The sequence below is a fragment of the Natator depressus genome, chromosome 8, assembly GCF_965152275.1.
Source record: "Natator depressus isolate rNatDep1 chromosome 8, rNatDep2.hap1, whole genome shotgun sequence".
NCBI classification, from domain to species: domain Eukaryota; kingdom Metazoa; phylum Chordata; order Testudines; family Cheloniidae; genus Natator; species Natator depressus.
In genome coordinates, this window is record NC_134241.1 from 33,157,798 (window position 1) to 33,427,040 (window position 269,243).

General features: G+C 42.6%; 1 protein-coding gene across 6 annotated transcripts; it reads right to left on the bottom strand.

The window, feature by feature from the left end:
- Positions 1–113,445: 113,445 nt before the first annotated feature.
- FBXW11 (F-box and WD repeat domain containing 11) lies at positions 113,446–236,451 on the bottom strand. Of its 6 annotated transcripts, none has more exons than XM_074960702.1 (15): positions 236,292–236,440; positions 226,194–226,273; positions 215,925–216,026; positions 175,452–175,514; positions 172,550–172,775; positions 150,073–150,259; positions 148,533–148,623; positions 132,919–133,056; positions 132,161–132,279; positions 130,869–131,118; positions 129,485–129,603; positions 128,671–128,781; positions 127,545–127,623; positions 125,766–125,954; positions 113,446–115,969 (listed from the first exon to the last, which is right to left on the bottom strand). In XM_074960702.1, the coding sequence occupies exons 3-14, from the start codon at positions 215,973–215,975 to the stop codon at positions 125,793–125,795; spliced, it is 1,596 nt and encodes a 531-aa protein (XP_074816803.1). In that variant the 5' UTR covers positions 215,976–216,026; positions 226,194–226,273; positions 236,292–236,440; the 3' UTR covers positions 113,446–115,969; positions 125,766–125,792. The 6 variants fall into 6 exon arrangements, with proteins under 6 accessions (XP_074816803.1, XP_074816807.1, XP_074816802.1 ...); XM_074960706.1 differs by lacking the exon at positions 215,925–216,026 and adding an exon at positions 223,483–223,525; XM_074960701.1 differs by lacking the exon at positions 226,194–226,273 and having other exon boundaries at positions 236,292–236,451.
- Between the last annotated feature and the right edge of the window lie 32,792 nt (positions 236,452–269,243).

Consider the following 269,243-nt stretch of genomic DNA (forward strand, 5'->3'; position numbering starts at 1 on the left):
TAACCAACAGCAAAATGAATTCATAATAAGCCAGGTCACCACCTGGATCCTGAGCACACAGAACAGTTTTTACTAGGATGTGTGAAATAGCAGATGTTTCAACATCTCTAGCTTTCTCAATAGGCTGCTGCAATGCGTATGCTCCATTGGCCTCAAATGGTCATGGAATCCATTAATTACAATGCTATGGTTTCATAACTTTCCAATAAGATCCCTCTTCAATAGGTAGTATGTTACACACTCAAACATTTGTGCAGTCATGAAATATAGCATAACTATCTGGAAAGACGTTCTTAAGATCTAAGTTCTTTCCAAACAATGCAGTCAGCATTACAAAGAAACATGAAGGACAAGAGCTATTCTATAATGTGATTCAGGGGGTTTGCTATTATTTATTACTACCCTCTATCCTAGTGCTACATCTCTCGTTATTTATATTGGTTTCGAGTTTTATTGTGTCCCTTGTGCAAGTAAAACAATCCAGTGGAGGAAAATTTTGCATCGGCTATTTCCTTTACAACTTTCAGAACAAGACACACTCCCCCGTCCATCCTTCCCTCCCCAGCTTCCACTAATTACAATTTAAAAAATGATTTGCAGCATTTCAGAAGTAGAACAGAGGGACAGGACTGAAAGGAAAAACCTTTACGGAGCACAGGATGAAATGGTAGGCTGTCTTAATGTTATATTCTTTTAGGGGTTTGAGCCTCATTTAGTTAAATCATTAACTGTAGTGAAATGTACATAATAAAAATGCTTTGCAATTATAGTGTACATTCACTCCAAGAATCTCAAAGCATGGATAGAAAGGAAGGATGCCTTCCTGGTACTGGCTGGGATTCAGAAGAACTGGATTCAGTTCCGGTATCTAGTACAAACTTCCTGTGTGACCTTGGCTAAATCATGAAATATGTCCGTGCGGGATAAGGGGATACTTCCTTTCCCTACTCTTTTCTATTTAGACTGTACGCTCTTCAGGACAAAGTCTCATACTATGTGTTTTTATTATGTTTAGCACAGTGGGGCCCTGAGCTTGGTGAACTTCTAGCCTCTCCTGTAATACAAATAATAAATCTCGACTCTTTATGCAGTAGACTTAGAGTCAAATCCTGAAGTTCTTACTCAGGCAAACTCCTTATGAACTCTAGTTGGCTTCAAGGGAATTGGTCTGAATAAAGAGGGAGTAAAAACTAAGGATTTGGCCCTTGACGTTTAAAAGGTCAGTTGATTAAACGCACTCTCTCCAGTGAAGTTTATGCCACCATTTGCTCTAATGAAATGTTGATATTTTGTTTTGCCCAGTGCTTCTTCAATTTGCCTCCTTTGAGGCAAAAACCCAAAAACCACATCCAATATTGCTCGTTAGCCAAATGTACAGTGACTTCTTTATTCCACTCCAATAATACCTAGAATATGGACAGACTGACATAAAGGAAACATGTGAGTCAAGGCATCTAGGGTAGGAAAAATAAAGGTGACCCATAAAGTATTTCACCAACTTTCCTAAAGACTTCATGTTTGTAACTTATAAATCATGGAAGTTTGTTCCGTAATGGCTTTGCCAATTATGCTACATTGCACTGAACATCTTTAAGAGCTCGCGGTGACACAATAACTTGTTGACTGAATGTGTTTACACAAAATTTCCTACATCAATCTTGGGGCACAAATGGAGGTGATGTAATAAAGCTGTAAAACAACTATCAACTGTGAAAAAAGCCAAAGCTGTCTCAAGGGCTGAGAGTCACATTTCATTTCCAAAAAACGTATGCTGACGGTCTGTGCTTTGGAGTCAAATGTCCCCATGACAGAGAGCTTGGAAGAAGAACTTTTTTAGAGCAGCGAGTTTCACATTGTGTCTGACTAGTGCTTCAGTGTAGTGGTGCCCACCAATAAGAGCCACTGCAGTTAGAAGCATGTCAATATTTCCTGGAATTTAGAACTCAGCCATAAAAATGTGTTCCAGACCTTGGCATTCAGGATCTCAGCCTAATACTCAACAGAACACATGGGGGGAGGGGATGGGGGTTAACTAATTTGCAAAAGAAAAATCAGTTATTTTCCATTTAAAATTACAAGAATCTATTTCTTTGGGCAATTTTTGGAGTCCCGAAAGACCAAATTTCCAAAGAAACAAACAGATGCTCCCTCAGAAATAAGCCTGCAACTGTCATACTCCCAAAACCAAATATCTATGCTAGAGAAGAACCCCACTAACAAAGTTCAGAGCCGGTCCTAAATGATCCTCAAATTCACAGCCATTCTGATATAGGGCATTGGTTCTACCTCTTATACAAATGAGAGCTAGATTCTATTCTCCGCTAAACTCAAGGGTGATTAGGTCTGGCATTATGGTTTGGGCCCATTTCCAATGTGCACATGCTAAATGTGTGCCTATAGGTAGGTACCCAGCTTGTATATGCAAATATATTAGTTTTTGTTTACACGTGCATCTGTTTTAACTCACCCATGAAAACTGGGTCACATAAGCGCAACTAGTCTTGCTTTTATTAAAGAAACCTGCTGTATGCATAGAACGTGGCGGGCATGAGTAAACTTGCATACAGCTTGATTTGAGTGCAAGATTAAACTGAAAACAAGGGCATGACAGGCTAACGAGATAAGCTGAAACACTTTGAACTGACTAGCTTGAAATGTAGATAAGGTGAGGACATAAGAGATTGGTCCTTACCTGATCCATGCAATGTCCAAACCAATTAGATTCAAGAAGCTGAGATAGCAGTAGCTAGGAAAAATGTAAATCAACTGTGCAGTGTGTGATATGATTTGATATTATGTATCATCCTGTACCTAAACCTTCTGCATCTGGGCCTGGCTAGTGAGAGCACAGAGCTGTTACATGTTAATAAAATAACATTAATGATGAGCCGGAGTCAAACTGAGGTTTTGGATCCCTGAGAACTAAATGAAGTGTCCTCCCAGAATTGGACAAAGTGTTCTGGATAAGGTGAGTGGAAAAGGTCTTGGAGGGAATCCCAACATCTGCATACATTTTAGGTCAATGTATTGCTCTCAAAGTGGGAAGCATGGATATACTGAGGCATGTAATTATAGGGTCCAATCCAGATCTGACCTGAAAGAAGCACATGGACAGATAAGGTAACAGACTGAGGAAAGCTGCAGCTATGAGTCTGCAAAAATGAGCTGCAAACCTTATGAGATCCGATGTCCAGTAGGGTTGTAAATACAAAGAACAGCTTCTCTCGTGGTATCTAAATTATCCCAAAAGCCCTTTTTTACCTTAATATCTATTAAACTATTTTGGCCCTCCTCATTCTGTTCCTGTCCTATGCTGGGAAGCGTAGAGACTCATGAAAATGAACAATAATGAGAAAAAACCAGAACAGTTCAGACTTGCATAAAGTGTTTGGGTTACATTTTGGCAAGAGGTTGGTTCTAATTCTATCCCATCAGGTTCAGGCAACCATAATACGAATAACCAATTCTGGTTCACAGGTGCATGGGGTAATGGTGCCCCTTAAGCTTTTCTCACTGGTATTATTTGCATATGGTTGTGGGAGGGATACAAAGCCATCTGAACTAAGTCAAGCTGTGTATGATCATTTTTGATGTTGTGCTTGATGGAAACTCTCAGCGGGGTTTTAGTGCCGTCATGTGTCTAATATTATGAGATGCAACATTACATAAAAAATAAGGTTGTGGGACAGCAGACTGACAGACTGTAAATTTAACAGTAATCCAGAGCTATTAAAAACACCAGCATGGCATCTATGCTAAACCAGCCTCACATCTGGGAGATCAAGTCATAAGGGAAACTGTCAAAGCTGCATCTTTTCACAAGGAATTGCGAGGCTGCTTGCCAGTTGTGTGAGGCATGAAGGGTATTACGGACCATAGCCTTTTTAAAGAGGCGATTTCTCTGCCCGCGTTGTCAGTTCCCATTATTAACAGTGCAACTTTCACTCTCCTGGCCCTGAACTAGAGAGGCCTGTGTGCTAACGTGGTTTCAGGGGAACCCTGAGAATGGTGAGTAATTTGGCAATGCTAATCTAAAATTCACATCTGCCAACAATTACACCCGCTCACCAGGCACAAAATAATTTTGCTTGTTTGTACAAAACTGTAAATGAAACATGGCATTGGCTTTCAAACACAAAGATAAGCCTGTTATTACCTCAATTGCACGTTATCAAACTTTTAGACATGCCAGCAATTAGTCTCTGGTTTCCAAATTGTAATGTGGCTGCATATTAACCAGCATTGTTTGCTACCCCTGCGTATTCTTTTCATTCAGAAGAAATTCGTCCAGAACCAAATGCATGAATACACCTTTTTATAACAGAATTAATGCATATGTAAGCAAATTCATAAGAGTTCCTCTGAATCATTGGCCTCTGGGTTTATAACAGCCAGTTGTTATAAAACAGATAGATCAGGGTCCAATCCTGAAAGGTGCCGAGTGCCTCCTGTGACAGGCTGAGCATCCCTAACTCCAACTGATTTCAATGAGAAGGTATCTCAGAGAAAGTGCTCAACACCTTGCAGCATTGTGCTCTAAATTGTGAAGAAGGGTGAAGGTGGTTGGCATTAAAGAGAAGAACAGCACACTTGGCTGTATGTACACTGCAATACAGGTGCTGTACGGGGCATTGATGGTTTGGGGTGAGGCCTGGCATCAGTGATACATGTACTACTTACTCCTGGAAGTGCACCACACCTTCATTCATAAATACTCTGCAACTGTACACATCACAGAAATACAAAATGGCAACATCTCTGCTCACTTCCGTTGAAAGAAAAGTTCTGGAATGTTAGCAGAACAGCAAATATTACAGCAAGAATTAAATAAATGGGCAATGAACTCCCTTTGTAATTAAATCACAGATTATTACATTATTGTTAGAGAGAAAGAAAAGATAGGTATGAACTAAGATCAGAGTTTAGTAATGCTACCAGCTATACAGATGTGTAATACTGCCCAGTTAAGTGGGATAAGAATCCCAGGTGTCTGTGGTTTGTATCAAATGTGTTTTCTGGAATTTATAATCCTGTCTGGGACTGCCTTGTGGTACAATGAGTTCAAATTCCTGGTCTCTGGGCACTAGGGTTGCCAGGCATCTGGTTTTTGACCGAAATGCACGGTCGAAAAGGGACCCTGGTGGCTCCAGTCAGCACGGCCTACCGGGCCATTAAAAGTTTGGTGACGGTGCTGCAGGGCTAAGGCAGGCTAGTCCCTACCTGTCCTGGCTCCACACTGCACCCCGGAAGCAGCCAGCAGGTCATCTCCTAGGTAGGAAGGCCAGGGAATTCCACGCACTGCTCCCGCCCCAAGCACTGGCTCTGCACTCCCATTGGCCAGGAACCACAGCCAATGGGAGCTGCAGGGGCTGTGCCTGCGAGTGAGAGCCGTCCGTAGAGCCTCCTGCCCCCCCGCCTCGGAGACAGACCCGCTGGCCTCTTCCGGGTTGCAGCGCAGAGCCAGGACAGGTAGGTACTAAATTGCCTTAGCCCCACTGTGCTGCTGACTGGGAACCACCTGAGGTAAGCCCTAACCCCGCGCTCCAACCACCACACCCAGAGCCCCATCCTGCACCCCAAACCCCTCATCCCCAGCTGGAGCTCTCACACCCCCTGAACCCCAACCCCCTGCCCAGTGAAAGTGAATGATGGTGGGGGAGAGTGAACCACCGAGGGAGGGGGAATGTCGTGAGCGGGGGGCAGGGCCTCAGGGAAGGGGCAGGGCTAGGGTATTCAGTTTTGTGCAAGTAGGAAGCTGGCAACCCTACTGGGCACTAGTGTCTTCTCAGCTACTTCATGGCAGCTGCTTTGAAGTCAATGGCAGTGGTACTGATGGAACCAAGATGAAAATTTGGCATTTGCTCTCCAGAGGGAGGTTCAGGTGATGAGCCTGTGGTATTTGAGCTGGCCAGGTCCCATGAGTGGTATCTCAGGGGTAAACAGTAGGCCAGGGAATTGACTTTAGACAATGGGAATCCTTCTTTTGGTAAAATCAGTTAGTACAGGGGAAATGGCCATGAGGTAGTTGACTGATAAGCTGCTGCTGTCCACAGTCACATGGGCAAGGAGAGGGGGGGAAAGACAAGAGTCAGTGCTTCCAGCAATGAGCAAAGCAAGGAAAAGAAAGAATGAAAGACTACCCATATGTTTACACAGCAAAGAAAAACCAGGCCAGCCATGGGTTTTTCTTTGCTGTGTAGACATACCCTAAGGGTACAGTGTTGCTTAGTGCTGTACTAGTAAGCAAAGGAAGTGTAGGGCGGAGACCAGAGGAAGACTTTTGCGCCCAGTGGACAATCTCTCCATAGCACTTGAGAACGGTAGGAATGGAGCCTGGCTAATGCACCAGCCCCATGGGCTCATGCTGTGTCATGTAGATAAGTTCTGCACCCAAACTAGGCAGCACGTACGGCCCTGTCAATGAGAAGCACTAGCTGAGAGCACACACTTCCCGCAGTCAGGGCGGCAACAAAGTGCAATCCTGTGTTTGTCCCTTGAGCCCACCCGAGATCCTTCTGGCCAGCATTCCATAGCAGCCAGCAGGATCCTGGTAGCAGAGGATGCATCTCCAGAGGGAAGAATGGAAGGGGAAGAATCCTGCTTCGCCCCCTCTCTGTGCCAGGCAAGGAAGGACTGGGCCCTGAATGTGTTCCACTGAAATACTAGGAGCTGGTATGTAACAAAACTGCTGAATTAGAAGCACATGTGTTTGGGGAGAAGTGTGTGATATAACTGGCACCACAGAGACTTGATTAAAGCAAGACATTGACTTGGAGATTAAATTACTAGAGTACTGAGCTAGAGAATGGATGAAGGAAACAAAGGAGAAAGAGGAGTGACAACAGGGGGAAGGGAGAACATTGTGTCAGCAGAAAAGTGAGGGGGGGTGGGAAGGAGATTTTACTGACCCAATAGAAACAATTTGATTTAAATAGAGACGGAAAGCAGAAAAGCTGGTCCTTGGCTGCAGATACCCTGACCCTCAAGCCGGGTGGTAAGGGAGACCAGGATATGTTTTTGAGAAAAAGAGCAGGTGGTGTAGCAGTCAAAGAGCCAGGTAGTGTGTGAGAAAGTAACAGACCAAAAAGCCAAGGAGGTCACAGTTCTGTGTGCTACACAAACTGAAGAAAACAAGGCTGGAGGCTATTCTGGGCTTAACTACTTGAAATAAGACAAGCATTACCCAGCAATAAGGGCTTCTGCACAGATATGCACACCGCAGAACTGCGTAAACCCCACCAAGCTAAAGGAGCATTAGCATCCAGGAAAAAGGGAATAGCACCAGATAATGGATCCAGTAACAAATCAGGGATCAGTTTCCAGAAATGAAAGAGAAGTCCAGCATTAAAATAAAGGGATGCCAGGGGAACACAACTCCCCCTCTTCTCCTTGGCTTGGGTAAGCACTCTCCTACAGCTCCCCCTCCTCCTCAGCTGGTACCATGCAAATTCCTTCCCATTTCAGAAATTCTGATTTAGGACTGTAAGCTTTTTGGGGCAGGCACCATCTCTTACTATGTGTGCATGCAGTGCCTAGAGCAATGGGACTCCCATCCTTGGAGGGGCCACTAAGCGCTACCAGAATACAAACTGAATCATACATAAAAATCAGTAATATCTACTTTAACCACCAGAGGAGCAGCTCTGGACAGATAACAGAATAAGTGATGTTACAGAATTAGAAGCATTTACAGTAGACAGCATCAGGCCTGGATAACTTTCTCACACAAACATTTATTAAAGGAAGGAAGCACAGACTGGTGAACTTTCAAATACCGATTTGATTAATTCCACTAGACTCCAGTCTCTCCAAAGCCTGGAAAGTGACCAATTTAACAGCATTAATTTTAAAAAGGGTCAAGAGTCAAGACAGTTGTCAGAGCTTACATGGAGCTTCCCCTTGCTGGACTACTCAGTGGCCTGCAATGTTTGGACCACATGCTGGGTCCATATGTCTTTAAATCCCCCAGGCCTGGGTAGGCTCCATGCACTGACTCTTTCTTTGGCCTCTAGGATCACTCCCTGGCATAGACTCTGTCTAGTACCCTCTCCAAAAAGAGGGACCCCCACAGTCCAGCTGCCCTAGGCCTCCAAAGCCAGTGCTGAACACACACACCCAAGACTCCCCAGTAGCTTAACAAACACACACACACACACACACACACACACCATGCTCTGGGTGTCCCTAAATCTTCAACTGCCAGAAGCTGGGACTGGACGACAGGGGACAGATTACTCCATAATTGCCCTGTTCAAACCCTCTGACACATCTGGAATTGGCCACTGTGAGAAGGCAGAATACTGGGCTAGATGGACCACTGGTCTGACCCTATGTTCTCCCCAGAGCTCTACTACTGGTTTATAGTTTAGCCCTTCAGGGGCATGTGATAGTTGAAGCCAGCAATATGCCAACCTTGCAGAGGGATTTCTAAACCAATCTCACTTTACTCATAGGTAGCACAAGAGATATACAGATCTATGGGAAAACAACAAAATCTACACACAAATCTCTGCCTCAATTTCCTCTCCATTCTTGAGCATTCTGTCAATGTCTGTTCAGGGACACTATAATTTTGCTGCACCTCCTCTCCTGGACCTCACTCCTCTGGTTCAATATTCTCTTCCTGTTCTGGTCAGAGAGAAAGCTACTCAGAGCAGACCTTGTCCTTTTATAACTTCCAGTCCATTCTGTCAGGTGACCACCCTGGTCAGCCCCAAACCCCTGTCAGGTGACCAAAGTCCCAATCAGGTGATCTGTTGCTTGGTTAGCAGCCCACCTGGAAGAGGGGATCTCCCTGGGCAGCAGCCAGTTCTTTGTCGAAGGGTTCTTCCATTTGAACAGAAGTAATGAACCTCCACTCTGAACCCTCTGCCAAGTATTTTTCCTGTGTGTTTCAGCTCAATATGGAGACTACCAAACCAAGGTGAAGGCACGGAACAGTTTTACAATCAAAAAGGCCCTCACAAAGCAAAATGGACATTCCAGATTGCTATAAATTCATCCAGACAGCCTCATTTTTTCACAACAGGAAAATATTGACATGGATTTCAGGGGAAATTTGCCATATGTTGATGAATGTCCTGGAAAAGCTCTAATCAATGAAGGATGGATAGGAATTATGGTTAATGACCCTGATGGGTTACTTTGAAGATATTGCTACCATGATAAAATAAATTTAAATGGGTGTCTTACCAGTATTTGCCATTCGCAAAAGTCATGAGTCAGACCCCTAAAAATCAGGAGGGTTTTTTTTTTTTTTAAAAAGAGTAAAATGATGTTTTTGGTCCATCTTCTGATTTTTGAACTCCCCCTGGAAACCCCCAATGTGAGTGTGAGTCAGAGAGACAAACAGACAGACAGACAGACAATGACAATACTGCCAACTCCTGTAATTTTTCACAAATGGCAGGATTTCAGAGGGTGCTGGAGCTCATCTCGTGAGGATGCAAGAAGCTCCAGGGTGTGTCTCAGCTGCTCGCCATTCTCACAGGAGAGGAGAAAAGAGCCCAGCCTAGCTCCAATCCCTCTTCCCTCCTCCCCTCCTGTGAGAAACAGGGACGGAATAGCACGATTACTCCTACCCCTGCCGTGGCAGCAACCAACCGGGAAAGGGGCAGAGGGAGGCAAACAGCCCCTTCAACTTCCCTGCCTCGTGCCCAGCCTGGGAACGGGGAGAAGAGACACTGCTGTGCCCCCTCAGGCCTGGGAGAGGGGGCTGAAGTACCCAGGAGGAGCAGAGATGAGGCTGGGGAGGCAGAACTGAGGGGGGCTGAACTGAGTGTTGGAGGGCTGAACTGATGGGAGGACTGGGTGAAGACAGGATTAGTTGCTGGAAAGGGACCAAAATGGTCTTACACACACACACAGGATAGGCAAGGGGAGTTCAAAAATCAAAAGACAGACTGGAAAAAAAATTATTTTTTTTTTTAAAGTCTTATGATTTGGGAGCCAATCATGATTTTTCAAGGTCCGTCTCATCATTTTTCATCTGTTGAGGGGGCTGATCTCTAGAGGCGGTTTCCCTCTGTGGAAGAGCTGACAATATGATGGCTGGAGTTTTTTGCCTTCATGACCAGATTGCCTGCACTGGGGCCAAAATGACAAGAGGAGGCAACTCTGTATTAGTGTCATTGATGTCAGTGGGAGTAAGGTACTAAATAACAGTAAGAGCAGCAGAATAGGGCTCTTTATTATTTCTATTAAGGTAGGACACCCGTTGAGATTACGCTCTCATTATGCCAGGTGATGTACAAACACACAGTAACGGCCCCAAAGGGAGATAGCCAACTAAACAGACAGGACAAATAAAGGGTTGGAGGGGAAACAAGAGCGACTTCCCTCAGGTCATATGGGGAGTCAGTGGCAGAACCCTTGTCCTTAGAGCAGAGCTGTGTGAATAACACATTTTTCAGTTTTCTGGCAATTCCAAAAAATTTATTTCAGATCAACCCAAAACACAATTTTGGGAATTTTCAGCAAATCAAAAAAGTCAAAAAAAGATGTAGTTTGGGGTCGGACTAAATGTTTCATTTCAATTTCACCAATGTTTAATGTTTCCTCCCCCCCCCAAAAAAAATTACAGAAAATTTCATAATGAAAAGTCATTTCCAAGTAAAAAAAAAATTTTTATTTTTTTAAACAAACCTTCCCGATGTCAAAACTTTCAGAATTTTGTTTTGTTTTTTCTTTTCTCTAAATAAACAATTCGGCAAAACTGACACAAATTCACAAAATGTTTTGATTTTGCCACATCTGCATTTTTCACCAAAAAGAGTTTTGGCTGAAAAGTTTTGCCCAATACTAATCATCAGTCCCAATCCACTACCTTGCTGACTGTGCTTATTGCACTGACCTTGACACCTTGCCTTTTTCACTGCTGGAGTATTAAACAACATCTAAGTTGTTCCACCCTTCTAGTGCCACTCCACAAGCAAAAATTGAAAATACACCCCTTTGATGGTCCCATAATTTACATTTCCTAGCCCTTGTCAAAAAGCTTTGTGCAAAATTTCCAGAATACTATGATTTAGAAGAGATCTAGAATCCGAGAGAAAGGAGAGGTATATTGGGAAACACTCAAAATTCAGGATAAAATTTCCACCAGGAAAGTTTGCAGTTTTCCAAACCTCAGGAGGAGTTATTGGCAACCTCACTGCTGCAGAGAGCTAAACATGCAGTGTTAGGAGAGTATTTCAAAGACACAGTATGTAGTGTCTGAAAAAAATGCCTTGAGTATAACAGACAAGAAATAGGAAATTGTTCTTTTAAAATAAACTACTGTCCTTGATAGTTAAAGTGAGGTTCATTAAAGCACCTTAGTATCCTTTTAGAAGGAAGGTTACTACTAGAATTTAAATATACCTATGCTAGTATTTTTTATTATTATTTTGTATAGGAAATATTAACTATGAAAACCACATTTAAATGTTATATGAACCTGAATTGATAAAAGCCAAGAAATCCCAAGTTAAAACTGGCACTGTTCTCAACTTAGGCAATTAAAGGGGAGAAAAAAATATTAAATTGCCATAAGGCCTAAAAAGGGATTCTATAAAAATGACTTCTCGTCTTACTCAGCACATCTGCTCCCTGTGCGTATGTTCAGAATCATACTCCAGTTAGAAAAATAAGTTTTGACTCTGGAGTACTAAGATAACTATGCCAGAATGAGCTGGATTCGATTCTGGCTCGCACATCATCAGAATTGTTAGCTGGTCCATTTGCAGCTGCATAGATATAAATAATGGAAGAATTTGGGTTGCAGAATCTGTTACTAGAAATTATGCACAATCCAGAAAGAACCTACCTGGACTGTCAGATTCCAGTTTGAGTTTGCAGAGCTGGTGGTTAGAAAAAACATATTTTTACTCGGAAACTAAAAAATTACTTATTAGGAGTTACTGAGATCCAGATTTTTAAAGGTATTTAGGCACATAAAGATATAGATGGATATCTAGAGGCACCTATATGCATCTTTAGACACCCAGATAGCGTTAAAAATCTAGCCTTGAGAGACAATCAACATGGTTCCACCAGATGCCAAAGCTACTTTTCAGAGGAAAATTGCCTTGTATGGGAAAAGGAACTGATTTAAAAGAAAAACACACTTAGCCTTACTTTTGAGGTCTGCAATTTGCACACACAATTATTTATTAGAGCAATTTTGAGAGTACACTTAATTAAAAGTGAACATCAATGTAAAATTTCCAGCAAACTGTTCTAGAATTCTACATGAACATTCCTTTTTCTGAACAATTCCTAATTAGAGATTTTGTCCTTATAAAGTGGCACAATGCAAGGGTGTCCTCTGTCACCTCATCCCTTTGTCCTATCTATTGAACTACTTACAATTCCCACGAGAGATTCAAGGCATCACAATCCACAATAACCAATTGTATTGCTCTTTTTGCGTATGATATCCTGCTTTATCTCAGTGAAATACAAGTCTCCATTCTGTGCCTTAAATAAGTCTTAATGACCACCAGCACTACATCTGGTTTCCACATAAACCGGGCTAACTCGGAAACAATGCTCTTAATTATTCATTCAGTGATTTTGTTTAATTTTCCCTGATGAAAGTCTCCAGAAGAATTCAAATACCAAAGGGTACCAATCTCATCCAATTTAACTAAACTCATAACTAGGGAAGGTCCACAGTTTTCCATCCGTTATTTTCAACAAATAATTTAGTTTTCAATTAAACAAATATTTTTGCAGAAAGTATCTGCTTTCCTCCAAAAAATTTGGTTTCGCATTGTAAAACCTAAAACCTGAACATTGACATTTTGTCAGTTTTTCATCATTTTGGGCCAGTTTTTTCAGTCAAAATGTTTTTGAATTTCAAGAGTTTGGGGCCAAAATTTTTAGTTGCCAAAAACTGAAACAAATCCAGTTTTGATTGGGAAAAAAATTCTGATGAGAGTTTTGACAAAAATGACACACTTTTGTCAAAATTTTTCCGGGGGAGTTGGCTCCATGACTCAGTCAATCATGGGAGAGTTTTTCTAGGGGATAACACTACTTAACTCTGAATAGCTCGATATTACATTCTTTCTACCCAGGGTCCCTCTGATTATTCACACCTTACCCCTAAGCAGCTGCTCTGGCCTCACCAACAAGCGCTATTTATCATTTCCATCTTCAGGGCCTTTATGGCTTCCTCCCAGTGCTCATTGTTTCTTGGGCCTGGTCAGGGCCGGCTCTGGTTTTTTGCTGCCCCAAGCTCCGAGAGTGCAACTGCCCAAGCGAAAAAAAGAAAAAGAAGGATGGCCAGAATGCCCCAAGCACGTGCTTGCTTTGCTGGTGCCTAGAGCCGGTCCTGCGCCTGGCGACCTCTCTGGGTCTTCAGAGTGTAGTAGGTCTCCTCATGTATTTTATTCTCCCAATCCATGGGGCAGGGAAATGGAAAGTATGGAGAGGCAGGGTGCGGAGAGTGTTGTTACCACCCCCTCCGCAGAGGAGGGAAACCCTCGCCCTCCCTCCCTGCAGCCACTGTATATCTTTACATCCTTAAAGAGAAAACATTTCATTCAATTAGAGGGAACACAGCTCTTTCCTCCAGGCAGAAATGTCAGCCAGAGTCCACCATTTTGGAATATGCTGAAAGGCCATGCACTAGAGAGAATTTTGTGGTGTGCTCCTTTCTGACAGGAAGAATGACTGTCGTCTGTCTTTGCAGTGCGCTGCCCCAGACTATCCTAGTCCATTACAAGGTGGCATTGTGGAAACCATGGGGACCTGTCCACAACCTGAAAACACTGTAGAAGATGGTTTACAACCCAAGCATACACAACTTACTCTACCAGAGCACCCCATCACAATAAGACTCAGAGCTGTGGCACTACTGCCTCAGTTTCCCCACTACAATCTTCAGCCTACTCCTACTCCCTCCAGACACGCTACTTTAAAGAGTTCATCCCCTTCCAGGGTAACAGAGTCTCTTAGTCCACGCCCAACACAACATCAATACAAAAGAGTCTTTGGCCTTGCTAAGCTCAGCCTTCAGCTCCTCCTTACAGGCGTGCTCCCAGCAGCACTAGCCTGTCTCACTAGCTATTCTCCTACCAAAGGCTTCTGGCAGGCCACAGCCCCTCAGCCAGTTCATAGCTCAAGTCTAGCTTCTCACCTCACATCAGAGCAATCCATCAACTTTCCGCCTCAGCCAGAGAATTCTGGCCACCGTTCTGCAGGGAACAGCTCTTCTTAACTCCAACACCCAGCACAGGTGGCAGGGGGGCTGCTAACTGAACAGCCACCCTGTTGCACCAAGTAAAACCCATACGCAATGTGCTTGTCCTGCCTTGAAACCATCCATTAGCCCTGTCCCAAAGGTGATAGCAAGGAAATTCACTCATTTGAATGCTATATTAACCTACTTCACGTTAAGACGTTAGGCCAAGATTTTCAAAAGTAGCCTATAGGTATTTGCTAGGTAAGGCATAGGCGTAGTAAAGCCTATAGGCCTCAGACCTGTGAAACAGTAGCTTAGCTAAACAAGGCAAAAGACGCAAAAAAACTCAGCAAAAAGAGTTAACTACGCTGTGGTGCTGGAACCAGGGTTGCTGGGTGTGCTGCCACACCCCCAGGCTTGAAGTAGTAACAACAAACACTAAATACATGGTTTCCATCATCTGCACCCCCACTACAAAAACTGTTCCAACACCAGGGGTGAAAGTCAGTCAAGTGACTTACCGGTACGCTGGGGCCAGATCTGGCACGCGGAAGGGGCGGGGTCTAGGGCGGAAGGGGGTCAGAGCCAGGCCCAGCCCACGCTGTAAGGTAAGTGACCCCCACTCCTCCTTCTCCTCTCCCCCACCGGGGTAGCAGCAGCAGCCCAGGGCTCTGGGGGCTATTTAAAGGTCCCGGGGCTCCCCTGCTTCTACTGACCCCGTCTTTTAATTAGCTGCCAGAGCCCTGGGGAAGCAGTGGGGCTCCAGCGGCTATTTAAAGGACCGGGGCAGCAGAGGCAGCTGGAGCCCTGGCCCTTTAAATAGCTGCTGGAGCCCCCGCTACCCCAGGGCTCTGGGGGCTATTTAAAGAGCCTGCAGCTCCCCTGCTTCTACCACCCTGGTCCTTTTAATAGCCCCGAGAGCCCTGAAGTAGCAGCGGTGGGGCTCCGGCGGCTATTTAAAGGGCCGGGGCAGTAGAAGCAGGGGAGCCCCAGGCCCTTTACATAGCTGCCAGAGCCCTGCAGCTGCTACCCGAGGGCTCCAGCAGCGGGGCTCTGGAGGCAATTTAAAGGGCCTGGGGCTCCAGCCACTGCTAGGAGCCCCAGTTCCTTTAAATTGCCCCCTGGGGAAGTCGGGCTGCCCCAGTACAGTGCACTGGCTCTTGCCGGTATGCCAAACCGGGGCATACCGGCTTACTTTCACCTCTGTCCAACACCCTAGATCAGAAGTTATAACAAGATAGAACGCTGTAATGATAGAATGCTGGTAACCACAGGATGCTAGTTTAGACCAGCCTGGGATATTTTAAGTTAGAAACATCAGCGGATGTATGACCACTAGAATGCCATGGTAACTAATGGACATATGTGCTAATGAATCTTGAGGTAAACAGATTAGTTACCTATGGGAGAAGGGCACCCCACCATTAGTAGGGTGAGGAAATACAAATAAGGAAAAGGGATGAAACCCCTAATGAGCATGCATTATACAGAGTGGCATCAGTAAAACACATTATTCATTTTGTATCTCAGCATTTGTGCTTTGGGAGATGTAAATCTGAGGACGTGCCAGGATGGCTACAAACCCACATTCCTTTCATTATTTATTTGGTCATGACTTGTTTTAGACGCATTTAAATCATAGCTAAAACCATCTCCCCTCACCCAAGACTCCATCTCCATCCTTCTTCAATACAGCAATAACAGAGTCAAACAGGATTGCACCTCGAGTCAGCTGTTCTGGGTGGCAAGAAACAGGGCCAAATTCATCCTTGCTTTGATTCCTTTGACCTCAGTTTGGCCCTCCGTGTTAAAGAAATGCCTCCATCATTAGTAAGGTGACAATATTTCCAGGGCACTTTGCCATTCTGACCCATTGTCCCCTTCTCAATCCCTTGTTTTAAGGCCTGTCCCTCTCTCTCAAAACTAGAACAATCCCATTCAGCCAGGACATCTGGTCACCCTAATGAAGGGCCTATGGAGAAGGGTTTGGATCATATGAGGGGAAAGGGGCCCAAATTTGCCAATAAGGAGGCTGATGGTGTAGAAGCTCTAGGACAGATTCCAGGACATGTGACTCTTGTGTCTCAACACTTTGTAGAGAGCCTCACTGCAGTAGCTGCCCAACTTGATTTGCTCCAGCACAGGTGACATTCTGCTAGAGGTCTTTAGATAGATAAGATAAGATAGATCCCTCTTGTATACTCCTATGGTACTTACAATCCAGAAGAACCCCTAAGTGCTTCTCAGCTCTGCTGCAATGCAACCTCCTTTGGGCTGTGTCATATAGATATAGAGGATCTGAGAAGTTACACACTAGTCAGCCTAACTTCAATACCTGGAAGATCCTGAAACAAAATTATTAAACAATCGATTTGTAAGCACCTACAGGATAATAGGGTTATAGGAATAGCCAGCATGGATTTGTCAAAAACTGCCTTGTTTGACAGCGTTACTGATCTAGTGGATGGGGGAGGGAGGGAGGATAGTACATGTGATATAGCTTGATTTTAGTAACGCTTTTGATACAATCTCACATGACAGTCCCAAAAGCAAACTAGGGAAATGTGGTCTACATGAAATTACAATAAGGTGGGTGTACAACAGGTTGAAAGGCTACACTCAAAAAGCAGTTATCATTAGCTCACTGTCAAATTAGGAGAAAGTATCTAGTGGGATCTCACAGTCACTCCTGGGTCCAGTACTATTCTATATTTTCATGAATGACATGGATCAGCGTTCACATTGAACTCCCCCTCAGTACCCAGCACAGGCCATGGAAGCTAATGGTCCAATCGGTGGACCAAATTTGGTGATGAATTCTAATCATATGCCACCTGAGGCATGTTACACATACACTAAGAAGAAAATTAATGACTTGGATAATAGAGAGTATGCTTACAAAATTTGCAGATGACACCAAACTGGGAGGTTTGCAGGCACTTTGCAGGACAGGACTAGAATTCAAAAGGACCTTGACAAATTGGAAAATTGGTCTGAAACCAAGATGAAATTCAATAAAGACAAATGCATAGTTCAGTTGGAAAAGAAAAATCAAGTGCACAAATAGAAAATGGGGAATAACTGGCTAGGCAATAATACTGCTGAAAAAGATTTGGCGGCTATAATGGATCACCAATTGAATATGAGCCAACAATGTGATGAACTTGTAAAAAAGGCTAGTATCATTCTGGGGTATATTAACAGGAGTGTCATATGTAAGACACAGGTGGTAATTGTCCTGCTCTACTCGGCACTGGTGAGGCCTCAGCTAGAGTCCTGTGTCCAGTTCTGGGTGCCACACTTTAGGAAAGATGTGGACAAATTGGAGAAAGTTCAAAGGAGAGCAACAAAAGTGATAAAAGGTTTAGAAAATCTGACCTAGGAGGAAAGGTTAAAAAAAAACTGAGAAAAGATGACAGGGGGGCACCTGCTAACAGTCTTCAAATATGTTAAGAGCGGTTATAAAAAGAATGGTGATCAATTGTTCTCCACATGCCCTGAAGGTAGGACAAGAAGTAATGGGCTTAATCTATAGCAAGGGAGATTTCGGTTAGATATTAGGAAAAACTTTCTAACTATAAAGGTAGTTAAATTGTGGAACAGGCTTTCAAATGAGGTTGTGGAATCCCCATCACAGTCATCGGGTGATGCTCTGGAACTACTCCCTACGAAGCCAGTCAGGACTCTGGGGGAGCATGCCTCCTCTCTGTGAGCATACTGTCTCCAAGGCAAGAAGCTGACACAGCTTCAACCGTCCTGGGCCTGACCTCGGAGTATTCAGCACCCTTTTTTCACACCGGGCGCTTCCCACAGCGAATCTGCACAGGCGGGGCTCCTGGGGAAGCCAAAGGGCCCTGCACCCCAACTCTGCAGTCAGACGTGACTCTCAGCCAGCCATTAAAACAGAAGGTTTATTAGACAACAGGAACACGGTCTAAAACAGAGCTTGTAGGTACAGAGAACAGGACCCCTCAGTCAGGTCCATCATGGGGGGGTTAGGGAGCCCAGAACCCAGTTCTGGGCCTCCCTCCATTTCCCCAGCCAGCTCTAAACTGAAACTCTCCATCCCCTCCTCTGGCCTTTGTCTCTTTCCCGGGCCAGGAGGTCACCTGATCTCTTTGTTCTCCAACACTTTTAGTTGGCACTTGCAGGGGAGGGGCCCAGACCATCAGTGGCCAGGAGACAGGGTGTCTGCCATTCTCTGTGCAGACTGCCTCACACTGGCCCTCTAAGGCTCTGCAACAATCACACACCCTTGTCCCACCAACTGAATACTTAAGAAATGCATAGGGGAAACTGTGGCACCCACACAGTATTCAGAGAAAAAATTAAGAACATTCCCACTTTGTCACACCCATCACTGGAGATTTTTAAGAACAGGTTGGACAAACACTTGTCAGAGATGGTCTAAATTACTTGGTCCTGCCTTAGAGCATGGGTCTGGACTTGATGACTTCTCAAGTCCAGCCTTACATTTCTATGATTCTATATGAGGTGGAAATTCCTCCTGGAACTTCAGCACTGTGACAAAGTAGCTTAAAAGGCAGCAGGAGGGAGGTTCCATGTTCTACGGGCAAACAACATCCCTAATATTATAGGGCCCTCAGATACTACTGTCATGATTGCTTTGAAAATGCTTGACCTAACAATAGTACATTTCCAATATGAGTGTACCATATGCTCCAGCTAAACTGTCCTGTTCTCTACATCATAACGTTTGTAGAGAGGTGAGCCATATGGGCCACATATCTGATCACAGACCCTCAGAAGCCAACTGCTTTTCTTACCCTGTTCCTCTAGCTACTTATATGGTGCTTCTATCATCCTAGTGTCTGAGCACCTCACAAACATTAACAGATTTATCTGCCCAACACCCGCATCTTAGTCTTGTTTTATAGAAGGGGAACAAAGGCTCAGAGGAAGGAGTGACATGACTAATGTCACACAAGGAGTCTGTGGCGGATTTGGGAGGTGAATCCACATCTCCTGGTCCAGTACCTTAGCCACAGACCCAGCTTCCTTCACCCCAATTCCCCACTAGTCAAAAAGCCACATCTTCACTCCTCCCGCCCTCCCATTCACGTAAAAACCACACCTACCTCCTCCTCTCTGCAGATTGGAAATTGTCTGTTTATTATTATTAGTCATATTGCAGTAGCATCTACAGGCCCTAGCCAATACACAGGCCCCACTGCGTTGCGTGTCATACAGACACAGTGAGAGACAACACTGCCCTGCAGAGCTCACAATCTAAACAGAGAATAGACACAGCGTCGGAGGGGAACCGATTTGCCCAGGGTCACGCAGCAGGTCAGCAGCTGGAGCCGAGAATAGAACACAGGGTCTATTATTTATACTAAAGTCCCTTTATACCACCTTGCTAGAGCCCCCTTAATGTAAAGGAAACTCAGACCCCAGGTCTCCCAACTTCTAATCCAGAACCCTGTCCAGTAGGCCACACTGCTTCAAAACAGACTCCAACAAGAAGCTGCTGAACTTGAATTAATATGCAAACTAGATGCCATTAACTTAGGTTTGAACAGAGCCTGGAAATGGCTCGGTCATTACACTAATTGAATCTATTTCCCCATGTTAAGTATCCTCATACCTTCATGTCAACGGTCCGAAGTGGGCCATCTTGATTATCACTTCAAAAGTTTTTTTTCCCCTGCTGATAATAGCTCTTCTTAACTAATTAGCCGCTTACAGTTGGTATGGATACTTCCACCTTTTCATGTTCTCTGTATGTATAAATATCTTCTTACTAATGTTCCATTCTATGCATCCGATGAAGTGGGCTGTAGCCCACGAAAGCTTATGCTCAAATAAATTTGTTAGTCTCTAAGGTGCCACAAGTACTCCTGTTCTTTTTCCTGATTTTCTGTATCTTACTGACCCTTCTGAGGTGGGTCAGACCCCACCAACCACATGCACACACAAAAGAGCTTTTAAATGGTGAAAACGACAAGGCCCATTGGAACCACAGTCCTTTATCACTGTCCTTACTGCTACACTTCCTTCTCCTCCATCTGTACTTTGTGATATTCACACTGCAGGCTCTCCAGGGCAGGGACTTGTCTCCCCCTACTTTATCTGTAAAGAGCCTGGCATAGCATGGGCACTATCCAAACAAAAAACATTATTATTTCTGGTTTGTAGTGCCTTGCAGTCAAGGTCAGGGCCCCATTTTGCTAGGGGCTGTACACACACATATTAAGGAACAGTCTTTGCCTCAAAAAGCTTACAGTCTCAATCCCCCATCCCTTGTCTGTCCTGATCATCATGAAGCTCAATGTGTCCACATGTGGCAGACCTATTGTGTGCAGTAGAGTCATTTCATTCCTGCCCAGTCCATTTTTAGTAGATAATGTACCTAAGGCGCCCAGGATGGAAGCTGAACTCAGATCCCCTGTGGCACCTTAGAGACTAACCAATTTATTTGAGCATGAGCTTTCGTGAGCTACGGCTCACTTCATCGGATGCATACTGTGGAAGCTGCAGAAGACATTATATACACACAGAGACCATGAAACAATACCTCCTCCCACCCCACTCTCCTGCTGGTAATAGCTTATCTAAAGTGATCATCAAGTTGGGCCATTTCCAGCACAAATCCAGGTTTTCTCACCCTCCGCCCCCCCACACACAAACTCACTCTCCTGCTGCTAATAGCCCATCCAAAGTGACCACTCTCTTCACAATGTGTATGATAATCAAGGTGGGCCATTTCCTGCACAAATCCAGGTTCTCTCACCCCCCTCCAAAAACCACACACACAAACTCACTCTCCTGCTGGTAATAGCCTATCCAAAGTGACCACTCTCCCTACAACGTGCATGAAAATCAAGGTGGGACATTTCCAGCACAAATCCAGGTTTTCTAACCCCCCCACCCCCATACACACACAAACTCACTCTCCTGCTGGTAATAGCTCATCCAAAGTAACCACTCTCCCTATAATGTGCATGATAATCAAGGTGGGCCATTTCCAGCACAAATCCAGGTTTTCTCACCACCCCACCCCCCCAAACACACACAGGTGAGTTTCTGTGTGTGTTTGTGGGGGGGGGGTGAGAAAACCTGGATTTGTGCTGGAAATGGCCCACCTTGATTATCATGCACATTATAGGGAGAGTGGTTACTTTGGATGAGCTATTACCAGCAGGAGAGTGAGTTTGTGTGTGTATGGGGGTGGAGGGGTTAGAAAACCTGGATTTGTGCTGGAAATGGCCCACCTTGATTATCATGCACATTGTAGGGAGAGTGGTCACTTTGGATAAGCTATTACCAGCAGGAGAGTGAGTTTGTGTGTGTGTTTTTTTTGGAGAAAAAAAAAGGGGGGGGGGGTGAGAAAACCTGTATTTGTGCTGGAAATGTCCACCTTGATTTTCATGCACGTTGTAAGGAGAGTGGTCACTTTGGATAGGCTATTACCAGCAGGAGAGTGAGTTTGTGTGTGTGGTTTTTGGAGGGGGTTGAGGGGGTGAGAGAACCTGGATTTGTGCAGGAAATGGCCCACCTTGATTATCATACACATTGTGAAGAGAGTGGTCACTTTGGATGGGCTATTACCAGCAGGAGAGTGAGTTTGTGTGTGGGGGGGCGGAGGGTGAGAAAACCTGGATTTGTGCTGGAAATGGCCCAACTTGATGATCACTTTAGATAAGCTATTACAGCAGGAGAGTGGGGTGGGAGGAGGTATTGTTTCATGGTCTCTGTGTGTATATAATGTCTTCTGCAGCTTCCACAGTATGCATCCGATGAAGTGAGCTGTAGCTCACGAAAGCTCATGCTCAAATAAATTGGTTAGTCTCTAAGGTGCCACAAGTACTCCTTTTCTTTTTGCGAATACAGACTAACACGGCTGTTACTCTGAAATCAGATCCCCTGAGTCTCCTTTCAGTGTTTGAACCACAAGACTATTCCCCTCCAAGGCCAATTCCATCTTCAGCCTTTCTATTCTACAAATATTTAATTTAAGGTCTGTGGTGCCCTTCTTCCATCCTGTTTGATTTTCTTTTTCTGTGTTATGTCCGACACGTCAGTCATGTCTGCAAAAGAGATACAAAGCCTCAAAAACATGCCTTACGATGAGAGACTTAAGGGCTCAATTTATTTTGCTTATCAAAGAAAAGAGTAGACTGTGATCAAGTAATCTCTTAAATAGGGAACAGACATCTGAAAGTAGGGGCCTTTTTGCTACAGCAAACACAAGCATAAGAAGATCCAATGGCTCAAAGTCAAAGATAGAAATATACAAATCAGAATTAAGACTTAAATTTTTAACCCTGCACATAATCTGGCTTTAAGATTAAACTCGATAAGTTTATGGAAGAGAGGGTATGATGGGATAACATGGTTTTGGTAATTAAATATTCATGGTAAATAGGCCCAATGGCCTGTGATGAGATATTAGATGGGGTGGGATCTGAGTTACCCAGGAAAGAATTTTCTGTAGTATCTGGCTGGTGAATCTTGCCCATATGCTCAGGATTTAGCTGATCGCCATATTCAGGGTCGGGAAGGAATTTTCCTCCAGGGCAGATTGGAAGAGGCCCTGGAGGTTTTTCGCTTTCCTCTGTAGCATGGGGCACGGGTCACTTGCTGGAGGATTCTCTGCTCCTTTAAGTCTTTAAACCACGATTTGAGGACTTCAATAGCTCAGACATAGGTGAGAGGTTTTTCGCAGGAGTGGTGGGTGAAATTCTGTGTCCTGTGTTGTGCAGGAGGTCAGACTAGATGATCATAATGATCCCTTCTGATCTAAATATCTATGAATCTATAATTAACTAATGAAGTAGCTTTCCCAGTGACATGCTGGAGTCTCCATCACTTGGAGTCTGTAATTCTAGATTGGATGTTATTCTAGAGAAGACTCTCTAGGCTCAATAATGTTCACTTGGGCCTTGTCTGTATTCAGAGTTCACTGGTTTCACTTTCAATCAATTTAGAAATATAGTTAAATATGTGCAACTCCCCGCGTGGACACAGTTTGTTTTAAACCTGGTTTGTACTGATTCAGCTTAACTCAACAAACAATTATATTAGGCCAAATCAGTATAAGCCAGGTGTGACAGCTATTGCAAACACATGCAGAACTTCTGGGGACCATATAATATTTTTTGTCTAAACCATGAAAACCTCCAAATATTAAGATGGGCCAGACCGCATGAGCTTCGGAATATTCACAGTCCTTTGCATCAACGCAGGTGATGTGTATGTGTGTGTTCCTTGCCCAATTCCTGCAGAATCTGGAATCACTAGCATGTGATAAATGCAAATTCTCCATCACCATGCAAAAAGCCTTTTGAAGATCCCCAAGAGGACCATTGACTAGTGCTCACCTGCTACGGGACTCCAGAGATCAAAGGCCCTAACTGTATAAAGAAACGGCTGCACTGTGCCAAAAGGCTCCAGTTCTTGATCCGAAACCTGACATGACCTGCTAACTAGGAGAGCAAATCTAGCTGAGGGGTTTGAAAGATTGACACCTATCAAAGCCCTCTGGTGGAGTTGGCGGTGAGTCCGGATAAGATTTTAGAATATATGTGCATTGATGTACTGTTTTTTGTTTTCCCCGTAGTAGTTTTGCCCTAGGAATAAGTGCATTTGGCTTTGTGAAGGCTGGCTGGTAACTAGTGTGCACTGTTGTAGCCCTTAGAGAAAGGGTACCCAAAAGGTGCTGGACCCCAGTCAGACCTGCTGGGGATATCACAGTGAGGTGCTTAAAGACTGTTAGTCTAAACCCCGAGTCTGGAGGCAGAGAGACATGGGTCTCTGCCCAAGAAAGGTGACAGCTAGGAAGCCTGAAAGCTTCAGTGGGTGCCTTCAAGGAAGGTCAGGAGGGCGATCAAAGGTGCAGTTAAGCGTGAAACTGTGACACCAGGTTGAAACTGATTTGTGAGTGTTCACAGCAAGGATTTCTCTAGCTTAAGTAAATCTGCTTAAAAATGACACCTTCAGTTAAACTGGGGCAACTTTGCATGTAGGCAAGGAGTCAAATTTTCCAAAGCCTCTAAGCGACTTAGTCCCATTTTAAAAAGTAACATAGACACTTAGGAGCCTAAATCTCACTGAAAGACAACGGGACTTAGCCTCCTAAGTCTTACAGGTGTTTTTGAAAATTTCATCCAAGGTCTTAGATGGCAGGAGAGAATCAATGCCCCTCCTGTGCTCTCCCACAGCAGGAGGTTTTATGACCTGTGTTACATAGCAGGTCAGACTAGATGATCCTAGTGGGTCCTTCGGGCCTTAAAAATCCACAGTCTACAGGGCAGGGACCTTCTGTTTGTAGCTGTCCTGTGAGTCAGCGATCACAATTGTGTGTGCTGTGCGATAACACCACCACGCAGCATGGCTATCACCATAGCCACTGAAGTGTCCAATCCCAAAGTACCTTATCCACCATAAATCAGCAGGGCAAGTCATGACATGACCCTACTCATATTGGTTTCATACCAGGGTAAGTCAAATGAGTTTGATGGAGACACTCCTGGTCCATGCCAAAGTAAGTGTCAAGAGAATTGGCCTCATATTGCTATGTGTAGTTCATAATTAATTGCTAATAATCCCATCAGACAGTTAGGTAGTTGAAATATTTCTGACAGAGTGGTGGGATAAGGTGGCAGAGTTAAAGGTATTTGCAGAAGATTAACTCCGCCTGTTCTGACCTTCAACAGTTTAGAGCCCAGTTCTCCCTTGCCCTGCAATTTGTTCAAAGGGCACCAGGGCAAAGTGAGTGCAAAATGCTGCATTCTGATGTGCACTGGTAAATGTCTGCACAGATGGCAGGGGAAGGGAGAATCAAGTTATTCATGATTTTAATTATCCAGACCTAATGAGGGCTTTTTCACTCACAGCATACAGACAGCCAGATCCTTAGCGGACGTAAATCAGCATAGCCCGGCTGAAACCAAGACAGCTACCATGATGTGCATCAGCATTCCACTCTGAATACGATCTTGCCTGAGATTAAAACTAATGTTGCATCTTGCATTAAGAGATCCTCATTCCAACCATTGTCTGATTCACTTCCTCCTCTGGCTGAGAGGCTTCCTGAAGTACTGGGAGAGGAACACGTCTCTTCATCTACCGTAGATGTGATCTTAGGGACTGTCAAGGTTCCTTCCCCACTCTGAACTCTAGGGTACAGATGTGGGGACCTGCATGAAAACCTCCTAAACTTATTTTTACCAGCTTCGGTTAAAACTTCCCCAAGGTACAAACTATTTTCCTTTTTCCCTTGGACTTTATTGCTGCCACCACCGAGCGTCTAACAGATATATAACTGGGAAAGAGCCCGCCTAGAAACGTCTTTCCCCCCAAAATCCTCCCCAAACCCTACACCCCCTTTCCTGGGGAAGGCTTGACAAAAATCCTCACCAATTTGCATAGGTGAACACAGACCCAAACCCTTGGATCTTAAGAACAATGAAAAAGCAATCAGGTTCTTAAAAGAAGAATTTTAATAGAAGAAAAAGTAAAAGAATCACCTTGGTAAAATCAGGATGGTAAATACCTTACAGGGTAATTAGATTCAAAACATAGAGAATCCCTCTAGGCAAAACCTTAAGTTACAGAAAGACACAAAAACAGGAATATCCATTCCATTCAGCACAGCTTATTTTCCCAGCCATTTAAACAAACAGAATCTAACGCATATCTAGCTAGATTGCTTACTAAGTTCTAAGACTCCATTCCTTTCTGTTCCAGGCAAAAGCATCTCTCTCACACACACACACACAGCTTTTGTTTCTCCCCCCCTCCAGCTTTGAAAGTATCTTATCTCCTCATTGGTCATTTTGGTCAGGTGCCAGCGAGGTTATCCTAGCTTCTTAATCCTTTACAGGCGAAAGGGTTTTTCCTCTGGCCAGGAGGGATTTTAAAGGTGTTTACCCTTCCCTTTATTTTTATGACAGGGACATTCTCTGGAACCAAGCCTTGGAGCAATTATAGCTGGCAAGAGTGCTAGGAACCTGTGGATACGCCCCCAGACTATCTGCTTCGGGTCTGCATCATCCAGTATGGGTGCATCAGCATGATTGAGATATCCGAGTCTAGCAATTGTAAGCCCAGGTTTACAATGCAGTGTGAACACTCAAGTATGGACTTGGAGACACCGTGTCCACAGGTGCAGGCTCACAATGCAGTGCAGACATACCCTTACAGGGAGAGGAGAGATGCGCTGTCTGGAGAATACTGCTTTGCACATTCAGAATCTAATGCTGACTCAAATGCTGGAAACAGAACCCAAACTTCGTGGCTTTCAGCCCTGTACCTTCAACCTAACCAGTGACCTTCCCCTTGTTTTGGAAACTATTTAATAGTAATCCTCAGCATTTGTTTAGAGCTTCCCATATTCAAACTAATTTTATAGCGCACACTAACTAATCTCCTTGGCGATATCATCATCTCCATTTTACAGACAAGAACTAAGAGGTGAAGCTGATTTTACTAAGGCCACACAGCAGCTCAGAGGCAGAGCTGAGGACTGAAAGATGTGGTCAACGGATGATCAATTGGAAGTAACTGCATCACTGCCCACATGCACGTATTATGCCCCAGTATATTTCACTTTGCAAGATGTGGCCAATTAAGTCAGGGTGCATGTGGTCCACTCCCAATAATTGATGAGGTGGTGTCAATACCAAGAGAGGCAAAATCACTTTTATAGTGAGACAGCCACTCCCAGTCCCTATTCAAGCCCAAATTAATGGTGTTAAATTTGTAAATGAATTGTAGCTCTACAGTTTCTCTTTGAAGTCTGTTTTTGAAGTTTTTTTTGTTGAAGGATGGCTACTTTAAAATCTGTTATTGAGTGTCTAGGGAGATTGAAGTGTTCTCCTACAGGCTTTTGAATGTTACCATTCCTGATGTCTGATTTGTGTCCATTGGATACAGACTAACAGGGCTACCCCTCTGATATCTAGCAAAACAGTGTTGCCAACTCTCATGGTATTTGGGAATTTCCTTAAAGCCCCGGCTCTTAGAATCATGTGATTCCATGAGAACCCATGATCTGGGGCAAAAACTGGGGATTGGTCCTGCTTTGAGCAGGGGGTTGGACTAGATGACTTCCTGAGGTCCCTTCCAACTCTGGTATTCTGTGTGTCCAATCCATACATCATTTCGAAGCTTGCTTTATTGTGTCAGATACATAGATGAATATTTTCCCCTCACACAGGAGTTCTGACTTGCTCCCTTTCTGACCTAAGCCAGTTCACCCCTCCTTAGGCAACCTGGTGACCCCAAGCTTCCAGGGATCACCATATTGATGTCAAACATAGCGTGGACACCCGATCTGCATAGCACACTGAAGCCTAGAACTCCTGAGCTCAAGCGATTTGCCAGTCTCAACTTCCCAAGTAGCTGGGATTACAGGCATGCACCACCACACCCGGCAGGTAAGCAGACCATAAAGAGAAGAAGAGCAACACCTGCCCGAGCAGCCAAACCTATTTGCTCAGAAGGTAAATCACCTCCAACGCCAATGTGCTAAGCCAGAAAGCCATTAATTCAGCATGTTGGAATGGCAATGTATAAGAGGAGCTTTCTGTCCTTTTACCACACTTTTGTTAGCATCACACTCAGTGGGATTGTTAAAGAAGTTACAGCATCTGTCTGCTGAACCTTAGCAAGAACAGCCAGAGCAGGGGAACAAACAAATTGAACAGCAAAATGTGAACAGCCCTTCACTCGCTCCCACCGGATTTACACTGGTATAACTCCTTTGGGCCAGATCTTTTAATACACATCAAATCTTGATTTAAAAAATTGCCAGAACCCACCACAACCCTTGGTAAATTATTCCAATGATTAATTACTCTCACAATGAAAAATTTACACATTTGCAGTCTGAATTTTTGTAGCTTCAGCTTGCTGCCATTGGATTGTGTTACACCTTTGTCTACTAGACTGAAGGGCCCATTATCAAATATTTTTCCCAAAGTAGCTTCTTATAGACTGTAATCAACTCAAAGTGATTGAAAACAGTACTGTTCTGATTTAATAGCATTTACACCCATTTTGCACTCACTTCACACTGTGTAAATGACACTAGAGCAGCTTGGACACTGCAGCTTTCTACAAACAAGTAAATAAAAGCTGTATTAGGGGCTCAGTCCTGCAAAGTGCTGGGCACTCTGGCCTCATCCAACACAGTGCTTTAGCAAGCAAGGGGTCCTGCTAAGTCAGTGGAACTATTTGTGTTCAGCGTTAAGCACATTTTCAAGTGCTCTCCTGGACTGGAGCAGACGGCTTGTCCACCCTTGCAGGACTGCGCCCTAAGGGCTGGTCAACACTTGGTTGAGTAAGTTTACCTGAATCAGCTAGATCAGTTTTAACATATTTATACTGCTCTAACTGCATCCATACAAGGTGTTGCACCCATGAAACAATACTTAAATCAGTGCAAAAACTGCATGTAGACAGAGGCCTAAGGGACTTCTCTGACCAGTTTTCTTTGCATTGTTGTTCCTAGATGTAGTCATTCCCTTCCTCCACCGCTGTGTAAATGAGATTGAAACACAGGAGGAGCCAGTTATTTCCCCCTACCCTCCCTCATGTAATACTGAAACTCTGTATGTAGATGGTACATGCAGAAAAACCTGGTTGAATCAACCAAATCCATTCATAAATTAATATCCAATTACCAAGCCACTAATTGTTCATGGGTTCATCATCAGAGGCTGCTAGAGAAGCCAGTTAGGGAACACTGCTTAGTGGAACATTGATTACCCTGGGTTTGAGGTTCTTTTTGTGAAGCCTCCTTCATAGTTTAGGTTACATCAGAGCTGCTGGTCATGCCAGCTAGGATGTTCTCAGGGAAGTACCCAGGGGCCCCAACTCTGACGGGATCCTGGAAACAGATAGAGTGCATTCCCACCCAAGTTGGGTTCAAATGTGCAGTGCAAGTTCTCTGCTTTTTGGGGGGAGCAAATCAAAGAATCAGCTTCCTATTTCAGTCTAAGACAGTGTGAAAATGGCTCTGGTGAGGGACCAGATTTCAGTTGTTATCCTTCTAGTAGAAGACCCAGAAAGCAGTTTAACAATCAAGCAATATACCATGACACCAACCAACAGTATAATCTTACCATAAAGCACTGTCATGAAACTAAAATTGTTGACGCAAAGTGCTGATATGTGTGGCAGTTCTGGATGCAACCTTTTGAAAATCTAGCCCAACAGTGTTTACTGGCAGGCAAAACTGCAGAGAAAGACCTCCTACAGTTTCTGGTGGAAGGGGATAATGTTCACAGCAAGGACTAAATGAGTCCCTAAATGTTTTTTGTGGGACATTAAATGCTGAAGTGAAGCTATAAGCTCCAACCCATGAACAAGGCTCCCACTGGATGACAAGACTAAAGAAGAATGACAAAACCACAACATAGTAAGGGAAAAATGCTTCTCTTACCTCAAGCATGTCTGAAAGTTCACAGCTGCTACTGCCTTCTTGGGTTTTCCACTGACAGCACTTAGAACAACTACCTCCCAAAGGAGGGCTTGGAAGTAAATTATTGTTTGAGGAAGCGGCTAGTGAGGAAAAGGAATGACATGACTGGACAGGCACTGGGTCAACATTTCAGACCGCCTCCTCCGAAGTGCAAAATTTGCAGACCCAGCTCTTTGTGAGCACACAATGGTCCTAGGCCCGAAGCCTGCAGGCACATTATTCTTAACTTCACATGCCGTGAGCAGTCCCACTGAAGTCACAGAGCATCAAACACAGTACACGGGCACATGTTTGAAGAATCAGGGCCATAAACTGTACTCTTCAGGGCCTGAAACAGGTCTATCTTTGTGTTTGTACAGGACCTAGCCCTTGGTGCCTAATCCATATTGGGACATCTAGGGTTGTGCCATCATATAAGTAACACATGGTTATTTTGCATGTGAATTGGGTAGTTAGATGTATTATTACCTAATCTGTGCACATGACATGGTACTTCTTAAACCCCATTTTCACAGAAACCAGAAGGGACATGCGGTTTTTATTCATCCCTGTTTTAAGGAACATGAATTACTGCCCTTTTTGTTCACTGTCAAAGCCCATATTTAAACTCTGTGGCCAGCACAGTCAAGTTTACTGTTTAGAATATTTGAGGTTACTTTAAGTTGTGCCTAAGTGGATGTTTTGGAATAGTTGGTTAGTTTTGGCCTCTCTTTCCATAATACATTGTGTGTGGTAGAGCCAGTCACCACATTTTTAGTCAAATATTTTGATGCTGGGATTTGGTTTGTTAAAGGTAGAAAAATCAAAAGATTTAGCATAAGGGGACAAGGTTTGGCCAGGTTACCTGTTCAAAGAAGCCTGACAAAAGCCTGCTGCTTTATAGAGAATCAGAAATGTAAGGCTGGAAGGGCCCTCGAGAAGCCATCTAGTCCAACCCCCCTTCTTGAAGCAGGACCGTGTATATCTAGACCATTCCTGATAAGTATTCATCTAATGTCTTAAAAGCCTACAAATGGGGATTCCGCAGCCTCCCTTTGAAGCCTATTCCAGAGATTAACCACCCTTATAGATAGAAAATTTTTCCTAATATCTAACCTAAATCTCCTTTGCTGCAGATTAAGCCCATAACTTCTCATCTTGCATTCAGTGGACATGAAGAATCATTGATCACAGTCCTTGTTACAACAGCACTGAACATATTTGAAGACTTATCAGGGCCCCCCTCAGTCTTCTTTTCTCAGGACTAAACATGCTCAGTTTTATTAACCTTTTCTTTGGAGATAGTCAAGAGGAAAGCAACAAAAATTATTGATTTGTCCACATCTTTCCTGAAGTGTGGCACCCAGAACTGGACACTGTACTCCAGCTGAGGCCTCACCAGTACCAAGCAGAGTAGGACAACGACACTCCTGTTAATACACCCCTGACTGGTATTAGCCTTTTTCACAACAGCATCACATTGTTGACTCATATTCAGTTTGTGATCCACTATAATCCCCAAATCCTTTTCAGCAGTACTACCCCACCCCCTTGCCAGTTATAGCCCATTTTGTAGTTGTGCATTTGATTTTTCCTTCCTAACTCTAGTACTTGCCTTTATTTTGTTTTGTCTTGTTGATTTCAGATCACTTCTCTACTTTCTCAAGGTCAATTTGAATTCTATTCCTGTCCTCCAAAGTGCTTGCAACCCCTCCCATCTTGGGGTCAGCACAAAGTTAGAACTGAGTGACATCATGGAGGCTTTAGTTGGGGATGAGCTTAATTTGTACAGTGACTTTCAAACAAATGATCATCTTCTATGAACTCAGTTCTCACAACTTTATCACAAATCTAATGATATTTGGTGTTTTTTCTTTAACCTTCAGCTCCTGGAGTCCTGTGATCACGAGAGACTCTCAGCTTTCATTAAAAACAAAAAGGAGGCTTCTAGCCCTCATTTAAAAAAAAAAAAAAAAAGCTTGAAAACATGATCAGAGTTTACCCAGGTCTCCTGAGTCCTAGTGCAGCGTGCTATCCTTTAGGCCACACTGCCTTCCGTGCCACATAATTAATTATCTACCACTTAAGTGCACAAGCACGTAAAAGCAAGGAAGAGAATAATTATGGATATTCTAAATCTTGGGCCACCCTTATAACAAGTACATTATTCTGACCAAGTGTAAAGTAATTCATGTTTCATCATTTTCCTACTGCTGACCTTAAAACTGCCGCTTATGCAAGCCAATCTCAAAATCTTCTTGCATTTCAACTTTTGTGTTGTAGCGTGATTTTAAAGCAATTTGGGACACTGCAGACTCAATAGATGCTAAATTATTGATTTGACAAAAGAACTGGGAAAAGGAGGCCCCAATCCTGCATAATCTTTCACACATGTAACTTGACACATGGGAGTTGTCCTTTTGATGTCAATGGGGATATTCATGTGAGTAAACTTAAGCATGTGTGTGTTTGCAGAATTGAGGCTTACCTTGCTTCCTATTCTCGAGCCCATTTTTCCAATTCTCCATCTTCCTTGTTCAGTGTTCTCATTCATTATTTGCTCTGTCTGGAGCCTCTAGGGGCTATCACAGTGATCAGGGCCCAGTTGTGTTAGATGGTGTACAGGGGAAATAAAAAGACAGTCCTTGCCCTACAAGAGCAAAGCATGTGATGAGAGAACAGCTGGAGAAAAATAAATAAACGAGAGAGGACAAGATAGACGTGAAATAACTGAGTTTGGTCAGAGAAGGGGCAATCACAGCACCCCAAATGACTAGCAGTAGCTGTTGAAAACCTTTGTAGTACAGAACCTCCTTTCAGTTCAATTATTCACTCACTTAGGGGTCTCAATAAGCTAGGCTCCTACTGTACATTCTGGCTAGACTGCATCTGAAATGGTCATTCCAGGAGTAACTGTCCAGCTCCTTCTGTTTCCATTTTAGAACGTCTTTCATCAGTGATTTCAACTGGGTGAAGCAATTTCAATCATTTTCTGGGTTTGCCCTTATTTTGCTTATTCAGCAAGAATCCCAGAATAAAACTATTAAAAAAAAAAAAACCAAATCATTGTTTAAAATACTGTCATGAACAGCCAAACAGGCTGCATCCATGACAGCAGCTGTCCCAGCAGGTCTGACATGCAGATTATCTTCAAATCCCTGGCACAGATGATTGTAGCCTCTAACCCCTGCCAATCATTTATGCCAGGCTGCATCACATGCTCAGACTCCTTTGATTCTTTGCCAGTGGGGCGATCATCAGGAAGACATGCTGAATTTTTCCCATCCAGGTAGCTGGAGATTTCAGATCTTCATCTTAGGCATCAAGCATGCCCTAACCACTCCATCAAGTGATCATGTAACCACAGGAAGTATGTTGCCATGTTCCCCAGATGGATGCAGGGGCATTGCCCCACTCTGCCTGACCCCATATCCATTCCTGGTTTTTCATTCTTAATAGACCTGGGAAACACAACTAGAACCCAGCTCACTCTCACATGGCTATGCTGGCTCTACAATGTAACAAGTATAAAATGCTCAGATTTGCCACTGAACTAAGCAAATCTGACCCTGGACACAAGGAGCAGCTCTGCTGGATAATCACTGGGCTTTAGGCCCTTTCTTTTTAGAGCAGACCAGCAGTTTGAATCTATTTTACCTATTTTAGTTTGGGGATTATATAGAGGAGATGAGAGGGAGACACCAGGGCTTTTCTTCTGGAAGGGAAACTAGGAACAGAACACGAGAGCTTCATTGCAAAAAGGAAGCCATGTCCTCAGTCAGAGCCAGATCTATCCTGACACCCTGAAATTCCCAAGCCAAGAGCATAGTACTGCTCAGATTTTCAAAGGTTCCCATTAGCACAACCACATTGTCCCTTCCCTCATAAACTGCAGCAACTCCCTGTTCCTTTGCGGATTCTCTTCACTCGTTCTCAGATCTAGACTGTCTCACAGAGCCTGTCTGTCATAACCAGGGCTGGGGCAGTCAAAGCAGGAGTCAGTAACCCAAGCCTAGGGGGAGAGCCAAAATTAGAGTCAGGAGTCGAGCCAAGGGTCAGAGCCCAAGGGCAGCAGGGATCAGGAACGTCTGGAAAGCAGGGTTCAGGAGTCAGGCGAGAAAGCAGAGTGCAATGTAGCAGCCAGCCAGGAATTCACCCAGTTGCACAGACAACTTCCTGTGCCTCCTTCTGGCTTACATAGTGCAGCTGGACCAATCTGTGGGGCCATGTGCTCCTCCAATCAGGGCTCCCCTGGGCAGTGCCTCTGGTGGAATCAGGGTTCCACCAGCCACTGAGCCCACCAGTTACTAACAAGCTGCCAGATGGTGGCCAGGATGTGAAGGCTGCCTGGGGACCCATGGACCTGGGATCCTCACAATGTCTCCCTACTCCCTCCTTTCATCTAGCCAGGGTCTCTCCTCTGTCCGTTCCAGGTCCCTAGGTGAAGTAAGAGGTGTGAAGCCCCATCTCCATCCCCATCTGTGGCACTATAAATGATGACTGTATCTGGGGCCTTTGGATGAGCATCTCTCTAAAGTATCAGCAGCCCCTTCACATGATCTCGCTGCAGTAGCTGCACAAGCCTGCCTTCCACCTGGCTATGGCTCCATCTGTTTTCACATCCCACTGAAAGCATTCATTGCCTATGGTACTGCTAACGTGCTTTCCTAGTGTATAACTTAGCTCTGTAGCCTCCATGGTTGTATGCAGTGGTGTTGTAGCCGGGTTGGTCCCAGACCTGAGGAAGAGTTCTGTGTCCCTCGAAAGCTTGTCTCTCTCACCAACAGAAGTTGGTCCAATAAAAGACATTCCCTCCCCTGCCTTGTCTCTACTAGCTCTGTAAAACATTTTGGGGGGACAGCTGGGCAGAAAGAGGCTACACGATGCAATCACAAATGCCATTGTATTCCTGCCTATTGAAGGCCTGCAATGCAGTTGTTTGAAAAGAGAAATTGTCACTGACTTGGCTAAGGAGGTTCTTTCTCCTCCCTCTGTCCCCAATCAGAAGAGTGGGTCTTTAATTTGTGTAACAAAGTTCCAGCTGAGCTGAAAAGGATGAGGTAGGACGAGGCAAGGAATCTGTGAGATAACCTATGATCAGTCCCGCAGGTCCACAAAATATACCCAACTGACACTATTATCATCCCTTTAGCTAATATTTGGGGGTCTTCCAGGTTGTTTCTGTTAGGAGAAATTGATGGAGTCTCATGTACACATAGCTGCGATCAAATCAATCCCCTGCCTCTGCATCTGTTATCAGACCATCCCTTGGGCCACACAGCCCACCCACTGCCCAGGCTTTCATGCTTCCTAGTCCTTGGGTGATGGTTTTCCATCGTTTCAGCTATCACTAAACAAAGCACCTTTTAATTGCTCCCTCATTTAGCCTAAAGCTTCAGCATGATGGCTGCCTTCTAACAAGGTGGTGTGATGCCCAACCCCCAGCCTCTTCCTGGAGTGGGCTGTATGGCTGCTTTGATTTATTGGTGGGCTGAGCTAATTCATTATTTGACTGGGATTATTTTTTGCTGTCAGTTAGTAATCATTTGTGATTATAAATCTAGTTAATTGTTAAAGTTCCTAGATTTTTATGTTTGGATGTTTTAAATTGTCATCTAAAGCTATATAGAATGTATTAATTAGCTTAACTAAACTTGTGTTTGTAGGAAACAAAATTAAACCGAAAGACCAAAGCAAAGACCGTGATTAGCTGCTAAGCACAAATTACTGAGGGTGGAACTAGTATTTAGTGTGTGATTTAGCAGGGGAGGGGTCAAAGAAATTGCCAGCAGGGTGGGGACAGGGTGTAAGGAAGGAATCACTACTGAGAGCCCAGTATAATTGTCCCCTGAATTGCTGTTCTCTGCTGATAACAGATAACCAGACTGAAATTCCATACAGTCTGTTTGGCACTAGACAGCTGTTAGGCAACACCTTTGATTCTTCTGTGTTCCAGTTCTCCTGTGGGGTATACTGACCCTGGACATGTGCCTGGGATAAAAAAATAGGGACTGGAATGGGAGGAAGAGCAAACTGAGAACAACTAGGAACGTGGACAGGATGCTGGGTTGAATGGACAAAGATTCATGACCAGGGCTGAGTTTATATGACTAGTTTCCTTTTCCAGTCAACCATGTCTCCCTGAAGTCATCTTTCCAGCTTAGCAGAGCTCATCATGAATCAAATCCAAACCAAAGAGAAGCAAATAGAGAGAGGAATTGGGATGGAGAGGCAGAGCATAGCAGGGCTAAATTGGGAAGAACAAGGGAAATGAATGCATTGAAAGAGAATGGAGGTGGGATATGGAGATGAGGAGAATGGTATCCTAGAAAGGGGAAAAGAAGAGGGTATTGGCTATATGCAAACAGCAGTGGAAAGAAGCAGCCACATGGATTAGATTCCCAGGTGGTGTAAATGAGCATCACTTCATTAACACCACTTTCCATCAGTTGCAGATCTGGCCCAGTGACCCTAGACTTCAGGTTAGGCCATATTCATCTCTGGACTGTAAGCCTTCCCCACCCTAAGAAAACAAGCAGCAGCATCTGCTTCCAGAGCTTGCTTTAGCCAAATGGAAAAGGTGCCAAACACCTGGAAAGCCATATGTGAGGCTCTTTATGTTTTAAAAAGAAATCCAATTTTACTGCCAAATAAGAGAGTTCCTGCTGCTTTTCTATAGAGAAATCATGACATCCAGTGGTCAATTATGTTAATCACAACTGCTTTAGGTTAGCCCTTCCTAGCCCATACCTGCTTTTGGAGAGGTACCAGAAGCTGCCTTCATCCTGATTGCGTGTTCAGCATTATTCCACCCCTTATGGATTTGTGAAGCTGTTCTTGCTACTTTGGCTTCAAGTCAGCTGAGTGCTTCTGCATTTTTCTATCAGTGAAGTTCTGAAGCCCTGCTCTGTGGGACTTTAAGGCGTTAAGGTGGGGTTTAATCTCGTGTGGCAGAGACACGTCCTCTCTTGACTTCCATAGATCAACTCCTTTTCAGCAGTGCCTTAGAGCTGGGCCCCATTCTCCCCCCTGTGAGAATAATCCACACAGAGGAAAGGAAACTCCATGTCTTTCAGGGTATGGCATTTCCTCTGATTTCTCCCATCTCAGGACAGTGTTAAGAGAATGGTTTTGCCCACTAGGGAAAAAACACTTTCTTAGATCCAGATAGGTTATGTGAAGCAAGGGGAACACATGCAGATGCAGGCTCCTTTCTGTAGGTAGCATGGCTTCCCCCCAAGCCCTTCAAAATGGGAGCTAAAATGATTCCCACTCAGGCTGCATGATGCTCTGCTGTGTGTTGGGAGATTCCAGGGGATCCCTTACAGGTGCCTTGCCATCTCCACTGAACTGGACTTCCATTGCTGGGGCAAGGTGGGAGCACACAGCCAAGGTAGAACCCCCCCCCCCCCCCCCGCAATAGATGCAGGCTCCATCCACATACGGATGCTAAGGAGAGCATGGGACCTTTACAAAGTTTAAAGCCTGGCTGCTGTCTGTGTAAGCAGATCACAGTATTGCTGCAGATGTGAATACAGTAAGGCAGGAAGAACCATGTCTGTGGGATGGAGTCATCGAGGAGGAGAAAGCTCCTGTGGGAGCCAATACCTCCACAACTGGGATTGTCTTTGTTCCTAGAATCATAGAATCATAGAATATCAGGGTTGGAAGGGACCCCAGAAGGTCATCTAGTCCAACCCCCTGCTCGAAGCAGGACCAATTCCCAGTTAAATCATCCCAGCCAGGGCTTTGTCAAGCCTGACCTTAAAAACCTCTAAGGAAGGAGATTCTACCACCTCCCTAGGTAACGCATTCCAGTGTTTCACCACCCTCTTAGTGAAAAAGTTTTTCCTAATATCCAATCTAAACCTCCCCCATTGCAACTTGAGACCATTACTCCTCGTTCTGTCATCTGCTACCATTGAGAACAGTCTAGAGCCATCCTCTTTGGAACCCCCTTTCAGGTAGTTGAAAGCAGCTATCAAATCCCCCCTCATTCTTCTCTTCTGCAGACTAAACAATCCCAGCTCCCTCAGCCTCTCCTCATAAGTCATGTGCTCTAGACCCCTAATCATTTTTGTTGCCCTTCGCTGGACTCTCTCCAATTTATCCACATCCTTCTTGTAGTGTGGGGCCCAAAACTGGACACAGTACTCCAGATGAGGCCTCACCAGTGTCGAATAGAGGGGAACGATCACATCCCTCGATCTGCTGGCTATGCCCCTACTTATACATCCCAAAATGCCATTGGCCTTCTTGGCAACAAGGGCACACTGTTGACTCATATCCAGCTTCTCGTCCACTGTCACCCCTAGGTCCTTTTCCGCAGAACTGCTGCCTAGCCATTCGGTCCCTAGTCTGTAGCGGTGCATTGGATTCTTCCATCCTAAGTGCAGGACCCTGCACTTATCCTTATTGAACCTCATCAGATTTCTTTTGGCCCAATCCTCCAATTTGTCTAGGTCCTTCTGTATCCTATCCCTCCCCTCCAGCGTATCTACCACTCCTCCCAGTTTAGTATCATCTGCAAATTTGCTGAGAGTGCAATCCACACCATCCTCCAGATCATTTATGAAGATATTGAACAAAACCGGCCCCAGGACCGACCCCTGGGGCACTCCACTTGACACCGACTGCCAACTAGACATGGAGCCATTTATCACTACCCGTTGAGCCCGACAATCTAGCCAGCTTTCTACCCACCTTATAGTGCATTCATCCAGCCCATACTTCTTTAACTTGCTGACAAGAATACTGTGGGAGACCGTGTCAAAAGCTTTGCTAAAGTCAAGAAACAATACATCCACTGCTTTCCCTTCATCCACAGAACCAGTAATCTCATCATAAAAGGCGATTAGATTAGTCAGGCATGACCTTCCCTTGGTGAATCCATGCTGACTGTTCCTGATCACTTTCCTCTCATGTAAGTGCTTCAGGATTGATTCTTTGAGGACCTGCTCCATGATTTTTCCAGGGACTGAGGTGAGGCTGACCGGCCTGTAGTTCCCAGGATCCTCCTTCTTCCCTTTTTTAAAGATTGGCACTACATTAGCCTTTTTCCAGTCATCCGGGACTTCCCCCGTTCGCCACGAGTTTTCAAAGATAATGGCCAAGGGCTCTGCAATCACAGCCGCCAATTCCTTCAGCACTCTCGGATGTAACTCGTCCGGCCCCATGGACTTGTGCACGTCCAGCTTTTCTAAATAGTCCCTAACCACCTCTATCTCCACAGAGGGCTGGCCATCTCTTCCCCATTCTGTGATGCCCAGCGCAGCAGTCTGGGAGCTGACCTTGTTAGTGAAAACAGAGGCAAAAAAAGCATTGAGTACATTAGCTTTTTCCACATCCTCTGTCACTAGGTTGCCTCCCTCATTCAGTAAGGGGCCCACACTTTCCTTGGCTTTCTTCTTGTTGCCAACATACCTGAAGAAACCCTTCTTGTTACTCTTGACATCTCTTGCTAGCTGCAGCTCCAGGTGCGATTTGGCCCTCCTTATATCTTTCCTACATGCCCGAGCAATATTTTTATACTCTTCCCTGGTCATATGTCCAACCTTCCACTTCTTGTAAGCTTCTTTTTTATGTTTAAGATCCGCTAGGATTTCACCATTAAGCCAAGCTGGTCGCTTGCCATGTTTACTATTCTTTCGACTCATCGGGATGGTTTGTCCCTGTAACCTCAACAGGGATTCCTTGAAATACAGCCAGCTCTCCTGGACTCCCTTCCCCTTCATGATAGTCCCCCAGGGGATCCTACCCATCCGTTCCCTGAGGGAGTCGAAGTCTGCTTTCCTGAAGTCCAGGGTCCGTATCCTGCTGCTTACCTTTCTTCCCTGCGTCAGGATCCTGAACTCAACCAACTCATGGTCACTGCCTCCCAGATTCCCATCCACTTTTGCTTCCCCCACTAATTCTACCCGGTTTGTGAGCAGCAGGTCAAGAAAAGCGCCCCCCCTAGTTGGCTCCCCTAGCACTTGCGCCAGAAAATTGTCCCCTACGCTTTCCAAAAACTTCCTGGATTGTCTATGCACCGCTGTATTGCTCTCCCAGCAGATATCAGGAAAATTAAAGTCACCCATGAGAATCAGGGCATGCGAACTAGTAGCTTCCGTGAGTTGCCGGAAGAAAGCCTCATCCACCTCATCCCCCTGGTCCGGTGGTCTATAGCAGACTCCCACCACTACATCACTCTTGTTGCACACACTTCTAAACTTAATCCAGAGACACTCAGGTTTTTCCACAGTTTCGTACCGGAGCTCTGAGCAGTCATACTGCTCCCTTACATACAGTGCTACTCCCCCACCTTTTCTGCCCTGCCTGTCCTTCCTGAACAGTTTATAACCATCCATGACTGTACTCCAGTCATGTGAGCTATCCCACCAAGTCTCTGTTATTCCAATCACGTCATAGTTCCTTGACATCACCAGGACCTCCAGTTCTCCCTGCTTGTTTCCAAGGCTTTGTGCATTTGTATATAAGCACTTGAGATAACCTGTTGATCGCCCCTCATTCCCAGTATGAGGCAGGAGCCCTCCCCTCACAGACATTCCTGCCTGTGCTTCCTCCCGGTATCCCGCTTTCCCACTTACCTCAGGGCTTTGGTCTCCTTCCCCCGGTGAACCTAGTTTAAAGCCCTCCTCACTAGGTTAGCCAGCCTGCTGGCAAAGATGCTCTTCCCTCTCTTCGTAAGATGGAGCCCGTCTCTGCCCAGCACTCCTCCTTCATGGAACACCATCCCATGGTCAAAGAATCCAAAGCCTTCTCTCCTATGTTTGTACAGCACCCAGCACAATCTAGGGTACTTACCAAGCCCCCATCACTGGAGTATCCGAGTACCTCCCATTCTGTAGTGTCTTTATCCCCACAGCACCCCCATGAGGCAGGGCAGTGGTGTTACCCACACTATACAGATGGGGAGCTGAGGCTGAGAGCCTAAGGGCCAGATTTGTCACAGCCTTCAGGCAGCTGAAGATAAAGATGGTGCTGGGAGGGTAGGGGGGCGGGTATAAAAGCACATAGGCACCTAACTCACTTTGATTTCAAATGGGAATTAGGCACCCAGGCACTTCTGAAAATCCTCCCAAATACCTATCTGTACCTTTAGGCATCTAAATACATTTAAATAGCTGGCCCTAAGTGGCTCATCCATGGTCACACAAGAAGTCTGCGGTGGGGTAGGGAAGTGAACCTGGGTTCCTAGCATCTGGCCAAAACCCCAGCTGGGACGCCAATGCAAACTGGACCACTGCCAGAATATCAATATTTACTCCTAGCAAACAGTTGTTGCAGCAGGGTAATCTAATTATACTAACGCACTTCTTTTGCTATCTACTAAGAAAGCCCCTGGGATCAGACAGCAAAAGAGGGACCAACAGCAAAGCAAACAGCTTCCATTCCCCAGCCCACTACGTTAGGGAGCCGTCCTTACAGGCTCCGGGGTTAAGGTTGCCTCATGATTATCATCGTTTGAATTAAGTCTTTGTAACCATTTTGTCACAGTCTGACTTGATCGGTTTAGGACAACGGTAGAGGACATGATAACTCAGAGCATCACTGAATTTTCACAGCACTCTAGGTGCTTATGCTGCAGAGTCAAAGAGTGGTTTTTAAAATCCATTTCCTCAGAGGCATTTAGATAGGGTTATTTCTCTGAGTTTTTTATGATTATCTTCACATTTTGTATTGAACACTTTTGACCCCCCAAAAATGAGAAGACGATCATAAACCACACAGATAGAGAATTCTCTGATCAGTAAGACACATGTTGAAAGTAAAATCCACCCAGAAGCAAAATATTTAGTAGTCCACTAGCTTACAACAGTACAGCAAACATGACAAATTGCTGAGATGAATACGCCTATGTAACATGGACATTTCCCATCTCCACAGTTTCCAGTCCGGTTCTCCAACCTTCAGCCCCAGAGCATGACCATTTGCTCTGAGAGCAGCCTGGAGTTCTAAAGCAAATAATGAAAGCTAGTGGGCAGAGCACTGGACTGGGAGTCAGGACCTCCAGCGTTCTAATTCTAGCTCTGGCAAGGACTCCCTCTGTGGTATCAGCCCAGTCACTCACCTCTATCTGTCTCTCTCTTTCCCCATCTGTAATTGGGGATAAACAGAACTGTTTAACTCCACTCTTCTTCCAGCAATGATATATGGAGTGGAAAGCTGGTCAACTACGAAAGCAGAGGAAGAAAAATTTGCTGTCACCCAGACAGCAATGGAAAGGCGAACGTGTAAGATATCGCTCTGTGATCATATACCGAATGAGGAGTTCAGAAAGCGCACAGAAGTGACCGATGTAGTGCAGGCAATGTATGATGCAAAGCGAAGATGGGCAGGTCATGTAGTCCACAGGCAAGACAATAGGTGGACAACCCGCATCAGTGACTGGATCCCCAGAGACCACAAGCAACTACTGGGCAGACCGAAAACACGCTGGTCCGATCCCATGCCAAAACTCTTTGGCCACAGATGGAAAGAACATGCTCGCAACAAAATAGAATGGTTTAGCATCAACTTGCATTCATGGAGGACAAGCCGGACAAAGGTGACAAAGGTGAACTGGGGATAATGATACTGCCCAACCTCAGATGAGGGCTGTCTGGGCAGGTTTAATTGAAAATGGTATTGTTTATAAAGCACTGGGAAAATGAGTAGTACAAAATATCATCATTATATTCTCATTAAGGATGAACAGGACAACCATAGTACAGGTTAACCAGCCAGAGGCTCCTAGAAGCAAGGCCAACCCGCACACCAGAAGGGAATGTACAGGTCAAAAGGTCAAAAACCCTCAAGCAAACCAACTACCGAGTAGATGTCGTCTTTGGCCAAGCGTCTGAGGAGATGTATAAACACACCTCCTTGGTTACGTGCCCGTAAAGGCCCACTGACGACCACAAATAGCTGTGTAACCACTGCAAACAGCTGGAGACTGGCAGAGAAAAACAGGCTTGGCAGTTCTCTTTCTAGCCATTAACAATGGCACCCACTGTACAATCCCCCAAAGAGAAATGAAGGAAAAGACCACTTGCAGCTAAGAAGGGCAGCATGGTTTCATGGCTACAGCAGTGGAGTAGGATTAAGAGGTTTGTGCGGTCTGCTATTAGCTTTCTGTGCCCTTAGGCAAGGCACTTAACCTCTCCATGAGCCAGCGCCCCATCTGGAAGCCAGATGACTCTTCTCCACCTTGAGATTCGTAAATGAAAAACCCTACAGAAGCGCAAAAGTATCACTGTTATTGATCTACAATTTTGTACCCTGAAGGAAGGAAAAACAATTGGCAGCAATGGCAAAATCTGTATAGATGAGCCAAGTGGGTGAAAACCTATCCTTCTAAAATAGGATGAACGTTACACCAGACTCAGAAGAGAGAACACTGAATCAAAGCATTTGAGCAATGCACAGGACTGCATCCAGTCAGGTACCGATCATTACATACTTTGTGCGATTGCACAGGATCCACAAAGCTCAGCATGAGCCATGAGGAATTTTTGTAGAGGCAGGAGGAAGGGGGCATGGGGAGTAAAGAGAATAAACATTAGATCATAAGACTGTTCTTGTAGGACCATTCCTGTGTCCTTCTATTGTCTTCTTTCACCGATGACCAGTAGAATCCAAGGTCCAGATTCTCAAAAGTCCTTAACATCTATCAGTGGGAGTTAGCCTTTGAAGATCTGAGCCCACGTGATTTGTCTCTGACTTGACCAATGCTGGATACATCAGAGGAAAACTTATATAGTGCCATATTGTATCTAATGACACCATAAAGATGGCTGCAATTTTTCCAGCCAGAAGGATTTTTTGATGTTGTTGGAAAATGGCCTTTTTTCAAAAACAAAAAGCTTGAGAGAAATTTAATTTTTTCAATGATTTTCACACATTAAATTCTCATTTACATAGCAGCTAATTTTTTTTCTGGAACTTACTCATCTAACTTATTTACCTCAGTAATATCCTGGGGCACTGAGTTCCACAAGTTAATTATACATTATGTAAAAAACAAAATGGGATTTCAGAGGGATGATGCTACTTCAGGGTGTTTGTGCAGACCCTTGGCACATCCAAGGGTGTGGGCGGGAACTGATGAATGCACACCCTTTTCTGTGTTAGGATTATTAATATTTGTATTGTGGTAGTATCTAGACGCTGGACCAATATCAGGGCCTTGTTGCACTAGGTGCTGTACAAACACATAGTAAGGCTCTATCCTGAAAAGCTTACAATCTAAATAGACAAGGCAGACAAAGGGGAAACAGAGGCATAAGAGAGACTAGACTAAGGGCACATACCAGGTGTCCTAGTTCAGTGCCTTTTCTCCTATATTGCTCCTACCTAGTATCTCCTGAGAACACAACTTCTACAGACTGACTGCAGAGTCTGTGATGAAGAATTTCCTTTGTTCCAATTTCATTCATGGCATCTTTCTTAATCTTAAGCACCTCACTTACACCCCCTCTCACTCTTCCCTTTGTCAGGCTAAACAACCATGGAATCATGGAAATGTAAGGTTGGAAGGGACCTCAAAAGGTCAGGTTCAGCCCCTTGCACTGAGGCCAGACCATGTGTCACAGGGTACTTCTTCAGCTACCCAGAGTGCCTTGCTGCCTAGCCTAATTCCATGGTCCCTCAGTCACAAACACATCCAGGCTGTTTCCCTTTCACCACATGTGCCATTATTCTTCAGTTCTCCAGCATGCAGCACATAACACAGGCATTCTGCAGGAGGACCCTTCTACGCAGCTCACTCTCTGAGCTCACCTCCCTGAGCTTCCTGTTCCTCCCCATTATATGTTCCCAACTACCCCTAATCAGTTCATTAGCCCAGCAATTAACACCCAGGTGTTCCCAATCCCCCAACAGAAAATGGTTAATTGCTCCCCGCTGAGTCTGCAGCCATACCTGTGCTGCAGTAATGTCAGTGATCAGGGTGCTACAGCTCTGTCACACCAAGGAAACCCAGACCAGCCCTGACAGGTGTTTGTCTACCCTATTCTTAAAAACCTCCAGTATCAGGGATCCCACAACCTCCTTTGGAAGCCTTTGCCAGAGCTTAACTCCCCTTCGAATTAGGAAACATTTTCTAATATCTATCCTAAATCTCCCTTGCTGTAGAGCAAGCCCATTACTTCTTGTCCTGTCCTCAGTGGACATGGAGAACAATTGATCACCATCCTCTTTATAACAGCCCTTATCATATTTGAAGACTGTTATCACGTTCTCCCTCAGTCTTCTTTTCTCAAGACTAAACAGGCCCAGTTTTTTTAACCTTTCCTCATAGGTCAGGTTTTCTAAACTTTTGATCATTTTTTGTTCCTCTCCTCTGGACTCCCACCAGTCTGCCCATATCTTTCCTAAAGTGCAGATCCCAGAGCTAGACACAATACTCCAGCTGAGGCCTCATTATTGTAGAGTGAAGGAGGACAATTTCATCCTGTGTCTTGCATACAACAATCCTCTTAATACACCCCAGACTGATGTTTGCCTTTTTCCCAGCTGCATCACATTGTTGATTCAAATTCAATTTGTGATCCATTATAACCCCCAGATCCTTTTCAGCAGTGTTACTGCCTACCTAGTTATTCCCCATTTTGTAGTTGTGCATTTGATTTTTCCTTCCTAAGCAAAGTACTTTGCATTTTTCTGTTGAATTTCATCTTGTTGATTTTAGACCAATTCTCTAATTTATCAAGGTTGTTTTGAATTCTCATCCTGTCCTACAAAATTCTTGCAACTCCTCCCAGCTTAGTGTCATCTGCAAATTTTTAAGTGTACTCTCCACTCCATTATCTGTCATTAATGAAAATATTGAATAGTACTAATAGCAACCAATCCCCAGTTCTGCAATGTTTCCCCAGATGTAAACCCCACCCAGACCTCTAACCAGCTTCTGACAAGCTTTTGAGCGATTTCCAAACCAAAGAGGTTTCCAATCTGAACCTCCAAAATGTTTGAGGTTTTCCCATCTCTGCATAGTAATTTCCAAGAGCACACTCCCACTGATTCTGAATGCAGCCTTCCAAAAAAACCCAAGTGCAGTCAGGAACCAGTCTGGTTACTTTTTAATGAGCGCGTATGCTCTTGGGAAGTATCACGCGGTGATGGGTAAACCTCAAACACATTGGAGAGTCTGTGCATAATAAACCTTTTTGATCTGAACGTCTGACCCACTAAGGAGATGGTGAGCATGCCTGCACACACAAACATGCCAGCTCTTATATGAGAGAGCAATTATCACAATGGGCAGATGGCACAATCCCCTACGCACCCAGGCCTGTCAATGGGAACAACATTTCTGGGTTTTTAGTACGCAAAGAAAATGGGGAGAAAAAACAAACAAACCAAAACTATGCAACTAAGTTTACAAATCAGCTTGCCCTACTTTATAAACACCCACATTGCTCTCAGATCTGCAGCTGCACAGGACTCCAGCCAGGACAGGTTCAAATGACAGAATGATCTGTTCTTCTCAGTGCTCCAGAGCCACGTGAAGTGTAAGCAGGTTTGTAAAAACAGAGCTCTGTGGGGAGGACCTGTTCTTTTTTGCAGTTGCTTTTTCTTGATCCATACTGAAAGTCGTTTGCACATTGGAAGTGCATAGTTTGCTCTTGGAGTACGGGTAACTCACTGATCCATGTGTGTTACAGGTCCTGCTCTGTGATCGATCCACAGAGGATAGGAGTTTGTTACAGCCCCCAGCTTCAGAGCCTGGCTTTTTAGCTGAAGTTGTAGAGACTTGCCTTCACCTCTGAAGGTCCCCAGTTCAATCCATGGCGTTGGCCAACTGGGGGGCATGACATAAAGAAAAAAAAATTCTGGCAACAAGGTTGGGACTGGAAAACAAAAACAAAAGTCAAGTCTCCATGAAAAAGCCCTCTGTTTCTCTCCCTCCTGTCATGGATTGGCTGCTGACTTCTACAGACGGAGGGCCTGATTTTCATTGACACAAAGACCCTTTTGCTACCACTCTGGTAGGATAAAGGAGCCACCCCCTTGAAGGCCAAAGCTAGGTAAAGGTCTTAATGTAAGTAAGAATTAGGCCCAGGGGATTTACAAGGTGCAACAAATGGCACTGTAGTTTCATAGATGCACACTTTGCACTGTGCACCACTGTAGAAACCCCATTAGTGCGAACAAGATGTCACAAGTAATACTAGGGTTATTTAGTTGCACTGCGCCCCACAAAAAAGCTGATCTTAAATCTGTAAGTGGGATTTAGAGTGAGTATGAACAACTGCTACTATTGGACATCCAACTGGGTAATATCTGATTTCTAATTTTAACTTTCAAGAGGAACTTTTTGTTTGGTCTGGCCTGGCCAGAGAGCCATTGGCAGTTGCCTTCAGCTCTAATGCTAATATGTCAGGAATTCAGCCTGGTATCCTGCGTCCCTGTGCACTGATGAGCATTTGTTGTTTCTCAGTGAACTCTCACTTTCCTGTCTGCCTTCGGAGTAGGCCTCTAAGAATGTCACAGAACAGGAGGTTTGCAAGTCGTGTGGCACAACTCTCAACATACTGTAGGCACTTGAATGAAATCAACTGTGTGTGCCTCCTCCTCAGGTGAAACAGAGTTCACAGACAACGAAAGTACCTGGGAACTGTTATCATTTTTAATCCGATGCTCAGTATGATTGGAGAGTCTGGCAAAATGGCTTGGAAACAGGAAGAACTGAACCAAAAAGAACCTGCTTATGTTTAAGGCCTGAAAAGGTTTTGTGAGCTTTTTTATTATTAATATATAATTTTGTGCAACCACTGCATTTCTGAGCTCCAGGCACTATGGGAACAGAAATGACCAAAATACTATGACAAAGAATGTTCTCACAATACAGTGATCACACTTCAAGACATTCCAGTTTTGCCTTAGGGCTTCTCTAACACAAGTATTGATGGAGTTCAAGTAGTCATGCAGATCTGTCTCCAGCTCCTAAGGGAAGTGCTGCCTGACCCAGCTGAGTGATTTCAGCTTTGATTACTGGATAGGCTGCTGCTGCTTTCTGCAGCTTCAGTACATCGCCTCAGCACCCTCACCTGCCTCAGCAATATCTGCCACCTTCCAGCTACCTCAGCCTAGCCCACTGCCTCAAAGCCCTCCATTCTCTTGAAGCTGCCTCTGTGGTGAGAGAAAAATTAGGGGTATATAGGACTCCTAACAGAATCCTTGCCACCCCACAAGCACTCCCAGCAGAAGATAGAAGTCACTCTCTTCACTTTCTAGTCAACTCATGCTTTGTCCAGACACCATTACCCAACTGGGCCCAACCATGCTGATGGTCAGGGTGAAGTCTCACCCCAGGCACATTTGGGGTAGCTCTCTTGTCCTTTCATTTCCAAACAGAGATAATGGCATTTGATTGCCTCCAAACTCACAATTTGACTGTATTTTAACCAAAATGCCCCAAACTGCCATGTAACTGAAATGCAAATGAGGCCTGACCCAGTCAGTCATTAGCAACAGAGCTCTCCCCTCATGATGCCCCTGTCCATCCGGAATTCTCAAGCGGCTCTGGGCCACTCTTCTCTCATGTCCCCAAGAGGTGATAATTGCTAGCTTCCTACTCTCTAGGGCTTCAGGCCACAGGGCTTACACATATTTTAACAAGTCATGACAATATTGGCTTTAGGACTCTGCAAGAATCTGATATATGTCCCAGCAGCAGCCACTATGATCAACCTGCAACATACAAAGAAGCCACTTTGATTTTGCTGACATCATTTGGGAGCCAATTACTTTTCCAAGTCAAGCGAAGTTTTAGAGGGTTTAAGACTGATCGTATTTCAGCTTGAAAAAAATACATTGTCCCAGTGAAAAGCTGGCTTTTGCTCCCAGCGGCTGGGTTCACTTTCTGCCACAGCCACTTAAGATGACTGCTGGCAAAATCAGAGCAGGTAATAATAGAACCTGGTGCTACTCTATTTGGAAGAATGATAACAGCTGTCGTTAGCTCATCTGGGCTCAGGCACCCTGATCTCAGCCACTGCTTCATATTTAAGATTTTATCTACCTGGAGGGAGATCTATACTTAGATGGCTTAGCTTCTGCCATCCTCCTGATGGTACTGTTGGGTGAAAGGTTTGGTTGCTATGGCAAAAGGCCCATGCCACCAACAAGGTTGTAGGGAAAGAGATACCTGTATGCTAATTTACTTTGGGGAAAGCATTTTGGTGATGCCATATTTCCAATATGGATTAGTCTAGAAACTTCAGATGGTTTCTTTCATGAACCCTGGACAAGATATGGGCCCAGATTCTTGGCTGACAAACTGGCATAGCTCCATTTAAATCAATGACGGTATGCCAATTTACACCAGCTGGGGATCTTTGTACATAAAACCATGTTCGAGAAAATGGGGAACTTATTTTGGGAGCTACATTTGGGGAAAGGAACCAGTGAAAGCTTTGTTAACGTAGAAGAATAATCATCTACATGGACACAGGAATCACCATGCAGTATTAGCCCTGTTCTTCAGTTGATGGGGTCAGAGCTCTCAACCATATGCAGCACCTCACTCTTTGGAACGAATTCTTGCTCCCTGTTTTGCGTTTGGACAGCGTTCCACCATCCACGCTTCCCTGGGAGCAGCCCCAGTACCTAGCTAGGACCAGAGCCTGTGGTGCATGCTCCCATCTGTATGCATCCATGTCTCCATGCACAAGTCACACCCACTCTGTTGCCGGTAAGGGAGGAGCTGTGAGCACTGGCCACTGGCTGCTGCTACCCTTAGCCTGGGACAGCCCAGAACTGCCACATTCCACAACAGCTGAGAGGCCTGTAAGTGACAGAGCAAGGGCAGGAGCACACAGAGGAGAGGAGAGCAAATGGGGAGATGGGGGTGGTGCAAAATGGGAGCAAACCCAGGGACTAGGCAGAGAACAAATAATCTGCCAGAACAGCCTATTGCCAAAGGTCCTAGGAGACACATTTGCCAATTTTGGTAGCTGAGCCATCCCTAATGCAGTCCTGGAAAAGCATCCTCACTCCAAGTCTAGAATACAATGGATCCAGGAAATATTAAATCCAACTGCTGTGGAGAAAATGTGTTTTATCAACAAAAAAACCCCATTTGATTTATTCTCTAGACACTCAGTCACTGAGCTGTGCTATCTAATGTGGTGAGACGACTTCTAGGGAACTAACCTCTCTCTGCCATGACTCACAGTGTTTGCTTTTCCCTTCTTGCTTTACTCATCTGATTCCTTCCTTCTTATTATGATTCTAGACTAGTTGAAAGGTCGTAATTTATGCTAAGGGCTGCGGCTTTCATGCTTTTGTCAGTAACTCGAGCCAGAGAACTGAGTTATTCTTGCCCTTCCCTTGTTTCTCTGTCTCATTCTCTCCTTGGCTGGAGTCTCACCTTGAGCTAGAACCTACAAGGCAGTACCTGAGCAGGCTGTGGGGTCATTTCACTGTCTGGTGAGCTTCCCTCCCATGTTATTTACAATGTGGGAATTGGCTTGGATACTGTTTGTGCTGGGTTACATATTTCATTTTTACTAATGTCTTACCATGACAGAGCACCTTTCATCCCAAAGTGCTTTCCAAATGATATATTTAGACACACATCACTTCAATTAGCACTGAAATGCAGCCACCTCTGAGTTAGAATGCAGCATTAAGGCCTTGTCTTCATTGCAGAGTTAACTTGAGCTCTTATTCACATGTTGCCCCCAACCCAGGTCCCGTCCATACATAAAAACCGCGAGGACTTCCACCTACCTGGCCCATACTGGGCTATAGGCTAAAGCCCAGGTTCTGCTTTTACTCAGGCTAGCTACCTTCCTACTTTGCAATGAGGACACAAGCTAATCTACTCAAGTGTTGAGTGTGCGCCAGTGCCTTCCCACAACTTTCCCAGTGTGCCAAAAAGGATGGACAAGTTCTCCCACAGTGCACTGGGAAAGAATCATAACTCACTGGAATGAACAAAACCATGGGATAGGCCACAAGTTCTTAGAACTGCAGTGGCCAAGCTGCTCTATGATGTTTTCCCAGTGAATTGTGGGAGAACTTTGTCCCCTTTGACACTAGCCCTGGTTGCACCTGGCTGTTGCCCAGAGCAGCGCAGGTGGCAGAACATGCCCAAATGCCCAACAGGGAGCAAGAGCGAATGCAGTGCCAGCATGGGTGCAGTCAAGTGGACACACTCCAGTGTGGCTTTGCAGCATAGCAGCTCACCCTGAGCTAGGCTAATCTGTATGCTGAGACCCAAGTGCCAATCACCCAAGTTAACGCTGCAGTGAAGATGTACTCTAGGGTGGCTCAAACTGGGGCCCCAACCAGTCAGAACTGTTGAGCCCCTAATATGCTGCAGTATTTCCCATCCCACACAGGCATGCGTTTACATGTACAGTAGAATACAGTGACAATGTACCTGCTGTACATGCAGGTGCACAGATCCCCCACTTAGCCAAGAGTCAGCTGGTCCCCTAGAAGGGAAAGTTTTCTTCCCTGCCATCCCACCCCCACCCTCATCTTGAAGGAGCTTGTGTTTCCTGTATTACCCATCCCTATGAAGTGCCTCCCAAACCTCTTTGCAAGGATGGAAAATTATCACACTTCTGCACCATCCCTCGGGGGGGGGGGGTCTTTATTGTGCTTTCTTGTTATTTAAGCCCTTCCCTAAAAATGGGGCATTCCACGTATTTATTGCACCCCCTACAATGAGGATTTTGGACCAGCCATGGTCTGTAGCAATACCAGAGTCAGGCCTGGTTGGTACTTGCATGAGAACCCTCCAGGGAAAGCTTAAGGGGCCTCATTAAGGTAGTGTTCAAGACTCTCTAGCTGGTACCTGAGTCCATTCTGAGCTGGCTTCCTAGGAAAGGTTAAAAAAAAAAGTGCTGCTGGAATTTCTCTCTTTCCAACTGGGCAAAGGTCTTTAGAGCTGCCCTAGCAAGTTGCAAAAGAATTGGAGTTCGCTCCAGTGACCTGGACAATTTCAGAGCTGGCCAATTTAAAGTACATTGTACCTGCCTTAAAAATGTTCCCACAGTATTTTGAATTGAAACAGGTATTCTTAATCATGTAACAGCTGTGCACTGTTGAACAGCTGCAGTGGTCCACCCCAGAGGTGGGCGCACTTCACCTACCACTGAAGTAATTCTTGAATCTCTACTTAGCTATATACTGTCATTTGGAAACCTCTGAGATGAAAGTCTCCATATAAATGTATGATATTAATAATAGTATTCTTCCACACCAGCCTTTTGTCTCACATTCTGGGGTGATCAACAGAACCTGGGTCTTCCTGACTGTCCCCAGTCCTCTAGTTAGTCATGGCTCCTCTCTAACATTGTAGCACTTTGGATCGGATTCTTTTCCCATCATTTCGGTTCACAGGGCTGCAGACTGTGTTTCTGTACTTGGAATAAAACTTCAAAGTATTTTTTCCTGTCTAAAATAAAAGGCCAGGTTATTTGTTAAATGACTGTTTTGAATTTGAATCCAATATTTTCAGTAAAAAAAAGAAAAATGTTTTTTAAACTGGAAGCAATCCAAATGATCCACAACTTTTATAGCCCAGCTTCCTTATGAGTCAGGATATTTACTGCCAGATAAATATTATTTTAACTTTTGTTCTGTGGCGTAGCAGTGACATCTAGCGGTTAGTAGTTAGCTAAATGAATGGGTAAGTGGGAAATAAGCATCAGAGGGGTAGCCGTGTTAGTCTGTATCCACAAAAACAATGAGGAGTCCGGTGGCATCTTAAAGACTAACAGATTTATTTGGGCATAAGCTTTTGTGGGTTAAAAAACCCACTTCTTCAGATGCATGGAGTGAAAATTACAGATACAGGCATAAATATATATTGGCACATGAAGAGAAGGGAGTTACCTTACAAGTGAAGGCCAATTCAGTCAGGGTGGATGTGGTCCACTCCCAATAACTGATGAGGTGGTGTCAATACCAAGAGAGGGAAAATTGCTTTTGTAGTGAGCCAGCCACTTCCAGTCCCTATTCAAGCCCAAATTGATGGTGTTAAGTTTGCAAATGAATTGTAGCTCTGCAATATCTCTTTGAAGTCTGTTTTTGAAGTTTTTTTGTTGCAGAATGGCTACTTTTAAATCTGTTATTGAGTGTCCAGGGAGATTGAAGTGTTCTCCTACAGGCTTTTGAATGTTACCGTTCCTGATGTCTGATTTGTGTCCATTTATCCTTTTACGTAGAGACTGTCTGGTTTGGCCAATGTACATGGCAAAGGGGTGGGAAATATGACTCTCTGGGCATTTGGGGACTGCTCCAATGCCCATTATCCCATTGTTGAAAGTCCATTCGCTTTAATGGAAATTGGATCAGCTCCTTTGAATCCATCAGTATTTGTCATTAGAATTTTCTGATGATAAATCCTGCATCTTGGCAGGGAGTTAGAATAGGTGACCACTGCGGTCCCTTCTAGCCCTAGGGGGTGATTATTCTATGACAAGCTGTAGTTTTCCTTAAGTCCCCATTTATAGCAAGCAAAGTGAAACGCAGCCAGGTCCCTTCCTTGGTCCATTTTAGAGCATCTCAGCAGGAATGTGTATTAGCACTCTGGTGCCTAAATTTTTTATTAAGGCAGCCCACCAAGTGCATTTTCTCCTTCCCCCTCCCCCCCCCATAACCCACCATTACATATTTGTACCCTTTACCCTGGTATACGAACCCAGCTCAGTGCAGAGGCAAGGTCCTGGGTGGAGGGAGAGGAGCATGAGCCCACCCACAGCAGCTCCTCCCTTGACCGTGGCCATGTTCTTTGGCCCTCATGACTCAGGGTGGCAGGGCCAAACGTGAGTGGCACTGTGATCCCGTGCACCAGGTCACAATGCTTAAAGTGGAGAGCGGGGCAGCCACACAGGACAGGAGCTGCCAGGTGAGTGAGGATGGAGGCATACTCTCCCACCCTCCCTCCCCTCCACACCAAGCTAGGAAAAAATGTATGTTTGCCTAGGGCCCCGCAACCATGACCCGCTGGTGTGTAGGGACCCACCATTTGGGAAACACTGCATTAGCACATGCTAGCAAGAACCCTCACCTCAAAAGAAAACAAGGAGAAGTAACGTTCTCGTTTTTCTACAGCACCATGCCCCCCAAAGCAATTTACACCCTGCAGCCTAAATACCATGGCCGTGATCCAGCTCCCATTGAAAGCAGGAGTGGGACCATGTCTTAAATACTAACAGAACAAAGGCTGAAGTCCTTATTGAGGCCCTGCTCCAGCCCACACAAACATGCTTAAATTTAGGCAAGGGAGAAGCAAAGCCCTCAAGTTTTGACCCTATGCTAAATGCAGCGTTCAGGCAGCCCAAGTGAAATTACAAGAGTCAAGAAACAAATAAGTTAAGGTTCCTGCAGCAATATTCGAGTAGCCATTTTTCTCAAGTGTAATATTTTATATTCCTGGTGTGGGAGTTGTTTTTTTAAATATGTAGCTTAACATATTTTTGTTTATTATGGAGTGGCATTGAGATTACATCCTATTTCCATTATAAAGCCCTGGTTTTAGCTTCCCCTTCCTTCCTTTCAGTGTCTTTGGCTTAGAAAATTAGTTGGGCCCAAAAATTGTCAGATTTCCTCTGAAGGCCAAGGAGACTGTGTCTGTAAGGTCTGAAGAAAATTGGTCAACTGGCTCTGCAGTGACAGGTCATTAAAAATGGCTCTGATTTGAAATGTGAACGCAGATCTAATGTTCTTTTTGTCCCTCTGGCTCAAAAACAGTTGGTCACTTGTTCAGACTTTCCATGTAGTTAAATTGCCAGCCCTGTTCAAAGAAAACAGGTAGTAATTAAACAAAGCTATGAAAGAATTGTTTTGCTTCTAGTTATGGACCTTTTCTCCACTGGTGTTTAACGGGAGGTTTTAGCCACATACTTCAGCAGGAGGAGGAGCAGCAGCAAATTTATGTTTTGGTAAGAACGCTGCCCTGTGTTGGCTGCTTGCTGCTTAGAAAGACCAGAAGGATCTTTCCAGAGCCAATGGCGATCTCCCTTTAGCTTAAGGAAAAGTCTGTGTTATGCAGCTGTAGGACCAGGGTTCTAGTCTTGGCTCTGTAGGTGTGTCTGTTTTACTGTGGAGGGATTTACTTTTCCCTTGGGCAGCAGTGCCAAGACTCAAGAGGAAAACATTACTGGGAGGCATCTAACTTAATATTTGCTTTGAGTCTGCTGTTCGCATGAGATATTGCCAAGTGCACCGCACCTCCCCGCAAACGCCCAGGCTTGTTAGATTTTTTTTTTTTTTTGGTGACTTTCCAAATGATGATCAGTCTTGAAATCCAGACCTAAGAATTGAGACTTTTTCCCCCATGTATGTAGTCAAGCTGCAGCCTTCTTTCACAAATGGCAGGGTAAGGAGCTGAACAGTCAGACTCCACGTTTGACTCAAGCACCAGAGTGGATATCAAATTAAAACCCATGGCTGAGTGTCCCCAATACCTGGTGAAGCTCAGATCCAGAACCAAACTTTGCCACTTGGATCCTACTTTATTAAGTGCCTACAGTCAGGAGGAACAAAAGCGCAAATTAGGTCCTTAACTCTCATCAACCCAATTTTCCTGAACATACGCCAGGCAGAGTCCTTTCCAGGACCAGCTATCACAGTCAGACATCATCTCCAGGAATTACACACTGTTCCTTCACACAAGGCAACATACTGTACATGGTGAAAAGTGGCACATCAAAGCCATTGCCTGGGAGAGACTTCAGATATTCCATCAAACCCAACGGTGATATTTGTACACCTGCATTTTCAAACATGCTCTAGCTTCTCCCTGTCTAAATACATGCATCCCGTTAAATGCTCAGCTTCCCTGACCCAAACACGCCTCTTTTATCTGACCAACCAGCTGTTTTTTTCTGACCTGCTCCCATAAACATATTTGCATGTGTTGATTTTGCAGTTCAATGGGAAAAAGAAACCAGACAACAGGCTAGGCATGTGACTTTGGTATGTATCCAGCTACCATACAGAAACCTCTCGCCCTCTCCATTTATTTGTCTGTTTAGTTTACATGAAGTGAAATGTCCTGTAAAGTTTATACAAACAGGTCCAGAGGATGGGTTATGAATGTTTTCTTTTTTGTATCAATTTTAGTATTTAGTTTTCCATGGGAGAGATAATGTGTTCAGTCTGCAGCCAGATCACCTCAAGCTGTGGTGAGGTCAGTGTTTGGTAGGGAGAACTCCATGCTAAGCCCAGGCAATGGGGATGACTATTCAGTGGATGGTACTTTTTCTTCTCAGTGAGTTAATACCAGTGTTAAGGGTCACTTTGCCGCTGGAACTGTCTGTCACGTGTGGTCATGAAGCATCAATTCAAGGTCTTGACTGCTAATTGGTCATTAAAGATCACATGGCACTTTGCACCCAATACTTGAGGTGCAAATTTCATGAGATGCTGTATCAGCTGCTTTAACACTGTAACTAAGGTTTTTCACAGCCTTGCATACTTGAGACCTAACTCAGAACCTCACTAAGCCTGCTGCTCCTTTTGTGATGCCGCAGCTGCCGACAAATACATGAAGGCAGTGCACATAATGGGGCAACAGGAGCTTAATCTGAGGAGATATGGAACACCCCCAACACTAAATGAAGTCAATAGGAGTTGAAAGCACTCAGTGCTGTAAGGTTTGGGGCCCATAATTTTCAGAGGGGGAGGTGGAGAAACTCATTCTCCACGAGATGGAACTAGTGGAGTCTATACATTGGATTCCTGAAGATAAATATGACTCAGAAGCCCTAAGATCCAAACCATAGTTAGTGGGAATAGGAAGTCAGGCAGTTCTAATGATCAGAAGAAGCGCAACAAGTTCGTACTGAAGAAGTTATCAAAAAAGCTTCCATCCTGGGCCTTATCAACAGTAGGGTTTTTTGACCATAACCTTCCACCACAGGATCAGCTCCACCACTGGCGACGCTAGTGTAGACCTGCCACTGGCAGCCATATTGCTAGGCCTGCTCTGAGCAAGGTTAAATGATAAGGTACTTAAACCCCTTTTGGCTGCCTAGCACCCTGTCTACACTAGTGCACCTACTGGTGGGACTGAAACAGTGGTAGCAATAGTGGGAAATTTTTGGCAAAGAAAATCTAATGTAGATACCACACTGATGTCAAGACTCCACTCCCACCTTTCCTGAAATCTCCCCTTTGTGCATAGCCATCATTTACAGTCAGATGTTGCCTCCCAGTCATTTTCATTCCCTTGTTTTGGCTTCTGTAGCCCTTTCCCCCATAGAGGCAAACCAACCTGTCACAAACAATAAAGATTGCAGCTTGATTTTCAAAGGTAGGCACCCTAAATCCCATTGGAATTTTACCAGGAGGCAGATGCCTAACTCCCATAGGCTCTTTTGAAGATCCCAACCTGTATATGTAAGTAAAGTCGAAGGCCCATTCACTTATCCATGGGGTTGCAAGCAGGTGAACTGTAAAGAATAGAGCTATGCTCCCTCCCCACCTGGCTTTTGGGATTAAAATGACGTGTCAATCTGAACCTACTCGTAAATTTATAATGGGATGTCAAGGAATTTATTGCCAAGTCTGAAAAAGAAAAACATTTCAGCATCCCTACGGCCTCTCCACAGTCCTATAGCCTGCTGAGAAGCAGGCTCTAAAAGTGCTGTCCTCACCAATCACGATGACCTTTGACTTCTATATGGAGGCATTGTTTTTCACTCAGCTATAAATAAGTGCCTGAATTCTGGGCCTTTTCAAAGGGAACGTGCATCTGGAATGTTACGTGGCAAAGCTTGGGTTAATGCCCCAGCAGTTTGTATAGGCAGTAAAAGGTAATTGCATGTAAAACTTGTGCAGTACCCTATGTAAGGAGCTTTGCTCCTCACAAATCATTCAAATTAGACAAGGGGATTGGGCATGTTCCCTTGAGTACCAGATTTGGTCTTCCCAGTTCTATTTTTTGTACCTGACCTGAAGTGTGCAATCATGATTTAATATTTTGCTCTAGACCAGATTGTCTTCTGGCCCAAATTTAAGAAACAGAAGCAGCTAGGGCATCAAAACATTGTATCTAGGGAAGCCCTCAGAGTTCATCAGTTGGCAAAAACAGTGTTACCATTTAATCAAACTAGTTATTTTTCTATCATTTAAACTAAAAATATCACTGAATTCCTTATTTTGTGCAATGAGCGAACTCAAAAAAAAAAAAAACCACACTGTTTGTGTGTAACTCAAGGAGATTTTATTCTGCAACTCTGCAGCCAAGCTAGCAGAGGAAGCATAAGCTAATGAAGAAACCCAACTCCCATAGCTAGACTTGCTTTATTGACAACATTCAGAAGGATCTGATGACAGGAATGGAAGTACCCAAGGCAAAATCCTAAAGGACGAGAGTAGAACTGGTTGCAAAAAGGTAAGGGATATTTCAATTGTTAAAAATCAACAGACATTAACATTTTTTGTTTTGATTGAACTTATCCGTTAAATTTCTCTTTTCTTCTAAGAAAAGTTTCAAATCAAATTAAAAAAAAAGATTTGTTTTACTGGAGGAGGAAAAAAACCTCTCACTTCATTTTTTTCCACTAGGGGAAAAAAAGGGGGAGAGGTTTTATTACCCACAGAAATGGACCACCACATTTTTGAAACAGTCTGAAAAAAATGGAAGTCATTCACTTTGAAATTTTTCATCATAAAATGGTAAATTTTGACCAAAAGTCAAAAATATTCAGTTTGAAAAAATTTGGCCAAAGTTTTTTCTAAGGGAAAATGATTCAACCAGCTCTAGAAGACAGTACAAATAGTTGCCCAATATTAAGGACAAAGCTGGGGAGGGGGGAATTGTGATAACAGTGGTAGAAATAGGAACTAAGTATCTGGGTTGCAAAGGGAGACCTTCTCAGACAGATCCAGTTGTCTGCTGGAGCCATGTTGGGATAGAACAGAAGCTTCTCCTATTCGTGGACTGTGGGGGCCAATGCAGGGCCCTCTGGGTCACTGCAGGGATACAGAATCACCAGGACACTGGGCTACACCAGCCATGCAGGCTCCCACCTTCAGCCTGCCCCCTGCTCACTCTGTCCTGCCTGATAGTACCCCCTTGTTAGCAGAGCTCCCACAAAGGGAGCCAGAGATGGCGGAGCCAGCTGTGCACCCGGTGTATTGGCTCCATGTGCCAGGGGTATTCCCCAGACAGTGGGGTTCTGTGGGCTCTGTGATCCCTTTGTGGCAGCCAGCTGATGCAACAGGGCCATAGGGCAACCAAGAATTGGGCTCCCAGTGTTAAAAAGGGTTGGGATACGGACCCAGCCCAGGATTTTCCAAAGGCCTAATGGAATTAGGCACCTAAATCACATTGAAAACTAGTGGGATTTGGGAACCTAGCTTCTTCAGTCTCCTTTAGTAAGTGGGGAAGTGGGATACTAGGAGGAAACACAAGGAGGAGGGTACAACAGGGGTGACATCCTGATGCATACTGAAAAAGTAGGTCAACTGGCTAGTTATCTTAGGTGCCTGTACACGAATGCAAGCAGCCTGGGAAACAAGCAGAAAGAATTGGAACAGTCAAGGAACTGTAATGTGATTGGAACAACAGAGACTTGGTGGGGTAACTGACATGACTGGAGCACTGTCATTGATGGGTATAAACTGTTGAGGAAGGACTGGCGGGGGAGAAAAGGTGGAGGAGTTGCACTGTATGTAAGAGAGCAGTATGATTGCTCAGAACTCCAGTATGAAACTGAAGAAACCTGTTCAGAGTCTTTGGGTTAAGCTTAGAGGTGAGAGCAACAAGGGGGATGTCATGGTGGGTGTCTTCTACAGACCACCAGACCAGGAGGATGAGGTAGACAAGGCTTTCTTCGGACAACCTACAGAAGTTGCCAGATCACAGGCCCAGGCTCTCATGGGAGACTTCAATCACCCTGACATCTGCTGGGAGAGCAATACAGCAGTGCACAGACAATCCAGGAAGTTTTTGGAGAGTGCTGGGGACAGCTTCCTGATGCAAGTGCTGGAGGAAAAAACTAGGGGCCATACTCCTCTTGACGTGCTGCTCACAAACAGGGAAGAATTGGTAGGGGAAGTAGAAGTAGGTGGCAACCTGAGCAGCAGTGATCATGAGATGGTCATGTTCAGTATCCTGACAAAAGGAAGAAAGGAGAGCAGCAGAATACAGACCCTGGACTTCAGAAAAGCAGACTTTGACTCCCTCAGGGAACTGATGGGCAGGATGCCCTGGGAGGCTAATATGAGGGGGAAAGGAGTCCAGGAGAGCTGACTTTATTTTAAAGAAGCCTTATTGAGGGCTCAGGAACAATCCATCCCAATGTGCAGAAAGAAGAGCAAATATGGTAGGCGACCAACTTGGATTAACAATGAAATCTTTGGTAATTTTAAACACAAAAAGGAAGTTTACAGGAAGTGGAAACTTGGACAGATGACTAGGAAGGCCTATAAAAATATTGCTCAAGTATGCAGGGATATAATCAGGAAGGCCAAAGCTCAATTGGAGTTGCAGCTAGCAAGGGATGTGAAGGGTAACAAGAAGGGTTTCTACAGGTATGTTAGCAACAAGAAGGTGGTCAGGGAAAGTGTGGGACCCTTACTGAATGGGGGAGGCAACCTAGTGACAGAGGATGTGGAAAAAGCTGAAGAACTCAGTGCTTTTTTTGCCTCAGTCTTCACAGACAAGGTCAGCTCCCACACTGCTGCACTGGGCAGCACAGTATGGGGAGGAGGTGAGCAGCCCCCAGTGGTGAAAGAACAGGTTAAGAACTATTTAGAAAAGCTGGACATGCACAAGTCCCTGGGTCCAGATCTAATGCATCCAAGGGTGCTGAGGGAGTTGGCTGATGTGAATTGCAGAGCCATTGGCCATTATCTTTGAAAACTCGTGGTGATCGGGGGAGGTTCCAGACGATTGTAAAAGATAGTGCCCATCTTTAAAAAAGGTAAGAAGAAGAATCTGGGGAACTACAGAACAGTCAAGCCTCGCCTCAGTCCCTGGAAAAATCATGGAGAAGGTCCTCAAGGAATCCATTTTGAAACATTTGGAGGAGAGGAAGGTGATCAGGAACAGTTAACATGGATTCACCAAGAGCAAGTCATGCCTGACCAACCTGATTGCCTTCTATGATGAGATAACTGGCTCTGTGGATATGAGAAAAGCAGTGGATGTGATATACCTTGGCTTTAGCAAAGCTTTTGATATGGTCTCCCACGGTATTCCTGCCAACAAGTTAAAAAAGTATGAATTGGATGAATGGACTATAAGGTGGATAGAGAGCTGGCTAGATCGTCGGGCTCAATGGGTAGCGATCAACAGCTCGATGTCTAGTTGGCAGCCAGTATCTAGCGGAGTGCCCCAAGGGTTGGTCCTGGGGCTGGTTTTGTTCAACATCTTCATTAATGATCTGGATGATGGGATGGATTGCACCCTCAGAAAGTTCATGGATGACACTAAGCTGGGGGGAGAGGTAGATATGCTGGAGGGTAGGGATAGAGTCCAGAGTGACCTAGACAAATTGGAGGATTGGACCAAAAGAAATCTGATGAGATTCAACAAGGACAAGTGCAGAGTCCTGCACTTAGGACAGAAGAATCCCATGCACTGCTACAGGCTGGGGACCGACTGGCTAAGTGGCAGTTCTGCAGAAAAGGACCTAAGGATTGCAGTGGCCAAGAAGCTGGATATGAGTCAACAGCGTGCCTTTGTTGCTGAGAAGGCTAACGGTATATTGAGCTGCATTAGTAGCAGCATTGCCAGCAGATTGAGGGAAGTGATTATTCCCCTCTATTCGGCACTGGTGAGGCCACATCTGGAGTATTGCATCAAGTTTTGTGTCCCCCGCTACAGAAAGAATATGGATAAATTGGAGAGAGTCCAGCGGAGGGCAACGAAAATGATTAGGGGGCTGGGGCACATCACTTATGAGGAGAGGCTGAGGGAAGTGGGGTTATTTAGTCTGCAGAAAAGAAGAGTGAGGGGGGATTTGACAGGAGCCTTCAACTACCTGAAGGGGGGTTCCAAAGAGGATGGAGTTAGGCTATTCTCGGTGGTGGCAGATGACAGAACAAGGAGTAATGGTGTCAAGCTGCAGTGGGGGAGGCCTAGGTTGGATATTAGGAAAAACTATTTCATGAGGAGGGTGGTGAAGCACTGGAATGGGTTACCTAGGCAGGTGGTGGAATCTCCATCCTTAGAGGTTTTTAAGGCCTAGCTTGACAAAGCCCTGGCTGGGATGATTTAGTTGGGGTTGGTCCTGCTTTGAGCAGGGAATTAGACTAGATGACCTGCTGAGGTCTCTTCCAACCCTAATTTTCTATGATGAGTCTACGATTCTTTGAACATCCCCTTCCCATAAGGCCTGAATGGAATATTTAAATGCATAGGATTCTCCACTGCCTTGCATTATATATAGTCATGTTTTATACCCACCATGCACTGTCTTTGCATGGTGTAAATGACTGCACAATGCAGGGGCCAAATCAAGCCTGAGTTGTCCAAATGGCAGGAATTCCATTCAGGCATGATAAGCTAAAACAGCCCACTCTGTGTTAGCAAGACAACCCCAGATGGGCTGGCATTAACTAAATGAGGGGATCAACCCACTTACTCAACACCAGAGCCAGGTGGCCAAAAGCATGGGAGGGGAATGATTTCTGAGTTACAAGCCAAGCATGTGTTCATACCATGGGGCTTGAATGTGTTTGGAGAAGATTTAAGACTCTCAGAGTCTTGGGACACTTTGGACAGAAAACACCCTGCTCTTGGCTGGAGGTGCTGCGACACAAAGCTGCTCTTGCTGGAGTTCTGAAAACAGTTCTGCACCTGTTATTTGCTGCAGCTTTGCCAACAAAAATGCGTGTTGGAGGGTGTAAATAACTTGTCAATAAAATAGACTAGGAACAAAGGGTCTGTCTCCACTCCTGTCTCTCCTGTCAAGGAAATAGCCCAGTCCAAGAATCCAAACCCTTGCTGACCACTCAGAAGTCAAGACAATGTGTTACTGAGACAGCGTGTTAAAAAGCGGAGAGTAAAAGAAACCAGACACACCATCAAAAACCATACAATAAAATGTGTTCCCGTTACTACTTCTGTGTTAAAAAAAATCTGGTGTCTATTTAAAAAATGCCTAAACCTGTATGAAACTGAATGACTGAAAAGGACAAGTGACAGTGGGTACATCACCCCACCTCTATGAGCCTCTCCTGTCTGTTGCCTGTCTTGTTTATTAGTGTCAGCTGTTTGGGGCAGGGACTGTTTCTCACTCTGTCTGTACAGCACCTAGCACAATGGAAACCTGATCTGAGTTGGGGCCTCCAGGCACCACTATGATGCACATAATACGACAATAAAGGGCATCTAATATTATAGACAAGACTTGCAAAATGACTAGTGATTTCAGGTGTTTCCTTTTGGGGGCGCCCAGCTTGAGATGTCATAAAGGGGCCTGGTTTTCTCAGGGCAGGCGATGGACACCTTCTGGAAATCAGGCTCCTTCTAGTGTGTCTCAGGTTGGGCAACCAGAAAAACTGAGGCTCCAAAAATCAGTAGGCAAACTTGGCCTATGGTTTTGAAGTGGGGACAGGAAAGTCAGGCCTGTGTTTAATACAAGAACAGTGTTAAACGGGCTATGGTTGGAATAGATATGGTGTGATGGGAGACAAAGAACAAAGCTGCTCACAACATTTTTTGGGGTGATAGGTTTAAAAACAAGAAGGGTGTGAGCTGGTGCGGAGAGGAGCGTGGGAGCTGAAGGAGCAAAGCCCTGATAGCAGAAGGTGGTTATCTGTGGAATAGAATCCCAAAGACAGCAGTGGAAGCTGTGATGGTACATCTAGGGGAAGGTTTGCAAAAGTGCTCAGTGTTGACCTAACTCTGCTCCTCCTACTGAAGTTTCCCATTGACTTTTAATGGTAGCAGAGTGAGGTCAGTTTGCGGAAGCCCATCCACAACAGATGAAAAGACAGACTGAAAATGCTGGAGAGAGAACACAGAGCACAAATGCCAGCCAGCTAGCCCTTGAAGCATTCCAGAGACATGGTGATCTAAAGGGCTAACAAAGCCAGCTCCTCCGGTCTCTTCATCCATCACTCCGAATAGCTCCTACTCCTGTTGCTTAAGGGGAGGCAGACATTCTTACTACACAGCACCTCAACACACGTTGAGCCCAAGGATGAATACCTGGCCATACATTTCACATGCAAAAGATCACTATGCACAACTTTTTGTTGAGTCGGCATAATCTACCAACCAGATTTGAAAAGGGGTCTTACTAATGAGTTAGGGTTACCCATCAGCTAGAAAAACGTCATTGCTACCATGTTAGGCACATAGCTGGTGGTCATCACAAGGGTGGCTGTAGGGGTGGGAAGTGGTGCGGTTTTTCTGTATTATGTATTGTTTAAACGTTATCGGGCATCCAATTTGAAAAAAATCATAAAAATCACAAAACCGTCCATAATTTAAAGAAAGTCTGATTTTGATTGAGATTGGCAAAAGTCTGGTACAAACAGTATGAGCTTGTTTGTACCATGTTCCAATGTGGTCATGTGAATTATGCTAGATGAGATTGCATAAATGTAGCAGAAGCCAGACTTCTTGGAGGAGAAGTCAGATATATATCATGCCCTAGTTGGTAGTCAGGAAGCAGTACCCTGGACTGCCAGACCCACCAGTGGCGTCTGGCATGAGATGGCCATTGAGCAATTTCTCAACAAGGACTGTGGGAAGCATCAGCATCTTTGCACAAAAGATAAGGCTCTGACCAAACATTACCTGACTGCACATTTTGAGGCAGCTGTAACAGCAATGACAAAACAAATATATGGGATGCACCCTTCAACAGATCTCTGCAAAGAAGCTACCACAATGTGGAAGGCTGCAGAGGAAACTGCTGTCCAAGATATTATAAAAGTTGTGACTGAAAGAATAGCAAATCCTCTGAGCATTGAACCTAGAACGAGCCCAGACAACAAGACAGCCACTTGTGAACGTTGCAATGTCTATTGGGCCCCCACCTGAAATTGCAGAAAGTTTGTGCATGATCAGAGAGAATAGCACATAAGAAATGAAGCAGTAGGTTGCAAATCTTTGATCCTATAAAAAGGCTTAATCTCAAATCATTTGGTAATCGCAACAAAACAGTTGAACAAAAGAAGCAGCAGACAGCACAAGCTGTAACTATTGGTCATGAGATATTCAACAAGCTGACAATTATTGTCCAGTCCAGATGTTGATAACCAGAGTTTGATGAAATATGAGCTGGCACCTGTCCACTTTCCCTCTTCAACTTGGATGGATCTCTAAGACAGACCCAAAAGAGCAACATGCTGTCTTAGCTGGAGAAAAAAATCTGTCAACTGTTGAGTTACCAGCATCTGACGAGCCAACATTAGTGACCTCACAATGCATCTGCAGATGGTGTGCACTGAAACTGTCAAGTGCAAAACTTTGGGGGCGCTGTCTGATCAGCTGCTGAACACTAGCCTTGGACTAAAATGACAAAATATACCTGTTGGTGGTGACAATTATGCAAATGAAGAATCAATCAAATCTGCTGAGAGAGCCTACAGGGGGAATATCCGAACACAAGAAGTTCAGAACCCCACTCCATTACCAAAGGAAAACTTAAAGACGAGATCAGCTTCAAAGAATAAATCAAACACTGCCAACTTTCTCCCAAGTGACTGGATTGTGAAGTGTAAACTGACATTATCACCTGGTCATGAAGTATACCTGGATGGAGGGTTTAACAACATTGCACGAGCAGTGAAGGTAGTGCCTGGCAAACATTCTTCAGTACCAGACCTCGAGGCAGATAATGAGGCAGCAGAGTCATGCATGTTGCTCATTCAGAGCAAACGCTTGGAGTAAACAGGGTATTAATGTGGAGCTTGGACTCAGATGTTACATCTTTGTGCCCAAGATATTGCTCTATTCTTGGAAATAGATTAATTCTATTTCAAAACTTGGCACTGGCCAAAAGAGAAGAGATTCATTGCCATGCACAGAGTAGCTATGGAGCTGGGAACGAAGTGTCTCATTCTGCCAAACATTCATGCGGTCAGTGGATGTGACTCTACTTCAGCTTTCAGTGGCATGGGAAAAAAAAGAGATGGATGAAGACAAAAGCTGAGAATCCCCAGCTCTCAGACAGTTTGAAAGGTCTTCGAAGCAATGCATCTCAGATAGAGGAAGGGACAGAGGCAGCCTGGTATTTTTATTGTACTGTTGTAAGAAACCGTGGATAATGTGTGCTACAAGTTGTTTTCTAAAAAGAAAAACAGTGAGAAACTGCCACCAACAACAGACTCGTTCGGGGAGCATCTGAAACGTGCAAATCCTCAGTTGTACATATGAAATCATGCAACAATTCAGCATCTTCAAATGTCCCTTGTCAACAACGGTTGGCTGATAGTAGCATGGGACAACTTGGGCCTCCCATGATGGTGCTGCCACTACTCCAGAAACCATCCTCACCTTTGTGCAGCATGGCTGTGAGAATGCTTAGGCAACAAGGAGATGCAAATGCCATAGGGAAGATTTGGTATGAGCCTGCAGCTGTGGCAGTGTGACAACAGAGCATTGAACACGTCAGTCACAGGTTCAGAGGGGGAGGAGAAATGTTTCAATCATCTGCAAATTACTGTGTCTATTTTTGTGAGTAAATATAGCTTGAAGGGGTTGCTGCATGAGACACTCAGTAGCTCAATTATATGTAGGAGGTTACATAAGAGTACGTGGTTAATTTGTAATGCACATGATATATTCATACGAGACATTCTATGGTCCTTCTGCTAAGAGTTATTACTGTTGTATAAGCAGCTTACATGTATTGTCACAGTTCTCAGTGATAGTAAGACTATAATTATGGTTGTACCATGTGTGCTTTAAACTTATGTCTCCAGCCAAACAGCATCAAAAAGATGTTCTATAATTGGGGAGTAAGGGTCTTACTACCAGTATAACTTCATAAAAATTGCAGACAGAGAAAGTTTCCAAATCAGTCCATTGTACAAATAATGACAAATATTTTGATGTGTTACATCAGGGGTGGGCAAACTTTTTGGATCGAGGGCCACATCTGGGTATGGAAATTGTACGGCGGGCCATGAATGATCACGAAATTGGGGTTGGGGTGGAGGGGGTGAGGGTTCTGGCTGGGGGTGCAGGCTCTGGAATGGGGCCAGACATTAGGAGTTCAGGGCGAGGGACAGGGCTCCGGGCTGGGGCAAGAATTGGAGTGCGGGGGTGGTGAGGGCTCTGGGGTGGAGCTGGGGATGAGGAGTTTGGGGTGCAGGAGGGTGCTCCAGGCTGGGACCGAGGGGTTCAGAGTGTGGGGGGGGGGCTCCAGGCTGGGGCAGGGAATTGGGACACGGGGGAGAGGGGGTGTGTGAGGGCTCCGGCTGGGGGTGCAGGCTCTGGCGTGGGGCTGGGATGAGGGGTTTGGGGTGCAGGATGGTGCTCCGAGCTGGGATCGAGGGGTTCAGAGGACGGGAGGGAGCTCTGGGCTGAGGCAGAGGATTGGGGTGTGGGAGGGGTTCAGGGGTGCAGGCTCTGGGTGGTGCTTACCTCAAGTAGCTCCTGGAAGCAGTGGCACGTCCCCCTTCTGGCTCCTATGACCAGTTCCTGCCCAATGGGAGCTGCAGGGGCAGCGCTTGGGGCGGGGACAGTATGTGGAGCCCTCTGGGTGCCCCTACACGTAGGAACCGGAGGGGAGACATGCGGCTACTTCCAGGAGCCGTGCGGAGTTGCAGCACACGCACACAGAGAGCCCCCAAACCCGCTCACCAGCGGGAGCTCGAGGGCCAAATTAAATCGGCGGGTGGGCCAGATGTGGCCCGTAGTTTCCCCACCCCTGTGTTACATGATACAAACAAGCTCACATTGTTGTGTGACTATGCTCTTTTGCTTGATCCAAAGGCAAAAAAGGATGGGGAAAATGCATATCTATCACCTGGGGCTAAATATTTCCCAAACTGTACTATTTTAAGTACATAGATGCATTATCAATTGTATTTAGAAGCTTCCTGACAATGTTGGTCAGAGTTGAACTATATTTCTATGAGTTATGGCCCTTTTTGTGATTTTATGATTTTTTCAAATTGGATGCCCGATAATGTTTAAACATTACATGATACAGAAAACCTGCACCACTTCCCATGTCTACATCCACCCTTGTTCAAGACCACTAGATATGTGCCTAACGTAGTAGCAATGAAATTTTTCTAGCTGATTGGTTACCCCTTAGTTCCCAAAATGGGTCTGGGCTGGCAGACTAGCATCTTTAAAGGGAAATCTCATTTGGAGTCCTGTCTCCTTCAGTGCACTGGCTAAGAAAGAGCCTGGCCCAGTCAATTTCTGCACTGGAACGTTTCATGTGGAATAAATTTAAAATGCACTCATGGGTGCAGGAGCTTCCAAACTGTGGAGATGGTGGTGGAAGAAGTAAAACTCCCACCAAGTCTCACGTGAATGAGTGTTTTCACTAACATTCCTACTGGAAGTCTTCACACAGCGAGCTGTGTCACTGATTTCACTGCTGTTTCAGTTATCCAGTCATATAGGAAAAAAAATACCACCCATCTTAAGTCATTAATAGCACACTCTGAATGACCAACAGCAAATAGTCAAAAGCTAATCAAAGCAAACCGTTCATCCACAGCCCATAGGCTGAAACAGTTTCACCTGGAGTATTCAGATAATTCCGAACAACATAGTCACACAAATTGGAGTGTTTGCAGGAAACCAACTAACAGTAAAAAGGTCTAAATTTGTCAAATAAATGCTGTATTACAATTTCAAACACTTTAGCCAGCTCCACTCACAGCAAAAATTTGAATCTTAAATCTAGAAGAACATGGTGTGGATGTATTGCAATATATAGATAACTAGCAACAGACATTCACAAGACAACTATTTGTCTCTTTGGAGCTAGTGGACCCACAAGCCACCAGCAGACATTTAGATAAGTTCTTTGGAATCTACACTATTGGGCAGGGTTCCAAGTACTCGGCATCCACAATTAGGCCAGATTGTCAAAAGCACCCAGCAGAACCCAGCATGTAGAGCTCTTTTGAAAATTCAGCCACTTATTTTGGTTCCTAGATGGGAGCTGAGCTCTGTTGAAAACCTGGCCCTCACCACTCGAAAATGACAAACTGGCTTTGGACCCAGCATTGTCTCTCCGTGGGCATAAGATGCAAGAGAAAAATGAAATTGTGAGGGCAAAAGAGATCCTGTCCAAGAACAACAGTCAGAAATTGATGTTCTGCTAACTTGCTTTCTAACTGGGCCTCCCTCCCAGTTCACCCCAAGCAGCACATGGCCTGAACTGCTGATGGATCAGCACCAGCACACATATAGCTGTAAACAGATCCTATACAATGGTATTTCATTTTGTATTTTTCAGCTTGCCAGCAGATATATATATGCCGTGTGTCTGTGCGCGTGAGAGAGAATTTAACCCTGGAATAATAGCTGCAACACTGCCCATATTATTTGTATTATGGTAGCACCTAGAGTCTCCAGTCAGGATCAGGACCCAATTGTGGCATAGACAATTGACGTGCCTGTGGTCACACAGCAGATTGATCGCCAAACTGGACACTCCTGACTCTCAGCCCAGTGTCCAAATCTGCTAGACCGTACTGCCTCTCATAACTGAAAAAGTGTACAACTCTCATGACAGGAGGGATACCTTCCCCATCACCTCCAGTTCTTCTCCATCATTGTGTTTACTACCCCACCATTTCTAGTATCACCTGCTGTCAGGACAGCCAGGTGACCTGCCATGGCTGGAGCAGCAGGGACAGTCTGTCAGAACTGCCAGGCAGCTGGGGATATCCGCAACCAGATAGTGACATTGAGCAGACTGGAGTGGCTGTGTTCATTAGGAGCTCATATACCTGCCGTGGGGTCACCTGATTAGACCCTTGCTTGTGGGCTAGCTGAACCCTTAGGACTCACACGGAATTACTTCACTTGGTTCATCGGGCTCAGAACACTAAGCCTCAGGGATGACTCAGACTGTAAGGCCAGAAGGGAACACTGTGATCATCTAGTCTGATCTCCTGCACATCGCAGGCCACAGAACCTCACCCACCCACTCCTATAACCTTTGGCTGATCTACTGACGTTCTCAAACCATGATTTAACAACTTCAAGTTACGGAGAAATTGCCATTTACAGTAGTTCAAACCTGCAAGTGACCTGTGCCCCAGGCTGCAGAGGAAGGCAAAAACAAAACAAACAAACCAGGGACTCTGCCAATCTGACCCGGTGAGAAATTCATTCCCAACCCCAAATATGACCATCAGTTGGACCCTGAGCATGTGGCCAAGACCCACCAGGCAAATACTGGGAATGAATTCTCTGTAGTAACTCAGATATTTGTTGCTAGCAGTTGCAGATCAGCTACATGCTATCGCAGGCAGTTCCATCATACCTTCCCCTCCATAAACTTATCAAGCTCAATCTTGAAGCCAGTTAGGTTTTTTGCCCCTTGAAAGGCTGTTCCAGAATTTCACTCCTCTGATGGTTCATCTAATTTCAAGCCTAAACTTGTTGATGGCCAGTTTATATCCATTTGTTCCTGTATCCACATTGGTGCTTAACTGAAATAAATCCTCTCCCTCCCTAGTATTTCTCCCTCTGATGTATTTATAGCGAGCAATCATATCTCCCCTCAGCCTTCATTTGGTTAGGCTAAATACGTCAAGCTCTTTGAGTCTCCTTTCATAAAGTAGGCTTTCCATTCCTCTGATCACCCTAGCCTAGTAGCCCTTCTCTGTACCTGTTCCAGTTTGAATTCCTCTTTCTTAAACATTGGAGACCAGAATTGCATACGATATTCCAGATGAGATATTCTCACCAGTGCCTTGTATAATGGTACTAACACTTCCCTGTTTCTACTGCAAATACCTCGCCTGATACATCCTAGGACTGCATTCGCCTTTTTCATGGACATATGGCATCCACGTCAGAACACTCACCACACCTCGAAATTTGATCACAGTTCATTTTACACCAAAGAAACACTCTGACAAAGCAAGACTCAGTAAAAGACTTCCATTCATATGCAACAGGCCAATCACGCAAGGGAAGACAAGGGAGCCCAAGCAGTCAGGGGGACAGATGCAGAAAGGAGAGTGGGACTGGCACAAAACTTCCAGAGTAACAAAGGCCAGACACTAGGTGAAACAGGCAGAGGTAAGAAATTAAAGATTTATCAGCACTGAGCCATGCCTCTCTGCTGCTTTCCAGAGGCATCATTGCTGGAGAAATGGGGCTACTGTAAGGTTTACTGGCTATATACACAGTTGAAATTCATTTTCCTCGTTTCATTCATACAAAGTCATTCTGCAGACATGTGAGGCCTAGCTGGGAATGGTGCAGCCAGATCTTTGCTGGTCTCATTCAATGGCTTTGTGTGGCATTCTGTCCACCGGCCATGTTAACCAGTGCCCCATCTCATATGAAATACACCATCTCTGCTGCAAGTGCTCAAGCATGCTAGGTTAACATTTGCTCACCATGAGTATTAGTGACATACCAGGGTACAGTCGAGACCAGTTGGGGGCTGTGTCACCTCTGCCCTGCAACCTTGGTAAACAATGCCTTCCTAAAGTAGCTCCCACCTGGGCTGCTCACAAATAGCCTTCCAGCGTCCAAGCCACACCCTGAGTGTCTGTGTGTAACTGCAGCCTGCCAGCTACACCCTGACTCTCACCAGCCTTGGCTGTACTGCAGGGTGTCCCAACACACCCCCAGTCTCAGGTTTTCCCCCTGAAATGTATGTCCTGTACTGCCCAGCCCTCTCCTAGACAGTACAAATATATTAAGTCCATTATTCCTTTAAGGGAATAATATGCTGTTTATTACCTTAAATAATTATTCAGACACTTCAATTTAAACACACTGGATTACATAAATGAGCAAAACAAGTTTACTAACTATGAAGAGATAGATTTTAAGTGAGTACAAGCAATGAGGTATAAAAGTCAGAAATGGTTACAAGAAAAATAAAGATATAATGTTTACTAATGCCTAACAAACTATAATACATTCAAGCAGTTTCTCACCACATTCTCCAGCCGATTACTGACCAAATTCTCAGGTCAGGACCCCACCACCAGAGCCCAACAAATACGTCCTTTGTCTCTTTAGGTGCAGTGAATGCGATGGTCAGGGAGTGGGGGAGGGGATGCCTTGGGGTGTTTGTCCCTCATTTTTAGTTTCACTCCGCCTCTGGAAAAACATTTCCAGCTGGGCACTAGGAGACTAAGAATCTGTGTGGAAGAATGTTCCCTGCTGGCTTTCTCTCACCTGTCTGTGCTACCTTTGTTTCCCTTCCTACTTGCTGACGCTGTTTACTGCTTAAATGCCAATTAAGGCAAGCACATATTTCTTCATTTAGGGACAGACCTTTTTGCCACCTTCTGCCTGGGCAGGGCTGTGGGGTTTGGAACATTTGTTAACAACATCATACAGAGGGAACTTAAAACTTCACATGCAATGTTGCCACACATTTTATCAGGACAACACTGACCAGCAAATTTGAGTTTTTAGATGATACTTTACAAGGCATACTTTGTACAAGGATTATTACAATCGTGTGTAGGGTGTGAATACAGGGGTGTATTCTGGCACAAGTAAAATTCACACTCATTTACTCCCTGTAAATGTACAAAAGAGGCACAAGCCTGGACAAGGCTTGAACCTGCAAACACCCTGCTGAGTTGATGCAATTAACCCAGTGGGACTACTCACCTGAGTCACATTTTTCACATGCTTAAAGTCTGGAGACATTGGCCCAGAATTTGAATGATTGCTCCTGAATACTTGTCTCCTGCATCCTCCCAGAGTGGTACTTTCCACATCATCAACTAAAATAATTTAGTACAAGGAGAAATATAGAAACAGCTGGCCAAGAAGTGGTATTGGGAGGGTTGTGCATGTGGATGCTGTTATGCAATTTCCCATTTTGCACACCCAAGCAGTTTGAATTCTTTAGAAGCAGCATCCAATGTTCCTTAGTGCTTCTCTTACCCACACTCTTAATGCCAAGCCTGTTGTAATTTGCATCTGCAGAGATGAACTAGACCCTGTACGTGGGGGGAAAACTACACACTTCTTTGCCCTTGACAATGATTTCGAAGGGAAAGCTAATCCATGCTCCACCTAGTCCTTGCCATGAACCTGATTTGTTCTTCCTTTGTTCCAATTTTCTTTCCAATCCTTGTCAAGAGAGCCCTCCTGGAAGTTTATTGCCTTACCATGCTCTATGAAACGTGATCGTATTGGAGCATGGTTGGACATTTCTGCCTTTCTGCCCAGTTCAGTGTTCTCGAGCCATTCCATGCAGCAAGCACAGGCCAGTGGTACCATGCCAGAGGGATATTGTTTTACAGAGCAATAAGCACAATGACAGGTGCCAGCCCCTGCCAGCCCCATTCAGGAGCAGCTGGGAGAACGGCTGGAGAAAACTATCCCTAGCAGGGGAGAGAGGGATGCTGGCTGGAGCAGGGAATCAAGGTGCTGGCTGTTGGTTCTTAGCATCCCCTTTTGGGCTGCCCTGGGTGGCTGTGAGGGAGGGGAGCCTTCTGCTGCTAGACCCTCCCTAAGCTCAGGAAGAGCCAGTCACACTCCAAGTTGGGGAGGAGGTATAGCTCAATGGTTTGAGCATTGGTCTGCTAAACCCAGGGTTGTGAGTTCAATCCTTGAGGGGGCCATTTGGGATCTGGGACAAAAATTGGGGATTGGTCCTGCTTTGAGCAGGGGGTTGGACTGGATGACCTCCTGAGGTCCCTTCCAACCCTGACATTCTATGATTCTAAGTCCGCTCTTCCCAAGACTCCAGAGCTGCTCTTCCCCCCTGCCCTGCGGGGAAGCTGCAGCGCAGTCCTCACCCGTACGCAAACCACGCAGCTGCGCAAAGCACCAAATTTCCTGGTGTCCTGTGCTGCTGCGTACTGCCCCCACCCCCCACAAGATTGCAGCCAGGCCTGACCCTGCACTCACCGCATGGTAAGCGGAGCGCCCCAGCCCCAGCCTGCTCCGCTCCCCTGGCTCCCACCGGCGCGGCTGGGAGTCAGGGGAGCAGAGCAGGCTGGGGCCGGCTCACTCCACTTCCCGCAGGAAGTGGCCAGCCCCCAATGGAGGCCTGGGGCCAGCCCGCCTCCTCACCCCCCCCGCCCTGTGGAGGCCTGGGGGGCTGCGTAGGGCACCAAAATAGCTGGGGATGGCCCTGGGGAGCAGCTCCGAGCCCTGGCTCACAGGGGGCCGCTGCTGCTGCAGGGGAAGCGGCCCTTGATCTCTGCTCCGCGGGGAGAGCCCGACTCCGACAACTCAGGGTGAAAAGCGCAGGGCCCACTCAGGGCACATTTCCAATTCATAATCACACGCCAATATGCCTCTCAAGACTGCTGCCTTGGAGGGGTACAAGCGGCGCCTGGGCCACAGGCTATACCCCCTCAGGGCACGTTGGTCCCACCACATGAGAAGATTGCTTGGGGAGTGGGCAGCAGGAGGGGAAAGAGTTGCCAGCTGAGACTGCACTAGGCAGTGCTGTGAGGGGAAGCCTGAACAGAAAGCCAAGGAAGGAGAGGGGACAGCCAGCCTGGCATGAGAGGAAGATTATCTTGGCAGCAGCAGAGATGTGGAGGCAAGAGAGGGACCTGAGCACAGAGCAGCATTCATGCTATGAGGAGGAGCGAGGAAAGGGCAGATTCTGCGTCTGTGATAGAGGACACCACCAGGGGGAATTAGAGAGCCTCGCAAGAGTCGTCAGAAAGGACCCCAGCGAGCGACTTTAGGGAACTGTTCCCCACAGCCATATAAAGGATGCAGGAAATGCTCCTGAATCTGCCAACAGTAATGTCACCAGTGCAGACCACAGCACCTATTCCCTTCCTGACACTTCAGCTCGGGGGTGGGGAGTCAGGTTACTTACACAAGGATACCTCCCAATTGCTGTTGTCCCAGGACAATTATGTGCTGTCTCCCACTGGAGGACTGTCATTGGATAATGCAGCCCCACAACACTGCAGCTAAGTTGGGGACAACACCATCACCAATGTAGCAATGTCCTGCTAGCCCAAAATATGGCTCTTCCCACACTCCCAGCAATTCCTGCATCCGGCTCCAAAAAGTGAGTCTGTAAAAAAATGGCATGGTGTGGGGCCCTGGATATTGTTTGTCTGGGTTTTTACAGGTAAAACGGGCTCAATTTGCAATAAAAGTTTCTTTTCTAACTGCCAAACCAACAACCTCAAGGTGAGCTCAGGCAGTGAAACAGGGCTCTTCCATGCATCAAATATCATACAGGTTCCACAGGCCAAATTAGGCCCACAGGGATGCCTGTGCAACCCTATTGCCATCACGCTGTGCCCCCAGGGAGGCCTGTGCAACCCCATTGCCATCACGCTGTGCCCCCAGGGAGGCCTGTGCAACCCCGTTGCCTCCACATTGTACCTCCAAGGATGCCTGTGCAACCCCATTGCCTTCACATTGTGCCCTTAGGGATGCCTGTGCAACCCCCATTGCCTCCACATTGTACCTCCAAGGATTCCTGTGCAACCCCATTGCCTTCATGTTGTGCCCTCAGGGATGCCTGTGCAGTTCTGTTGCCTGCAGTGGACTTGCCCAGGTGTGGGTGATTGGAATGTAATGAACAATTCTTTTGCTGTATGAAATGGAACAGAATCTGCCTCTCTTTAGGGAGAAATTGAGCACGGGCCTACACCTCATCAGTGTCATAAAGCTCCCTCTGGGAATATCCCCAGCCCATACATAAAACTGGTTCTGCCTGTCCCAGCAGGAAGCATTCTGGGGAGGGAGGAGGGGTCATTGCAACCAGGGCCCATGCTATGGTAGCTCTCAGAGAGGCTCTGAGCAGTGCTGGGAGCCAAGCTGGCCCCAGTGGCTTCAGGACAGAAGAGGTGTATGGTGTCCCTCTCAGTCCCCGCACAGGGATGAATTCAGGCCTCAGTCTTAAATGCACTGGCTCTGCAGGGCTACCAGGACTAAAAAGAAGAGGAAATGGGATTTCTGTCACTAAAGTGACAAGTCTGTCTGAATACATCCAGCAAGAGCGTGCAGGTTCGATTGTGAATGCGCTGGCACATACACACATGCCCCGAGCAGATCTGACTGTGAATGTGAATACCCACAGAGGACAGTTCTGACTGTGAATGTACACATATAGGAGAGATCTGATTGTAAATGTGAGTGCACATGCACAGAGGGAAGGTCTGACTGTGAATTCACACACACATGTACACACACAGAGGGCCAGTCTGGCTATGAACGCATACACATGTGCGTGCACGTACACACACACACGGGCAGGTTTGCTAAGTAAGAAGGTGCCTTTTTGCGTCATCCCTTTTTAGAACACAACCACATTTTAAACCCTAACCTCCATACAGTATAAGGTGAATTGAATCCAGTCATGATATTCCATGTCACTTTTAGGATTGAAAAAGGCTAGATTTAGTATCTGTCTGAAGATGAGGTTTTTTTTAAATTTGAATAAAATCCCTTTCACTCCGTATATTGGAGAAGATGAGACTCTTTTCCAGTTCAAAATCTCTCCAGATGCACTTTCCTCTTGCATTTGAGCATCCAGATGGGCTTGCAAGAAGATTGATTGACTAGCTTAATACAACATCATAGCTCAGATGGCCCAAAGTCAAAGTCCCACAACAGCAGCACTTCAGACATGCTGCATGTAGAGCGTAGAACATTCATTACCATACACAATAAATGCAAACACTCTACATATACAAGGGGCACAAGCTGTAGCCGCTGTGGGAGCCATGATTTAATATCTTGGTGTTTGTGCAATTAAAATTTCAACCCTGATCTTGTATTAATACATGTGCAGAGACCAGCTTGGTTTGATGAGGCTGGTTTGATGAGGCTGATTAGAAGGGAACATTCTCAGAGATCTCAGGTCTCTTAGAAATACAATTTCAGTCTAATTCAATAAGCACATATTGGCATGGCAAACTGTGCAAGTGCTGGCAACGTATAACCTCAGTATCAGTCATCATCTGTCAGTAAGGTCCACCCGGGACAGGGGTATTGCTCTATGTTTGAGCCAGCATCCACATCAGCAGCGTCTAATTCTGATCCACTGGCAGGTTGCTACATAGTATCGCTTAGTGTACTTAATCCTGGCTCAGCACAGGAGGATGGACTAAATGACCTCTTCAGGTCCCGGCCATCTCTCCATTTCTATTTTCCATAGTATGGTGCCATCTCTCCCAGCACCAGGCAGCTTTTCCCCATTGTTGTTTATTTTTAATGAGACCCCTTGTATGGTTTCTGACAGAGTCTTCAAGCTTGCTTGCACTTTTCTTAATCCAATGTCTGGAATACAGAGGTGCCTCTCTGTCTCAACCTCTCCTTGACCGCGTTACCTGCCCAATCTCCCATCTCTGGCTTTGGTCTCGAGGTTGTAAGTCTACAAACCCTAGCACTTCTTGATATCAGAGCGCTTGCTCACTCTCACACACAGACATTACAAATAGCATATCATCTATACTAAGACGACACAAAACCATCACTGTATTTCAATCAAGTTCTTCCCCATCTCAGACTGAAATATGCAGGTAACTGTTATCCTACTGAGGGCATTAATCTGTCATTAACAATGTCTAGACGCCTGTTAGAATGACACAGCTCTTCTCACAAACTTTTATTCAGCTCATCTAATGCAGAATTTGCCAACGCAAAAGATGCACTGACTTCAACCAGTGATTGACTCGCCTTGTCCTGCTGCCCTAAAATGATCAGCGTAAAGGAAAGATTATTAGTGTAAGGAAGATGGGTGGCCTTGGGGTTAATGCACTAGACTGGGACTCAGGAGATCTGGGCGTCATTCCTGGCTCTGCCATGGGATAGTCCCAGTGAGACCAAGGACAAGTCACTTAATTTCTCTGCGCCTTGGTTCCTTTCTCTCAAATGTTTTCTGTCTTGTCTGTTTAGATCATATGCTGTTTAGACTAGGAACCATCTGTGTGGGTTTGTACAGCACCTGGCACAATGCTTGTTGCATTATTTTTAATACAGTTTGGCACTTGGGGTTTTGCTCAAATTAAACCAGAAGATCAAGCTAATCCAAGCTTGAAAGAAAGCATCTTCTATTTGTCAATGGATGCTGTGAAAAAATCAAGTAAAAGCCAGCCGGAAGTCTTGGGAGCGGGGAAAATTAGATTTGACCCAAGCAGAACAATTTATTAATTGGATAACCAGCAGCATTTTATTTGACATTAACTACAACTCAAATCTAGCTAGTAGGAAATGGCAGCCTTCCGTTAAAAGATGGAGGGATTTTATATAACACTAAACTACTCTGGAAGCATTTGTTTCATTTCTGATGGAGAGTTTCACCTATAAGAAGCATACGCTGGTACGTGTTTAAAAAAATATTTCCATATGCTAGAGGAATGTGCACGGCTTGCCAAAGAAACTGGTTGTTACAGCAGCAGGCCAAGGCCTGTTTTTAAAGGAAAAACTGTTGCAGAAACTAGGTATGCACAGAGGTGCACTAAAGCAACACTAACTGCAGTGACCTTCAGATGACCTCACCCTCCTCATATTACAAAAATGAAAAGGGAGTTAGAAAATCTGAGGCTAATTAAACCTTTTTCTTTTTTTTTCCTGGAGACATGATGAAATTTCCTGAAACAAAAACTTTAGCAAATTCTATAAAATGCTTCTAACTTTGGTGGAAAAATAAATGATTGCCTTTTTATCTCCTCATTCCTGAGGTGCAAAGCTGGCCCACTTCTGTTTGTGCAGATGGACTGGAGGGAAAACACCCAAAGAAGAACCGAGGGGCGAGATTCTTGGCACAAGCCATTAAGTGTGAAGTTATTCTCAGGGCTGCCTGTTTGTTATTGCAGCAGGAATCATTAAGATGATCTGGAAAGCTGCTGTCTGGGAAAACGTGTGAAGGAAGGATTGTGGGTCCTGAAATGTGATTCGGGAGGAAAGCACTGTTTGTCAGGGGTGGGATCCCTAAGACTGACAGAGTGAAAATGGCTTCTACAATGACCGTGCTCAGAACACACCTGGGTCACTTCAACAGATCTTCACCTCTTAGAACTTCAGCTGATCTAGTTTAGAACTTTCTCTTAGAATATCTGTCCAGTCCTTGAGGCAGGGATCAGTTGTTGCACAGAAGAGCATGGGTTCTCACTTCATCCCCTCCCCGATATGCCAGTCTACAGCTGCTGTCCAATAGAATGAATAATCATTACATTAAGGCACAGCTTTCTCAGCTGTGCATCAGCGGAGCCACGGCCAATCAAGCCCTACAGCCAATTGCTGGTATTTCTTTTATATCATGGATCTGATCCCACAACACCTTTTTGTGCAGAATTCTCCTTAATGTCAAGGCAAGCTCCTCAGAGGCGCAGAATGGGGCCCAAGGAGGCATTATTTGCTGTAACTAGCCATGATCTGACATCTTACTATTTGTAACTCCAATTCAATGCACATGTACATTTGTGCACACATGCAACCAATCTAAAATAGCATGTGCTATACATTCTTGTGAGCAGCAGACTGGAAAATCGGAACGTGCATACGGTGCTGTTTGTCTGACAAAACAAATATTTAGGATGGGTACAATGAGCCCAGATGGCCTGTTCGAAGGAAGCAGCTGAATTCTCAGTTCAGCTCCCAGTGTCATGTGTTCACACATCACAGTCACCGCTTTCTCTTCACTAATGGCATCAGCACACAGGCTGCTCACCCTTACCCATTCAGGTCAGGGAAAGGCATACGGGCGGGGAATTCTCTTTGATGTTATTTCGTATAAAGGATCAAATAACTGCTCCAGTCGAGAAAAAGGCCATTGAAAAATTCAAGGCCTGCTTCTGATCTCAGAGTAGCCTAAGTAGAGATTGGTCAGGGTAAAACCAGTCTGAAATCAGCTCGACACCCTGGACTAATGAAGAGCTAGTTTGCAGCAAGATTCAGAATTCTCTTTACCCATCCTGTTATCCGCCATTTCCCCATGGCGCACGCTGATGGGCTCCACTATGTCCCACACTAAATAGGCGAAAGGACATTGCCTATTTGGGTTCAAGTCTGTGGTCTCTGTCTAGCCTGCTTCTGCCCAGCACCGGCCACAAAAGCGTCATCACCCCCAGCCAGCTATTGCATGTGCCAATGACACCTCCCCAGGGAGCTGGGCTGGCAGCAGCCTGGCTTGGGATGACTATATGTGATCGCACAGACAGCTGCACCTCTTGGCTCGTCTGCAGAGGCAGATTGATTTATTTTTTATAACACAGGGGAAGTCTAAACTGAGAGAAGGAGTCTGCAGTGATGCAAGCAGAGTAGATGTGAATTCTCTCTTTCTACATTGCCGTCACCCTGCATGGATTCTGCAGCCAACACAGGCTCAGGATGGTGCAGTTGAAACCAGGAGGGGTCTCCGCTGGGTTAGTTTTCTTAGCGATACACAGAAAAACTATGATACCAAATGTACGATTTGGACCGGCTCTGTCAGGAATGAGGACTTGCAGCTGTGCCTGCCCAGTCTCCAGGAAGCCTATGAGCATGGCCGAGCCACAGCAGGGCCGCCAGATTGACCACTCCTCCTGACTTTCCAAGGAAGTCAGCAAGCCTGCCCTTAAGCCCAACAACCAGCACCGAGCTCTGGCTGCTCAGTGCGCACTCCTACAGCTGCGATTGCTCCAGTGCCTGCCTTGTTCCCAGCTTCGCTCCAGCGCTGCTCCTGCCCTACTGGATTCCTGACTCTGGCACCAACCCCTTGGCTCCAGTTACTGGCTTCCTGACTCCTACCACTAGACCTGACTGCCCAAATCCCAGTTCACAACAAGCTCTAGAGACTGGAGATCCAGTTCAGAGAAAATAAAGCAACTTCTCACCCCCAGCACCAAACCTTCCCCCAGAACACAAATTCAACCTGGGCCTAATGGAAAGGTTCAAAAAGAGTTCAACCAGCTTATTTCCCCCAGCTTGTCTACATTTGTACAGCATGGCTAGGTGCTCCGCTCCTCTATGGAAGTCTCTCTCACCCCCTTGAGTGTTCTCCAAGTGCCTACATGTTCACTAAAGCAACCGTGGAGTTGGGAAGATTGTTCTCCACCCTTCCCTCACATAGAGAAGCCACATTATTGGGGCTAAGGCAGTTACAGGGAAAGAGCTGATGTAAAGAAACAGGTCCTTGCATCTCGCTGATCATAGAGCTTGTCCCAGTGAATCTACTGCAATGGGGTTCCACAGCCATGGACCAGATGGCAAGACAGCGCAGTCCCCCTGAGCTGGTGAACCTCACCTCAGACACAGTTAGCTCCAGCATCTTTAATGAACACAGCTGCCATGGCTGACCATGGTCGTGGAAAGAGAAGCTGTCACTGAGAGCTGAGACCATGGGCGGCGGGTATCAAAGGCAGGGGAAGGCTGAGCCTACCTCAACTGCCTGCGTGGCCCAGCCCACAATCCACCCCCAGACCCTCGCCTGCTTCCCACCGCGCTCTGCTGCAGCTCTTCCTTCCCATGTGGTCGGAGCCCCAGGGCCAGTGGTGCCCAAACCGAGGGACCCAGGGAGCCATAGTCCGGTTGGGCGGGGACACAGGCCGAGGGCTGCTCGGACCCCCTGCACCACAGGCAAGTAGAGGGTCCACCGTGGCTCCCCACAGCTGCCCACCTGGCTCTTATCATGGCTGGGCTGCTGCTCTGCGCCCCCTCAGCCAGAGCCGGGTTGGAGAGAGCTAAGCAGGCAGCTATGGGGAGTCTGGGTCCCTCCACCAGCCCTGGGACAAGGGCAGGGGCTGCTTTCATCTCCACCTCGGTTGCCCACCCCCCCCCCACTTTTGGGAGGGCTCTGGTACCCTTGCCCTGGGCTGGGACTGGTGGGGGCCAGCCTGCAGCCAGGGACTCTCCGGCCACCCGGCGCTCCAGGGTGGATGGGGGACTGTGCTGCCCCCCCGCCTGCCACACTCAGCTGCCTGCCTCCCTGCTGCTCCGGAGGTCGGGCTGGGGGCCATGCTGCCTGTCCACCTGCCCTACGCAGGTTGGGGTGGGTCTGGTGGGGGAAGGGGAGTGAGAGGAGTGGGGCCCCGGACAGACCAGGGCTAGCCTCCCTAAGCCCATGGTTCACCCACCGCCCATGGCTGAGACACAGTCCATTGTGGGCTGTGAAGTCCAGATCAGCCCTTTACATTGGAGACAGCATTGGCTAGGGAGTCAGTGCAGTAAGCAGAGCACCACAGCGATGTGCTTACGTCACCCTCTGTAGCTCAGATTGGGGTGATGGGGCCCTGCAAGCAGGACAGTTTTAAACAGACAGAAGTTGGTCTGTGGAACCATATGGAACTTCTTCATGGTAGTCAGTCACCTTCACCCCCAGGAAGAGCTCTGGGCAAGTCACACTTAGAATTAGAAAGCTTAAGGGTCCCCATGGTCAGTTCTGCCTGGGACAGGAAACGTGCAGTCCCTGGGCCAGCTGCTGATGAAAAAGGCATTTCTGCAAAGCAAACGCTTACCACACACTCACCACGGAGAACTGCACTCCCGCTTCTTCATACCTCGGTTGTGCCCACCAGATTCCATCTCATTCTCATGACCCATTGCTCCCTTCATTTTGTTTTTGCTCTGATTTTTGATCATCAGCTCCTTGGGCCAGTTGCCTTGGACCAAATTCAGAGGGATGCAAATGGTGGGGAAAGTCACTTATGGGTGAGTGTCTATCGATGCATGTTACACTCAAGGGGCAGAAGCAACAAGCAGCCGGGCTGCAAGGATTAACAAATATAGGTGACCTGCTTTGATGTACCTGAATCAGCCCAGCACTCAATGTTCAGAAGCTTACCTATCCAGCTAAGCATGAGACCATCACCATAGTATCGAGGCTCCACAAACAAAAACAATAGAAGTTTTTCTGTCCACAGAACAGAAGGCAGAATGGCAACAGCATCCTGACCAGTTCCCTGGATCTTGCTTCCTAACTCCTGACTCAGTGCATTCCCATTCAAGAGAGAAATGTTTGCAGTTCAGGCCAAATCCTGGTGGTTTGGACTTTTCCCTTCACTTCTTAATTATCATGGTGTTTGCTCTACGCTGTAGCAAGGGTGTGTGTCCTGGCCTGGAGTGCATGCCGAGAAGAACCACGGGTGTGTGCACGTCGGGGAGAAGTGGTTAGAATGTGTTTGAATAGAACTGGCCAAACCAATCCAAAGGGATCTGGGATCAATAGTGCACATTTCCAGCAATCCCAACCCCTCCCCTCACCGGTTTTCCCCATCACAAGTCTAAAGAACTGCTGAAGTACAGACAATCAGTCTGCAGGATGAAATGCACACACACACATGCCAAACTAATCAGAGACTCACCATACTTAGAGACAGGAAAGACATGCTAGGTCATCTAGCACATCCACTGACTAGTGCATTCATTGCACTGATATCAGAACCCCACGCACAACAAGATCCTGCATTTTAAACTGGATTCCCCCACCCCCAGGGATAGAGTGTTTTTACAGTGGTGACATTACATTAGGAAAATGATCAACGGGCAGTGGTCAACCTCCAAAATTTTTCAGAGGCCTCTGTAAATAAATATCACCGCCGTATTCAGTGCTCCCAGTAGTAAGGGGAGAGCATACTCGCCAATGTTAGCTAGTTAGCAAAGAGAAGACCAAGACACATGTGTACCTCTGTGTACACCAATTATAAGGCCAAAAGAGTCCACTGTGATCATCTCACCTGACCTCCTGGATAGCACAGGCGTGAATTAATTCCTGCTTGAACATGAATGGAAGGAGGAGAGAATATATACTTAACACCTTGGAGAGCCAGGCTGTGAACTTCCGTGAATTGACTGAATCTATTCAAGAAAGCTGGTCAAAATGTTTCCAACAGAACTTTATTCCATTGGACAATGCTGATTATAGAAATTGCTGAGATTTCAACTTTTTACCATATTTGACTCCAGCTAGAGAGATTAAGGCAGAAAAACTCCCCTGCTGCTTGCCACAGCTCCCCCAGAAAGAAAGTGTATCACAAAAGTAACAATGACAACATTTCTCAAAGACAGTACGCTGCTCGCACAATGCTCACAATGGCTTCTTTCCCACTTCTTTTAAATCCCAACTCACTCATTTGGAAGTGGGACTGAATTTCTATAACTTTTTAAAGGCAGGCAGCCCTCAAGAATATTCCCCTTTGTAGCATCTGATGAACTGGCATGAATGAGGGGTTCAAGGACTCCCAAATTAAATCAGCCACTTCTTGCCTTGGAGAGCAATAGGAAACCACCAACCACCCACATTTGAGACCCTACACATTCCCCATGGTTTGAAACAGGAGCAAGCGATGCAAGCTAGAGACGAGCTAACTGAAGCACAAGTTGTTGGGCTGAATGTAGGACTCACTGAGTGAAATTCCATGAGCTGTGATATGCAGGTCAGACTAGATGATTGCAATGATCCCTCTTGGCTTTAATAGATATCTATGAAATCTAAAGCACCCCACTGTGATGAGGCACTCAGATTTGGCCCCACCAGATCCCACTTTGGCCCTTTGCTCTTCCTATCCAATTCTTTCAACTGAGAAAGCTTCGTTCATTATCAAATCGCAAAAGCAGGAGAGAGCGTGTTTACATTCAATTCCACCATAATGAGTAGTTCCAGCTCCTGTCTCAACAGAATAATTATAGAAGGAATTCACTTTTATTGTGAGCACTATGTTCCCACAAATTAAAATAAATACCCCAAGCTTTCTCAAAAAAATTAAAATCTAAAACTCTGGAAAAAATAGACACAAGAGATACAGACGTCTCATTTTATTTGCGCTACACTTTGCCAAGAAAAAGATGAAACTGCAATTCTTCTAAGAGTTCAGACAAGAAAAGCTGTTTCCACTAAGAAACTTCCATCTGAAACCTGTCTGAAGATAAAAGGCCACCCAGTTAGTGGGCAGATTTACCATACTGGCTACTGCAAGGGATCAGAAGATAGTTTATGGAGCTTGGCAGGCAAGCCACCTTGTTTGCACTGCTGTATAAAAGGGAAATTATTAATAGATTGATACATTTCACATGGACATGCTGGAGCTAAGGAACTTCACCACCTACTAGAAGAATCTATAAACAAGTAGTGGGAACATGTTTTACAGCTTGTTCTCCAAGTCTGGAAGGGAAAACCTTCTACATTCTCTCTCAGTCTTCTTCCCCACATTGGCAAGGTCAGCCAATTCTTGCAGTCATTGCTATGGATGGGACCCTAAGATGAGCACCAAGGATAAGCTTCCAATTATACACATCGCTTTCATTTCTCCTTCAAAATTACTGATTATTGCTCTTCCAGTGGCCATATGTCTGAATTCTTGGCACCAAGAACCTGAACTCTCACTTAAAGAAGCCCTTTAAAGGTGAACTGAAAAGTTAATACAAAGCAAAGTAAGGCACACTGGAAAACATAATCCCAAGTATACATATAAAACAATGGGGTCTAAATTAGCTGTTACCACTCAAGAGAGATCTTGGAGTCATTGTGAATAGTTCTATGAAAACATCCACTCACTGTGCAGCAGCAGTCAAAAAAGTCAACAGAATGTTGGGAATTATCAAGAAAGGGATAGATAATAAGACAGAGAATACCATATTGCCGCTATATAAATCCATGGTACGCCCACATCTTGAATACTGTGCAGATGTGGTCAGCCCATCTTTAAAAAGATATATTGGAATTGGAAGAGATTCAGAAAAGGGCAACAAAAATTATTAGGGGTATGGAACGGCTGACGTATGAGGAAAGATTAAAAAGACTGGGACTTTTCAGCGTGGAAAAGAGACGACTAAGGGGGGATCTGATAGAGGTCTGTAAAATCATGACGGGTGTGGAGAAAGTAAATAAGGACGTGTTATTTACTCCTCCTCAGAACACAAGAACTAGGAGGTCACAAAATGAAATTAATAGGCAGCAGGTTTAAAACAAACAAAAGGAAGTATTTCTTCACAGAATGCACAGTCAACCTGTGCTCCTTGACAGAGGATGTTGTGAAGGCCAAGACTATAACAGGGTTCAAAAAAGAACAGGGTGGATAAAAATCAATGATTTTGGGGGGGAAAAATTAAAAATTGATTTTTTGATTTACACCGGATTTTTTTGATTAAATGTTTTTTGAGGAGAAACCTATCTAAAGGTAGTTTTAATTAAGAAATTATAGCTCAAAGATATCTCATCATGGAATAGGGATTATAAATTCTAATTCTATAGTATGAGACAATATATTCATATAATGTTTAAGAAAAGTTTTGTAAAGGAGTTCCAATAGTTCATGGATTAGGGACCCAATCTTCTGGGATTCCAGGGGCTTCTGTATAGATTATTTATGTTAATCTTTCTATCTACCCAATGGGACTCAGTGCTCAGTCTAGAAGAAAACACTGCAGTTCTCAAACTGTGGATTTGTGTCTCCAGAGATAACATGCTCGTTAACAGCAAAAATGTTTTTAAATAAAATAAATAAATAATGTACAGAGGTGAGAAATAACAGACCTCCACTCTATTGTTCCTCTGCAAATTTGTGAACACAGAGTCAATCCCTTACCTCTCTCTAAAAGTGCAAAGTTTCAAAAAGTTCAACGAATAGAAGATTGCTGGGGGCGGAATAGATCTGGACAAGGAGAAGAAGTCCGGAGATAAATGTGAGAAGGGAGGGACAGGCAGCAGAAACAAAAGTGAAACTGTTTGAGCAGCATATTCCAGAAGTCTTGAGGTCTTTCTGAGTGTAGGCTTCGTTGATTTGAGATCTCCCATACCATTCTCTCAATAGAAAGGAAAACCTATAATGGCAGCAGGTCATAAAAGAGATCCAGTTTGGGAATAGTTTAATGAAGTTCCTCTACCGGTGGGTAAGACAGGCATGCATGCAAAACACAAACAGTGCAAGAAAGAAATGCAAGGCCTGGTTGCCTGAATGAAACAACATCAGGAGAAGTGTTCCTTCTCAGGAGGAAGCTGCGTTGAAGGTGATGAAAAGAACATGTCTGAACATGCAGGATCTTCAGGTTTGTAAACTTTTTGATTACATACTGCTTTCTTAAGGGCTGCCTATCTTCTTTCTGGATTATTCTCAAATTCTCATGTTTGAAGAAAAAATATAGTTGTTACTCTCCAGTACTATCATTTTAGATGCAGTTGTGATAAAGAAAGAGCTGAAATAGGCAGATCTTCTTCCTTTTACAATTTCACCTTTAAAGTAGTACTGAGTGTCAGTGAATGCAATGAGTATTATTACCATACTCCTCATTTAGTATTAAACAACTGCATTGACTTATTTTGTTTAGGAGAATCCATCCTCAACATACAGGATTCTGAAGACTATCCACCTTCAAGATCACCATCATTTTCTATAGTGTGTCAGTCACATCGTGTATGTCACATAGCCACAGTACATATCACCTGTAGCAAAAAGGAAAACAAATCTCCATCATCCAGAAACAACCATAGATAAGTTTGTGGTAAGAACCAGCAGATTACAAAAAGAGGTAACTGATGAAAAAATTGCCCAGTTTGTTTATGCAACAAACTCTCCTTTCAGTATGATTGAGAACCCATGCTTCATTAACATGGTTCAGTCATTAAGACCAGGATACAGTCCACCCCAGGGGTGGCAGGTTTGTAGAAATTTTGGTGGTGTCCAGAACCCGTCCTCCCCAAACTCCGTCCCACACCTGCCTAAGGCTCTGGGAGGGAGTTTGGGTGGGGGAAGGGGTCTGGGATGCAGGCTCTGGGATGGAGTTTGTGTGCTGGGTGCAGGCTCTGGGCTGGGGCTGGGGGTGCAGGAGGAGATGAGGGGTGCAGGCTTTGGGAGGGAGTTTGGGGGCAGGAGGGGGTGTGTGGGAAGGGGGAGGAGGTGCAGGCTCTGGGAGGGAGTTTGGGGATAGGAGAGGGTGCAGGGGTGAGGGCTGTGGGGCTTAGGATGAGAGGTTTGGGGTGTGGGAGGGGGCTCAGGGCTGGGGCAGAGGATTAGGGTGCGGGGCATGGGGGCTCAGGGCTGGGGTTGAGGGGTTTGGGGTGTTGGAGAGGCTCAGGGCTGGGGCGGAAGGGCAGGGTAAGGGTAGCCTGCCCTGCCATTAGTGAATGGGGGGCACTAGGACTCTGCAGCAGCAGTTGATTCGGGGAGGCGGCAGAGCAGAGTCAGCGTGAGCTGCAGGCTCTGGGGCCGGGGGACATTCGGGGGAAGTGCGGGGGGGCAGCAGACAGAGCTGGATGAGAGACTCGGCCCCAAACATTGGTGGAGCCGGGCCCCCGGGCACTAAATATTGCCGGATCCCGGGCACCACAAGTGTATATAACTCGCTGCCCCTGGTCCACCCAACAGAGCAGATGTCGCAGGCAATTGGTGGGTAAAGTGTATGAAAAAGAAAATGAGCAGTGTGCAAAAGGTCTAGAGGGTAAAATTGTTAACCTGAGTCTTCATGGGTGGAGCAATGTCCACAATGATCCTGTTGTGTGTGCTTGTGTGACAACAGAAGAAGGGAATGTCTTCCTTACAGAAACAATTGATCCATCAGGAAATGCACACACAGCAGAATACTTACAAGAAGTAGCAGAAAAAGCTATAACAAACAGTGAAAAAAATTCAAGCGTCTAGTACGCAGCTTGGTCACAGACAATGCTGCAAATGTATCCAAGATGAAAAGAAATTATTTAGAAGAGAGTCCCAAGCTAATAACATACAGTTGTAGTGCTCATTTGATGCACTTCCTTCAGACTTCAGTGTTCCAGAAACAAAGGCTAATGTTGAAATTGCAAAATACTTCCGTAACAGCCACTTTGCAGGAGCTGCTCTGAAAAAAAGTGGGAGGAACCAAGCTAACTCTCCCACAAGACGTGCGATGGAACTCAGTAGTGGACTGTTCTGAGCATTAGATCAAGAACTGGCCTAATCTGATGACAGTTTGTGAACAAAATCGTGAAAAAATAGATGGCACTGTCACAGCCAAAGTTCTCGACATTTGGCTTAAGAAAAATGTTGAACACATGCTGAGTACCCCAAAGCCTATTTCTGTAGCCTTGAACAAAATGCAGGGAAATCGCTGTTTTATTGCTGATGCTGTTGAAATCTGGAAGGAACTGAGTGAGATCCTAAAAAGAGAAATATGCAATGACAGAGTTAAATTACAAGCATTTAAAAAAAAAAGAATGAGACAAGCACTTATCTCCAGCTCGTTTTCTTGCAAATATTCTCAATACTCTGTACCAGAGTCAAACCTTAACTGCTGAAGAAGAGCTGGCTATGACATGGACATCCAGCAATCATCCCTCCATAATGCCAACTATAATAAACTTCAGAGCTAAGGGTGAACCATTCAAGAAATATATGTGTCCTGATGATGTTGTAAAGAAAGTCACACCAGTGAACTGGTGGAAGTCACTTAAGCACTTGGATTCAGAGACTGTTGAAGCAATAATCTCACTTTGAACAGCATTAGCTTCTTTTGCAGGTGTAGAAAGAATATTTTCTTCCTTTGAACTAATTCATTCCAAATTGAGAAATCGTTTGGGACCTGAAAAAGCAGGAAAGCTTGTTTTTCTTTTCCAGATTATGAACGAACAAAGGAAAATGAAGGCGAAGACGACTGAGTTAGCTGCAGAAGCCAATATATTAAGTTTTTCATGTTGACCTGGCTGACATAGTCTATTTAATTTTTGTTTTTTTTTTAAATTTCATTTAACTATTTTAGTTCAAAACAATTTTAACAAAAACAAATCTGATTTTAAAAAACTTGAATGTTTAACTAAATTTAAAAATTCATATGCTTGTTTTGCTAAAATATTATATGTTTGCTGTTGAAGAAAAAAATCCAGAATACATAACGTCGTTGTTTAGTTAAATAAAACAATTTAAATGTCTGTCTGGTGATGCTCACCTCCTAATACAGCATGGCAAGAAAATCCTCCATATATTAATTATTAACCTTTTGAATTGGAGATATTTATTAAGTCATTGGGAGGTGAACTATCTTCTTCAATTACCTTTGGTAAATGAAATAACCAATCATTCATTTTCTGATATAGCTGTAAAACTAATCTGAAAAGTTTTCAAAATAAATCACTTTAAAAATGTATAGTGTGTACCTTCTAAAAATGAAACATATCTCTGAGTTGTGAAGAATATATATTAAGGTTATAACAACCAACAAGAATGTATTTTTATGTAGAAATCCATAATTAAATCGAGTCTTCCTGATGAGTGATTTAAATCATGATTTAAATCAAATCCACCCTGAAAAAGAACTAGATTAATCAATGGCTATTGAGCAGGATGGGCAGGGATGGTGCCCTAGCCTCTCTTTGCCAGAAGCTGGTAATGGGCTACAGGGGATGGATCACTTGATGATTACCTGTTCTGTTCATTCCCTCTGGGACACCTGGCATTGGCCACTGTCTGAAGACAGGATACGGGGCTAGATGGATGTTTGGTCTGATCCAGTATGGCCATTGTTATGTTGATGTTGCATAGGACATTGATTTTGGCAAGTTGAACCTGTGACTGATAGATCTAAAAAGCATTAACTTCTACTGCTTGAGCTAAACACCCAGACTCCTTACTTTCAAGGCTGTAGCAGATTTAAAAATCTCTAAGTACTCTAGCCAATAGAGGGAGACAAAGAGTCACATTTGGTTCAGAATACAGGACGTTTTTAGGATTTTTGCTCGTACAGTATTTTTATTGTTTAAAAATTTTATGGTTTCTTGTTTAAAGGGATCTGATGGATTGGGAATGAATGAATCATTGAGCATGCAGAGGTGCTGGAGGAAGTGCTTGCAAGTGCTGTCGGAAGAGATCCTGGATAGGATGAATAGTAGAGCCTGGCAAAATTCCTATCACTCAGGAAATTCCAATATTTTGACTTTTTTTGTCCCCAACTGGGACAAAGTTGAAATATAGTTGAAATATTGAACTCTTCTGCAGAAACCTAAGCTCTGAAAAAATTTGATTCCATTTCATTTTGGCTTAGTTCAACATTAATCTGTGTCCCCTTGAGCTGCCACAAAGCCCCAGGGGAGGTGTAGTTCAATTGCCTCAAGCCCTCAGTTTCTTATGAGTGAGGCTCCTCAGCCAGACTACATCTCCCAAAATGCACTGTGGTCACGATTCCCAGAAAGGAGACTGTGGTGCATCATGGGAGATGTAGTCCAAGCAGGGAGTCCCAGTAATCGAGGAGAATGGGGCATGAGACAGCAGAGGAATCACAGTCGAAAGCAAAATATTCCATTTTGATTTTTATCAGTCTAATTTTCTGGCAAAACTGAAATTTTCCTGCAGAACGTTTTGATATTGTAAAAACTGTATTTTCCATTGAAAAAAATTGACAGAAAATTCCCCACCTGCTGTGACAAACAGGCAGTAGCCTTTATGTCCAGTCATTGTGTATGAACTTGCTGCAATACCCTCCAGCAAAGTAGGGATGAGAGCATTCCTGTTCTGGAGCTACGGTGGCTTTTCTCAGCCAAGCTGCACTTCCCCGGGTGTTTTCCATTAGATCCCTGAAATAGTTTCTAAAGCTTTCTCCACATCTCTTCTAAAACTAACTGGCCTGTAATTTCCTGTTTGGAATCTGGCCCCTTTTTCAGAATAGTGTCATTATGTCAGCCACTTAGCCATGCTTCAGGGTGAGCTCCTAAAGAGTGTGGATTTATGAGAATATGCCTGTCCAATTGTCACTCCTTCCCCTTAGCACTCCTGCCTGTATCAGACAAAGCCATTTGCCTTGCCCCGTTGTCAAGAGTCCCCAGTGGGGTACCAGTCAATACCTACACTGTGCTTCCTTCCCAGACCTGAAGAGCTCTACAAAGCTCAAAACTTTGTACCTTCCACCTACAGAACTTGGTGCAGTAGAAGATCTTCACTCACCCACCTTGTCTCTTTCATATCCTGGGACCAGCATGGCAACAGCAAAACTTCCAACAATTCCTACATTGTCCTCTTCCACCCACAGCAAGCAAGCCACAAAATTCATGTTAATACCCATCCTTTGCACCCCCGAGAACTGGAATGGTTGTGTCTCTAGTTGCTCACCCTTACCACTGAGACTGGAGACGATCGAACTCTTCATTTCCAGTATTATTTGTTATAGATTAAGTTCTTTTGGGGGCTTGCAATTTCTTCATAAACTGATCCTGCTTTTCTTCAGTCACATTGACTACTTGTAGGTAGCTGCCAGGGATTTAGAAGAATAGTTTTCAGAACATGGGTCTCTTCACAAATTGTTTGCTTTGACACACTGCCAGCCATCACCTAACTCACCTGGTATTGCTTCTGTTCCCTAATTGGATGTCAGAAACATTTTAAAACAGGCAAACAAAATGGCAAGTCACACACTCTCCAGTATGAATTGTTTCAGAGCAATAATTGTTTTTGCCAAGTATTTGTGAGACAAAAGGTAAGTTAAGATACTATATGATGAAGAAAGGCGAACAATCAAGGGGGCACATGGCGGAAAGGGTTACAAGTTACAGCAGCAGCAAGCAGTCGATTTGCCTGGTGAGGGACATGTCCTGATGGGTTTGGAACAGTACCATGATGGGGAAGACAAGTGTTCAAAGGCCATGTGGAATGTGTGTGCATTGATGAGGAACTTGGAGATGAGTGGAGATGACTGGGGTTCTCTAGAGCCTGAGGAGAAAAGACAGTTATCTTTTCCGTAACTGGTGTTCTTTGAGATGTGTTGCTTATGTCCATTCCACAATAGGTATGCGTGCTCGCCACGTGCACTGGTGCCAGAAGTTTTTCCCCTAGCAGTACCCGTACGGGAGCGTTCCTGGTGACCCCTGGAGTGGCACCTCCATGGCACAGTATAAGGGGCGCTGCATGCTCCCCCCACCCTCAGTTCCTTCTTGCCAGACAACTCCGACAGAGGGTAAGGAGGGCGGAATGTGGAATAAACATGAGCAACATCTTGAAGAACACCAGTTTCCTAGATGCTAAGGTCAGAAGGGACCATTTTGATGATCTAGTCTGGCCACAGAATCTCACACACAACGCAGGCCACAGAATCTCACCCACCCACTCCTGCGAAAAACCTCACCTATGTCTGAGCTATTGAAGTCCTCAAATCGTGGTTTAAAGACTTCAAGAAGCAGAGAATCCTCCAGCAAGTGACCCGTGCCCCATGCTACAGAGGAAGGCGAAAAACCTCCAGGGCCTCTTCCAATCTGCCCTGGAGGAAAATTCCTTCCCAACCCCAAATATGGCGACCAGCTAAACCCTGAGCATATGGGCAAGATTCACCAGCCAGATACTACAGAAAATTCTTTCTGGGTAACTCAGATCCCACCCCATCTAACATCCCATCACAGACCATTAGGCCTATTTACCATGAATATTTAAAGATCAATTAATTACCAAAATCATGTTATCCCATTTTCCATCTCCTCCATAAACTTATAGAGTTTAATCTTAAAGCCAGATAGATCTTTTGCCCCCACTGCTTCCCTTGGAAGGCTATTCCAAAACTTCACTCCTTTGATGGTTAGAAACCTTCATCTAATTTCAAGTCTAAACTTCCTGGTGGCCAGTTTATATCCATTTGTTCTTGTGTCCACATTGGTACTGAGCTTAAATAATTCCTCTCCGGTATTTATCCCTCTGATATATTTAGAGAGAGCGATCATAACTCCCCTCAACCTTCTTTTAGTTAGGCTAAACAAGCCAAGCTCCTTGAGTAACTGTCTTTTCTTCTTCGAGCAATTGCTCATGTGTATTCCACAATAGGTGATTCCAAGCTATATCTGTTGGAGGTGGGTAGGAGTTCACAAACTCTCGGGATGGAGTACGGCTCTGACAAACCCGGCATACTCCCTGGTCTGGGAGACGATCGCATAATGCGAGGCGAGTGTGTGAACTGAAGACCATGTGGCAGCCTTCCAAATGTCCTGAATAGGAACGTGGGCCAAAAAGGCAGCCGACAAGGCCTGCGCCCTAGTCGAGTGTGCCCTCATAATTGGTGATGGAGGGAGTCCCGCCAGGTCATAACAGGTACAGATGTACGAGGTGATCCAGTTGGAGAGCCGCTGAGTGGAGATCGGCCGACCTTTCATGTGTTTGGCCGAGGCAATGAACAGCCGCGAGGACTTCCTGAACAGTTTAGTCTGCTCCAGGTAAAAAGCCAGAGCCTCTCTCACATCCAGCATGTGGTGGTGGTGCTCCTCACTGGACACGTGGGCCTTGGGGCAGAGGACCGGCAGAAAAATGTCCTGACCCATGTGATAGGCAGCGACCACTTTCGGGAGGAATGAAGGGTGTGAGGGGAGCTGGACCTTATCTTTATGAAACACTGTGTACAGGGGCTTGGAGGTCAGGGCCCTGAGTTCCGAGACCCGCCTAGCCGATGTGATCACAACCGGGAAGGCCACCTTCCACGAGAGCTCTGACCAGGAGCACATGTCTAGCGGCTCAAACAGGGGCCCTGTGAGTCGGGCCAATACCAGGTTTAGGTCCCATTGCGGGACTGGGGGCCTAACATATGGGAAGAGATGATCCAACCCCTTAAGGAATTGGCCGGTCATAGCATGGGAGAATACCGTTTAGTCTTGCACCAGCAGATGGAAGGCCAATATGGCTGCCAGGTGCACCTTGACTGATGAGGGTGCCAGGCCCTGGGCTCTAAGGTGAAGGAGGTAGTCCAGAATAAGATGGATTGGGGTGGCCACTGGGGAAACTCCCTACTCGTCCGCCCATCTGGAAAAATGAGACCACTTTGCCAAGTATGCTTGGCATGTGGAGGGCCGCCTGCTTTCTGGGACGACATGCTGAACCCCTTCTGAGCACATCCTTTCCTCCCTACCTAACCATTGAGCAGCCACGCCATGAGGTGGAGAGCCACTAGGTTGGGTGGAGGAGGCGGCCCAGGTCCTGGGAGAGCAAGTCCAGGCGGGACGGCAATGACCACGGCAGGGCAACCTCTAGGTGGAGAGACCACTCGTGCTGAGAGGAGAAGTCCCTGCTTAAGCAATCCATCCGTGCGTTCTGGGCACCCAGCAGATGGAAGGCTTGTAGGCAGATGTCGTGGGCTATACAAAAGTCCCACAGCCTGAGGGCTTCGCAGCAGAGGTCAGAGGATCTGGCTCTGCCTTGCCTGTTGATGTAGAACATCGAGGCCGTGTTGTCCATGAGGACCCTGACCACCCAGCCCTTCAGGTGTGAGCGGAAGGCCACGCACGCCAGCTGTACCGCCCTGAGTTCCTTGACGTTTATGTGGAGGGTCAGATCCTGGGCTGACCACAGACCTTGGGTCCGAACATTCCCCACATGGGTCCCCCATCCCAGGTCGGATGTGTTGGACCAGTTCCAGTGATGGTGCTCTGCCCCTGAATGGGACCCCTTGGAGCATATTTCTCGGGGAGGACCACCACCTTAGGGAGGTGATCACTGGCTTGGGCATTGTGAGGACTTTGTCCATCCTGTCCCTGGCCTGGGAGAATTCCAAGGCCAACCAGAGCTGGACAGGCCTCATCCGGAGTCTGGCATGATGGACCACATACCTGCATGCCGATATGTGACCCAAGAACTGGAGGCACACTCTGGCTGTTGTCACCGGAAACCTCGTGACCCCCTCGATGAGCCCCTTCAAGGTCTCCAACATGTGGTAGGGAGGCCCTGGCCGACGAGGCATCCAGCCCTGATAAACTCTATGTGTTGTACTGGGACTGACGTGGACTTGGTGTTGTTTACCAACATGCCCAAAGTGGTGCATGTGGACAGAAGGAGTGCCACGTGATCCCGCACCTGTGACTGGGAGCTGCCCTTGACCAACCAGTCGTCCAGATAGGGGAAGATCTAGACCCCCCCGGCGTCTGAGGTAGGCCACCACCACCAACATACATTTCATGAATACCCTGGGGGCAGTGGACAGACCATACAGGAGGACTGTAAATTGGTAGTGTTCTTGCCCTACTGTGAAACGGAGAAAGAGTCTGTGCCTTTCAAATATATGAATGTGGAAGTAGGCATCCTGCAAATCAAGGGCGGCATACCAGTCCCTGGGATCCAGTGAGGGAATGATGGAGGATAGGGAGACCATTCGGAACTTGAACTTCACCATGTACTGGTTCAGGCGTCACAGGTCCAAGATGGTCCTGAGCCTCCCTTTTGTCTTTGGGATAAGAAAATAGCAGGAGTAGTACCCCTTGCCTTTGAACTCCCCCGGTACCACTTCCACCACTGCTAGGCCCAGGAGCCACCCCACCTCCTGCTCAAGCAGAGCTTTGTGCGAGGGGTCCCCCAGGAGGGACAGGGGTGGTTGGGCAGGGAGGAAGTAAACTGGAGGGTGTAGCCCCGGGAGATGGTGTTGAGGACCCATCAGTCCGAGGTCAGACACGACCACTCCGGGAGGAAAGCACACAACTGATTGGGAAGGGAAGCTTTATTGAGGGTGGATCCCTAATGAGAACTGGCAGGGCCAAGGCTGTACGTCCCACCGACTCCTTCCTCAGAGGTCTGGAGAGGGAGGCCGATCGTCCTTCCGAGGCTCCAGCAACTGAGCGAGTCACCACCGGGGCTGCATCAGGGGCCACGGCGCCCACTGGTACCATTGGGCCGGCCACAGGGCCTGGTGCCACGGCACCTGCTGGAGAATCAGATGTCCTGAATGGGTATATGGGCCAAATGGGGACATGGGCCAAAAAGGCAGCTGACAAGGCCTGCACCCTAGTCGAGTGTGCCTTCATAATTGGTGACAGAGGGAGTCCCACCAGGTCATTACAGGTACAGATGCACAAGGTGATCCACCGGCGGAGCCGGCTGCTCAGCTTGGCTGGCCCAGGCCATCGACGGATGACTATGAAGTGAGGCTGGGCTGACATACGACCTGCCGCTGTCCCCCGCACCAGGAGAAGCGACGGCACCGGGGGGACCGGTACCGTCGGTAACAGCTGCTCCATGATCATCTCTGGCGGGCGGACCAGCGATCGACGCCCAGGGCTGCAGAGGCAGGGCCCTGGAGCGGGACGACGAATGGGAATGTTGTCGACGTTCATGCCAGGACCAGCTGTGATAGCCCCTCCTAGGCGAGGACCTTAGGTGTCATCTGCCTCAGTCCCACCAGTGTTCGCTCCTCGAGGCAGAGTGGTGCCGAGAGTCCTGATCGAGCGGAACCCAACCATACAGCATGGTGGATGTCGAGGGCGATCCTCGTGGACTTTGCCCTGAACTGTCGCTGGGTGGCGAACAGTGTTGGGAATGTTCTCTCAACCGAGACTGGTACCGAGCCGTGGGCAACTGTGGAAATCCCAGCGGTGGCTTGCCTCTGGAGCATGGGGCCAACCTCAGCAGTGCTTCTGGTACCGGCATGGACATAACATCCCTGGCTGCCTGCAAGGCCTCCGGCATGGAGGGCATCCGGACATCTGGGGAGGCCTGCTCCAAATGGGCCAGGCTACTCCACTCAACTTGAGTTGGAGGCCGAGAGGCCAGTGGGTATCGAGGGCTGCCTGACATGGGTCTAGCCTCTGTCCCAGGTTTACTTCGATGCTGCAGCAAAGAAGGCCTCTTCCTAGCCTTCTTGGTGTGTCCTGTGGACAGGGAGTGGTGCCAACTAGTCGACAGCACCGAAGGGTCACTGCGCACTGACACCGTGGTGCCTGCTGCCGACTCAGAGCGGCGTGCCGGAGCCAGGGTCAACGCTGACTCCATCAGAATAGCCCGGAACCTAATGTCCCTGTCTCTCTTGGGCCAAGGCTTAAATGACTTACAAATCTTGCTGAGATGGGTTTCCCCCAAACAGCATAAACAGTCCGCGTGCAGATCACTCACTGGCAAGTGTCTACAAGTCTACAAGCCTACAAGTGTCACACGACTTAAAACCCGAGGCACGGGGCATGCCCTGGCCCAGGCACTCTCGCAAAAATAAACTAACTAAACAACTAACTAACTATAGGTACCAACAATGAACGAACAAGCAGTTCTGGGCACCAGCTACAGCAAGGCTGGAGCAGAGTAGTTCCAACGCACCTTCACTTGTGGCAAGAAGGAACTGAGGGTGGGGGAAGCGCGTAAAGCCCCTTATACCACGTCATGGAGGCACCACTCCAGGGGTTACTAGGTGCACTCCCCTACAGGTACTGCTAGGGGAAAAACTTCCGGCACCGGTACATGTGGTGAGCACAAACACCTATTGTGGAATACACATGAGCAATCACTCAAAGAAGAATTACAGCCTCTTACTTCCCCTCCAAGCACCTCAGCAAGTCAACAGGCCAAAAATCCCTTCAGCCAGTCACAATTCCAGTCCCTTGGCTCATATCTGACTGTCTCCTCAGCTTGTATCCAAAGTGGTTCAGGGATTGGGAATGCAGCCTTTACAGCACAGGTCTCTTGGTCCTTGTCAATCAGCTGCTGAATGTACAGATCTGTTGCCAGCTTCTTTATACACCTCCCGCTCTGGAGCTTTGATTGGCTCAGCTCTCACATAGTGAATGTGTAGAACCTGCAGGACTGCTTGCATTTAATGGAAACTTTCTGTGTAGCTTGAGGAAAGGTACACAGCATATCTTGTAATGGCCACAACCCTCCTTCTAGAAGTCTCTGGGCCCTTCTTACTATGTTGCCTCAACCTGCTCTCTACCTGCACGTGTGCTGGGTAATAGAAGATTCAACTATATGCCATGTCTCCTCCCTACTGCTTCTCTCCTTTTCTTTCGGCTTAAAAACAAATTCAATGCTGCATGATAACATGTGGGTTATATCACCACGCAGCCTCCAAATGGTATTGACCATTCTTGATTTCAACAGAGTGCAGTAGCAAACTCAAATCTAGAGCTAAAGGACACTGCATCCCCCATTCTCAGGCTCTGCACTGCAGTTCCCCAGGAAGTCTCGCTCTTACCTTAACTTTATTCAGCTTCGGAGCCACCCCTTCATTTATTTTTGAAAATCCCAGTGATGCCTCTGAACACACATCATGGGCGTGATTGTCAAGAGGATTAGAGAGAGACCATCCTGCCCAGGACTATGTTTTGACATCATACAGTCACCATGGCATCTCCACTAATATGCTCATTGCAAGACTAGTGGCTAACGAAGAGATGTGCCTACAGTTTCTGCAAATACCACAGCAGACCCCTCCTTTGCCTCACCTCTGGGACATTTTATAAATTGTGTTTTAATTCTAATGTGCAGCTGTGAAGCACCTAGTTCTGGAAGAGCCCTACTGTTCTCCTCTCCCACGCCCCTGTACCAGGAGGTTCTTTTATGAGGTACCAAACTAAGTCGGTTTCCTCACCCCATGTAGTAATGGAATGCATTTGTCAGTGTGAACACACTTACTCTGGTTTAAACATACTGCTTGGCTGTTTCTCAAATGTTCCTTGTGCCCAAAGTGACACAATACCTTGTGTCCAAACGATGCCATACTGCAATCTTCTCCTCCAAGAATCTGTTGTCTGGGCCACTTCTTCTTCAGCACTGACATCCAGCCTAGTAACACAACAATCTTAAAGGGAGGAACATGTAATAGTAGAGAGACCATTTTGACAGACACAACACCATGCATTACTTCTCATGAACCCACAAGAGTCACCCTTCGTCAAGCAGTCACTATGTACCATTTTGGTTCTGAAGCACATACTATTGTTAGAGGTTGGGATACACCTCAGAGAAGCTGGTGGGTAGTTTAATGTGCTAGAAACAGTTGAGCTCCTTTAAGGAATAATTGCGGTCTCCAATCCAAACCAAAAGGTGCAGGTCACTGCCCAAAACAAAGGCACAGTTAGGAACTTTAACTGTGGGCTTGCCTACACTTAAAATGCTATGGCAGCACAGCTATGCCGATGCTGCTGTAGCACTTCAGTGTGGACACTACCCACACCAATGGAAGAGGTCTCTCCCATCAGCATAGGTAATTCATCTCCCCAAGAGATGATAGATAAGTCTATGGAAGAATTTGTCCGTCAACCTAATGCTATCTACATGGGGACTTAGGTCCTCTTAACAACGGCCAACATAGTTAAACTGACCTAATTTTCTAGTGTAGACCAGGCCTGTGTGTGAAAGAGGCTTGGAAAGGTGAGCAAGGAAACTCTCCTGTTTGATGCTTCCTGTGTTCAGGGAAACAGGACTTAGTAAATGTTTTGTTAATAAAACTGCATCAAAGGTACACCTTCCTTCCTCACCAATTTCTCCTCCCAACTGGAACCACATTCACCACCCCCCCACCCCTCCAACTATGTGGCTAGCTGCTCAGGTCAAAAGAGGAAACACTTGACTCTGGGATTTCTTACCTGGTTGGCATAAGGGGGAAGACCATGTATGCCAGTGTCCTCTCTACTCCTGGCCCACTCTTAGCATTCCGATTGCCGTGTTTCAACTACTTAGTGCCTGAACAAGGGATCCAGAAGATTGGAGCCCAACAGAAACAACTGAGGTGAAGTCAAACAGCATTTGCCCCCTAACGTGAACCAATTGCAACAGGGATGAGATAAAGCTATCCTGACAAATACACAAAGAGCAACATACAGAGAAAGAGCATAGAGCAGCCTGGGCACAGCAGCTTGAGTTTCACACTTAGCGCCACAAATCTGCGCTGCTTTCTTCCAAACCTGTCATTGTCTATGGGTGTCATTGTCCTCCTGTTTGCAGTACGAATGAAGGGCAGCTGGCTGAACTGGAATCCAGAGCACATGCTGGCAGGGAAAGAGGAAAGCACTTTGAAGAACCTGCTACCTGCATCAAGGCCATTTGCACCTGCAGCATTCATGGTTTCTGGATAAACAGATAGGCATTGTCCCCAGAAGTGTCCTTATGCCAGATCAGGAGAAAGCACCCCTCCTGCTACAGTCAGACTTGGTCATAGTGATCTGCCCATTCATGATCTCCAGGCTCCATCACTAATACACTGTACCTAGGAATTAAACCTTTGAAAAACAATCTCCAGTTGGTTCAGAACCCAGCAGTTGGCTTGCTGAGTAGGACAGCATGCCAAGACCACATCACCCCAGTATTCTGCTCTCTTCACTGGCTTCCTGTGGAATACTGGGTCAGAGTCCAGGTTTCAGTCCTCATCTGCCAAGCTCTCCATGGGTTTTGTCCAAGTCACCCAAGGGACTGCCTCACTCACTGTGATCACAGCCTCCCACGATAGTCACAACCTGCCAGCCAGGAGGCAGAACTGTGTAGGAGCAAATGAACTCAGAGTAATGATTGATAAAAACCAGACTACAACCCCTGCCTAGATATTCTCTTATTACTAACACATTCCAAAACTTTTACACTCTGTGTTCAGGAGTTAAGGGAGTTCACATTTGCAAGTTACTGAAGGAAATTTGCTCTCAGTCTGACCCTATACATTTTCCTCTCGTCACAGCATTTCCAGAGCTAGGAGTAAAAGGACTGATCTCTGTTTACAAAGGGGGATAGGTTGACAGATAAAAGGAAAGTCCCGTAGATCCTTTCAGCACAGGAAGATTCTGTAATGTTCCCTGTAAGCTTGTTTGCACGCTTTTCTATGCAATTTAGGGAGGAAAAGACAAATAGGTTGTTCCAGATGCTTCCTTAATATAGTTCATGAAATGACTGAGATGTGCTTTTTGACTTTAAGCAGTGTTTGTTCATGAAAGATGGCAACTGCTTCCGAAGCCAGTTTGCTGTATCTGATCTACTTCAATTGGATTAGGGAACAGTTGTTATTTTTACAGTATCGTATTTGCCTCTGATATGCTGGTTTGGTATGAATGTAGGGTGAAAGCCAGATAAAGAATTGATTGATGCCTAAACAGTTTTTCTATTCAAGGGTATCTGATATGAACAAAGAAGAAAGGATGAATGAAAAAAACCATCAAGTTATGGCCAAATCTTGCAGTATTTACTCCAGCTGAACTCCCACCAATGTCCATGTGATTTTTATCTGCATAGTTGGGAAGTGCAGTTCAGTTAAATATAAACGGGATATCCAGGAAAAGAGACACGTCAGCAAAGGGTTAACCCATCTAAATGGGAAATGGTTAGCTGTAAATTTCTCTTCTCAAATAGCACATCTGGCTAACAAGGCCTGCTAGGGAGAGGAAGGTCAGAAGAGCTAAGAAGCAGGTAGAACCTTTGGGTACTGTCTGCTTACACATAGCGAGAATGGTACTTCCATGGCTGACACACATTAAATAAATATTAACACAATGGCCTATGCACTAGAAACCAGAAAAGCTTTGTAACCTCTGTCACATTCTGGGGTGCAATCCAGATGATCGTGGGGTTGTGTCACCACCTGCCCTTTTGCCCTGGGTGTCTTAAGTTGTACCAATCAAGAAACATCAACTAACAATATTATTATGTATCAAGACTTATGGTATTATCTTTTCCTCTTTGAGGCACCACTTCTTTTGTATGGCTTTGGAAGTGAGCAACATCAAATGCCAAACTCCACGTCAGGGATCCAAGCCTAGCACTATCTGACACAGAATGGAACTCCGAAATGCTGCCCTGAATTCGATGAACAGAGCAGCGCTGCACACCGTGACTCACAGGCTGTGATGAAGGACTACAACGTATATTAAAAAAATTAAAAATAAACAAAAAACCCTGCAATGAAACATCTGAGCTTGTCTTGATGTTCAGAGTCATTTAATCCTGGGAAGAAATGCTGACAGTGCCACTCTGAGCTCTCATTCCACCATCCTCAGACACGGTTTGTTCTTGATGTAAGTCAGGCTTGAAAAAATTTAACTCGCACAGGAATGTTGTTGAAAGGAGCAACAGAATGGAGAAAGCATGGTCAGAGATTACAGGATATTTGTCTGCCACCTTCAACCCAAAAGAGTCCAACAGCGTATCATCAAAGCTTTATTTTCAAAGTGTGGTCCATCCTTAATTCAGCAAGCTGGCCTGGAGCAGTTATTGCAACTTCTTAACGCTTTGCATTGCAGAGAAACTCCAAGGATCCCAGACCCAGTTGAAATCTATATTAATTGAAGGAAAATATAAACTGAATTTTTCTTCCACATTTTTTAAGTTCTCAGAAATTATTTTGACCAAAATACTGCTAGCAGGATCTGCTGCATTTGCCAAGGGGACCATTTCTATTGTCCCTTTTGCTACTTTTTCACATCAGAAAGGTAATTTAGACCTAAACCCATGCAGTTTATCTGTGCTGGTGAGAACATGCTCATTTCTATCTTGCATGTTCCTGTTCATTTCATTGATGTAGCAGAATATGTCAGCAAGGTAAGCAAGCTTTCCTCACCATGTCATATCAGCGATCAAGTCTATGTACACGATTTCTCCAAAGTTAGGAACATTTTGATCTCCTCTCTCAGCTCATACAAGCATGAGAGAACTTTTCCATGGGAAAGCCAGCATACTTCAGTGTGCAAAAGTAAACTCTGGTGCTCTGTTTCCTTACACAGAAAGGAGAAAAGGCTTGATTTTAAAGGGCCACGATTTTATAAAGTTCCATCTAACATCTTTACTGCTCCATCTAACATTAAAGACAGTTTTTCTGGCAGTGTTTTGGCAATGAGAGCTTCACGGTGCAGCAAACAGTGGGTCACCAGCACATCTGGGTTTTGTACACTGACCTTGCTTATAAACCCCATCACTTAGCCAGTTGTGGAGGCTGCCCCATCAATGCAAACAGTGAAGTTCTCCTTCCTCAAGGTAGGCTGTTGTCACACTGAAAATTTCCTCTCCAGTCATAGGACCTGGCAGTTCTTTGCAAAACAAAAATTGTCTTTGAAACTGTCTCCATCAACGTACCTGTCATTAGCCAAGAGTTGAGCCTGGCCACTGATATCCGTTGATTCATCAAGCTACAATGCAAATTTTCTGCTTGATTTTAATTTTTCTCTGTGCACCATCACTTGACATGTCATCGATTAGCCGACTTATGTTATCTGAAAGGGGAACTTTTTCAATTTCTTTGCTTCCACATACACCTAATGTTACTCTCAATTCCTTTGCATACTGGTAAAATTCACATCTGCGATCATATGTGGCTTTTTTGCCTTTGCTACAAGCTCAGCAACCACATAGTTGCTTCCAATGCTTTGTAAGAAACTTAAATAGTCTATCATCAATCGCACTTCTGAAGAGATAAAATGCCCAGGTTATCACTTTAACTGGAGTTAAAAATCACTAAGTCAAACACAGCACTGGCTTGGTATAGATTAAAAGTAAAACAAACAAAAGAAGGTAGAATTTTAAGTGAGTTCAAGTATAAGGGATAGATTTTGAAATGGTTACAAGTAAATAAAAGTGAAAAATGCTTTCTGATGGCTGAGACTTAACAAAACAAGCTACAGCCTTGGTTCAAAGCAGTTTCCTTACCAATCTACCTCCGAGCAAGATGGCTGATGCTCTGGTCAGGATCTGCCACAAAGTCAAAAGTGCTAGATTTGTTTTCTTATGTGAGATATTTTGGGGCTTTTTGCCCCTCTCTTTATAGTCCAGTGAACCATTGAAATGGATTCTTCTGAAGGTTATCCCCCAAAGAAAGTTCATTCAAGCTGTGAGGAAGGCCACATGGAGTCTCCCCATGAAGGAAATCTCATGCTACCTTCTTCCCCTGCAGGTATTTGCTAAAATGCAAACTGATCGGTTTCCTGCAATATAGTCCCCTGGTTGGCTTGATGATCCTATTCGCCTTCTATGAAAATATATTCCCATTGTCTCTAAATGTACCTTGGAAATACCTTCAAGGTGGCAGAATCACATTCCTTTGTCTAGAGTGGGTTAATTTTAGTGCGTCTGCCAGACAGGGCTAAGAACCTAACTTTCAATATATTTGTAATTTGAATTTGCACTGTACATATACCACACAATCGTATGAATGATCAGTAGGATATGAGCTTTTTATTAATATATTACATTACACCTTTTAGAACACATTATGGCATTAGAGAGTTGGGATACACCAGGGGTTCTCAAACGAGGGGTCGGGACCCCTCATGAGGTCGTGAGGTTATTACATGGGGGGGTCGCGAGCTGTCAGCCTCCACCCCAAACCCCGCTTTGCCTCTAGCATTTATAATGGTGTTAAATATATAAAAAAGTGTTTTTAATGTATAAGGGGGGTCACACTCACAGGCTAGCTGTGTGAAAGGGGTCACCAGTACAAAAGTCTGAGAACCCCTGGGATACACTCAACTGGTAAGGCCTAAAACCCATGACCACATACCAGTAAGCCCCTGCTCTTTTACACTGGAATGCTGTCAGGGTTCCAACCACCCTTTTCTGAACTCTCTCTAGAGATTGTCCAGAAATAAGGGTGGGCCTGGGTAGCCAGAAATGGTGAGAATGGATTTGCTACTTTTGCCACATCTGCCAACACAATATTAGTACAATCACCAGTAGGCAGTAGACAACTACATGCATGAGGTGAAAAGGATTGTTTCTAACTGGTTATATTCTTGTCACCTCATGGTGCCAAGCACAGTACTGGAAAATGGTCTAGTTTGTCTCAGTTGTCCACCAAGACGTTGCCTCTTTCCATATAGCAAGTAGTAGTAGAGTTTGTTGAGTGTGCCTTCATCCCCACTCCCTCAACATTGAATGCTTCAGCAAAACAATTTGCAATTCCTCCAACAATGAAGTCTCAAATCAATTCCTTCCCTTCACACTCTGCGAGTGTTGGCAACAAAGAGAATTATATTCCTTTTCCTCTCTTTGCATTTCTGCAGTGCTCTCTTACATCTATTTCATGCCCCTAGTCTGTAGTGAGCCAGATTTGGGCAGAAGGGTATGGATCTGGTGCCCTGGGAAAGATATCAGATGACACCTTCAGCTGAAATGTCCAGAGCACCCTCATGACTCCGTTGTCAATGTAGTCCACGCAGCACTGCTCGGACTGACATTGCACCTAGCTGAGATAACCACCATGCTGACGTGACTGATATTGGAAAAGGTTTTTTTTAACGGTGAAAGAAAAGGCAGGACAGAATTGGAGAGGAGCAGCATGGTTGTGCTCAGTGGAAAAACATTTAAAGGCAGTGAAGCAGAAAGGGAGATTTATGAAGAAAAATACACTGCGGTAGTGATGTGGGGGAGATAACTCAGTGAAGACGAAGAACAAAAGTGCTCTGTTCTGCACCTGCCAAGACAAGGAGATGCTCTAGCTCAGTAGTTCCCAAACTGTGGGTCGCAAACCCAAATGAGGTTGCACCACCAGCAGATGGGGTCACGGCAATCCCTAGTGTGGAGGGTGCCATTTTGCTACACACAGCATGACCTTGTTCAAGATCACGATGCATGGAGGATGCCATTTTGCTCTACAAAATGGCTTCCTCCACACAGTGTGACCTTGCACGGACCATACATATGGGATCACACTGTGCAGAGGACACCATTTTGTCCTCCATTTGGTGTGACCTATTCAAAATGGAGTCCTCCATGCTGTCTTGGGTCCTGACAGAAAAGATTTAATTAAAATGGGGTCATGCCAGCAAAAAGTTTGGAAAACTCCTGCTCTTGATACATTATACATCAGTGTCCTTAAGTACCCCACTGATTCTTCAGCTCATACCCATCTCCAGCAACCTAATACACTACCCCACCATGTAGAACAGGATTCTAGACATCCCACTGACTGAGAATGATAGTTAAACCACACATAATTAGATCTAATTAGGACCCATTCCTAGAGTTAAACCCATTGATAGAGCTCTGGTTTGGAGAGGGTGACCAACCAAACCAAAATGGTGTGTGATTTAATCTGACCATCTACACGACCAACCTCTTTGGAGAGTGGCTGTTTTTCTAGCTATTGCACATGCTTATGCAGCCGCATTTTGCTTTGAATAACTTATGTGGACACACACATTAGTGCCTAAGCAGATGTTCCTACCCTCACTCTGCCTTTCCAACACGCTAGTTACACTTCTTTATTTTTGGTTATTTCTCAGCACACTCTCAGTGCCAAAATATCCAAGACATGTTAGCATAAGGACTCTGAGCAAGCAGCTCTCATTCCATATTCTATGCCTCCATGTGTCACCTTCACAAGACAAACAGAGCTTCAATAAAGCAAGACCTGCAGCACCATCATGGTTCTAAGGGAGGGAGTCTCAAGTGCCTTGCCCTTTCCTTATTGTCAAACGAACATGTGTGGGGGGAGGAGAGGGGCTGGTATGGAAAAGGTTGAGAAGCACCTATTTTAGGGTATAAGGAGGATTCTAATTAAATATGAGAGACTCAACAAAGCAGTTTCTTACGCAGCATGACAGAGAATCAATGCTGGTTCAGAAGCCAATTTGCTGCTGCATATAAAATGTAGACCCTAATTCTCTACAAAACCTTGTTTATGTGCAGGGCCATGTCTATACTATAGAATTCTAGAAACAATCCACCCCAGTGCTACCATCTGTTCAGTGGGACTTCCCAGAAGACACATATGGTGCAAGGAAGCTAGTGAATTCTCCATCACTTGAAATGTTTAAATCAAGACAGATGTGCTTGTAAAAAAACCCAGCTACCTACCTTTTGTAACTCTTCTACTTTGAGATGTGTTGCTCACATCCATTCCATTCTAGGTGTGTGCATGCCCACGTGCACAGCTGTCGGAGACTTTTGCCTTAGCGGTATCCGTAGGGTCGGCTGTGGCGCCCTCTTAAATGCTGTGCTCATATATTGGTATATTAGAAGCCATCGACCCTACGCCTTCTCAGTTCCTTCTTGCTGGCAACTCCAACAGAGGGGTCAGAGGGCAGGTAATGGAATGGACATGAGCAGCACATCCCAAAGAACAGTTATGAAAGGTAGGTAATCGTTTTTTCTTCGAGTGCTTGCTCATGTACATTCCATTCTAGGTGACTCACAAGCAGTATCAACAGAGGTGGTCTCAGAGTTCACAGTTTAGTGGCTTGTAGTATTGCCCTACTGAAACCAGCATTGTTCCTGCTGGGTAAGTGCATAATGGGATGTAAAAGTGTGGACAGATGACCAGGTGGCCACTCTACAAATGTCCTGGATAGGCACTTGGGCCAGAAAAGCTGCCTTAGAGGCCTGCACCCTGATCAAGTAGGCACAATCGCTTCACCTGATCATAGCAGAAGAAAATGCAGGTGGTGATCCAAGAAAAAATTTGAGCGAACACCGGATGACCTTTCATCCTGTTGGCCACCGCGACAAACAATTGTGTCGACTTGCGGAATGGCTTGATCCTTTCAATGTAGAAGGCTAGTGCCCTCCTGACATCTAGGGAATGCAGCCTACGCACCACCTCTGACTTATGTGGCTTTGGGGAAAAGAAAGGTAAGAAAATGTCCTGACTTGTATGAAACTGAGAGACCACATTGGGCAGAAAAGTTGGGTGCGGCCGCAGCTTGACCTTGTCTTTGTAAAAGACCGTACAGAGTGCAGTTCTGAGGTGAGCACCCTACTCTCAGAGACCCGGCGAGCGGATGTTACTGTGACCAGCAAAGTGACCTTCCAGGACAGAAGAAGGAGAGAGCAGGAAGCCAGAGACTCGACAGCACCAGATTCGGGTCCCACAGAGGAACAGTGTCCTTGACATGGTGGTAGAAGTGCTCAAGGCCCTTGAGGAACCTGGCCATCATGTCCTGGGCAAAAATGGACACCCTCGAGTGGCAGATGGAAGGCCAAATAGCAGCCAAGTGGACCTTGATAGATGAAAGGGACAGGCCTTGGAGCTTGAGATGCAGTAGCTAGTCCAGGATTAACTGCAGCGAGGCCCGCTCAGACCAAATGCCTTTATCCAAGGTCCAGCAGGCAAACCGCTTCCATTTGGCCAGGTAGATCACTCTGGTGGAGGGCTTTCTGCTGCCCAACAGAACCTGTTCGACATCAGGCGAGCACTGCTGCTCCTGCTCATTCAACCATGCAGCAGCCAGTCCATCAGGTGCAGAATTGCCAGGTTCAGATGCAGAAGGCTGCCATGGTTTTGGAACAGCAGGTCCGGCCGGAGCTGGAGCTGTAATTGCACAGCCACCGAGAAGTCCAGCACTGTGCCAAACCAGTGTGGTGCAGCCAAGCCGGTGCTATGAGGATCACCTTCTCCCTGTCCTGCTTGATCTTCATGAGGACTCTGAATTAATAGTACTGGAGGGAAGGCATAAAACAGAGCCCCCGACCATGGGAGCAGAAAAGTGGCTGACAGAGAGCCTCTGTCGATCCCCCGAATTGAGCAAAAAAAGTGGCATTTCCTGTTCTGTCTGGACGCAAACAGGTCCACTTGGGGAGTTCCCCACTTGTGGATGATGAAGCTGACCACTTCCAGATGGAGGGACCACTCATGACCAGATGAGAAGGCGCATGATCAGCTTGTCCTTAGATGCTGGGGTCTTAGCCGAGTCTGCTGCCTGGTGCAGCGCCTGTGGTGCCAGTTGGCCTACTTGTTCTTTAGCTGCCAGGGCCGCTTCACGCAATGAGGGCCCTGGGAGAGACCGGGGAACCCTGCCGCTCCCTGGAGTCGGATCCCTGGTCAGGCTGGGGCAGGTGAGGGTCTGACCTCAGCAGTACCCCCGTGAAGCTCTGGGGCAGGCACATGGCCTGACATCAGTCCTTTGCCCAAAGCCCTTTTTCCTTCTGGTGCCAGGGAGCTCCTCTTCTTTTGCTGCTTCTTAGACACCGGTGAGGGGGAACAGTATGGGGCAGAGCCCGGTGCCAGTGGTGCACTCCACAGCGAAGCTGAAGTGCTCGGCATGGGGTCCAAGTGAGAGAGCTCCCCTGGAGGACAAAGCACAGCCTCCATGAGGAGGGCCCTCAAGCAGATATCCTGCTCCTTTTGGATTCTAGGTCGAAAGCTTTTAGATTCGACACTTGTCCTTTCTATGGGATTCCCCCCAAACACTTCAAGCAGCTGTCATGGGGGTTACTGATGTCAAGCATGGTTTGAAGCTGGGAGAGCAGGGCATGCCCCGCTCCAGGACAAGTCCCAGTCGGGATTCACAACTACTAACTAACCTAACACTTAACTTAATGGCTGGCTAAGTACCTACAAACTATATACAAAGAAGATAAAGGCTGTAAGGAACCGCTAATGCTCTTGCAATCTGCAAGACAAGGTGCTCCAACCAACCATCGTGTGCGGTAAGAAGGATCTGAGAAGGCGTAGGGTCGGCGGCGCCTAACATACCGACGCATGAGTGCAGCATTCAAGGGGGCACCACAGCTGACCCTACAGATACCGCTAAGGCAAATGCCTCCAACAACTGTGCATGTGGGCACACACATACACCCCCCCCTAGAATGGGATTGACTTGTGCAAGCACTTGAAGAAAAATACAGCTCAAACAGAAGTTATGGGCAAAATTACTGGGTGATTACTCAGTGAATCCGTGGCCTATGGGATGCAGGTATGTGATCTCACTGGTCTTTTCTGGCCTCAAAATTTATGAATTTATACGAACAACTTGAGATCTTCCATGTACATATGCAACACTAGATCAATTTATTAGACCTAGAAGAGTTTGAGGAGGCAGCCCTGGCTGTGGGTTCCCCCTCTGAAATGTATCGTCTCCCAAAATCCCACATGCAGATGTAGCCTGAGTGCTGGTTTTAGTTTATTTAGTTCTGATAAGAAAGGGGGGTCACATTAAATAAATTGATCAAATTCTATATAAAGACTTGATGCTGTTTTAGCACAGATCAAACTGATGGGTTAGGGTCAGGGCCATGTTAATGAGCAGGAAGGACTATCAGGCAGGCACTGAAGAATTTACCCCTTCCCACTTTATAATAAATATTCATACACAACTTGCCCTGAACATCTCACTGGATCCCCAGCTCCTCTCCCGCATGAAAATAAGCACTATAAGTGACCTCCAGATGTGATGGATCTTTTCCTTTGTCTTTGGTCCCAGTCGAGCTTCCCTGGGAAATGGACAACATTCTGGGCACTACATTTATACCCTTAAAAAAAAAAAACCCTAATCAGTCACTGAGACCCCTGACCTATTTAAATCTGCATTGCCAGAGTAAGAGAGGTTCATCAAAATCTCTCAAACTGAAATAAATCTAGCTTAGTAAAGATCCTTTTCCTAGCACCTTGCTGGGATGTGCACTATTATTTAGCTCAAAATTACACTTGTACAGTAGCCAACCTCAGTTTGTGGTGACTTGAAATGAGATTTATGGGAATTAAAATGAAATGAACAATTGGAGCATCAGTCACCAATGCCAAATATTCTTTGTTTGAGATTATAATTGGAAGCCTACAGTTCTAATTCACAACCCCATTACTATAGACCGGGGTAGGCAACCTATGGCACACGTGCCAAAGGCGGCGCACAAGCGGATTTTCAATGGCACTCACATTGCCCAGGTCCTGGCCACCTGTCTGTGGGGGCTCTGCATTTTAAGTTATTTTTAAATGAAGCTTCTTAAACGTTTTAAAAACCTTATTTACTTTACATACAACAATAATTTAGTTATATATTAAAGACTTATAGAAAGAGACCTTCTAAAAACATTAAAATGTATTACTGGCACGCGAAACCTTAAAGTGAATAAATGAAGACTCGGCACACCACTTTTGAAAGGTTGCCGACCCCTGGACTAGACACTGAGGACACTATGTCTTCCCCTGCAAGTTTCAAAAATCTCTTGGGTCGCAATACAATTGTAATATAATTCATATATACACAGCACCTTTCATCTCTAAATGCTTTACAAACTATGTACATACACTGCCTCTGAATGCAGCCAACTCCAGGGTGCCTGTCTGCTAATCAGCAGATAAATTAATGCACAGCACACTCAAGGTAGAAAAGAAAATGTTGGTCAAGGAGATCAGGGAAAGCCCCTTGGTCTTCAGGCATCAGATCTTTAATATGTACACACAGCAGATGGGACCTTGTTTTCAAGATTAAACCCACACCATCATCCCAGAACTCTCACAGTAAACTCTTCTTTTCCTCTGTGGAACAATGGTGTTTCTTACATTGGACTAATCAGGAGCTCTGAAAAAACCTTCCAGCAATGAACAGATGGATCTAACAATGATCTAGTTACGAAAACAGATCAACATTTGAGACTTGTTTTTTTCCAGAGGTTATCAAGGGGCAATTATACACAGTGCTCAGTAACACTGAAATTTGACAAAGGAATAAGTGGGGAAGAAGTGGAAGGGGAAGAATTGAGTCCACGTCTACTATGAAGTGTGTGTTTGAAAAGACAAGGCTATTTCAGACCTTGAAACTGGATTATATTCAGTCTCCTTTCCCCCCATTTCCAGACGTTCCTAATTTTTGGCTGCAGGATGCCCTGTGCTTTGAGCCCGATATTTTGGGCCACTATTGCTGCATCATGCATAGCACAACATATCACTCTCAATTATGGTAAGAAAAAGGAGTCAAGAGGAATCCTGAGATCATACAAGGGTGTGAGTGTGCCAAGCAGAGTATGTCTTGACTAATTTAGTACAAAATTCCACTGGGAACAAGGCAGAATTATCTGATGTTATTTTGTATCACAAATAGTGCTGACTGCTGAGAAAATCAAAGGCCACCCTAGTAAGAACCAGATATAAAACTTTTTGAAGAAGTTTAGTCTGAGTGCATCTAGACCTAGAAAGTCTTACATTCTAGGATTTTTTAAAAACAAAACAAGAAATCTCACATGCTTAAAAGGCTTAGTCAGGTAAAGTGACTCATTGAGCCTTTCAGACTGATTTAGAAAAATTGGTGTTTTGTAACCTTTTACTTAGAACCTCTAATCTAAAATGAGCTAAAAACATTCAAAATTATATACATAGGGATCACTTCCCTTTCATTGAAACACATCCGTATTCAGAGTGAAAGTCAAGTTATTTTGAACAGCATTATCCAACAGTCACCAGGATGGGACATGAAGAATAAAGTTACCCAACTGAAGTTATAGGGGGAAATTTAGGGAGATGGTATGTAATTAGCGAAACTGGGATCTAGCCAGGACACTAGTTTTAGGAAAAGGTTCATGGTACCTTTAACAACCACTGAGGTTATTGCTTCTCCTTTTCAGTCTTACCCAAAAAATGGCACCACCCGCAGAAAAGTGATCCCCAGTACCGAGTGCAAGTATAGGTAGGAAGCTTGTACAGTATTATGCCAACTGCACAGATACCTCTGTCAGTGATGAATTAACTAACACCCAATATTGACCAGCCATACAGGTTAAATTTCCAACTTTCCACAACTTTGTATATAATTTCTTCCAGGTGTCTCTTCTCTTCCCCACACGTTCTCACTCACACCAAACTGCATAGCCAATTTACAAGGTTCACAGCAGGACAAGGCTTCTGTGTTGTTTTTGGTCACAGTGCCACCACAATTGGACATTGTGAATTGGAAGCAAGCAAACTCCTCTCTCTACTGATGTCACAGCTTTAGTAGAATGTGGTACAGATTAAAGTCCCTGATTGTCACCACGGATCACCAACTGCTTGGAGAACCCATCAGAACTCAGTTGACAATTCTGTCAATGCATGAGGCAGAGCAGAATCTTACTAAAGCAGATATGTTGAGTCACTTTTCTGATCATGAGCACACTTGAAGCGCTGCTTGTGAAACAGTCTGGGCAAGGAATAAACACGTTGAGCTCGGTCAGACGCCGATCTGTAGCTAGTAAACAACTCAAAGGAATTAAGACAAACATTTTAGAAAAGTTTTAACACGTTCCAGGCCATGCAGTTGTGCCCCCCACCCCATACACATGTTTCAAATTCTAAAGTATTTGGCCTTCGGTCTTATGTGTCTCACCACTCGCAAGCCAGCACTGAATTACTACACATTATATTATTGGTTAGAAGCACTGAAGTGCTAGAAAAGTTTTTATAACATAATACAATAAAGTATGGGAAAATTGTATTAAGAGCATTAGCTTTGAATTAGCATTTGAAGGAACTGTGCATTAAGCTTGGATTAACTAATGCATAATACTGACATTGGGTTAGATGATGTTACTTAGCAATTTATTGGACAAATGAAGTTCAATTTTTTTTATTAAGCACATTCCACGGTACAAAGCTTTAGATCATGAACAATATCTGTACAATTTAACAGTTTCAATCAGCTGTTCATACACAAACTTTCCAAACGGGTCATTGGCAAACATAATTACAAGTTAGAATTAGACTATCCCAGTGCTTTGAAACATTAATATAGCAGTAATGTACAATTGCTCAATTATGGTTAGCAAAACAAAGTCCAGAGTGCAGCCAGGAGTCCCAGGAGCCAAGTTCCTTGGGTGCCAATCACAAAGTCCACTGCTATGTTACACAAAGCACAATCAAAGAAGGTGAGACTGCATGTTCAAATACCATTATCTCCCAAGGAAAAACATGAATTTCATCTTACACATGCATAAAAAAGGACTCCATTCTTCATAAACAAATAGCTTTTTCTTCAGGGCTGCAACTGATGTCTTTTTTAAAAACAGTTTAATATTAAAGCTATTAGATGAAAAGGGTAAAGTAAGCCACTTTCACAAACTACTGTCAAGCTTACCAAAAGGTGATCTTACAGATGCTTATCAAAACATGATATCTTCTGTACTTCATGAGGTTTGATGATCTCAAAGAAATAAATATCTTTGTAGTAACAAGTTAAAGGGAATTTCCTAACAAACACTGATCTCAACAGCTCTCTCTCAATGGAATAGATGACTTAACTGTAAGTTACACTTTTCTAACATTTGAGTAACATCTGATGTGCACTTCACTCTGAATTTGCCTGACAAAGGTGGATGACATCTAACCATAGCTGTTGCACTGGAAGTTTAGTATTAAATCACTGGTCATCTAAAGTGTTACCGACATTCTTTAACTCCCCTTAACCAAAAAAGGGAAAATATGAAACCAAAAGTGCTGCCAACAGAAAACGAAATACACAACAAATGATAGAGAAATGACTGGCTACATAGCGGAGACAACATATTTCTCCCCCAGGACAATAGGTATATCTTACACACTCTTGGTTTTAGTGCATTTTCAAACTAAGCATTAAAGAAAACTACTGAAAACTGTAGTCATACATGGCAACTTAACAGGACAACACTATAAAGATGGCATTTATCAGGGTCTTGCTTTCACAAAGAAAAATATGATTAAATAAATGTGACTGTATAAATTAGAGACAGGAGAACCATGACAAAGTAAGAAGGAACTACTAAGACATTTCCTAATAAGGACATGCTAACGAAGAGAAATATTGACCATGGCATCACAACAAGGTCATAGTGTAACAGCTATGGGTAAGTGATCTTAAATTCAACTTTAAGTCTGGTCATCATAGTACTTCCTTGAAGGGGCCTCTACCCCACCTCAATTGTTACAAGTTACATATTTAAATAAATTTAACTTTAGCTGATGGCATTTTTTCCATTGAGCAGCCAAACTAATGCTATGGAAGGACATCTGTAGGCATGTGTGGCAATCTACCAACTTAAAAAAAAAGATGTTTTGTAAATACTGCGGCACAAAATATAAGATACAGAACATAAATTAAACTTTTTTTTAATTTTTAAAAAGTTTAGAAATTACATTTTAAAATATGTAGTTCCCATTAAAAAAAATCCTAATGAATACTGAAAACTTCCTTTTGCAGAGAAATATTTCTAGGTAATTCATATTAATCCCTTCAGTGCCAGTAGTTAGAATGTCCTGCTGCCAAGTGCTAACACATTTTGTATTAGTGTGTAGTGTCAGGAGATCCTGACTTCTAGCACCTGGAGGTTAAACTGTTTCGTACATTGTATCTACATGCTTATACAGTATTTGAAATTCTGAGGCAAGCACACATGGGAAGATTTTACGGTACCAAACATTAGGAAGGGTAGGACGGTTGTATTACAGGGCACAGTTAAAAGAAAAAAAGACGGTGCGATACAACTAGTTTAGATAATCTAGCCTGATTTACAGGTAATGTTTAAATTAAAAGAAATTATTGGTGCAGACACAAGTAAACTGTAATCCAAAAATATTACTGATAGATTCAGAAATATTTCTAATAGTCCAACGTACACCCCTATCAAACAAAACAGGCTCTGAATTTGTCAGGAAGTCGAAAGGAGCATGGTGACTTTGAAAGCAAAACTCTGTACATTCTGGGTATGTGTTTGGCACCCAAATTTCACTGGAGAATATTTTTCTTTAAAGTCAGACAAAAGTGCAAAGCAATATAAATTAGGCCAAGTCCTTTCTTGACTTCTGATTTATTTCTGGAAAACAAGCCATCATAGTTCAGTTTATATGGACAATTTACACATGAAGCTTTGGATTTTTCACTGCAGTGAAGGGCAGGCTTCTGATTTTCATCTACTTGAAGTCAGTGAATTTGCAGTAAATTCCTTAGAGGAGACCACTGGGGATTGAAGGGGAGCAGGAAAGATTAAGAGAGATACAGAATTGTGCTGTTTTGCATCTACACAGCATCTATAACCAATTCTGACTTTAGCTGTGAATCAACATCTTCAGGCATGTAGTAGCCAGATATCCAGTAGTTCAAGATTGTGGAACCCTGAAAAAGATAAAGACAAGCTGAAACAATGGAAACTATAATCAGGCCAAATATAATCTATTATTTGTAGACATATGTCAGAAGCTATTTGGTATCCACCACAGAACAACACCCTTAGGCACTCTGAGCGCACATGAAGGCATTAGCCTGCTGAAATAAAAGTGTCTAAATATGCCAATCAGTATAGCACAGACTCCGTAGAACAAAAGTGCTAAAGGGACCAGCGTTCCTTTAGAATGATGCAATCAGTACAGGGTACGTCTACACTGCAATTAGACACCCACAGTTGGCCCACTGATCAGGGTCTCAAGCGCCTACATCGCAATTAAAGAGATCCTTAGTCTGAGCCCTGCAAGCCAGAGTCCGCTGGCATGGGCCAGACACAGGTTTCTAATTGCAGAGCAGACATACCCTTAGAGGCTCAAGAGGTGACAATACCACCACTATAGGGCATCATTTTAATTCTATTGATTGTGGAACTTGGACCATACTTTAAATCAGATTTGTAAACAGATTGGGATTTGCACCCTTTTAAGCTTTTGAAAATTCAGCCCGATAAACATAGCAACTTTGAATTAAACTGACCTTTTCCTTACACGTGATATAAAACAAAAGTCTTTGCTAGGTCTTTAGGGACAGACTGGCAGGGGAGGAGGAGGAAGTGTAGTAGTTGGCACAACAGGCCTCGTTCAAGGTTGAAACTTACCTTATGGAATTTCAACCTACTCTTAACACACCTCAGGAAACAACCCTCCTCTTCTCCACACCACACAACACTATACAGAAGTCACCTAAATATTATCCATTTTCATTACAAATATACATAGGTTATATCTGGTTGGATTGAATTTTTAATCATAGGTCTAAATAGTTGTATTAGGAAAATTGGCTTGTGAAACCATTCACTTTTTTTTAAAAATCAATCTAACCATGTAAACTATCCTTTATTCTATTTTAATAGGACTATTAAGTTCAGTTACTTGTTATATTTATACATGAAAATGAGACTTAATGATCTTGAGAAATGAGCCCACAAATCAGATAATTAGAATATTTCCACAAGAGCTACCTTTTCACACAGTTATATGATTACACTGTTTGATTAAATAGCTTTTCCAAACTGAAAATTCTTACTGTAATTAAGCTTAAAATAATTAAATCTAAGGTTAAATTTCACTTTCCATTCCCAAAAAACATGCTGCAGACTTTGATGAACTGCTCTATTCATGAGACTTTCATAGCTGAAAGTTTAAAACATCTTTTTTCCCCCAGTGCTTAAATATAAGAATATTAGACTATCATATGGTAACAATTTTTATCATGTTACAATAAACAAAAGGAATTCAACAGAAGGCAATAAAACTTTCTTATAACCCCCTGCCAGTGCTGTCAAAAATGATTCACTTTGAAGAGGCATACACATTCGGAGACTTGTAAAAATGGGTACAAAGCTTCTTTTGAGAACGCAGAGACGTACAGTGTTTGGGAGCATATACAATTGTTCCATTAAATATAACAAAATACTGGATATTTTACAGTGATATATTTTATGTAGATTTGTTTTTGATTTCTGATTATGAAAAAATTCAGGAAAATGACACTGTGTGGTTTCCAAGAAACAATTACATAACTACCAAGACTAGTCAACTACAAGGATATGCAGCTTTGCATGTTTTCAGTTCTCTGTGTAATGGGACAAGTCAGACATATAAACTGCTCCAAACTGTGTTAAATGTATGGAATCTGCAGGGAAGTTGCTAACAGTGCCAAAAACATTTCATTTTGCACCAACAAATCTTACCATAATCAAAGTGAGTTTGCAAGTGAGGGGGCAAGAGAAAGAGTGAAAATAAGTCATGAGACTGGTGCACTGCTGACCAAATGGAATAAAATGCATAGGAGTGAATTGAAATAAACTATACTGGACTTTTAGATGCCTATGTATTTATACTTCCGACTGGCATGAAAAATATGATAGTGCTTCCATGATTGGAAGGTAATATAACCCTCCCAATCATATTTCAGCACAACCTTTAAGCCATTCAAAACTATCTATACCTTGCTGTGGGGAAAATATATGTAATTGGTACATGTCAGCTGGTGGATTGTTTTATTTTGTCACTAAGAAAGTGTGGTTTTCCCACCAGGTGGATTGTTCTAAAGGCTTCAATCAATCAGAAAAAAGGAAATTGTTTGGGGAGGGTGTAAAGCACATGGTTAGCATTTGCTGTCTCCCAAATACTGACCCATGAAAGCTGTAATATGAAAGTTGCCCTGTTTATGGCGAATGCAATTCCTTTAGGCTTGATCCAACTCCCATTAAAGCCAATGGTAGTTTTTATCCATTTTAACAGGAGTCTGATCACATCCTTAGAAGCAAAACCAGTGGCAACTTTAGGTAGGCCAACACCATCACTGAAGGCACTGCAGTAATATTGCAACAATTCAAACAAATATGAATTTTCAAACACTGTAAGCCACAGGTGGGCAGTGCTGAAGGAACTAGCTAATAGGGGCTCTGAAACTGCCCATTCTCCTGGCCAGGCTGACATTCCTTTTAAGCTTGTTGCCGACCTGGTACACAAAATGAATTTAGCAGACAGACCTCTGGTCTTTTTTCAGACCTCTGGTCTTCTCCTTTAAGGAGAGTATAAACGGCCAATAAGGGAGTTTTATGCATGTTTTATGCATGCTAACCTTTAGCTGTCTTGTAGCACAATTCTTAATTTCTCAAAGCTTGTTCATGTACTTCTACAGTTTCCTTTAGCCAACACTTAACTTCTTCTTATTACAGTGTTTAGATGATTAATATTATTTAGAATGGAAGTTAACAGAAGATAGATGTACTCAAATTAATGAATGGTGTAGGAAAGCTAAATTAGGCACTCCCATTTAGAGACCGCATAATTAAAGATTGTGTGGGCAACCATAAAACTGACATTTCTTAATTCGAGTGACTGATTTGCAACTTAATTTTCTAACCTTTTTTAAAAAAATTTGCTCATTTCTTTGAGGTTTTTTGTTTTCTTTTTTTAAGGAAAAGGGTAAACAATTAATAGCCATGCATTGTCAATGGAGCTTGAACACTGAGCCTTCAGCATTGCAGCACATACTGCTACCCCTTGAGCTACCCCTTCCTGTAACAGGAAGCAGGAGACGGCTGTTATTCTATAGGGGATGGATTGCTGGCTCCTGGGTGTTGAGGAAGCCCAGCCTACCCTGGCCCTCTTTCTGTCCTTCTCCACTCAGGGGGTTGAGGGCACTCCAGACCAATCTGGTACCCCCAGAGGAAGGGAAATGGGTCACTGGGTTCAGGTGGATGGAATAAACCAGCCTCTCTCTCTTTGGAATGTTCATGAGATCTGTTATTAGTTTAATAGGCTGCCAACATTTTCCTGAGGCATGCAAGTGGGAAGAACTGCAATTTATAATGATTTACATCTCAACAAACACAAAATGGAATTTCATGAGGCAAAGAAAAAAAAACATTTCACTAACAAGACTACTACCCCCTAGAAAATATCAAAGGTCTTCTGCAAACAATGAAATAACTTGTGGAACTCATGGTTACAAAATATCAAGGCCATGAGCTTACCAAGACTTAAAGCAGGAAGAGACATTCATATGGAATGCAGTGTTGTTGTAGTCGTGTTGGTCCCAGGATATTAGAGAAGCAAGGTGGGTGAGGTAATTTTTTTTATTGGACCAACTTCTGTTGTGTAGCTCGAAAGCTTGTCTCTCTCATCAACAGAAGCTGCTCCAATAAAAGATATTACCTCACCTACCTTGTCTCTCTCATTTATATGGACGAAACTACCCAGTTACATTTGATAGGAAAACACTTTTTAAAAGAGATAAAACCTCATGATTTCGGGCATACGCCACACTACTACTAATCACCTCTGGTAAGAAAAAAAAATTGCCCTATGGGCAAGCTTACTCCATAATTGTACTCTGTGAGGTGTCTGATCTTCCTCTAAAGCATCTGGTACTGGCCACTTTCAGAGACAGGATATTGGACTGTATGGGCTTTGGGTCTGACCTGGTAAGGCAACCTCTGCTTCCAAGTCTCAACATTCACTGCTATATATACAGACGCTCCCCAGGTTATGCAAGACCCGACTTACGCAAATTCGCACTGACGGAAAAAGTTCCATAAGCCAGAAATAGCTTTTTCAAGTTGCGGAAATATTTGCGTAACGTACAGGTATACGTTTCCAACTTATGCAAAATTCGAGTTACGCAAGGCTTTCCGGAACGGAACAATTGCATAAGTCGGAGGGGTATCTGTAGTATGAAGTGCAACTGTTGGCAACCACATGAATGACATAAGAAAAATACTCCACTGGTCTAGCAAATAGATCTACAGCAGAGTTTTTACCCAATATACTTAGACAACTAAATATATATTGACTATTGCAGAGAAATGGAAACAGTCAAACTTCATGTGAGTCTCTTCTGATGGCTTCAAACTCTTCCTAACATGATGTATTTTATCCTTTTGAAAACATTTTTTTATTACTTGTGGTTATCACAGGGAATTGTCATTTATGATGAATATTAGTCAAAATGGCATACATCTCAGTTTACTGGAGACTGATGGGCAGTGCTGGCTAGTCCCAGAAACAGAAAGATAAAAGCCTCAATGAGGAGCACAATCTAATTGAACTCTAAAAGTTCATAGAAAGTTGTGGCCTGTTATGTGCAAGAATACTTTTTTCAATGTTACTGTAATTTACAAGCATGCCTCCATTATATAACAGTTTCCACAGGAAGCATTTTAAAGTGCTATAGATCATTAAGGCTCACAGCACCCAAAGAAGGTAAAAGAAAATCTTGGCGTACAGGTCACTTTATGTTCTCTGACAAAGGGCAGATCTGCTCTGCAAAAAATCTCTCATCTCCATACTACTAATGTAGAAAGTGGCATTATGTGACATGCCCAAATTCACAAAGAGTCAGCAGAACAGCCCAGGAAAGAATCTGAGGCTGGAATATTGAAAAGTGCTTCATGTTGGCCTTACACTGCTCTCCATTGAAATAAAGGGTTAAACTCACAGCAACATCAGGACAGCTTTGAGAACTTCTGAAAGTCCCAACTCCCAGTGTCCTCAGTCTAGTTACTGGATCTGAGGTTCCTCACACACACTACGTGATAAGCTTTAGGCTCTGAAAGAATCCTCCCATTTCTAACCAGAAAATGTGCAGGTAGGAGGCACAGCATACTTGCCAAAAGTACCCAATAAAAATTCTGATGGACAGTCGTTAAAATTAATGGTAAAAACATAGGTTATTTTTAAATTGTAGAAACTTTTAAACTGTGACAGTTTAGAACCTTTGGTTTAACATCACTCTCAGCAAGGTGGATAAAAATTATTGATTTTTTTTAAAAAAATTAAATAGATTTTTTTAATTTAAATTGGATTTATGATAAAATGCTTTTTGAAGGAAAAAACCTATCTAAAGATCGTTTTAATTAAGATATACCTTTGAGCTATAATGTCTCAACATGGAATAGGGATAATAAATTCTAATTCTATAGTATGAGACAATATATTCATGTAATGTTTAAGAAAAGTTTTGTAAGTGAGTTCCAATAGTTCATGGATTAGGGACTCAATCTTATGGGGTTCCAGGGACTTCTGTATAGATTATTTAGGTTAATCTTTCTATGTACCCAATGGGACTCAGTGCTCAGTCTAGAAGATAACACTGCAGTTCTCAAACTGTGGATTTGTGTCTCCAGAGATAACATGCTTGTTAACAGCAAAAATGTTTTTAAATAAAATAAATAAATAATGTACAGAGGTGAGAAATAACAGACCTCCACTCTATTGTTCCTCTGCAAATTTGTGTACACAGAGTCAATCCCTTACCTCTCTCTAAAAGTGCAAAGTTTCAAAAAGTTCAACGAATAGAAGATTGCTGGGGGTGGAATAGATCTGGACAAGGAGAAGAAGTCCGGAGATAAATGTGAGAAGGGAGGGACAGGCAGCAGAAACAAAAGTGAAACTGTTTGAGCAGCGTATTCCAGAAGTCTTGAGGTCTTTCTGAGTGTAGGCTTCACTGATTTGAGAACTCCCATACCATTCTCTCAATAGAAAGGAAAACCTATAATGGCAGCAGGCCATAAAAGAGACCCAGTCTGGGAATAGTTTAATGAAGTTCCTCTACCGGTGGGTAAGACAGGCATGCATGTAAAACACAAACAGTGCAAAAAGAAATGCAAGGCCTGGTTGCCTGAATGAAACAACATCAGGAGAAGTGTTCCTTCTCAGGAGGAAGCTGCGTTGAAGGTGATGAAAAGAGCATGTCTGAACATGCAGGATCTTCAGGTTTGTAAACTTTTTTGATTACATACTGCTTTCTTAAGGGCTGCCTATCTTCCTTCTGGATTATTCTCAAATTCTCATGTTTGAAGAAAAAATATAGTTGTTACTCTCCGGTACTATCATTTTAGATGCAGTTGTGATAAATAAAGAGCTGAAATAGGCAGATCTTCTTCCTTTTATAATTTCACCTTTCAAGTAGTACCAAGTGTCAGTGAATGCAATGAGTAATACTAAATGAGCAGTATGGTAATAATAATTAAATAAATGCATTGACTTATTATGTTTAGGAGAATCCATCCTCAACATACAGGATTCTGAAGACTATCCACCTTCAAGATCACCATCACTTTCTATAGTGTGTCAGTCACATCATGTATGTCACACAGCCACAGTATATCACCTGTAGCAAAAAGGAAAACAAATCTCCATCATCCAGAAACAACCACAGATAAGTTTGTAATAAGAACCAGCAGATTACAAAAAGAGGTAACTGATGAAAAAATTGCCCAGTTTGTTTATGCAACAAACTCTCCTTTCCGTATGATTGAGAACCCATGCTTCATTAACATGGTTCAGTCATTAAGACCAGGATACAGTCCACCCAACAGAGCAGATGTCGCAGGCAATTGCTGGATAAAGTGTATGAAAAAGAAACTGAGCAGTGTGCAAAAGGTCTAGATGGTAAAATTGTTAACCTGAGTCTTCATGGGTGGAGCAATGTCCACAATGATCCTGTTGTATGTGCTTGTGTGACAACAGAAGAAGGGAATGTCTACCTTACATCAGGAAATGCACACACAGCAGAATACTTACAAGAAGTAACAGAAAAAGCTATAACAAACGGTGAAAAAAAATTCAAACATCTAGTACGCAGCTTGGTCACAGACAATGCTGCAAATGTATCCAAGATGAAAAGAAATTATTTAGAAGAGAGTCCCAAGCTAATAACATACAGTTGTAGTGCTCATTTGATGCACTTCCTTCAGACTTCAGTGTTCCAGAAACAAAGGCTAATGTTGAAATTGCAAAATACTTCCGTAACAACCACTTTGCAGCAGCTGCTCTGAAAAAAGTGGGAGGAACCAAGCTAACTCTCCCACAAGACGTGCGATGGAACTCAGTAGTGGACTATTTGAGCACTAGATCAAGAACTGGCCTAATCTGATGACAGTTTGTGAACAAAATCGTGGAAAAAATAGATGGTACTATCACAGGCAAAGTTCTTGACATTCGGCTTAAGAAAAATGTTGAACACATGCTGAGTACCCCGAAGCCTATTTCTGTAGCCTTGAACAAAATGCAGGGAAATCGCTGTTTTATTGCTGATGCTGTTGAAATTTGGAAAGAACTGAGTGAGATCTTAAAAAGAGAAATATGCAATGACAGAGTTAAATTACAAGCATTTAAAAAAAAAGAATGAGAAGCACTTATCTCCAGCTCATTTTCTTGCAAATATTCTCAATACGCTGTACCAGGGTCAAACCTTAACTGCTGAAGAAGAGCTGGCTATGACATGGACATCCAGTGACCATCCTTCCATAATGCCAACTATAATAAACTTCAGAGCTAAGCGTGAACCATTCAAGAAATATATGTTTCCTGATGATGTTGTAAAGAAAGTCACACCAGTGAACTGGTGGCAGTCACTTAGGCACTTGGATTCAGAGACTGTTGCAGTGATAATCTCAGTTTTAAGAGCAGTAGCTTCTTCTGCTGGTGTAGAAAGAATGTTTTCTTTCTTTGGACTAATTCATTCCAAATTGAGAAATCGTTTGGGACCTGAAAAAGCAGGAAAGCTTGTTTTCCTTTTCCAGATTATGAACAAACAGGAAAATGAAGGTGAAGAGGACTGAGTTAGCTGCAGAAGCCAATATATTAAGTTTCTCATGTTGACCTGGCTGACATAGTCTATTTAATTTTTGTGTTTTTTTTTTTTAAATTTCATTTAACTATTTTAGTTCAAAACAATTTTAACAGAAACAAACCTAATTTTAAAAAACTTGAATGTTTAAGTAAATTCAAAAATTCATATGCTTGTTTTGTTAAAATATATGTTTGCTGTTGAAGAAAAAAATCTAGAATACATAATGATGTTGTTTTAGTTAAATAAAACAATTTAAAAATGTCTGTCTGGTGATGTTCTCCTCCTAATACAGCATGGCAAGAAAATCCTCCAAATATTAATGATTAACCTGTTGAATTAGAGATAGTTCATCTCCCAATGGCTTCATAAATATATGCTTCAATTACCTTTGGCAAATGAAATATCATTTTCTGATATAGCTGTAAAACTAATCTGAAGTTTTCAAAATAAATCACTTAAAAATTTATAGTGTGTACCTTCTAAAAAATGAAACCTATATCCATCTCTGAGTTGTGAAGAAAATATATTAAGGTTATAACAACCAACAAGAATGCACTTTTATGTAGAAATCCATGATTAAATAGAGTCTTCCTGACTAGTGGTCTGGTCTTCATGGGGGGGGGGGGGGGGGGGGAGAGAGAAATCGATCTAAGGCCTGGTCTACACGGGGAGTGGGGGGGGGGGGGGGGGCGGCAGCGGTCAACCTAAGCTATGCAACTTCAGCTATGAGAATAGAATAGCTGAAGTCGACGTATCTTAGGTCGACTTACCTCACGTCCTCACCGTGTGGGGTAGACTGCCACCACTCCCCTGTCGACTCCGCTTCCGCCTCTTGCCGCGGTGGAGTACAGTCTACGGCAGAGCGATTGGGGATCGATTTATCCCGTCTACACTAGACGCGATAAATCAATCCCCGATAAATCGATCACTACCCGCTGATCCCGTGGGTAGTGTAGACATACCCTAAGTTACACAACTTCAGCTACGTGAATAATGTAGCTGAAGTTGACGTACTTAGATCTACTTACCGCGGGGTCTTCACTGCGGTCAGTTGACAGCTGACGCTCCCCCGTTGACTCCGCCTGCGCCTCTCACCCTGGTGGAGTACCGGAGTCGACGGGAGAGCGCTCGACAGTCAATTTATTGTGTCTAGACTAGACGTGATAAATCGACCCCCGCTGGATCGATCACTGCCCGTCGATCCTGCGGGTAATGTAGACAAGCCCAGTGATTTAAATCAAATCCAGCCAGATTCTCAGTTTGAGATTTATGACAACTGAATATCTTTTTAAACAACCTAGTTGTAAATGTGTTGCAAAAATATAGCGATTAGTACATCAACTACCTGATTAGAGGCAGGAGGAACAGCAGTGAAGATGTAGAAGATGAGTTAGATACTATGTTGTTTCAGGCTTTAAGCATCAAAGCCTGATACCACAACACAAAGGCTTCCTGATCCAAACAGCAGCAGCATCAACAGCAGATAACAGCAGATACATTGAGAGAACTCAGTGACAGCTGATATATAAATTACTATGACCAGCACCAGGCAAATGACAGTGAATACACAAGTACAGGAGACAAATATAAAAGAATTTACCTTATGAGGCTAGTAAAGTGCAGACTGTTATCTGGAGATGTAAGTGTATGTTCTGGATGGAGAGCGTGTCTCGTTCTGGGCACTGGGTTGCACATTTAAGAAATCCCAAATCAGAATTGTGTCATCGTGGGAACTACTAATGATCTGAAATTCATCAAACTGGAGTCTAAACACACGTCCTGAATGTTCCTATAAACAGTAAGAGTTCAGTTAGTAGGCCAGGAGATGGATCATCTTTCACTAATTTCATACTCAAACACTCATTTGGACACACAATTGGAGATGAAAGTTTTGACTTGGTGGTTAAGGTTCATACACAGGTCTGAGAAGAATTACTGCTATTTAAATACTGCAGCAAATACAGTGGCTTCAATATAAAGTTTGCGTAGGCCATGAATTTTACTATGAAGTTGAGAACCGGAGAGAGAAAGGCTGAAAGAACTACAAGTAAGCTGGACAGACTGCCAACTGAGAGTAAGCCACTTAAACAAAAAAAGACTGGCTAGTCCTGACAAGCTGTCAGGGTTTATCTGCTGCGCAAAAAGATTTTGTATGTTAAACAGTGCTGCTACTTAAAGTATTGTGCAGTCCCCATAAGCCACTTCCTAAGCCATTCCAGGCCCAATTATTTGTAAAAGTAGGCAGTGTTTCAATATGCGCTCTTGAGAAAGAATTTTAAAAGTGGCCCCTCCAGGAACTCTTCGCAGAAACAGCAATACCAAAATGGCACCAGGACTTTGCACTAGTAAACAGGACCCTGCAAAGGTCTGTGCTTGGCCCTGCTGATCCACCATAGTAAGTGATGGCATTGTACCTTTTTAAAACTGTTTGAAGGACTGGCCAAAGGTGCCATACTGATAACCCAGTGACCAGAGTCTGAAGTGACTACATACAGTAATTGAATTATACTCAAAGAATAAGAGGTCAGTGGAGTCCCCCTGCCCATTCCATACTTGATCTCTATGCCAAGACTGCTGATAAGGGAGCCAATTACAGTTTTTGTGCTGCGGGCTCTTCTGCAGGAAGTGGACAAGCCAAGATCATTTCACATAAGCCATCAAATAGATACCATGTAAGCAATGACTTCTGCTCACTACTGACTCGGACAAGGTTCAAGCTTCAAATCTGGAGATGAAATGCCCTGTATATTCAATGACCAATACAATAAGCTACCCATTTACCTATTATTGCCATAAATCAAAGCCTTTATTAAAATTAAAAAAAAAATTTAAGGTAGCCACTTAAAATATGGTAGTAGTCTTTGAAATGATTAGAGTTCCTATGGTAATCTCACCACAAGATCCCCTCCCTTCCTGCATCTATTCTTTCCATTTTTACAATTAGGAGAAAGGGCTAAGGAAGGCTGATAGTATTCCAAATTGTTTCCATTTAATAGAAGTCCATTTATTTAAAGCCAGTGGCACAATATTTATCTGATATTAAAATACCACCCCAGGAACCAGAATGATTTGGATGCAATGTCATATTGATTATATTTTTAGACCATTTGAGAATACCAAGCCAGAAGAGCTTAACAGCTCAATTTTTCTTCTATGCTCAGAGTCAACAAGAATTCATTGCACAATGCAGCATGCCCAATCCTCTTCATTTGTTCCCAGCTTTGGGAACAGAGCAGAAGTTGCAGAATGTGCTAAATTTCTTATCTACCCCAAGACACTCGATGCATTTGCAATAAAATTTAACATTAAAATGTTCACTTTTGCCAAATGTAAAATAGTATAATTGTGCAAAACCCCAAATGTATCAATGTTTACATACCACCAATGTACGCAAGCATAGTGTGCTAGCTGGGGCACGAGGGTCAAGAGCAGCTTGCAAGTCCCAAACTTTAATTTTGCTATAAAATGAAACAAGAGCATAAACAGGATTATTCATTTCTGCATCTGAGGAATATTTTGCATATGAACTTATAACTGAGAAGACCTCAAACTCTAGCATACTGCAGATGAAATGCAGGGAGAACAGCCTCTGGGAATCTATTTAGGATTACAGATCTCAGGAGAAGGGTAGAATCAAAATAACCAATTCAAGTTGAAAGGAGTTCCTGACTTGCCTTCAACAGACCTATGCTGTTCACTTGAACTACAATTCAGCCCAATACCAGAGGTGACAAGCTAACAAGGAGAATAAAAGCAATGGGATAATCCATGTCCCTGTACAGTTTCCTTGAATTCACTCAATGTTAGGCCATTTTCCTTTACAGGTGGCTCCCTGATGCTCTTATAGCAGCCCCACACCACTAACTTTAAGGCTCCTATCAGAGAACAGAAATATTACAGCCTCTCTGCTGGACTGTGCTGCTGCAATTTCAAACGTGTGTGCGTGTGCGTGTCCTCGTCCTCAGAATACAGTTTCAGTGCTGGTGTCTAGTAAAAAGGCGGACAGACCTGTTGGGAAGTAGGGAGTTTCTCAAGGAGTGATGTCTATGGGGAGGAAACCAAGTGAAGTGAAATGTCTATTCACAACAGACACTACTTAAGACAAGCTATTTGCCCATTCTAACCAGCTTGTGCTGTACAGCAAAGCCATATAAACTTGATTAGTAGAATACTTAATTCTGCAGGGACCTAGAGCTACCTATCTACCCCTATGAACAGAGTTAAAGAGCCCTAAAACAAGTTACTGGAAGGAGCTGCAGAATAAAACAGAATACATAATATTCAAAGGCTACATTCAGGATATAGGTAGTCTGCATTATTGAAATCTACAGGAAGTGGGCGACACCCCGGTTACATGTAGATCTGTCATAACCAGATCACTTAGACAGCAGGATGCAAACCAAAAGAGAATCCTCATTATGTGTGTTAGAGATGAGAACTTTCAGAAGTATGCTTTACTAGGAGATACATGAATAACTTTCTCAAAGCATGTTTGAAGCACGTACCCGTCATAGGCTCCACTAACAATTCTCTTGTTATCAAATCTGATGCATCGAACCAGTTCTTCATGGCCTTCTAGTACTCTTAAACAGGCACCACATTCAATATCCCATAACCTTAAGAAAACAGAAGAAATGGATCTTTGAGAAACTCTAGTGTGACACTAGCGCTCCAATCCACTTACTCATACTGCAATTTCCATTTTAATATAATCTTTATTGGTTCTCTGAAAACTAAAACCATACTACATTGCAAAAAAGTACATCTGAGGCCCCTGTACACAGTCCCCAAAAGGGAGTACACTGCAACTCAGACACATTCCTAGTCAGTCTGCCCCACGGAATTGTATTGATCATTTTCGAAATTAAATGCATTTTAAAAGTAAAGGCTGGAAGCTTGTGACTATTTCAATATAAATGAATTTTATTGCTGAATCCATCTCCCATTTTATTCTGCACATAAAGCCATGTGTATCAGAGGTATATGTAGTAACTGAAATAACCTGGTGCTTTAATTGGACCCCCAATTTCTCCAATGATCTTCAGTTCAATAGACTGTATTAAGATTTGTAAATTACATTTTTAGATGCTGACATAAGCCCAGTTTGTGAGCTGCACTTGCTTGAGTATGTGTTATATATTACCTGTTCTCTCCTCAGCAATGGTTGCCTGTTCTAATGCTGACAAGACATCAAAAGCTAAAAGATTACTGTGCTATTAAACCGTACGGCAGGTTCAAGAGACCTAGAAAAAAATCCTTTTTTACATTTGCAAATGCACATTCTCTCCAATATGCTGTTAGCAACTGTCTTCCACGCACCTAATGGTGTTGTCTGACGAACCACTCACAACTAGTCGATCCCTGTACTGAAGGCATGCAATGCCACGCTTGTGCCCATTTAGAGTACGAACAAACTCACATGTGCTTGTACTCCAGACCTGTGGAGAAAATTAAAAACATTCAATTTTGAGAGAGCTTGAGGTTTTATAAGTTAAACAGAAATTATGTTCAAACTTCATTAAAAAAAATCAGGACTCTGAAGAAGTACTTTGAGGGGAAAGCTGAATGAAAGCTTAGACTGTAAGCTCTTCCGTGGCTAGGACCATGGTGTATTTTGTATTTGTACAATGTGAGTCACAATGGGGCTCCAAACCCAGCTGGGTCCTCCCAACACTGCTATAATACATAAATCTGTTCAAATTGACTAAATCATCATAAATTTAAAATATTAAAAACATTTAAACTTTTTGTAAAGCAAGTAAGCATTGCTCAAGTAATTTTAGAATTCTGATTGAATTTAAATGTTGGCTGGTTAGTAATCAGATCACAAAATAACCAGCTTCGACACAAAAGACTAGTCTGAATATCATTAACCTATTTTTTACCATTGACATGGCCAACTATCTACCGCTTATTGAAGACAAGACCAGACACACTTGACTTGAGGCTGAGAGAAGAGCATTTGGGGGTGGAAAGACAAGGATCAATGTTAAATGAATTGTTTAGAATCCTTGTGCATTTTTTTTAAGAAGTTGTATTTAAAGTTGTAAAGGGTCTAATGGGTCATTTTCCATAAGAATACAGTACCTTTGGCAGGTGTCAGACATAACTTTGCCACAAAAAGCTCTTGGCACAGTTTAAATCAGTTGTGGTTCTAGGGAGGGAAGGATGGAAACATCTTTGTTGTATAGTAAGTTTGGGGTAACTACGATGATCTGGCGGTCTCCAAACACAGCATTTTAATCCCTCAAACATGGCAAAATTTGGTTTAGTTGTGGAGAAGGTATGGTGGGGAAAGGTGGCTGCCTATAAATTTCATGTCTAGAACAGGATAGCCAATTTATAGAAAACACAAATCATTTGGAAAAAAAGCACAGAAAAGTACCATGTTTAATTTTCTAGCCAATTTCAAGACCTGATCGTGAGTAGAATTTAAATTCTTTATAACTTTATGACAGAAGCCACAAAAAATGTTACAAGTCAAGTTATTTGCATAAAGGCTTTAACATCTAACAGGAAGTGATAGATGAATGATGAAGAAATAGCCACAGAACTGCTCACATACACATTTGGGAATTGCATTTTAAGCACACATTCAACGACTCTGTTTTTTTGAAGTGGAATTTTTTTTTTAGGCACACATCATTCATTTTGATTTGCAGTTTCCTGAGTAAACAGAGCAGGGCTCTTTCTTCTAACTTACTTTAATGGTCCTGTCACCTGATGCAGAGACAATATACTTGTCATCGAAGTCTACAACATTAACAGCAGCACGATGGCCAACCAACACACGACGCAAGGTGATATCAGTAGGTGATGCCATATCCCAAACAGCAATGGACCTGTCCTTTGAACATGTCACCATTAAGCCATTACTGAAACGCAGATGAAGCACTGCCTCGTTGTGATGAATCAGTGTGTTCAGAACTTCGCCTGTGTTTACATCCCAAACTCTGGTGGGGGGTGGGGGAGGAGAAAAATGAAATTTATCCTGAATTAACTGACATGACTACACACATTACAAACAGGAAATGTTCGCAGTGAAGAGTGGTCTGCTAGTCCGAGGACAGCCCTCCTCAACCATTTTATCTCTGGCTGCCCAAAGTTGCTAAGTCTCATGGCTTGCCTCCAGAAGTCATTTTAACAGACAAAGAGGCTTATGTATAAAGGCCACAAATCAAGCAAAGGCTGAAAATGGATTACACAGAGGACTGGTAATGAGATACAAATCTTTCACCTATATGAAAGATGCCACTTCAAGCCCAGGTCAGTAGCAACTGGAAGTTACTGCCATCCCATGGCTGTCCACTAGTTCATGTGAAACGAAGATACGGTAATCTCCCCTCAAGTCTTAGTGCAATGGCATCCACACCACAAAAGAGACCATAAGTGGCTCTCTCAGAGATTAAGAACTGATTGGACATGGCGAATGAAGTCTCCTCCAGGCCAAGGCAACACAGAACACGCCAAAGAAACCTGCAATGACTTTGACTGTGCTGTACCTGGGGCAAGCATTGCCGTTTCCAGGGCTGTCACTACAGCCCCTTTATTAAGCATTAAAATCACATAAAACTTTAAACCTAAGAATACAAGAACGGCCAATGATCCAACATCAGTATCCTATCATCAGTGGTGGTCAGATGTTTCAGAGGAAGATGCAAGAAACCCTATATTGGGCAATCATGGAATAACCCACCTAACATCAAAGTTTCTTCCTATCCCAGTCAGATGTTGGCTTATGCTCTGAATCATGAGGGTTTAGAGTCTTTCAAAACTTTTGAAATTCAAATCCTACAAGTATGCAACTCTAAAGCTTGGGGATGCTAGAAAATACCGCATACGGTCTTAAGTTGTATCATGTGCCTAGCCTTTAAAGGCACAGTACTATATTTGTTTTGTGGAGTGGTCCTTACACTTTAGTACTCGCAGTGGATTATTTGTTTTGAGTGCCCCTGCCCCAGACTTGAGTTCATTATGCTAATACTTGAAGCTCACCTCACTGTAGAGTCCGAAGATCCAGTTACAATGACTCTCTCGTCATACTGCAGGCAGAGAACGGACCCAGTGTGCCCTGTTAATATTTTCAAACATTCCAAGCTTGTTTTATCCCAAATCTGTCAAAAACAAAGATATGGGTCGAAATTTTGGCTTTCACTATTGTGAAGAGAGGACCAGTGGTGGCAAAGAGAATCAATGAGCAATCCAGCATGCACATTCTCCTGCAATTTCCAGGTGTGGGCCTTGAGCCTTCATTACTGTTTCTATGTTCTCCTGCCTTGCCAAGGAAACAAGCACATGCTGGACAGATCTATGAAACTGCCAGCCATGAGACAGAAGTTTGTCGTTCATAAGGAAACATTTTGTTTCATAGGGAAAGAGCAGAAATTAGCAATAATCCAAACCATTAACAAAACCATAGGATGCAGCCAAGCAACGGGGCACAAGCCATCTGTTTACAGTAAGCCTGATTTCATAGAAGGTGTTGATTTTCAATCTGGTCAAAATTGCCATGACTGGCAATCCACTCCATTCATGAGACAAAACACAAGCAGCGATATGTTACCAGCTTCCCCTGCGAGAGCATGCAAAACATGCCATCCTCAGAAAGTGCTGCACAAATTTTGTCCCACAAAAAGACAGGAGGGATGGGCCCCAAGGAAACAAGCAGCACCTGACAGCCTCCTTTCCAAGTCTAAAGCCAAGACAGAGGCAGTGGCTCATCTCTCTAAATAAAGAGGAAGGAAATATATTACCTTAATGGAGTTATCCCTTAGGCCACTGATGATCTTTTCATCATCATACTGTAAACAGTAGACACCTTTGCTATTTTCAGAGCGGCACTGAATTCTTTGCAAGTTGTGTCGTCCACATCGCCAGTTAGATTCTATAGTCTAGAAAGAGGAGGGAAACTATTTATACCAAGTGATGAATAAAGCTGTGTATGTTTGTTAAAAACATGATTTCTTGGACAAAAATATGATTGGGATTTTCACCTGGAGTAAAATTCCTCCATGAACCCTGACATATTTGGTTCTTTTGGGAAAATGTACTTTCAATTTCCAATAGCAAATACGTAAAATAGGACTAATTAGAATTATGACTTTTGCATTTTGTCAAGACAAAGCTATAACTTTTCCTCATTGTTACACCCACCAATCTTGCACCAGGATCTCTAATGCTTGACTTAGATATCTTTCTATAATGGGAAAAATTCAGTTTGCTCGTTTAATCAATCCCATCATCTGAAATAGGTTACAAAGCCTCTGTTTTTATAATTCAGGGACATCACACTACACTCAGTCTCATTTGGGAGGGTGAACAACAATACAAATTTGTTTAAAGTCCAAAATGGAGGTCACATCTGTTTTGAAAACTTCAGCTAATGTGTCAAATAGCAAAATATAGTAACTGATGCTATTTTTCTTAGGAACCAACTTTGGGAAATGTTTTTGTTATATATCTCATTTTAAACCCTGATGAAAACCAAGAAAAAAAATAAAATGAAAACATGAAATATGGACTGTTATAAAAAATGAAAATTAACTATTGGGAAATTGCCTTTAAATTCTTTATCAGATGTTATCCACTATGTGTTCTTCCTAAAATTCGCTTTTAAATATGAAGTAATTCAGCCTCTCACTTTGATTTTGTGGTGTACACTTTGCTGGGGAAATAGAAAATTCAAATCTGGTATATTTTAACAAATAGGCTGTAATCAATTTAACATTAAAAGCAGATTTACGTTCTATCTTTTAATCAACTTTACGTTGGCAAGAGGAGACATGCTGAGCCATTTCAAAGAAATCAGGAATCCTGGTTAGAAGATTTATAATAGTAATCATAAAAGAATCAGTGCAGTGGAACAAAAACAAAATCACAGAACATATGGAATCCCTAGATACATTGGGATATTTCTCATTCTTTGTTAACACACAGAAAAACAGATAAGTCATACGACAGATTGCAATGTTTGAAAGAGAAAAAACAGGTGAATGGGAATCGAGCGGTTGACGAACTGAAGATTTGTTCTGGAGATCTTACTTATCGATATCTTGATGCTATGCTCAATTTATAATCTCCGCTCCCCCCTCTAACCTATCAGGGCACTCCTACTAAAGCACCTCATCTCTGAATCAGAGTTCTGAACTACGTTTTGTCCCTCCTTCTGGTTTCCCCCCAAAAGCCTGCAAAACCATCCAAGAACAGAACACTGATTTTTCAAGGACAAATCAAGACAAATTTGATTTCCCAATTAAAAAAAAAGCTGCTGTCCAATGGTAGCTCATAAGGCATTCTAGGGAGACCCCATACCTATTTACCCCACCAACACTCTTCCTGAAGTGCCAGAAGGGTACAGTTGGCTTACACAAGATGAGATGGTGGTAAGCAAAACAGCAAGCTATGCTTTCAAATCATCCACTTTTTTCCTTGCCCTTTGGTGAAATTTACAAAAAAATTAAGGCAGGAAGCCAGTTTTCATTTTCAGATCAGCAATACCTGTCAGCCAATGCTTCCAAGTTTTTCAAACTGTTGGTCAGCAACTTGTACATTGAGCATTAAATAATTATGCTCTGCTTGTATGTATTGAGTTTTTGACTACCATGCCAGATTTAGCCCTGGGACTCTATTGTAGTGTGCCTGGCAGAGATCATATTGCACATTACAATATTTGTTTAGGTTTGTTTGGTTTGGGGTTTTTTGCAGGAGGAAGAGGTAGCCATTTAATTTTTGGTTTACAGTATTTAGCTATGTTTGTTTATTTTAAAAGGTAGTATCACCTGCCCACTGCAGGGCAATATCATTTAATGTTCTGGGAAACAGAAGAAAAGACATTCATTTTAAGTCAGTCACTGTTCCTATTTAGTTCAATACTCAAAATTTCAGCATTGGAAGCTACTTAATAAGGTTACCATATGTAAATGTTGGCTACAAATGAAGGAAACTGAAATATTATTTATACATTTGTCTGAGCAATATGAAGCAGTAAGTCATGTGCAGGTGTATATTTTAATTCTGAGAGTCGATGTCATTTCATTTAGACATTATGTGGTGTGGCTACTGTGGGAAAATATTTCATGTTTTTGAGAACCTGTAAAATCCCCTTACACGGCATAAATTTTCAATATACTGGGAAAGTAGCCACGATACACAGAGAATATACAGAAGCATTACAATTGGCAATAGAGTGGAAACAGATGTGAGTATAGAGAAATAACATTTTAGATGACAAATACAGCTGAGTGGGTGGGCAACTTGGAACACCCTCTACAAAGGAGCATGTTAAATACAGTACTTGCAACCACTTAAAAGCTTCTTGCTATATGAAATTTCTGTTACTCAAAGGTGAAGCTGACAAAGATTTCACCTGCAACCTCCTTAAGCAGATATTTTAAAATAAATTCTGTGTATGCAAAGTGGGTAGGTATTTGTATGGAAGGCGTTATTACATTTTATGCACTACGGCAAACGTTACGGAATTAATGCTACAGAAATCCAAGGTTTCTTCACACACAAATTACAAAACCTCTGCCTCTTGTTACCTGTAATTTTTATATACATCCCCTCAATAAAGCTTCAAATTATAAATAAAACCTCCTCTAAACTCAGTTCCCAGAACTACAAGCCAGACAAACTTAAATGCTGGGAAATACCAGTTTCCTACAGCATATACACACCCACAGTTTCACACACTTCTATAACCAAAGTCAAAAACAGGAGAATCAGTAGCTGAAAGTAGCTATCAAATACACTGTACCCTCACAGGATAATAAACTAGAGGAGAATCTCATCCAACCAGAGCAGATAATTTAAATCAAGGTAAGTTGGAATCATTCATTTTAATCATGAAAAAGAATAAATCAAAAGTTGATTTGGTTTTGTTTCCTAGAAAAGTTATCTCCAAAAGTTACCCAGAAAGGAAGATGGAAATATCTGGGATATGCTAGGAAAGAAGCCAGAACATCTCTGATGGCAGGTGTATGACTGGTCATATAGAAGAACATGAAAAAAGGGATGTCTGAAAGAATTCATCTGTCGAACAGTACAGAGAGAGAGAAAACTAATGGGCTTTAACAGAGAATATGCAAAGAGCAGCCCAGGATAGACAGGGATGATAGAGCCTTGTTAGTTCTTTAAGTAACGCCTGACTGTAGGCAAAGGCTTCAGGTTCAGAAGTGTTCTTTTTCCTGGTTAAGCATCACAATATTTATATTATTCATGGGATGTGTTAAAAATATAGATTATTCACCTCCTAAGTTACTGTTTGTTTGATAACACACATATTTGACTTAATTATATTTTGACCTTCATATGCGTTATAGTAAAAAGTGCACTTGGTTCACCCTCACAGGCAGCAGTGAATTTGTATCTCCTGCAGCACAGTTAGGAGTCAGCCACTGGTGAAGGGCATGGGGCAGTACCATTTCTATGCTTCCCTGGGGAAACCGTTTTAAGTTCCTTCAGTTTACTTGCTAAAACATTAGTAACAGTTGTAGGGATTTTCCTCCTAGAATATTACAATCTTTTGTGTCAATGGCAGCTGAAAACCTGTCATCCCACCCCTACTCTGTCATCCCACCTGTCATCCCACCCCTGCCTTTGAGGCAGGACCAAGTATCCCTAAAACCACCCCTGACAGTTGTTTGCCAGGTGTTCTTAAAAACCTCCAATGACAGGGATTCCACAATTTCCCTTGGAAGTCTATTCCAGCACTTAACTATCCTTACAGTTAGAAAGTTTTTCTTAATATCTAACCTAATTCTCCTTTGCTACAAATTAAGCCCATTAATTCTTGTCCTACCTTCAGTGGACATGCAGAACAACTGATCGTTGTCTCTTTGTAACAGCCCCTAACATATTTGAAGACCTAACAGATCCCCTGGACCACAACTTCTTTTTTGAAGACTGAACATGCCCAGTTGCTTTTTTAAACCCTTCCTCACAGCTCAGGTTTTCTAAACCTTTTATCATATTTGTAGCTCTTCTCTGAACTCTCTCCAATTTGTCCACATCTTTCCTAAAGTGTCACGCCCAGGCCTGGACACAGTACTCCAGCTAAGGCTTCACTAGTGGCAAACAGAGTGGGACAATTACCTCCCACGTCTTACATACAACACTCTTGCTAAACCCACCCCAGAATGAATTAGCCTTTTTTTTTTTTTGGGGCAACTGCATCACATTGTTGGCTCATATTCAATTTATAATCCACTATAACTCCTTTTCAGCAGTATTATTGCCTAGCTAGTTATTCCACATTTTGCATTTGATTTTCCTTCACTTTCCACTTGTCTTTATTGATTTTCATCTTGTTGATTTCAGACCAACTCTCCAATTTGTCACGGTCCTTTGGAATTCTAATCCTGTCCTCCAAAGTGCTTGTGACCCCTCCTCCCACCATGGCATCACCTGCAAATTTTATAAGCATACTCTCCACTCCATTAGCCAAGTCATTAATGCAAATATTGACCAGTACTCGACCCAAGGCAGATCCCTGCAAGACACTACATACATCCTTCCAGTTTGACAGCAACCTTTGATCATTACTCTGAATATAGTCTTTCAACAAGTAATGTACCCTATCTTATAGTAATTTCATCTAGACCACATTTCCCAAGTTTGCTTATCAGAATGTCAAGTGGGACCGTGTCAAAAGCCTTACAAAAAAAGCTACATCAAATTTACAGCTTCCCCTCCCATCTACTAGACCAGTAACCCTCTCAAAGATGGAAATTAGATTGGTTTGGCATGATTTGTATCTTGATAAATCCATGCTGGCATTTGCGTATTATCCTATTATCTTCTAGGTGCTTACAAACTGACGAGTAATTTGTTCCAGTATCTTTCCAGGTATTGAAGTTAGACTGAGTGCTGCATAATTCCCTGGGTCCTCTCTGTTCCCCAAGCCTTAGCACCGTAAGAACCTCGTGGCTGCTGGGAATCTTTCCACTACTCTACCCCAGCCTCAATTTTTTGGATCTTACTCCTGTGAGTAGGTCTGGTGTCTCCCTCTCCTCTAGCATTTTCTGCGTAACTGCAGAGTTAAATTTATATAATTCTTGCTGCATCCCTGCCCCCAGGATTCTGAAGAGCAGAAGAGAAAATGAGCAGAGTTGTCACTTTCACTCAGCTACTGCTTAGGAACGGTAGAAGCAGCAGCTATGTCACTGGAGCTGTATGCCTGCAGCCAGAGCCATCCTTGGGGTACGGCAAATCAGGGTGACTGCCCCAGGCACCATGCTTTGGGGGGCTGCGTGCTTCGTGAGGAGGTGGACAGGTGAGGAGCCCCCCTACCAACCTCCCTTTCCCTCCAGCGGGCGCCGCAGATCAGCGCCTCTCCTTCCCTCTCTCCCAGCACCTACCATCGATCAGCTGTTTCACCGCATCTTAAGACACTACGGGGAGGGGAGAGGAGTGAGGGCGCAGCATGCTCGGGGGAGGGGGCAGAACTGGAGCGGGGAAGAGGCTGAGTGAGGGTGGGGCAGGGCCGGGAAGGGGGGGGGTCTTGGTGGAAGGGGTGCAGTGAGAGTGGGGCCTGTGCAGAGCCAGGGGGAACACCCCTTGCCAGATAAAAACTCTGCACCTATGTCCCAGGCCCCACACCCTCGTACGGATGGCCCTGCCTGCAGCCTCATTAAATGCATGCATCAGGTCACATTCATGAAGTTCTCTTCACAAGCACAAGAGAATTTGTTTAACTTTTAAATATAAGCTTATATTCTGTAGAAATTGATGGCTTAGGGTCTACTCACCAAGGAAGTTCACACTTTATCATGGGTAAACCATTAAGTGAAAATACAAGTGAGACTGTCAAGGAGGAAAGGGAAGGATTAGCTTAGAAAAATGACTGCAACCAATTTGTCCTTGTGAGTAATGCAAAGTTGTTTTATCACAATAGCCTCCTTCGGTAAAATAAATTGAAGAAATACATCTCCACTGGTATAAAGGTTCAATAGGTAAATCTGTAGAACATAAGATTAAATTAAAAATAAAAAACAGTATGAAATCAGCTAGGTAGGCTGATGACTTTTACAAGAGCTAGAAACAACTAGCTTGATAAAAAACTTCTTTAAGTGTCTTAGTAACGTTCCCTAAAATGAATTTCTATTATTCCGTGCTTATGCCCTTATCTAGATGCATCATACACCTAGGTTCAGAATAAGTTTTTTTAAAGTTTTAATAAAGACATAAAAAGGTCGCCTTTGCTGAAAATGTACCAGAAAACATTCACTGTGAGCGAATCAAAGGCTTCCTGTCTTGCTTTAATAACCATCTTGGTCAGGATAATCAAGATATGCTTTCAAGAACTGTCTGCAATAAAGCAAGGCTAGAAATTAGGGAGATAATGCTGAAAGCCAAGCTAGATCTGAATAGGACATGCCCCTGGTTCAATTTTGGTTAAATCATGCTTACATTACATATTCAAAGATCAGAAGAGGACAAAACATGGCAAAAGGTAAGGGAGTCTGAAAAATTCACTAATCAACTCGCTAGAACAGTGGAAAAGCTTTACCTTGTGAGTATCAGGACCGAAGTCATTAAATTCTGCAGAATTTAAGACCTAAATATTAAACCTGTTATCTGAAGGCTTGAAAAAATTACTACAAAACTACAAGATAGAGGGTTACAGCCTGTTAGCCAGAGAGAGATAGTAGTATGGGGGGACTGCAGAACACCAGCAATGTATTGGTGAGTAGACCTACCCCCAGCCTCTGGAAAGCAGAAGAGTGCTAGAAATATCAAAGATGTATACACCTGCACTGAGGTTCAGAAAGAAGTGGGAGGCAGACCTGTTGAAAGTCTCTGGATACAAGGGGTAAAAAAGGGTGATGTCATGGTAGGCGTCTAATATAGACCACCTAACCAGGATGAAGAGAGGTATGAAGCTTTTTTTTAAACAACTAACAAAACCATTCAAAACACAGGACTTGGTGGTTATGTGCCCTGCTGTATTATTTTCCCAACAGATATCTGGGTAGTTGAAGTCCCCCATCACAATCATTCTGGAAGGGCATATTGAGTGGGCTCCCACAGAGATCTGTCCGGGGTCTGCTTCTATACAATATCTTCATAAATGATTTAGATAATTGCATAGAGAGTACATTTATAAAGTCTGCAGATAGATACCAAGCTGGGAGGGGTTGCAAGCACTTTGGAGGGTAGGATTAAAATTAAAAATGATCAGACAAAATGGAGAAATGGTCTGAAATAAACAGAACAAAATTCAATACAGACAAATGCAAAGTACTACACTTAGGAAGGAATAATCAACTGCACAAACACAAAATGGGAAATAACTGCCCAGGACTGTAGAAAGGATCTGGGGGTTCTAGTCGATCACAAACTAAAGATGAGTCTGTAATACTGTTGCCAAAACAAAACAAACAAACAAAAAACACAACACACCACAATGAATATCATTCTGGGGCGTATTAGCAGCAGTGTTGTAAGCAAGACACAAGAAGTAATTCTTCCACTCTACTTTGCACTAAGAAGGCCTCCACTGCAGTACTGTGTCCAGTTCTTATCACCACACTTCTGGAAAGATGTGGACAAACTGGAGAAAGTTCAGAGGAGAGTAACAAAAATGCTTAAAGGTCGAGAAAACATGACTTATGAGGAAAGACAGAAAAACTGAATGTAGTCTCGAAAAGACAGCAGTCTTCAAGTATGTAAAAGGCTGTTATAAAGAAGAGAGTGATAAATTGTTCTCCCTAACCACTGAGGACAAGACAAGAAATAATGCACTTTAATTGCAGTAAGGAAGATTTAGGTAAGACATTAGGAAAAACTTCCTAACTGTAAAGGTAATTAAGCTCCAGAATAAATTACCTTGGGAGGCTGTGGAATCTCTGTCATGGGAGGTTTAAAGAACAGGTTAGCCAAACCCCTGTCAGGGATGGTCTAGATCATGGGTGGGCAAACAACGGCCCACGGGACCGTCCTGCCTAGCCCCTGAGCTCCTAGCCAGGGAGGCTCATTCCGGCCCCACCCCCACTGCCCACCCTCCCCCGCAGCGTGGCTTGTGCCCTCCCACCTCCCAGGATTTCAAATAAGCCTGTCCTGCTGCTCTGAGCAGCATGGTAAGGATAAGGATACAGGTAAAGGGGTGGGGGGTTGGATGGGGCGGAGGGGTCCTGGGGGGGGGGGGGCAGTCAGGGACAGGGAGAAGAGGGGGTTGGATAGGCATGGGAGTTCCAGGGGACCTTGCAGGGGCTGGGGGTGTGGGGTCCTGGGGGAGAATGGTTAGAGGTGGGGGGGTCCCAGGAGGGGGCGGTCAGGGGACAAGGAGTGGGGGGGTTGGATGGGTCAGGGATTCTGAGGGGGGCAGTCAGGGGGCGGGAAATGGAAGTGAGAGGGGGCGGAGGCCAGGCTGTTTGGGGAGGCACAGCCTTCCCCACCCAGCCCTCTACACCGTTTCGCAACCCCAATGTGGCTCTTGGACCAAAAAATTTGCCCACCCCTGGTCTAGGTAATACTTAGTCGTGCCTCAGTGCAGGGTACTGGACTAGTGACCTACTGAGGTCCCTTCCAGTCCTACATTTCTACGAATCTACCTTTTGTTGGTCTGTTGTTTACATCACTGAACAGATAGCAGAGGCAATGCAGATTTCACTTTGCTCGGCTATCAGTTTAAAAACTTTTAAATAATTTAAATTACATCCAAATAAAGACAGCTGCTCAAATGATGCAATACTGTCCCTGGTAAGGACTGCAAACTGAAAAGACCACAAATTACCTTTTTGAAGAAGCAGATATCAAGGTAAGTATTTCCCAGCAAGGATTCTAGAAACCTTGTATTTAAGAACTCAAATATATGGAAATTAAATCAACATGCCACCTTTCAGACATAAGAAGTCATGCTGTCTTGACAACAGGGAGAGAAGTTCGATAGCTGATTTATTTATTTATTGGTAACGTGATACCTGAGCAACATACCATATATACTTGTTCATTAGCCCGTTGATTTATAAGCCGACCCTCCAAGATGAATAGGTAAAAATAGTAAAACTGTATGACCCTTTCATAAGCCGACCCTATATTTCAGGGGTTCGCAAACTTTGGCTCCCGGCCCAACAGGGTAAGCCGCTGGCGGGTTGGGACATTTTGTTTACCTGGAACGTTCGCAGGCACGGAGCCCCTCAGCTCGCAGTGGCTGCGGTTTGCCATTCCCAGCCAATGGGAGCTGCAGGAAGTGGCACCACTTCCCGTACCTCCCATTGGCTGGGAACAGCGAACCACGGCCACAGGGAACTGAGGTGCTCCATGCCTGCAGACGCTCCAGGTAAACAAAAAGACAATGTATTAGATATTCAATTCAATGATTTCACAGAGTTTAAAATAATCAAATTTTGGTGTAGACCTGTTTATAAGCTGACCCCCGCTCTTTGATGTGTCACTTTTTTTACCAAAAATATTCGGCTTATGAACGAGTATATATGGTAATTCAATCCCTTCCAGCTCTCCAGGGGAGATTTTTTTTTTAAAAACCCAACACCTGACAACCCAAGGGCAAGGAAAATGGGGAGGACAAGTGTGAGTTACTGCAATGATATATGCATCAATAATAAACAGAACAGCTGACAGTACACAGCTATCCAGCAAAGGCTATATTACACATTTTGGTTTCCATTTGAGATTAACATCACTATTTAATAAGTGACTGTGTGATACCATGAAAAATATAAAGTTAGAAATATACTGAACTAGACACTTATTTGGCCACCTTGCTGTAGTCTGAGCACATCCTACATGCCTAAAAACACACTCAAGCATCCCCCTATTTGTCAATAGATTCATTTAAGGAAACTTAACTACCCTTTAAAAAACCTGCTACTAACGATAAGCACTCAAAAGGACGATAACTTGGATGTACACAGCTGGCCAGATTTCTCAACAAATTTTCGATCATCTCATTCCAATACTGTAAATGTTATTACAAAAATGTATTTCCTTTGAAATTACACAGTAGAGCTTTGGCAAAAAACAGTAAAGATCTTTCCCCACCTAACCTTAGTAATGACTCCACTGGAGAGCCTCTTTCCTCTTCATGTTTTGCCTCTTATGTCCAAGATTTTAAAAGCTAGCTTGTATTTTTAAAAATATGAACTCCCTTAACTTTTGGAAGAACACATGGAGTCTATTTGATGGCCTGGCCACATTCTTCCCTAAATTCTTTGAGGGAAATCTCATTTGATAGTCTCATCATAATTAAGTAGACTAGTCTCCACAGAAGCAAGATGAAGGACCTTCCCATGTATTTCAGGATATGAAGAACATGTACAAAATCTTCTTGACAGATCATGAGGAATAGATTATATCTGTGCTAATTCTAAAGGGATAAATTGGTCCAGCTTCATAGATCATACGGAAGAGGTCCAGGGATTTGGAGTTGTGGTATCAAAACAATAAAACTTACCCTACTATTTGGCAATTTGCCTATTACTGTAGTACATTTAAAACAGTTTATCTGCACCACAATATTTGTGGACTGTTTCCAAGTACAGGGTTAACTGGACCAACTCAGATGATCTCCACACAAACAAATTTTTTTTCCTGTGGAAAGGTAGGGATCACAAAGCTTACAAAGGATGATATTACAGGTAGATATTATAGAACAAGGTTTGAAGTAAGAGAGCAACACTACTTTTAAAAATCAGCAAGGACAGAAAATCCTTCAGACCCTGAATGGCCCCTAAGATGAAGTCTGGTATTTTTACAGCAGTTTTCTGCATGATCTTTTGAAGAACTCAAGAATGGAGGTGATGAAATTACATCAAGCCCTGTCCCTCTACCTCCTCCCTTTTGTCAGCAATACCTAAAGAAAAGGGGTCCAAGTGCTGTAGCTGGCTTTTTCGGTTGCAGACTTTCCGATTGAAGGACTGTGTGAACAACTTGTTCTGAGAGTCCATAGGGAGAGAGCCCTTTATCAATCATATCTTACAGAGACATTTATTGGAAGAATTAGAAATGATGGGACCTTAAAAGAGAAAAAATTATCCGACCCTTGATTACTAGCTCAAGAAATTCAGGGTACTAAAAGCATTGACCCTAATCCAGGATGGAAACATCTGGAACATTGGAACATTTGCCAGGGCTTAGATTGAAAAGAAACATTTGAGCATTGAGAACAAGTCCCAAGTTGCACAACTCCTCAACCCATCTTCATTCTCCCCTCCAAATCAGCAACTTTGCAGGACCAAGACTAGGAAAATTTTGCTGGTGTAAGCTGAATGCTTGGGATTCTGGAAGTGAGAGTTTGCTTTACAAGAGAGACTTCATATCTTTAGAAGTCTGGACAAAGGCATGTCTGTTTCCTGAATATGGACAAGAATTCCAGAGTGAGCCTGTAACTGAAAGACCTGGCTTCCTTTGAGTAGTTAGCTTAAGTTTCCTGGACAAATAAAGATGGCATGTTAAGTAAGAGTGAGTGTCTGATGTGGCCAACACCCATGTGGGGCTTGGAGGGTGGTAGCCATCCCCTTGAATTCACCTGATGTCGCTGACAGCCAGTAAAGAGTACAGACTAGTGTTTTATAAATGTACAGATCTTAAGGCCAGAAAGGATAGTTATGACCATCTAGTCCAGTGATCCCCAACCTTTCTGTGGCCAAGAGCACATTCATGCCTTCAGAAGAGTGTGACGGGCAGTGACGCTTGTCAGCAGCATTTTGGTGGTGACGCTTCTCCGCCAGAAGCGCTCCTCGGCGCCATTTCGGCGGTGGCTTCTCCGTCGGAAGCGCTCCTCTCCTCTTCTCTTCATTCCTTGGTGCCAGCCCTGATGCCGGGCGCACATAAATGCCCCGACGGGCACCATGGCACCCACGGGCACCGCGTTGGGGACCATTGACCTAGTCTGACATCCTGAATAAATATTATGACTTAGTATTCCACCCAGTGATTCCTACATCAAGCCCGTAACTTGTGATTGAGATAGAGTGTCTCTTTTAGAGAGACCTCTAATCTTGATTTAAAGATTTCAGGAGGTGGAGAAGCCACAAATTCCCTAAGAAAGCTGTTTCAATGGTTAATTGCCTTGACGGTTAAAAATGTATGCCTTATTTCTAAGTCTGACACTGTCCAGCTTCAGATTCCAGACATTGGATCTTGTCATATCTTTGTCTGCTAACTTAAAAAGCCCTTGACTGATCAAACCACCTCTTCAAAGCCCTAGGAAGTCCCAGAGAAAAGACAACGTTAAAATGGAATTATGGCTCTAAGTTTGTATCAGTAACTTTGGGGAAAGACTTGATAGAATATTTTATTTTACATATACCAAGCATTAGAAGACCAGCACATTTTACGTTAAGGATACCTACAAAACACCAAAATGTTATGAAAGTATAGAAATGAAAGAGTTACGGTTCTCTAAACCACCTTAACTCTGATCCTGTATACTCACCTCATTTCACGTGAGTTCATGAGACAATCCATACCTTCTACAGGGTAAGGTAATATTCCAGATTCAGTGTATAAACATAAGCACCAGTTGCCGACTACAGAAATACCACCTTCAAAGCCAGATTCTCCTCCATTTCTCTGCCCACTGACATACCAGCTACACCAACAGTTGCCCAATTACCATACACAAATGCCCCCCAACACAATGTGCCACACCCAACCAACTACTCTGTATAATTAAGAGACTACAGGAGAAACACATTACATACCACATATCACTTTCACCTATCCTTGTTCCAACAGAAGCCTCAGTCAGACAGCCACCTTATCCCTGTACATTTTACAAGTACTACACAGATTCCAGAGGAACCTCATTTAATGAAAGATGTGACAGGCCAGGACCAGATGCATTTTGAATGGCAGTTATGGGAGAAGAGTTACAGTTCAATAGAAAACTCTGAATCTACATTTCCAGATTTTGAAACACCTGGTATCTTTGCTTGTTGTGTTGGGGTTTTTTTTTTTTGTTCTGAAGATGTAAACTCTCAAAAATTTCCATGACAAAAAAATAAATAAAAAATTAAGTACAGCGGGTCTATTAAGGTGGGTTTTTAAGTTATTGTTTTGAATTTACAATCTTAAGTTTAATTTTCTCTAAAACTTGTACAGTTACAAGAAAACGTCTCTATCCGACTTATAGATTTCACTGATATCTCCCCCTCACTTTGTAAGATCACTTAAGAAAAATAATCCAACCTTGCATGTTTTATTATTTTTATTTTTTAAATCATAGATGTCAGGGGAGGTTTTGGCTTTGGGGGGGGGGGGGGGCTTTTATGGCCGTTCATTTCCTTTCAGTTAGGGTAATCAATTTCAAAACTTTCATATCTCTAACTCTGGCCAGTAACAAAGATGCACAAAGGATGCAAGTAATAAAGAGAAGGTTAGGAGGATATCACAAGTCATCTCGCCACAAGTATTTAAAGGTGTATGGCCTGAGATCCCTTGCTGCACATCCTGCATGTAATGCTCCAGAACACTTCCACTATCAAAGGCATTCCGACAAAAATGCTCCATTTATAGTAGTCACTAGGATCAACATAGGAAGAGTGAATGTCAAAAACTCGAATATAAAGCAGTCTAATTACTACATCGTTTAAGACAGCCTCAACCACTTTGTATTTTCACACTGCTTTTGTTGTTTTTTCTTTACTAAGGGGGGGGAACGAGCACACACAGGCTGTAGGGTGTTTTCCTCCTTATCTGGTGGCTGCAATGGGGTCATCAGAGTGACCTATTCAAAAGGTTCCTTCCTTTGAAGATACCAATCTTTTTTGAGGAACTCTTTTCGCTTCCTCCTTGGAAAAGCGCTCAACAAACAGCCCACTTTCAAATGTGATCTCAGTGTTTACCTCTATCTATACCCCCAACACATTTCAGGGTGTTTTACTGCTTAGAGTACTGGCATAAGATCTACTCTCACTTCTTCCAACTAAGAATCTGTACATGACCCCAAATCTTAAGATGGCTCCACTCGAATAATCACTTACAGAATTTTTAGGCCCAAATCCTGCTATTTTTCCTACTTACTTGAATGGGAACAGGATCTGGCTCTTACTACTGGAGAAGGGGGCTCCAGCAAGAAATAAAACTGAAGCAATGGAGGGAAGCCTGCTGCCTAAGCCAGGTGCCAATCACAGCAAAGCAATACCAGAAGGATCTTATTTCAGGAAATCAACTTCAACCATGCTGAAAGAACTTGTATGCAAAAAAGAAAAGGATAAAACAAGCTCTCTCACCACACAAGTATGTAAAGGTGTATGGTGCACAACCAACAAGTACTAATATTGTGGCTCATTTTGTTTTGCTGAGGCTTTAATTTTATGTTCAGATTTATACTTGAAAAAAATCATTTGAATTGTTAACAGTAGCTTATTAAAATATATATTTGAAAATGAGGGTTACAGTTGATTTGTGGGGCAGCTAAATTTTACAGACAGGTTGGAGTTTTGAGTAATTTTGTTCATGAAGTGCCAGCCACACAAGGTCACATTTGCCATAACAGAATGATTCCATTAGTTCACATCTGCCTTAACCAACAAACACATGTTTCTTCACTAATGAATTTTGGACCAATAACTTTTATGTCCATCACCTGGCTGAAATAAATGCATTACAGTTTTTGGTCTAAGTAACACATTTTTATGGCAGATACATAGCTAACTGGATAAGACTAAGCTTTTCTTCTAGTATGTGAACACCAAGATGACCTTAATCTGTCAAAAACATATGCTGAAAAGTAAATGAGCCATAACTTTGAAGCTCTTTTACAAGGTAAGCAAAATATCACATATTGTCAAACAAAAGAAAGTAATTTCTGCCTCATCTTTATGCCTAAAACGCATTTTGTTATAACCATATTGTAGACTCTTACTACAGTCATTCAAGAAAGACGACAAAATTCTGCACTCCTTGTAAGAAAAGCTATATTTGTTATCTTGAGTCTCTTAAAATTAAGGGCAGAAATGAAAATATTAAATAGATCTTGGTATTTGAATGTTTAATATTAGAAGTTTAAATCTGGACTTTTAAAAAAGTTAGGATAATCAAATTATATAGAAAATCTGGTTTTACAGTATGCATGTGATTGTCTGGGGGCGAACGAGACTATTAAATATTATAATTCCATTAAGTCAGACTTCATAATTCATTTCTGAAAAGTCCCAAAATCTTTCAGAAAAAGAAACATGCTTCTAATGTTGACATTAACAAGTCACCTTAATATTGTATTTACTTTATCCAATAAATTACTGCACGTTTACTGCATTTTCCTGGCAAATGAGGATTAGTACTAGAAATAGTGTAATCAATTACATAACATATTTAAAAACCATACTATTCAGGAATATATATCAGAGTAAAACTATCAGGAAAATGTACTAGCTTGAAAAAGTTGTGTTAGAAAACATACCTCTATATCCTGTATTATCTTTGGGTATAATGACCTGTAAAATGAATTTGGAGGGCCATCTGTGGGTCTGTTTTTAAACAGGTACTGATCCCTAACAAAGAACAAACAAAAAAAAGTTATTTTCCAGTATGACATGTTAAACCAAAAATCCCTGCATGATGGATAACTGCACTAAGCTACAACTTAGCATATACATTCTCAAACAATACTTTTGATACCTTAAAGTCACTTAACCCACACAAAAGACAATGTCTAAAGGGCTATACACCTCAATAACAACTGTATTTTAAAATATTTGAGGTTCAAAAAAGGAAATAATTTTCTTTCATTGTGTTCAGTAAATAGGGATTTGCTATTTTGACAGGCTTTTTTAGATTCCTGGGTTTCCCACCTTTGCCAGGTCTTGAGTCAGAGTCAGCAGTTTCATTGTCATGCTATTACAGAGCGCATTAAAGCAAGATGCTAGAGAGGAAAAACACACTGAGGGACCTCCCCCTCTACTTTCAGAGACTTGCAAAAGATGGGAAAACCCAGTTATCCCAAATCTGAAACAAAGTATTACCAAGAAAGAAATGTTTCAGAAAAGGAGTACTTGTGGCACCTTAGAGACTAAAATTTATTTGAGCAAAAGCTTTCGTGAGCAACATCATCGGATGAAATGCAGTGGAAAATACAGTGGGGAGATTTTATATCGAGAGAGAACATGAAACAATGGATGTTACCATACACACTGTAATGAGAGTGATCAGGTAAGGTGAGCTATTACCTGCAGGAGAGGGAAAAAACCTTTTGTAGTGATAATCAAGGTGGGCCATTTCCAGCAGTTGACAAGAATGTCTGAGGAACAGTGGGTGGTGGACGGGAGGGGGGGGGGGGGTATAAATATGGGGAAGTAGTTTTACGTTGTGTAATGACAGGTTTCAGAGTAGCAGCCGTGTTAGTCTGTATTCACAAAAAGAAAAGGAGTACTTGTGGCACCTTAGAGACAAATAAATTGGTTAGTCTCTAAGGTGCCACAAGTACTCCTTTTCGTGTAATGACACATTCATTCCCTGTTTTTATTCAAGCCTAAGTTAATTGTATCCAGTTTGCAAATTAATTCCAATTCAGCAGTCTGAATTGAGTCAATTTCACTTGACAAAGTACCTAACAAGCATATTGAGTAGCTTTCTGTACTCAGTGTTGCACATTACAGTTCAGAGGTAATATGGATAAATATGCAAAAAACTGCTAGAGTGAAACTTTGCAGAGTAAAACTTACCATAAGAACTCAAAAAGCGAAAAGCAATGGAGTGGGTAGGGAAATGGAGCAAGATATCTGACCAAAAAGGGAGCAAATTAAATAAATACAGATTTTTAATACAATGTATGACCCCCTCCCTTCCTAACCACCCCTCAGCCCCACACTTTTCCATAGAAGATTTCAGAGGAGTAACAATACCATAAATTTACCTTTTGGCAGAACACTGGATTAGGGACACTTGTTACGAATAGCCTACAAAGCTGGGTGAATTAGTTTACATATTGCAGTGGTACTTACCAACCCCTTCTTTCAGAGAGCCCTTTCCACAGTGGATCAGTGCGCACCATTCTCTCAATCAATTTTTTCCATAGCATTCCCTCAGAGATGACTCTCTGCCATTCCTTACACACCAGCTCTGCTGCACAGAGCGATCTGGCATCAAGATAAGAAAGGATATTTTCTGCTATGTGATCTAAGCCTTGCTCTACAAAAAAAAATCAAAATGTCAGTCTTGACAGTAAACCACTAAATGATCTCAGCTTGTGTGTACACTCAGGAAAAAGATAACGTGGTTCTACTTAAGGCACTAGAGCAGTATTAACACAAATATTTGTTTTATAGAAAGGCTTAGTGCTGTATCATTATGGATAAATTACCTAACACTGCACAAGAAAATAAAGTGGCATTATGATCTCACAAATCAAACTTGAAAATGAAGTACTAATAACCAGAGAAAAACACTCCAACTGCACTGAAAATCAAGCTTAGGAGTTAGATAAGAAAATACAACTACTAGTAAGGAAGCACTGAATTCAAATCGATACAAGCAGCAACATTTTGAACAAGTTAATAATTCTTTATCCTCTATTTCTAACATCTTTTGCACACCAGAATTCCACTCTATGAAAGCTGGGCTATGCGAGTAAATCAGCACAGTGCATTAATAGCACAACAATTATTCTGCAGCTCCTGGACTTCATATCATGGGCATTTTCTACTCCATGTTAATTCCACCACAGATGTGGGGCAGGAATGCTGAACTCTTTCAGAATATTATAGTTTGCTAAATGACAACACAAATGAAACATTTCATATTTCTCTTCCCTTACCATTCTTCCTTTTTATGATTAACTCCTACCCTGGCAATGTAGAGTAAGTAAACACAGTATATGATCAGATTCCTCTTGAGCAAATGCAGACATATCCTTGTGAGATGGTCAGGAGAGGTATTGGAAAGGATGCTGTAGAGCAGCGTTTCTCAACTTTGGTCACCGCAGCCACCAGGGGGTTTTCTTGTGGCTACAGCCTCCTGGGCAGTGATTAGGGAGGAGTGGGGAGCGGCAAAGCATTCACCCCTTCCCAGGGGCCACCAGTAGGGGTTTGGCCCTGCCTGCCTCTGGAGCCACAGACACCAGAGCAGCAGACAGCCAGTGTGAGTTCCCCCCTTTCCCAGGGGCAGTGGGGCTCAGGCTTCTGGCTTCAGCCCTGGGGCGTTGGGCTGCAGGAGCTGGCCATGGGGCTTTGGGTTCCAGCAGCGGAGCTTCAGGCTCCATCCCGCCGTTGTGGGGCTTTGGGATCTGGCCCCAGGCTCAAACCCCCGCCCATCACCCATGGCCCCCACTGCCTCACTACCCCCCTCTCTATTCAGAGCTTCATTTATCCCCTGACTTGCCAGGGCTGAGTAAGTCTACTGTGAAAAGCAATATTAACAAACATACACATTTTCCACAGTATGCATCCGATGAAGTGAGCTGTAGCTCATGAAAGCTTATGCTCAAATAAATTGGTTAGTCTCTAAGGTGCCACAAGGACTCCTTTTCTTTTTGCGAATACAGACTAACACGGCTGTTACTCTGAAACCATACAAATATCAGTTTTCACAGGAGCAGACTTGCTAGCTAGCAAGTCTAAAAAGAAAACAGCAACCAAAAAAACCAAAGAAACACAAAAAAGAGAAAAATGTGCAAAGCACCTTATTTTGTTTCTATTCTGTTTAGGTCCATAAAGAATAGAGACAACTGTACATTATTTTTATTATTGAGTCTGAAAAAACCCTGCATAAATTACAATGATTTCGACATGTGCATATTTATTTGTTTTTCCCAAAGTAAAATAAGTATTTTAGGAAAAACTGTCAGAGCGGCCACCCCCAAGAGTTGGTGTCTGCACTCTAAGGCCACCAAAAAATTTCTTGTTTGAACCCCTTGTGAGAACCGGGCTTCTCACAAGAGAGCTCCCCTTGTGAGAACACTTTCTAATGTCAAGGTTAAACACATCTCTTCCATTAAGACGTTACCACAACCTGAGAACATGCTGCATGACCACTCCTGAACTTACTTCAGAAGCTAAGGAGGCTCGACTTGACCTTTGTCTGTCCCTTCCAGCCCTACATTTCTGTGATTCTATAATTTATATAGAAGAATTTGGATAAACCTAATTTGACTTGGTAGTTGCAAAATCTGCGTGATCATCTTCAGAAACTGCTTTGTTATTGATTCTGGATTGCATGGATATCATTTAAAACTGCTCAATAGCCATTTCTTCTGCCATTTCCTCTCTTCCCTTCACCTTTCATTAATTTCCACAAAGCTTGCCTAATTAATATGCAGTTCTGTGAAGGACTCTATAAAAACATTCTTAAATAGATCTCTTCTTAAATTAATACTATTTTCTTTGCTCTTCAGCACTGCTAAGTTTAAACGAGGCCATCAAGAGGTACAGTAGCAAGTGAAAAATTGTCACCCAGAAGCTTTTACACTTGGCAAAGAAATCCTTGACATATACTATCTGCTACAATTTGACATACTATCTGCTAAATCTAAGGTATCTATATTGGAATTCTCTGATTAGTGTTATTTTTAATATGGCAGAAATCCAAGCTCTTTGAAATGAGTAATGGATCTAATAGTGATTTCCCAGTGGACGAGTGATGGACCTCTCTTAGTAGGCCTTTTCACCAACCCACCAATGATGCTTAAGTGGGTATATTCTTCTGAAAGTAGGATCCTAATTCTTTTAAAGACTAATCTGAATATATATCCCTGACCTGCTATCTAAATTGTTTCTACCTTTGTTCAGCTGTAAATGAGCTCAATCTGCTTACTAGCTAGTACTCTTGATAGAAATTAGTATCTAGACTAAAGATAAGATGCATAAGGGAATGCCTGCAGCACCCCATATAAATAATCAAATACACTGATATATTAGAAAACCACTGGGTACATCTCCACTGACTTCAGTGGAGTTGTATGCATCACTGACATTACCCAAAACACCTAAAAGTTTAACACTGTAGTCCAGCTGCTGAATAAAGATTACCTTATCTGATGGGTTCTGTTATGAGGGAACATGGTACAGAACAATGACCTGCATCTGTCTGAGTAGGTGAGCTAGATTCTGGACATTTGTGTGTTTGGACTTTGGCAAGAGAATGTAGTTGATCTACAAGGTGTCTCCAAGCAAACAATAGTCTAAAAATGCAGCCATTGCAATATGCCTCTTCCAGTAATCAGAGTTTTCAAACTAGAAATTAATGTTCTCAGAATATAATTACATCTGCTGCAGAGTGCATGACAGCACCAAGTGTAATTAGAAAACAACGACCACCTGGAAGAACGTCTTCTCTCAATCGCTGAATAAATGCATTAACTTCCTTGGTCAAGTCAATATTTGAGTAACTGATCTGGAAACTTGGAACTCTAGCGAACAGACTGAGAAATACAGAGCTAAACATATTTTCTTGATATGACTTCTGGCATCTCTTGCAGACAAAGAAGGGAGCTCTGCCAATGGGCTCTCATTTGGTATAACTTTGCTTTACTTGTGAGTCTCTTTTGACTCCATTGTCACAAAAATGGCATTGCTAAAGTCTCTCTTTGGCCCAGGAAGTTTAGGTTTGTCAGAATTTGATGGTAAAGGATATGATTTAGTCATTGATTCTGTGACTTTAATGGATCTCAGTGAATTCTTTGGCTTCATCCCCCGCCGAACTGGCTGCGGCTGGGGCTGGAGCTCCCCTCTCCCCTGCAGCTGTGGGCTGACGCCAGAGCTGTATTGTTTGTGCTCCCCCTCGGGCCTGGGCCCAGAGCTATTCTTCCCCTCTTCCCCAATTGCCAGAGCTGTCCCTCCAAGCAGCCAGGGCTGGAGTTGGAGCTGTCCTCCCCGGAGCAGCAGCAGGAACTGTCAGTCATGTGTCATTCTCTCCCCCCCGTCCCCCACCCCGGTGCTTGGGCTCTCGGTCAGGGCCACCCCGACAGCTATTTTTAGTAAAAGTCAAGGAGAGGTCGACGGCTTCCATTAACTTTTGTTTACTGCCTGTAACCTGTCCATTTACTAAAAATAACTGACAAAATCATAACCTTGCTAATGAAGTACCACTTTTGCCAGCAGGAGCACTGGTGCAAGCTTATGAATTATCTCTGAAGAGATGATGCTGGAGTAGTATCTGTTCTCTCTCTGTAGTTAGAGGTATTTAAATTGTAATATTATACTGCCTTTATAAAGCCAAGATAAAGAGGGTTACCCAGTTCTGGGATTTATGATACAGTAGCTAAGGCAAAATAATTCTCTGGTGACATCCTGTGGATAGTTACCCATATCCTTGGAGAGAGGATGCTAAGGTTTCTCAGCTGGTTCTCAAACTATCAAATTCCTCAACATTGCATTTATTTTTGGTCCAATTAATCTTACTGAAACATTTGAGTTTAACTTAGTCTTAAGAACATGGACTGCTTTTGCGTTTGGTTTAGCTGTAGAGATTTCTTATAAATATTGCTACTAGTGTAAATCATTCAATATTTGCTTTATGATGACAGGCTCAAGACAATGAACCATGAGCCATTATAATTGTCTTGTATTTAAAAACGTCATTCAAATGACTGGAGTAGGATAACTAATTCTGATTTGCCTCTTCTTAATTTACAAAGGGCTTGTCTACACTACCCCTTAAGTTGATGTAACTTATATCGCTCGGGGGGGTGGGGAGAGGAGGTGTCATCCACTAGGTCAGTAACCCTGTCAAAGAAGGCAATTAGGTTGGTTTGGCATGGATTTGTCAAGAAGAAATCCATGCTGGCTATTCCTTATAATCCTGTTAACCTCTAGGCGCTTACAAACTGATTGTTTAATAATTTGTCCCAGTATCTTTCCAGGTATTGAAGTTAGGTTGACCAGTATGTAATTCCCTGGTTCGTCTTTGTTCTCCTTTAAAATAGGTACTATATTTGCCCTACATAAAATAATTGCTAACACTTCCGAGATTGCTTCAGCTAGTTCCTTAAGTACCCTGCTGATTTGAATACATGTAACTTATCTAAATATTCTTTAACCTTGTCTTTAACTATTCTGGTTTTCAATTCTTCCCCCTGGTGGTTAATATTAATTGTATTCAGTGTCTGGTAACCTTTTTAGTGAAGACTGATGCAAGAGAAGCATTAAACATCTTAGCCATCTTCATGTCATCAGTTATTAGCTCTCCTTCCCTGCTAAGTAGAGGACCTACACTTGCCTTCATCTTTCTCTTGCTCCTTATGTATTTAAAGAACCTTTTATGTCCCTTGCTAGGTGTAACTCATTTTGTGCTGTAGCCTGATTTTGTCACTATATGCTTGTGCTATTCTTTGTACTCCTCCTCAGCAATTCATCCATCTTTCAACTTTTTGTAGGATTCCTTTTTGATTTTCAGATCATTAAAGAATTCCTGAGGCAACCATACTGGCCTTTTAGTATTCGTCCTCTCTTTCCTATATCACCAAGTTCAAACAAGCAAGCCTTTTTCAGTAGGAGGTTCCCAACTTTCATTGCCTCCAAAATGGCAATTCCCTTTCTGATTATGGATCTTCACTCAACAGTTATCAGGACTGCACCAATATCACCAGCTATGTCAGCATATTTAAGCAGACATTTGAGGTGTTCTCTATAGCATGATCATTATGGTAAACTTGTTCTTCCAACCTGCACCTGTCCCACTAATTCTAATACATATTGCAATTCTAATTTTCTAAATCCTGCTTTTCTTCAGGACAATTTTGCCAAAAGACCATTCTCTCATTTGATTGTGCTCTTATTTCATTAACTTTTTGAAAAAATTCAATCATGAAGTGGTCATTTTAAAAGTTATTTTTAAATAACTGATTTGATATAGTGAAATCAAATGTAGTAATTTGTAGCAAAACAGTAAGAACACCTTCACAGGCTAAAAATAAGGAAGGCAATAAAGCTGTACTGACTTGACCATTTTCATTTGATGCTGTGGGAGGTGTAGGAGGAAAGGGGAAATATACCCGTATCTTAGAAGGGAAACATTTAATACAGTTGTAATGTATTTCTGAGATTTCAGTAGAAAACTGCTAGTTAAACACTGTGGCTTAAGTCGACTTTTTAACAAGCTCAGATCAATAGCCTTAAGAGTACTTATACAGAACAACTACACCTAGTGTCTAATAAATTAATGCAATGCCATATTCTCAATGCAGGATACTAACCATCCCCAACACACAGGACAAGCACATCAACATTAGACAAAGGAAAAAATAAAATACTTTTTACATTAGCATTAATAACTTCCAAAGTGAATGGAGTGCTGGAGATGGCGATTAATCCTTTTACCCCGATACTGTAATATAGGGGTTACTGGATAAACAAAAAGGTTCCCAGCTCCCATTCCACTGTATTGTTTTCATCTCAAAAGCCTCTATACAGCCCTTGCTCCAGGTCCCACTCACTGACCTGCCTCTCCAAACTACGTGCTTAGTTTTCTCTACCCCTGTAATTCTACAAAAATACAGGGTAAAGATGTTAACACGCCTAACAGTGATGGTATTTAGATAAATTGTTAGGTAAGCAATGAATCCACAGACAATTAAAAGGTGATATAGCTCTGTTTGGCTGATAATTTAGTTGTATCACACCCTGCAACAACACTAAATTACAAAAACTTTGGGATTAACTGTAAAAACTGAAATCTACAGAACATTTGTTGTAATAGATCAGAAAGTGCATACATAACCTAGTGTTCTGAAGGGACTAAACTTAAGTTATAATAATGCAAAAGTACATTAAACTGCTGGACCATCTAGCCTCTAGAAGTCATTTTTAAAATGAGCTAAATGATTCTGGTGCCCACATAATTAGCTTTTTACAGAATCGGCAGATCTGAAAATTCTGAATTTGTCAATCCGTACCTCCAAAACTCCAGTTATCTCCCAGTGTAAACTATAGAAATGTTATCTTTCCCTTCTAATGTAAGGGTACTTTCTATCATCTGCAGCTTGCAAAAGAACAGAGGCACTGGAGCTGTCTGCAGACTCAGGAAAAAAATAATGCATCAGTTACGCTAGGTTCACATTGGAAGGTTATCTTCACAACCACAAGAACTAGAACTTTTTTTTAAAATGAAAGCTTAGATTCTGCAAAAGTTGATGCCTGAGAAAGTTTCCTACTTGTCACTGACAAGTGGACTTTCCAAACCCTGGTTAATGAAGTTTACCACAAAAGCTAAATGCTCCCTTCACCATTACAACCCTCATTCTCAATCACACAGCAATGGTACTGCACTCACCCATGAGAGCAATTACTAACAGCTGAGCGAATAGAAAATCATGCAAGGCTGCTACACATGTGTAGGATGTATAGTCCAGGTGATGAATGATTACCAGGTAAGAACAAGAGATTGAAATAAGTTACAGGGGACACTACTGGGTTGGTGGTAAAACAGGCACATTTTTAAAATTACGTTTTTGCCCCGCAGAACACCATTTATCTTGACTTCAACTCTTACGGTCGGTGGAGTTTCTAACCAAATCTACATGCAAGCAGGAACAGATAAACATTCAATCAGGAGAGAAAATGTTAAGAAAAAAAGGCAATACTTTGTAAGTTAACACAAAAAGGTAAAGGTTTACATAGGTTCCATCTGAACACTGCATTTTTCTCTTTGGGATGCAGGAGTGTTAGTAACTTTATGATTAACCTTAAACAAACATGCATAATTGAAGTTTATCCAGCAATTATTCAACCATATACCTGAAGAAAGGTGAGAGCAGACACACTTCAGACATTGATTTACTTTACATTTTTGAGCAATGTAATCAAGTGCCAGTCTTTCAAACATGGCATGAAATGTATCTTCCTTCAAAATGTCAAACGTAGAGAAATAATTCCAAATGGAAAAAAGTGACAGGTCAAATATATTACGAAAGTTCATATTAAGTTAGCATAAAAGCTAAATCTTATACATTTATCTGTTACTGCCATCTCCTGGTAATAAACAAAATGATTATGCTCACTAAAATAAACTGGAATATTTGCCTTAGTTATTTTATGTTCTGTAGAGCTATAGTTAACTGTTTTAGCTACTGAAATAAATTACATTTTAATAGCATGAGCTCATCAAATGTGAAAATGTTTTATTATAGTCAAATGTGCTTATGCTGTCTTGTACATGAAAACAATAATGGAAGTATGATTTAATTTTGAAGCCCCTTCCATGGTGAAGGGGCCAGTGCCACTTTTGTTATTTTCTCAATGGCACAAACATTGTAAAACTGAGCTTGAACAAATTCAGAGAGCCTTTTTCCAAAAGGAAAAAACAGCTTGGTTTTCACAATCAGTTAAGGCTGTTAAATGACAACAGTGGACTTATCACTCAAAAACTCAAAGCATATAAAAACCGAAAGCCTTATAGATTTTACACTGCTCACATAATCAAGTATAAAAACTCATCTGAGAAAACTATATAAAGTGTATTAAAAACTGTTGATGTACATTAAAATTAGTTATATCCGAATCTCATATATGTAGTACACGCATATGTAATTTATATATAAGAATGGCCATACTGGGCCAGACCAATGGTCATCTGGCCCAGTATCCTGTCTTCCAGCAGTAGCTAGTGCCAGATGCTTCAGAGGAATGAACAGAACAGGACAATTTATTGAGTGATCCATCTCATCTATTAGTACCAGTTTCTAACAGTCAGAAGTTTAGACTTGCAGAGAATGGGGGTGCGAAAGCATATGCTTTCAGACAAGAGAGTTGGGTTTAAATTTTGAGGTTAAAGATGGAACAGCATTTTGATCATAAGGAAGTTTGTTATGTAGTGATGAAATATGCATTTCCTTGTACTTTATTAGAATACACATTTACGTTCATTATGTAGGTAGACATTTGTGAGGTCCTTAGACATTTCTTTCTTTTAATCACTTGGGGTTTTTAAGTGATGTCATATTTATACTATATTTAGCAATTTAAACTTTTTAAAACAATGTTTTTGGTTTTGCAATTTCTTCTAATTGCATCATCTTGTGAAAGCAAGACTTTTAAAAAAATTAAGTGTGTTGACTAGATCATTAGATTATTAAATCAGAGCGAAGTGAGCTGATGGAACTAACAGTAGTAAGGAAACCATCCTTCCATCTCAACATCCATCTCTCTTCATTTTTAATATGTCAACTTGAACGATGAAAATTCATGCCTAGTTTTCAAATAATGGGGATAAAAAAATATGAACCTTTGAAAATTGTCACTTGTACAAGTCAGTGTCCAAAGCTACCTAAAGTTTCAAATTTGGTAGAGCAATCATATTTCAGTAGAAAAAGAACAAAAAATCATTATAAGCTTCATAAAAAATGTCTCCTTCCTGAAATTTTAAGTCTTAATCTCAAAAATGCTTAAATTATTCAAAAGTTTCAACACACTCCACTTGTCAAAGAAATATAAACCCTAAAAATCAGACAGCCTGATATTTTAAATTTTGAACTACAAAGAAAAACCAACAACCAGCCTTTTGATGGAATCTCTGGCTGCAACGTGGGCATGGGTGCACTACCAAGTTGGTGTCATCTTCTGCAACATCTAAGTTTCATTTTAAACAATGAAGTTTCTAGCCATTATAGTTTAGAGAGAACTTTCCATACATGAATTGATTGTGAACCGTTGCAGTGATGTCTCCCCAAGCCCACAATGTTTCCTGTACTGCAAAATGAACACTCAGGGGAAGATGCTCTTGCATGCAGCATGCAATCCTACTACCACTGAAGTCAGAGGCAAAAAACTATTTATCTCAATAGAAGCAGAATCCAAACTATCCATACATTTCTAACATTTTAGTCCAATCATAACTTTAGACAGCATGAGCTTTCATGAAGATTTGACTATACAAAAAGTTTGAAGGGGCAAGAAGAAGTTATTTTGGAGCTAAGATACAAATGTTAGACAACTCTGTAAAAAAAAATTACTAACTTGTACTTGAAAACGTAGTTGGTTAATTTTATTCAGACTTGACAAGAATTCTCTTTTGCTTTCCGAGTAGTTGTGGTACTAATTAGGTCAAAACTATTTTTCAACCCAAAGTTAAAGAAGTTAAAATAAGATGTTAGAATGGAAGTTCGATCCAACCAGCTACCATCTTTCCAATCGCAGAATTACGACAGTGATGCACATTTCATGGTCCATTAATCCACATCTCAGGTGACTGAAAGCACACAGCTGCAACACACTTGAGGTGCGTATTAATAGACCAATACCAATAAAACATAGTGGTGTGTCCTATGGATCCACTATGAAATTAAACTAGATACAAATAAGAGTTTCCTGATTTAACTGTCACTCTGCACACAACGAAACTCAATTAACTCATATTAAGAAAAAATGCTCCTTTTTAAGAAGGGGGAAAGAACTGCATTATTTCTTTGGTGTTATCGACATACATCAAGTTTCCACTCTGGAAAGCCACCTGTAGAGTGTAATTACCCAGAAATATTTTGCCCAGTATGTCTTGATTCTTCAATTTTTTTTACAGGTAATTCACATCATAAATGTAATGTTAGGTTTCAGAGTAGCAGCCGTGTTAGTCTGTATTCGCAAAAAGAAAGGGAGTACTTGTGGCACCTTAGAGACTAACAAATTTGAGCATAAGCTTTCGTGAGCTACAGCTTATGCTCAAATAAATTTGTTAGTCTCTAAGGTGCCACAAGTACTCCTTTTTTCATAAATGTAATGTCCACATTTAGTTATATCAAATCAAACTAAAAATGTGAACATGTATACTTTATCCAAATGAATTCAGCAGTAACATGTCCAAAGCCTAGCTACTACGACAGGCCCATTATTAGTACCTCTGACAGCAAGCAGGAATCTCTCATTCAACTCATATTTTAAAAAACATATGTAGTTCAGATCCAGAATACCATCAAAAGGCTACAAATACACATTTTACACTTCATGTCTGTTTACAGATTTAAAAACACACACACTTGGAACTGAAAGAGACCATAAACTAAATATTTTCCTTAATAAGCTTGTCTAGCATTTATTAGTATACTTTTCAGAGAAACAAAACATCGCCCCCCCTCCCCCCGAGAATGTTCTGGTAGTTTTATATAGAACAGTGAAAAGGTACAGCTGCTGGTGATTATAGGTACCAGATGAAGGTTTGGTTTAATATCAATAATAAATTAAAACAATTAAAATCCACAGAGATTTCAAAGCTCAATGTGTAAATATCACTCTCTATGAAAATGAAACCCAAATGCGGGATGTCAATTCCATGCAACTGACTAAAGCTGGATATGAAACAGTAGCTTAGATCATGAGACTGCACAGATTTTTGTTATTTTAGAAACAAATTTCAAAGAACTTTGGCAGGATTTTACTTGCTCAATATAGTGTACAACTTTTTTACATACAAAACAGCTGCAGAAGGGACCTTATTTTTCTAGGCAAAGGCAACATAAGATATTACTACAAAGGTCAAAGTTGCATGCTGACTAAAAAAATCCATGATCTGCATAAGAACATGCAAAGTATTGTAAAATTCATTTAACTTTCATTTAACCTTTATTAATTAAGGCACAAAGGTGAAATCAGTTACTCTTACAATGTAATTACCTTTTATTATGAATTAATGTCTTCTCAGTACAAATAATATTTGACATACTAAAAGAAACATGGTCAGCATATTTAGAAGAATCAGAAGCCTTTCTTAATCAGCCTGAAAACTGTAAAAGGCAAGTAACATGGTATTTGCAACAAAACTGATTTGAGAGTCTCTGGCAACATCCTATCTCCTTTGTGAAGTAGTAAAAATTTGCCTTTAGTTTGAATGATATACCATTTTTCCTTTAATAACAGTACTTACTAACCACAACCTAACCCTGTAAGAACAAACCCTGTAGACTAAACATTCTACCACTGCTTTTTGAAAAGCATACCATAATTATCACTTTTTCCACTGAAGAGAAAGGAAGCCAGAGACCGCAAACATTTTCCATTTTCCTAGCATTCGCACAGGTGTAAAATTCAGAATGGACAGTACCAAGCAAAGACTACTTAAACTTCTTCCTTTGAAGTCTGAAAAAGGAGCTTAATTCTTTCAGACAAGTTATTTTCAAAAACAGGTAGTTTTTAAGAGTATCTTTTTACATAGTTTTAGCCAAATATGGGATTAATTTATAACAGCTCAGAGCAAACTGCCTGGAACTTTTATATGAGAGTTATTCATGCACTACATAACTACATGTTTTCCTGATATTTCTAAATTTTCATCACTGCAACAAGCAGCACCACATATCAATCTCCCTGCCCTAATCACTCTTTACAGAGAAATTCATCAAGGCTTAACACAGTTTAGTTAAGATCCAGAAAGTAAACTAGCAATATCTAGTTTAACTGCATGATCCTGTTGGACATAATGCAGATCTTTCAAGAGACAAAAGGTATACTTTGTAATTGTACTCTGAAGATATATCTCATACAGATCATTCTGTGCACCTGCATACAAATGAAATTTAAGACCACCTCAAAGTACTAAAAAGCCACTCTGCATCCAGCAGGGGGGATGAAGCACTAGCCTCTTCACAACAACGCAACTACAACAAATCTTCAGTTCTACAGAAAGGTGGGTGGGAGATGGATAATCTTTTTGGACGTGTATTTTAAGCAGAACAATTACAAGTAATTGTCTTTTCTCTAAAGACACTCAACAAATGACAAAGCTCTAATGATTTCTCTATAAAACCACACGCATCATCAATGAGAAACTACAAGCAGTATGAAGTGTAAACAAAGCGTACGTACCATGGTTTGTAAAAATAAAGATTTGTGTGGGAGGGAGTTGAAATATAATTGTAGTAAATTTATTTTACACCAGAGTGGATGAAATTTATTTACACTCCCTGGATGAAAACAGATTAGATTGTTGCCGTAGTTAGGACAGACATGCAAGCATGAGAAAATATCAGCAGGAACTAATGCCACCTGAAGTGGTGTTCATAGCACTCAACAGCTTAGCATAAAGTTGGAGCCTGAAACTCACTGAAAGTTTGTCACTATCACCTAGAAAAATGATCTTTCATGTCCAAAAACTGAGTTCACAAGCACAACGGCCAAAATGTTGATTCTATAAACTTCATAATGATTCCATCATCCCATTACAGATGGGTTTGTTTAGATTTTTTTTTTTTAATTAACTAAACCTTTTGATATATTCATGCAAAGGTAAGGGAGGACATGCAGTGAAGGACTCAGTGTAGTTGTAGCAGTGTCAGTCTCAGGATATGAGAGACACGATGGGTGAGGTAGTATCTTTTATTGGACCAACTTCCTGACAGAGACCTGAAGAAGAGCTCTGTGCGGCTCCAAAGCTTCTCTCTCTCTCTCACCAACAAAAGTTGATCGAATAAAAGATAGATTCCTTCACTCAGTGAGGTAATAACAGGATAAGAGGTGAGGAATGTAATCAAGCAGTTTATTCGGGGCAAGTAAAGTTATCTATTCCTTTCCACTCAAATGTGTACATTCTTCTTATCGGCTCCTGTGCAGCAAGAACTCAAGACATCTTCTCAGAAACAAGCTTATCAGCTTTTAGTCTCTCAGAAGCCATGCCAATAGAGAGCGCAATTCCAGGCCGGAATGTAGAAAAGTTCCCCAGTTCTGTGTGATCAAATATGGCTACACATGCACCTTGGTCAGCAGGAGATTAATGAGAATGCAGAATCCTTGTCTTCTGCTCTGCTTAGTCTCGACTCTTACAACTTGAAGTAATGAAGCAAATGCTTATGAGCCTCCCTCCCCAGTGGATAGAGGTGTTTCTTGCCACTGCAGGAGAACCTGTAGTGTGTCACCCATGTGACAATATGGCTCATTTATACAACATAAAAAGTAGTTTCAGGGGAGTTTTGCAATATCTCCTTCCTCTATGGATACCTCCTCGTGAAATGAGAAAATAGGGAAAAAGTTAAATACTCTACCAATCTGAACGTTATTTTTGCTAGCATTCTCCCTCCACTCCTGCAAAGTAAGTTCTGTGAACTATCTGAGCCCCCATCTGACCCCTACTGATCTTTCAGTAGCAGTTTGTCAACCAGTAGTCAATTTATAGATAAGAAAGTGAGTTAAATTCGGAATACTGAGCAGCTCCCAATTAAGAGACTGAAATGGCCACAATGCAGGTTGGCTCCTTAGGGTGAGGGGGCAGTTTAAAATTGCCACTTTCAACCTCTCATTCCTCCAACTCCAGCCATTCACTTCCTCACACATCTTTTCATCTCTATCCATTCAGGGTGAATTATCTTTTATAAATCACAACTGAGAGTTTGAAGAATTACAGATATTTTAATTAAACAGTGCAGGCCATTGTTGGATCATATTAAAGAAGTTCTGTATTAAAATCACAAATGAGTTTGATTCCCCGTCGTTTAAATTCCAGGGTATTACTAATTAAGAGGTCTCGGTTTTTGGTACTGTTTCTCTCCCTCTGTGTGTGAAACTTGCAAGCTGCTAATTGCGTTAGTACATTCTAAGACAGAGTCTGTTCTCAAAGCAATTCACACAGAGAGAGACTCAAAGCAATACTCTGTAACAACAGAACCAGCACCCAGAGACTCCCCGCCCTTTTGTTGTATTAACAATTGTGATTAAAATAGAGATAGAGGATGTATGTGGATGGATGCCTGGTGTGGATGATAACTGAATGATCAGGGAGGTGCCAGCCTAAGAATCCAGTGTCCATCGGTTGAAGAAGGCGTCAAGTGGAAATAACCAGAGGACCCCCGGAGGGCAGACTGGAATCCACCCAACAGCCTCAAGAATGGGAGAACCAAAGAACAAGATAACATTTAGCAGCACGGAGCCGTCAGGAATGGGCTATCTGCTGACTGATTCAGCAACAGCATGATGAAGCAATTCCCATAGACTGGCATAGGAAGAAATTCCTGTAAAAACGGACTCTAGAAAGTGAGAACTTTGGGGTCTGATTCTGCAAACCAACTTCCAGGAGCATCAGATGAGCATCTGACAAGGCCCTGCTCCCTCCTCACGTCCAGGTCACCTGGCCAGTGGCTTGGCACGAGCAACTCTAAAGCTGGTAACTATGATAAGAACCTTGCAGAACCTGTGTGTGTGTGTGTATGAATGAATGTGTGAATAAATATGAGATTGAATGGAATGTTATAGCTATAACTAACTGCTTACTATGATTCTTTCTGTATGCACAATAAATGTGGTATTTTGCCTTTTCCTCTTTAATAAGATCCTGCTGGTTTTTAACTTATTGGAATAACACCATGGCCTGCAATCTCTTCCATGCTTTTGCCCATTAATATATTAAAGGGTGATTTGTGGAAAGTAATCCACATTAGGACACACTGTATTTGTTTAAAAACTCAAAAATTGCTTTAGTTTCTTCAGTATTATTTTCTATCTTTCCAGTCTTGCTCAGTGAGGAAGCAGCTAAGGCAGGGATGGGCAAACTATAGCTCGGGGGCTGCATCTGGCCCTCCAGAAGTTCGAATCCAGCACTTGAGCTCCAGCCGGGGAGCGGGATCTGGAGCTTGCCTTGCTCTTTGTGGCTCCTGGAAGCAGCAGCATGTCCCCACTCCGGTTCCTATGCATGGAAGCAGCCAGCTGCCCCCCCCACACACACACACCCCAAGCGCCACCCCCGCAGCTCCCACTGTCCGGCACCTGCGGATGGGGCAGCGCGCAGAGGTGTGGGGGGGGGGAGGGGCGCACAGGTGGGGAGGGGCAGAGGCAGCGTGCCTCTGAGTAGAAGCCGGAGGGGGGACATGCCGCTGCTTCTGGGAGCTACTTGAGGTAAGCACTGCCTGGAGCCTGCACCCCTGACCCCCCACCTGCCCCAGCCCTGATACCCCTCCTGCCCTCCGAACCCCTCGGTCCCAGCCCAGAGCCCACACCTCTTCCTGCACCCCAACCCCCAAATTCGTGACCATTCCTGGCCTGCCATACAATTTCCATAACGAGATGTGGCCCTTGGGCGAAAAAGTTTGCCCACCCCTGAGCTAAGGAGCTACTGATACCTGCTCACAGCCCGTGGTAACCAAACAGTCAACACCTCTTGAGAGAGTTTGAGCTTTCCTACCAGTTCTACTTTTCGCAATTGGCACCTACTTCCCATTTAATAACATTCAGTTCCAGATTACTAAAACTTAGTTTTTACAATAAGCGTTTTGTTAACCCTACCAACATCGCAAAAAAGTTATACTGAACTGTAAGGGCTTATACAGTGTTTCAGTTCAAGAATACCTGAGCAGAAAAGGGAGGAAAAAAAGTTGTAGATAAAAAATTGAGACTGATCACAGGTTTAGGTAGCCTCTGCAGTTAGCAGCTGTAGGATTTTTAATGGGACTTCTTAAAAAACTGAAGTGGGGAGAAGTCTACCATTTTGGCATTTGCCTATTAAATATAATGGATATAGTGATATATGAGCAACAAGGTCCCAACTGTACCTGCAGCATGGCTCAGATTTCAAACAGCAAACTGAAATTATAGAATCAGAGGACTGGAAGGGACCTCTAGAGGTCTTCTAGTCCAGTCCCCTGCACTAGTGGTAGGACTAAGTATTTTCTAGACCATCCCTGACAGGTGTTTGTCTAACCTGCTCTTAAAAATCTTCAATGATGGAGATTCCACAACCTCCCTAGGCAATTAGTTCCAGTGCTTAACCATCCTGACAGTTGGGAAGTTTTTCCTAACATTCAACCTAAACCTCCCTTGCCGCAACTTAAGCCCATTGCTTTTTGTCCTATCCTCAGAGATTAGGAAGAACAATTTTTCTCCCTCCTCCTTGTAACAATCTTTTATGTACTTGAAAACTGTTTTATCCCCTCTGTCTTCTCTTTTCCAGCTAAATGTATATGCCTAGTGATTTCTAATGGCAGTTGGAGCACAATGCATTTCTACATTCTATTGCTGGACTGATGCAAGACGTCTCCTTGAGCCAACAGCTTTAGAATTTTGAACCTGGAGAATTTCTAACTTGATCACATCCAAGAGCTGGGATAGGTTATGATGGGTATCTTTACAGAAAACAAATACAGAGTGACAAGTAAGAGGTAAAAACCCTTTGGCGGACTCTGAAAATGTATCCATATGTAACATGATTAACCAAATGTTCCTTACCCTAAGGGTCCCACAGCTTATTTATAATATGTCTGGTAAGTGTTCTAGTATAGATATGTTTTTCAAATGATTAAATCAGAGCCCAAAAGCATCTGGCACAGATGTTAAATTATTGTGCATCTTTGTTTAGCTTATTCTCATCTCTCCACAGCAGCAACGGTTTTTCTGGATGCAAAGAATGTTTCTATAAAGCAGGCCATTCACTCAAGATGAATCGTCAGTTCCATCTTAGGCTCTAATTTTGTTAAATATATTCATTTTAATCCAAACCCTAGTGCAAGAAAACCTTCCCTTGCAAACATGGATGAGACAAGGGTGCACACTTGCCCTTTTTGATATGCTTAATTTTCAGTGAGCCTTTTGCTACAGCTCTTCTCAGAGATCAAAGGTTCACAAAAGATGCTGTGCACTGCAAACTACGTTCTGAAGATTGAACATGCACATCACAGATCCAGAATAATTTTAATACTTATTTCAAGTCATTCACTCCTTGTACTCTGGTATCGAGGCACAAGACAAACTGTAATAAATTTCAAGTAATTTCTCTAAATCCCTTATGCAATTCTGCCATTTTTAATCTATTTCCTGTACAACTGAAACCAAAATGGCAATGTTTGCAATTGATCTGATTAACTTCGATTATGTAAGTGATTAGAAAGACTAAAAGTTTCAAAGAGGTTTGCACTTAGTTTGACTTGTTTGGATAAATTAAACAAGATAAAAACAAATATTTTGTATTTGTTATTTCTGATTCTTAATCTACTACAAATTGCAAAAAGTTAAAGACTTTAATGTCTTAAATGACAAGTATTCAGTATAACAACTTCCTATTTTAAAATAATTACAGAAATAAAGGAATTAATCTTAAATTCTTACGGAATTAATCTGTCTCCAAGAATCAGGATAAAAATAAAATGTGTCTAAAAGAAAAAGAAACATCATACAATATATGCCCTAACATTGAACAATGCCGTACAGTTTATATCTTGCAGAAAGTGTTAAAATGGTTTGAATCAATAGCTTTCACATACCACAGGTTCAGGCACGGCACATAATTGCAGCTCTCTAAGCCAACATCCTTACCTCTAACTATAAAGCATAAGGAATAGCAATGTAAAATGTTACAGCTGGAACACTGCATCAAGAAGAATCTATACTTTAACATACAAAGACTAATTCGCATATACGCCCTGATCCTGCAAGTTACAATGCATAAAATGAAGGCTTGCGCTCCATGTGTTCCACAAAACTCAGTAGGAATCTTTGTGGATGTAGAGATCTGCTCACACATTGAAATCTGCAGGATTGGGGCTCTAATAAGCAAAAACTAACCAATTTTAAAATGGCAAGTTGTTCTGAATGAATGATTGGATAAGAACCTTCACACAGTGATATGACAATAAAAAAGTATGTTTGCACAGATCCAAGACAAATATCCTATACACCTAGTACACAATTTTTAAAATATCTCCAGAAGAGCTGGGTAAAACAAACATCACAATGCTAGGCATTTTCACAATACATAACAGTAAAATAAACTGAGTTTAGGTCATGAATTTTTTTTTTTTTTTAGACACTTTAATTAGCTGCTACTAATTTAACATGGCTGCTACTCTGAAACCTGTCTTCAATTGGCTAGTAAAAACCCTTTACATATAGAGAATACAATTCTACATGACAAAGTTAAAACAGTCCTAAAAATTTAGGACCAGTTTTTTTAAAGGTATTTAGGTATGGTGCCTAAATATCTATAATAACCAATGGTGTGGATTTTGTCAAACCTGCCTTTTACAAAGCTAGAGGATTCCAACATTTGTGTCAATATATCTGGGACGGGTATTCTTTATCATCTATGCCACCTCCATTAGATTTCTTTAAGTGTAGATTCCCCCCCCGCCGCCATATATATTTAGTATAAAAACACTTCTTCTAGTATTCCCCAATATATATTCTGATATACTTTCAAAAAGGACAGCTTGCTAGATTTAAAAGATAGAGTTTTCCTGTGCATGACAAAACAAACTTTGTATAAGAAGCTTATAGTAAATGCAATATACAAAAATGATTTGACAGGATGAAAGGAAGGCCAAATTCAAGGTCAAGGAGGAAAACAACCCTGTTTTTTCCCAATGAAGCTTTCACTGTTTATGCTGTATCTAAAAATGAACACGTAAAACAATGAGATTTTCTCCAATCACACTAAAAAAAGCTAAAACCTAGGACAAGCGCAATTTATACCATAAAGCTGCTTCATTCAACATCACGTCTGCATTACAGCTGTCAGAAACATCAACAATCATTTTTTGAAAAAAAGAGCAACTATGCAAAGCTGATCACTGTGTGTGTGGAAACACTGAACTCCTTAGAGGAATGTTATCTTCAAACGAACAGGACTTGAAGTTAGCATTTTATTAACATTTCTAAATGTAACTGCCACCTTTATTTTCTGAAAATGTCATGCATTTTCCAACAGAAGTCTGAATTCAAAATGTACATTAATTTTCATGTTCACAAGGTCAATATTTGCCTGATAGGAAGATTTTTTTTACGTACATTGTTTTATGGATAGTAAAAGCCTTGGCAGCAAACGTTTTAAATCATCTTAATACAATCCAACAAACTAACTGACAGGATAACTTTGACTGCAACTGACCAGAAAATATAAGCATTGTTATGGCATTTTTGGAAAGGATGGGGAAAATGAGAAATAGAAAGTCAAACATTGGAGGACATATTTTAATGTATTTAATATAATATATACAATAAATATAAATGTGTATATGTAAATAAGAGGACTTATATGACTGTTATATGAATAAGTGATCTGGATCATTACAAATCCTGGTAACAGGTATCTAGATTTCACACTGAAGTTCAAAGTAAAGCAGCTGCAAACTCAAACTTGTGTTCAAAAATCCACTTTCTTAACTAAAGACCACTCTGCATAAATGCCTTGACCAGGCAGGCCTGATTTTTAAGTTGCACACTTTTTAAATATCTCCAAGGAAAATATAAAGCAGATACCCACTTTAAAAAAAGGATACTGGGGCAGGAGATCTACAGTATCTAAAAGCCGAGTGGTGTCATTTCCGCAGAAAAAGCTAGGAAATTCACTAGAAAGAAGCAACCCAAAATTAAATCAGATTGAAAAATCTTGTATAAAGCTAAAATCTCATAATATTGATCTCATCTTTCCCCCTTCCCTTCATATTCTACCTTTTTTCCTTCCTTTTGTCCAGTTTTTTAATTTCCCTTTTTTCTTCGCTCCCACTTTGTCCGCAACTGCTGAAGCCCAGACCCCCACCTTGCCTGTTGGAATGGTGTCCACTTTAAATATGAGCTGGCACCTCTGGGAAAGTAGAAAATTCTCTCTGCCCCGTGGAAAAAAATGCAGGCAACAGCAGTGTGAAACAGATGTGTACCTGGTTGGTTTCACTACTTTGCTCCCCATTTGTAAAATGGGCATAATACCTGCTTTTTCATCCCTTTGTTTGTCTTGTCTCAAGACTGCAAATGATTTAGGATAGGGACTGTTTCTTACTGTTGTGTATGTACAATGAGGCACCAATCTCAAATGGAACTATTAGCCACTACTGTCATACAAAACACCACCACTTCGGTCGTGAACCCTTATATGAAGATTTGAAGTAAGTGAATTATGTATAAGTAACTAAGTAAAATACCAACATGAATGTTTATAATTAAAACTAGATTCCATCTCATAATACATCATTGGCTCCTAGCGTCTTTTCTCTTCTCCTCTCCTCTCAGTTTCTATGGTGTCCCTTACTAGGTTTTCAGGTTTCCCAGAAGTGCTGAGGTCTTAACAATATTCTGCATGCCTAGAGGGAAGCAGTTACAATTTTAGTTGGGAAAAGGATAGACAGAAGGAAAACAAGAATAGCGCTGCTTGCGTTCTTATAGTCATCCAGATCTGCCCTTTCAGCACTCCATCAATTCAATCAGCTGCCTGTCACTATCAGAGTTTCTCAGTAGCTCAAGCCTGTTTGATTCAAACATCAGAAATCATGGTATGTTGTGCTGGTGTCATCCGACAAATAATAAGTACAATGATGTGCGTAACAATCTGGTATTCTAGCTCTTGTTTCTATGACTGCTCAGTGCAGAGGACAGAACAAGAGACGGTCAAAGCAAACAAGGGAGAGAGAATATACAAATACGGGAAAACAGGAGAACGTGAAAGGCTAGGAGAGGCGCAAGATTACAAAGAAAGAAAGCTGACAGCTGTTAGGTAGAGCAGCTCCTAATGTTGTACTAACAGAGCATTTGAAGCAAATTTCTTTGACTGACTGACTTGTGTCACTTTCATCATGACTGCCTGGATTTAAATTAGCAGGCTTTTCCAATGGCTGGGTGGACCAGGTTCTGGATAATGTCTCAATGTTTCATTAGTTACTGGTTAAACTATATCAACTATTAGGGACCCCTCCATCAGGTGGTTTCTTGAATTCCTAAAAGACAACTGGTTTCTCTCATATCCAACATATCCTGCAGTGATTCTATTGGATCTACTTTTTTTAATCATCATAAAACACCACATGCTGAATTCGCTTTTTTTTTTTTTTTTATTATTATTAAAAGGTAGGTGCCTCTCACTATCAGAAATCAGAACAAAATCCAGGGAACCAACTCCTTGTTGCTCCTGCTCAGGAGACTGAAATATAAGTTGCCTGCCAAGCAGAAAAAAAGTCTAAAGCTACAGAGATTATATGCACCTGGAACAATAAGGCTCCATCCTCTTTGTGGACTTGCATAGAGTATGCATGGGTATGAACAGTCTGTTAACATACAAGATACTGAGGAAAGGAACCAAACTTGAACTGTATAAAAATTTTACAATTAACTTTTTTGATTAAGAGTCAGTAGCAAGAAAGCCCAAATGTCTAGACTAGTTTATCAAAGCAGACAGATTTAAGTTCACTTTTAACAAATATCTGAGAAACCTAGGACAAAACAAAAAATGCAGTATAGGCTTCACAAATCAAAGCTATGCAGGCTAATGGTATTTTCTACTTTAAAGGGTTTGCTATGGAAAAGAAATCTAGGATAAAGTTTGCATTTGAAAAGCAACTTTTACAACAATTCAGATCCAAGTAAAACACAGACTGTTCTTTAAAACATACTAGTTAAACTGTATTTATGTGGAACAATACTGGCATCCAGTGGCCAGTTCAATTAATCACAGAAATGGCTGACAAGTTATTCTCGTATGTATTTACTCAACAGGCAAAAATAAAAATATGGTGTCTGTCCAGAAAAATGTACACGATTTATAATCTACATTTATCTATAGCAAAATATACACTTATCTCCCAATTCTTATAGACACATTTGTTACCTGGTAAAGCAGTGATGAAGTCCCGTTGTAACATGGGCTTCAAATAAGAGTTAATATGTCCATGCTGATAGTGACACATTCGTGAAATAAGGTGTTCCACAAATTCAACCTGATCTGATTCAGACCACTGGTCAAAATATTTAATACACAAGTCTTTTTCCTTTTCGTAGTTTCCTTCCGATGGTCGTTTCCTTGAGACTATCACGGATGAAGTTCCATTACTTATCTATTTTTAAAAAAGATATAAAAGTTAATACTTATATATCAGCATGTATAGTCAGGTAAGAGTAATCTGAACTCTGAAAAAGGGGCTGAGAATGCAAGGAAGTGCATCTTAACAGAATGAAATTTTAAAGTTTATAATAAAAGCCATTTATGCAAAAAGATTAACTTGGACATTCTGCTTTCATAGATGAGATTACTGAAATCTCGTTTTTTTCTTATATAATTATAAATTATCAATTTCACCGAAAAACTAAAAATCTCTTCCCATTTACGATTATTTAAAGAAACACTGAAGTGCTCATTCAACATAGGGGAAAGGCTCTCCTATTCACACCACAACTTTCTACTGCTGTATTCCTTTCACAACTTCCACTGTTTTCAATGGATGTAATTATACAACACAAATCAGGAAAAAGATATGAAGTGCCGATAATAATTAGAAATTAAAAATTGCACCACCCATTTCTTGCCCCATCATTTAAAACTGACAGGAATTTGTAAATTATATATCCTTTCCTTATGACAGTCCACTCCTGCCACCTGAGAGTGTGCAAATGCCAACACCTAAGACCATTAAATGGGACCTTGGTTTTTAATTTTCCAGTTGGGTGCCATAACAGATATTGCCATGGATGCCACACCACTATACAATACAGATGTTAAATTTTTCACTCAAGAATAGAAGAAAGTTCAAGGCCATACCGCCTACTTCCATGATACTTCTTGGTACCAAACATTCTCAATATTTGGTAAGAATTTCTAACCATCACTGTGCATACACCACCACCTAGTGTTTGAATCACATAATAAGCACTATTATAGGATGACAAGACATCGTGCAGTTTAGGCAGAAAGAGTGATAGCAAGAAACAGGACAGCTCCTCTAAGATCTATAGTATATTGACAGCAGGCTAAGCTTCACTAGTACCCTGAAAATGTGAAACTAGAGCTTCCAGATCTAAAAAAGTGTTACGCATTAATCCACTATGCTATATGCAGACACTTAGGCCTTATCTACACTGCTACTTACAACACTGAAACTTTCTTTGCTCAGGGGTGTGAAAAAACACCCCCCTTAGCGATGCAAGTTCCAGTGCTGTAAAGTGGCAGTGTAGATAGTGCTACAGTGCTGGAAGCCACGCTCCCAGCATTGGTAGCTAGTCCCCTCACTGAGGTGGTTTTATTACAGTGCTGGGAGAGCTGGAGCCGCGACTACACAGCCACATTAAAGCACTGCCACAGCTGCGCTTCAATGCCAACTGTGTAGACATCCCCTTAGATGTGCAAATTGATCCACAGAGCATTTCAGGGTATGTCTGCAGAGTTTGTAGGAAAAGCAATGATACTGCTAATTTCAGTTTGCTCTAGGATTCCTTAAGTTTTCAAAAGCCTCTTGAAACTAAAGGATAAATACCACTTAAACCAGCAGAGTGGTTGTTTCATGCCTTTCTTTGCTGGGTGTTTCTCTGGTGTACAAGTTGAGCAAACCTCAAATTTGCAAGACCCCAAAATTGCACGGGTAGTAAATATAAGGGAGGACAGAACTAAACAAGTAAGGGATTGCTTGTAACCTCAACTGTTTTCAGGGAAGATTTGATATAAACATGGCTACAAACACCACCCAGAAAGGGAAAATAAAGAGAATAGAATTGAAGAGGAGCATGTAACCAAGCAGCCACACATATCACAGTCTTCCTCTTCCCTTTACTTTTGCACAGGAAAAAAAGCATAACGTTCTGCACATGTGGTGTGTGACAAGGTCTGAAAGGTTACGGTTTGAGCAGCGATATCTCAAAAAGCATTTGTTACTGACATTCTACATTTTATTCATCTACCTCTTCTTTATACATGACAATAGTTACACACACACACACCATACCATCCTTTGGATTATTCCTCTTGTATAGAGAGTAAAGTTCATAGGTAGGGAGATGACTGTTTAAATATAAAAACATCAGCACACAAGGAGAAGTTGCCCTATAATCTGTTTTTTTAAAAGGACAAGGTTTTATGGACAGGCAATTTTGACTGTTTATTTTACTGGGAAATAAATCCATAGATTTATGGATTGCTGGTCTCTCAGGCCGAGACCATGTGACTGTTTTAGGGTCAACTCTAGTCAAAGCCGCATTCCATATAGCAGGTTGAACTTCTCAGGAGAAGATGACCGATTACTATCTGGCAATAATTGATCAAATTAAATCCAGAGGTTTCCTGGTACTGTGTTTCAGAGCATAAAGGCAGCAAGCTTGGAATACACACACCTTCCTCTATAGAACAATATCTGTTATGCCTATTTCAGCACAGTCAGTTTTCTTGCAGTGGTAGGACAATGCTAGACCTTGTTCCTTCCATTTATGGCCATTGCACTGTCTCTCTCTATTTTATGAATCTGTACTGAAACGTGTGTTTTGATGCTGAAATTATCTCATTTCAAGGTAGAGTGAAGAAAGTTTTAAAAATCTGGAAAGAACAAGTCATGTATAAATTGTCCATCACTGTCATCTTCTACCTGAGGACTCCACTCTGAGCTAAATATACGATGGCATCAAGTCTACTATGTATAAGAGGGACATTCAACTAGCAGGAGTAAGCTTTCTCAAAGGCAGACATATTGAAAATAATGCCAACTATCTATATATCATTTACTGCCTTCCCTTGGGAACCTCAGTCATACCTGCCATAGGGTATTTTTCTTTGGAGATTCATCTTCATTCTGATCCTCCATTACTGATGTGTTCTAGGAAAAAACAGAAATATTATTTGAATTTTCCTCTGCATGTGTTTAAATTTTGTGGCAATTCCATGCCTGTGCAAACTTTTTGAAAAGCACATCTAAAAAAGATAAAACCTTATTTTCCTATCAAACATTACAAGAGATTTCTAGTCACATAAAATCTAGATACCATAAATGTTAAGATTTCCAATGAACTAGAGTATGTTCACTGATTCCATTTACAGTAAAGATAATTCCACTTCTGACCTCTCTTCAGTTTCCATCAACAGGCTCTCATCTAGCCTTTTTAATTATCTCAATGGGGAATAAGTCCATTTATGACTTAGAATTAAACTCCCTCAGGTGAACAGGAAAATTGCTGAAGTGATTAAACAAGCAGCTTCTGATGTGAAGTCAAAATACATACGTCTAGGGTGAAAAAAATCTAGTCAGTACACCCTCTTACTCATGTAATATGATCATATATTGGACATAAAAGACCTATCAGGAGTGCAAGATTGTTCTCTACAGACTATTTTGTAGCCGATTGCCATTTACAGTTTTTAATGTCCCAAGAGATTTGGCAGCTGCCATTTCCCTTTACTTCTATTTTCCTTTCAAGATTTCTGATATCTTTTTCCCTTCCATCTTTACCAGTATGTATCTCACTTCAAACTTCTCTTCTCCCTCTTTACCTTTCTCCACTTTCTCCTGTTTTCTTCCCCCTTTTTTTTTTTTAAATGGAAAACCTGACGTCCGCCTCCCTCAACATCCATCCTCCCCTCAAACTTTCCTTTTCCCTCAGTTCATATCTTCTTTTCTCCACTACCTGCCCACATTCACTCACTCGATTCTGCCACTAAAACTGAAACAGTCATGCATTCTCTCCACAAATCACACTCATGAATCCCAACTTACTCATTGCTTCCCCTCATACCTCTGCAATCACTATTCACTGGACTCACCCTACACACCCTGTCATAAATAGAAAGGGAAGGGTAAACCCCTTTAAAATCCCTCCTGGCCAGAGGAAATCTCCTCTCACCTGTAAAGGGTTAAGAAGCTAAAGGTAACCTCGCTGGCACCTGACCAAAATGACCAATGAGGAGACAAGATACTTTCAAAAGCTGGGAGGAGGGAGAGAAACAAAGGGTTTGTGTGTCTGTCTACATTTTGTCTTTGCTGGAGATAGACCAGGAATGAAGCCTTAGAACTTTTAGTAAGTAATCTAGCTAGGGTATGTGTTAGATTATGATTTCTTTAAATGGCTGAGAAAAGAATTGTGCTGAATAGAATAACTATTTCTGTCTGTGTATCTTTTTTGTAACTTAAGGTTTTTGCCTAGAGGGGTTCTCTATGTTTTGAATCTAATTACCCTGTAAGGTATTTACCATCCTGATTTTACAGGGGGGATTTCTTATTTCTAATTCTATTTTTATTAAAAGTCTTCTTGTAAGAAAACTGAATGCTTTTTCATTGTTCTCAGATCCAGGGGTTTGGGTCTGTGGTCACCTATGCAAATTGGTGAGGCTTTTTATCCAACATTTCCCAGGAAAGGGAGGGTGCAAGTGTTGGGAGGATTGTTCATTGTTCTTAAGATCCAAGGGTCTGGGTCTGTAGTCACCTAGGCAATTTGGTGAGGCTTTTTACCAAACCTTGTCCAGGAAGTAGGGTGCAAGGTTTTTGGGAAGTATTTTGGGGGGAAAGACGTGTCCAAACAGCTCTTCCCCAGTAACCAGTATTTGTTTGGTGGTGGTAGCGGCCAATCCAAGGACAAAAGGGTGGAATATTTTGTACCTTGGGGAAGTTTTGACCTAAGCTGGTAAAGATAAGCTTAGGAGGTTTTTCATGCAGGTCCCCACATCTGTACCCTAGAGTTCAGAGTGGGGGAGGAACCTTGACACACCCATTCCCTCTCCTCCCCCTCCATCACTCATACCTACAAGAAATTGGCCAATCGATAATGGATTGGTAAAGGGGCTGTCAGGGAAAGCTGTGTATTTTTTTAAAAATGAAAACTATAGATATTTCTACAGATGTGTATATTTTGATGTTATCTCTCTTCCCTTCTCCTTTATATATATCACTTGTTCTGGGGAAAAACGTGGAATTAAGAGGAGTTTTATCCTTACTTCCAAGTGTATATTTTATCCTGCTTCCCTGCCTTTCTTTTTTTGGCCGGGGGGGTGGGGGGTCTTCTTCCATTATGTACAGTTTCTATCAGAGAGAGTTCACACAACTGCTTAGGAGCCACCCCCCCTTCCAGGGTACTAGCTATGTTCTGAACACATTTACCACCCTTCCCTCTTCCTCCACACAGTTTTTGTCGTGTGATAATAGCGAATCACAGAATGCAGCTTTATTTCAACACCAAAGGAGGAAGCTTACTAGAAAAATAAAACAGCATCACCCATAAAGCTACACTCACTGACCCCCCTTTTAACTGTAAGCTTCCCTCAAACTTATTTGAGTCCCTCCTGCCTGGCTTCCTGTTACGGAGAAATGGCGTATCCCACTTTTGAAGAATTACATTGTGAATTGCCAGCAAGAGGAATATGCCTGGAAGAAAAAAAGCAAACTCATCTGCTTATGATGTAAGCAGCAGAGACAAATACAGCAAAAAGTGGAGGAGAAGGAGTCCAAATACAGACAAAGGCAGTACTATCTATATTTGTTTAAAATTTTCATACACTTCGAGGTGACATACATATGTTACGCACAATTACACCTGAAAAAGCTACACACCTTTGCCTCATGTTTTAAAATTATCATCTCTTTGGGATTGTGTTCTCTGGTTTTTAAATGCAGCAGTACAGTCACCGATGTAAACACCTCTTTTTATGCATGATTCTATTTGCTACTGCACAACCATCCAGAAGGAGCACAAATTAATTGACAATAATTACTGGCACTCTGTCATCCATACCAATAAGTGATACTGGAAGACTAACAAAAGCCCAGTGAGTTGTCAAGGATAACACAAAGCCAAAAATATTCATGAAGTGGAAATTTTGCAGGAAGTACAGGTGCAAATGCCTAAGAACTACTAACAATGGAATAAATTAGCTGCATCTGTTAAAAGAAGAGTATAGATCATCTCCCTTTAAAGGTGAAATATAAATGTAAAAAAAGAACGGTTAGTTTTACATGCTAGCATAGTATAAAAAACTCACTGGTAACGGACCACAAACAACTGAAATGAAAAGTAGATTGAATGCTCTTTTAATCTGATGACTTGGGGTTGGTGTAATCAGCAGACCAGCCCAGGTGAAAGATAAAATGTTGCCACTCCCCTCAAAAAGTCCAGCATATTTGAATCAGTCTTGTTTCCCCAGATAATTCAATTCTGAGCTGCCATCCCACCTGGACTCGACTCCTACTACTTCCCTGCTTCTTGCTCCCTCCCCATCTCAACACAAATGGCTCAGAGGTCATTTTTCCTCACTCCCCTTACCACCAAGAAAAATGAGCAGTGACTAAAAGGTTGTTCTGCTCACTTACACCTTGTCTTCCATAAAATGAACCAGTAACTCCACAGCCCCATTTATTCAAGAAATAAAAAAATTATAGTTATAATAAATCTTCGACTGTACACTCCCCAGAGCAGAGACTTTCTTGACACCTGTCTCTTGTATAGTGTGGAGCATGCTGTAAGTGATGTATTTAATTTGCAGATCCTTTTCAAGGACACTGCCATCTTCAAATCAATTAGTTTGTAATGCAATCAAAGAAATATAAAGTTGCGTTTCTCTCCCTGGCTTTGTATTTGCACTTGGCTAACATTTAGCCTTTCCCCACTTCAATGCTATGTTATGGGAATGTTAGCTAACATGTAATAATAAACTTTAGTAGAGCCCAGGGAGAGTATATTTTAATATATGATAGCTGATTACATGGAAATTTCTAGGATTCAACTCAATCAGCTAGCATGTGTTAAAAATAAACAATGCCTGGTTTATTAGGATAGAGGTTTAGAATGCACTGGCTAATACGTTATATCCATAGAAGTCTGCTATTGGAATGTGTTAACTAATTGGACTAATAGGCAGTGGTAACGATACAACTGAGTTCCTCTGGAATCTAGAGACTATCCCAGTATTAATATATGCATAATATTGTCTATGAATCTTTTAGTTAAATTACTAGAATGCGTGTGGAATTGCCACAATAGGGAGTTAAAGCATATACTTACATCCTCTCTCATAATCCTGATCTTCCTTGCCCTGTTCTGACTCCTAGTTTTTCAATCTATCCCTTTAATTCCTATGGTCTTCAATCCTTACAGAAACTTTGTGGAGCCTTGAGACCCTTAGATGGATCCCTAGGCCCCTAATGCAGAAACTGCAACAGCATGCAAGTATCCTAGGGCACATTTTGACTGTTTAGGTTCTGAGCTCCACACAGCTAAGCAATAAGGATCAAACTGTACAAATGAACAACAGAGACAGGTGACATGGAAGAGTTATTGAGCTGGAAGGCAAAACTTTGATGTCTCATGGGTGTGGGAACTCCATAGAATATTGTATGGAAAGGAAGAGGAGGAACATAAATAATGAAAAAAAAGGACACGGGAAACATATTGAAATGAACATGCTTTAGAAAATTTTGACAAATTCTATAAAATTTACCATGAATATTTTACATACATCCCTTCCCACAAAGTTGATAAGTTTTTATTAATTCTATTTAGGTTATCAATAAAATCTACAAATCCTAGATAAGTGGCAAGAATTTTGTACAAGTGGGTTAGACCATTGCCCATCAAGCCAGAAATTCCAACTGTGGGAATAGCAGATGCTTCACAAACTGGTGAAATCCCCATAATCGTGTAACCAACTGAACAATGTTTTGAGTATAGGTGGATACAAGAGTCATTATTAGCCCCATGCATCAATTAATTTATGCCCTGAAACATGCAACTGAGTGCGCTTGGTTCAACTACAAGAGGATGCCATAAAATTACAAAGTTAACCAACTGGAGTTGTTTATAGATGAGAGAGAAAAAAGGGGAATAAAACAGAAAAAGGGGAAACAAAGAAAAACCAATGCAGATGAAAAGCACAGTAATGAATTATATTATAAACCTAGTGTAGCATAAAACTGAATTTTAGTTAAATATAGAACTTTTTGAACATGCCAAAATTTTAAAGCCAATTCACTTCCCGGGTACATTTGGAAAAACTTCACAAGAATGTCTGTAACAATGTGTTAGGAAATCTTAATACAGGGGGCTTCTGCCATTCCCCTTACAATCAACTGGACTAATAGTAACCATGTTGCATAAATTAACAGGAAAAGCAATCATTAAACGTAATCAGGATTTCAGAACATCTTCCATTTTCTTTTATATGCCCTGCGTATGTAAATCTTCCCAACCATAATCAGTAATTGTTGATGACAAAAGTAATAATATGAGTAGGCATAACGTAAGTACCAATTACATAAGAAAATACTATTATTCTAGTGTATATTGTACAACATATGTCAAAGTTGCATATAGATTTCCAACCTGTTTTCCCCGAGATTAACACACTAAGACTAATTTTTTAAAAATAATTAGAAATGAAAGTGTTCCAAAATCTTGATTATGTTTAACCATTGCTTTTTCTGTTCATCTAACCACGTGGTTAGTATCAGTCCACTTTATTGTAAGAGGGATGGCAGAAACCCCTGTATTAAGGGTTCCTGACACTTTATATTACAGACATACTTGTGACATTTTTGAAGAGCTCCACCACCCCCAGAACTCTGAAATGTACAGAAGGATACACCTGGGGTAAAGGAAGTGCCATTTTGGGCAACATGCCACACCCACATTCTATAGCACTGCTGGTGTACCTCACTTCAGCATTTCAGATACCACTCACCGCATGCAGGACACAGACAAAACAGATCCTAACGTTGCTACACCCCATCAAAGTCTTCTTTTGCCTGCACTGAAAACCAGACGACCATGAGTTCTAGGCTCACTTCTTTTGATTAGAACTAATAATTCTGAACCCTCACAATCCTTTTTGAGGAAGGCCTCATACCCCACTGAGAAGTTATGCAAGACAGAACTAGAACCCAAATCTCCAATATGACAGACCCAAGTCCAACTCACCTATCCACACTGCCTCTCAAACAAACTGCTATCTCTCCATCACCAGCTTTGTTGCCTGTAAAATAGGGCTGCTCACGCATAGGCGATCCACTGTTTTATTTCAAATCATGCTGACACATGATGTGTATAGCAGCTGAACATAATCAAATTTATGCCTTTTCCTTTTTAAGACACTTAGCAAGTTTCATACCTGGAAGTTCAGAAATATCAGAATTAAGGTTGGTCATGAAACCTTAATTCAGCTCGTCTGTATGTATGCATTATGAAAATAATGTGTTATTTGGTTTTTTCCCCCCACCAGATCCCTGCCTCATTCATTACATAAGCTGCATGTGCTCAGCAAATGAATCAGGTTTGTGGGCGAACCTGGCTAATGTCCATAGGACACCTGCCTCAAATGGTCTGGAAGTTGGAAGGAGAGAAGAGAATGGGGAAGGAGACTACAAGAAGAGAAAAGATAGTCTTGTGATTAAGGCAGTCAGATGCCATCAAGAAATGATCCTTACTCTGTCAGACTTATGTGATGCTAAGCAAGACACACAAATCAACATTTTCTCAGGTGGCCACTGTTTCTTCATTTTCTGTGCACTCAACTTGACATACCTGGGATCTGATTTTCAGAAGTGCTGGAACTCAACTGTCCCTATCCCTAAAACAAGGATCAGCATTCAGATACTCCAGAGAGGAGCACCACAGAAAAGCTCATGAGGAAATTAATCATTGTGTATGTTGCAAGGCTTCTTCGACGGTGTACAATAAAGAGTGCATGGTGTCACACAAGGAATAAAGTAATAAGAAATATTGTACAGTCACCGTATTTCTTAATCACCGTCCATCCCATGCACAGATAGAGATGGGGGACCTGCAGAAAAAAACCTAGAATGCAATCATGTAATTAAAGACTATGATAACATACACAAGGGGACAGAAAAAAGGTATCCCAAAACATAATTTTGGCATTTCCTAACTACTGTGTGTGACTTTGCAATCTTAAACACTCTTAACCTAGCACAATCTGTAAATTACATACACAAAGCTGATAGCAATGCCTAAATTTAAGGTTGCCTAATACTTTCCATCACAAAATCCTGTTTTCAATTGTTTGTAATTTTGCCAAAATAATTGTTCTGGCTAAAAAGATTTTTATGTCAGGTGTCTTTGTCTGAAGTTTTATGGAAAGTCTCATAAAAAAAAGGTTCAGCTATTTCCTAGAATGAGGTTAGGAAAGATGATGATTTGTCCCTGTTAAAAAACACTCACAACAGTTTAAACTGGGTAGCTCTAACACCTCCATGCTTTAGAGCACGGATCTGAAATTTAGCAGGGGGCCACCCTGGTGTCCTAGACATGCTTTCTGCAGTCATGAAAATCCTCTGAAATTTAGCCATTATGAGACCCTGAAAAATTGCAGTTTTTAACATGATCAGCAGAGGCTTACAGGCACCAAAGATTCCATCTGCACTGAGCATGCTCCATCCCCACTCGGCCTCTACATGCCAACTGGATTGTATATGATTCATCCTCAGGTCGTGACTGAGCATGCTCTATCCCTGAGCTACATGGACTGAACACAATTTTCCCTTCAGTTGAACCTCCTGTCCGCCAGGGGCTGCTGCAGCACCAGGCCTGACCAGGCAGAAAGTGGACTCACTAGACTCAGGAAGCATGGAAGAAGGAAGCAGCCTGACTCAAGTGCAAAGGGATGGGCAGGGAGGGAGGGTGGAAGGTGCCATGTGTGTGGGGACAAGAGGTAATTTGGGAGAGATAAAAGTAGTGACATCTGGGGTTAGAAGGAGCAAAAGGTTCTAAAGCTTTAGTCTTACCGTTCCTCTGTTGTCCACAAAGAGCTGTAAATCCCACTAGCAAAATGTCCCATCTCCCCCTACTGGCTGGTCCCCATAGCGGAAAAGAACTGTTACTGCTACCAGTAACTCCACTGGCCCGAGGTCTGGGTCGTCAATTTAAAGATCAGAACAAGGTGTGAACTATATGAGAGTCAATATGGTTCCAGAAAATGGGAATGTGGTTTTTTTTTCAATTTACTTTGTTTTTTGAAAACGAAGAAATTACATTTAAACCATTGTGTTAAAAGAGCAGTAAGATTGCAATGTTAGTACAAAGGACGGACACAGGACTGTGTACTGTATTGGACTGTTGCCTGTAGGAATCCTGTGTCATTTGCTGCAGAAGTTAGAAGGTGTAATGTGAACAGAACGGGGGAATGATGGAAAAGAAAGGATAGTCTTCTGGTTAAGGCAGGTAAATTCTACCCTGAGAACTAGATTGTAACCCTGCCTCTGCCACAGCACTTCTGTAAGATGCTGGAAAAGTTATCAACAAAACATTTCACAGGTTCTAATTTAACCTTAGCCTCTGTGCCTCAGGTCTCCATCTGTAAAATGGGGATTATCCCACCTTACTTCAAAGGTCACCTTTCTTCTGGCATTTCCGAACTTCTGAGCGCTTGACTTGGCAACTTTAATGTTGGCTTTTTCTAGGAAAGAACACAAGGGCAAAATATTTTTTTCAAGCCAGAGATGCAGAGCCCATCACTACAGTTCTGCATACTCATAGCTTCTGCTGTTGCTTTAAGTATAGGAGAACCTGTTCAAATAGCCTAGTGGACTGACAGTTGTGCAAACCACCAACAGTAGGCTGATTCAAATATTCATTTAGAAGACACTAAATACCTATGCCAGGTGAAAAGTTTATTTCTACAAGATGTTTTGCCTTTATAAATTCACTTGCTGATTTAGTATGGTCTTTTATCTTTCAGTTAAAAAAAAATCAAGCTCTTTAGGAGTGTTTGGTGAGTAACCCCAACTCATCTAAGATCACAGAAATGAACTCCCTCAGGCACAGGAAAATAGGCCCAAAAGGCCCTATACATTTGTTTAGATCACTAAAGCACTGGTCTTAATTCAAGTGTATGAAAACAAGGGAAGAGGAAATGCCCTATTTTTTGTTACTATATTTCCTTAAGCTTATGCTCAAATAAATTTGTTAGTCTCTAAGGTGCCACAAGTCCTCCTTTTCTTTTTGCTGTGGATGGGCTAGAGTAAATGGGTTAAGACCAAAGCAGACCGTAAAGAACTTCAAAAAGATCTCACAAAACTAAGTGACTGGGCAACAAAATGGAAAATGAAATTTAATGTGGATAAATGTGAAGTAATGCATAACGGAAAAAATAACCCCAACTATACATACAATATGATGGGGGCTAATTTTGCTACAACTAATCAGGAAAGAGATCTTGGAGTCATCATGGATAGTTCTCTGAAGACATCCACGCAATGTGCAGCAGCAGTCAAAAAAGCAAACAGGATGTTAGGAATCATTAAAAAAGGGATAGAGAATAAGACGGAGAATATCTTATTGCCCTTATATACATCCATGGTATGCCCACATCTTGAATACTGCATACAGATGTGGTCTCCTCATCTCAAAAAAGATATACTGGCATTAGAAAAGGTTCAGAGGAAGGCAACTAAAATGATTAGGGATTTGGAACAGGTCCCATATGAGGAGAGATTATAGAGACTAGGACTTTTCAGCTTGGAAAAGAGGAGACTAAGGGGGGATAGGTTAGAGGTATATAAAATCATGAGTGGTATGGAGAAAGTGAATAAGGAAAAGTTATTTACTTGTTCCCATAATTTAAGAACTAGGGGCCACCAAATGAAATTAATGGGCAGCAGGTTTAAAACAAATAAAAGGAAGTTCTTCACACAGCACTGTGTCAACCTGTGGAACTCCTTGCCTGAGGAGGTTGTGAAGGCTAGGACTATAACAGGGTTTAAAAGAGAACTAGATAAATTCATGGAGGTTAAGTCCATTAATGGCTATTAGCCAGGATGGGTAAGAAATGGTGTCCCTAGCCTCTGTTTCTCAGAGGGTGGAGCTGGATGGCATGAGAGAGATCACTTGATCATTACCTGTTAGGTTCACTCCCTTTAGGGCACCTGGCATTGGCTACTGGCGGCAGACAGGATACCGGGCTCGATGGACCTTTGGTCTAACACAGTATGGCCGTTCTTATGTTCAAAGTCCACAGATGCCACCTTGCAGAGAAATTCTACTATTGCAGTAGTTCCAACCTCAAGGTTAGAAATAGGTAACTACTGGCACGAATGGAGATCTGCCAGTATTTGTTTATACCAATCAATGAAGTGATTCACTTGCTGTCTTGGCAGAAAGAATTTTACTCCTGCATTTAATGGCAGGCTACAGTGGAAGGAAGTGGGCAGAGATTCTATCTTAGTTACAGTTGGAGGGGGGAAAAAGACAAGGAATTATCCAATTAGCAATAATCAGCAATGAAGTAATAAGGCTATATCTTCAATGCCAAAAAAGGTGTTTTTAAAGCAAAATAATTAATGCACACTAGCTATCTTGCTGTAAAATCCTAGAGGAGATGAGGGGCAGACAGTTTTTACAGCAACATAGCTTGGTTAGGTCAAATGCGGGGGGCGGAAGTGGGGTGCTGACCTCTCCTAGGCCATGCAGCAGTAAAAACTCCCTGAGCCTGTCTCTCCACTACTTTTTTTCAGAGCGATAATTAACACGGGTTACTTATCTTGTTGTAAAAAAACCCCACCCTTTTTGGACAGTGAAGACTAAGATAAGACTCTCTCATTGAGAAGGGGAAAATATACGGTGTAAAATAAGTCAATGACAATTGTTTTTAAAATTTTGCTTCTATCCATTCATTTGTTTGTAGTTACTGTTTATAGGACACTTTGAAGACAAAAGTACTAAGCTTCATTGGGTTAATATCAGGGTGGATTTGATTTAAATCAATAATCAGGAAGACTCAGTTTAATCATGGATTTTGACACAAAAGTGCATTCTTGTTGGTTGTTAAACCTTCATACATATTCTTCACAGGTAGGGGAACTTCATTAAAATATTCCCAAACTGGGTCTCTTTTAGGGCCTGCTGCCATTATAGGTTTTTCCTTCTAGTGAGAGAATGGTATGGTAGATCTCAAATCAATGAAGGCTACACTCAAAGACCTCAAGACTTCTGGAATATGCTGCTCAAATAGTTTCACTTTTGTTTCTACTGCCTGTCCCTCCCTTCTCACAGTTATCTCCAGACTTCTTCTCCTTGTCCAGATCTATTCCATCCCCCAACAATCTTCTATACATTGAACTTTGTGAGAGAGAGATGTACACAAATTTGCAGAGGGACAATAGGGTGGAGGTCTGTTATTTCTCACCTCTATATATTATTTATTTTAAACATTTTTGCTGTTAACAAGCATGTTATCTCTGGAGACACAAATCCACAGTTTGAGAACTGCAAAACTAAGCATCTCTGATGGTATCTTCTTGACTGAGTACTGAGTCCCACTGGGGAGATAAAAAGATTAACCTAAATAATCTATACAGAAGACCCTGGAACCCAATAAGATTGGGTCCCTAATCCATGAACTATTGGAACTCCTTTACAAAACTTTTCTTAAACATTACATGAATATATTGTCTCATACTACAGAATTAGAATTTATAATCCCTATTCCATGATGAGATATCTTTGAGCTATAATTTATCTTAATTAAAACTATCTTTAGATGGGTTTTTTCCTCAAAAAACATTTTATCAAAAAAATCTGATAAAAAAATCAGATTTTTTTTTAAAAATCATTGATTTTTATCCACCCTGGTTAATATCTTCCACTTAAGTTAGTTGCCAATTTATCCTAAACTGAGACAAGCAAATGCTAAATGGCTTTAAGTGTGCATTAGGGGTTTACACTGGTTTCATTGGATCAAATTTTTGAATTTCTTGTTTAATTGGTTAGTTTTTCTCTCACAGTTGAGTTCCAAGTCCTGGGCTAAATAAAGGATACAGTCAGAGTTAAAGATCATTAGCAAGTTGTACTGAAATACAGGCTGAGCTCTTTCTCCCTTGCCCCTATATCTCCCAACCCTCTGAGGAATGGCCCCTCTTCCCACACCCCTTCTCTCTCACTCTAATGCTGCATAGCAATATTTAGTCCCAGTGCTACAATCAGTCCTTATAGTTTACATTATATTTTAAAATCTTTCCCTCCACTTTTTCCCTTTTCTCTCCCCTCCTCACCACCCACCCCACCCCGCCAACTCATCACCAAATCAAATTTATTTTAAACCTCTCTCTATCGGGGCTAATGAAACCAAATTAGGAAGTGGGAGAGCTGAAAAATCATTCTTTTTAAAGTTATACTGGGTGATAGAGGAAGATATGAGCAGCAAGAATGCGAGAAGTTTATACTCGTGGGGGAATTCTGTGCCACTGTGTGCGCGCAGAACTCACACCCCCCACAGATTTCTTTACTTCCCCGCAGAAAAATGACTCTCCCCAGCAGCGTGGGCATCTTTTCAGGGACCCAGAGCAGCCAGCAGAGAGGTAAATCACTGCAGGGGAGTGGAGGACGCCCCCACCGGTGGCTCCAACTCTGCGCCAGGCTCAGCTGCTAGTCCTGGCTGGGCTAGGGGAGGACAGGACTTGCTCTTCCCCTAAAAGGAGCAGCCAGGATCAGGTCACATCCACCCCCAGAAACCTCCCGCAGCTGCAGGAAGCTCCGTGCCCTCCCCATCATCGCTCCTCAGCTGCAGGGAAAAGGATCACCATGCAGCGAGATGCTCCCCCCTCCACCTAATCCCGCACATCTGGAATCCACGTTGCCGAGCTTTCCTTCCTCCCCCTCTCCCCCATAACCCTCTCCACCAAGCCCCCTGCACCCGAACGTCTACTCCACTGAGCTTTACCCCTACTTCCGGAGACCCCCCTTCACACAGACACCCCTGCCAAGCCCCACCCCCCGCACTCGGACCCACCCACCAAGGTCTGCCCCCACCCACATCCAGACCCACATCCAGACGACCCTCTGACAAGCCCCCCACACACAAACCCCCACTCTGACTAGCTCCACCCTCGCTGCACCTGGACCACCCCAATGAACCCTCCCACACCCAAACTCCCACCCCACTGAGCCTCAATCAGCTGCACTGAGCCCCCCACCCCACCACAGCCCACTGCCCCAGCAGCCTGAGCCCCCCAAACCCAGACTCCCCCACTGAGCCCCAGCCACCTTCACCTGGACTCCCCTGCAGAGTCCCATTGCCCCTGCACCTGGAACCCCTCAACAAGCCTCTGTGCATCCAGATCCCTCCCACACATGGCTCCCCACTGAGCTGTCCACACACAGAACCCTCTCATCCCACACCTGGATCCCCCCCACATTTGGATCCTGCTGGGCTGAGCCTGCCTGCCCACACTTGGTGTGCCTGGTGCAGAGGGGCAGGGCCCTGGGATGTTTCTGGGGAAAGCCTGGCCCTTGTGCCGTGTCAGGATCAGGTGCCGCCTCACTGCTGAGTCTGTGTCCCGGGGGAGGGGGACGACTGACACAGAGGTGATCTCCCACCACCGGGCAGCCAGTAGCTTGTGCTCCCCACTGCAACAGAATATCAGGGTTGGAAGGGACCTCAGGAGGCTATCTAGTCCAACCCCCTGCTCAAAGCAGGACCAATCCCCAATTTTTGCCCCAGATCCCTCAATGGCCCCCTACAAGGATTGAACTCACAACCCTGAGTTTAGCAGGCCAATACTCAAACCACTGAGCTATCCCTCCCTCCCTCTCCATGCTGGAGCCTCCACATTTATTCGCTGACAAATACAATATGCGGAATTTTAAAATATTGTGTGCAGAGTTTTTAGTTTTTTGGCGCAGAATTGTTAATGTTTTGGCAAAGAATTTCCTCAGGAGTGAATGCCATCCTGTAGCACTGGTTGGCAATCTATTCTATTTCAGTATAGTTATCAGCTCCTTAACTTTCAGCAACCATACAATTTGTCCAAAGGCAGGCTATAGAAAAGTTATACTTCAGACTAGCAATTTGTCTTTCATACCACAAAGGAGAAGATGTGTGACACTACAGGGCTCTTTAATCTAACACACAAGGACAAGATCCAATGGCTGGAAGTGAAAGCTAGAAAAACAAACTGAAAATAAGGCACCATTTTAATCTTATTTTATGTTTTTTACAGAATAATTGGCCACTGAAACAGCTTACCAAGGTATGGGATAGATTCTCTGTCACATGACATTTTAAATCAGAACTGGATGTCTTTCTGAAAGCAAGTCTCTAATTCAGTGGTTGGTTTTCAACCCTTTTTCATTTGTGGACCACCCCTAAAATATTTCAAATGGAGGTTGTGACACTAAACCCCATATTCTTCATAGTGATATTATGATGACATGATTATGTATTTTATGCAAGATAGGTCACGTGAGATATTGAAAAGGTTATGATTTACTGAATATAATTATCATACTTGTATGCATGTATCATTTTTGCATCTGAAGTTAAGAATATTGTCTATGTATCTATTACAATTGTGTTTACACATCGGGAACGCCCACTAGGCAGAATGCACTCAGTCTAGAGAAAACAATAGGCCTTAGAAGAAGCTTATCTCCCGGGCCGGGGAGGGGGGAGGAGCGGAGGAGAGAGAAAGGCTTCCTGAGGAGGCTACAAACAGTCCCCGAGTTGCTGTTTTCTGGACAGGATGATGGACAACACTAGGAGGGTGTTGCCATCCTTTTGAAGAAGGGAGTGGAGCAATCCCTGCTTGAATGGAAATCCATCAACAGCAGACTTATAGAGCCTGACTGAAAGGGAAACAGAATATCACCCTGATTCAGTGTTATGCTCCGACAAATGATAGTGATGAAGATGTAAAGGACAAATTCTACCCTGCGCTACAGGCCAAGTTAGAGAGAGTACCATGCCACAACCTATCGTCATGTGAGACCTGAATGCCAAGGTTGGTAAGCACAACACAAACAACAGAGCAATGGGAAGACACAGGTGTGGCACTATGAATGAAAACAGAGAAAGGCTTGTTGATTTCTGTAACATCAATGACCCAGTCATTGGTGGAACCCTATTTGAACATCATGAAAGTCACAAAGCTGGCATGGTGTTCTCCAAATGGCAGAGATAAGAACCAGATTGACCATATCATGATCAATGACAAATGGCAACGCTCATTGACAGATGTAAAAGTGAGAAGAGGTGCAGATGTTGGCAGCGACCAATACCTTGTGACAGCCTCCATCAAGCTAAAACTGAGAAGTATGAGTCCACCAAACAAGGGACATAGACATTATGATATTGACAAGCTAAAGTCCCTTGTAATACAGAAAGCCTTCGGTTCTGCAGTTAAAGAACAGGTTTCAAGCACTTGCAGACCTTGATGAAGAGGAGGGGAATGCAGATGAGGAGATCAACAAGAAGTGGGACAAAGTAACAGCAATTTATAAACAGAGCAGTGAAGGATGTCTAGGCTACAGGCAGAAGAGAAGGAAGAAGCGGATTACACCCAGCACATGGAACACCACAGAAACCAGATGAGCCCTGAAGAAAAAAGTTTTGGACACAAAATCCCAGAAGCTAAAGGACAAATACCACGAGCAGTATAGCAAGGCACACTGGGAGGTCAAATGCCTTGTGAGAGCGGACAAACAGCATTATATTGATAATCTGGCAACACAAGCAGAGAATGCAACTGCTTGTGGTGAACAAGGAACCATCTACAAAATGATGCAGCTTATCAGTGGTAAAAGGCAGACGCCAACAAAACTCATGAGGAACACACAAGGACACCTACTAACAACCGAAAAAACAAGAAATGTGCTAGACAGAGCATTTCAAAGAATTGCTGAACAGGGAGCCACCTAAAAAGAAAGCAAACATCCAGGAGGCAGAAGATGATCTCGATATCAACACTGAAACCCCAACTATGGAAGACATCATTCAAGCCATCAAATCCTTTAAAAATGGGAATGCTCCTGCAAGGATAACTTGAATGCAGAATTGTTCAAGCTAAATCCTAAATTAGCAGTATCTATCCTGGCCCCCCTATTTACATCAGTCTAGGAAAGGGAAAAAGTGCCAGATGAGTGGACCGATGGGGTTACAGTGAGAGATACCAAAGAAAGGAACTTTCAGTGATTGTATTAACTGGTGTGGTATCACACTTTTATCTGTGCCAAGCAAAGTATTGTGTAAGATCATAGTCCAGTGTATAGCAGAGGCAGTTGATAGCATTCTCAGAAAAGAGCAAACTGGTTCTCAGAAAGGGCGTGGATGCACAAACCAAGTCTTCACTCTACGAAACATAACAGAACAGTGCTTAGAATGGCAACGGCAACTCTACATAAATTTCATAGGCTTTGAGAAGACTTTTGACAGCATTCACAGGACCAGCCTATGGTGCATGGAATTCCTTTCCATATATCAACATCAAAAGCTTCTATTTCAACTTTACATGCAGTGTGGACCACAGTGAGCACAGTTTTGAAGTCAAAACAGGAGTACGTCAGGGGTGTGTCATGTCTACAATCCTCTTCAACATTGCCATTGACTGGGTAATGCGGCGTACAACAGAAGACATGCCAAGAGGTATTAAATGGACACTCCTCTCATCCCTTGAAGACCTGGACTTCACAGATGATGTCGCTCTCCTATCACATACCCAACACCATATACAAGAAAAACAACTCGACTCAATGCATTCAGCCAACAAATTGGTCTGAAAATCAACTGCAGTAAGACAGATGATATGACCTTTAATATTGCCTCACCATCACCAGTACGGATAGAGGATTATGTTCTCACCAATGTAGAAGCATACTTGGGCAGCACCATCAGCCAGGACCGTGGAACAAGCCAGGACATCCGGAACAAAATCAATAAAGCCAGGAACACCTTCAGGAGCTTAAATACAGTCTGGAAATCATCCAAACACAACACCAAAACCAAACTCAAGATTTATCAGAGCTGCATACTTTCAACACTACTTTACAGTGCAGAATGCTGGGGAATGAGAAAGTATGACATGTCCAAACTGTCTTCATTCCATACAACCTACCTCAGAAAAATCCTCCATATCTTTTGGCACAGAACAATCTCAATCAAGATCTATTGACACAGTGCAGCCAAGAGAATCTGAGTACCATCATTGCCAGGAGGCGTTGGAGATGGATCGGTCATGTGCTTTGGATGGAAATTGATTCCATCACCATAGTAGCAATAAGATGGACACCTGAAGGCAAGCGAAAACGAGCCCACCCAAAAACATGGCGAAGAGCTGTGGAAGCCGAGCTGAAAAACCTGGGGCACAGCAGGGGAACCACTGAAAGACTTGCCAGAAAGAGAGGAGTGTAGGAGCTTCGTCACTGCCCTAAATGCCAGAGGCGTAATAGGAACATGATGATGATGAAGAAAACCAGTGTGGGTGGAAATCATAACTCAGCGTAGAAAGTTCTCTCTCTCTCCACATTGAGGGAGGAGGCAAATTTCATGAGCTTACGCTGTACAGTTCCCTGTGCAGAGCAAGACAGTATAATTTTGGGTTTACACTCTGAAGACGGGGATGTGCCTGAGTAGCTGGGAAGTTCCTTAGCTGGAGCCTCCCCATGCAGAGCTGATCACAGCATCTGCATGTAACTGCAGCTGGGTATATCCCTACCTGAATGTGTGCTGTTGAAAGTGCAGGCTGGAGCCTGGAAAAGGGCTTGGCAGGCTGGTCACAGCAGTACAGTGGAAAGGGAGCCCAGGCTGGTGGGTCGGGCGGGGCTCAGTGGTACCCCAGTTCCAGGTGGAACCCGTCACAGAAGTGCAGACCCCTTTGGAAATCTTAGTCATAGTCCACGGCCCCCCAGACCACAGACTGAAAACCATGGCTCTAATTCAACCACAAGCTGTGGGCTCAGTGCATGACATATTAGGTGATCGTTCTACAGTCCATGTGATGCAGGTCAAACTAAATGATCATAACAGTCCCTTCTGGCCTTAACTATCAATGCTAATGAAGTTGTTTAAAATCTGACAACATTGCTTAAGATTTTCAGAAATGATTAGTGATTTGGGGTGCCCAACTTGAGACATCTTAACAGGTCCTGCTTTTCAGGAAGTTCTGCTGGGCAGTCACCCTCCAAAAATTAGACCTTTTTAGGGAGTCTCAAAAGTTGGGCACCCATACATTGACTCAGAATCAACAGGGACTTCAAAATATTGGCCATTATGTTTCTCTGCTTTGAAAAAGTCATTTATCTTTCTGAACTGAGCTCAGCTGAGTCTGGTATCTGCAAGCCCTCTCTTCATCCTAACATACCCAAAGTCAAAGGGATGCAGGCAGGTATTTTACACATTTTTAAATGTTAACAAGTTATCTGTTTAATTTCACTGTGATTTGATATCTGGTAATTAGCACTGTATGTTTTAACTTTGTTTCTAGAATACCAGCTCTTGCCATATGTCACTAACAATTTAATATTCGTATTTTCTGTAAACATTTGAATTTGCAGATCTGATTCAATATTTAGTAAGCCTGATGCCTCACTGTCCATTTCAGAAGTCCTGTAAACAGGTCACTGCATTTTTTCACCACTGTCCCTTTTTAGAAGAATTGTTGCTGCCAGCAATAGACTCAAAAAATGCAAAATATAATTTATTAAAAACCTTTTAAAACATCATTTCTTGCCACGTGTAAGTTTAAGGTACTGTACTAAGCAACAGGTAAATTTAGTGCTTTAAAAATCTGAGTGGAAAGCTTTCAAATATTGCCCCCAGTTAGTTTCAGATATACTGGAGCAAGAGATCCCCTTAGATGATTAGTGCAGAAATTTACGGTGGTAAAAAGGGCGCAACTGTGTTTGTTTTGTTTTACTTGATTTTTAAAGATGTATCCATAGGCTAGTCATGAACCTCTATTGCTGCATTCACTTAAACTAAGAAATTCTCAGTAACGGTGTTCATTCCATTTCTGGACTGGAAACTGTCACACAAAAGATTACAGATACCTCACTCTCTGTGTCCCACTTAAAGCCACAACAGAAGTAACCTCTAGATTTTGGAGTATGAATTTTAAAAGCTAAAAAAACATGCTAACCTGTAAAGTAACATTTTTAATAAGATGAACTTTACTGCTGATGGGCCGTGTGCTGAAGGTTGCCGACCCCTGGACTAGAGTAATAGAGTAGGTAAATGGCTTTAAACAGGGGCAAGATCAACTTGAAAGAAAATTTTTGTTTACTATTGTTTCAAGTGTTAAGACGGAGACTGGACAAGATGACCAATCGAGGTCCTTTCCAGTCCCACATTTCTACAATTCTATGATTACTTTAACATTAGAGATTTTTTTTTAACATTGCGCTTTTTACAGCACTTTATATAGTCAGTTTCCCTATATATTCAGTTAGTTTCTAGCTTGCTAGCATTTTTCACTCAGTAACGAGGGGGAGAGAAAGCATTTAAAAAGACAGCGAAACATGGGTATTAAAACCACAGCAGCTGGTTACAAAAGCAGGTATAGTTCCTGAAATTATTTTTTCATTAAAAAAAAAATCAGAATTCAAGTTGACACTGTCCCTTATCAGATTAAAAATGATCTCCTAATTACTTCCCAAAAGAGATATGTCTGAGTAAGAACTGCAGGATCAAGCCTAACACATTCAATACATAACGGTATTTCAGATATACAAGAACTGTGGTTTAACACATGTGATATTCAGAGTGGCTGGAGTAGAGAGATCAGGGCTCAAACTGCTTGTTTCTATCACATTAATATGGTGTTATCTTGCACAAGGACAATCAGTACTGTACTATATAACTGTAGCAGTTGAGTCATCCCTGCACAATTGATTACTGAACCATGAAGACCTGCAAAACTTGTAGACTACATACACTTTGGTATACTGCCCACATGTGACCACAAATTTACCTTTTAAAATGTATTTTTCCATCCCTACCTCTCAAAACAAAGCATTACAGTCTCATGCAGAATCACCTTATTCCCAAAGGGAAAATTTTAAAATCTACCAGATACCTAAGGTTAATTTTTTTAAGCTTAGTTCTAACATTTTTCATAGTGCCTGCTGCCCAGCTCAAACTGAAGGTTAAAAAGAGTTGACTCAACACAGAAAACTCTTAAATACTAATGGCATCCAGATGTAAATGGCCAGCCTATGATACTCACTAACAATACTGTACCAGAATCTCAGCAGGTCACATTTGCTTCACATCAGCAGCTACCACAGCAGATTCTCTCCAGCACAACTCTAAGCAATAATTCTCTGTTATCAAATTCATAGACACTCATCGTTTCTTATGTGACTAAAGCCTGTCACACACACAACATGCATACTTCCAAGAAAAGATAAAGATTATTTTCTAATCAGCTATCCAAACAAGACATTTAATCATAAACTCACCCTGTGAAAGCTTTGCTACTATTGTCTAATGATCGACAGTCAAGCTCTCTGGAATTAAATTCCTTAGATATATGGACACCATAAAATTATCTAGAAAGGTTTCCGTAAAAGGATGTACAACTTAATAATAATAAATAATAATAATAATAATACTCCATTGTTGCCTAGAATGGAAAAATGTATCATACTCCACATAAAATAAAATGTTTTAAAGCAAAGCATTAGCTTCACAATTGAGAGTAAATACCAGTGGTATCGAAGATTAATGGAATATTTAGTTATGAAATGATTTTCTACCTTCACACATCACCCAACTACATTTCAGAAGGGGAGAGGATAGGACATGGTAATTTACAAAAATCAAAGTTATTTCAAGATTTAGTTCCCTGAATTATTTTTATTGAATTCAACATACTATTCCCAGTTCTCCTGTGTGAAACAAATCTGATAACCTGGCTTCCTGTGGTTCACCTAATTAATTTTTCCATATAATTTCCAATAAACTTTAGAAACAGAAAATACAGGCCTTTTAAGTATTAAGCAAAGCACTATAGTGGAAAACAATCTTTCCATTAGATGCATGTGGCAATTTAGTTTCAGGAAAGACTTTAAATCCATCAGCTGCATAAAGGATGAATTCAAACTAGTGTAGTAAATGGGACTTGAGTTGTGGATTGCCAATTATGCCTCCTTTCCATAAGCACACTTTTCCTCCTCCTAGTTTCAGGCCCGTTTATATACACCTATTTAAAATATTGGCTTGAAATTAAAATGCATTCTGTAGGATGAGCATAAGATTTATCTGTCCAAAAAGGATTTAAAAATTAAACATAAGTTTTTAAAACTAGTATTTTATAATAAATGCTTTCTGAATAGCAAAAGGAAGTGTGTTTAACAGTTTTCAGCAACCTTTTAATTTCCCTATAAACAAACAAAGAGCAGAGTAGAAATCTGATGGGGAAGTACTAGATTAATTTAAAAGCTGACTATACTTATTGGTTGTTTACCAATAAAGGTGACAAAAGTAACATCAATCTTTGGAGGAGGTTCACATGGATTTATAGATATACTCTATTACAGAGAAACAACAAGGAGTCCAGTGGCATCTTAAAGACTAACAGATTTATTTGGGCATAAGCTTTCGTGGGTAAAAAAACCACTTCTTCAGATGCATCTATTAGAGATTTTGCTTTTCAAAAGTCCTCCATATTTTAAGTCTAAATTCTATTAGAACTTCCATACTAAGGCATATCTAAACCAAGGAGGCAGAAAGAACAGGCAGTCCCTCCTATGCAATACATAAATCTGTTGAAGCAGAGTGCAGTTCAACATCCTCCTAATACTCTCTTGGAGGCAGAAAGGCAAGTAACTAAGTCCTCGAATTTAGGAAATATATTGGTCAGGATCAGGGGTAAATATATTTGCAAGCTAAGGGGCCTTAGCTGAAGATGTGAGCAGTGTTTCCAAGGTCCTCTTGGGGGATGTAGGCTGAATCCCTGGTTCAGCTTTATATGTGAAAATGAGCTTAGTGATCTCATTTTAAACCCCACTTGTCCACAAAACCACCAGTCTCCCAACTGGCAGAAAACACACAATCAAGAATGGTCCAGGATAGAACATGTGTGCGCTTAGGAATGCTGTATAAGGAAGATTGAACAGTGGTTGCCTGTATTAAGGTGGTGCTATAAATTCCCCAATTAAACAGGCACAAAATTCACCAAAGTAAAAAAAATTATATATATATATTCCAGATCATTATTAAACAGTTCTTTTCCCAATTTATGATTCTCTTAATTTCTGTATACCTACTATCAAAATACTTTTGATCATATTCTTCCATTTTATAAAACTTACAAAAAGCCAGGATCTCTGAAGCAGTTTTTTTTATTATGCCCATGAACAAAATGGTGCTCTAGGGGAGAAAAATACAAATAAAAGAGGAGTACAAGCATATAACTAAGAAAATGAATTGAGTGACAAGTACATACACTGCATTCTGAAAAAAAGCAGGTGAACAAAGATAATTTAAGTGATTCACAGTCACATCAAAACTACCACATGTATGCAGTGTCAAAATTTCACTGTATACTCCTGGATTGAAAAGTCAAAGCAGCGACAGTTTTAACTATATATTCAAGACTGTTTTCTTTACAGACACCCCAATTGTTCTTCCCAGTTTTCAGGCTCAGATATTTGCACTCCTTTCCTCCACAACCCCTCTCCGTCTCCCTATGAAGCAAAATTGCATCCGCTGATATTTGTTCTTGTTCCTTCCCCCTCCTCCCAGTGACTGGCAGTTTAAATTGGTAATGTAAAGAGATAAGAATCTATAATTACTTTATCCAACCTTTGGGATGTACTGTGGAAACTGGAGAAACCAATACAATCCACCAAATTCCAGAATGCAAATCCTTTTTGCTAGCCCTCATTTTAATTTGTTCATTTTAAAAATTTCTTTTGTTAGGAGTAAACAAGTGTGGGAATAGAAGCGGACAGGAAAGTCTATATAAAGATGCAACAGTATCAAGAGTGAAATATGAATAATGCACAATAAAAAAACTAGAAACAGTTGGCTGTTCCAAAAATAGGGCCATGTCTCCTATAAATCCCATTTTTCTCTAAAGACATGTTTAGACTTAAGCTTCATGTCCAGCATGGTTCTTTGGATTCTTGTAATAAGGTTAGAGCAAATATTCTTTCAGTGTTTTATGCCTTTTTATGTTAGTCTTTTATAGATTTGACAGCTCACTCATTGAGTTGTACCCGTCCATGATATTCCTCTCAGCCACAGCAGTCTGGCCAGTCACCAATGTAAGTATACTTTTGTAGTCATGGCTAGTTGGGCATCCAAAAACACAGAAAATTCCTAAACAATTTAAGGACAGATGCCAACAGTGGGCGATGTTACAGAGGCTCCTAATTCTTCAGAGCCTTTTTTTCAATCTTCCTTGGGTTCAGCTTTAGCTGGTTTTTCTTCATTCAAGTGAAGATTTTTGCTAGGTTTTAAAGCTGGGTAACTGGACTCTTTAGATTTAATACAAACTAGATGAAGGGGGCCCACATACTGCAGGCTCTTCAGCCCTAGTCAGCTCACCAAGTCTCCCATCAGTTTCAGAAAGATGTTGAATTATATGGGTAAAAGTAAGCACTGAGAGACTCTGGAGATGAAGGCTCTGGAGGTCGATGAACAGTTAGCCTATCTCTGGGTTCAGTCTGAATCATTTCAAGGAGCTTATGTTTATCACAGAGCTTTTTGGACACAATGGAATCAAATGCCACAGAGGTCCAACAAGATGAAGAGGGATACAGTTCTCTTGTCTGTGAACAGGAGGATGTTATTTAGATCAACAACTGCTGTCTGTGCCATGTCCTGATCTGGAGTCTGACAGAGATCCAAAATAACAGCTGCTAATAGGTTGCAATCGAGCATTTTTGCCAGCTTCTTCATTAACCAACTTAGAAAAGGGAGAGTAGTGACTGCAGGCTGGTATGCAAAAGTCTCATGTTGAATGGCTGGACTGTATATTTAAGAGTGAATGGCAACTTTCATAGGATGTACTGACTACCTGTTAGGAGTTCCAGGTATTATCTATACTCTTACCATCCAGGGATGACAGGGCCAGAAGTAACAGGTGGCTGTCCCAATTGTGTCATTGTTTCTACAACTGCTACGTTTGTGAACAGAGCAGCTTCTTGGAAGGATTGATAGTCCTGCTCTTAACTTATTCTTGATGGACCAGGAGATCATTCCTGATCTGTGGGATGATCTTCTGTGAAATAGGGTTATTCCTTTCAGTAAATGGTGCTGTGCTCTGGGATTGAATATATGCAGCTTGGGTTTACAGAGTGATTTTCAGTTTGGAAAAGTTCTGTGGGACATGGCTTTGTCGTCTCTATGGCACTTTTACAGCCATGACAAAGGTATGGAGAAACTGTGTTCCAATATCAGACCGAATTTTTGATGCATTCACTTGAGCTTAATGTCCTGCATGGTTCTTTGGATTCTGGTGATGTTACAGAAATATCCTTCTGGGATTTTATGCATTTTTCACTCCTATTGTTACTCATCTCTTCAACAGATTGTTATATGCTGGAGACAGAGGGTATGATTTTCCCAGTTTTGTGCACAACTGTGCATGCAATTACCACAGTCATACACAAATGACAAGCTATTTGGATTTGGCTCATTGTCTCACTAGTTTTGTTCTTCAACTAGAATAGGCCTTTAAGTAATAGCTGCTGAACATCTTATAAAACCAGAGAAAATAAATCCACTGTTATTCAGTAACAAATATTTTCTGCAATGAGTTCCATGAAATATTCTCAAAGGAAACCACTTAAAAATATTTAATTAAACCTTAATTTTCTTTGATATAAGCAATATTTAGAATTTAACTTTTCTGTCCAACTAAAATTTCAGTTTAAAAACAGGGCCCCTAGGCCACCCCACATAGTGTTCTGATACTCTAAAGTTGTCAATTAGTACACTAATTCTAGATGATCTATATAAATGCATTAACCTCCAACTTTAATCCCACTACCATGACACAATCCTACAACTAAAGATTCCACAGCCATGTCAAAAGTAGGGAAGATCAGGTCCATTTCTTTAAACTTTACGTATTAGTCATCATTAATAAATCTGTGTGTTCAGTAGCCTAACCCAAGTGCAAAACATAATTTTTCCCCTCAACACATTCATATTCCCTACAGACACTTGTTAAATTATCTCCTTATTTATTAACTAAATACAAAGGCCTTGATTTTAAAGAGTAGAAATGTTTTTTTCCCCCTTATTGACTTAATTTTTACTCACGGTTTCCTCCTCTACAAGCACCTGACTAGATAAGGAATTCTTTAAAGGGCATTTCTCGGCAGACATGTTCTTCTATTATTTTTAGAAGTAGGTCTAACTGCATTAACATGTTTTTCCAAAACTTGCAAACTTACAGCTAGAAAAACACTTAAGAAATCAAAAGGAAAAAACATGAATTTATACAAAGTATTTCTAAGATGCCTATCATGACAGCATCAAACAGTAATGGAATGTATTGCTTTCAAAGTAACTGAAGAAAGGATATACATGTAGAAACTCAATCATTTCCACTCCTCCCGAATATCTATTGAAAATTAAAAATTCTTCAACACGTTCTACAATGGCATTTTATTAACAGTGTACAATATCATCTTTTTCCTCTTTCACGGAGGCATGTCCCTTGCCCTGCCCCATAAAAAAAACAAGCTCCCCAGCCCTCCAGACTTTGATATCACAGTGACTGGCCAAATCATGTCCACTAGCAGAGGGATCTAGTTACCTCTGCAGGAATTTTAATCCTTGCTATGGACTAAGGAAGCATACACTGGGATGGTAATAGAAGGAGCGCCTGTAAAGGCCAGGGAGATACAAGCTGGCCCAATGGAGAATTCCTAGACAGTCACTAGAAACAGGATGAGATGCAGATCACGGCCTCTCTTGCACCGAGAAACATATGTGCTTGCATTAAGACTGAATGATCATGTCTGTCCAGGATTCCAGGTGGATAATTGCAAGGGTCTGAGTTGGCTTTTATTAGAAAGCAACTATTTTCCAAAGTGTGGATCATATCCCCATTTACACACTTTCCCTTTCCTCAGCCAGGGGAGGTTTAACATCTAAACACTTCTTAGGAAGACCGCTAGGGCAATGAGGTCTTTTATATAGACATTTTGGGATAAGAAATAACCCAAAAGATACAGCCCTGCCCTGAAATGCTTTTTCCTGAAGGCATATGGCAGAAATCCATGGAAGCTAAGATGGGCATGCACAGAAACTATAGATTCCTATCCAATGGCCACCAGGATAGTCTGGAGTGTTTCCATCTTGGATTTCAAGGTTTTGGGACATGCTTGTTCAGAAATGTGAGGTAATGAACTGCTCTACTGATCACTAGGGCACTAAAACAGGATGTGATACAGACTACAGCCTATCTTGTGCTGAGGAAACTCATCGATGAAGAATCTGAAGGTGGTGTGAAGGAAGCTGATGCACATCTGATCACTTCTGTGAGGTTTTATTTTTTTAGGCTGGAGACAGGAACGAATTTATGTTAAGGATCCTGACCAATTCTATTAAATCTTTTTGGATAGTTTCTAAAACTCACTTGCCTGATGTGGTGAGAAGCCATTTCTTTTCCATGAGGAACAGGTTGTTCTCCCACTTTGTAGTGAAAACTTTGGGAGTCAGACTGTTTAGTCATGAAAGTACTCTGTCCAGAAAATTCACATCTGGAGCAACCTTCCTCTGCTGTATCAGTTTTACCATACTTGGCTGATTGGTTTCGACAAACGTTTGTTCAGTTGTCTCTGTTATATTCTATTAGGTTGAGAAAGATCTCTGAACTTACTGAAGGATTTCACCACCAGTTAGTCAAGCAGCTCCCCAAAGACCTCTCCGCTTTAATATACTTGATACAGCTCGGAGTTGAGTGCAGTTGCCTCCTTCCCAGGATCTTAATCACTCATACAGGATAGCTCTACATGGCAAGAACTGCAGTGTATCCAGTGAGTTGAGAGAAACTTTGGAACAGACTACCTTTTAAGTCCTTTGAGTTTTCTTAGCTTTACAATGTAGGGCTTCCAAAAGAGCATCTGTCCATCCCCGAATGGCCCCAGAACAACAAGCTGACACTATTAATGCTTGTAGGGCCATCAAGGCTGCTTCCTACCTTCTCCCAAATGAGCATTCCACCCTTCTGTCATGGGTTCTTTTGGTAGGACATCAGCCAGTGCGTATGCAGGGTAATGTATGAGTCCAATTTCAAATCCTAAGGAAATTTCTTCTTTCATTGTTTCACTGCCTTATCTTCCTGCTCCTTCTTCATTTCTCCTGTGGAAGTGACAGACCAGCAATAACCCTCCCAGGCAGAGCAGTCTAAAAATACACCTGCAAACAGTCTGTTCTGCATTTCTTCCTTCTCTCATGACAGAGTTGTACTTCCTCTCAGGATAAGTACGCATATTTTTCCTAGTGCTTTTACTTTTGGTTTTCCTTTCTGTGACCTGCACAGCAGTTTGTCACAAGAAGGCCCCAAAAGGACAATGATAACCTACTTCGGATTTTATAAATTGCACTCTCCCCTTTGGCTAATGCCTCAGTTTTAGTTATCCCAGTCACACTGTGGAATGCCAAGGTTGAAACAGCATTATACCAGTTTTCTCTGGCAACTGGCCCTGTAATTATTTCTACTATTTTGGGGTACCTGAAGATTCTTTCTGGATTTATAAAGGAAGAGAAATGCAAGATATACTAATTTTTCCTCAATGGAGTCAAAAGATTTAGGTGGGTGGTCCTTTAAATCTCTGGTGATCTGACCTCTTCATACACCAGAGAAAAAGATGCCTCTGGATTACTGGGGAGGATCTCAAAAACAAGGCGCTTTACCTAGGAGAGAAAATCTCATGATACCACCACTGAATATGAGGCTAGACCAGATGGTAAGAACCTCCTTCTTCCAGTAAATCTTGATTCAGGCTGGGGAGGGTGTGAATTTGAGTGTCTGGCTGAGAGGATCCTAAGCAATACAGTGACTGGCACACTACTGGTTGAGAGTTGACAGGCCTGAAAGGCCTCTTCCCCACTAGCTGTTAAGTCTATTGGGCTAGTTTTGCTTTGTAATTTCTTCTTTTGGGGGATGGGATGGGTTTTTGCTGGAACTGAGGACACCGATCAGCTGGAGCTGCAATCAATGGGAGCAGAACTGGTTATGGTAGTTTGTGTTGCTTTTGAAGAAATACCCATGGATCACTGATCTGTGCTTGAGAAAGTAACTGGGGTACAATTTTCTGTAGAGGCTTCCTTCTTCAGATTCACTGGCATGCCCTTTCCAGGCTGAGAGAAGGTAAAAGCCCTGGGTCTTAGTAGCAAGAAAATGGACAGAACCTCATTCTATGAAAGGGGATAAGCTGGAGCAGATCTTTGGTTTATTTTTATTCTTCTGTTTGGCCTGGAACATTGAAAAATGGCTGGTGCAGAAGGGAGAAGTTCAGTGAAGTTTCTCAGTAGGGAGTCAAAGAAACAGTCTTGCCCTAGGCACACAATTCTACACAAAACAGCCCTACACGCAAATAGATGACAAAACAGCTATTGAATTGGTAAATGAATTTACTAAAAATTTTAAAGAATTCAAAGGCAGCAAAGAGGTCTATGTCTGCACACTAACAGCTGCAAAGGCAGCGCAAACTGGAAGGCTGTTTAGAGGGAGACAGCTAAGTCCTTGACAGGACTGGTTTGGCTCTCAAAGCTGCAAACAGGATGAAGATCCACTGAAAGGCCCTTGGTTCTGCCTGTGCAAGTGTTACTCTTCGTAAATTTACAGCTACTTACATCAGGTGAGATAGGTAGACTTTGTCCAGAAATTTACAAATTAGCAGTATGCCAGGCAACCAAAACCCCACCCCCTAACAAAGGCAATTGTAATTACTACCACCTGTAAGATGGCTGTACAGTGAAGATTACACATCATCTGGAAATGCTCATATTTATATATGAGCAACCTAGCCACATCTTATATCCCAGTGTGCTGTCTCTACCTGCTCCATCTGCATACCATAGAGGGTGATGAATGCAATCTGCTCCATTTGTTACAAATTAGGTGGGATTTTCAGCTGCCTAACGAGTTACTGACACTGTCCCCTCAAATGGTCAAAATTTGGCCACTGTCCCAGTAAGGATATTTGTAAACTTAACGAGCATTGGGGAGAACACTGAGATATAAAATTTATACAAGTGTTAATACAAAAGGCTTCCTAACTTTAAAACAAAAGTCACAGAACAGCACCTCTGCTCTTTTGGTCAGGAAATATACTGACGAGGATGCTTTAGTTCACAGTAAGATGCTAGGGCAGGAGGACACACTAGGTACATGGTAAGACAAGTAGAGCAAATAACCACTCTCCTCTACTTTAATTAAATAAATCTGTTTATTTTTAAGTCCTAAGTGAAAAGAATCACAAAATGTTTAAAGACTCACTGAAGGAAGTGCTTTGACAGCACTTAGTACGATCTACTGTCTGAAACCAAGGGCAAAGGAAGAGTATGAGCTTGTTAATCCTATATTATACGTTTATTAAATGAGTATAAACACACAGTAACAGATTAGGCTCAAGAGACAATTACATGACACATCAAGAAGTACATTCCCTCCCACCCCACCCCACCCCGCCCAAGAGGTTGCAAAAGTAACTGAAGATTGCAAGGGCTGCAATTAGACTACTTCAACATTTTTATAGTAAAAAAAGCTGGTGTCAGAAGATGCAAAATTACAACATATATTCTATTACAGAAACCCTAGCCTTAGAATAATCTGATGTTTAGTCACTTGTAGTTTTTCCAACTCCTCCACACACACACAAAATCACGAAAAGTGAATTGTCCAACTACAAGAAAATGGAGTCAGCACTGTGTATATTATAAATAGAGTTTCTGGATAAATAATATACACAGATATTCTTCAACTTCAAACTTGACTGCTTTTGAAAATTCCAAAGTAATTAGACAAGTGATTGCCAAAGATACAGCATATTTTTAAGTATCAGGGGGTAGCCGTGTTAGTCTGTATCCCCTAAAACAACAAGGAGTCCAGTGGCACCTTAAAGACTAACAGATTTATTTGGGCATAAGCCTTCGCGGGTAAAAAACCACTTCTTCAGACGCATGTAGTGACAATTACAGATTCAGGCATTATATACTGACACATGGAGAGAAGGAAGTTACCTCACAAGTGGAGAACCAGTGTTGAGAGGGCCACTTCAATCAGGGTGGATGTAGTCCTTGTCAATTCCAGGAGAGGCAAAGCTGCTTTTGTAATGAGCCAGCCAGTCCCTATTCAAGCCCAAATTACTGGTGTTAAATTTGCAAATGAATTTTAGTTCTGCTGTTTCTCATTGAAGTCTGTTTCTGAAGTTTTTTTTGTTCAAGTATAGCTACTTTTAAATCTGGTATAGAATGTCCAGGAAGATTGAAGTGTTCTCCTACTGGTGTTTGTAAGTTATCATTCCTGATGTCCGATTTGTGTCCATTTATTCTTTTACGTAGGGACTGTCTGGTTTGGCCAATGTACATGGCAGCGGGGCATTACTGGCACATGATGGCATATATAACATTAGTAGACGTGCAGGTGAATGAGCCTCTGATGGTGTTGCTGATGTGGTTGGGTGCTCTGATGGTGTCACTAGAGTAGATACAGGGACAGAGTAGACAACGAGGTTTGCTACAGGGATTGGTTCCTGGGTTAGTGTTTCTGTGGTGTGGTGTGTAGTTGCTGGTGAGTATTTGCTTCAGGTTGAGGGGCTGTCTGTAAGCAAGGACTGGCCACAAGAGCTTATGCCCAAATAAATCTGTTAGTCTTTAAGGTGCCACCAGACTCCTAGCATATTTTTAGATTTTCATAAAGCATTTGATATTAGCTCATTAAATCTTACATGCAAAATTAGTTTGGAGTTGACTGGCACAAATATACTCATGAACTGTAAACTGACTGAAGGTGCGTAAAGAGAGAGCAGTAGTAAATGGCAATATACCAAATCCAGGGGAGTTGTCTAGTATCTTATCAGAGATCATTGAGAGATCCAAACTTATTTAACATATTCAGCAACAATTTAAAAGATTGAATGCATGTTAATGAAATCTGTATTAAAAGCATGAGGACAATAGAGGCCTACTGAGATCAGAAATACAGGTACCTCCCCTCCCCCCCCCCCTCCCCCAAAAAAAGGAGATTCTGCTCAGAATAAGGTAAGGAAATCCAGATTTTGGAGCGGGGGGGGGGGGGGGAGAGAATCAACAGACAAGTACAGCTGGGAGTAAGAGAAATGGGAAGTAATAATGCTGAAGGACTGGGAAACACTGGACTAATTAGACATGATTTTGCAACCTGATCTATCCAAAAATAGGCCAAAGCAATTTGGGGCCATATAAACAAAGGCATGTCACAGGGCATGGAAGTAAATAGTCTCTATACACAACTCTGGTGATACTGCATCTTCATTACATTTAGTTCTGGATATCTCTGTCCCAGAAAGAGGCAGACAAATTAGATGGAGTTCAAAACAAAGGACTAAAAAGAACAGAGGCAGAAAGATTAAGAGAACTACTTAGATCTTGGCTAAACAATTATTATGGGATTGGGATAGAGCCAATTTATTTGAAGGATGTATACTCCAAGAAGGAAGATTAAGTCAGTACAAGGGAGAAACTAGAAGAAATTCTGAATTTCAATTGAACATAAATAGATATCCTTATAGTGAGATATTAGACTGATGAACACTCTCTCAAGAGAAATGGTGGATGCACTATTGGGCAAAGCACTAGAAAACATACTAAAGACACATATATCATCTAATTCCACATGCTGTTCCTACAGTTTAACAACTACAATCATAAAATGGTTCTCATAGGAAGAACTGTGATTAAAATCATTTACAATGTCTGAGAAAACTGTAGCCTATATTCACTAACTTGCTCCTTATTTCACCTAATGGACTGACAGCTACTATAACAGTAGTCTCTGCTTCCTTGTGGAAGACCGTCAAAAGCAGCGTTTCAAAGATTGGCTGGAAGGGCAATATATCTGAAATCCAAGCCCAGTATAATCACTATAATCACCAAGACCTTAACTTTTTCCACACTGTTCTGGACAGGACAGCAAATGGAATAAAGCATAAAGCACTGCTATTGGGCCAGCACTGTGAGAGGATACACGGAGCTACTACCTCTTGTTCATGGAGTAGAACCTGTGAATCATGATGGACTGCTTGGATGTGAACAGGTGCATAACTGGGAGCTCAGAATTCCTAGGTTAGCAATTTAAAATGTCACTAGGGAAGGCTCAGGTGGTTCTACCTCCTGTCTACTTAACAATCATCTATAGAACTGAGCTTTTCTTCCATGTGTAAGAAAAATCTTTTAGCTCATTTGAGCAGGAAAACTGCTTTCTTGTGCGGACAAGAGGATTTGATGCCCTCATTCTTTCAAAGGCCATAAGGAAGGATTGCCCATTATCACCAAAAGATGGTGATGTTTCAAGTGATCTTTTAGTGAATGCCAGACAGATGGCCCCAAGCTTCAGTGATCTATATTCCAGGACGCCTCTTGCTAAAGCCAGCAGCCCTGCAGCATAAATTAAGACAAATGAGCTCCCCATTCAAATGTGCAGGCCACGTGTGACCAGATTAGAGTTAAAAGTCCTGACTTGAAAAGGCCCTTCGAAGATCTCAGGAGATAACTGCAGGTCAAATCAAATCTTGCTTTGTGAATGTGAAGAGGTGTCTGCAAAGATTTCTACTGCCCACTATAGTAAAGATCATCTGTGGACTTTGATCTATGTTAACGTTGTCTATACACCTCATCAATTATTGGGAGCAGACCACATCCACCCTGATTGAATTGGCCCTGTCAACACTGGTTCTCCACTTGTAAGGTAACTCCCTTCTCTTCATGTGTCAGTATATTTATGCTTGCATCTGTAATTTTCACTCCATGCATCTGAAAAGTGGGTTTTTTACCCATGAAGGCTTATGCCAAAATAAATCTGTTAGTCTTTAAGGTGCCACCGGACTCCTTGTTGTTTTTGGGGGGTACAGACTAACACAACTACCCCTCTGATACTTTCCCTTATATTGAGAGGTGTTAGATATATGTCCTGAGAGACAGCATCCATTCCAGAATTTCAGTCTCCATTCTAAATTTTAGTTTCCTGCAATATTTGTTCACTGACTTCAGGACCACAACTGCTCAATTCTGCCAGACTGCCTGGGAACCAAAAGAAAGATGAATAGGTCTCTTGGTAGCATTCCCTTTTCAAGACTGATGAATTTAAACCCATTTGGAAGTATTTATCTGGGAAGATGGGAAACGGAACATGTTTATTTTGTAGATCTTTGAAATTTTACAGGAAATGGCCAGTAAAGGCTGTACATCTCCCATCTTACCAAAAAGGTGAAGGCACAGTTTCTGAATACCAGAAGAATCTGTTCCAGAAAGGCCCCAAGTCCTCTAAAAGATGGAGGGCATTACCCACTTTTCTTGTTGCAAAATGGTCATCTGTTGAAGCTGGGTCTGCCACCTGTCCTGGTCTACTGTCCTCAGGAACAGCACCTATGATCTGTGGAATTTTAAAACGTAGCTTAGAAGGGCTTCTTACTTCTGTAAGATCTAAATTCTCCCCTGTTGCCTAGAAAATGGGACAGACCTTCATCTGCCACCTCAAAACACTACTTTGTCAAGGACTTCCCTGGTAATCCTATCCTCAGCCTATTTAAAAAAACGAAACAAAAAAAAACCCACACATATTCTACCTGGATGCACGCCTATCACGTCCTAATCTCAGAGCTGTCTTCTGGCTGCTTCATTAACTGCTCTTGGTCTGGAAGTGAAACAGAGTCTAGGAATAAGTTGGATACAGAAGCAGCAGCTAAAAAAAAAAAAATCTAAAGCAGCGGTGCCTTCAGGTCTGATTCTTACTGATAGGTAGGTGTTTAAATACTTTCCATCTAAGCTCAGATGGAAAGCAGGTAGATGCAAGAGAGGCGCTATTGTCACAAAATCTAATAATCTGCCTTTTGAAGAAATAACTGCCTCTACCAAGGCAACAGCTACATCAACTTTAGGAGGGTCATGCAGCTTTGGCTTAGTTTTTGGCCTTCTAATTAAGATTTATATTTGAACATTCTAGTCAGATTTGATTACATCTTCTTGCTATCAATATTAAACAATGATAATCAACATTTCAATATTAATTCTCTCAAACCCCTAAAGATGTGTAAAATGAATGATAATTCTTACCTATCAGAATGAAAAACAAATATTTTATGATCTGCTCGAGGCCCTGGAGGAAATCATTAGCAGAGTCAAAATTACTACTCACTAGTGCTTGGCTTCTAACTGCATATTCAATCCACCTGATTAAGTTTTTTTTTTAGATTTGGTTTGTTACTGCTACAAGACTGGTTCTTTATCAACTAGGATCAGAAGATGATGCCAGGATACGTAATACTGAGTGATGACATGGATTGAACTTTATGTCCTAATTCAATATCTAATCATGAAACTGCCTCTGAAAGTTTTTAATAAGTTTTCCTTCAGTTGTCTGGATGTTCATAGAAACCTATTTCTTAAAACTGCACAACCACAAAAATAACACTTTGGAAAAGGCGCACAAACTGAGCTATGACAGACCACCAATTACCACTTTCTAACTTGTGATATTAAGCATGGAGGGAGGGTTTGTAGGGAAGCAGCCTGTCTAATTACACAGTAAGGTACTGAGTCAAGAGGACTGGTTTCTGTTCCCCACCTACCACTAACTCACTGTGTATCTTTAGGCAAGCCACATAACCTCTGTGTGCCTCAGCTGGTCTGCCTAAAATTGGCTTGATAAACATATCTCTAGCTCAAAGGTATGTTGTGAGAGTTAATGTTCATACAACTTTGTCAGCCACAAATGAAAGGCTCAGTATTTCATTTTTACTGAAAGAATATTTGTTAATATATGAAAAGTTCCATTATTTGTACTGACATTTGGTGTTTGAATAATAGACCCAAATACCACATAACAAAAATAGCTTCCCAAAATAGTAATGAAAGAATACCAAAAGGGAGCTTAGGCAAGTGAATACTAAATTGCACTTTGTTGTTTAACAAAAAAGCAGACTCTCTCTACTTTGTTTTAAGAGAGATGGTGCTGAATCTTCACACTACTAAGTTTTCATTTGCTTTACAAATACACTATATGCCATTGATAGACCTATCCTCCATGAACTATAGTTCTTTTTTGAACCCAACTATAATTTTGGCCATCACAACATCCCATGGTAACGAGTCCCACAGATTGTGAGGCAATTAATGGTGAGGCAGAAAATTAACCCACTGTCAGGGGGGAAAACCCAAAAATTAAGGTATGGGGAGGGGTACTGTATTGGAGATCCCCTGTTGGAAGGGATAAAATACTGGAGACACTGGAGGCTGATATAAAAGTTGGAGCACCTGAGCAGGATCCACACCGAGTCCCCAGAGAAGATCCTACCACCCTCCCCTTTCTGGGATATTAGAGAGGCAAGCTGGCTTTTCACATGGGCACTGGCCCTCCTTGGATTCTTTATCTGTTCATGGCTAGTAAGTTTAGCCCTCTGAAACATCTGTTTAAGTTTCCAAACCTTGTGTGTGGCTGCACAGTGAGCATAGGAGTGGGAAGGAATACTGATTGAATAGTTAAGTACTTTTTGTGTTATTTGACGAGCTCTTGCTAATCTACAAATATATATCTTGAAATTTGAATACTTGTGATGTCTTGCTGCTGTTGTACTAGCCCTTGTAAAGTCAGATTATTTTAAAATAATGAAACAGAAAACTGAGTTACAATTAAATACAGTACACAATATTTTACCCTTTACAATGCAGGAGCACAGCTTTGGAGAAGCATGGCATCAGCTTTTTCTCTCCCTGTCTGGGAGGCATCAGGTAAAAATTTCAAGACTAAGATAAACTCCCAAAATTCTGGATGTTCTTACATTAACTACTATGTTATAAAACCAGAAATAGAACTAGTGGCTCAACACAAGTAGGTTAAGTTTACTGATCTCTCATTTAGGTCCTGGATACTGCAATCAGATCCATGCCAGAGGAACAACTGAAGTCCATGGTTTTTTTGCACACGTGCAAGGGTCCACCTGTGTGGATTCAATTCCAGGATAACACCTCTAGATGGTAAACATTTTGGGTGCACGGACAGTCTATTTTAAGCTTGTAAAGTGGCCAAGAAAATGGGACCCCAATATTTATAACGAACAAGCAAGTACATACATAAGGCATTTCTAATATACCCATCTTAATAATAAGCGCCAGATGACAATATTTCACTTAGTAAATGTGACTGAGAATCTCCAAATGATTTTAAATGTATTGAGCAACAGAGTAGCATGGTACAGAATTCAGCCTGCAGAAATGCAAAATAATGCATGTTGGCAAAAAAATTTTTTTTTCCATATACACTGAGTCAACTTGGAAAATCCACAACAGACTGAAGATGCCTGACTAGCATGCCACAGCAATGAAAAATAATAAATTTGCCTGCATGAAAAAAGCATAGCAAATAGATGAACAATGGTCAGCTCTCATTTGGAGAATAATATCCAGTTCACTGGCTTCAGAGGACTTTTGGTCAAATCCTATGGCTGGATTTGAAGAGGGTTTGGTTAATTTTATGAATGCTAATGACATTTCTTATTATGCAAACTAAGGTCAGAGTAAATCTAATCTCAGGATTCATCTTTTAAGCTGATCATACTTTACTCTTGAAGCGTTACACAATTTGAAAAGGTCAAAGATTCAACGAGGGCTCACTGAAGTCATTCTTCAATCACAGGCCACTGAGTATTCACTTCTTCCTCATTCTGGTCTATTCTCTCATCTGTGCAGGAGGTTTTTGTGCACATAATGCAAATAGGAGTTACCTGTGTAACTTTTAATTCTCCTTCTGAAACTGCATTAGTCACTGCCCTACTTTTATTTGTCCTGTGGGAACATGAAGCACAGCTAGTGTATATACTCTAATTCTTTTTACCTGAACACTGATTTTTAAAACAACTTAGACATCTAGCCTAGAAAAAGTGAAGGACAATCAATGTGTCTGCTATCATAAGAATGAAGAAAAAGTCAGTTTCACTTTCAGATTTCCAGTGTGGCAGTATTTGGGATGCAGACATCAGAGAGAAATTACTTCCTTAAAAACAAATGTCCTATTTTTTTTTTTTTTTTTGGATGCATACCACTTGTCGTGATTTTGTAAAAGCTGGCTTTTCCAGAAATTTATGTTTTGGGTCAAATATGAATGGTCAGTGATCCTTAAACAGGACCCTGCCAAATCTTATGCCATTTACAGCTCCCACTAAATTATACCACACACTTTCTACACAAACTGTCAAAAGAGTTTATCTAAAACAGAAAGATACCAACAGAATGCTCAAGCTCAGAAGTTGCAACATACAGGACTAATGCCAGGGCGGAATTTCTATAGAGTAGATCTCCAAAGTTGAAACAGGAATCACACACTGTAAAAACCATTTCTATCCCTGCATACAATACTGAACCCACTCTGGCCAACTTCACAATAATCCCATCAGTGGAGATGGAATCTGAACATTCAGACATTATTGGATCTTATTAGTGCCATCTGCTAAGACTAACGGTACTACACCCTGTGCATGTTGTGCTCTGACACTAACATTTCACTGCAGTTACATGTAATGACTATTTGACATGGCAGCTAAAATTAAAACAAACTCAGATGAGAGCTCACAAATACTAAGTATCACAAATTGAGAAAATGTTTAAGGGCTTCATGATGTATGTCCAGACATCACAGATTCACTAGCTAGTATCTTGCATAATTATAACATGTCACATCAATGATATCGCACAGATTTCCAGATTCCAATGTGGCAATCAATATACAGTATATTTCTTAACGTGCTCCTTTAATGGTAAACTATAGCATAAAAAGAAACATGGCCAAAGTGAGTGTCCAATATAATGAATATACTGCACACAAGCTAATATACATTCTCCTCTAGTCTAAATTTCTATCTATAGAATTTATAGAGCACCATACCATCTAGATGTCAGATGACACTATGAAAGGTTATCTAGTAATAGCTCTGATTTTGTATCTCTTTTGTATATTTACTAGTAATGATATCCACTGGACATCTCATATGTATTCTTGTATTAATATTGTGAATCGTTTTAATAAAAATTAAATTATGGGGAACACCACTTAGCTAAGCTGATTTTTTGAACATACTGACTAATGACTGAAGTGTCTGAAGAGCTGATTACAAAGAGTTTGTGATAGTTTTGAAGCTATTTGAGATTCAATGGTAAAGGATGCCTCGCAGTATCTGAACCTTAAGTCTGCTACGAGTGAATGGGTGTAAACCCTGTGTGAAATAACATGGAATTTGAACTTATCAGCTAGGTTGGGCTGTATTTCTGAAAGTTTACTTCTGCACCATGTGGGGATCCTGCAATAGTTTCTCCTTGAGATCTGCAGCCCAGCAAACTGATATCTTAAAGGGTCCAGTAGAGTAAGTGTTGCTTTAGACAACCTTCCCATTCTGAAACCCAAACTTCTCAAAGTGGGTCACGAGGGTGGCTGAGGGTTGTGATATCAAAGGCCTCTCAGAAGCTGGTGAACTAAGGGAAGAGGAGCAGCTCTGCCAACTATGAGGAATACTATTTAAAGGTGGTACACAGGCAGCTGCCTCAGCCCCACTGCTCAAAGCAGTCAACCACTTCCTAAACCTATTCACTACCACCTTCTAACAAGCCTTAAAACAACAGTACTAGGCCACTGAACCCACCACTACTTTATACTACTCAGCAGATTTCATCTCCCTCACCATTGCCTACCAACCCCTTCAAAAAACCAACCATGATTTCTTTCTGTGAACCAAATTCCACAATACTTCACAGCCACAATGGATTGTGGGTGTAACTAAAGGACTATGGTCATGACAAAAACCTGCAGCTGATTTTGGAGTCCCACATGGAAAAACTGAGAACCCCTGCTGTTAACAGTACAAAAAATATTTCCTCCTACTTCAGGAGTGTCATGGGTATGGGATAAGGTGGAGACTGGCTTGTATTAAAGCCAAATCATGAATACAATAACGCAAGCACTGTAACACTACGGACTGGAATTTCCATTTCAGTCAACCTGTGGTTAGATTTTACAATGTTAATCCATCTTGGATTATGCTATCCAACCCTAGACACATAGCAGGGAAGAAAATTCTCTTACTTTTACATTTGGTTTATTAGCAATGCTTTCAAACACAAGTCTTCTGAAAAAGTAATACTTGAGTTTTCCTATTATTGTTTACATTTGTATTGAGATAGAAGCATTCTGAAACTTTAAAATGAGAACCTCAAATCTACCAGAACTAAAAAAAGATGATTTCTTGAAATAAGAGGTCATTTTCAGAAAGATTTATTTCATTGAAGGGTTTTCACTTAAATTCAAACAGAATCTGAACTACTAGGACTTCTATTCACAAAAGCAATTCCTTCTGTTCTTAAATTCCTGTGCACATGAAACAGGTTGCACCACTGAACTCTGCTCGTTTAATATTTTAACAATACAGATAGAGGAGAGATACTGACAGTATATATTTGCGCTATTAAACATTTTATGTATTAGTGTATAGTACTTAAGAAAATATTATAGAAATTACTACATATGCTCTGTATTTCTTTTCAAAGTTATGTTTCTTGTGGATTCAAAACATTTCACTCATACCAAAAATACAAACTACTTTTTTTTTTAATTTGCTATTTTGTAAACTTGCTCTGCCCAAACAATCGTAAAGAGAAATTCTCCCCCCCGCATCCAGTCACTGCCTATAAATTAGGCAGGATTGATTTACACAATTTACTACAAATGAAGAGCAAAGGAATTTAAGATTTATTGGTCTTGCATTTATAGGAGCTCCCATCTTTACCATATTATCTTTTTTTAAATCAAGAACTATATAAATAAATAAGTCAAAACAGCTCTAGGACTGTCTGCTAACAAAACTGTTCTGTATTCAAACATGCACAATGATGGTAACAATGATGTAACCAGGACCACACTAATAAAAATCTCTTCCTCTATATGAAAAATCAAAAATTGTATTATAGGCCATTTAGGACATTGCAAGTAGTTTTTAAAATAATTGGCAAAGCTCATTAAAACAAGTTTTTAAACCAAAAATGAAAAAACAAAATGTAACAGGCAACATGCACAACTATACTATTTGTATCACAACTTCAAGCAATAAACACAAAAGCTCACCACCCCCCACTGAAAAAATAATCAAGTTCACACAGAGCTCTCTTAATGATTCCTACAAAAAGTTAGGTAGATGATTTCAGAGAAGGATGCACAAAAAACGTTTAGCAGACTTAATTTGATTAAACAAAGCCCCGAGAGAGTTTAACAACGTTCACAGTATACGCATAACACATTTACAACAAGAAAGAAGAAAGGCACCTGGAGACATCTGACACTGGGCATGCTCTGCAGGCATCTCAGTGCGCACATGCTCTCTACCAGGTTGGAGCAGCCTAGCCACAAAGACCTTGGCACAGAACACTGCAGGGTGACAAAAAGGAAGGAAGAGAAGAAGCAGTTAGATGCCACAAATCACTTAATGCAGGCAACTCATTAGTATGTTAAAGTGGATACGTATTTGTTTACTTCTATGTTAATCAACGATTAGGGGCCAACAGCAAAACAACTACGGAAGATTCTTTTAAAATATGTTATCCCTCTGTCACATAAAGCCTAATGAGTTGATTTACACAACTGCTCGCTCCTAGCACCTACTCGAATATTATAGCCTACAAAACACAGTACCAGAATTGTCACAATTCATTTTCAACATATTCTGCTCTTGAATTAGTTCAGAATCTTGCATTCGAGCATTGTTATGGTCATAAAAGTGGCACCTTCTTAATCAATCTGCTTCATGTGTGTACTCGGTCATACTTGATTTAGTATAAATTTTTATGAATTCTTTTTAAATTTTGCATTGTCCTAGGACACAGAACTATGGGCTTGTCTTCAACAGAAAAGGTGGAGTCATCAGAATACAAACCTGAGGCACTGGATTAAACTAACATGGTATTACACAAGACTTAAGTCAGACTTTAGGTCCACCCATTGATTATGTCAAACACGACTTGCCCCTGTTTAGACTGGACTGCAAAGTCTCCTTTAAACATCATGTTAGTTAATACAACCACTCAAGGTCATTGTCTAATTTGACCGCATTTTCTAATAAAAAGAAGCCCAAGAAAAGAGCTGAATTTTATTCTTCCTCAAATATAATTATTTTTTTTAAACAAAAGTATAAACTGCAGGGCAAAATTCTGCTCTCAGTTATACATGTGCTGCTACTCATTGAATGAGTTACTCCACCACAGGCATAAGTGAGGGAAGATTACTGGTAATGACAAGGCAGAAAGAACAAGCTCAACTACCAGATTCCAAGTTGTTGGCACTGGTGGTTAGAAAAGAGTTTTTACTTGCAAACTGGGGCAACGTGATGTGGAAGTCACACAAAACTTTGGAATCTCATTATGCCATATTTCAGAGAGTTAAATTTCAGGATTTACCAGTACACTTAAGATACAGAAAAAGTAATCAAAAGAATTCAGTTATTCACTACTGAGCAGCAGGTAAACCCAACTCTACGACTGGCACAGTCCTAATTTTCAATGGCTTTTCACATTCACAGGTGCCTTATTTAGCTTTTGTTATAAACATCAAGTCACATTCATTTAAAAACTTGCCAAATTAGTTTGTACATCGAAGTTAAAGCAGCCCATTATGAGGCCACAGATGAAAACCTTTGAAAAGCAGTTATTGTGCCAATATTTAGAAGGGGTATCCAGAGCGAGAGAGGTTAAAACCATATTTTCTTATAAGTTCCCTTATGTTTTTCAGTTCAAAATTAAAATTCTTTACACTGTGCTAAAAAATAAAAACTATAAAGGCCAAAAATACCATGATTATGGCCAACCTCAGAACTTATTCAAATTTTCTCTTCTACTCTGTGAGCCTGAATGTATTTGAGCTGTGCCTGAAAAGATATGACTGAGTAGATGCATACATCTCATTTACAGATGTAAAACTACAAATGTTACCACTCCAAAGAAGGTAAAATAATTTTGCCTCCAATACTCAAGCATAATCATATAAACTTGTATTCGTTTTTGGAAAGTTCATATTTAAAATCTGAAAAGAAAAAAAGTGATTTTCACTTACTTACCTACCAAATTTCAAGTCTAGAAGCCTATCTTTGCCCCACAATAGCTGATGTACCCCCACCTAAAGCTTCACTTCCCAAACTGTTTTAAGCGATTCATTGGCTATAGTAGGGGAAGCTCAAAATCCTAATCTCAGAAAATATTGGCAAGTGAGTTAAAATTTTCAAAAATAATTTAGAATAAAAATGCGTAATCTTTAAATCTAAACATTCATTCTAATAAAGATGTAGGGTATTAAACTTAACACAAAGTTTGCAGCTCACCTGAAACTCCACTCTCTGGTTTAGTGGCTTCTCAAAAAATTCTCAGGTAGCTTGGTGAACTGCACACAACCACAGCTGGCCCATGTCAGCTGGCTCAGGCTGCGGGACTATGTAAGTGCAATGTAGACATTCAGGTTCGGTCTGGAGCTCAGGCCCTCTCCACTCTTGGGAGTCTCAGAGCCTGAGAATCTACACTGCAATTTTATAGTCCCTCATGAACCTGAGTTAGCTGATCTGAGCCCTGAGACTCAGTGCCATAGGTTTTTTAATCAAAGTGTGGGTATATTTAGTGGTTTATATATCTGAGCCTATATGAGGGAAAAAATTTAATTCGAAAACTGATTTTTGGCATATATACCCATATATACTTCAATGTCATGAAGCATGTCACTGTATGTTAGTGATTGAAGCAAGTTCATAAACATTTCAGGTATAGTACAAAGTTTTAAAATATTTTGGTCACTTTAGTCTCGATTAATTTAAAGAAAGTCAGTCCAGTTTCTAGATCATTTACTACATTTGTGTTTGCAAAATGCTCTAATTAAATGACTGAAAGACTATGAAGTTTTGGAGAGCCATATGCAATTCATAAACTTTCAAGTTAGTTAAACCATTCGGCAGAAACATTGTTTATTTTCATGCCAAGTTTAAGCCACATGGGAACCTTTTCTTCCAAACTCCAGAATAAACGGATTTATAAAGGAAAAACGAAGACTCTTAGCTATATCACTATTATGCTTTACTAAACATGAGACAGCTTCAAATAGTGCACGTAAGATTTCACAATAAAACAGGAAAATACAAGTGAAATATTTATGCACTTCAGTACAAAGAACAAAAAAGTGTTTTTTTGATCTGGTGTAACGACCCACTATCTACAACTGGAGGCACAGAAGACCTATCACAGTCAATGTAATGAACATGAAGTTGTTTTACCTTTTGCTTTCTAGTAAGAATTTGGATCTAAGCTGGTAGTTTCCACATTTTAGCCCAACAGGACCTTTGATGATGATCTAAAACTGTGATGATCTCAAATCGAGATGGAGAAAGGGAGGACTGAAGAGAAAGAGGCATAACGGACAGTACAAGTGAATTTGGTGGCTTTATCTCAGACCATGTCAGATTTGTCCACCACAGGAAAAAAGGAGAAGTAAACATTTCTTTCTGGGGTCAGGAGCAGAGTTCATCTTAGTCGTACATAATGCCAACTATTAATTTTCTATTTGGTGCCCAGATAATATAGCTCTGTATTTATTAAAAACACCTAACAGTTAAATGCACCCCAAAATCTGCAGCAATGAGCCATCTCTACATGAGACACACTAAACACAATAGGACGGGTACAGCACTTTAAAACAGGAGCATTGGCCAGAGTGTGGGGGAAAATTTCCACAGCTGAGTCAACTCAGGTTTCTTACTGCAGAAAACAGTTTCATACTCCTAGCTACTAGCACAGCAATTCCAAAGCTCCAGAGAGAGCAACAAAATGGGTTAAAAGTATGACAAGACTTACAAGAGAAGAGACTGAAAAAACTAGGGATACTAGACTGAAAGGAGAACAGTTTGATAGGTTTTCATAGAATAATTTATTACAAAGCAATGCCACAAATTGGTCAGACACTTTTATGCTTGGAAGTCACTCAGAGCTAATGGCTGAAAAATGTAATATTCAAATCAATACTTGACAGCGTATAGGTCCTCTGCATAATTCACTGACAGATGGTCACAATCAAATTGTAAATGCATTTATAAGTGAAATTGATGTGATGACCAACATTTGGACTTAAGTAGGCTAAGATAAGGCTAATCAAATCTCATGCTTCAAGGCATAAAATGATTACCTTTGTGTGTGGTGGTTGTCAGGAAGTCACACACTCCTAAGTACAGTGTCACACAATTTTCCAGGTGAATTATTTTATTTGGGGGTAATAGCGCTTACAGATTGTTCCCTTTTCCTCAATACTATTCTTCAAGCATCAGATATAGATCAGTATCAGAGACAGAAAAATACATTGCTCACCCACTGTTCTGATCTTTCAGAAGTCCCATGTTCCTAAAATGATCTACATTCAGTTCACTCTGACTAAAATCAGTTAACCTCCGATAAACAATAATCAACTAATTTGGCTGTCTGACACCAGAAGGGGCACTTTAAGATCTTAATATTTAATTTTTTTTAATATAAAATTAGGCTACCTGTAGAAGTGTTTGCTGCCCTATGACCCATCACAGCAGACAATAGGATTGGAACATCTCGTGATGTCTTGAAAGGTGGGCAGTTAGGACTTCTCAGGTGAGGATTCATGATGTGGAAATTTTCTCTCATTCCATATATACCAGAATTTGTCTGTGGCATCCTTAAGGGGGAGGATGAAAACTGCTTCCCTTGTAAGCTTTGTTGTTTAGGGCACCAACAGTTCTAGAGCGGTTATATGCAAACAGTGTTGCTATTTTGATTTCAGCTATTTTTGTTAAAGAACTCTCCAAGTCAAGAAACCTTTGGATTCAAAAGTCAAAAATTAAAATGCATCTAGAAGTGGAAGATCAAAATGTTTCTGAAACTTTTACAATCATTCGTAACTATCAGACTGTTTATTAACATCCCCCAGGGATAGCTCAAGGAAAATGCTATATTAAAAAAAAAGTGTCCCCCAAAGTGGAACCAATATTCATTCTGTATCCAACTGTGGTAACATTACACTGCTATAGTTAAGGGTATCAACATTTTTATTATAGTTCCTTTTTGTTTAAGATTTTATAAGTATTATAAACTTGGCATTGAAGGTCCCAACCTGGGGATGATTCTTTTAAAGTACACACACTTTAATCAATTAAGCTCTCAAGGTACCAGAGCGCAGAAAAATATTTAGGGTTTTGGACATTTGTTTCTATGCCAAAAAGAACAGCTCTGTCTTTAAAAATGAGAATTTGCTGACTTAGTCCAATATGGACATGATCTTTTGGTATTTTAGAATGACAAAGATAAAGACACAACAAATCAAATGAGGTTTAAATAGCAGGTAAAGCACACTACCTCGTTTTTAGAGGTTTGGGTTTTTTAAGCTATAGGTACATGAACAGTCTATACACAATCTATCCACATTCTAGAGCTGTCAATTTCTTTTACAGTTTAAGAAAATTAAACCAAAAGTCCATTCAGTTATGTTAAGAGTCACATTTAAAACCAGAGTCTGAAATGCCATCCCTAGCCCACTCTCTTGTGCCAATGAATTAGTCAATCAATAGTTAGTATTCTGGATTTCCCCATAGAGAGATCCATATTTGCAACATTAAGCTACAGTAGGAAAAAGTTAAGCCTTCGCTTTCCCTTGATTTGTGGATACAAAAGAGATGCATGTTATCACAGTCTTCTGTAATTTGGTGAGGTTTAATTTGCTTTGGTTTAATCTCAACACTAGTGGAACTGGAGCTGCGTCGGCTAATCTTTAATGCACATATGTGCATTAGCACTCAGCATTGGAAAATTAAGACTCATGGGTTAACTGCTGCTACTTAAAATACTGTTCTAGGTCTGGGATAGAGAGAAGACATCTTCACTGGTAGTCTACACCTAGTCCTCTTAACAAGGAACACTAAAAAGAAAGCTTTGTCCTAGTGAATGAAAACAAGACATGGCCATTTCTGAAAGAAATTCCATGATCACAAGTCGCATTTTAATTTAGGTTTAGACCCCTCTCCACCCCCTCCCAAAAAAGCAGAATAAATCACAGAACAAACTGTAAAGTGATAATGCTATTCAAGGGCCTTCAGTATTTTACACCCAGCAGGGAGTAGTCACCAGCTGCAGTCAATCCCCTTCAGCTAGCTGAGGCATCACACAGACTTTATCTCACATTTTTACCTTACTTACATGACTCACCCAATATAGTCATAAGCAGAACTAGTAGGTATTGAGAAGAAGTATTTTGAAGATTTGCATGTGGTGGGAGAGTGCAAATTCTATTAGAAAAGTATGCTTATAAACTGTGTTTTCACAAGTAGCAGCTTGGCTTGATAATGATGCATTTTTTTATGCTGTGCACTGAAATACACACACAAAGTTCAGGATGTCTTGTGCAACCTATTTCTATTAAAATGTTCTAAAATCCATGACAATTTATGTCAGACCAACAGTACCTCTTCCCCCTTTAATATCAAAGCCACATGTGCACATGCAATGTAAGCACATAGTCCCCAGAAAGTATTTTTTGGAATAGTGGCATCACATTACCACCTACTCCTAAACAAAATGCAACTGGTGTATCCAGTCCTAAGTGTCTACATTCTAAATCGAATGTAGTAAACATGGTATTCAGGCAATATTTCCAAAAACATGTGAGGTACCAAATGCATGTTATGAACAATGTTCCCTCTAATTTTTGACAGGCCATGTGCACAAAAAATTTCTTCTGTGTAAATTTTTGTGCACGCGGCGTTTCGCCTTCTGCACTGGGTTTAGGATCTGTGTGCGCGTCCACACGTGCACAGCTTAGAGGGAACAGTGGTTATGAAAACAAAGTTCTAGTTCAACTCAGGAAGGGCACTTAGTTACCTTCTCATTTTATTCACAAGTCAAGAAAACTCTCTTTGTACAACAGAGTCAATTTACTTTGCCATTTTAGTACTTGAGATTAACTAAAATACTTTAAGACTGAGTTTCTCAGAAGTCAGCGCATACCTACTCTGTTGCAATCAACCAAATTCATCTTAAAGACACTGTGAAAGTTTGTCATTTCTTTATTGTTTAAAGTGCTAAAAAGATTCAAGAAACTGATCACTGAGTCTCTCATCCATTAGATAATAGTCCAGTTAAACCAAATGACAAGCATTCAAAAATCAACTCAGTGATACAGCTTTCCAATTGTCATTCAAGATCTGTGTATAATTTCCTTGAACTTTGTGAAGATTCTTACAAAAACGTTAATAAGTTAGTTTAAAGTAAGCAATAAGTAGAAAGTAATTTGATCTATTAGACAAGTTCTCCCTATTACCAAACAGTTCTTCAACACAGGACAATACGAATTCACAGACGGGTGATCAAAACTGCAGTCCCACTTTGTTCCTGAAGACCAAAGTACATATTTGCTACAAAAGGAATATAATTTCAGTGGGGGAAGAGATTTAAGTGCTTTTCCTTGAGCGTAAAAAAATCTTACTCCATTTTAATTTGTTCATCAGGAAAAGACTCATGAGATGCAATATCTTGTTTTCATAAAGACCCAAGAAGACTACCAGAGAAAACACTAATACAATTACATCAATGTCACTAAGTGGTATTAACTGAATCTTGAGACAAAGCTGTATTTTCCAACATATATTACATCTAAATTAAACTTACTTTCCCTCACACACATGCACCCCCAACTCTAATAGTGTTCTGAAAATTCAAAAAAAGTTATGTTCCCTTCTAGACTGGCAAATCAGTTGTGTTACATTAAAATAGTCTTTTTGGAATGACAAAATGAACAGCAGTACCTTACTCTCTCTCACACCAGAAAGAGTAGTGTCACCTACCTGTCTGGAAACAGTAGCAGATCATCCTAACAGTGTATCAGATCTGAAAATAAGATGAAAGGTGGAAAGTGGAAGTGTGGAGTTGTCAGATGACCTAGCAGCTTACTGCATAGCAGTTAGGCAATTAGAAAATTGTGTGTGAAAATGGTCTTAAAAGTTATGGTATAGTTAAAGAGCAGGCTCAGGATCTCTCATCAATGGGCTTGTCTATGTTAGGATTTAAAGGTGTGCTAAGATTTGATAACTAACATGTTCTAACAGTCTTGCAGACAAGGTAGAGTGTATTTAACATTTGCAAAATTGGCCAAATTAAAGCCTCAGTTTAGCACATTATAAAGTAGGGTTTCACTTTCAGGTTTCAAATATTGCAGAAAAAAGTTTAAACACATTGTAATTTTAAAAAGTTGTGAAAGCATTTCCACTGGTGTTGTGTTTTATAAACACTTATTTTTAAAAATTTAAATACTGGACAAAACTTAGGCCCTGAACCCTCAACACTTGTATATGTGGTTAACTTTACAAAGCAAGTAGCGCCACTCACTTCAATATGAATAGTCCTTTTTTAATCTTTCAAAAATTGAATATAATTTCATACAAATAATGTGTATTAAAATCCCATAAATTCAAGTGACTAAAGTATTCCTGATTTGCAAGAGTAGCTCATTTTCTGATTCAATTTTTAAATTTTTATTTTAAATGGTTTGCATAAGGCAACCAGAAATGTAGTTTCCCTATTTTGATTTCTTCATTTTTCAAAAACCACATCAGGTTCACTGCTGAATTTTCATGGTTTTAAAAAAAGAACAGATAACTACCAAATATGCCACCAGTAGCATATTCCCCACTAAAAAGAAAAGGAGTACTTGTGGCACCTTAGAGACTAAACAATTTATTTGAGCATAAGCATCCGATGAAGTGAGCTGTAGCTCATGAAAGCTTATGCTCAAATAAATTGGTTAGTCTCTAAGGTGCCACAAGTACTCCTTTTCTTTTCGCGGATACAGACTAACACGGCTGCTACTCTGAAATATTTCCCACTGTAATTCCAGAATTAGGTTCAGCCACAGAGGTACATAGGACCCAAAAAATCCAGTGTGATCTTCTCCAATTTCAAACAGCAGCAAATATTTCTTAAATTCAGGTTAGCCTGAAAGTTTCAATTTGTCCTCCATAGTTCAGAAATTGATGCTACAACAGAAAGAAACAGACCCAGGACTTCCCTCATCCTAACCAAATAAGATCCAAGTCAGCCAAAATAAAATGAAACCCAAAAGCTGCAGACGCCAGTAAGGAAAATAATTAATTTATATTTTAATCTGTTAAACCTCACTACAATTTTTCATATATAAATAAAAGACTACAGACCAAGGAAATGAGTGTATAATTCAGCAAAACAAGAAACATCACACAAGAGCACAAGACCTAACCACAAGTTACTTCTATATTAAAAACTGATTAACTTAAGAACTGTTTTAAATACAAGTAATGATTCTCTTCAGAAGAGAACATACAGAGATGCCCCAGAAGTATCAAACTTGGATGGTAGTTAAGGTTAAATGAGATGTAAATCTAAAAATACAGGAAATGGGAGACTCCTGAAAAGCTAACAAGGGGTGTGTTGTCCTCAACACGCTGAGTTTAGTGTTACTACCATTAGGAATTATACACTAATGAGAGGACAGAGGATGAAGAGCACTGGAAATATATGGAATACCTTGTCCAGAGAACTCTATAAAGTAATTTAAGGGAGAGTAAAGCTGGATGGCAGCACAAGTAAAAGGCCTAAATAGCCCTCTGCTAACTTAAAACAAGTACCCTTTTTCTGTCCAGCAATCTCCTGTGTACTTAAAATAGATCCCCACCTCCCTACTACACACAAATACCTTTGAGGGCTGTTTAAAAAAAAATGTAACACTGTAGTATTTTAGAGATATTTCAATCTCTCTCAGAGAGAAATCTATTGTAGGTCACTTAAACAACAACTGAGCAAAAGCAATTTTTTTATACCAATCTACTGTAAAAATTGCTCATGAAAGCCAATCATTCAAACTGACTCATTTGTGTTTTATAAACTACATTCTAAATGTAACTTTTATTAAGAGTTTAAAAATGTCATACAACAAATGCTATCTACACTAGAATTTCTAATTGTGTTTTAGCTCGTCAATACATGCACAATTAGAAACTGTACTGCAGACAAAGAAAAACATTTTTTCCTTGTATAAATTAACAATTGTAAATTGTAGAGAACACGATAGTACATGGTTAAAAAAAATCATAGGCTAGATAAGCCTTAATTGTTACATTGATGAGCCTAACAAAAATGGTCCTGAAAGTCTCAACTTTTTTAGCCCCTCCAAAAAAGCCAGAGTATTTTTTTACTCCAGCTGTTATCATGTATACTACCTACTCTGAACATCCATGCATGCCTAAATATGGTTTTCTATTTCACCGGGAGATACAAAGTTTATGGATTGTAGTCTGTTCTAAAAATGTATCCATGAGTAAAAGTAACTTGCTAAAAAGTTATACATGTATATACCAAACGTATTTATTGTTTTTAAACTAAAACACACATGGTAAATAGCTAACATTTTTTTCCATCCTCTAATATTTTTCAGGGAGATAATGCAGAAAAAGCAAAGTATTGAAATTTCAGACAAATGCAACTAAGCAGAAGCAGTAAGATATAGTACAGGGTAATTTCTTACCTGAAACTTTGTTTCTGAGCTCCAGATCCACCAATCCAGAATGAATGGGGATTCGAATGGGGTTTCCTTCTCAGACTTGTCTGTCAAAAGAGAGCAGCCAATCATCTTCAGCTTGGTGTACCTACTTCTTTCTTGAACGAAATCCCAATTACGTACTCCTAATGCTGTTAGAAAGACAAGGCAACCTATACAGCTTACCATGACTCCAGTAGCAACTAAATTTAGAGGGGTCACCGGATTGGTGGATCTAAGACAAAGAAACTAATTTACAGAGAAGAAATTGCTCTTTCCCATGCCCTGAATCAACCAATCCAGAACAAGTGCTTTTAGGTCAAAAAAAATCTCTTTACCAAGATTAAGAGGGATGAGAACAAACTATAACTCAGAGAATGAAGTATGTGCTAAAGCCTCAACTACCATTTACACCCAGGGAATATGTTTCATTAATTAATAGAAGGTTAATTTACAGGTTTCCAAAACAGACACCGCTTATTAACCCATGATGCTGGTTCTCTCTCAAAATGTTTTTCTACTAAACTGCCTCCACACACGTTTTGAACCATTTTACTATAATGATTCTTGGCCTTTTTCTGAGTCCCAAAACAAATTCAATTTTTCCTGAGTGCCCCTAGAAACAGGTAACCTTAACAGCTTCTCTTATCTGAATCATGCCAGAGTTCAGTGTATTTGTAGTATCACTGTCTTTCTGAAAAACTAGTCATAGAAGACTGTACGGTAAGATAAACAATTCTCTTAATCAAGATAATTATTAGAAAAATTTGTCCTTTATACTGCCAAAATCAAATGACAAAGCCTAAAATCAAAGGCAGTTCATATGCTACCTTTAGGTGTATATTCAGGTTATAAAGTGGGTTTAAGTGGCAAACCTATTAGAGAAGAGGTTTTCAAACTGTGGTCTGTGAACCACCAGTGGTCCGTGAGCTCCATTCAGGTACTTCCCTCTAAGGTGCACACCTGGGCAGCCACACACGAGAGAATGAAGAGCCAGCCACCTAATTAGTGGAGCTGTGCAGGCATAGCTCCACTAATTAGGTGCCTGGACCCTGGAGAAGACACACATGTAAGGTGAGGTGCTGGCCTTGGGGGGGAAATAGGGGGTAGGTGGGAGGGGGCAGTGGGTTTAGAAGAGGCGTGGGGGGAATTTGGGATGTGCAGAGAAAGAGGCGACTTTCCCCGGCTGCGGCTGCTAGGGAGAGATGGTCCTCCTTCCCAGCCTCATCTCTGTGGCGGGAGAGAGACCGCCCTCTTTCCCAGCCCCAGCTCAGTGGCTGCCACAGCGGGGGAGAGAGGGCATATCACATTAGAAAGGTAAGACTACTGATATTAAAATATGAGTTGTGTGCTTTTATTTGTAGAACAAAAAAAAAAGTTAATTATTAAGCGTTTTTTTTATATATAATGTGCTTTTATCCAAAGCACTTTATAATAGTTAGCTAATAGTACAAACATTTGGAAAGATCACTAAGTGGTCCGCCAAGACCCTCAGCAATTTTCAAGTGGTCCACACACACACAAAAGTGCAAGAACCACTGTATTAGAGGATTCAGAGTAGCAGCCATGTTAGTCTGTATTCGCAAAAAGAAAAGGAGTACTTGTGGCACCTTAGTCTCTAAGGTGCCACAAGTACTCCTTTTCTTTTTGTATTAGAGGAAGCCTTCAAGAACAACCACCAGAAGATGAATTCTGCAGATCTCTTATTGAGCCTCTTGCACCACTGACTGTGGATCTGTAACCTAAAGAGACTGAACTCCCTTGGTCCAGATATTGCTCAAAAAAGTAAAGCTTCAAAGATAATTTTTTTAGAGTATCTATGTATCCCCACATTAGGGGAAGAAAACTTTTTCCAGAACTTGGGAAGATACTGTCAGGGCCAAAGAAGGGCCATATGTTCCAATATTTCTGCTTTCCTCATCAACCCCTCCCACACACCAGTGCATTCATTGTTCTAGTATCTCCTCAGGAAGTGCCACATACATCAAAACAAAGGGACTTTAGAGAAAGATGGGAGAAAAAACTGCCATCATTCACATTAGTTGTGTGTACCACTAATTTATCAAATCTGATACTGCCTAGAACCAACCGGAGAAAGGATCTTCTGCACCTTTGTGTTCATTTGTTACATATTGCAGGCATATCAATAAGTCTGCTGCAAAACAACACTTCAAGATGACAAATGGACTTGAGAGTTTGACATTACGTCCAATCTATGATTTCAAAAGGACCTCATTAGTTGCCATGTACATCACAACTAAGCAAGCCACAAGATGTCTAGGCATATGACTCTCAAACATCAAGAGCACAACATAGCTTCTCAGGTAGAAAGAAAACCACCCGAAATACCTAAATGAACCATTTCTCCAAGCAACAATAGAGTCAGAAGGTCATGAGAAGGAATGACCAAGTCACCATGAAAGCATCTCCAAAAAGTTCTGTGTAAATATGTTGCAGCGTAGGTCTCAATTACTTTGCAAGTGAAAACCTGCTTCATAGAGACCCAACTTGAATGTCAAATTTTCCTTGTTAATTTTGGTTGTCTGGGCAAAGAAATCTTCTTGTTTAACAAGTCTAATCAACTATAAACTCTCAATGAACCAAACTGAAACTTTTTGCCATACACAAAGATTGAAGATTAAAATTAACATGTTGTACAAATTGCTGCCACAGACTAAAAATGTTATGTTCAATTGGCATTACTACATATTTTTAAAAGCTCAGTAAGTTGTTAATAAAATGAAGTCATTTCAGCCATCACCGCAGAAAAGTGTACATCCACAAATGACATACAAGTTGTAAAGATCCATAGAGATTAGAATTTAATATTCAAGGACAGAATTTATCAAAACTAGAATTACTGATGAAGCTGTATGGCTCACAGAATTGACACAATATCATGAGCCTTTCACCTCTAGGTCACTGATTCAAAAAAAAAATAAATATATCAGTTACTTAAAATTGATCCTTAACAGCAATTTAGCAGCTTATATAAAAAGACCCTTGTTCTCAGTTCCTAGTGAACAGGTGCCTACATCAAAAAAACCACCACAATTTTCACCCTTATTTGTAAAAAATGGGCCTTGGCAGCTGAAATACCTTCTAACCCCTAATGATGAAGGTTAAAGCACAAGTGCAACTGGGTGGAAAAGCTTGGATTACTACTGCCAGGGCTATAGCTGTGTGTGAATAAACAGGTGTCTTCGATTTCCCCAGCTTCTTTTTACTGGAAGCAAATTTACTTGATTTTTATGAAGTTACTCCTTTCTCAAACCAATTTTTTTTTTAAGTATGACATGCATTCAAGTATTTTAGCACCAGAAGGTATTGGTCATCTACTACTAAAACACTGGGAGATAACTTGTGGAAAACACTACATGGAACATGATAGGCTGTACAGTATAGCAAAGCAGGTTAACCAGAGTAGTCACATCAGGGAGATCACAAATTGGGAGGAAGGATTTTGTTATGCCACAGGCTTGCAAAATGTTTACGATCTACCATAGTTTAATAAAATGTCCTTAATGCTAACATGGGTGCATATGGGAAGTGTGTCCCCCCAATCAGAGAAAGAACAAAGTGGAAATGTATGGTCATGCCCACTGACACAATCTTTTCTCCATTCAAATTTGAAAAGTTCAGAGAAGTGGATATTTTCTACAAGTAATGAGCCACTAACAATACTCGGCTGCAAATGTCACACTGAGAACTTAGAGAATATAACAATAAAACAAAGACAGTAACATCAGTATAAAAGAGAATGTCACTATAGGAAAAAGCAGGAACATAATGAAGTATGTTAATAAACACTCATTTAAAATTACTCCGTATATATTCCTACTTCTCTCTTTCCATTTGTTTCCTCACTCCCTTCTTTGAAAAAAAAATCATGTTAGAGCAGCACTCCCTTACCTCTATGCTTCCTTATTCTCCCCAATCTTTTCCTTTCCTGTTGGCATCCTTACTATACCATCTACTTCATTTAGAACCTCTGAGCTGCAAAGTAAGAAGCAATAGCAGTTTCACTTTGCACACCATGCCACAATGCTTAAAAGCAGTAAGAAATGTACCACTGTAGGAAAAAGGTCTAAGATTAAAAGGTCAAGATGCCATGCAACAGTGACTTCTGAAGTCGATAACATTACTGCAGTAAACAATATGCATCAAAGAACAAATGCCGCATTGACACATCAGGTAGCAAGAGTGTTTCAGAGGACAGGGAAGGAAAGGAGGAAAGAAAACAGGGTACTGCATTCAACCTTCAAAACTTATCCACAAGCCCCATCCATGGTACAACCTGCACTGAAGTAACCAGGCAAGATCATGCAATGAATACCAGAAGTTCAAGTCTGCAGTAATGCTTAGAATAATCCTGCTTAAGGATGCTGATACAATCAACATTGTCTGTGAAATATGCAAGGTACCCAGGGATATACCATGCACTTCCAATCAGTTTTAGAAACAGGAGAGGTCCAACTGAAATTTTCAGATAATACAAGTGCAAGATGATCATACAAATGCATTGGCATGTAACTCCATAGTTCTAGCAACACTGTGGTGGTGTCCATCAGGTCTACAACCAATATTTTAGATCAGGGATTGGCAACCTTTGGCACGTGGCCCGCCAGGGGAAGCCCCCTGACAGGCGGGGCCGGTTTGTTTACCTGCCATGTCCACAGGTTTGGCCGATCGCAGCTCCCACTGGCCGCGGTTCGCCGCTCCAGGCCAATGGGGGCTGCGGGAAACAGCAGCCTGCACATCCCTCGGCCCGTGCCACTGGACTGCACCTTAAAACCATTTAGAAACTTAAGCTGGTGAAGAATGCAACTGCCCACTTGCTTAGCAGTGTTTTGTACAGATAGTACATTACAGTGCTGCACTGAGAGCTGCCTGAGTTGCAGATTAGTTTCCAGGTGGAATCTTGAAGGGTTTTTATTTTTTAAGTCCTACATTGTTTGGGTCACAGCTACCTCTTCCAATTGTGATCATCCAGGTAGCTTAAGCTAGCACCCACCTGGTTGGGACGAAGCTGCTGATGAGCTGTGCTCATGTGAAACACCTGATTCTGGAATTCAGTTGCCTTCTGGATTGAAGACCTTCAGCACACATTGCATGGCTTTTCCAGGAGCAGGAGGAGAGTTTTTGGCAGGAGCTTCAATTGTAGTTCACTTATTATTTACACTGAGGCACTTAAATGCTGGGCTGTTTGTATTAGATGGGCAGAAGCTCCAGGCAATAAAAGTAATTTGTTAAGGAGGATGCATTTCATAGATGCATTTTCAAAACACATGTTTAAGAAGGGTATAAACAGGTGCTTTTCAAATCTTAAATTAATCTTACTTCAAGTCCTTGTCCTTCTATAACCCTCCCACTCCATTGTTATGTTAAATTTAGACTGTAAGCTCTTCAGGGCAGGGATCTGTGTTTGTAAAGTGACATGCACACCAAGAGTGTTGTAGAAATACTGAAGACAGCAAGATCAGCACTTGAAAAATCTTTGAACATGCTTGGCTGCCTACCTTGATAAACAAGTCTTATGGATCCACCAAGACACCTAAGGCCTGAGAATAAGAATTTGTGTTTCCACCTGTAACCAGATCTTATGGTGTACCATTAATCTTACAAATATGTATTTTGTTTTACATTAGATATACAATATTTTCCCCTCTAGTGGCACCTTGGAAATCACAAGTCGCCAGTAAATTTTATGCTACCAATTAAAAAACATGGTGATAAAACAAACAGTGTAGCAGAATGGAAAGGACACTTTTAAACAGAAAACAAAATACACAAGTTGTCATCAATCATCTTTGATAAATATATATTTCTAGTAGTGTCAAATACCACAGAATGGATTTTACTGAAAGGATAATGAAACTGAATGTTACATTATATTCAGAGTTTAAATTCCATTCAGAACTTGGAGCCAAAAATACCATTTATCAAAACGGATGGGTGAAAATTTTGCTCGTTTTCATATCATCTTAGGATTAAGTGCAGAAAATAATTTGATTTCTTGAGAGTGGCAGGAAGGTTAAGTTTATCTAACTTTACAAAGTGTAATTCAAAAGTGTTATTTTTATGTGCTCATGGAAAGTTAGGGATAGAAAAAAAGCCTTTTGAACCACTCTAGTCAATTATCTGTGCTGCTTACTTCCTCACTGTGTATTTTCTAGAGATTTGTCCAGTCTATACAATGCATTTCACCAAAACTGGGTAACTACTACTTTACTATGATATTTGATATTATAGTCAAAGCAATTGTGTCAGATTAATTTTCATAGTCCAGATGGCACATCTGCTAGAGTCTAGAAACAAGTTAGACTTCCAGGTTTCATATTTCCAGAGTATGTTCTCCAAGCAACGTACTCCATGCCTGCAAAAGAGGCTATTCAACCTTAGCTACTACTACCACATAAAAGCCCCAAAGTAACATTGCCAGATGATCGACCATCTTCACCAGAGGTTAAGTACTAGTAAAGTTAAAAAGTCAAGGTGGAAAGATTTGCAAAAGTAAAATAAGATTATCTAAAATACAAGCTGCCCTATAGAATGTTTAAATAAATGAGCATAGGCAGCACACTCACTAAAGCTTATTTGGAGCATAACAGATGCAACTTAGAAACCTTAAAATATTTCACACTAAGCTTTACAAACAGAACCATCGTCACACTAGTGTTCAGATTTTTTTTTAATAAATGCAATCAAGCTAAGGAACAATTGAAAGCTAGAACATCATGTTCTGAAACTCTCGTGCTATTAAAATATTGATACATTATCTTTTGTTTATCCCTGAATTCACTCAGAATTACATTCCAGTTGCTACTGAGAACACTCACCAGACATTTGCAAAAAAAAAAAAAAAAAAAGTCACATATAATCAAACACATATTCATTCCCAGCCTTTGATGCAGTAACCAAAATGCTAATTGCTATAGCAAACAGGGAGGCACAAAAAAGCTTGCCTTTATAATCTTAATGCTTGTATCTTATTTCACTTACAAGAAACATTCTAAAATGCAAAAGGGCTGAAATAAAGCTTGTGTTTTAAAATGGTCTCCATTTTAGAGATGCTGGCTAGCATTAAGAACAGTTGACAAAAAAAAGCTTGCATATTCTATTCAAATGGCCTTGGCTATTCTTTTTCTACATAGTGCTTTCCATTTGTGCTTACTTTACAGTTCCCAGTTTTCCACAGATTCCTAAGTCTAATATCTCTTGAGAAACAAGGCAAGACATTATCAAGTTGTGAAAAAAATGTTTATGAGACTGTGTCGATTCAGTATAATTTTTAGCTCAGGAACAAAAGTATGTTTTAATACTGCCTTTATTTGCATTGGAAGTAAGTGTAAAAATACAGCCATATTTACAAACTGTTTTCTCTATAATAATTTTTTTCTCTTCATCTTGTTAAACTTTATTTTTATTAATTTTATAGAAAACAGCAGCTCTGGCTTTTAGCCCTACACAAGTCTATACATACATTAGCCAAAGTATCTGTACATTTTATTGGATTCCTATTGCATAACACAAAGAAGCTTTGATTTTTGTTCTTTAAAGTATTTTTTAAAAATCCCATCATTGCTTTTCCCCCCATTTCCCAGAAGTGATCATAACTAGGTTTGCCACAATTAAATCATTCAAAATTTTTATTTGCTTCTGTTAGTTAGCAACACAGCAAAAACAGAAATTATTATAATGCAGATGAGGAAGTCAAAAGACCGCCAAGAAAGCTAAGTAAAAGAACTCTACCTACCTGGCTTAAAGACCCGTTAAATTTTAGCACACAACCACCATGAGTAACCACCCATTATATGACATAAAATAGCCACTAGAATTCAGCTTGCATATTTTATATGCAATGCTATTTGTTACTTGTATCTACATAAAACTCATTCCTGAACAACTAGATTTTTCCTCCAACTGATGCCTTGACTGGTATCACCAGCTATGGTTTGTAATATTACAAGCCATTAACATGAAGGCAATTCTGATGTCATCAACATTAAAATGTGGCACCACTAAATCAGTAAGGATCAAGGAAGTTCATTAAGAATAGCTATTTAGCTACAGACCTCCATGATCAGCAACAATGAGTTAATGAAATGCAGAAAACATGACAGGAAAATGACTTTCAGAGCTCTTGAATTTCTGCTACTTAGTAAAAAGAACAAGATATAACAATGCTCAGCCATGTTGTGAAATTTTATAAAGGGAGTTCACAGACTTCCCAAACCAGGCAGTTTGCTCCAACTAGATTACTAACAGCATGTGGAAGTGCCTAAAAAATGCCAATTTGTGTCATCTTATGCCTATACAGCACCTAGCACAATTCCAATGGTCAGTCAAAGCATGCAAGAGAGATCTTATTATCTACATTATTTGCATCTCTGAAAGAAGATTAGCCATACTGGCTCAGACCAATAGTCCTTCTAGTCCAGCATCCTGTCTTCCAAAAGTGGACAGTGCAGATGCTTCAGATGGAATGAACAGAACAAGGCAATTATCGAGTGTAGCGCCTAGGAGCCCCAGTCATGGACAAGACCCCATTGTGCTAGGCAATGTACAAAAACAGAACAAGACAGCTATGCACCATCACATTTAAATGTCTAATTAATAGGTAATGTTTAGTGCAGGCAAACTAGTACACAGAAAATATTAATCTTGATCACTCATTCTAATCTTCCCCAGCCACTAATTTAAAAACACATTTTCCCCCCCTAAAATGATCTTATTGTAATTCCTCTAATGTTTTGTGACTGCTCTTACTATTTCTATTAAAAAAAATCTCCCTCCATCTTCCCCACAGCCAACTTTCTGGCAACCTAAATTTATCGGCATTAACATTTAGTCTTGTGGTACATCAACTGTAGTACCCAGGTTTTGTTAAGTTACACAGTTTGGAGAATTATTTACTGCATTGAACAATTCACAAAAGGTTTACTGCTGCTACTGTAAAATATAAATTAACTCAGTAAATGCTTGCTCACTGAAATAAAAAAAATCTCTTTTCAAACAAACTAAAAACTTCAGACTTAAGGAGTAAAAATAACTCCAAAAAGATTTTATATAAACTAATCACTGTAAAAATACAGTATTAATTACAAAATATATTTGGCTGAAACAGACCTGAATGCTCAGGTATAAATTCTTTACATTCTAAGACAAACCCCTTTACATACTTGGTAATCAATTTAACCAAGTGATTCAAAAATACCGGGTAGCAAAGACTGTTTCATTATAATCTACACTCAAGAGAAAGTTAAAAAACAAGATGCTGCATCTCAGGAGGATCTCCACGAACAAAAAAGGACAATGACTAAATTCTGAATGTCATCTTGTTTAAAAAAGCATTTAGTTAGCATTTTTTTAACATATGCCCACAAAATCCATGCAGATCAGCAATTATTTGTAGAATTCAGTAAATCTTTTAAACTACTTGTCAAATCCTAAAAAAATAAAACCAATCACAGGCCCTTTTCAATAGCTCTCATAACGAAGGCTTTGAGAGCCTGGTTGGGGGGGGGTGTCTATATTTTTGGGAGGGGAGTGGCTTATTTGTTGACTGACAGGACGAGGTTATTCTGGGGAACAATGAATGGGAATGGGAGGAATGTGGGGGCCAGAGGACAGGAGCGGGACTAGAGTGGGATGCCAGGAAAGGTGCGGGAGGCCCGTTTGTTGACCTTAGGAATGGCAGGGGGCTCTCAAAGCCCAGCCCTGCTCACCAAGCCGCCATTGGGGGGGGGGGGGGGTTGAGCAGAGGGATGATCCCAATCTCGCACCTTCCACAAGGCCCGGGCGAATTCAAATGTCACCTTCGCTCGAGGCGGGTAGGAGGGAGCCCCCCCGCGGCGGGCTTTAGTCCCAGCGACCCCGGCTTCCAAGGCCTAGGCCCGCTCCCCCCACGGCGGGGCCTACTCCTGGCTCAGCGCGGAACCTACAGGCCCTCTCCGCCCCGCCGCTCTCCTGCCGGCGGGACGAAGGGGAGCCCCGGCCTACACGAGAACCTGGGGAAGCGGCGACAGCCCCCGGGGGGGGGGGCTGTTCCGGTCGGCGGGCGCTCGGGGGGGGGGTGTCACTCACCATCAGCTCGATAGTCTTGTCCTCAATCACTGAGTCGGGCTCCATAGCGACGGGCGGCTCCTCGTCCCCTCCCCCCCGCGCCTGCCTCCCGCAGCGCGGAACCGAAACCCCACTGGCTCCTCGGGCCGCCGCACCGCCAGCTGCTCCCTCCCCCCGCCCGCCGGACGGACGGACGCACGCACGCTGTAGCCGCCGCGGCGTACCCGCGCCGCGTTCCCGGAACAGGAAGCGCCGCACCAACGCCCCCTACCCCTCGAACCGGAACGCCCACAGAGCCTACAACTCCCGGCAAGCTCCGCGGCCCCTTCCCCACACAGCGACGAAAGGACTACAATGCCCAGCAGGTATCGGGCCCAGAGACTATCCGGGGAAGCTGGGCCAGGAGGCCGTCGTAGTGCATGCTGGGAGTTGGAGTCTTTTGAAAGTTGGGTCAGAGGCTATTATGGAGAATGGGGTGGGGTCACAGCCTCACGTGCCTGCACCCCGTCCAGGCTGCCAGGCCTGCAGGGCACTCCCTAGCCTGAGTGGGGGTGACAGGGGATATGCGTGGGGCCTGAGGGCACCTCTCACCCACCTGTGCATGCTTCCCTGAGACACACCAGAAATGCCCCCTTTGCGTTTTCAATCCCCCGGGCAGGTCTGTCACACAGACAAACCCGCCTGCCCAGCACCTGGGTGAGAGACAGCTGCAGGACACTCCATAACATGGCGTGTGGAACAGAGACCCCCCAGGACCAAGGCTATTAGGTGCTGCAGGATCCCTGACTGTTTCTGGGTCAGGGTTAGCAACTTGTGGCCATACCAAGTAAGGTTGCAAACATATTTTAAAAATAAGGGACTGTTTTCTTAGCACCCCACTCCACTTTTCCTGATAGTATTAGTATTAATAATAAGCAGTACTCACCTATATTTTCATTTCTTGCTGCTTTTTGCAACACTCAGCAACTCCGGATCTTGTTGTACAGAGATGAAAAAATAAGGGATGTCCCTTGTCATAAGGGCCTGTTGGCAACCCTAATATCAAGCTCCCTAAAACTTGTTAGCTTGCCACATGATTGCACTGTCATAGGATCAGTTCCATTACTCTTACCCTCCCTACGTGTATCACCCCGTCACATGGTACTCAAATCAGTCTATTTTGCAAGCATTTTGGACCTTGGGACCTGGCTAGCAGTTGAAGTGCTCAATACCTCTGAATAGCAGGATCTATATCTTTAACTGTGTTAAAAAGTAATATACAATTCTACATTACTATATAAGTAATAAGAAATAATAGTCTTTTATCCTCACATAGGCCTATTCTCTGATGCCTCAAATCTCCTTGAAACCAACTTAAACGCAGTAGATCTCCCTCACTTTGATCCTTTCAGAAACTACCTCCATGCAGCCACCTGGCATAGGGAGCAGGAACCGGGTAGGTCCAGAGCACTACTATGCTCTGGCTTTTCTCAGCTGAATATAGCCTCGAGGGGGTCATAGGCAGATTAAGTGAAAATTACATCAGACTTTCTCAAACTTGGGCCTGAACAGTTTCTGGGTGGGACCTGAAATTCCTGTATTAGTGTAGTTGTATGCTCTTACATTTGAGAACATTCAAATTATTACATAAGGTTTGATGTTATAGTCCCTGTGTGCTCACTCCAGTTTCAAGTGCAGTGTCTTTCATGCACCCAGCAGGGCTTCAGGAACTGAGCAGGATTGCAATTTAGTGACTCCTCCTGAGTGTTGGGGCTATTGTAGCACCTCTCCATCGCTCTCAGTGCTCCTAGTATTGGTGCCCACCTAGTGTGAATCTGCCAACAAGGATAGAGAAAGGAGTTGGCAACATCCAACTGCCACTCCAACCCTTGCCAGAAGGGGACACCATTGTAGGGGCAGAAGCTAAAGAGAAATAGGAACTTAAGGGGTAGGAACAGAACAGGAAAAGTGCTTAAAAAGGGGCAGTGGTTAAAGTAGGTTGAAACAGGAGCAAGAACTCTCCTTAGACTTTCAGCAGCACCAGCCATCGAGGAGAGAGGGATCTATGCTCCCTCCACTGCCCCCCTTACTTTAACCTCTACTGAAGGGGGAAAAGAATGAGGGAAGCAGAGTCTCAGAGGGGAATGCATTTAAGGGGTATAATGGGAAATAAAATGGATGAGGCTGCTCTCATTTGCCTCCTACTCAATGCCTTAAAGCTCTCCCACCCCCTCCAACCACCACCCCATCTGGCTGCCTTCCACTCTCCTTCCTGCCCCAGGTTGCCCCAAGTCCCTCCAGTATCCTGCTCTGCACTAACTACCTTGGTTCTCCCAAGCTTAGCCCCCTTTTTGGCAGTTGGGTAAAATGAACAGAGAAAAGCTCATCCAGGTCACTCAAAGATATAAGGCCCTTATTGTGACATTCTATACGTTGGGGGAGCCCCCTGTAACCCCCATATTCCTCATTTTTATATAATCGTGATCTAACATATAAAGCATGCTTTGTAAGGTACCAAGGAAAAGGTTATGACCTGCTGAAAGTCATTTCTCTATCCATATATGTATATCATCAATGCATATGAAGTTATGTGAATGTGTTGTATGGTTGTCACTAAAACATACTGTAAGTTGGGGAATCTGCCAGATATTAAGATCCCAGAGACAACAACAAGGAGAGTAACCAATACCCAGGTGGGGTGTCAATAGCCATTGTCCAGCAAGTGAGCTACAATTCAATGACTCACCTGCATGAGGCCACACCAGGGGAATTGCTCAACTTTGCCTGGAGACTCAGCAATGCCCCCAAACATTCCTGGATTTGCATTCTCCAAGCACAAAAGAGACCACAGGGACCCCATGTTTGGCCTTTCTCCTTCACCCACCTACACTGTAAGCAACAAGTCTAAGAGGGTTGAGAGTTTAGACTGTATGGTTATATTTTATTTTATTTTGGTAACCAAGTCTCACTTTTTGCCTACTACTTAATATCACTTAAAATCCATCTTTTAAAATCCATCTCTGTGTGATTCATGAGTGGCTCTGGGAGCATTCATGCAATCTAGTTGGGTGTGGGGTCTCCACATGTGGTTGTGCTGAGTGCTAACAGCACCTGGAGGAGTTGCTGCTGGTCACTAGTAAGGCATTGTGAGAGACACCCCAGGCTGGAGAGAGTTCAGAGGGCACAGCAGTCCCACAGTGCACCCCAGGAGGATCCTGTCACACTTATAATTTCACACAGTTTAATATTCTAGTATTTAATTCAGAATTGTGGTATGTTTGGCCTGAGTCCCAATTTCCCTTTTTCTGCATTTGGGGCAGCAGTGGAGAACACAAAGATGACTATAAGCCCCCGTTACTGTGGTCTGAGAGCAGCTTTATGCCAGCCAGGGAAGCCCCTAAACAAAGGAGTGGTTTTAGATGCCATTTCTGCCCCCTTTCCACTGCCAGAGGGATGAAAAGCTGCCTTAGTGTAACTGAGAATTAGTGCCCATTATCCCTAGTTGCTGAATTCAATCACAACGTACGGTTTATTAATTGTAACATTCCTGGCATTTCTTTTTTGTAACTCTTGCACTATCTTTCTAGCAACCCTAACTTTCAGGTAAGGGTTTTGACTGATATTCATCTTAATGGTACAGTTGAATGTTTTCTCTTCTATCCAAAATGACAGTTGAAAGAATACAACGGAGCTTTATGTCCAGATTCCTTAAAGACTTAAGCACACACCAGTACAGCTGGAAAGTATTAAGATATGAGATTAAGAAATTGAGGTTACTGCTAGCTCCATCTGTACATAGGGGAATGGGATGTTATTTGTAATTTATACCCCTTAAAAAATCAATTTCACTTCTTGTTTATAGTGAGTTTCACTTTCAGTTTCTTAATTGTAATATTTGTTTGTTTAAAGGCAATTGTTTTCATTGACATATATATTCTTTTTATTGATTTTTTACCATGTAAAACAACTAAAGCCCATGGTGAGAGAAAAAGCAGTGACAGAATATATAAGTAAGAAAAAATACTACTACACTGTAGTTGCTACTGGCTGAGCTTTGCAACCTTTTACCAGTGACAATCAATTAAAAGTATACAGAAATATTTATGAGTCAGGAATGAAGGGCTAAAAGCTATGAATAGTTAACTCAGTCTACCTTATACATCCACACTGTGAAAGAAACTGTCCCCTAAATCTATGGTAGGTACGTCCCATGGCCATTCTGTGAGAGTGTATAGGTATGTCCCATTCTGTGAGTATTTTTATATTCATCCCCTGTGTATGCATTTGAGTTTTGCATGGTTCTGGTTCTACAGGGCGAGTGATGATTGAGTTTAGTCCTCAGGATGGAGACAGTCTGCATAAAATGTGTTACCCTTGCAAGTAGTAGGTTTCTAGATGTCACATATGGGCTTGCATTAGAAATCCACTCAGAAACTTAGGATAAGTTTTTTCACCATGATTGCAAACTTGTTGCTAGCATCATTTTCATACCCATTGCAGTATTATCATTATTGGCATCCCACCAACAGTGGGTGAAATTCATGTGTGTGCAGAGGGCTAGCACAGGGTCTATTGTTACCGGAAGATTTCTATTCAATTATATTAAGCCAATGATGTTTGTATACAAATGCTGACTTTTAATTCAAAATCTTTTATTTTTAATTAATCTATTCTGGTAATTAAGGTTGTAGCCCGCCTAAAGGAATTTCCAGGAAAAGCCGCAGTTGGCTAACTTTCCCTTGAAAGGACATGGATACAGCCCTCTGATCAAGAATAGGTAAACAAGCAGTAAATTCTTCGAAAACAAAAATATTTATTTAGAAGTGAGTGGGTACAGTAAAAGAGTAGAGACAGAGATAATAGAGTTACAATTAAAGGAATGAAGCAGCGCAGCAAATGACAACACTATATTTTCAATTATCTCTACTGCATATAACAATATAATCATTCAATTAATACTCTATACCTTATAACAATATAGCAATTAAACATATAACAATATATTAACTAACATTCAATAGTAAACATGTAAAACTAAACATCCAGTAAGCACTGGCCTGGCAGTTACTAAATGAGTAGGGAGAGATCTCAGACCACAGGCACCCAGCTTTATTTAAAAGCGAAACCCATACATGCTCGGATGGTAAATAAAAAAGATTGGACTTACAAGGGCTTTTTTAACAATCCCTCTGAACTGTCTTAGAGGTCCTTCTGCTCAGTCTATGTTTTGAGTGCAATGTTTAGGGGGCGCCGGTAGCAATCTCCTGCAATGGCTGCAGTCTGATGAGGCTTCCTGCTCCTGAGGTAGAAGTGGCTCCTCAGGCAGAAACAGCAGGAGCCTGTTGGGTGGCTGTGATAGCTGCTGCAGTGGCCTCTGCTAGCCAGGTGGCAGAAGCAGCCATTGCCAGGGGCAACCCTGGAACCTTAGGTGGGCAGCTGCTACTTTGCAGGCAGCTCCTTCTTTGCAGAGTTCCAATGTTTCTTCTTAGCTAGCTTCTTCTATATAGGCATCTTCTTACAGGTGTCTGGCAGCGTTCCACTCTCTTGCCGGTCCATTCCCTACAGAACTTTAGCCTGCTGGCTGTCCTCCTTCTATACGATTTGCTCTCCCAAGCTCAGCCAATCAGCTTTCAGCTTTCCGTAGCTCGGCCCACTCCATAGCCTTCTATGGGGCTACAATGTATCTCTATGGGATTGGGATGAGTCATCCTCCACAGGAAGTGATGTTATCCTATGCCTTGATTGCATCACCCAGAAATGATGCAATGCTATCATCCCTATTCATTCCTATGGGAGTTTTCTTAGCTGACCTTTAGATGAATCCTAGCTACTTCCTGTCTGGAAGCCTCATGTATTTCTATGGACTACAATATATTCCTATGGGGTTTCTCTTAACTGACCTATGGATGACCGCTATGTATTCCTATGGGCTCCAATGTATTTCTATGAAGTTATGCTTACTCATTCTCCCTAGGAAGTGGAATTTACCATTGCATTTCAGGCAACTGAGGCAAAATTTCTCGCCACACTATGGATCACATAAATACCACTAAAGCCCTCAAAATCAGCCTTAACTTAGATGTTTTGCTGGCCTCTGCCGAGGGATGAATTTCCTCCACAGGGCTGCAGTGAAAGTGATTGCGATATCTGTCATTTCTATACAGAGTTTTGAACCTGGACCTAGAAATCTATTGATATGAGGTTTTAATAAAAGTTTATTTTTACCATAACTATTATTTTACCATAACTATTTTTACCATAATTATTTTTTATTTTAACCAAACATAACTGGGGTTCATGTTTAAATTCCCAACATTCTTTTAACCTTTTCATTGTCATCCTTATTGCTTCCTTAGTAATAATGCTTTCCATTTCAATTCACCCTGTAATTCAGAAGTCAAAACAAAAACAAAAAAAACCCCTAAAACTTGTCTCGTTTAAATAAAACAGTTCTTGCTACCACAACCAAATATAGATTTGAAAGGTGATTCCCCATAAACTGAACAACTTACAGTGGTAAAGCCCAAGTTTTACATATAGTAACATACAGGCTAGTATGTACGTGCAGCACTGCCTTCTACTGGATGGAGTTAGAAATGCTCGCTTCTGTCAAACTTTATACTGCTAAAAGCTGATAGATTGCTCCTTAGTTCAAATGGTAGAAACCTGTGCTTTTGGAGGAGGAAATTCTGAATTAGATCCCTGCTCTTGCCATGAAATTCCAAGTTGCCATGGTTGTCAGAATCCTAGATTACAAGAATTTATTACACTTATGTTAGAATTGAGAACTGAACTCCTGTGCAATGCCTGTTCTTGAAGACCAACTGTCTGATTAGGACCGTACATAATGCATTGATTGTTGTGTGTGTACCAGTGCCCTCTATTGTATGAAATGAGGCATGCTTAAATATGTGTCTTAGACCTTATATTGCTAACATCCAATGGAGATTGTCCTTTAGCTCAAGTGGTAGCAGCCTGTACTTTCGGAGCAGGTGTATCTAAATTCTATTCCCATTGCTGCTCTTAAGTTCTGAGTGACCCTGGTATGCAGCATAGGGTCAACTATAAAGATCTAGGTGGCCAAAGATTTGTTACAATATTATTATTGACCGAGTACTGAGAGTGCTCAGCTTCTAAAAGCCAATCCTTGCCCTGAGAAGCCAATCCTTGCCCTGAGATCCTTGCCCTGAGAAACTTTCAATCTAGGTTAGTTGCAGACAGACAGACAATGGGACGAACACAACAGCTCAAAAAAGAGGAGGTGCAGTGCCCTTACACAAACCACGCTTACAAGGAACGATTAAATTGCTTGACCACAGGATGGTGTCCCAGACAGCTCCATCGAAATAACTGCAATCTGCATTCTTAGCAGTGAGCTGCTTTTTCAAACATTTGCCAAACTCTTTAGTGTCTGCATTCCATTTCCAGGCACCCAGCCTGCTAGCAAAGAGCCAGGATCATCCTCTACCAGCTCCATCATGGTGATGCAGAGTGACAGATTCAGCTCAAGCATCTGCAGACTTTGGCTGAGAAAAGGCGGTTGGAGGGACAGTATGTTAATAAGTCTGGAGACAAAGCAGTGGTGATTAAATCTCAGGTGCTTTGGGTTACCAAGGTCACACAGGCTCAGATCTGATGATGCAGCAGGGACACAGTGCAGCTGTAAGCTGGAAATTAGGGGCAAAAAACGTCACAAATAGCAATCTGCTATAACAGTGTACCATTAATGACACTGTAGCCATGGCAATGACAACTGACTTAGTAACTTTCATTCTAAGTACTTTCCTAACAATTATCTTTGGGCCTGAATTTTTTTATATTTCTCTTTAATTCTGAAAGTCGTTTTTGGTGCTGTGGTGTGTGTGAAAAAAGGCTAAACAAACACTGTTCCATGTTCTTTGAGTTATTGGTGTGGGGGGAAAGCGGTTTTTGGTCAACAGTTCTTTTCAGATGCTTTTATACCCTCCTAGTTTTGTTTAACTAACACCCCTAAAGAGATCTGATCTAACTCTTGGCCAGTGCAAAATCCTCAGTGAGGAATGTGTGCTTTACTATATTAATGTTTCTTTAAAAATGGTTAGAGTATGAACAAGTGAAAATAGCATGTGCAGACTCTTTTCCTTAGTGATGTAAGTGCCTGCTTCAAGTCCACAGGAGGTTCCAAGAGGAATTTATTTTATTTATTTAGATGCATAAAAATGCTACTAAAAGTACCTAGCCATGCACAACAAAAATTCATCCTAAATGCAGCAAAAAAATCCCCTTCCTTCAAACAATTCCCACCCTTAAAATTATAATCTCACACACATTCACACACCCACTCCTATTTTCAACTGCCTCGGAAAAGAGATGAGCCTAGCAATGTACCCTGAAGGTCATCAGATTTGAGCTATTTCAAACCAAGTTGGAAGCGAATTCCAAAGCTGTGGGGCATTCACAAAGAAAGCCAAAGCGCTGTGTTGTGACTAAAAGAAAAGGAGTACTTGTGGCACCTTAGAGACTAACCAATTTATTTGAGCATGAGCTTTCGTGAGCTACAGCTCACTTCATCGGATGCATACTGGAAGTGAGCTGTAGCTCACGAAAGCTCATGCTCAAATAAATTGGTTAGTCTCTAAGGTGCCACAAGTACTCCTTTTCTTTTTGCGAATACAGACTAACACGGCTGTTACTCTGAAACCTGTGTTGTGACTGTATCAGAATAAAGTTGAAACACTATTGTCACAACACAGTGCTTTGACGTTATCTAAACAAAATGTTAAGGTAACTGTCAAAAATTTGGACAAAATCAATATGTTCCCACAAAACACTGATTTTGTCAAATCATCATTTTTTGAGGAAAACTGATGCAGCAGAAATTTTTCAACCAGCTCCGTTATCCATCATCATCATTTGTGCCTTCTCCCTGCATAAGTATAAAGGCCTTGTGTTTCTCTCATACACAAAGACATGCAGAGAGGACAATCAGAAACAGGGCAAGCAGTGTGTGTTGGGGGGACCCGCAAAACTAGTGAAAGCAAGGGATCCCCAGCTAACCACACAGAAGGACTCACTATGTTCATCTCCCCACAACAGCTAGTCTGGCCTACTAATCATACTGCCGTTGACTGAAATCGCAAACCGTTTAAGGAAGGAAATGCGGTTTCAAAGCCCTGTCAACTTTGCATAATTTACACTGGACTTGTCCTGGGCACAGCATACTAGTGGCTAGGAGTCTCCTCCCTCAACACAGGCCTTGCCCCCATCACTCTCCACCACCAGGCCAGTCAAAGGACTATGCAGATTGTATTAAATGGGTGAAAGACAGTTGTGCGAAATGGTGAGCACCCAGCTTAGCTATTTTTTGCCCATGCATGGCCCACCTCCCTCTACATAGTGTGGCAAAGTGACCAAAATGATGGTGAAACTCCATGCAGGTACTTGGGAGAGAATGGAACTCATGGCTAGAGAACGGGGACTTGTCATTCCTAAGTGACACAGCTACTTTACCTGCCAATTCACCTCTGTTTTGTCATATTAATCCTCATTAGTGTACATGGACTCTGATACTAAATAGTTTGTCCATGGAATTTTAAGTAGCTTTCTTGGTGCAGGAAATTTAGGATTCCAGAAGGATCTAAAACTCTTTTACAGAGAATAGAAATGCAGTTAGGCTTAATTCAGTGGGCACTGGCTGATATGTAACTTCCTTTGGTTCCTTTGAAAATCCCAGCCTAATTATTTCACCCTCTAAAATACAGGCCCTATGATTTGTATTTCGGCGTGGAAGGATTAGATCTTTATTGGTAAATGGCAATAAACATTGATGACTGTACACACGCAAACCAATGAAAAAATATTTCCATCAATAAAAATAAAAATTTACAGATAGACAAAGAAAGAAAAATGTGGCTTGAGAACTTAGAGTTTGATTTAAGGATATTTACTTTGTATATTTTCACGTGATGTTGAGAATTTGTATTTTCACAGGTATAAACCTGATCTTTTTGAATCTCAATGTCGCCTGCCATGAAAATTATTATTGATTCACTCTACCCTCAGAATTTCCCCCACTGTGAAAATTTAAATTGATAAAAATCAGAAAAAAATAGTTAAAATATAGATATTATCACTCAAAATTATACAAAAATAAACACTGAATTCTGCCCATGCTATTTGTATTGCATGCATTGCTGATTGGATAAGGATCAGAGGTCACCAAATGGGCAGTAACAAGTTACCACACTAGAATACAAGGGCAGCTACATAGCAAATGAGCCTGTTTAGAAAAATAATTGTTTAAACATATAGCTGGTGAAAGGATGATATCATAAATGTTATTATAATGGCAGAGACAAGTGCACTCTGAGGATCAAAATGTTTATTTCCACCTTAGGGGAAAATATATTTTATCTGAAATGTGATGGGGTGCTGATGGATTTTTAAAGCACTGAAAAAATGAACAGATTTTTAATAACTTCTTACTAGTGCCTAATAATAGACACAGTAACTCCAGCCAGACACTAAGGGATAAACAACCGTTCCTCATACAGATCTCATATGACATAAGGTAACTAGATTAGGAGACAGATTACTGCGAGTGAGGAGGAATCAAAAGAACACTGGACTTTACTTGGATAAATCTGCAAAGCACAAGCCTGGCAGAAAATGAATCGTGACCAGTTGTTTGACATTTTTCTTATCTTTACAAGACAGAACTGAAATTATATAAAAGACAGGACAATGCACACAATAGCCAAAGCAACAGTGCTTGTTAGTTCCAACTGTGTCACATTATCTGATGTCTAATGGAGCTCCTGCAGGTTAACTGATCCCTCTCTGACAAGGAATCTCCACAAAGAATTTACAGCACAGAGCCAGGATTTCTGGAGTGGAGAGGAGTGTGTTGGTGAAATGTGCAAAACAAAAGCTCTTTTGTGATAAAGTGCTTGCTGCTTCAGCTTGAATAAGGGTCGCAGAAGGCCTGGATAAGTGGAACCAGTGCCGTTGTGCTCTGTGAGGTAGCTCCAGCCATCAAGAGAGCATACATGAGTATAACGTCCCCCTTGCAGGCCACGGTGGGGTCTCTCAACAAATGCATAGGGGGATTTGGGAAGTAGGGAAAATGCAAGGATATAGCCAATGAGTTTATGACTGTGTGGAATACACTGGTCACATTATGTGTAGAGAGCTACACAATTTACAGCTGAGAAAAACACGTCACAGACTATGAAATCTGGCTTTTGTAGGGAAGGGGAGCTTGTACCGTGCGCTGGGCTCCAGCTGCTAGTCTTGGCTGGGATGGGACTTCCTCTTCCCCTGCAGGGGCCACTGCTGTAGCTGGGTCAGACCTACCTCTGAAGGCAGTGCACCCGTAGAGCTTCCTGCACCTGGGGGAGGTTCCTGGAGTTAGGTCTGACTCAGCGCAGGAGCGGTCATGCAGGGGAAGAGGAAATCCCATCGTTCCCCAGCCCCGCTGGGACTAGCAGCTGTTGCCCAGCACATGGTAGAAGACCCTGGCTGGGATGCGCCCAGCTCTGCCCATGCCCAGGTCTGGCCCCAGTGCTTGTGAGTTAAAGGGGCCTTTGGTTGGCTGGAGGGGAAGTGGGGGAAGGAACCACAGCACTCCTGATCATGGGGCCCTGGGTGGTCACCTACCCATAAGGCCAGCCCTGCCCCTCCCCCAAAATTGATGACCCCTCCCCTACCCTGCAACCCTCACTTCTTTGCTGCTGCTGGCTGCATCGCTGGCTTCAGAGCTGGGCGCCAGGCCAGCAGCCGCTACAGTCCCCAGGCAGGGCAAAAGTAAGGGTGGCAATCCCATGACTCCCTTTTGGGTCAGGACCCCCACCATTACATTTCAAATGTAAATATCTCAACCAGTGAAATTGACTATTTTAAAAATCCTATAACTGAAATTGACCAAAACAGACCATGAGTTTGGTAGGGTCCTAATTATGTGTGTAGTCAGCATGTAGATGATGCTACGTCACTCAGGATTCTTCCTGCATGTTAGGAGAAAGGAGTATCTCCCCAGCCCCTGTGTAGGTCCTGGACACAAAGTCCTTTTATCCTTGCTTTGCTCATTTGACCAAGATTTGGGCATGACATACCTGGAAAGGGTCTGGGAAAGATTTGTTGGAAGCTAGAAATTAAATGACCCTGAGTATGTGGATTTGTATGTCTTACCTGTTGCCAAAAATGAGCAGGCCCCTCCTCAAAACACTGTTCCTCTAGTGCAGTTTGTATGGTCTTGCTGTGCAAACAGGCCAATCTTCAGCTGGCCAGTGAAGCCAATGAACGTCAAAATGTTGAATGGTACTAAATCCTTCATATTGCAGCACTGGCAATTCATCCCTCCAACTCCACATGCTACCACTTAACATCTGTGTAGCTGGTGGACAAGACATCTTGCCAGATGTAATAAGATGTTTATGTGACCCACCTCTTGAGAGAGACTCCACTGACGGATTGGAAGAATATATGCCAATTTTCCCCCCCACTAGGCATATCCACCTTACAAAGCAAAACAGTAACAGTTATGGGAGTAGCTCAGATGACAGGTGAAAAAGGACACAAGAAAAACAAATGCAATTTAGCATGTGAAGTCTTTAGTTAGAGCACCAGAAGAATGATGGATTAAACCACCTGTGGATCTTGGTAAGAGAAAGAAAAACCACCAGCGTATTTTTTTTCCTTTGTCTGAGCTATTTTTTTCAGGTTATTATTTTCATCTATTAAACTTTGCAATGGATTATTGCCCTGGATTTGCTCACATGCTTGCTCTCAGACACCGGCAGTGTTCAACCAAGACTATCAGACATCTCTTCTGTGGCAACAAATGCAAGCTGGATTGCATCAAGTCTTTTTCCAATGCCCACGGAGTAAAATAAATCCAAGGCAGTTTGAGATGTAAGATCCCCACTGCCCCTTTTGGCATGCAACCACAGGTTTCACCTTCAAACAGATGGAAACTTTGGAAATGAATGACAGCTCTTTTAGCAGGCTTGGGTGTACTTTTACATATTTATAGCATTTCTTTCATTTCCATAATAACCTGTATTATGAAGGAGGAGATTAAATACTGTACTGGCTGGGGTAGGGAGGAGGGGTTTGGATTCCCAGATCATTGGAATGGATTCAGTGCTCAGTGCCTGTTTGGATTACATGATCTGCACTTGAACTGGAGAGGTACTGATCTCCTAATTAACAGATTGGGCCACATTCTCTGCCCTGCTCTGTCCCCTTTGTGTTACTTTGGAGATGGAAAGAGTCAGAGACTGTTTCTATCTCCCCCGTTCAGGATTTCCCCAGGGTGGGGTAGGAACCGGGAGTTCCCAACAGGTGTAGAGCTGGTAGTCAGCTCCTATGCTACTTAGCCCTCCTTTTGGTCCCAACATAGGGGATGAAGTGGAGCTGCGGCCACAGCATTGTGCTTCCCAGCTGGAGGATGGTTGTGGAGGATCATTGCCAGTTAAAAGAATTTAGAGCAGCCCCCATGCTGCTCCAAATGTTGCTGAGGCTGGTGCAGAAATGGCCAGAATGTCAGGTAGCTGTAACTGGCTAATGCCCCCCCACACACACACCCCTCTGCTGCACCAAACTGTCACAACAGAGAATCTTTGTTACACTGGGTATGACTGCACTTCTAGCTGGGAGTGTAATGCCCTACATGGCTCTCTACACTCCCAAGCGGTGCCTCCCATATCTATACTGCTAAAAAATAGCAATGTAGCATCTTGCTGCCTCCCTATTGCCACAGCCTTTCTTCATGACAGCAAAGGGGGCTGCCGAAGCCTTTCACTGGTGCTGGAGCCTTCACTGGTGGGTGTCACTGCCGTATGCAGCTACCAGTGTGGACACAGCCTGCCTTTCACTGTAGCATGTAGTTACACGTGTAGTGCCTGTACTCTACATGCCCCCATAAGTGTAGACACAGCCCTGGTGAGTTTCAGTAACATCACCTTACACATAGCCTCTGAATTTGGTCCACTAAATGGAGATGAGCCAGGTATAATAAACAAGGCAGAAGCTGAAGATCAGCAAGGATCAGATCATATCAAGATTGAAATGTAAAGGAGGGTCTGCAGAATGGTCAGTCACACACATTGGTCTTAAAGAAAGCAGATGTTTAAGGAATGCAAAGTGAGCTAGAGAAAATTGGATGGAATTTCATGCCTGCGAGAAACATGAAGTGCAGAAGGGGAAGTGTTTACGATCCAGCTGGGGAAGACAAAATCAAAATCCAACCCAGTCAAATAAAACAAAAACCTAACAAGGGACTAGAGGCTTATGCGGCCAAGTAGGAAGGTAAAGAACAGCATGGAAGAGACAGAGGGCATTTCAACATATGATGAAGCTGGGCGAGTTACAAAAAAGAGACATCACGATATCCAAACAATTGAGGAAATACATTAAACCCAATTCACCCCAGTGCAACTGCATGGATTTTAGTGGAGTCATGCCAGGAATGAATTTAGCCCTTAATGTTAAACAAGCTCTTGTCTGAGTGTTTCCCATTTTCATTTATTTCTCAGAGCTCTAGGCATTTGCACAATTTAGAAAATATATAGTCACAAAAGGGTCAGATTTATAGAGGGATTTAGGTGCCCGAAGATGCAGCAAGGCACCTAGTGAGATTTAGAGAAGTGTCCGAGTCCCATAGATGTCAATGGGAGTAAAGCACCTAACCTGCTTAGGTGCTTTTGAGTATCACACTAGGTGCCTATCTGCATCTTTAGGCACCTAGATGTCCTTGAAAATCTGGCCCAAAGGGCATAAAAATGTAAAAAGCCTCAACCCCGACCCACTGAGCTAATCAGCTAAACCACACAATATAGGAAACAATTAACGCTCTTCTCCCTCTACATCTCAACACCACGTCCTCTCCCTTTTCCTCAAAAACCGGAGGAAACAGATGGGCTTTGCAGTGCGTCCTGAACAGCAAGAGTTTCAGGTTTATTTGGAACTAAGCTAAAAATGAGTTCCAAAGTCCTGGGATCTATGTAGAAAATACCTAGCAGCAGTCACCTCCCTGTTAGAGGAACCTCTGCTGAGGCCAATATCAAACAGAGGGAGAGGGGACCTCCCAAGTAGATAGGACACAAAGCATTTAAGACTCAAACAGAACTTCACCAGGAAATCAACTGGCAGACAGTGTTCATGGAGATGCCACACTTCACAAGCAAGCAGCCATGTTAGTCCAAGTCTCTGAAGTCTTAAGGTGTAGCCCCATGTAGAGCACATCTGGTTCAGATAAGACAGGCATGGATGTCATGGGCATACGGAAGGCACCACAATCCATGGCTTCTCACTACAACTCCCAGCCTAGGAGCCTGCAATGCCCTCAGAGAATAATAATACTTGGCCCTTCCATAGCAGTTTTCACCCAGGGATGTGAAAGTGCTGAACAAACAATTAAGCCTCACAATACCCTGAGACGGAGATGAGCCTTAACCTTGTGCAGATGGAAACTCTGAGGCACAGAGTGGTTAAATAACTTTCCCAAGTCAACACAGCAAGTCAGTAGTAGAGATGGAAGTAGAAGAGGAGGTTACTCACCTGTGCAGTAACTGACGTTCTTTGAGAGGAGTGTCCCTGAGGATGCTCCACTCCAGGTGCTGGGGCGTCTCTGCGCCTTCGCTCGGAGATTTGTACAGCAGTACCCACATGGGCTGTGCACGTGCAGTGCCTGCCTCATGTGCTGCTGGTGCCTTAACAGCGCGTGCGCGGCCGTGACTCCTCAGCTCGTTCTCTACAATGGAGACCACTCCAAACTCTGAAGTAGAGGGGAGGAGGGTGGGTAGTGGACAGGTAAGTAACCTCCTTTTCGAGAGAGAGATGTCCCTGTGGGTGCTCCACTCCAGGTGACTGAAAAGTAGTATCTCTAGGATGATAGGGACTTCAGATCTGGTGAGAAAGCTGTGGACAGCACAGCTCTGGCCATTCGAATGTTAGTCAAGGGTCCCTGAGGAAGGATGCAGTGTTTGGGAAACGGGTGCTCCAAAGCCCAGGTGGCAGCCTGGTAGATGTCTATGAGGGGAATGTTACATAGGAATGCAACAGACGTTGACACAGAACGGGTAGAGTGTGCCTTAATAGAAGTTGGAGGATGTATCTTCTTTAGTTGGTAGCATAAACAAATGCAGTCTGATATTCAGTTGGATATTCTCTGGGTGGATATCGATTTGCCCTTAGATCTCTCTGCGATTGAGATAAAAAGTTTATGTGAAGCCCTGAATGGCCTAGTCCTATCCAAATAAAACGACACTGCTCTGTGCACATCAGGTGTGTGCACTGCTGTTTCAAAAGAGTTTGCATGCAGTTTAGGAAAGATGTTTGGTAGATGGATAGGTTCATTAAGGTGGAAGGATGAATGTACCTTTGGGAGAAATTTGGGATGCGTTTGGAGCATGACTTTAGCCTTAAAAAAGATAGTGTAGGGTGGGTCAGCCATGAGAGTTCCAAGTTCTCCTACACATCTGGCAGATGTAATTGCCACTAAGAATGCAGCTTTCATAGATAGGTGTAGTTGACAGCAGGATGCTAGTAGTTCAGATGGCTTTTGTGTCAAACATGTGAGGACCAAGTGGAGGTCCCATGGTTGAGTGGGTGGTCTGATGTCTGGGTACAGGGTCTGGATGCCTTTGAGGAATCTTTTTGTGATAGGGTGGGCGAAGATAGTGGTGTCACCGATCTTCTGGTGAAATGCTGTGATTGCTGCCGGATGTACCTTTATGGAGCTGAAGGAGAGCCCAGATTGACTGGAAGAGGTGCGGAAGTAGGAGCAGATTGCCTGGCAGAACAGCATGCCATGAACGTAGACCATTTATGGATATAGGTGATGCGTGTAGATTGTGTCCTGCTGTGTAATAGTACAGTTTGCACCTGCTCGGAGCAGCCTAGTTCTTTGAGAAGCCATGATTTGCGGTGGAGCATTCCTATGTTTGGGTGGCATAGATGGCCCCTGCATTGGGACAATAAGTTCAGAAGCAGGGGGATGGGAGATTAGTGGACAAGTGGACATCAGTGTTAGAAGTGGGTACCACAGCTGTCTGGGCCATATAGGGGCAGGTCAGACTAGGTGATCACAGTTGTCAGGGTTCCCTCCCCACTCTGAACTCTAGGGTACAGATGTGGGGACTCGCATGAAAGACCCCCTAAGCTTATTTCTACCAGCTTAGGGTAAAACTTCCCTCAGGCACAAACTCTTTGCCCTTGGAGGGTATGCTGCCACCACCAAGTGATTTAACAAAGAATCAGGCCAAGGACCACTTGGAGTTCCTATTCCCCCAAAATATCCCCCCAAGCCTTACACCCCCTTTCCTGGGGAGGCTTGAGAATAAACAAGATGAGCACAGACCAGGCTTGGGTTTTTAGGACCCTAAAACCCAATCAGATTCTTAAAAAACAGAACTTTATTAGAAGAACAAAAAAAGATAAAAGAAACACTCTAAGATTAGAATGGAAGATAATCTCACAAGCAGTCAGATTCAAAACATAGAGAATCCCTCTAGGCAAAACCTTAAGTTACAAAAAGATACCAAAAAAAAATACACAGCACAGCGAATTTCACAAGCCAAAAAACAAAAGAAAATCTAACACATTTTCTAGTTAGATTACTTACTAACTCTATAGGAGCTGGATTGCTTGCTTGCTTTCTTGGTCTGTCTCCAGCAGAGGCATCACACAGACAGACAAAGCCTTCCCCCACCCCCAGATTTGAAAGTATCTTGTCCCCTTATTGGTCATTTTGGTCAGGTGCCAGCCAGGTTACCTGAGCTTCTTAACCCTTTACAGGTAAGAAGATTTTATAGTACTGTATCAGAGCTTCTTAATCCCTTCCCTTTATATTTATGACAACAGTGGTCACTTCTGGCTTTATAATTGATGAATTAGGAAGATGGACACAATCTGCTGTAAGTGACTGCTTATTTAAGACAGGGCCTTTACCAACACGTGGCAGGCTGAAGCAGAGTGCTCTTGGTTTCATCTTCCTGAAGGGCAGCTCAGCTTTTGGGAGTTTGGGCAACACAGTTCTACACAGAGACCGCTTTTATACCACTGCTTGTCTTGTGTGGGACTATTGTTATAGCATCCACATCTCGTCACGGGTTTTAACTCATGCACAGAACTGAGGCAGGCTTTGTAGTAAGCTTCCTGGCATGTAAGCCATGGAAATGTATGACCTTTAGTTTTTCTTGAGTTGCTGAGAAACTGGATAGTTCACCTGTTGGGCTGGTTCTTGAGATGGTTAAATCCCCAGGCAGAAGATCACAAAAGGCATAAATATACAATTGTTAAAATGAATAATGAAAGAACTGCTTGTAAAATAAATTGTGGCCAACACTTACAAAGCAGATGCAGCGGGGGCTTGTTCTTCCTCGAAATGAGATAAAAACAAAGGGCAAGAGCAGCACGGAGACGTCATATAGTGCTATACATCCTGGTTTTGGAAGTGAACGAACAGCGCAGCTTGTTGAACTTCTGGAATTAAAAAAAAAAATGCTGCTGTGTATGTTAAAAAAAAAAGAGGCGATCTAGAGGCAGCTGCTGACCAATTCCAACTCAGACGAATGATCCCCTCTTGGTCTGCTTGGGAAATGCCATTTGTCCAAGGGCGGGCTTGGGAAGAAAACCAAATCTAAAAAGCGAGCATCTGCTGGAAACCGTGTTTTAGCTGAACATTTGAAGGAAGCACAAAAAATACTTGGGGAGCAAGGAACGCAACTGGTAATTGCTAAATTGTCTTGCAGATCCCTGACCTTGAAGAGACCCCAAACCAACCTGGCTAGCGCCCCCCCAAATTACCTCCCTTCCAGCCAAGTGAATTCTGTGTGCCACATCGCCAGAGGATGCTTATATAAAAGTAAAATCTGCAGTAACAATCAGCTACAATAGGAAATAATCTTCAGCAGCTATTTTAAAATATCCCCAAGGATTCCTGTACACGTGTTTGACTTTTAACAGCCAGCCTCAAGTAAAAACCCAACTTTTGCTCGTCACCGAAGATCAGCTTCGGCATATAGGGTGACCAGATAGCAAGTGTGAAAAATCTAGACACTTTATTTCAGGGGGAGGGGTGGCAGAAGTATAGTTGACATATATAAGACTAATATCAGGACATCTGGTCACCTTATCAGCATCCAATGTTTATATTTTATTTGTATGTATAGTCTTGCAAAATTGGCAAGAAAATGTACCAGCCAGGGCAAAAATCTGCTAGCCCATCCCAAACATCAAGACACACAACTGGCCCCCACACACACTGCACGCACATCCAGACATTGACTTTCTCACAAGCATGTGCACACACATGTACACAATTCAATAGGAGTTAAAATGCACTTTACACTCCCAGACCGGGGCAGTCTGAAATTTGTAGTTTTATTTAACTTAGTATGAAAACACACCTAGATTGCATAAGCCCCATTGCTTCTCAGGTCTTTCAGGGTACATCTACCCTGCAATTAGACACCCGCGGCTGGCCCACGCCAGCTGACTCAGGCTCCAGCTAAGGAGCTGTTTAATTGCAATATAATGCTTGGGAGACCTCTGGGACCCTCCCATCTCACAGGGTCCTAGAGCCCAGGCCCCAAGGCGAGCCCGGATGTCTACACCACAATTAAACAGCTCCTTGGCCTGAGACCCGTGAGCCCGTCAGCTGGCACGCACCAGCTGCGGGTGTCTAATTGCAGGGTAGACGTACCGTTGGAGCACACCCAATTCTGCTTCTGCAACCAGAGCTGCCCATTTTGGCCCCCTCAGACCTTCAATCCTTAAAGGGAGAGGGCACAGCTAAATCTGACCCTGTATAACACACACACACACCCCCCATTGCCATGCACACTCTACTCAATCCCCTGGCTCAGCCAGACCCTAACTGAGTCACCAGTCACCCCCCACCAAATTCCTCTGCTCTCCCCTCTGACCAGCAGCAGCTCTTCGCAGCTGCCTCCTCTTCCACAGCCAGGCCTCGTCTCTTCCCCTGTGCCAAGCGCCTCTGTGTTCCCATCGAAGCCCCAGGCAGCACTGCAGCCGCAGTTGCTGTGGAGAAGCCCAGGGCTCTGCTGCTCTAGCCTTCCTTGCTTAAGGAGGGGGCCACGGGAGTTGCTGGGATCTCTTTTCTTCCTTTCCCTGTGCCTGAGTGGGCAATGCTGGAGCTGGGCATGCAGGCTGTAGCATGGCAAAGCAGCAGCTTTCTGGGGTTTACCTTCATCTGGCTGGGGGCAGGAAAAAGGCCTGGCCCAAAGGAGGGGAGTGCAGAGGAGTCCAGCCCCTTAGGTCAGTCTAAGGTTCATGGAGCCAGGAGGATGCAGCTAAAGTAATGGCAGATGCACCTCCCCGCTGCTGGGGAGTGGAGACAGTGAAGCTCCCCTATAGGCTGAGCCACATAACCGCAGCACCTGCTGCATTGGTTGTACTCCATTTTTTTATTTTTATTTTTTTAAATTTGCAACTGGAAATGGCAGAAACTCAAAGGAAACTGAGATTTTGCAGGAGCTGCTGTGACTGGTTCTGCTCACCTGGGGAAGCATCAACTGAGCAGGATTTCACAAAGCTTAACTTATCCTCATTGCAGAAGGACTGGTCATTACCACCTAGTCCAGGCAGAGATTCAGGCTTAAAGTACACTGGAGGAATATACAATTATATGATATCAGCACGAGTCAGTAGCTGTGAATGTATGAGTCAGGGCTGCTCACAGTTAGGGTTGCCAACTTTGGTTGGACAAATTCCTGGAGATTTCATCATATGACCATCTTTAATTAAAGATTAATCTTTAATCCCTGGAGATTCCAGGACAATCCTGGAGGGTTGGCAACCCTACTCATAATTGCTCCAGCTTGGGGCTGTTGAGCAAGCCAAGAAGAGCCACACTGCAGCGTGCTTCCGAGCCACTCCCTCCCTTTTCTGACAAACTAGTTACGGGGCCCAGTTACACCACAGGAGCAGCTCAAAGGGGCCCCAGTGAGACCATCTAAAGAGCAAGAACACCCCTATTAGTGACCATTCATTCCACCAGGTGAGGGACTCGTCTCCTCACCAGCAAAGCAGGAATCCCAGCAGTCTGAAAGCTGCACGCAAGAAAAGTTAGCAAAAGCAAAGAACATCAGAGGTCTGGAAAATCCCAGGCACTGGCTGGCCAGCAAGGGGGTCCCATCATTTATAATAGTAACACAAGGCTGTGGGCCAAATTGGCTTGGAGACAGCAGGCCCAATTCTTTTGACTGATTTCAGCGAAGCTGCCCCTGCCCTGTTCGGCTTGTATCTTGCAACATTTGCAAACCTTGAGTGCTATAGAGCAGTGGTTCTCAAAGCCGGTCCGCCGCTTGTTCAGGGAAAGCCCCTGGCGGGCCAGACCGGTTTGTTTACCTGCCGCGTCAGCAGGTTCGGCCAATCGCGGCTCCCACTGCCTGCGGTTCGCCGCTCCAGGCCAATGGGGGCTGCGGGAAGTGGCGCGGGCCAAGGGACGTGCTGGCCACCCTTCCCGCAGCCCCCATTGGCCTGGAGCGGCGAACCGCAGACAGTGGGAGCCACGATCGGCCAAACCTGCTGACGCGGCAGGTAAACAAACCGGTCCGGCCTGCCAGGGGCTTTCCCTGAACAAGCGGCGGACAGGCTTTGAGAACCACTGCTACAGAGCAACAAAAGAGCTTTGTGGGACAGACACCTGCTTCCTGGAAAGGAGCCACTTTTCTTGTGGGTGTCCACACTTTGAAACACCTTGTTTTTAGAACCGTGTCTTTGGCCCCATCCACCTCTATATCCCTTTGTTTAATTGTATCCTGGATGCTGCTTTTCATGGAGCCTTTCCAAAGTGGCTTAATCCATCAAAATCTATCAAAGTCATATCTACTAATGTTACATCTCAGTGAAGAGACCAGGACCAATTTAGCAGCCCTTGGGAATGCAGCAAAACAAATTAAGTGCTCAAAAATTGCCTACTTGTGCGAAAAGAGAGAGGCACTTCCTCTATGAGAGCAGCTAATTGGAACCATTCAGTCTGGAGACAAATCTGTTTTTATGTCATGGTTATTATTTACATAGGATCCTTGGACTTACCACATCAGGTCCGGTCGTCTAGGCGGTGCTCCTGTTTCCAGCATCTGTTGTTTCAGGGGATTGCAAAACCAGCATTAACCCACATTACAGCTAGTCAATGGGGGCAATTATCTACATTGTGGGGAAACAACTTCTTGAGCCTGGCAAGTGATCAGCTCACACCCTACTATAAGCTTCCAAACTGTAGCCCATGTCCAAATGGGGCTCTGCCAAGCACTTGCTGGTGTGGTTTGCAGAGAGCTGGCTGCACTGGATGCTTACCCGTCTCCTTGTTCCCACCTTTTGATTGGTCTTTGGTCATAATACCCCTGCTCTGTAGTTGCCCAATGGAGCTTCAACAACATCCAACTCTCAAATCACAAACCACAGACATCAAGAAATTGAATGATAAAACAACAAATCATGTCCAAACCCTCAGCACTATATTAAAAACAGATACACAACAACTGAAGACAAAACCCTCACTCCATGCACTCATCCCACTTCACAATTATTTACTCTTTTCAAAAAACTGAATTCAAGTCAGTCAAATGTCAGTTTAAACTGTCAGTAAAGAATAGGGTGACCAGATGTCCCAATTTTATAGGGACAGTCCAGATATTCGCAGCTTTGTTTTCTATAGGCACCAATTACCCCCCACTTCTTGTCCTGATTTTTCGCCCTTGCTATCTGGTCACCCTAATAAGGAACCTAAGAGCCTCCTAAATTAGAGACTGACTTGCCCAAATGCAATTTCTTCAACACTACTTGTGTGGCAGAGCCTACAGCAGAGGTGGACAAACTGCAGCCCATCCTGCCTGATCCTTGAGCTCCCGGCCGGGGAGGCTAGCCCAGCCCCCGGTCCTTCCCCTGCTGTCCCCCATCTCCTGCAGCCACAGCTCTCTGTGCCACCAGTGCTCTGAGTGGCTGGGCTGTGAGCTCCTGCCGGACAGCGTGGCTGCAAGAGCTATCGGCCTGCCCCGCTGCTCTAGACTGCGTGGCAGCATGGCTGGCTCTGGCCAGGCGGCACGGCTGCCAGTCCTGGTGCTCTGAGCAGCATGGTAAGGGGGTGGGGTTGGATAATGGCAGGAGGTACCGGGGGGCAGTCAGGGGACAGGGAGCAGTTGGATGGGGTGGAGGTTCTGGGGGGTACAGGGATGGTTGGATAGGCGTGGGAGTCCTGGGGGCCTGTCAGAGGGCAGGGGTGTGGACAGGGGGCGGGGCAGTCAGGGGACAGGGAGCAGGGGGGGTTGGATAGGGGATGGGGCTCCAGGGGGGCAGCTAGGGGCAGGGGGGTCCCGGGAGGGGGCAGTCAGGGGATAAGGAGCAGGGGGGTCTGGATGGGTTGGAGGTTCTGAGGGGGGCAGTCAGAGGGTGGGAAGTGGGAGGGGGCAGAGGCCAGGCTTTTTGGGGAGGCACAACCTTCCCTACCCAGCCCTCTATACAGTTACGGATGTGGCCCTCAGGCCAAAAAGTTTGCCCACCCCTGGCCTACAGCCTCCCTTGCAGGGCCAAAGGAGAACAATTTATCAGGCATTTGAGTCAGTCAGGGCTAGCCAAACCAAAGACAAAAGGGCTTGATTCTCAGTTACCCTAGGCCCCTCAACACTGCTACCGTGGTGTAAAGGGGCCTTAGGGTAAATGGGAAACAGACCAAAAGTTTTAAATAGTCTCATGACAAATTAAGCTCTCTGTATTAGAGAGGTTTCATTGCATGGCAGCTCTGCCGGCACTACCCCACCAGTTCAGCTGTTATCCAGAGAGTCTTACCAACAAAGAGATAAAACTTATATTTCTATTTAACAACCAACCCAACAGAAGCTCCCTCCAGCAGTTCTGGACTTAACTGAGCCCCCGTGAGATGCTCCTGAGTGTCATGAGGACGTGCTGTTCACTCAGGGGCAGCAAGAACAGAGTGGATTGAGAGGATGCCAAGGCCTGTTGCAGGGGGGAGCTGGGATGGTAAGGCTTGGCTGATATGTAAATTGCTACTTCGTCTATATCTGAGATCCAGTCATTCATGTCCCTGACCAGAAGAGGCTTTAGCAACAGAGAGGATGGAATCTGCCTTTCCCTTTACCCCATGGTCCCAGAAGGGATTAGAGAGCAGGCCAGCCAGGTTATTGCTTCTGCCCATTGCTTTGCTTAGCATGTATACGCTCATATGCAGGTTCACTAAACTGCTCTAGATCATTTAAAAACCGAGCCTCAGGCCAAACCCCATTGAACACCACTTACTCCCAGCTCATCTATGAGCAGGGGCCATGGAAAAGGGAAGCGGAGCTTTAAAGGGATTGGTTTAACAGGAACACCGGCTGTGAAAAGAGAATGTAGAAAATAAAATCAGGCATTTCAATATCCTGTTCCAGTGTATTGCAGGGAACATTTTAGCTCTGAATGTCCCTAAAAAAAAGTACCCTCTCTAGTGCCCTTCAGGGTATTTCAAGCATTCTCCAGTGACCAAAGCATGCTGGCAGTTCTGCATAATGCTTAAATCCAATGGATCCCATATTAACTTACAATATAAATGCACTGGCAACAATCTGAGCTAACACGAAAATCCAGAAGTTGACTAACAAGGAGCAGACTGATTTGATAAAGGACAACACAAACAGTTAAGCTCTTCCGGGGCCCGACCATATTTTCATCTGGCTTTGTACTGTACCTTGCAAAATAGGGGCCTCTGGCTGCTCCTGCAGTACAAGTAATTACTGCTGATAACATACTGAATTGTGATTCTGAATCTCTGCTTTCCTTGGTGCTCACAAGACCCCTCAGCTGGTCAGATCATTACACCCGCAGAAGGCATGTGATGACCAGAACACATTTTCAAGGGCCAGCGCGGGTTCAGTTTCATTCTAGGGGCCTGAATCAAGACAGAGGAAGTGATTCCTGTGAAATGCAGGGAGATTCCACATTAACATTCCACATTGGGGGTTGGACTTGCTGACCTCCTGAGGGCCCTTCCAACCCTGATATTTTACGATTAAGCTGTGTTTGGGGGAAGTGAAGCCAGCAGCACGGCCCCCACATGCCATCTGCTCCCAGGGGATGGAGGTCAGAGACCCTAGTTTCAGGATTAGGCTTGGGCCAAGGAGAGCTGTCTACATCAGGCCCAGCACTGTGACATTCGGTTGCCACAGATTGTGTATCACAGGAGGTGCAACCACAAGGTGGGGTAGGGGGAACATGCCTTCTCACCACCATTTTGTTTTGCTGTAGATGCCCCTCACTGCGGCACAGGATCATGCAGTCTCCCACCTGGGTCTCCCCCACGCATTGTTTCCAGTGTGATTGCACGTGGATTTACTGAAGACTTTGTAACTCAGACAAGAACAAAGCCACGCTGGGAGGATGAGTGGCGCACAGCAGCCACTCAGTTCTGTGACTTAGAAATACACACTCTCTCTCTCACCTATGACATCTGCAGAGCAGCATTCTACGGCTGCAGGTCCATAAGTCATTTCACGGCCCCCCTCTGTGACGTTGTGGATATCTCAGAAATACAATCAACAGGAGGAAAAGCCCAAGAACACTGAAGTTTCCATGCAAAAGGCATGGGGGAAACTGGGTGTTCCAAGGGTGTTTATGGAGCACGAATCTGGGTCGAAGAGGACTGCTGCTGGGATGGGTTGAGATTCTTATGTAGAGTAGGTGCTGCCCCGCATTCCCAGCCATTGCGCCTCACCTCCCACTTAATCGGACAACCAGGTCAAACCAGCAGCAGGGTGTTCGCACACAGGAGAGGACGACTGGTATCAGGCAGGAGCTGGAGCACTCGGTCTCCTGTGTGCGGCCAGGAAGTGATTAGCAGAGGAGCATACAGCAGCTGGTATTCGCCTGCACAGCTTCCTGAGGCGTTGACTCATGACAGTACTTCCCAGCTGCCGCAAAGGGGAGTCTCTGTCCAGGACTCCACCTGGATGACTTGCGGGAGTTCCCCTCTGCTCAGCTAGCAGAGGATACCGGACCTAACTGGGCAGCGTTGCCCTACTTACCTACTCAGTATTTTGAGGAGAAAATATTGAAGTTGGCTGGTATTCAGGCTGGAGAATTGCCATTGGGTGGGGATCAGGAATGTCAAAGGGAGATTGCTTTATGGCAGCTGCATGCAACTCACGCAGCCTCACGAACACGGGAAAACTCAACACAGGCTGGGACTGGAGGGGGAACAACAATGCCCTTGGCTAGACAGAGGCCTGCCAGCTGTCTCAGCCACGAAGGAATGTTCTCTTCTCCTCCCTCAGGCTGCTTAATCTTACCCTTCTACCTGCGCTCCCAGCTGCCTCTGCTCAGTACAGTGCTGCTCCATTCCACCTCTGCCATCTAGCTCCTAGACCAGGGGTGGGTAAACTTTCCAGGCCAAGGATCACATCTGGGTATGGAGATTGCATGGCAAGCCATGCATGCTCTTAAAATTGGGGGGTTGAGGTGTGGGAGGGGGCTCAAGGTGTGGGAGGGGGCGCTGGGCTGGGCTGGGGGTGGGGTGGGGCCAAATGAGTTCAGGGTGTGGGAGGGTGCTCTGGGCTGGGACAGGGGTGGGGTGGGGTGCAGGAGGGAACTCCAGGCTGGGACCCAAAGGATGGCAGGAGAAGGTCAGGGTGCAGACTCTGGGCAGCACTTACCTCAAGCAGCTCCCGGAAGCAGCGGCATGTCCCCACTCTGGCTCCTATGCAGAGGTACAGCCAGGCAGCTCTGCATCTCTCACTGGCTGCAGTTCCCAGCCAATGGGAGCTGCAGAACCAACGCTTGGGGTGGGGGCAGCATGTGGATCCCCCTAGCTGCCTTGATGTGTAGGAGCCAGAGGGGACACATGCCACTGCTTCCGGGAGCTGCACGGAGCCATGGCACATACGACGCGAGGCAAGCCCCCGATCTTGCTCCCCAGCTGGAGCTTGAGAGCTGGATTAAAAGGTCTGATGGGCCAGATGAAGCCTGTGGGCTGTAGTTTGCCCACCTCTGTCCTAGACAGTTTCCCAGCAGGAGATAGTTTCAGAGATGGACTGGACTGAACTTCATCCCGGAATGAGGCTGCCCCAAAGCAGGTCAGACTCAGAGCTTTGCCCCTTACGTCTCCCTCTTAATATTCCCAATTTCTCTTCTGGCACCTGTTCTTGTACAGGGCAAGACACAGCTTCTGAGTGAAATAAAGGCAGTAGAGACTGGCACTGCAATAGGTTGATTACTGCTGGCCCAAGGGGCAGACCTGCTTTGGCATAGGGTTGGGTATGAAAACCCACCTCTGCTGGGTTTCAAACAAGTGTGTAACCAAACCTGGGCACAGCTGCTGAATCAGAGAGGTTGCGTCTTTACTGAACTTTTGCTTCCCACAGGCAAAGCTCAGAACAAGTACACTGCAGCCCTGATATGCAGATCCAGTAACAGCTGCAAAGTCTATGCAGCCAGTCACGACATGTATCCTCCTCTTGGACGGGAATTGTCCTGGGACAGTGGTGACGAGGCTATGTAATAATAAGCATAGGAAGGTGTACTGGTTTTATGAACATGGTATGTGACCTGGGCAGGGAAGTGAAGTGAGTATATATCTGATTTAAGACATGCCTGTATGACTTCATTGACCTTCCTTAGTAAGGGGCTGTGGGGAAAGCCAACGGGGAAGTAGCACAGTGGATCTAGGTAAGGAACCTTCAGATAAACACTTAGTTTTTCTTAGTGGCTGGTACCCCTATTTCTTTTAAGGGGTTGGCTGGTACCCCTATTTCTTTTGAGGCCCTTATATCCAAGGAAGAGGCAAACTTTGCTTTGCCAGGCTAGGACTTGACTCAAAACAACTTTTGATTCTGCCCTTGAGAAGGGGGAGGGAGAAATGGTTTGTTAAGGGAATGAATGACAGCCAGACTTCTAGGAAGCCTGCAGGGGTGGCGGGGTGTGAGCTGGCTACAGGCAGCTTAGACCTACAGAGACCCCCTCCTGGAAAATTATTGAGATGCCAGCCTGAGGCCAAGACCAGCCCAAGACCGGGGGGACAGGGGTGCACTTACCCAGTAACTGACACCACCTAAATACCATACAGGGTTGTGCTGCCAACATTTCAACACCTCACCTACAGAGATTCAACAATTCCCACATATACATAACACTTCCCCCACCACCATCCCAAACACCCCAAGAAACAGCCCCACATCCATTTTTAGCCCTTCTGCTCCTAACACTACCCCAGTACCTCAAGGTACCATGTGCTTCCTTCCAACCCAGCCCTTAATGGAAGCTTCTCCAGTAATCCCCTCAGCAGCTGGCTCCTCTTTTCTTCACAGGTCCAACCCCTCTTCTTTCTCACATTTGGGATACAGTTTAATGCCGTTCCAGCACCTCCCACAGAAGCCCCCCAAAGCAATTCACATACAAATGCGAAAGTGTTCTCAGACTTCCAGGTTGCAACATATCAGAAGAAGACATGGATTTAGCAGTAGGGACGTAAGGCAGTTAATGACGGTGCAGATGGACAAGAAGTTGGAATGTGGGACATTTTTAAACAATGGTAAGCAGACTAGCTAACCAGTCCAATTCATGGACCTCTTTCCTGACTGGTTCAGGTAGTTTGAAAGTAGACTAAGATGGAAAAAAAGCCTGAACATCTCTCATCTGATGCCCAATTAAACAAATGCAAACACATCCAGGGAAAGGAGACAGTGTACAAGTGCTGCAGATGGCCAGTTTACCTTATCTAAAACAACTGGAGAGTGTGAGGAACTCACCTTAACTAACCAGTTCTGCAAAGGAACCAGTGCCTGATGGTTGATGAGAAGGCACATGCCACATTAGAGGTACTCTGATGGGCATGAGTTAAAGCCCTTCACAAATTTTAGCTACTGAATTATCAGGATGCATTCCTAGGCACAAAAGTAGTTCTCTGCATATTGAGGCAGCCCTAGCAGAAGCAAATAAGCAACATGTGCTCAGAAGACTACCTGGGTTATTTTAAGGTCAGATGGAAGATCTGAGCCAAACTATTAAGTTACTTTTTCAAATCTCTGCATCTCAACAGGGTATCCATGCAAAAAGATGATAGGAACAGGATTTTGGATCCCAGCCTGATTCTACCACCTTCACAGTGGATTAAAACGCTCTTTCAGGATGCTCTACAAGAAGTTCCCAACATGTCAAGAGGTAAAATTGCTCTGCTAGTCATCCTGGACAAAGAAAGTGGTGGATTCTCCACCTCCTGATGGCTTCAAATCAAGCCTGGATGCCTTTCTGAAAGACGTGCTTCAGCCAAACACACAAGTTATGCTTTAGTCAGAAACAGGTTAGGCTCAGTACAGGGGAAACTGAGTGAATTTTAGTGACCTGAGATATACAGGAGGCTACACTGGGTCTAATGGTCTCTTGTGACCTTAAGCTTTAGGATTCTACACAGCTTTGTCTGGAAGTGTACACACTCACCTGCGTTCCATCAGACTTGAGTCTGCGTCCCTTTCCAAAGCATTGCCAGCTCTGCAGATTAAATGTCAGCGATCACAAGTCTGAGGACACGCAACTGTTGGATATTACTTGGCTGGTGAGTTAAACCAGCTGTTCTCAACCAGGTGTCCAGGGCCACCGGGGGGGGGGGGGGCGGGGGAGGACGAGGAGAGCGGAGGAGCGCTGTGAGCAGGTTTCAGGGCATCTGCCAAAATAAACCAGACAGCAGGGCCAGTGTTTGACGCTCTGGGGCTCAGGGCAGAAAGCCAGAGCCCAAGCCGCACAGGGCTGAAGCCAAAGCCTGAGCAACTTTGCCCTGCTGGTTACCCCCCAACACCAGTCCTGGCTTTTAATCTACTGGATATGCAGAAAAGTAGTTGAGGCCCAGGTGGGCTGTGGAGGGTTTTAATAGCATATTGGGGGGGGCACCTCAGAAAGAAAAAGGTTGAGAACCCCCAAGCTAAACAATGCTGCTACCCAACAGATTCAGAGGGATTGTAGAACAAAGCTGCATTGGAGCTACAGCAAGACTGACACGGATGGCTGCAGCAATTACCCCCAGCATAGGGGAGACCAGCAAATCTGCTCTGGACCTGCCTTTGGTAGAGAGAATCCCTGTGGGTCACAGGAGTCATGGCCTTATGGCAGCACGGTAGTACACTCACTTGAATAGGAGTCCATCCCAATCCCTTACAGCAGCCTGATTCTGCTGGCTCATTAATTGCTTCTGGAGAGTTTGTATCGAGGCGCATGTACCTTCCGATTGTTATTCTGCTGGAGGGCTGCTAGATGTGTGTATAGAAGTGACCTTTGCCCAGCTCCACAGAGCTGCATTTTTGACCATCCACTACATTTTCTAGGATCTGACGGATTTGTGCTGATCTCATCTTGATTCTTCCACTCTGTGCTATGAAGTCAATTGTTACTCAGAGTTCATAGACCAAGACTAGCATAGTCAGGTGTCCTTGTGGAACAGCCTGTCTTATTTGTTTCCATTCAAATATCCATGCTGTTGCCAGGGTCTCCTTAGACCCACATACCTGAAAAAAAAGACAAGAACTTTTAAATCATCCCTGAGCTGGAAGATAAGTGGTTGATTTAAGGACACCACCATCAGGCCCAAGCACCAAGTTCTCCAGGGCACTAGTGGAACATGGGATGCAGGCAAAATTGGATTTTGATACTACTTTAAGAGTGGGTGAATGTGTGAAGTAGGAGTCCATCTTTATAGCTCCCACAAGGAAGCATGAGGCAGCCTGGCTTGAGTAGGCCACATGTGACCCCTGCACGTTTGTGGCGGGAAGGCAGCTGGAAGGGATTAGGTGAAAGCTCTAGGCATACTGTTGCCTGTAAGAGGTGACCATGGGCTACTGCAGTCACCTCTGCTGATGGGGAGAGGACCAATAAGGAACAGCACGTATCCCCAGCCAGAGATGCATTGGCAACCAGCAGCAGCATGACCAGAGGGCGAGACACAACACTACTTGAGGCACAGGTTTAAGTTCTATGGTTTATGGGAACCTCATTTGTATGTTTGATACAGGAGAGGGCTGGTGGCCTAACAGAGCTAGGATCCAAGGAGCAGTTGGTGTTGACTGGGCCACCAAATCCTCCTGCTGATCCAGCACTGACACATGCCTGCGCTTGAGATCTCAGCCGCATCTTCCCCTGCTTGTTTTTGCTCTGCTGGGTAGCCGAGGGTGAAGCAGGGATAGTGTTCATCGTCTTACGGAGTTGCCAAGCGCAGGTGGAAAATGCCAGGAAATTGCTCCCAGAAAAGAGTGGGTGGGAAGAATGAGCAGGAGCTAAAATAAGCTGGTAGAAGAAGAAAAGTTGCAAGTCTCCTTGCCTGGCAAGGCTGCTGGGAGCACAGCAGGCCATAAGTGCAAAGAGGTGCCTCGTGGTGGGCTTGTCCAGCTGGCATGAGGAACAAGGCAGCCCAGCAAGTCAGGTGGTTATTTTTCTTTGCAGGAAGAGAAGGAAGCCATTTTGGAGCCAAGCTGGTAGTTTAATAGGCTCTCTGCTGCTCTAGAGTTGGGATCAGGGGATTGGAAATTACCTGCTGCCACCAGGAGGAGGATCCAACTGGAGAGTTCTCCAGAAGCAGGAGCCAAGCCCTTACTGGCAGCTCACAAATCTGACTCTGCCTGAGATTACAGAGCAGCGGAAAAGCCCACTGCAGAACAGCAAAGCTGGATGAGTGAGATTAGCTGGATCAGCGATGCATAGTTTGGAGTGTTGATATAAAGGAACCATGGCGCCAGTAGTCTGAAGTCATCATTAGTCTGCCACAAGAGGCTGGTCTAGCAACCAGATTTGATGGCTGTTAGTGGTAAAGAAAAAGTTACTGCCAAGCTGGAGTTCAGACGCCAGTCCGAGCTCCCTTAGGGGAGATGTAGCTTGTATTTTTATGACAAGGAATCACTAAGGATTACAACGTGATCTCTTATTTCCAATGCAAGTCCCCCAGAAGTTTCAGGCTACCACTACAATGGACTTAAGAAACATTAGATACTCACTCATTACTGAATCATTTCAGCACCAGTACAGCCAGCTGCTTAGTTGTGAAATGCCCAATCCTGCACCTGGCCAGGAGGTGTGTCAACAAACAGCTGGGGAAGACCCAACTGGCTGCTGCAATCCCATGCCTGACAATGAAGGCTGTTTGTGCTGTTTCAGCTCATGCTGCTTTCCCTTCCTTGAAGGAATAAAAATTCGCACAGTCTTCTTCCACCATCAGACAAGTTCCACAGCAGTGATGCATTCTCCCCTTTATCTTCTATTAAAAAATGATCCCATTTTTCACTATTCCAAGCTATCATGTCAATTACTTGGTATCTGTTCCTTAAACCCTTGCTGTGCTAGGAAAACAAGCCTCACCTCACCCAGAGATCTGCAACAGGTGATGAGATCAGTCACACAGGACAGCAGTCGTGGCTAACGAACCCCAGCCTGCCAGCTCATCTTCCATATGGAAAGCACATTTCAGTATGATAAACTAACCCATGACAATAGCACTACTCAAAAGTTACAGTGCAGCCTAATATCAAAACAAAGCTGGCCAATGCTAACAAGCTTCAATTGCAGTTATCCAAGAGTTTGTTTAACTCAGAGTACAACACAAACTCGTGGTGCATATCATCATAAACAGGGAAGCTTAAATGAAAGCACCTTTCAACCAAGAGTACTTATGCTATTTTACAATCATTGCCCCCTCTACTGAAAATGTGATCACCTACTGGGGAGGCCCCATTTAATTTAACGATTTGGGACAGAAAGTGACCACCACTGACCACGGGAACAGGATGGCCCACAAGTACTGGGCACTATCCTGAACCGAATTTACCTTACTCAGACTAACACAGGGGTGAGAGAGGACAAGGCTGTTAGAAAGCATTGATAGTTTGCTTTGATACAAGACTAGTAGGAATGTGATTTCTGCATCTCTTTCAACAAGATGACCACCAACCATTCTGCAGTCGTCCCAGGCGCTGCCCAACACTTACCACACTCAGTTCACAAACAAGCAGCTAACCTTTAAGAACTGCA

What these genes read in the sequence shown, in the direction of transcription:
- FBXW11 (XM_074960701.1), bottom strand. Translation starts at nt 236,336, where the DNA reads ATGGAGCCCGACTCAGTGATTGAGGACAAGACTATCGAGCTGATG. An exon ending in CCAGTGTCAGATGTCTCCAG is followed by an intron (nt 175,515 to 215,924) that starts GTGCCTTTCTTC and finishes GTTTTTTCCTAG; the next exon opens with AACACATCAGTAATGGAGGA. An exon ending in TATGCTTGCGTACATTGGTG is followed by an intron (nt 125,955 to 127,544) that starts GTATGTAAACAT and finishes TACTGTTTATAG; the next exon opens with GAACATTCAGGACGTGTGTT.